The sequence below is a fragment of the Vulpes vulpes genome, chromosome 7 (assembly GCF_048418805.1).
Source record: "Vulpes vulpes isolate BD-2025 chromosome 7, VulVul3, whole genome shotgun sequence".
NCBI lineage: Eukaryota > Metazoa > Chordata > Mammalia > Carnivora > Canidae > Vulpes > Vulpes vulpes.
In genome coordinates, this window is record NC_132786.1 from 38,141,493 (window position 1) to 38,429,850 (window position 288,358).

The 288,358-nt window shown below is 42.1% G+C and overlaps 2 protein-coding genes and 1 pseudogene across 7 annotated transcripts; all 3 read right to left on the bottom strand.

The window, feature by feature from the left end:
* Window positions 1-9,230: 9,230 nt before the first annotated feature.
* RBPMS (RNA binding protein, mRNA processing factor) lies at window positions 9,231-182,657 on the bottom strand. Of its 6 annotated transcripts, XM_072763571.1 has the most exons (11): window positions 181,938-182,657; window positions 108,103-108,180; window positions 105,124-105,162; window positions 103,799-103,861; window positions 74,594-74,744; window positions 35,063-35,193; window positions 24,403-24,536; window positions 22,504-22,573; window positions 16,200-16,303; window positions 10,493-10,718; window positions 9,231-10,364 (listed from the first exon to the last, which is right to left on the bottom strand). In XM_072763571.1, the coding sequence occupies exons 1-9, from the start codon at window positions 182,001-182,003 to the stop codon at window positions 16,289-16,291; spliced, it is 747 nt and encodes a 248-aa protein (XP_072619672.1). In that variant the 5' UTR covers window positions 182,004-182,657; the 3' UTR covers window positions 9,231-10,364; window positions 10,493-10,718; window positions 16,200-16,288. The 6 variants fall into 6 exon arrangements, with proteins under 6 accessions (XP_072619672.1, XP_025849326.1, XP_072619671.1 ...); XM_025993541.2 differs by having other exon boundaries at window positions 9,231-10,718; XM_072763570.1 differs by having other exon boundaries at window positions 9,231-13,523.
* Window positions 182,658-205,809: 23,152 nt separating this feature from the next.
* LOC112916264 (small ribosomal subunit protein uS8-like) lies at window positions 205,810-206,281 on the bottom strand. The gene has a single exon (XM_072762640.1). The coding sequence runs from the start codon at window positions 206,247-206,249 to the stop codon at window positions 205,857-205,859; it is 393 nt and encodes a 130-aa protein (XP_072618741.1). The 5' UTR covers window positions 206,250-206,281; the 3' UTR covers window positions 205,810-205,856.
* A 73,020-nt stretch (window positions 206,282-279,301) lies between these two features.
* Window positions 279,302-280,556, bottom strand: LOC112916263 (spermine synthase-like; annotated as a pseudogene).
* Between the last annotated feature and the right edge of the window lie 7,802 nt (window positions 280,557-288,358).

Sequence of the window (288,358 nt, forward strand, 5' to 3'; positions counted from 1 at the left end):
TTTAGCTTCTTGGATTTTGCAAGTCATGGGCTCAAGCCATCTCCAGCAAAGATGGATAGAGTCTTCTTGCCAACTTGAACATCATCTGTACACCCTGCGCTAACCCTCATGGAATTTGGCCCTGATTTTTTTGGGGGCAGGGAGACTCCCTCTGTCTTCACCTGCTGAACTCATGAGAGCCATTATCAAATATGTGGGTTCTTAGCAGTCATGGTGATTTATAGGAGGGAAGTCTGTGTGGTTATTCCAGCCTTCTATGGCAAACTACAAACTACTTGTTTTCCTTATTTCTGCTTGTCACTTGGGATGGTGGTCCTTTGGGTTGATTCTTACAGTCCTCATATCATAAATTGAAATTGCAGAGGATTATAAAAAAAAGATTCAGTGTTCTCAAGAAAGGTGTGATGGTAACCCAGAGCAGGAGGTACTTTATGTAAATGAGCTTTTTTGCTGTTTTAGTTCTTTTTATCCTTTTGATTTATTTCTCATCCATTTATATAGTCCTGTCTTTGTCTCCTCTTTCTTACATCCCAGCCCCCAAACATGGCCCCAGAAGATGTAAAACTGAGGCTCCCCACAGTAATTTAGAATATGGAATGTTCAGTGTGTCTTTGTATCAGGGTTTTGTTTTTTTTGGTTTTTTGTTTTTGTTTTTTGCTTGTAAGGAGGAACTTTTAATGTCTAATGACATAAGACTAGTTTTCTTTAAAAAAAAAAAAAAGATTTATTTATTCATGAGAGACACAGAATGAGAGAGAGAGAGGCAGGCTCCATGCAGGGAGCCTGATGTGGGACTCAATCCCGGGTCTCCAGGATTACAATCTGGGCCGAAGGTAGTGCTAAACCGCTGAGCCACCCGGGCTGCCCCAAGACTAGTTTTCTTGTAAAAATTCTGAAGCTAGCTTATCTCTAAGTATGCCTACTTTTGGTCTATAAACACCATTCTGTTGTATTTCCCTGTTATATTAGGTATAGTTGACATAAAGCAGGAGTTTATTTTTTAAGATTTTATTTATTCATGAGAGACAGAAAGGGGGAGTGGCAGAAACACAGGCAGAGAAGCAGGCTCCCCACAAGGAGCCTGATAGGGGACTCGATCCCAGACCACAGGATCATGCCGAGCCAAAGACAGACACTCAGCTGCTGAGTGTACAGCATAATTATTTGACTTAAAATATATTAGGAAATGATAACCGCAGTAAGTTTAGTTACCACCCATCATCTCATATAAAAAAATAGAAAATTTTATCCATATGGTGAGAACTCTTAGAATTTGCTCTTAATATATACCATATACATCTTTCATATATACCACAGAGCAGGGTTAACTATCATCATGCTGTACATTACATCCCAGTACTTACTTGGAACTGAAATTTGTACCTTTTAACCACCTCTGTCCAATTTCCGCTGCCCCAAACCTGCCTTTGGTAACCACAAATGTGATCTCTTCTGTGAGTTTCCGGGGTTTTTTTTGTTTTGTTTCCACTCATCTCTCTCTCTTTTTTTTTTTCTTTTAAGATTTTATTTATTCATTCAGAGAGAGAGAGAGAGAGAGAGGCAGAGACACAGGCAGAGGGAGAAGCAGGCTCCATGCAGGGAGCCCGATGTGGGACTCGATCCCAGGACTCCAGGGCCACGCCCTGGGCCGAAGGCAGGCACCAAATCGCTGAGTCATCCAGGGATCCCCTCCACTCATCTCTTAATAGACGTTTAAGTTATTTCCATAGGGATGCAGATAGCTGTTACACATACTGTTCTCTTTTACTTCAGCTATATTCCCAAAAGTGGAATTGCTAGATCACTTGGTAGTTCTACTTTTTTTTTTTTTTTGAGAAACTTCCATGTTTTCTATAGTGGCTGTACCAGTTTCCAATCCCACCATTAGTGCACAAAGGTTCCCCTTCTTCCACATCCTTGCTGGCATTTGTTCATTTTTTCTGATGCTAGCCATTCTATTAGCTAATAGTAATTTTAATTTGCATTCCCCTAATGATTAGTGATGTTTGAGCATCTTTTTCATGTGCCAGTTGGCCATTTGTATGTTTTCTTGAGAAAATACAGTTTTTAGGGATGCCTGGGTGCCTCAGCAGTTGAGCATCTGCCTTTGGCTCAGGGCGTGATCCTGGAGTCCCGGATCGAGTCTCGCATTAGGCTCCCTACATGGGGCCTGCTTCTCCCTCTGCCTATGTCTCTGTCTCTGTATCTATCTTTAAAAAAAAAAAAAAAAACAGTTTTTAGTTGGATTTTTCTCTTTTTTTGCTGTTGTAGTTTAATATTTTTGAATGTTAACCTCGGGGATCCCTGGGTGGCTCAGCGGTTTAGTGCCTGCCTTCGGCCCAGGGTGGGATCCTGGAGTCCTGGGATCAAGTCCTGTATCGGGCTCCCTGCAGGGAGCCTGCTTCTCCCTCTGCCTGTGTCTCTGCCTCTCTGTGTATCTCTCATGAAAAAATAAATAAAATCTTAAAAAAAAACAAAACTGCTTTTGATGCATCCCATAAGTTTTGGTAGATTGGGTTTCCCTTTTGTTTGTCTCAAGATACTTTCTGATTTCTCATTTAATTTTTTTCTTTGATCCATTGTTTGTTCAGGAGAGTGTTCAATTTCCATGTATCTGTGGCTTTTCCAGTTTTCTTTTCTTTTCTTTTTTTTTTCCAGTTTTCTTTTATTGATTTCTAGTTTCATACCATTGTGGTCAGAGAAGATAACTTAGCATGATTTCAGCCTTCTTAAATTTACTAAGACTTATTATTTGGCCTACCATGTGGTTTATCCTAGAAAATGTTACATGTATGCCTGAGATGAACGTGTAGCTTGCTATTGTCAGATAGAATGTTCTATATGTGGTTGTTGGGTCCATTTGGTTTATAAGTATTGTTCACATCTGTTTTCTGTTGGTTCTCTGTCCAAATGATCCATTCATTGTCAAGAGTGGAGTGTTAAACCCCCAACTATTAATGTATTGCTCTTTATTTTACCTTTTAGCTGTTAGTTTTTGCTTTACATATTTGAGGGCTCTGATACTGGTGCATAAATATTTAAAAAAAATTTTTTTTGAAGATTTCTTTTTATTCATGAGAGAGAGAGGCAAAGACACAGGCAGAAGGAGAAGCAGGCTCCATGCAGGGAGCCTGACACGGGACTCGATCCTGGGTCTCCAGGATCGTGTCCTGGGCTAGAAGGCAGGCGCCAAACCGCTGAGTCACCCAGGGATCCCCTGGTGCATAAATATTTACAGTTGTCATATGTTCTTGAAGGATTGACCCCCTTTATCATTATATATTGACCTTTGTATGTTTTTACCATTTGTATTTCAGGTTTATTTTGTCTGAGATATATGTAGCTACTCCTTTTTGGGGGGTTATCATTTCTTTGAAGTATCTTTTATCGTCCCTTCAATCTTAGTCTGTGTATGTCTTTAAGGCTAAAGTGAGTGTCTTGTAGGCAGCATTTCATTGGATCTTGTTTTTTAATACAGTCAAGGTGTTTTCTGTATTTCAGTTTTTTGATTTTTAAAAAAAATTTACTCATGAGAGACACAGAGACACAGAAGGAGAATCAGGCTCCCTGCGAGGAGCTCAGTGCAGGACTCAATCCCAGGACCCTGGGATCATGACCTGAGCCGAAGGCAGATGCTCACCTGCTGAACCACCCAGGTGCCCCAAAAAACGTCCTCTAGTATTCCTTTTTTTTTTTTTTTGTCCTCTAGTATTCTTATGTGGGTTCCTTTGCGTGTAATTTCTTTTGCTGCTTTCAAAATTCTTTCTTTGATTTTTTAAAAAAGATTTTATTTATTCATGAGAGACACAGAGAGAGAGGCAGAGATACAGGCAGAGGGAGAAGTAGGCTCCATGTAAGGAGCCTGACGTGGGACTTGATCCCGGGTCTCCAGGATCATGACCCGGGCTGCAGGTGGCACTAAACCGCTATGCCACTGGGGCTGCCCTCTTTCTTTGATTTTTAACAAATTTTTTTTTTTTTAATATGTCTTGGTGTATCCCTATTTGGGTCCAACCTAATTGGGGCCTTTTCTTTTGGGCCTCAGGGTCTGAATGTCCCTTTTCTCTCCCACGTTTGGGAAGTCTTTTGCCAGTATTGCTTTACATATACTTTCTCCCTTTCTCTTCTGGAATTCTCATACTATGAGTATTGTTTCTTTTGATTGTCCAGTAAATCCCACAGGTTTTCTTAACTCTTTTTCATTCTTTTTTCATTTTGCAACTCTGACTGGATGATTTTTTAATCCCCAGGTTGCTGATTCCTCTACTTTTGAAACTCTTTATTAAAATTTTTTAGTGCAAAAAAATAAATTTTTCAGTGCAGTCATTGTATTTTCAGCCCTCGAATTTTTTTTTAGTGGTTTCTATTTCTTTGTTGAACTTCTCATTTTGTTCATTTATTGTTTTTTGACATTGTCTGTGTAATTCACTAAACCTGAAAAGGATTATTTTGAATTCTTTGACAAAGGTCATAGATCTCCTTTTCTTTCAGACTGTGCATGTTTACTTTAGCAGAGACATTTATCTGTGAGCTTACTTTGGGTTTCTGAAGCTGTCTGCTAGTAACATCATTGGGCAGGTAGGGTTTGCTATCAGGTCTGTATTTTGATGAAGCCACTGCCCAAGTTCCGAGGTCAGGGTTTGGGGGGGGGTAGGTATTACTGGCTGAGAGCAGTTGGATAGGACTACTGGCTTGGTTCCTTGCCAGAGTGAGTCTGTAGGGTGGACTCTCCCAATTGCCTGGGTTCTCTGGTCAGGTTTTCTAGATGGTCAGGACTTGGTACCGTACTCAGTAGGTGGGGCTATGAATTAGCCTCTCTACCATGGTTGGGCAGCAGGACAGGCCTCAGGGCCCGCATGGCTCATTGTCTGGTTACCCATATCAGGCATGACTGTACATTGAATTCTCTGCTTAGTTAGAACCCATGACTTTGCGCTACACGTGGAGAGTATGTGTTCTGTTCAGGTGCTACCATAAGCAGGGCTGTTAGGTGACCCACGCAGCTCCCTGTATGCTCTGGTGAGGCTCCCTGGCTGGCGGGGCTGAAAGCCGTATTCAGCAGTGGGGGAGCTACGGGTCAGTCTCCCTGCCCAGGCTCAGCAGAACCAGCTTCAAGGTCAGTAAGACTTGCCTTGATCTAAGCCAACCCACATCCCAGGTTCTCTTGCTGAACAGGGCCACTGGCTTTGCTCTGCAGACTACTGAAGTCTTCCTGCCAGACTCTGCTTGAGCGTCTTGGGCTACGCCGCTCTCCAGATGTTCTGGCCAGGCTTTCTGGTCAGGCAGGGGCCTGAGCTATACTCCTTCCAGGGCTGGAAAACCTCTTCACTTGAGGACTAAAATCAGGCAGCTCTACACCCCACTGGGTTCCCTGGTCAGACTGGATCTCCTACTGACTTCTGCAGATGAACAAAGCCACTGGTTGGAGCTGCTGCTTGGGTGCTACGGGTCAGAACCCAGGCCACTGCGGTCTGAGTGCTGGCTCCTGCGAGTCCTTCCTGCCTTCTCTGTCATGGTCAGATTCCTAGTGGTCAAGCTCCGCAGATTCCCCTGAAATCCTGATGCGGCCACACCAGAGTTGGGGCTCCTGAGAAGTGACCCACAATGTTGGGAAGCTTGATGGCCACCCTGGCTGTTCTTCCCACTGGAGGAGCTGTAGGCCAAGGGGGGCGGTGCAGTCAGTGAGTTGCTGCTCCTTTTATTCTACTGATAGGGTGTGTCTTGGTCTCTGTGGCACAGGAGGGTGCTTCAACCTCCCCTTGTGTTCCAGAATTTTCTCTGTAGTCTTGGCCTTGTATAGTTGTTCTTGTGAGGGGAGCAAAGTCGGGAATGACCTAGGTTACCATTTTGGTGGTATCACCTGTCACCATCCTATTGTATTGATTAGGTCTGGAAATGCATTTCTGACATCTCAAACGCTTCATCTGGTTTTGCAAGGAGAAATACCTGAAGGCCGCTTTCAGATTCTCAGGTGAGCTACCCTGCTTCCAGGTATGTGCTATTAGTAGTTTCTAGCTAGGCCTGTGCTCCCCGGTATTGTAAACTGGCTTGTTGATTTCTTTTGTCTAAGCTCCTTTCAGAACTAAAGAGATTGAGATGTAGAGAAATGCAGTATTTTGCTAAATGGTCATGCTTGCAAATTCTGTAGCTTTACCTCATTTACTTGCATTTTTAAAAAAAGATTTTATTTATTTATTCATGGGGGGCGGGGCAAGAGACACAGGCAGAGGGAGAAGCAGGCTCCCTGCAGGGAGCCCAATGTGGGACTCGATCCCAGGTCTCCAGGATCAGGCCCTGGGCTGAAGGTGCCGCTAAACCGCTGAGCCACCTGGGCTGCCCAGTTGCTTTTTTTTTTTTATTTATTTATTTATTTATTTATTTATTTATTTATGATAGGCACACAGTGAGAGAGAGAGAGAGGCAGAGACATAGTCAGAGGGAGAAGCAGGCTCCATGCACCGGGAGCCCGACGTGGGATTCGATCCCAGGTCTCCAGGATCGCGCCCCGGGCCAAAGGCAGGCGCTAAACCTCTGCGCCACCCAGGGATCCCCCCCCCCCTTTTTTTTTTTTTAATGTTATGCCTTGATCCCCTCTGCCCAGTATGTGGGAGAGAGAGATTTCTCTATCTGTTCTTGTGGTATCGGGATTGGGGCACCTGGTGACACACGGGGAGAGATACACCTTTGTGGGAAGTTGTGAGAGGGACCCAATTGTGTCACAACAAGAAGGCTTTTACCTTCTTGGTCTAAAAACATAGCCACTAGAAATTCAAGTTCAAGGTGGAGTCCCGCTCTTGCCTCAGCCCATTTCTGCTGAGCCTGCTGGCCATCTAGAAGCAAGTGGGAGTGGGCATGGCTGGGTGATTTAAGATGTGAAGACAACCCGCAGTGCATTTTATTCTATAATTGATGACATTTGAGGCTTTTAGGGGATAGGGAAGAGGCAGGTTGCTGTGCCTGGGCAAAACGTAACGAACATACGGCTGCTGCTGTCAAACCCTAGATGACGGAGGGGCACCTGTTGCCCAAGCAGCAGAGGCCCAGCTGGAAGGCAGTGCGGGGGATACCCACCGTGTCCAGTCCGTGTTCATGGGGAGGGCACTATGAATACACCGTCCGTGATTTGTTCGGTGAGCTGTTTGAAATCACCGGCAGACAACACATGTTCTGAGTGTGGGATGATGGCATTTGGATTTGTAAATTCCCCAGTTCCTACCAGCTAGTGACGATTTTCTGAGGCTGGAGGGTGAGACTCAGTGTCCCCTCTTCCTTGTAGCTGCTGATTAGAGGTTTCGTTTGCCAGGAAGATAGGGGGTTTTGTGAGGCTTTTCCAGATTGTTCTGAACAAGCCAGGACCAGCAGTCAACGGCGTAGCAAGGCAGGAGTGGCACTGCGGGGACAGCAGTGACAGGCCGACCTGTCGTCAGCGTAGTGCTGTCCCTGGGGCTTCATGTAGGACATTATGTTCTTGCCCAGCGTGTCTTTTGTGAGCCCATCCTGAGCTTGTCCTGATAGGTGTTCTGTGGGAGCAGAGATCCCTAGGTCCTCTAGGGATCCTAGGTCCTCTAGGAACCCCCTTTGCACTAACTGGACCTTGGAACGTGTCCCCTGGCCTGTCGTGGGAGTGTCGTGTTGAGTGCAAATTGTTTAATCTGTATGCCCTACTTGGGGCTCAGACTCAGAACCCAAGATGAGCACAGTGGGTTTTAGTGTAGGCGTCTTGAGGGCAGTTTCAGGTAATATCTCACCAGTAACAAGTATTATAGGGCCTTCTGAGGATGTTGGAAGTGTGTGGCAGCAAGAGAGGGTGCAGGGTTTAGAGCTGGAGCTTCAGGGCAGCCACGTGCCGCCGCTCTTCAGGCCTGTAGGAATGCCCTTTTCACCCAACTTTCATAAGCCCCAATGTGGAGCACAGGGAAATCTGAACATACTCCTTGGGCTCAGCGTTCCCTGCTCAGAGCCCCCAGGAACAGCTAGCGGATTCGTCACCCCGAAACCGGCTGAGTAGATACGGAATTCACAGAGATGAGCCACACCTCCTCATGCTCAGTGTTCTTTATGCCACACAAGTCAGGACCCGAAGATGCCATGGAGTCCTAGGCTTTGGGTGAACCTCAGAGGTGAAGGCCGGGATCGCCCAGTTGGTCCAGCATCTGTGCGGTGAATCTGAAGCCCATGAATGATCACCTGGAAGCGTACCTTTCATTTTGCAAGTGTTAGGGTTCTTTTCCAAATTAATTTGTAGTTTTGTCTCAGAGATAGAAGGCATAGTATTCAATTTCAGGTGTCAGCTTTATAGCCAGCCCTGTGCTCACAAGTGGCCCAAGTGAACACGAAGGCAACCAGACAAAACTGAGGACTGAGTGGCTGTGTTCCAGGGTGACAGAGAATATGGATTTTCATACCGGTCAGTGAGGACATATCGATACTCCCACTACATCATCCATCCAGTGTGGCACGTGTGTGTCGCGATGGCCACCAGCAGAGCGCCAGCAGAGCGCTGCCCGGGGCCCGGGGGACACAGCTGGACAGTATGGACGTGCTGGTGCTGAGCTGCTGGCCGGGATGGTGCGTCTCAGAGCAGCACCTTTGGGGCCAGCTGCCCTCCGTTCCCAGACCACCCAGTGCCCCCCGCCTGTGGTCATACTGACGCTCCAGGGCGTGCGCAGGTGGGACTGGGACCTGCTTCGGGTGGGTGGTCCCTCCGCAGAGGGAGCACTGAAGGACACTGGGCCCTCTGCGTCAGCGCCCACCAGACTACTGGAGAGGTACTCCTGGTTGTTGCGGTTACTCAGAATGGAGCACTGTGGGTTCCTCCGCCCCTGGGCTGGGGGGCGGGGGGGGGGCGAAGCGGTGGCTAAATGGGTCTATGAGTCACTGGCCTCAGGCTGTCCCTGCTTTGGCTTGCCACTTAAATGACCCTTCAGAGAACGCTCGAAGGCTTCGCAGGCTGATGTGGGTGCAAGGTCTGTTGGGTGTGATAAAAGGCATCTAGGAGGGAGCGGACCTACCTGGAGATCCTCCTCCGGGCCCTAGGACATCAGTGGGTCACCGCGTGCCCCCAGCCGAGCAGTGGCAGAGGCTGCTCTCTGGCTGTCCCATCCCATCCCCTTTCCTCAGGCCTTCTGGCCTTAGCTTTGTCAGCACCGAGAATGGGAAAGAACCTGCTGGGCTGCAGGGTGGGAGGCTCTTGCTTGATCTTGCAGAAAATAATTGGCCAAGCAATGGTGTGACAGCTGGAAAAAGCACTTTATTTTTAAAAATGACAATAGAAAAGTACCTTTAAACAGTTTATAAAAGTATAGTAGGCTGTGTGGCAGTGTGTTTTCCTTAGAAACAAGAGTAGAGAAGTCTCCCTGGGAGCCGTGTGGTGTGGAAGGCATAAGCAGGCTTTGAAGGGGGCCCCCCTCGCTGCCCCAAGTGTCCCCCCCCCCCAGCTCTTTTGTTGTCTCTTTTGTAAGGACCTTTAGAAGCTGCTTGATCTCTTTGTTTCTAGTGGAAGATAGCCAGCTCCCCACCCCAGAACCAACCATGTCATGGTTCAAACACGGAAGTCTTCAGCCCAGCGGGAGAATAAGCCAGCCAGCCAACTGATGAGCTCCATCAGCAGATGAAAATTCTTAGGTCATTTTATTTTTACACAGGCTCTTCCACCACAAGGGGGGGGGGGGGCGGGGCGGAGACTGAGCTGTCACCGACTCTGGGAAGGCATCCGCTTCCAGCACCAGACTGGTTTTGAAGTGAGCTGAACAGTGTTCCCTGCAAAGGCCCGGGGGCCGCGCCCTCTCTCTTCGGCCGGCGCAGTGGGTGGTGTCTCTGTGGGCGCACAGCCTTCGAGAGCGCGCTGTGACTAGGCTTCATCTGGTGTGGTGCTGCCGCAAGCCAGGACCAGCAGCTCAGTTCAACCAAGGTTTTGAAAAATCACTTGGGCGATAGGAGCTGCCTGTAGCAGCCAGCTAGCTGTGTACGTGTGTGCCTCCCCTGGGGGAGGTGTGCGCAGGTGCATCTCACACGCAGGGTGAGCCAGTGGCAGGATAACTCACCTTAGACCATAGCAAAACCCACCCAGGCAGTTTGCATGGGCTCCTCGGGAGCTGCCAGGGCTAACGGTGCACATGGATCTGGAGCGCGAACCGATGAAAGGCTCGTCTAGCTATCAGCGTGTCATCGTGGGAACAGCTCCTGCGGAGTGTCCTCTTAGACCTGGAGGTGCATACCCAGCCGGGCCGCAGGTCGCCTGCTCCTAACCTCTGACACGGCTTTCTTACATTACCCCGGATCCGGCCAGGCAGGCGGACTGCCGGACGTTCACCATACGATTCCAGAAATTTCGTAATATTTAAAGACCTGCTTTGAACATGCATCTTGGAGGAGAAAAAATAGATATTTTTAATTACAAGCATTCAAAAGTCAAGCACAAAAATTGTGATCCAAACCAGTGTAAGATCATCCATCCTCTCATACTTAAAATGTTTGGTATAAAAATACTCACTCTCTTGGTTTATTGTTGACATCTTTTATGTTTTGTTTGAAAATATCTCCAAACTGTACAGAAATGTCAGACCATGCGTTCACAAATAACACACTATTTCTTAAAATTATACAGTGTAAAAGAGTAAAACATTTTTATTATATTTTTTCTTCGAGAAAAACAGATGTGTGATAGAGGCTGTGGCAAAGTCTTGAAGGGACCAAAACTGGGCAAGGTGTTTTCAAGCCTGAAACAGAAAGAGAACGTGTGAGGGGAGAGCTCACCTCCCGGGGAGCGGCTGGGAGCTTCCCTAACCCAGCAGGACGCGTGGACGCCCATAGGACGCACCAACTGACCCTCCAGAGACCCCTCCTGGGAGCAGGGTTCTCACCGTGGACATATGGGCAGTGTATGTATTTCTTTCTCGCCACAGACGTTTCAAGAGCTGCTTCCTGGCATCTGCAAGGAAGTGCTCACGTGTGTTTTGCTTGGTGGCAAACAAAACAAGCCTCTGACTCCTCCCTGAGATTTTTCCTGCCACGTGCACGGTCCCAGTGTGGTTCTACGGTTTTCCTAACTTCCATCAAGGCTGTACAGTGAACCTCTACTGTTCCTCTGTCCCTGTTTTCCTGCCGTCTTACCAACACAACACGCTGGACTCATAAAGGTGTGGAAAGGTCTTGGCAGGAGTAACGGCAGGCACTAGAATTCTGTGCAGGGCAGTGCTTATTTGGGCGCGGGAGGAAGCTATGAAGACAGCGTTAGTAACACCCATCTAACTATCCCATGTGAGCCTTATTTGGGACGACGTGTATTTAGCCATGAATCCCGAGGTGAGACACCTCCCGTGAACAGTCCGGAACATCACAAACGGGACGATGCTGGGAAATCCTCCTCCTAAACCAGGCCTGCGCTAGTGTTTTGACCCGCTACACCGTGGCACAGCCTGTGAGCAGGCGCAGCAGAAAGATCGGACCACGAGTCGGAAGATTCAGTATCATCACCACAAACCTATGGTTCGTGGAACACTCTGCCTTGGGAGAAACTGGGGTGCGCTTTCGAGCACAGGATCTGGACAGAGTCTCACCTGTGACGTCAGTGACACTTAACCGGTCCCTTGAGCTTGTTGCCACTATTCGCTAGCTCATCAGTTTAACTCTGCTGCTCCTAGCGAGGCCCAGCCGGAGTGCCCCGGGGTGGGAGACACGCTCCCGGGTCAAGGTGAGGGAGGCCCGGTGCACACAGCACCCCCCCCCCCCCCGGTGACCCCCGCCCACCTCACTCTCAGCAGAGCTCTCTGAAATTCCGCCTGGGAATCTCCCCTCGGACTGTGTTGCCTCCCCCTGGTGCCCGGCTAAGGACAGGGTCCTGGTCAGCCTGGCAGGTGCCCCGGACCCATGCACAGCGCATCCATCCCGGGCAGGCGCCACACAGCCGAGATGCTCTGAGCGGGGTTGGGCCAGGGGCCCACTCCTGAGCGGCATCTTTTTGCTGCACCTGGACTCAGACCCAGCAGGACGTGGGGGGTGGCAGGGCCGGGGCTCTGGGCGTTGTCTCGGGCTGGCGCAGCCCACCCTCCCGTCGAACCCAGGCCCCATTGGTCCCTCAGACGCCTGAGCTGCTGCCCTTGAACTGCCAAAGAAGCCTCCACCCTGGTGCCCCCAGGAAACTCACTGCCACGCGGAGGCCACAAGCCACCTGCTTCCACCATCCGGGCTTGTCGGGCCCTGAACGACAAGTCCCACATCGCCCAAACCGGGCCACAGCCAGCAGCGCGAGCTGGGTGCCAACTGCAGGAGCTGGGCTCCGAGGACCCGCAGCCCCTGCGGCTGCTCCCAGTCGGGCACAGGTCATGGGACGGGCTCGGCGGCCTCAGGCTCTGGGACCGCGGGGCCCCGTGTGGGGACACAGAGGAGAAGGGGCTGGCCGCTGTGAGGGCCCCTGCCCGCAGGCTCAGGGGGGACTCAGTCCCTGTGTCACCCCCCGCCCCCCCCCCCGGGCATCTGCTCTCTTCCTGGGGCAGGCAAACGTCGCTACCCGGGTCCTTCTGGCTCCACAGCCAGTTCCCGGACAGTCGTCTCTGTGCCTATCAGCTCTGCCCCAGCCATTTCGGCTGGGACCCCAAAGGCACAACAGTCTAAACCCTGGCTCACACCTGCCCTTCCCACGGCTCTAGCCCTCCCGCAGCCCCCGGTGACGTGGACACAGCCCGCTCCCTCAGGTGACACTTCCCGCCAGGCACCTCTGGCCCCATCTTGGGCTCACCTCGCCCAAGGTGGACTCACCTAATCCGAGTCTTCACTTTGCTGTGGCAGCAAGAGGACAAAGACTCTGAAAACACCTGCCGCTGCCCGCACGCCTCCCCCCCCCCCCCCCCGCCCCAACCGAGACCCAGATCCCCAGCACATCCCTCCAGGCCCTTGGCGGCTTGGTCATGATCCACTTTCGCTGCGACGCCGGTACATACCCTTCCTCCTCCTGTTCCTGCAAACCCTGAGCCCCAGCCAAGAGTCCTCCCCAGCCAAGAGTCCTCCCCGGCCAGGCCACCATTTGGGTTTCCCAAGGAGCATCTTGGACGACTTTTGTCTCTCACGCTACATTCTCCAGCCCAGACACAGTCCCTTGCGTGTAGCAGAAATTCCGACACCTGCACCCTGCTGCACCCTGGGGCAGTAACGGAAATGGGGGCCACGGACAGCCCGGGGCACGTGGCACCGAGGCTCGGTTCCATAGTCTGAATAAGGCCCCTGGCTGAGCCTGGGACACCCTCAGCAGCCCCCCTGACCTCTCAGTACCCTGTCGCCTTCCCTGGACTCCAGAGCAGGGAGCAAGGTGCATGGGGCTGGCCAACTGTGACTGATCAGAAAGGCTTTGAAGTGGAAACTGTGGAGAGAGGAGTGGAGAGAGAAGGGGGGATGAGAGCGGACGGTTTCCCGAGATTTGCCGTAACTGCGCTCTGTAGATAGAACTCTCACATGGGAAAAGAATGCGTCCACATGGCCATAGAGGTTCCCAGACTGAACAGAAGGTCAGAATGTGGCTATTTCAGTCCCTGTAAACAAGGAAGGGGTTTAGTTAAGAACGGAGTTCAAACCTTGGAATGTATTAACAAGGACATTTTAAACAGAATACAGAGACATCCGGGAACACATAGCACCGTGGGGGTGGGGTGGAGGGTGGGGAGGGTGGGGGGCTCCATTCGCAGATCGGCTCCTCCTCACAGCCTTTCCTGACGGCGATGGACGGACAGACCGGGGAACACAGATATAAAAACAGCTAGTCGGAGGTAGGTCACAACCATCCCGCTGGAGACCATGGACACTGTCGCTGTCTGAAAGGATATTCTACGATTCTAAAACATGTCAGTTGTCCTTGATCAAAAAGATCAGCCTGTGGCCCTGGGGACTGGGCACAGCTCCTGCTGCGTCTGGGGTGGGAACCCTGCCAGGCCTGGCCGGTCTTTCCACTCAGCTCCGGCAGGAAGAAAGTCCTGTTTCCCCCATCCTACTCCATACACTTGACCTGTTTACTAGTATAGTCATTTATACCCAAGTCAGATAAGGAATATTCCCCTCTCCTCAGCTCCCAATACACACGTAACATACAGTTTTCATATTATGCCTGTTAGCTTGATCTTTTTAAAAATCAAATACCGATATTAATTTGTAATAAAAGGCCTACTTAACAGTTTAAAAGGTTCACAGGCAAGAGTCTCCAGGGGAACAGTCTTCTGTAGTTGGAAACTGCTCCCCCCTGTTCTGTGTACACACCCCCACCTGCCCCTTCATGTGCGTGCCCATTGGCCCCAGATGCTAGCACAGCACTGGCAGCAGGCCACTGCCCTGCGTGGGTTCCAGCTCCCACTCCTGGCCAGAGAAGGCTCGGCCTTCTCACAGTCCAGGCCCATGTCCACCCTCCAGGGGCAGGCCAGAAGCAGTGCTGAGAGTAGGCCTCCTCCAAACCCGTTCCTGTACCCCACGGATGGCCCCAGAAGTGGTGAGCCCCAAGCTGGGCATGGCTAGTGCCAAGGTGCCCGCCATCTTGTCTGGCCCATGCTGGCCGGCCACTTGTAACCAGATTCTCAACTGCCCCAAGTCCCAAGGTTGGCCCCTACCCCTTTTTTGCTCCAGGTCCCCAGGCCATTGTCTAAATGAAGTCACCGCGTGCTCTAGCTGCTACTGCTTCCTGACTGGGCTCATCTGCATTTGCCCTGGATTACTGATGTTTGGGTCAATTTATTACATTAAAAAAAATCCTTATTCTAACCTGCTTCCAAAAAATTATATGGGTAGCTTTCAACTGGTCTTTTTTTTTATTTTTAAAAGATTTTATTTATTCATGAGAGACACACAAGGAGAGGCAGAGACAGAGGGAGAAGCAGGCTCCCTTCACAGAGCTTGATACGGGGACTCGATCTGGGGACTCTGGGGCCACAGCCTGAGCCAAAGGCAGATGCTCAACCACTGAGCCAGCCAGGCGTCCCCCTAATTGGCCTTTAAAAAAAAAAAAAAGATCTTATTTACTTATTTGACAGAGAGCGAGTGAGTGCACACACAAGCAGGTGGAGGGAGAGGGAGACTGACCTGGGGCTCAGTCCCAGGACCCTGGGACCCTGACACCTGAGCTGCAGACACATGCCCAACTGACTGAGTGCCCAGGTGCCACTTAATTGGTCTTTAAAGTGTGCCAGAGGGGGAAGAGAAAAAAAACAAAATCTTGTCCCTTAAGAAAGTTTTACCAGGGGACGCCTGGGTGGCTCAGCGGTTGAGCATCTGTCTTTGGCTCAGGGCGTGAGCAAGAAATTACCTAAGTCCCAAAAATGTGGTAATGACCTCCTTGGCTAGATCTGCCTGGTTCTCTGTCCTTAGCAGGAATCTTGCCCTCTGACTCATCTTTTCTTCATAGGCCCCTTAGGGATGAAATTCGCCACCTTATTTGGGCCGAGACCTAACCACTATGGGCCTGCCCTTGGCACTCTGGTCGTTCCAGGCCAAGTTTTCCAGAGAGACTGGAAGCCCCTCTGTGTGGCAGCCCACAGGCTGGTCACCTGTAGTAGTAAGACTATGCTTACTACTACAAGCTGGTGGACTAACCAAAGAGATGAACAAATCACCAAAACAATACCCAGCAGGAGGGCCCAGGGTCTGGAGGAATTCAGTGAGAACCCTGCCTCATTCGGCTACCCTCAAGGGTAACCATGCTTATTCCAAGAGGCTTGTGAAGATGTCTGCATCATCGAGACACAGCTAAGGTATGTGCAGTACTACTGGATTGGCAAGTCAGGAGGAATATACATACTGCATCTAAAAGATTCTCACCAAAACAGTTAATTTCCAAAAAAGGCTGACGGGTTCAAAGGGGAAAGTGTCATGTATGTGTAAGTTCCTGTCCGTGGAGTAGTCCTTTGGGTGTTGCGGCACGAGCAGGTACTGGGCCATGTGCTCTGAGGGCCTGCAGAGCCCCCAGCCCTCCCGGGACACCCTGACCTCAGCAGCACGCGGTGGCTGGAGGAGGTAAGGAGGAGCAAGCCCCGGACTCCGGCAGTCTCACCTAGAGCGCCCGCTGGAGTCATCGGGGAGGCGCTAACAGCTAGACAGCTGGGCCCCAGCCCAAGAGGCGGAGGACTTCCTCCCACGGGATGCTGGTGGGACGTCCCTACCTACATCATGGTGCCCTGGTGCCCTGCCCAGAGCGCAGAGGGCCTGCTGGGCCTCTGACTGGAACTCACCAGCACGCTCCAGTTTTGCAGAACAGCTCGAGAACAGTAGCCACCACTGAAGATTGCATTAATACCCACAAGACAGATTGCAGCCACCATCACACACCTGGAACCTGGGATGGAGAAAGAAATCGCCCATTAACAGCATGCAGGAATTTCCAACCCCCAGGGCCAGTCTACTGCTGGGGTTCCCTGGGTCCCAAAGGGCAGCCTGTTCTGCGAGCAAAGAACAGAGACTCAATGGCAAAGGGACCAAGGCCTTCCCCGCAGAGCTAAGGACAAGTGCCCCGGGCACAAAGCAGTCCATGGGGACCACGAGCCTAGGGCCTGGTTGACAGGAAGGACCCTGGCCGCAGAGTGTGGCTCCCACGGGCTCCCTGGCCCCGGGGCAGGTAAGGGTCGGGGTCGGGGTCGGGGTCGGGAAGGGTATCTGGAGAAAAGGGGGCTGTGCGAGATGCCAAGCCGTCTTCACTCGGTCACCCGAGTAGGCGTGAGTCGGTCATTGGGGCAGGTTGCATAAGAGGAGGCCACCTGGCCAACGAGGCAAGGCAGCCGTGCAGAGTTCCAAGGGCTGGATCCCCTGGGCTGTTTGAAAGTCCTGTCGAGGAAAGGCACAAGACCTGAAGCCGCCCCCAAAAGAGGAAAAGCCCCAAACCTAACACCTCCAGGAGCTGCCTCCCACCACAGTAACAACTTTGGTAAGCGCAAGGCCACACAAGCAATTATCTGGGAGGATCCTGTGCTGTCCCATGCACCCACGAGCTAAACTTTGCTCCAACCACCTTCTGGAAAACAAAAACTAAAAGGAACATCTGTGACGAAATCCTATTCCCTAGGGTCTGAGAATTTTGAAATATGAAGATGCCGAGACCCAGCAAATCATGAATTTTTTATATTCTTTTGCAGGCACGACTGCCTCTGAGCCAGCTGGTTTTCATAAGAACTCCCGGAGCCAAGGAGGGAAACCTTCGTCCCTGCACATGCCTGCCAGCGGCCCTGGGCCCTATGGACATCTCTTCTAGGTGTAGCCCTGGCCGTGCTGCTCTGCTGCCTGCAGACAGGGTCACGGACTCGGGCATGTGGGGCTGTGTGAACAGGAGACCACAGGGTGCTCTGCGAACCCCGAGGTCCCCAGAGGCCCCACTGGTCTGCTGGTATGGGAAGATGCCCCCTGGGGTTCAGCAGGGAGGCTAGGCCTGAGTTCAAACCCTCTGCCGGGATTATGGGTGAGGCTGAAGGCAAGACCGCCTGCCTAGGACATCTCTGTTCTCAGAATTAAAGAAAAAGAAAGTTTCTCCCAGGTTTTCATTTTAAAAACATCAAAGGATGAGTACATGTAATCCTATTTTCCTAGTAAAAGTTGGGTCATTTGAGGGCAGGAAAAGAAATAATTGTCTTTGCAATAAAACTTGTCAGCTCACCCAACTTCTCCCCATCCCACCCACTCCTGCCAAGAGCCCTTGGGGATGGGAGCGCCCACCATGCGCCTTCCTGGGATGGCCAGGCCAGTGCAGCACGTCCCACCCATATGGCCACATCCCTCCAGACTGGGCTGAACCCCTTTGGGATGACTCAAGACCAGTGGATGAAGAGCATGGGGACTGTGTGGCACCCACCCTGGGTCCTGGGAGCAGGGGGCATGGTCACCGGGCTGCTCTTTGCTGGTGACAGCAGCAGCAGCACCTGTCTGCGCACCAGGGCGTCCCCCATGAGATGACTCCCCAAACTACAGAAAACACGGAGGCAAGTCCGAACATGTTCATCTTTAACCTTATAGCAAGCACACAGGCCTTCTGAACTTCCCTTTCCAGCCAGTTGCATGGGGTGTGGGGTGGGGCAGAGGGAAGGCGCTCAGACCCCACAGCCTGGTCTTCATACTTGGCCACCCTCTTCTACTTCTTCCAGGGACCGGCTAGCAGTTCTCCTGGTGCATCAGCTCGGGGATCTCGAAGGCTCCCCGCCAGATCCACAGAAAACATGACAGGCAAATCCCAGCCTGGACGGCCCTGGGGGGTCCCATACCAGTGTGCTTGTGTGGCCAGCAGGTGTCTGTTGTGTTTCACCCAAGGAGCATGGAGGGCACAAGAGTGGCTGCAAGAGGTGCCCCCCACAGTGCTGACACGGTGCAGGTGTCGGGCCCCTCCCCACCTTTACAACTCATCCAGGAGCCTAAAGGACCAGGGCTCAGGGAATCCGAACTGGGGCTTGTGGCTCGGCTCTGGGGAAACCTGATAGGTGCTCCTGAGGAAGCATCAGCACCCAGGGTGAAGCTGTGCTGGCTGCCTGGGCGCGCTGTGCTCCCCTAGCGCCTCGCCCAGTCTAGGCCTGCTGCACCGCAAGTTTGTTTACTGTGACTTGGCAAAGGGGAAGGCAAGACGATGACTGGAGAACTTCAATTATCCTCTAAGCTCGAGAGGGAGTCTGTTCTGAAAAAGGAAGCCCATACGAATCTGGGAAGCTTTGGGTTTCTGCTTGAATGGGAGGTGCCAAGTTGATGCCGACCCCTCTGCTCCCCCATGTCACACATGTCACAAGAAGCTCCTGCTGGCCCCTAACACCTAACCCACCTACCTTGCTTTGCTCTTTTTCCCTTAGCGCTTCTCACTGCCCTACCTCTCATGTTTTATTATCCATATTCTCCCTGTTATAGACAAGGCTTTTTGTCTGCTTTTCTTACTCTTGTATCCTTAGCAGCCAAGACAGTCTCTTGCTGATGTTCATGGGATAGACGGTGCCAATGAACTTGAGACACAGAGACTGTGGTTAACAGGAAACCAGGAGTGGCAATTCAGGTGCAAGCACTGCCCAGACTTTTTTTTTTTTTTTTTTTTTAAGATTTTATTTATTTGAGAGCAAGCCAGTGAGAGAATACACGTGCATAAGGGCAGAAGGAGAAGGAAGCTCCTGGTTGAGCAGGGAGCTCGATGTGGGGCTCAATCCCAGGACCCTAGGGTCATGATCTGAGCCGAAGGCAGAAGCTTAATTGACTAAGCCACCAGGCGCCCCTCTCAGGGCCTTTCTAAGGAGAAGGCAGGGGTGCCTGCAGGAGGACCACCATCTGAGCTCCCAGCTCTGCCTGACATCCAGCATGAGGGGGTCCCCGAAAAATGGCTGTACCCCAAGGCCCTTGTATTCATAGCCAGAGACAGACGAGGCTGTTCCCGCCCAAATCAAAACATGGGGAATACATGGCTTTACATTCTGGCCTTATTATCTCCTGCTGTGTCCTTCTCCCATTCGGTGACGCTGTTAACTGCATGTGCTTAAACTGCTGTTGCAGTCTTGGTCCATGGCCAGGGAAATTTTCGGAGTTCTTAAAGAACGTCCTCCCATGTCAACCCTTGCTAACTTTTTTAAATTTAACTACATTTGGATACCCAACAAGGAAGGCTGTGTAACTCTCATTCCCTGTAAACAGTTACTAGAAACTTGCTCATGCTTTCCTGTTTTCCACGCGTCTGGGAAATGGATCATTTTCAACGATTATCATGTAATCTGGGGTTGTCTGCCCCCTGGCAGGACTGTTAGCAAAACTCCAGTGATACACAGAGCTTGTAGCCAGACTAAACACCATCAAGCAAGATGCTGAACAAATTAAAACTCCAATGACACCCACCCCTCTGATGGTCTTACTTATGCCACTGGTGATGGTAAATATACCCACACTCCCACCTGACTCTGGGGCTTTCCTCACAGGCTCATTCTGTGAAGGTAGGATGCATCCTGAGTGGTAGGCTCTTTGTCTTAAAATGTGTATCCATGACTCCCACCCATAGAACTGGAGTTTTAGGGGCACAGGCCTGGTCTGCACATTTCTGTATTTAGCAACAGCAGACACATGATATAGTTTTACTTAAAGAATAAAGAGCTTGCTGACTTTTCTAATCTAGTCACTGATTTCCCAATAGGAGTTCAAAGTGAGTAAATGAAAATCCCCTGGAGGGCCCCAAGGAAACCGGCCCCAGACTATTCAGAATTCGGATGGGTGGCACCCCAGAGCTCCACATGTTGGAAGGGACGGCCAATCTGGATCTGCATATGGGTCATCATGTCGGACACCAGACAGCACTCCTGTTGTCTTCTATCCAGATGCCATCTTTCCAGAGAGGAAGGAAACCCCCCAACAATGAACAGAGGAAGGCCACGCCACGTGAGCTGGTGATGCCACTGGTGGCACCTAACGTACATTTGGCCTTTTTGCACTAAAGTGTTTTGTTTGTTTGTTTTAATTCGTGAAAGACAGAGGGGGGGGGGGGGGGCGCAGAGACTTAGAGGGAAAAGCACACTCCTTGCAGGGAGCCTGATGTGGGACTCAATCGTTGGACCCCAGGATCATGACCTGAGCCGAAGGCAGATGCTCAACCACTGAACCACCCAGGCGTCCCTGCACTAAACTGTTTATTATTTCACCAGAACCACTGTTCTCAATTCTGATTTACATTTCCCTAGGATTACATAGCCTGGATCATTAGCTCAAGGACCTGATCCAAGAGACTAGAAGGAGCCAGACTAATGGATCCACACTTGAACTGGTCTAAATTCAGGCAGGACGGAGACTACAGTCATCCATCCTCCTGCCTAGCTACCCCTCCTCTGCTTCCTCCAGACCCCGAGCAAGGAGTCTGGCTCATGGCTCAAGTTGCGCTCAGAACAAGTGGTGCATCTACAGGAGGTGTTCCATCTGCATGGGATCCTACAGCTTCACAAGCCACACTTCGGAAGGGGGAAACTGCTACCCCTCCTTTGGTAGCCAGGGTTGCCTCTAGTCCCTGGTGGATAGGTCTGTGGGGAAGGAAGGATGATCTGGAACAACTTAGCAGATATAAACAAAGCGCAGGATCTGACTGGCTGGAACCATGCAACTGCTTAATGATCATGCCTTCCTTTAGGCCTATGTAAATGCTTAAAAAAAAAAAAAATCCTTCCTTAGGCCCTATGCCACCACCATCTTCGGTCAAGTGAGACTGCCAAATTTGGAGGTCTTCTCTCATCTTACCCAACTTTCCTATACCATTTGATACTGCTGAACCCAGCAGCTCACCACTGCCCTTCAGGCTCCAGCCCTCACCTACTCCTCCGGGCACCGTGCCTTCTCCACAGGCTGCTCGTCCTCTGCGGACTCTTTACGTCTAGGTGAGCCTCAAGGCTGTGTCCCACTCACCGCTCTTCCACTTTCATCAACTTTCTCAGCTACCCCCTTATGCCAAGTGCCTAGATCTACCTGCATCAACTCTTCTATGAGCTTCAGAATATCCCACTTACCCAATCCTAAGTACCTTGGGGTGAACACCACCAGCCTCTGGAAACAGAAGCTCCTCGTGGGAGGCAGAGGGCATCGACCATTCTCCCAGTTCTTCCCCCATGAATGGTCTGAAACTGTTCCCCCATTTAAGCTGAGCCTAAGTCAACCAGAGGCCAGTTTTCCCCATATACCTCCTTCAAAAGATCAGCATCAGGTAGAGGCAGGCACATAACTCTGCATGACCTCTCTAGCATTTCTAAAGGGATGAAGGTCTGGTCCCTCCCTATTCTCATTTCTCTTCCTGTCTTGTGAAGGAATGATATAAACCAAGAGAAGATCGTAGGAGCAGAACACCTCAAAGACTTTCCACCACATTAGAGTTCAGAGTAACAGAGCTTTCTTTGTATTTAACAGAAATCCAGTCAAGATACTGAATTAAGAAGGCATTTAGAATTTTACGCATATTATACATTTATAGAAAAAAGATCCACTCAGTGGTTCCCTGAAGCAAGGTTAAGTCTAAAATCAAATGGTGCAGAGATGCCAATGTAGCATATTGTTTCCTTTGAGATGAGAAAGTCTAAGGAAAGCCTGCTAGAAACGGCGCTCTGTCGGCCTTCAATTGAAGGATTAGGGGGCTACACAGATCAGAGCTTACCTAAAGTTCTAATGTGTTCGCACGCAGGAAGTTAATTCTGCTAAATGGCTAGGACTCCCGTGACACTGCCCCCCCCCCCCCCCCCACGTGTGCTGGCAGGTACTGTCCGCCTGGAGCCAGAGGACGGTGGCAGTTTCATGCTGGCTGCACCTGACACGGAAGCTGGCACTAGCTGCTGATTTAGGAAGTGTAAGACCACGATCTGGGGTCTCAAGTTAGACTTGGACAGAGCACTATCCCCTGCTTCTCCCTTAGTCCCAGGTGACAATCTCCCTGGAGCGATGCACCACCTCAGAGGAGTTCCTCAAGTGACAGGCAGTGACGGGACACGAGCCACCCACATCCCGGACATCTGCTTTGTACTGGGCCCGTTAAGGCACCTGATGCAGCCGTCCCTCAAGCCAAGTACTTACGTAGTATTCAGCAGAACTGACGGGACTTCCAGCCCTGAGAAGTAGCCTCGGAGGGAGGGAGCCAGCGCATCTGGAAAGACATGTGGAGAGAAGGCTGTGAACCAGGGCTCCCACTGGCCATCCTCATCCTGGGAGCATCCCAACGGCTGATGGAGCCAGCTCACACATGCTCTCGAGTGCTGGCGGGGGGCGGCTCCCCCAGGGCCTTCCATGGTCTCGACAGAACTCCGAACCAAGCCCCCAACAAAGTTCCCCCTGGGGGAGCATACCAGGCCCAGCAGCAACCTTGCTCCCACCCCCCTGCCAAAGTGATGGCCAGCCACTACTGCGGCCCACCTGGCCCAGCGAGTCCCTTTTTCTGCGCTCAGTGACGCCTAGGCTAGGCAACAGGCCGCCCTGTGGTTTTCTAAGCAGGTATGGAAACATGCATCTCCTTTGACAAAGGAGGGACAGCTCAGGACCCAGCTGTGCCAGTAAGAGCTAAACTGGGCCAGGAGAGCTTTGAGATTCTGCTCCTATTCTTTTACAAGAGGAGTTCTGGCTTCTTGGCACTGTGGGGTCTCTGGTACCCCAAGCCCTCTGCTCACTTTGCTGAGGAGGACCTGTAGCCCCATCTTTTCCATTAGGTTTCCAAAGTGGAAGGCCAGTGACAAAACAAATGGATTGAGTGATGCTTTGTCCACTTGATTGAAGGTTCCCGGTTCTGCGCTGAGGAAACGTGAAGACACAAACCAAAGAGCAAATGTGCTTTGGCTTTAAGAAATGTCCGTCCGTCGGCAATGTTGGTTTTGCCTCTTAGCCTTTGGACGGAAGAAAGAAATGCCCATTTACCACTGCTCCTCTCATTTTCATGGAGGAGGGATGGCCCCATCACCCCGAGGGCAACATGGGAAGCTGGGAGTGCAGGAGGGAGAGCAAACTACATCAAAGGGAATCCTGCTCAAGAGAGCTGGACGGCTCTTCGGGGACTGGCATCCCCCCAGTGTGGCAGGAGGAGAAAGATGGATCTTTTACCTGGGGCTGGCCCGAAGTGCTTCTAGAGTAGAATGCAATGCTGGAAGGAATTTTACCCTGGCACATCTACTTTGATAGTTTAATAAAATAGATGTTACAGGTGAGGAAATCCACTGAGATCTGGGTATTGTGAATGACATCCCCACGGGCACAGAACCCCACCGGGTCAGGCAGGATCCAGGGCCCAGGCTCTACTTGCTCTCGTAACATGTCTAGGAGGGGCCCCCAGACAGAGCTCACACAGGATCCCAGCCTTCGGTCTTGGCGCACATGCAGGAGTCCTCAGCATTTCCTTGTACTCCATGGGCCTCCTTCACAGGGTGGCTCCAGGGTAAGGGGATACACTGGGGCACTCTATCTCAACCTCCTTACTTCCTCAGGAAATGAAGACTTAAAAGGACCACAGATGCGTTTTGAGCTTCTGCCCATACCAGGAATGTGGCTCAGGGACCTTGGGCCAGCCTCCCATGAGGGATCCTCTGGTGGGGCGGGGCCCACACTGGATATTCCTAGAAATCAGATCATCAGCATGAAGGGGTCCCTTGCATTGAGAGGGCAAAGCTATATTCCTCGGAAGCTGGTGGTGGCTGAAGTTCACCACACTTCTGGTACTGAAGTTCATTTAAGGAAGGGTCAGCTTCGTCTTCAGCATTCAATAGCAATTAAGGGAAGGAGGGACCAGAAACTCTTTGCACGCAGGGAAGCTACCAAACGTGTCACTTGGGGAATTTAGGAGTATATGCAGGATAAAGAAGAGAAAAACAAAGAAGGTACGTGTGGGAGAAAGGGAAGGAAGAGGGAGAGAGGAGTACAGATGTTTAGGGGGAGGGGCAAAAGTGAGGAGAGGATGGGTAAGAGAAAGACAAAGAAAAATTTCATACCTACCCATGGCTTATGGCTTTGTGCATCTGAATCCACTTGCTCACTAAGCAAAGGGCAGAGTTGGAGCTGCCTTCCTGGGACAGGTGGTAAAGGAGGGGACGGGGGCACAGCCTCACGGCAGGTGAGGGGCTAGGAACCTAAACACACAGCAGGAGGGGATGGGTCTGTGTGCACTGGAGTCGCAGGGAGCGCAGTGGTGGCAACTGGTGCTGCCTGGGTGTAGGGCTGGGGCACTGAGCCCCAAGAGGCCAAGACATGTTGGTGTTTCAGAGACACAGGAAGAGGGGGTCTGACCAGGGGGTGGGGGCGCAGTGGATGGCATGACTTTCAGTGACAGTGACTGAGAGAAGGAAGCCCTTCATCTCCCACACCCACCCCAGCCTCAGCCAACCTCTTGCACATGCTGGCCTCTTCACCCACACCGTCCTCACACCCAAGCCCTGCAGTCAGCCTGGTCTAGGACACCCGAGCACTCCAGGGCGAGAAGCAGGCTGACTGGGCTGTGGGGTCCAGGATAAGTCGTACTTAGTTCAGCTGAGCTGAACCTGGCCCGCTGGCTAATTCCTGGGGATGATGTGGTGGTAATGGAACAAACAGAGGTCCTGAAATTCATCACTCTGCGCCCTGTGGCTTGGACACCACTGCCCCTGCCAACAGGGTGGCTCCTCTCACTGCATTCCACAGAACTCCAAGCCTGCCTAGCTGCCTCTTTCAGGTCTGAGAGGTGCAGTGGCACCCACTGCCAGCAGAGGGCAGTGCCCCCCCAAGACCAAGCCTGAGCTTCTCCCACACATTTCTGCTCAGCAGAGCAGATCAGTAGAGCTCCTGGGCAAAACGGAGTTCAAGCAGCAAGCAGCTGGTCCGGGTGAACAAGCAGTTTTGTGCTAACTACTGCTGACCTCCAGGGTGTGGGGGGTATGTGACACCCCACTTGGGCTGCTTGTTCTGCTGTGCTTTCTGGCCCCAGGTCACCCACAGCCACTCGTGCCCATTGCCCAAGGGGCTGCTTTAGTGCATCATAAACACTGGGGAAACCTGTGGTTCCCTTAACTCCTCCACAATTCAGCAGGGATCAATCTAGCCAGTTGACCTTCATGTAAGACATGATCCTGTCTAGAGAAAAATGCACGAGCTGGCCTGTACCCTCACACACGCACACACTGCATACCTACAATCCTGCATACAGTGTCAGGAGCTTCTGAAGTCCCTATAAGAACCTCTAACAACATATGTGACCCAAACCAACACTGATACTTAGGAAGACCCTGAATGAGCAGCACAGTGTAGAGCGCTAAAAGACGAATTATCTGTGCTGTGCCCTCCACCCCTCCCTTCTAGTGGCTGCCTGTCATCACCACACTGGCCCTTAGAAACAGGCATGGGAAGTGCCTGCCAGGTGCCTGCCTCAGTTAATGGCAGCAGTTATCAGTAAATGCTCCTTGGTTCAGCTATTTTCTTCTCCATGAAATAAAGGTCTAGACCAGTGGTTCTCAGAGTGTGGTCTGTGGCCCATGGTGTCACTGAACTTGTCAGAAATGCAGAAGCTCTGGGAGAGAAACCCAAGCCTCCCTGCATGTCCCAAGCCCTTCCAGAGATGATGATGCACATGTCCAAGTTTGAGAAACACTGCTTCCATATGAGGTTTCCAAAGTGTGGCAAGAAGTACGCTGTCTAGAGATGCTCTGTGGTCAAGGAGGTTGGAGAGAAACGCAGTCTCTGCCCCTCTGGTGGATGCATGTTAGAGACTCTGAGAAGCTCAACAATGAAGACACCTGTTTGACTTAATTTAACCCTGGGTTTCCCAAATGTATCTGCCCACAGAATCTTTTTATTATGTTCACCTGTAGGTGCTGAGAAACACTGGTGTGGAAGGCCCCTTCCAGTGGTGATTCTGGGAGACTGTCATCACCTGGGAGGCTCAGGCATGTGAACGTGGCATCCAACTTTCTAGCTCTTAACAAAAGTAATCAGAGCTGGAAGATCACCAGACCAGCTGGTGCCCTAGATGTCTGATCTAATCTATAAGCAGCAGTGAAGATTTTCTTACCATTCCTGATGCAGGTGCTGTACCTGAATACAGATTTCCCCAGCACCATCTATTCAGAGGCGGGCTCCCCCTTTAAGGCATGGATATTCAGGTTTCTATACATAGGGTCCCTGATATGAGATGGGGGCACTGTCTACCCTGCAGGGGCTTTCCCAGCACTGAAACAATAGCAACCAGCCACTCACACATTCTTTAGTTATAACCAAACCAGGCCCACTCACTCCAGGCCTAAGGATCCACTCTGAGCAGCAGAACCAAATAAAGCATGCCAGATCCTATGGCAAACTTTGCTGAAGGCTGCCAGGCTAAGGAGAGGCTGCTAAGCCAGAAGCACACTATGGTCCAAGAAATTCCAAACTCACCAAAGAGATTAGATTGATCTGCAATACAAAAATGATCTTTATGGGATGATCATGTGGTTCTTCAAAATTGCACCCCTGCCCCATCTAATACAGTGTTCACCAACACTGGAGAAACACTTTTCAGGAATTTCTGTTTCATGAAATGAGGCCCACTGAGGATCACTTTGAAGGAACATCTGCTCTCCTGTTCCCAACCCCACCCCCAAACTGCCAGCCCACCCCCTCTCTCAGCAGACATAGGGCACAAAATATAATCACCATTCTCTCCTCTTTGGCATCTAATACTCCTTGTTTAGGGCAATTAAACAAGTTGCCATTACGTAGGCAAAATGTCAAGATCTATGTGAACTGGTCCAAAAGTTAAGTCGGCCATCTGACCTACTCCAATTGCCAGAAAGGAAGGGAGCCAGTCAGTCCTGGCCAGAGAAAGTTATGCTCCGGCGTGGCCTTCTGCCCCTACAAGATCTCCCTCTCTGGATAGTGGCACACCACCGAGGCCTTACCCCAGGCAGTGACCAGGTCTAGACCCTGTAAACACTTCCTGCTAAGACTGGTCAAAGCGGGGCTTAATTAACCATAAGCCTTCAGGGATAATTTTCTCTCCTGGGCTCTTAACACTCTGTCTGTCCTAAGCACAAGCCAGGTTCTTGCTTCCAAACAGGCATGTGAAATGTGCTCAGACATCCCAGAAGTTCACTCAAGACGCCACTTGGGTTGAGGGCACCCAAGCATGTAACATCCTGTGTCAGATTAAGTCCATAGTGGCTGCTTGTCATCCATATTTAATTCTGTCAGTCTGTTAATTTTTAACTATGTTTGCTATCAAGGACCATTAGAGGTCCCCAGGAGCCGAGCCCAGTGAAGCGCAAAGTACTTCATGGCAGAGTGGATGAGGCTTGAGGTTGGGGCGTCCCACTTTCCCATCCTGTCACCGAGCTCTGGCCTTCCCCACCGACAGCACAAATCCTGAATAAAACATGATCCCATTTGGAGTTGATTTGCCTTTTTTTCCCCTGTCAGAATTGGTTTTCTTCAAGGAGAAGTTCACTTTCTTTTTATGAAGGCTACATTTTGTATTTCCCAACTTTCTTTGTAGCCTTGGTTTTGTCTCCAAAGCAGTTAGTGAATTCTGACACACTTTTAGATGGTATCTGGGTGCCCGTTCCTAGGAAAGAGGCCCAACCCCGGGTGGATGGCCAGCTGGCTGAACCAGAGCCTCGCCTCAGCACACACCATAGCCATGGGCCACCATTCTTGCAGTGCCACCAGCGGCGCTCTTCACCGAAGAACAGAGGCTGGGCCCTTGGTGTTCTCTTGGTGGCTGCTGGTCTTAAGTCCCTATAACTGCTTCTAATGCTACAGAGGGAGGGCTCAGGAGCCTGTGGGCCATGCTAGATCATGTTCTAACAAAAAGGAGGAAACAGAAGAGCTAGGTTAATAATTATGACTCCATGCTAATAAGCATTTTACTCTTTCCCTCCAAATGACCCACCCCATCAAGTAGGTACTCATTCTTCTTACTTATAGGTGAAGAAACTGAGCTTCAATGAGGTTAAAATAAACTTGCTTAAAATCCCAAACGTAGCACAGTGGGTGGAAACTGTTATTAAAACTGGCCTGTTTGAATTTAAAACATCGAGGCCCAATTCCGTGCCACACCCTCTATACCATCCTACTCTGACAGACCACCTATTTGTTAATCTCAAGGGCAAGGCAGGTCCATGGACTCAGGAAGGGGCTCTCATTGCGAATGAGGTGGGGGTGAGGGTGGAGAGGGAGTCCTAGGCTCTAGGAAGTTTAGCCTTACAAAGGACAGAATGAAACATGCTTAAAAGACCTGAAAGACTGCACCAAATGAAGGAAACCCTGTGTGCGCCCCCCAGCCAGAAGAGGCCGGCTATGAGCTGCTCTCAGTCACAGCAATGGGGAATTTGAGAAATCTTGTTGGGATTCACAAGCAATGGCTAGGGCCACAGCACTAAGGCTCAGCAGTAGCAGCTCTGACCAAAGAAACATCTACCCCTGGGGAACGCTGGCTGAAGGATTTGGGACTGAAGACGCCAGTGAGGGCGGGGCCCAATGTTTCGGGCTCTCACTGCCTTATAAGAGCTCCCTCATTCTCCAGATACCAAAGAGCAGAGGAAGAGAGGTGGTGATAGAAAAGGTAAAGAGGTCATTTGCTTGGTCAGGGTGGGACCCCCCAGGGCTCAGCTACAGGACTATGCAAAGAGTAACTTCCCAAGGCACAAGAGGTACCGGTGCCACCTGAAGTAAGGCTGCAGAGAATTCTAGCAGATGGACTGTGGGAAGAATGAGCCCAAGAGTCTGGGCAGGAATGGGCAGGATGACTCACGGGTCTTTCTCTCTTCTCCAGTTTCTCTGATAGGGAAGCAAGATAAGGCAAGGCAGCAGCTGGAAAGTTCGGGGACAACGGGTTTGAGTAAAAGCACACACAGGAACCACTTGGTCTCTCTGGGAATTCAGCTGTTTCCCACTCTTGATCTACTTCCTGTCAGGGAGAGGTTTTCTCCTGACAGGCGTGTCTGGGCCTGGCTGTGGGGGGAGACTTTCTAAGGGGACAAGTCCTCCCAGTGCTGGCACAGGCTGCAGAGACCTCGCTGGTGGGTGTAGGGCAGGTGCTGTCACTCTGGGGGCTGTCCCCTGATGCCTCATCTTGCTCATTTGTCCCTCACTTATTCTTTCCAACCTCTAGCCCTCCATTTGGCTGCAGCCATGAGGACTCTGCAGCCGCCTCAGTGTTGTCAAGACAGTGCTGGATGCCCGTAACACCAGAACCATCACAGCCGTGTGGGTAGCTAGTCCTAGGTTGCCTTCTCCTTGTTAAAAACTCACATGGCTCCTTAAAAGGCTAACGTCTGAAGCCCTTCCTATGTGGCAGGCACGCTTTCTTGTTCTACATGAAGGATTATTAGGCTCACTTTGCTGAAGCCCAGAGATTAAGGAACTTGTTCTGTTGTGGTCACACAGCTTGAAAGTGGCAGAGTTAATGTCTGACCAAGTAGCTCGCGGCCTGCACTTCCAACCCTATACTACAGCCAGGCTCAGTTCTTCTGAAGGACTCGAGTTCCAGCACAGGCCAAGCCTTAGGACTCATGAGGCAGACACAGAGACAGCCCAGAGATGGTGCTGGAAAGGGAGAGGGGGCTCTGTGCTCCCTGCTAAGTGGGAGACACATGCCCAGGGCACACAGGAGGCCGGCGCGGAGAGCACAAGGCCTGGCTGGCCTGCCCTGACCTGGCCTCCTATGGGAGTTAAGCCAGGTGGCTCCCCGACCCGAAAGCTGAGCAAAATCAGGAACTAGACGGGACTAGCACACTCAGGAGACAAGAGCACCCAGGGGCAGTTTCTCCTCACAGTCTGACCTTCACGGAGCTGTAGGTTTAAAGGGAAAGGTACATATCAGAGGATTAACAGTTTCACAGATATCTAGAGCCTTGAGCCTACAAAGGCAAGCTCTGGAGCCCCTCAAAGCTATGTGCTTCCAGAATGTCACAAGCCCTGGGCTGCAGGGAGACAGTAGCTGCTGGACAAAGCCAGGCCTCAAGGACCAGGTCTCAGGCGGTAAGAGCCGATGCCATCCAGGAGGCACAGAAGCAAAGGTCCCAGATCTCCCAAATCTTCTTCCCTTACTTTTGCAAGGCTGTGGTGCTGAACCCCCCTGCCCAACCCGGCTTTCATCCACCCGACTGGCTGCAGGACCTACCACTTCCAGCACTGGCTGGAAGCTGAAGTGGTCTTACTGTGTGAGTCCCACCACGTGCCTGGGCAGGAGGCATCACTGCCTTGCTGCTGGGGGCTGTGTGCTCCCTGGAGTCCACACTCACACCTGCCCTGCTTCCCACCTCCCTCAAGACACTCCCTTGAGCCACGAGCTTCAATTATACCCTGTGCCAAACCAGATGCTCTTGTGTCTTATTCTCTATGGGACAGAGTTAGAGACAGAAGAGACACTTGGTGAAATTAGTTTTTAAAACAAAGTTTAAAGATTCAGTTTTCAGTTGCCTTTTGCTGCTGGGTCAATGCCTGGATGTGGTGGGTGGGTACGTGGTTCTGCTGTGGGCCCCCACATGCCGTTCCTGGCCCTTCCCTGCCCCATGACCTCTCTTGCTTCCCCATGTGGGATCACAGTTCTCATGGTCCATTTCTATGCTGATTGTAGGTTTAGCCTTCACAGTTTTTCCACTGTGTCACAAGGCACTTCTCAAGGGGCAAGACTTGCCCTGGGGAGTCTCTCAGGCTTTTAAGACCTTCTGTCCTCTCACAGGTGATGGGCTCTGGCCGGAAGCTGGGCAGCATCCCTGGAAGATCGTCTGCTGTCACTCAGGGCAAATGAGGCCTTTGAGAAAGAGATATGTGCCCAGGACTTGCTCTCAGGACTACTTACCTGTTTAAGATTTGGGCCCAACAAGCTGGCTCTGGTCAAGGGTAAATGGCATTCTGTTTCTAGAATGTGATGAGAACAGTGCACTTTATTGGTTTTCTCTCTGCATTGTCAGCAACAAGACTAAATGGCAACAAGTAGCACTGAAGGGGCTGGAAAAGGCTGAGATGTGTGGGTACGACCTGGCAGGACTGCTGTTCTCTGCTCGAGAGGACGACTTTCCTAAAAGCCACGGATGAAACCTTCCCTCCTGTTCACAGGGACTCACAGAATATATGCAGTAAATTTCAAATACCAATGACCTGGAGAGTAAACAGGATGACCAGGTCTAAACATGCTCACGATCTTCTTGGAAATCAGCTGTTTGCTGCATCAGATATTTCCTTCATATTTACGAATGACACAGCAGTAGTGCAGTCTTCAATCCCACTGCCTCAGGTGATAATGCCTCAGAGATAGGATGTGGTGTCAAGCATCTTCAATTTACAGATGGAGGCACCAGGCTGGAGCTGAGCTACAAGACGAAACTCCTGATCTTCAATGACAGTCTCTGTCCCCTGGGTCCTCTCTGGATCAGGGTGGATAGACTGGAAAACACATCTAATTTGCTTCAAATGGGCTTGTGATGGCGAGTCACACTATCTCTGCTGAAGCAAGATCTCCTGGGAGCGGTGACCCACAGACACTAGACAGAGAATCTTCCAACGTGCAGCTCTTGATGGTTTGGGAGCCCAAGAAGTGACCAGCAGCAGTAGTGAGGCCTCAGCTCCAGGCTGGGTCTCCCCTGGAGACTCTGAGGCCACCTCCCATGTGATATGTGCTCAGCGTCACAGGCCCAATCATCCCATAATCTCAGAGATAACCTCTCAGCTCCAAACTCGCATCACCATGAAAACAAAACGCTGCAGTCTACTTGAGATAATTTTTGCTCTGATTAAAATTTTTATTGAAATCTCTCAAATGTGACCAAGAAATAATTTTTGCAAAATGGGGGAAAAATAGCTAACAAGCAAATTCAACATGGGAGCTCCCTCTGCTGGTCTGCAGTAGGTTGGTATGTTACAAACACATTCCCAGAGACAAATCTAATTTGCTGGAGAAGTGGACAAAAGACAGGTGTGTTGGGCTTTGCCTCAGGAGAGAAACACTAGAAGAAAAAAAAAATCCAAGTCTCAAAACAGAGCACAACATTGCTAAGAAAAGCAAAATAATATAAACACTTCTCCAAAGACATACAGTAAGCTCTCCAAACAAAACCAGAATCATCCACTAAAGGGATGCTCCATTTTAGTCTTCCCCACTGCTCTATTCTCTCAGGCCCTTTAGGTGAAGGTTAAGCTCTGATTCCCTTGTCTTTGCCTCCAAGTCTCTTCTCACAGGCTTCTCATCTACTTAAAGAAGAAAGATCCAAGGAGTCAGTAGAGCGAGGCCTTTCCAAAATTCCAACAAAGAATAAGTCTTTGGTGAGCCAGCACTGAGGTGTGGAAACAGCAAGGCCTGGGATCAGGTGACCTGGCTCCAGTCACAGTAGAGCCACTCACGACTTTTGAGAACTCTCCATCTTCTTTGGTCTGTCTCCTCAACTGTAAAATGGGCCAGACCTGCTGATCGGGAAAGCCTCTACCAGTTCATTCTAGGAGTCTCATCTTGGACAAAGAAATTTAAATAACCATATCTGTTCATGAGCCTTTAGAATACAGCACCCAAGCTTGCGCTGGGAATGACTCCAAACAAGCTGTGGGGTTGAGCACAAGGATCTCTCTGATTTCAGATGAAAGTTCCACCAACTCTAGGACCGATGTGGCGGAGCCAAGTGGATTCCAGGTTGAGAAAGTCTCAAGATCAAGGAAGAACTCACGGGGGAGGGTGCCACCATGGGCAATACATCCCACCAAGTCCAATGGTTGAGTCCATCTAATCTTGGCACTGTCTCTAACCTTTCTCACAATGGGCATGGGTTTTCTAATCCTTTAAGACTCTTCAATTCCTTTTTCCACCTACCCCCAGACATACTTTGGATTTCACCCATTATATGAAACAAGGGCAAGTTACCCAGATGTTATTAAGGCCCAAAAGCCATCATTCCCGGTCCTTTATGGCCACTGTTAATTCTTGCTTTTCCAGGGCAATAGTGAAAAGCTTTACTGATTAACAAAGCCACCAACACTCAAAATACACGGCACACTTGGCACTGTTCCACGGTACTAGCAACATTTGCCTCAACTGTCTGTTAATCTGTATTTAGGCAGTCTAGGAAGAGGAAAGGAAGACCAATCCATGGATGGTGGGGGCGGGCCCAACAACAGGGAGGACCTCTCTGAGTCATTCCCCATCATCTATGAAGTTACCTCCAAGGCCACCGCAAACATTTCAATGACTCAGCAGAAGATATTCATGGGCTCATATTTTGTCCCTTCTCCCTCCCCCTTGCCACCTACAAGGACACTGAGCCCTGACAAGGACTGAGGTGGAAGCAGCAGTGAGGGAAGGGAAAGCAGAAAGCACAGCTGATATGGTCACTGGGCATCAGGCTCTGAATCCTGCTACCATATAGGTCACGTTCTGTGCCAGGTGCTCTCAACCACCATCATCTACTTTTCCCTCACCATTGACTCGACTTTCTACCTCCTTCTGCCAACACCAGGGGTCATCACTTCAGGGGCCTAGGCACCAAGGTCCTCTCTTTGTAGTTTGCCTGTGCAGCAGGGAAGCTGGGCTGTCCGTGTGTGCAAAGAGCAATGACAACTCAGCTGGAACAGAATGGAAGCATACGCAGCCAGCACCACGCCTGACCCCGCAGCCTATAAGGATGTTAGTTAGCCAGGGGGCTGCCTGGCCGTGTTTTATAAAACCCTGTGAGTTCTGTACAACATGAAAGAGGTTTAAGTCAGAAGGAAGAGTTTTCTGGGAAACTATATTTCATCCAGCCTTGTAAATAAACAGTAAGCAAAAAAGACAAAAATCCCCAACCTGCCTGTCTAGGCCAACTGTTTTTTTCAGAAACGAGGCTTTCCTGCTTTTAGAGGAATTTCACGTGCATTAAGACGAATGAAATTTCATGCTTTCTTATTTGCTATTGATCATCACTCTGAACCCTAATGGTTATCACTACTGTTTGTACTAAGAGCAACGTTTTTCTTTTCACAGGGAGAGGAGGGGCTGCTATATAGATCGTAATCTTTGTGAAGAAACCAGGGAGTTTATAAAACTCCGGCTATTATTAACTCAGAAGGAAAGTAAGTCCAGAGGCCCTCAGCTTAACCTGTAATTACATTCTCCACACTACACTGTCCCTCCTTTTTCTACAGGGCTTCCTCGAGGTGGCAGAAAGGAACCCCTAATCTCTCCTGTAACAAGTGTAAGCTATCCTGGAAACTTCCAAATTTCCCCTTCAGTCACTGAATCTCCTGGAACACGAGAGCAGCAATCTCTCAGTACGCAGGTACACACAGAGACATGTAACTCCCGCACAAGTGCACACCTTCCTCCGCAGCCCTTGCACACGACCAGGCACACACACACACACGACCGTGTTCTAGTGACGCCCTCTGGCTGGCTGGGGGCTGGGGAGGGAACCTGTGCCCAGTGTCTTGTGTGTGACATGAGGGTGAGATCATTAAGGAGGAGAGAGGTGTCATCTGGGGCAAACATCAGGCAGTGGGTGATATCATTGCTGTCAGACGGTCCTCAAGTCCTGGAGGAGTGTCAGCTTGATTTAGAGGGGATCATTAATTTCCTGAAGGTGGGTCTGTTAGCTGGATAGGTGTTAGTTGTACGGTGTGCTCTGGGGAACCGAGTTGGAAAGGACTGGTGATGGGGTGAGTGAAGTCGTGGCCGATGGGTATAAATTACCTGGGCATGCAGTGAAGCGGGATAGGTGAAAGCAGGAGGAGGTAGAGCAGGCGCTAACTCCGCTGGGTACAGAGGGTACGGGGCCCACACTTCAGGGCTACTGGGGTAAAGTGCAGGCACTGTGAGCTCGTCTGCAAGAAAAGAATAAGGGAAGAGTTAGTGGTTACAAACAGCTACTTTCAAATCAGAAACAAAACACCACAAATAACCCCACACCCCAAACAATGTCAGAAGTCAAATTACTCTCATTCTTTTAATAACCTGTTGGTTTGGGTCCTGAAACTCTAAGCAAGGGAACGGTAAATACAAAGTGAAAAAAAGCAATAGGCATCTGCTGCCTGTCTGGCCTGCTGGGACCTCAGGCCTGAGATCTGCCCTGGACACTCTGATGTCTTTCCAACTACAGTCGGGGGAACATAAGAACAGTGGGGATTTCCTGCACAAAACCGCACATGTGGCCCTCTAAGAAAAAGAGGAAGAAAGAGGATGGGTAGGAGATATCCCATGAAAATCCACTGCAGAGAGAATTGGGAGAACAATGGTTTACTGGCAGGGCCATGACAGGCCAGAACGACCGTAGGACTTCTGTGATTATCAGAGTAATTACTACTGACAAATAGATCATGGTCACCAAGTACTTCCCATTTAGCCCACGGAAGCACAGGGCCAGACACTGTGCCTACAGGGCATTTAAGATGTCAAAAATGCAGAGAACAGAAGTGAAAAAGCCTGGAGTATCTTGATTAAAGTTAAGCTCCACAAAGATGCAATTTAGAACATTCCGTAGTTGCTGCTTACACTGGTCTAAATTTGATTCCATTCAGGTCAAGCTGCAGTTTGCCAGATTGAAGGGCAAGTGCCCGAGGCTCAGAATGTATCAGGAAGCAATCCATTAAAGTAACAGAAAACACATGAGGGAGCGTCTCCACAAAGAAAAAAAAATCATCAATCGATAGTTATGAATCTGGACTCTGTGAAGCAGCAACCTCAATATGTGCTTTTATCACCTGTCAAAATCTGAAATCAAGGAGGCCAAGGATGCTAGCTGGGACTGCTGAAAGAGTCAGGAAAAGGCAACTGTCATAAAGCCATTAGTGACTCTGCCATTCAGGACTTTCCAGAAGTCCAGAGTGCATGTGACCCAAGGTCAACAAAGTCATTTCACTCCTTCCCACATGTAAGAAGCCACCCCCGGGCTGCTCATTCTGGGTCTTCCTCATGCTCCCAGCCTCCCCCCTCTCCCAAACTGTGGCTGTGGGCAGGGGGCTAGAAACAGAAAACCTATCCTGAGTGTGATGTGGGGAGTGCTCTACGGAGCAACCGGAAAGAAGCTGAGCCTGTGGGTGCCTGTGGACCTGGTGAGTTTTTCCCACAGTCAGTCAGCATGGCAAAAGCTTCTGAGAAGATGGTGGGAGTCCAGGGCTGATTGAGGACTATCCCTTCAGAGGGCTACACTGTGGCTGGCTGGACTCCCTGACTCCCTCCCTCAACAAGGCAGTTCAAATGTCCTCTTCAGACCTGGTGAGGGGAGTGCAGCCTGCTTGTAGATTAGATTAGGCTGGAGAGTGTAGCCCAAAGAGGAGACTCACAATTATTATTTGAACAGGAACACACAGTAATCAAAAAAAAAAAAAAAAAAAAAAAGAAGGGGGGGAACACACAGTAACATCCTAAGCTTCTTCAAATGATCAGGTCTGTACCATCTACCTCCAGTTCTAGGGTGTGTAGGTGTTTCTAGTTTCGGTCAGAAAATTCCTTATGGAGGGGTCAGGAGAACACTTCACAGACCCCTGTGTTTCCGGTTATGACAAGACCAGACCATATGATTTCCATTAGAGCAAATCTTGTGGGAGCCCCGCTCGTGGAAACTAACTGTTGCCAGAACCCAGGCCTCGGATTTTAAACAAACAACCGTTCTCAGGAATGGCAAGCTATTACTGTTGTTGTTGGTACTATTATTTCAGCTACCGTGCTATTTTAAGACATTCTGAGTCTTAAAAAAAAAAAAAAAAGTCAAGAGAGTCTCAGGACCTAGCATGTGAATGTCTCAGTCCAAGCTCGCTCAGCCCTACTGTGACAGCAGAGGACTCTAACTGCCATCAATGGGGGTGCTATGCAGCACTATGAGGGGGCCTGCAGCCTGATGGTGGCACTTCCTCATCCTGTTGCCTCTCAACAACTCGCCAAGATGGGGGTACTCTTATCTGATAGATTTTTCTCTGGCAAGTTTTAAAAATGAAATGAGAGGTTTTTTAAGATATCTGATCCTAAAGAGATAAATAATAGAGACAGGTGGAATCAGGGTTTCAATTTCAGCCTCAACTGATAGGATTTACAATTTCCAGACATTTCCAAATTTCTATCCTAAAGCATCACTTCCTATTGGGTCTAGACTGACACTTGGAAACTATTCACTAACATGCACAAACCTAGCCCAGCAAGATGGGGCATCTACTTCCAAATCTCCCACACCCAAAGCTGCTGAGTTAACAGCAGAAGTCAGATAGTGAAGTGGAAGCCTAAGAGAGATTGGAGTGAAATGAGACTTGATCAGTTCTTTCATACCTCTCATCATCTCTCCTGTCTCCCCTTGAGAAGGAATTTAGAGTTACCACAAATGTCAAGAGACATGCAACATATAGTGGGCTGGTCAGGAGGAGAAGAGGAGGATGAACTCAAAATGGACCAGTGGAGATGTTCTAAGCTGGAGAGTACTAGTTTAGAGGAGGGCAGTTGAGGAGGATTTCTCACAACCAAGTTCCCAAGGGTTGGCAAGTGAGAGCCCAGGAAGGGAAGATCCAGGTCTTATGTCTGCACCCCTGGGGCCACCTCTGAGACTAGCATTTAGTGTTTAATAATGTTTCTTGGATTGAATAGTATCTGGTGGAAAATTCTAAAAATTGTTTAAAGATATACCACTGTTTTTGTTAAAGGAGTTTAAACTATCCATAGGAACCAGATCTAAAATTTCCCAATCCTTTCAGTATTTATCACACTAAAAGAAAAATGAAACAAAAAGCAAAAAGGAGGCGCAAACCAGAAGAGTGACTTGCCAGGGTTCCAGAGAATAGTCTGAAAACTGCGTTTACAGCTGCGCTCACCCACAGACCAGTTTTTAAAGTAAGCTCCCTCTTCCACATCTCTGAAGGAGCACATTCCTCCGGCTCCCAGAACCCCACCTGGGGGCAGGGGTGTGAGTTGCTAGAGCAGGGGGAAGAGACAAAGAACCTTGGACCTGGGATAGAAGCAGACAGGCTCTCCTGACACAGGCTTCAGTGTCCAGAGTACCATGGACTGCAGAGGCAGTCTTCCAGGGAGTGTTTAGGACCTCAAAAAGTATAGAAAAATCTAAGTCAGAAAATATAGCAGGTGACATGAAAGGAAGAAACGTGAGTAAACCAGGACAAGCTATTTACTCCTTCCTCTACACACCTGGCTCCTGGCCCTACCTTCACATCTGCACTATAGCCCTGAAGAGTCCCTCACAGTACGGGGTGTCCTGAGCAGCATCAGCGTCAGCTGGGAGCTTGGGAGAAAGGCAAATTCCTAGCTCCACTGAAGACCTACTGAGTCAGAATTCGGCCCTCTAGGTGAATCTGATGTATGCCTCAGTTTGAGAACCACTGCTTTAAGTTGTCTTCTTGTCTATCTTACTGTATTATTTGATGCTTGAGCAAATTATGCATTTTGCCTTCAGAGAGCTTACAGTATGGTACCTGCTATATAGCAGTTTGTTCAATGAGTGGATGAAACACCCTAGGAAAGAAAATGCAAATGAAAGCAATAATTCTAGATTTGTTTTGTGAGAGAAATTGGAGGGGATGAGCAGACCCAACCTGACATCCTTTGTTTGGCTCAGAACCCCTAGTAACAGAGCACTACAGGCACAATGGGGACCGGCGGACCAGGTAAGGATCACATCTGTGGTAAAGCAGCCCTCACTGACACCTACCTACATTTCACTAGGAGGCTGAGGACACTCTGAAGAGTCACAAACTTTCCTTTGACAGAAGAGGGTAGTGAGGTGAATGTGCTTTTGCATTTGCATACTTCTTCCTGGTTGCCAATATGGTCTTAAGAAAATTATAGCAGCTGAAGGGACAAGGCTTTCCCTAGCTCAGGACCTTCACACAGATTCCCAACTGAAGGAGCAGGCCACAGCAGGGGAGCAGTATGGCTCAGGTGGGCTTCTGGCTTCCTCAGTTGGCCTATCCTGCTAAAAACTTCCTAAGATGGAAAAGCTGAAGAAAGAGAAAGTTTGCTGCCCTGGGCCCATTAGAATGAGTAGAGTTCAAGGAGGGGGTGAGACTCCCCCTGACAAGAGAGGCTCCTGACCACCCAGAGTGAGCCAGGCCTCAGTGAGCAGACGGATCAGCAGGCCAGAGCTTTTTGTCTAGGCCTAATCCGACCCTCTCCTGAGAGGGTGGGTCAGGCCTTTCCCACTGCCCTAGATCTGGCTACATCCTCTCTCCTTTAGCATGTCTGAGGATGTTTTTGAGGGCTCCCAATATACATCTGAATAAGCCTTTTTCTTAGCATAAGAATATGCAATCAGAAGAGCTCAAACTAAATTCTGACAAACAAGACTAGAAACTTCCCCAACTCCACTTATCAATCCCTTTGGAAAGGAAAAAAAAACTGCAGTGTCTGATGAAGGTTTAAACTGCAAGAGCTCACTAAGATCAGCCAGTCTGCCTTTTCATTTTGGATGAGAAAACAAACATGCAGAAAGGTGAAGGTTCCAGTCTTTTTTTTTTTTTTTTGAAGGTTCCAGTCTAATGTCACGCTGAAACAGATAAACGACTCTCAGAAACGAGAGCAAGAGGAACAAGGACAATCTTTAATGGACTTAACCTGTGTACAGCTGAGAACACAAGGTCTAAGAACTTTAAAGTCAGTATTTACTTTGCTTGCCTCTTGGATATTTTTTATTTGGAAATATTCCACAGCAATCTCATACTCAATATGTCTGAAACTAAACAAAGTCCCTCCAATGGCCTTTGTTTTCTCTTTGGTTCCTGATTTCGCCAAGCCATGGTGACCTGGTAGTTTTTCACCAAGGTCCTACCAAATTCGGCCACCAGCCACCATCCACTTTGATCTTAATTACCATTGCAGGATTACTGAAAATGCCTCTCTTTACAGTCCTCCTGGCAGCCATGCTTCAGCCAGGACAACTTTTAAAGTACACAATTTTGCAATGTCACTCTCCTGCTTAAAACCCTTCTATGATTTTGCCTTGCTCTCAGGACAGCGTCTGAACTCCAGGTATCATGGCCAAGAACACTACACATGATCCTGCCCCTCATCTCAACCTTTGCAGACCTCCCTCTCACCTGGTTCCCCATCATGGTCTAGGATCAAGTCCTTTTAATTGCTTGACTGTGCCTGGTTCTTTTCTTTCAACTGGCTTAACCCTTGCTCATTCTTCAAAGGACTCCACTTGGGTAGAGGGGAGGGGGGCAGGGAGAACCTTCTCCATGCTCTACTGGGTCTTTTATCTCCTGGCCATAGCACTTATCTCCAGGGCTGCAAGTTCTCACTCTTTGCTCATCACATGCCTAGCATAGTGTATCAGAAAGTATCAACAAGTATCAGAAAGTATCATTTGCTCCATACTGGATAAAACCAAGGGAGAAAGAAGGTAACTTCTATCTTGCCCTTCAGAGGAGGAAATGATCAAATTGTAGGTTAATTCAATTCTATGTGGGAGAAAAATATACACAAAAAGGATAGATGTGAGAGCATGGAAATGTGACTTCTTAAATAAGATTACATCTCAACTCAGTCTTAATAACACATATTTGCATACATTTTTTTATCTACAGCTAAGACCATGTATATCCATTATCATTCTGGACACTCACTAGAAGCTGTGGAGAAAAGGGTAAGAATGGGTGGTCTCATTTTAACAATAAGAAAAAAAACCTATCCAAGGTCTCTTGGTTAACTGGTCTGAACTGGGACCAGAACCCTTGTCTGTTGTCTCATGGTTCAGGGTCCCTTCCACACACCATCCTGCCCCCCACTACCCACTACTTGTGGTGGGGACAGGCCTTAAGAGTGCAGATGGTCTTCATCTCTAGTTTTTAGCATACTCAGTTTACTAGAATAAATCTAGGGACAAAAGTCCTTCAGAAGAGCTTGCCTGACAGATGAAGAACTTGACCAGAAAACACAAAAAGCCCAAACGTAATGAAAAATTCCATTTTTAATGAAAATCAATTTTGAAACAAGAAAAATAAATCAAAGGCTATTAAACAACCAACTCCCACTCACATACCTCACAAGTAGCTGATCCATGTCTGTTATTAAGTAAACCCCTCAAAAATCAGTGTTATGAGGCCAATTCTTCGGAAGACTATCCAATCAGGACACATTATCTTCTAATATCAGGGCTAAGAATGCAGCACATGCCAGCTTCTGTGGCACAGCACACAATGAGTGGGACAGTATCCTCCCCGAATTCACATTCCTCTGGAAACTTTTTTGAAAACAGCAATTTTGCCAGTCTACTCTGATTATTTAAGGATCTTGAGATGAAATCATCCTGAATTTAGTGAGGACACTAAATCCAATGACTGGTGTCCTTCTGAGAACAGAGGACACAGAGGAGAAGGTGATGTGAAGATGGAGAAAGAGACTAGAATGACGTGTCTACAAACCAAGGAATGTGGAGGATGGCTGGCAGCCATCAGAGTTAAGAGAGGCACGAGATGGTTTCTCTTGGAGCCTCCACAAAGAACAAGCACTGCTGACACCTTGATTTCAGACTCCTGTCCTCCTAAACTATGAGAAAACATATTTGTTTTCAGCCACTCACTGGTGGTAATTTATTACGGTAGCCCTAGGAAAGGACTGTTCCTAGGGAAGGCCACACACTTCACTGGCTCCCCAAGAAAAGAAGTGTAAGCGAAGAATCAAAAGGTTTGTGAAAAGCTCAAAGGATGTCCTCAGCACCACCCAGCACAAATCACAAAGGCAATTTCTGCATTCTACACATGGAGCTAATTGTAGCAAATGCTGCAGACATCATGAGAAATCAAGTCTGTGCTTGGCTCTCCTCCACTCCTACTTTTTAAAAAAAAAATTTATTTATTCATGAGTGGGGGGCGGGGGCACGTAGAGACACAGGCAGAGGGAGAAGCAGACTCCACACAGGGAGCCCGACGTGGGACTCGATCCGGGTCTCCAGGATCAGGCCCTGGGCTGAAGGCGGTGCTAAACTGCCGAGCCACCCGGGCTGCCCCATCTCCTACCTACTCCTTATGATAGCCCTTGGCCACTTCCACTGTTTCAGTTATGAATTCTGTCTACAATAACTCATTAAACTACAGCTTTGGTTTCTACTCCAATGTCAATATTCCTAACTCCTCCAACTCATATACAAGCGAACTGTCACTCACAACCAAGTCCTCTTCTCACTTCCCCTCATTTGCCTTTATCCCATGTTTTCAGGTTCAGAGTTTCCTTCATTTCCCATATCCAAACAGCTGCTAAAGCCTATCAAGAGTAAAGATGACAAAGATATTGATAACAATGACTGTAATCAGTAGTAACAGAGCAGGTTTACCAAGCACGGAAAGTGTGCCACACGCTGTGCTAGTGGCTCCTCCTACACAGCGAGGAAGCAGAGGCACACAGAGGTTAGTAAAGAACTAGTACATGACTCACGGAAAGGGACAGAACCAGGATGTGAATCAGTCCTCTCAGTCCAGAATCCAACCCCTCACTTCCCTGCCTCTCCACACCGATTATGTTTCCTCCAGGCCTTTCTCACCATCTTTTCCTTTCCACTTCTCCTTCTACCACCCAATTGCAGGTTCTAGTCACCTAGACTGATTTCACAGCTGCCTGACTTTTGAACTGGCTTCCTGCTAACTTCCACCCTCTCTCCACTCCCTTTTTTCCTCCTGGAGCAACCCTTCAAATCTGCAGGAAGGCCAATCCAGACCCACAAAGTAAGTATGCCAAGGAAATTCCAAAACCAACTTGGTCTTGATTCAGCTGGCCCAGAGTCACTTCCTCTCTAGTTAATGGTTTTTTTTGGTCAAGCCTGAGCCGTCACTGCTCTTAAGGGTCCCCCTTCTTTTGTTACTGTCCAGCTGTTCCAGGCCAAAAAACCAGCCAATACAATCCGTGATTTTAAGTGGATTTGATTCCTGATCTGAGAGCTAAAGGGTACCCAGAGCATAGGCTGGAAGAAAACTGCTCCTCTGGGGACTTAATTCAAGTCACTACTATTATGCTTCTCACCACCCGACATATTCATTCCTTTTCTGTCCTGAGACCCACAATTACAGGGGTGAGGGTTCCCCAGCCCTTCTCTTGTCAGTTCCTTTCCTAGACACGGGCAATTGAACTTGGAGGGTATTTTGCCAGCCTCTCTGAGACCTTGGATTTCTTAACAACTGCAATCAAATCGAGATGTTTAACAGGAGCTACATTTCCAGAAAGTGCTGGCTTTATATTAACAATACAAAAACATTTGCCCAGCTCCGCTCTGCTCAAGACCTGGCTAAGCTTCACAAGGCTGGACTCACAAGTGTGCCTTTTCAGTGTCTGACACGAAGTAGGCACTCAACAAATATTTCCTGAATGAATATACATACCCTCCCTTTTGCCTAACATATCCACTTCCCCCTCTTCTTCTGTTCTATAACTGTATGGTCAGTTAAAGCATGTCTTCTGCCTCTTTGTGGCCCAAATGGCCTTTCCATCTGTAGTAGAGAATTTAAATTGTAAAGGAATTTCAGTATTGTACATATGAGTGGTAACATGGCTAGCCTATGGGGCTATTCACATACCAAACATCAATAGTAAGGATATTTGTACAGCACATACTTTGTGCAAAAACACTTCACAGACTTTAACCTATTTATTCTCCACAACCTCCTTCTGAGGTAGGTACTGCTAGTATTATCTCCCTGTCCTGAATGGAGGATGTTAGGGGCTTGGAGAGATTAAATGACAGGCCCAAGGCCATGCAGCTGGAAGCCAAGCCATGGCTCCAGAGCTCACGCATTACCCACCAGGTTAAGATGGTGATTTTGTCCAGCCAAACGCCTTCCCTCAAAACGCTAAGGTTTAACTTCTTACTCATGCATTACCCACCAGGTTAAGATGGTGATTTTGTCCAGCCAAACGCCTTCCCTCAAAACGCTAAGGTTTAACTTCTTAACCCAGTTAGAAAAGATAGGTCACTAACTTCAAAAGCAAAACAAAACAAATATTACTTTAGGATAGTAACATAAGAGGTTATTTTGAAAACATGACAATTCTGATCTGCTTTTCTGAACCATGATGATTTTTAATACTTAAGTTTAATAAGAAAAACGTGCCCACAAGGTGATTTTCATATATGTTTTACAAAAACTAGTTAAAAGACCTAATGGTCTATGAACATGGAATAAAAGAGAGAGGAGGCATGAGAAATTGCAGGTTCAGATCCCAGAGAGGATAGATTAGAAATGTCAACAAGCTGTGCTGTACTGAGAATCCTAGAGGCAACAGAAAAGAAGAAACTTCTTCCTTATCTAAACAACATTTAGCCTTTTCCTAAAACTTCCAGTTGCCACTCACCTTTTTTTTTTTTTCCATTAAGGAGGAAAGCTAAAAAGGGGAGGTGTTTTCAAGAACAGGGAGAGGCAAAGGTGTCTTTTTAATGAAATTGCTACTTGAATAGATCTCTATCTAGTCCATAAAAATGGATCACCAACAAAACCATTTATTAAACTAGAAGCTGCTTGAGTGGGTAGCCCGTGTCTATTTTCCTCACCATTAGATTCTTAGTGCCTAGTGTAGTACCTGTTACAGAGCAGACATTCATAATTTTTAATAAGTGCTGTGTTAGGCATAAATCTTTCAGTACATCTTTTTTCCTCCTTTGAGATAAATTATAAAAGTAGAAAAACTATGTCTAAAAAAAAAGAAAAGAAAAACTATGTCTAAGGTGATAAACTTTTTTTTTTTTTAATTTTTTTTTTAATTTTTTTTATTTATTTATGATAGTCACAGAGAGAGAAAGAGAGAGAGGCAGAGACATAGGCAGAGGGAGAAGCAGGCTCCAAGCACCGGGAGCCCGACGTGGGATTCGATCCCGGGTCTCCAGGATCGCGCCCTGGGCCAAAGGCAGGCGCCAAACCGCTGCGCCACCCCGGGATCCCCATAAACGTTTTTTAAAAAAGATTAAAGAGTGCATGCATGCAGGAGAGCATGTGGGGGGAGGGGCAGAGAAAGGGGGAAATCTCCAGCAGACTCCCTGCTGAGTGCCTAAGAACTCAGGACCTTGAGATCACGACCTGAGCCAAAATCAAGAGTGGGACCTCAACCGAGGTCACTCATGTGCCCCTAAGGTGATGAGCATTTTAAAGACCCTGATACATCTTACTTATTGTGTTGAACTGCTTCCCTATTACATTCCCAACAAAAATAGATACATTTATACCAACTTTTATACACGACAACATTGGGAATCATCCTTAAACACAAAACTAAACAAAACCTAACAATTTCATAAGGAAACCATCTTTCCATTATTTTAATGTATATTTCTTTCATAGTTAACAAAGCTGAAGTGATTCTCTGAGTCAGAACAGGTGCTGCCTAGAGAAGTCTTCATTAAGGCCTGACGATCTCTTGAAAACCCAGAACGGACAACTTTTTTTAAGTTATTTTTTTTAAGCAGGCTCCATGCAGGGAGCCTGATGCTGGACTCCATCCCGGGTCTCCAGGATCACAACCTGGGCTGAAGGTGGTGTTAAAGCGCTGAGCCACCAGGGCTGCCCTTTATGTACCATTCTTATTTCCCAAATTGTAATCTCCTACTCCTAGCACCTGGATTTAGCACATAGAAGATATTCAATGAAAGTTTATTAAATTTAACTGATATTACCAAGTGGCTGCAACTTCTTATGCTAGAGAAACATTTAATCGACCCAGTGATTTCTAGTCTACCATCTTTTCTTGACTTTTAAGAAACTGTCAGTCTAAATCAGTACAGGTTCCAGTCTGGATAAAAAGGCAGAAATTTTAATAACTTGTCACAATTATCAGGTTTAAAGAGATTGAAACTGACTTAGGGAACTGAGGAGTCAAGAACCTCAAAACATGCCTTGCAGTACAAATAACAAAAATCCAGACATACAGAAGTATAGCGGCCTTACGGGCCCTGTGGAGTGTGTGTCTTCACTGAGCTCCTGCTCTAGGAGCTCAGCAACTGTCCTCATTTTGTCTCCCCAATTCCCAATCTATGTTCACTGGCTGCCCCCCACTATTTACACCTTTGTTTCATGGACAGGTAATGTCAAGAATATTCACAAGCCATTGGCAGACAATAATACACTGGCTGCAGAACCTGCAAAGATGAGAGGTGGATGGACTACATGGACAAACCTGTCACCCTTGCTTCCCACCTTCTTGGTTTTCTCTCATGCCAGTTTAATCCTGGTCTATATAGTCTGTTCCTAAAAGAATTCTGAGATAAATAGGAGCGGCTATGTCAAAAAGTTTTATGCATACATTCTTCAACTCAGGAAAATTTATCAAGCTTCATGGAAATAACAACAACAAATAGGCACCAGCTTATGCTAATATTCTGTAACCCAAGAGGCCTTTCCAGTCACCAATAAGAAAGAGCCTACAGATTAAAAAGTGTCAGTCCTATGTAGATGATAAAGACCTAATACAGTAAAATGTCATCATCTCTAGAGATGAATAGCTGAGAAGTTTTACTCTTCTTTCTAGCTTCTCAGGTGGTCCTGTAATTTGGACTCCTAGAAATTCAAACTAAAATTTCAACTGTAACATTGAACAAATCCATTAACATAGAGGAGTTGTATGTATCATTTATCATCTTCTTGAGGGAGTGTGGGCACTCCATCCTCCTGTCTGTCCATGCACTGAGAATGATGTACTCAGAGAATGCACCATAGCCACAACCGAGGTCCATCAGTGGCCCAACTGCATGTGTCCCAAGCATTAACATGCTTTTCCCAACTATCCCTGCCCTAGCCTCTAAATGGTACTTGGGGAACAGGAGGAAGACACAAATAACGAGGACATCTATCCCTCATGGCATTGTAGTGATCATTATTTGAAACAGTATTTCAGTATTTCATTTTTATTTAAAAGATTGTATTTATTCAGGAGATAGAGAGAGGCAGAGACACAGGCCAAGGGAGAAGCAGGTCCCCTAAGGGGAGCATGATGCGGGACTCGATCACAGGACCTAGGGATCACGACCTGAGCCGAAGGCAGACACTCAACGGCTGAGCTACCCAGGTATTTTATTTTATTTTTTTAAGATTTTATTTATTTATTCATAGACAGAGAGAGAGGCAGAGACACAGGCAGAGGGAGAGGGAGAAGGAGGCTCCATGCAGGGAGCCCGATGCGGGACTCAATCCCAGGTCTCCAGGATCACACCCCAGGCTGCAGGCGGCAACAAACCACTGTGCCACCAGGGCTGCCCTACCCAGGTATTTTAAACAGTATTTTAAAACTGTCCTGAATGTCTGATCATCATCACCATCCTAAAGAAAGTCTTCCTAGGCATATCGAATGCCTCAGCACCACAATGCTGACAGCTATGGCAGAGGCTGCTAAATGCTGCCCTGTGCTGAGGTGTTTTAAACATGTCTTTCAGGGAGGCTAAACAGCCAACACCTAAGTACAGAAAGTCTCACATTGCCAACCACTGGGGATACAAAAAGCCTATAGGAACAGAGCCATCAGGAGACCTGGAACCTCCGTCTGCAGGTAACAAGGTTGCTAGCACCCAGAAAACTCAGAAACTTTCCCCTTTCCATCTTCTCCAAACTCCTCTCTTGCTTTATTCATTCAGTTCTACCATATGGTGGGGCAGATTAAACTCTGAGTACGCAGCCAAACTCCACTTGGAGAAACATGTGTTGCTGTCTCTAAGCTGCTTCCCTTCGTCCCTCTAGGCTCTCAGAGACAACACAGGCTTCAGATTATCACCGAAGGACAACTCTACCTGCATACTCTGTGATGGCGCCAAACAAAATGTTTTCTGAGGGTACTGAACCATGAGGCCACGAGATGGATGAAGAAACTCGGCAGTCACCACTTAGAATAATGAGAAGGAGTTAGGTTCTTAAATTAGGCAGTTCAGGGCCAGCATGAATGAAGCAAGGCCACAGTATCCAAAGACTTAGTCAAGACTACTTTCTCCCAAATCTTACTTCTCTGTCAATGTTTGTAATGAATATTTACTAAGTACCTACTGTAGGCTGATGCTGGATGAATACCAACATCTTTTTTTCTCCAGCCCAAATTTGGGGCAGTGATACAGAGCCACAGAAGGACCCCATTCTCTATAGACTTGAAAGAAATTCCTATTTAATTGAATGTATCTGGGCAAGTCCAGGGTAGGGTGGGGAGAAGAATGTACTTGAGAAAAACTGTGTGGAAATGGAACTCCTTATTAATTTCATAGTGGCAGGCTGTTAGGAAGATGTGATCTGTCATCCGGAAAGGGCTAGAAGAGCCATAAACTCTACAGGGAGCCAGCAAATGGTCACTGAAAAGAAAACAGACAAGAGAATAATGACTGGCCTTCTTGTGCATTACACATGAGGTAATTCCAGAAATGTGGTGAAAAGTGACTCAGTAAACGTCTCACCCAAAAGTCAAACTGGTGTTTCTCATCTTTACATCTTTTAGTAGTAGAATGTAGCTAGCTGGAGAACCTCAGACAACCTGCACAATCTAATTTCTTTGCGCCTTGGTTTCCTCAGGTAAAAATACAGACTACTGAATAGTTTTATTATGAAAAGTAAATGAGGGCAGCCCAGGTGGCTCAGCAGTTTAGTGCCACCTTTGGCCCAGGGTGTGATCCTGGAGACCCAGGATCGAGTCCCACACTGGGCTTCCCATATGGAGCCTGCTTCTTCCTCTGCCTGTGTTTCTGCCTCTCTCTCTTTCTCTGTGTTTCTCATGAATAAATAAGTAAAATCTTAAAAAAAAAAAAAAAAAAAGTAAACGAGAATCTGAGAGGCAGAGTGAATGCGTGGTATCACAACAGTGTCTGTTAGCGAATAGCAGCAGTGACCAATGCTTATGTACAAAAGCCGAGGACACAATCTGGGGGTGTAAATAATGTGATCTTTGTGACAGGCAATCTATCCTTTCTAAAAGAAAATTCCTTGTCTCACCAAATGTCTGGGTCTGGGGCCATACCTGCGCGGAGGCGGCAGCAGGGAGTGGAGCTTTGGAATGTATGCCCTCAGCCACTTCTCCAGTTTAACCCTGTTTCTTCCTCATTCTTCTGTGCCTCATACTTATTGTTCAGTTTTTTTTTTTTTAAACTAGGAATGAATTGAAGACCACAGGAAGATAAAGCTTTGTTAATTACATGGGATTTTATATTTTTAAAACAACAAATACTCTTTTAAGAATAGAAGGCTTTCTTTAAAAGAAGTCTCACTGCCCTTCAGCTTCTCTAAGGGAATCTGATCTGTTCAAAAGGCCCATTTAACCTCCTAAACACAAGCAGCCAAGTACCTTTGCAGCTGATCTACACTTCCCTGACCACCCAATTCCACAGACTACCAGACTTCCAAGTTACAACAGCAACTCCACGTGCTGATCCATTTTAGCCCCTGACTGGCCAGATTTTCCCATTTTCTCCCCATCTCTTTGCCTCAGAAAAATCAGGTTTAACCACAAAGTTTAAGAACAACCATAACAAAAAGCCTAGATGTCAATTGTGTAGGAGGTTAACAGTCACACTGTTGACTTTCCAGTAAGATAAACAGTGCAAACTTGGCCAGCACTAACGTATACAACCCACCCTCTCATTCCTACTGAAGACTGTACTCATTCTTGGGATGTGAATGACAGCAAAGGGTTCACTGGTGAGAACAGGGCATCCTAACCTGTGAGAAGCGCTGAAATACCAAAAGAAAACCAGAGGAGTTTAGGCTGAGCTTCTCGATTTTGGGGAATGGTAAGTAATCCTATCTTATGAAGATCTTGGGTCTGTGATGAACAAATTACTCTCAAACTCTAAAAGACTGCCTGTTGGGATAAGGCTTTTTCCAGTTCTCCTCTGCCTTGCAACACTGGGGAGATCTGCATGACAGAGTAGGAAGGCTGGATAGTCTGGCAGGACTTCTCATCCTCGGTGGCACCAGGGGTTTGTGGGGGTAGTTCAACTCCCCAAAGCTAGATATGAGAACATCTTAGAGTAGAAAGGGCATGCCCAAGTCATCCTATGTCAGCAAGATCCCTCAAAAATCTAGAACTGGCAGCTTGTTAAGCATTATGAAGATGGTTATACAAGGTTTTTAAAAGAAGAACCACGGAGGAGAACCTTACTGTTCAAATCTACAGACTGGTTAAATAGTTACAAAACATGGGATCCCAGGGTGGCTCAGTGGCTGAGCATCTGCCTTTGGCTCAGGGCGTGATCCTGGGGTCCCAGGATTGAGTTCCATATCGGGTTCCCCATGGTAAGCCTGCTTCTCCCTCTGCCTGTGTCTCTGCCTCTCTGTGTCTCTAGGAATAAATAAAATCTAAAACAACAACACTACAAAACAGCATAATAATATAGCCACCAAAAGGGATGATATACGAGATCTGTATGTATGAATATGGGAGTTAACAAAACAGTGAAAAAGTGAACAGGTTACTGAACACTATGTGTAAGTACAATTCCATCAGTACAAAAACACAGATACACAGATGCTTTGCATGAGTGACTGCCATAATGCTCTGGTAGGTGGCCCTAGGTTTAAACCAATCATCGGCTATGTGACCTGGGGTAAGTTAGTAACTTAAGGCCAAATTTCTTCATCTAAAAACTGTTAAAGAGGAAGAAGGGGAAGAGGAAGAGGAAGAGGAGGAGGGGGGGAGGACATGTTCTTATAGGCGATCATGAAAATTTAATGAGATATATAAACAATTTTTTAAAACTCCTTGTGATAGGGGTGCCTGGGTGGCTCAGTCAGTTAAGCCTCCGATTTCTTGATCTCAGCTCAGGTCTTGATCTCAGGGTTGTGAGTTCAAACCTTGTATTGGGCTCCAGGTTGACTGTGGAGCCTGCTTAAAACAAAAAGCCCCCCCAAAACCAACCCCCCCAAAACGCACAACCCTCAAAACGCAACAATTGCCTCCACCCCGCAAAAAAAACCCTTGTGATGGAACACATTAAAGATTTTATTTTGAGAGAGAGAGAGAGAGAGAGAGAGAGAGAGAGAGAGAGAAAACACACATGACTGGGAAGGGGCAGAGGAAGAGGGTGGCAAGTGTGGGGCTCATTTTCATGGCCTGAACTGAAATCAAGAGTTGGATGCTTAACCGACTGAGCCATCCAGGCTCCCGCTGTGATATCACACATTTAATAATATTACTATGATTTATCTCTGGATGGCAGATTCTGTGGATAAATATATCTCTGGATTCTTTTTTGCTCATTATGCTTTCTGAATTTCTAGCATACATATGTATTTTACCCATAGTGTTTTTGTGTTTTTAAATGGATAAAAATATGGGGCACTTGGGTGGCTCAGTTGATCAAGCGTCTCCCTTTGGCTCAAGCCATGATTCTGGGGTCTTGGGATGGAGCCTGGTGTTGGGCTCCCTGCTTAGCAGGAAGTCTGCTTCTCCCTCTCCCTCTCCCTCTGCCCCACCCCCCCCCACTTGTGCTTTCTCTCTCAAGTAAATAAAATTATAAATAAATTAATAAATAAATAAGTAAAAATACAAAGAGACATAAGGACCACTTGTGGAATGAAAAAAAAAAAATCCCACATTATTCCAATGTTATAACAACACACATAGGAGGGATCCCTGGGTGGCGCAGCGGTTTGGCGCCTGCCTTTGGCTCAGGGCGCGATCCTAGAGACTCGGGATCGAATCCCACATCGGGCTCCCGGTGCGTGGAGCCTGCTTCTCCCTCTGCCTGTGTCTCTGCCTCTCTCTCTCTCTCTCTCTCTCTCTGTGACTATCATAAATTTAAAAAAAAAAAAAAAAAAAACACACATAGGAAATGGAGTATGAAAACCAAAGATTTTCTTCATTTCATACTTGTGAAATTTCTTGTCAGTAAAAGAATACAGAAGAAAAAATATCTAAACCCCAGCACAGGAGCCATTGAAAAAAGTCCTAACACATGTTATACAAAATGGATCTACCCTGAAAATATAAAGAGAAAGAAGCCAGACATTAAAGGACATGTGTTGTATGATTCCACTTTTATGAAATACCTAGAATAGACGAACTCACAGAGATAGAAAGCCAATTATAGACTACTGGGGAGTGTAGCAGGAAGGGAGCAGGGAGTTACTGGCAATGAAAAAGTTATGGAAATAGCAGTGATGGTTGCAAAGCACTGTAGATATAAGTAACGCCATTGAACTGTACACTTAAAATGGTTAAAGTGCCAAAATTTATGTCATATATACTTTACCACAAAAAAGATTGACAATATACAAAAAAAACATGATTTGTATAAATTGTACAGTATGTGAAAAAATTTTAAATTATATACATTTTTAAAGATTCATTCATTCATTCATTCATTCATTCAAGAGACACACATAGAGAGAGAGAGGCAGAGACACAGGCAGAGGGAGAAGCAGGCTCCACATAGGGAGCCTGACGTGGGACTCAATCCCGGGTCTCCAGGATCACACCCTGGACTGAAGGCAGTGCTAAATCACTGAGCCACCGGGGCTGCCCTAAATTATATCTTAATTAAGTTAAAAACCCAAAACCACTTTGGGTTCTGTGGCCAGACAGAACAACCTGGCTTTTGAATCCTAGATGGGCAGCTTATCAACTGTGACCCTAGACATATTTTTAGACTGTGGGCCTGATTCCTCATTTGTGAAATAAGGAGAATAACTGTAAATATACCACAGATTGTTTGGAAGAGTGAGGAAAGAGAGTTGAATAAAATGCCCCAAATGAGAAACAGTTGCTATCATCATCTTTAAACTTTTCATACTTCAAGATTCCTAAGAGTCAAACATGCTCTACCCACTGACTTCAGGTTTTACCAGCTCTCAGAATGACGTAAAACCTAATGACCCACCATTGCAGCAAGAAAGAATCTGGATGTCTGTCCTGGTTCTGCATCTGGGACCATCAGGCAAACGCTTTAGGAGTCTTGCCCTCCGCATCCCACCTGTTCCATGTAGTGTCCGCTACCCCTCTCAAAATCAAAACCTCACAGCAAATCAGAGGGACAGAAAACACTCAAAGCAATGTCTCACTGCAGAGACTGAGCACTCGGATCACTCGTCCTAAGCAATGGAACATTCTCCACAAGGAGAATCCATCACTAGCAAGGATTTAAAAAATTAAAAGCATAATTACGAGGGGGCCTCCCTGGGTGGCTCAGTAGGTTGGGTGTCTGCTTTTGGCTCAGGTCATGACCCCAGGTCCTGGGATGGAGTCCTGCATTGGGCTCTGTGCTCAGCAGGGAGTCTGCTTCTCCCTCTCCCTCTGCTCCTGCGCACGCTCTCTCTCTCAAATAAAATCTTGAAGAAAAAAAAGTATTATTACAGGTAATATTATTAATTGTGAGGAACATGAAGAAAGGCAAGGGACCTTCTCTCTCAACCTCTCTCTCCCTATCTCTTTCCCAGAGCTAAACCTACCCAGTTCCTTTATCCTTTTCTCACAGGAATGCCTCCTTCCAATCTTTCAATCATTTCCCTCAAGCTGGATCCCGTCCAAGTTTTCCTTTTCTCACACAGCACTGAGGCCCAGCACGGGATGCAGGGGCTGGGAACGGTCTGGTAAACAGATCATAGAGCCTGCAGTACATTCAGCTTGGGGCTTGGTCAATTCTGAAAAGATTAGGTTGTGTATGTAACCAATGGCTGTGAGCCAGCTAGTGGGTAACGTGACAGCAGTTTACAAACATCCCACAGAGGGATGAGAAACTGGAGAGCTGTCTCTGGACCTTTCATGAGAAGTGATGAAAAAAGAGAGGAGCACAGGAAGTTTAGTTCAGAGACCTGGAGAACTGGTGGTTGGGGGAAAGGAGGACAAGCCTCATCCAGAGTGAGGCTAGGAGCCCCAGAAAAGACCTCCCAGGACAGCAGTGAGATCAGGGCCAGGGCAAGGCTTCCACAGTGTGAAGACTATAACACTGGCTCCCAGGGCTGCTCCATATGCTAATTTCTGCCCCAGCTGCAAATATAGAATGAGAAGCCTGCCTGAGGGTTTAGAGAAACTTATCTCAAGGTTCTGTTGGAAAAGTTACTTTTCCCACACTCAAATATCTTTAGAGGAAAATCAGGTTCAAAGAGGTAAATGGTGCTGGAAATAGAGGTGGGGGGTAGTACTGGGAAAGTTTATTGGGAGTACATGTCTGAAAGACAGGCTAACGTGCCCTTTTTAGGATGGAGCCACAGAGCACCATCTGAATCATCATCCTGGCACTTTTGGTGATGCATTTGTAATCCTTCATTTAATTTTTATGGGAAGAGAAAATAGCTAAAACAAAGCCACATCTCCCTTAAGATCCATTGCTAAGTTCTTTCTAATAATGTAATTCCTCTTCTTCTAAATCTCCAATAGTTTCCAATTCCTTCTGAATTAAAGAGCTAGCCTAACTGTAATAAGGGTTTTGATACCTTCCTTCTTTCCTTCTCATACCCATCCAATACACCAACAACTCACCTCTAGTTATCATTTTTGTGAATGGAGTTACTTTAAGACTTGTTCTTCCTCTGGCCTGGTGTGTAATTTGTCTAAATCAAGGGGTAGCCATATAGCTTAGAATGGTTTCCCCAAGGCTATGTGGGCTTCAAGAGCCAACTTCAGGGCTTTCCAGCCTTCAAAGTTATTAACATAAAATCAAGCCCCCAAATTTGATCAGGGAGGAATGTCTTCACTTTAAGAACTTCTCACACTTATTCTTAAGTGTAGTCATTATCTATGCTACGAACAAAAACTCTAAGATCTCTGCCTACCATTTTTTAAAAAGATTATTTATTCATGAGAAACAGAGAGAGAGAGAGAGGCAGAGACAAAGGCAGAGGGAGAAGCAGGCTCCCTGCAGGGAGCCCGATGGGGATTCGATCCCGATCCCAGGATCCTGACCCCGGCCAAAGGCAGACACCTACCTAACTGTGAGCCACCCAGGCACCCCTGCCTACCATTCTTTGAAAGGAAAGCTTTAGTCTTCTCCTCATGACAGATGGTCCATAAGCAAATAAGTATGCTCTGACCAGGGATAAGAACTCACTCGTTCTGGACCATCACATTCTTTCTGGGGAACCATCCCTCAGAAATCTAGATTCTGAGGGGCTAGCACATAAAAATCGGATCAGACTTGTTCCATGAGGTCCAGAGAGTAAAAAGAGGTGAGGGGAATTTTCCGGGTATATAGATTTTGACTATATTATACTAATCTACACAAGATTTTGGAGCAAGAATGAATTTATTCAGCAAGCATTTATTAAACACCTACTAGGTGCCTAACTATGCAAAGCCCAGTCTTAGAGACTTCTACAAGAAGCTAAAAGGAGACACAGCAGTAACTGGCAATTTCAACACAGTGTGGCAAAGAAGAGAATTCTACAGCAGTTACCAACTCAGTAGGGTAATTAATCTACCTTAAAAAAATTTATTTATTCATGAGAGAGACAGAGAGAAAGGCAGAGATACAGGCAGAGGGAGAAGCAGGCTCCTCACAGGGAGCCTGATATGCAAGGCTCGATCCCGGGTACCAGGATCACACCCTGAGCCAAATGCAGACGCTCAACCACTGAGCCACCCAGGCACCATGCATTTAATCTACCTTAGGAGAGTCAGACAGACAAGCTTTCTGGGTGATGAGACAGTTAAAGTGCCTTCTGAAGACAAGCAGCTAGTTTGCCAAAGGACTGAATTCATAGTCAGGGAATGGGCACTATGAGTGGAAAGGTCAGAGGCAAAGAGGGCACATGACATGCCAGCAAAGACTCCCCCGCAGCAGAGTGCGCTGCTGGAGGCTACTGTTGAGGATATCTTTGGCGGGGAAGAACACAGGTACAGATCACAAAAGGCCTGTACACCATACTAAGGAGGTGAGACTCTAGCCAAAGGGCAATGGAGCTTTTCTCAGCCACTTGCATCTATTAATATCTTTTCATCAAAATGTCTGTTAACATAACTGCCACTAATCTGGGATTTACATGCATCAAATATTTTAAAATAAGTCAGCAGATTTTGCACAAGCAATAAGGAACTCTTTCATACACCGTGTAATGCTATTCAGGGGAGAATTCAAGAGAGCGCGCCAGAGGCTGGGGAGTCTCAGGGAGGCAGGGCTGTGAAAATCAGCTGGAGGGGCTGTCCTCAGGGATAGAGGTGGGAGCTCTATTCGGTTGGTCCTAAGACTGGCGACCTGGACTGGCGACCTATCTGGCCTTAGGGTCTTTGCCTCATCAAATACCTTTCTATATCCCAGGATTTACCTACCTATAGTACCCTCAAGGAGTTTCCATTCTCCTCAACTCTCACTGATTCACTTAAACAAGTAACAATTCTTTCTAGAAACTGGGAAAAAAATGGCTCTTGTAGTTCCACTTAATCATTTTAAGGCACTTAATGTTTCTCAAGTATAGTCTCACACTTTTATCTGATGGTTTGTATTATGACTCCAGAGTTTTAGATGACTTCAGAGAGGAAACCAGTGAACTTTGAAAGGACATCATTTACATTTGTTTGCCATATCAGGTAGCACTTAAAATATATAAATGGGGAGATGTGGGGAAGAAAAACAGATTTCTAAAGTTTCCACAAGATTACTGTAGATCTTTTTATTTTGTGGGGGGTGGGAGGATCAAGTGGAAAAATGATTACAGAACTTAAAACATTTTTAAAAAGGATCACATAGTTTCCTGTTTGCACATCTCTTCTGGCATTTGTTAATATCAGAGTCTAGGTCTTGGGAGAGGCCAATATATTTTAGACTTTTAAAAGTTCACTTGAGTTTAAACTAGAAGTGGGAGACTGCTAATTGCTAAATTTAGCTTCTATACAAAATTACCACATTCAAAACTTAGCTCAACCTTTGAGGGGTAACTATTTGCCAGAAGTCAAATTAAATTGGTAAAGTTCTTTTCTTAGGAAAAGAACTTAAATTAAACAAGCTTGAGAAACTTTTACTATATAATAAAAATGGCTTTTGAAATACCTTATAATGACAAAGTTTATCAAACACATCCAGATTGAGTTTCTTCATGAATATAGCCACTGATAAATTAAGAGAAGTGCCAGGAAAAATGGTATGTTTGGGTGAATGATGGACTCAGTTTAGAATGTTCCCACAGGATCCCAGCTTTGGTACTTTTTATAGTGTTAATAAATGGTCTTTAAAGGGCGCAGAAGAAAGTGCTACAAAAAGGTAAGTCTTCTGGGAAAAGTTGGAAATTAAGATGCAATGATGTTTGGTCAGTGTATTTTGAAAAAACACATAGGATCAGGTAAAGTAAGTAATGATAATCGACGGCTGAATCGTTATAAGCATCAGGGAGTCAAAATGAGGAGAAGAAATTGGGGAATAGTCTGGAAATCATTTTTATGTCCTGAACTCTTATCTGAACTGTAAAATTCCTTCCTTTTAATCTCTCAACTCACCTTCTTTATTTCCTCCCTTCTGCAGTTTCTACGTGAAGATGAGCAACTGTCTGGGGCTATGCTGCAAGGGAAGGAAGCTGCTGTTTTCCTGTACAAGACTGAGCACTCCCTATACTGTGTGGAAAACTAGAACCCTCCTTAATCTTCAGATGCCACCTATATAAGAACACTGAAGTGCTCTACTATGTGCCTATTGGCTATGTAAATTGGTATAATCTTTATACAAAGCTATTTGGCAAATGTATAAAATTTTTTTTTAGTTTCATGAAATATAATGAAAAAACTAAATAACAGAACATAAAAAGGAACGAGTAATTAACCAATAGATCTAGGTAGAGACTTTTGATGGATGTTAACATTACACAGGGTGAGAGAACTAATCATTATGTGTCTTCTGATAGAAGTACATACTGCCTTCCATTCCTGATTCTAACCTGAATCTGCAACTCTTTGTAACTTACAGAGAATTCAGAAACAGGACCATGCTAAACACTACCACAGAGATGCAGTCAGCAACATCCATACTATAGGAAATTATGGGACAAACAATCTGGGTTCTTCAGCAAATACACTGCAAGGAAAAAAAAGAATGAGAACACAAAGATCACTGTAAGAGATGGACCAAATGTAGAGATGCTACAGATTTGGACCTTGATTCAACCAACTGTCAAAAAAACCCAAAACATTATGCTAAGAATCTACTTCTTTATGGTTGAAATTTTCCATATTAAAGGTTAAAAAATCAGGAGATTACTACTAAAAATGGTAACCTGGAAAGATAACAATCAAGTTGTAAACGTGAACTCTCTTTTCTTATTTAGCCTCTTGGTTATTGATTATTCCTCCACTCACCAGAAAGTAACAGACCAAGAGACAGATTTCACAATTTCTGTCTATATTAAGTGTAATGCAATCTATGGACTTTGTTAAGAGCCCAGGAACCAAGAAAAGAAAAAGGTACTTATAGAGGGATCGGATTCCAAATGACAATCCAAATGATGCTACATGTAAGCCTTGAGCCTCATGTCCTTCTGGTACCATTTATAATGTGCCATTATGAAGTGCTTAATATATTTCAAAGCACATTATCTCATTTTACTCCCACTACAGCTCAGTGAGGTCAAACAAAACAGAGAGTTCATCATTATTTTAAAGAGAAACCACCAGCTGTGAGGGATGCTCACATTATTAATTTTGAGGGGGAGGAAAAAAAGAAAGCTCAGAACTATCAGCCTCCCTCCCTTTCAACCAAATGATGAAAAAAATGGCCACTGAAAACAAACCACATGAGTCAAGAAAGCACTGTTCCTACATAGACACATCAATAAAGAAAATAAGAAACCGATAAATGGAGGTGGGGGCTGGCTCAGTTGGTAAACCATGCGACTCTTGATCTTGGGATTGTAAATTTGAGCTCCACACTAGGTGTAGAGGTTACTTAATAATAGAATCTTAAAAAAAAAAAAAAAGGAATAGACAATGGAAAAATACCTCAAATTAAATGACCAATGACAAGAAATTAACTTTATTAATAAACCAATAAAACACCATGCCATTTTTGCCTATCAGACAGAATGAATCCATTTATATACAATAATATTCCCCAGCTAAGGGGGAGACACAGGAAAATAGGCATTCTTATACAAAGTGCCTACAAAGTTTCCATGTTTGTGCTAGGCACCATACTTCCTGAAGGAAGTCTACTCCTCATGAACACAAAACGAAAAGGGCCGTGAACCCAATTTGGATCATAATGGAATGATAGATCCATACTGTCTTGATTCTATAGAGCCAAACTTTCAACAGTATGGAGACTGCAAAGAAACAACTAAAGGGCTTATACAAAGAGAAAACATCAAACAAACCCACCCATATCACTGAGTATCTTCCCATCTATACATTCCATTCCAGGGACCGAGGTCAGGTGTTAAAACAAGCAGAGAAGACATGTTCCAGAAATACTCCCATCAATGGCACGGTGCTACAAAGCGAACATTTCACACTAATCTAAATATTTAACTTTCTGTTCCCTGAGCTTATTTTTAAAGTGTCTAGTTAAAATAATTGGTCAGTCTGTTTTACGTTTATTTTATATGCATAGTTCAAAAACACTTTTTATGAAATTTCATTTCTTTTTGATGAGCATTCTGTTACATGTCCCACCTTTCCATTTTTAGTCTAATTTAATTGGGGGATGGGATGCCTGGGTGGCTTAGCGGTTGAGTGTCTGCCTTTGGCTCAAGGTGTGATCCCCGGATCCTGGGATTGAGTCCTGTGTATCCGGCTCCCTGCGAGGAGGAGCCTGTTTCTCCTCCCCCTGCCTATGTCTCTGTCTCTCATGAATAAATAAAATCTTTTTAAAAAAAATAATTGGGGGAAATTACTGGGCGCGTAGAACTATTTTTCATTACTTTTCTGTCCACATATTCTTAAAATCAAGAAGGAAATTACCAATCCTTTATAACCACTAATAATCCTAATAATCTCAGTGTTCTACTGCAGTTCCTAATTAGAATCAGAATTTTAAAAACTCCAAAATACAACAATCTATTTTCTAAAACTCAACCTCAGCAAGGTTGTAAAGGTGGCAATTTGTTATCCAAGAATGAATAAAAAGTTGCTTTGGCCAGATAAATAGCCAAAGAAACTCATTATATTCCAAGAACATAGGTCCTATCCAAGCACTTGAAAAACACCCAAACAAAGGCGCAATGCACAGAGCCTAAACCACCAGCAGAAAAACCCCATCACTATATGAAAGATGGAGATTCCAAAGCTCCACCTCTAAGGCAATCCTGGGATTTCCTTCCTTCAAAAAGATGCCTCGGGTTCCTTGCCCCCACACATCACAAGTAATGACTCAACTCCCTGAAACACCCTGAAACACAGAAACCTGAGTTCATTACAATGCTCAAAAGCAGGGAAAGTGAAAGAAAAAGTGATCACCAGGAACCAATTCCTTATGTTCAGAAGTGGCAATGAAAGGGAAAGAATCACTTATCTTGCCCTCAACCCCCCCCTTTTTTTTTTTAAACTATTTTAGGTTAAACATATAGAATTAGGAATGTGGTCAAGATCAAAGGATAAAGCCATGAAAATGAAGCTGACCGGAACCTTTACAAAGGAGGCATCACACCATTACTACCTCAACACAGCCCATCTTCATCCACACAGAATGACCCAAACACTGGTTACTTCATATGGAGTGCCACGGGAAGCACAGGGCACTACCCAGGATTCTTGACCAAAAAGGTGACCCTGAATTTAACCAAACTTTCCAAATCTAATCAAGCTCTTTTAATCTGCAGTAAATAGAGGGGACGCCGGAAAGTGCAGACAGATATACCTAAAGAAAGCAAACAACAACAAAAAAAACCAGGAGGGTTTTTTCTCAGGAAGGCAAATCCTTTTTCTTTTCTCAACAAAACACTGGCATTGAAAAGGGACAGGAGGGGGAAGGGGACTGCTCTGGTAGAAAAAACACCTGAGAGACATAACTAAATGCAATATATGGCCCTAGTTTGAACAATTAGACTAAAAAGGCTGAGGAGGCAGAGAAAAGCTAGAGATTTTAAAAAGCAAACAAATTGTGGTGTAATCCTGATAACACTCAAATATGAATGATGAGTTTCTGGGGTTGATTATAGGATTCTCTCAATGTTTTGGTATGTTGAAAACAATAGAGAAGAATACATACTCCCCCCTAAACAGAAATAAAACAAACCTTCAAGACACCAATCTTTTCTGTATTGTGGCCAAAAAACCAGTTCCTTCTGTAAAGTTGACAAGTAGACACAGAGTCCATGGAGATGGGATCCTAAGTGGTAGGTGATTTAAGTTATCCAGGAGATGTTTTCATCAGAGTTTTGTTGTGCAAAGATGCCTACCCCTGCCTTAAAGTCACAGAGAAATGAGATTTTTTTTTTTAAAGATTTATTTATTCATAGACACACACAGAGAGAGAGAAGCAGAGACACAGGCAGAGGGAGAAGCAGGCTCCATGCAGGGAGCTCGATGTGGGACTCGATCGTGGATCTCCAGGATCACACCCCAGGCTGCAGGCGGCACCAAACCGCTGCGCCACCGAGGCTGCCTGAGTAATGAGAATTTTTAATAAAGGTTTTCCTTTTCAAATAAATTCAGCCTTCTAAAGCCAAAACAAAACAGCATTCCACTCCTTTTCAGGCTTTTCTCCATCTGTCAAATGGAGACAATGCTGCCTTGAAGTTTTTACAAGGGTTAGCAATAATGCACACATGTGTCTTCACTTGGCCCATGGCAGTGCTCAATTAAATGACAGCTTATTAAAAAAATATCATACTCCTAACCAATTACTCATGACCTCAAGATTCTGAAATCTACCAAACCATGTGGGCATAGAAGATAAGGTGCAACTGCAGACCAGCCAACACATTTATTTCAGCTTTGTGAGACCATGACCAGGGGACCCATCCAGGAAACCTGTGCCTGGAATTCTAACCTATAGCATCTGTGAAACAGTAAGCGCATGTCATTTTAACCCCCCGCCCCTAATCCAGCCTCCTTTATCAGCTTGCTTAAACCATAAATGTTTATCTGGGACGACTAAAGCATTGTGCTGGTAAAATGCCTTCTGTGAAGGACTAAATAACCAGAAACAGTCTCATCCTGTTCACCTGGTACCTATGGTTTTCATGAATTTGGCAAAATAGCCCACTCCAGTCCAGTGTGGTCACCCTCTATTTCCTTCTGTGTACCTCTCTGGCCTCACCAGACCGCAAGCTCTTCTTCAATCCCTTCCTTCCTACTCTTTCTGGTCTGATCTGCACAGAAGCCATTCCTTCAGTCTGCAGATTACTTCTGCATAATCTCTTACTGAGATGTTGCTCATCTTCAGATACAAGGTTAACACACCTCCAGATTATTCCCTTCTCCCTAATTACCAGCATTATCAAGACCTTCAGAGCAGTTTAGCACTTGCTCTGCGTTGCACTGCAGTTATTTACAGGCCTGTCTCCATTACTAAAGCGTGAACACCTCGAGAGCAGAACTGTACCTTATTCAGCTTTTTATCTCTCACCTCTAAGTGTTTGCTAACCTCAAGTGAGAAAACTGAAACAGGAACTTATCATAATTTCCTGCACTGAGCTGTTAATGTTTGACCAGCTTGATCTCCTTGACCTCTGGAGAGATATTTAATTAAAGGATAGAAAGACACTCCTTCACCCTCAGCCACTAATTAGATTATTTTGTTCAAACCAAGATGCTGCTTCTGGCTCTAACTCCATAGTTTCTCAGGATAGCTCAAATTCTAGTGGCTACACATTGTGGAATGTAAAGATGATAGAGGACATGCATTTGCACCACAAGCCTGGATTTTTACTTCTCTTACTCTCCAAACCACCACTACTTTTGCCAGACCTTTCCCCCAAGGAAAAGAACTTGGTTACATGTTACAATCAATTCAGCTATCTGTCTACTGATACACAAAAATGAGGCCTTGAGTGGAGAATGAAAGCAGGTATCAGAGCAGCATGTATATATAAACCCAGTCAAATATATAAAATGTGCATCTTTTTTTTCTCAAATATTTTATTTATTTATTCATGAGAGACACAGAGAGAAAGAGAGAGGCAGAGACATAGGCAGAGGGAGAAGCAGGCTCCCTTCTGGGAGCCCCATGTGGGATCTGATCCTGGGACTCCAGGATCATACCCTAAGCTGAAGGCAGATGCTCAACAGCTGAGCCACCCAGGCTTCCCAAACATGTGTATCTTTGTATGGCTATTCATCACAAATGTTAAAATGCTTATCTCTGGGGGGCAATGTGAAATAATGTTTTGCATTCCATTAAAAAAATACACATCCTAGTGTCCTGGGTGGCTCAGTTAGTTAAGCATCTGACTCGTGATTTCCGTTTGGGTATAGATCTCAGGGTCATGAGTTCAAGTCCCTCACTGGGCTCCAGGCTCAGGCCAAACAGATATTATGTTACATTAAAAGTTATATTATTAAAAAACCAATGAGGGCAGCCCAGGTGGCTCAGCGGTTTAGCACCGCCTTCAGCCCAGGGCCTGATCCTGGAGACCCAGAATTGAGTCCCATGTCGTGCTCTCTGCATGGAGCCTGCTTCTCCCTCTGCCTGTGTCTCTGCCTCCCTCTCTGTCTCTCATGAATAAATAAAATCTTTAAAAAAAATAAACAATAAAAAAATAAACTGACTGTTAAGGTGCCTTAAACCTCTGTATTTAAAAATATATCTCGGGCAGCCCTGGTGGCTTAGCGGTTTAGCGCCGCCTTCAGCCCAGGGCCTGATCCTGGAGACCAGGGATCGAGTCCCATGTCGGGTTCCCTGTGTGGAGTCTGCTTGTGTCTCATGAATAAATAGATAAGATGTTTAAAAAAAAAAAAAAAAATATATATATATATATATATCTCATCTGTAAAATTGCACGTTAAAAAAACAATGCAAATACAATAGAATTTAATAGCACGTGTTTTTAGGTTTAGAAACTTAGAAACATTAATCTGTCCTGTTTTTCATCTTTTCCAAGTTTCTTGAAGTGAACTTGCATTCCAGTTGGTAATGGGGGTGGGGGAGGGTAATTAGACAGTTTTGAAAGGTACTCAGTCCAGATCCATTTCCCCAAGGAAGTTCTCTGAGAAATGAATGGGAAGCGTATCATCCAGCTCTTCAAACCACCACACATGCAGCTATTCTTGAGATGGTCTCCAGAGAGTAAGTGGCATAAATAGAAGCCTGCAGTCTAGCTCTGAATGGCTTCAGCTGCTGTAAACTTAAGTCACCTGTCCCACAGCTATAGTAGCCATTCCATGACTGCAGGTTCTCCATGCCCAAAAACTATTAAAGACCCAAAAGAACTTTTATGTGGCTTCTATCATATTAAAAATTCAAACAATTTTTAAAAACATTTATCAATTCATTTAAAAAAAACCCATTACCTATTAAGATAAATAGGGTATGTTTTGTGAAAAAAACTATGTACACCAAAACAAATAAGCAAACACTTCAGTCCTACATTTTTGCAAACCTCTAATATCTGGTGTAATAGAAGACAACTGGATTCTTTGATTGGCTTTTAATTCAATCTGTCGCAAGGTATTGTATAGGTTGTAGTGTATTAAAAAGAAACCATGGCTTTACAGGTGAGATCAGTGGTGATTATTAGTGAATGAGTAGACATCTGGAGTATCAGCAAAATTCAGTGAACAAATACTTTCCAAATGACCAATGTGTTATATTATAAAATCAAGCATGGGTAAAAGATCCAACTAAAATAGAATTTAGGGGCAGCCCCGGTGGCGCAGCGGTTTAGCGCCGTCTGCAGCCCAGGGCATGATCCTGGAGACCCTGGATCGAGTCCCAGTCAGGATCTCTGCATGGAGCCTGCTTCTCCCTCTGCCTGTGTCTCTGCTACTCTCTCTCTTTCTCTCTCTCTTTCTCTCTCTCTCTGCATCTCTATGAGTAAATAAATAAAATCTTTAAAAAAATAAATAAATAAAATAGAATTTAATGTAACTATACAAACAGCTCAAAGTTTCAGATTTCACAATGTAACAAATCTTTTGGTGTAATGTAAAAAAAAGAGTATCTGCAATTACCTGTAAGAGATATTAAAATACCCCTTCCTTTACAACCTACCTAGCTCCATAAGGCTATATTTTTTAAATGAATTAGTAAATATTTCAAAATTTTGTTTTAATTTTTAATATGGTAATATGTATCCTTCCCATTTTGTCAAAAAAAAAAAAACACAAAAGGACTTGTGATCAAGAATCGAGATTGAATAAAAATATTTTTTACTTCCTCATCAAGGACATTCTTAGGTGAAACTGGTTTCTTTTTCTTTTCTTTTTTTTTTTTTAAGCAGAGTGCATGGGATAGTGAAGAATACAATGGCCATTAGTTTGCTGCCACTGTCTTGACATGGGCTATGGTGCCAGTCGTTGTGCCCACTGTTATGCAGTAAGAAAAATCAACTATTTTCACAAAAACAACTTGGACCTTGGGGACTCCCTGAAAGGGTCTTGGAGATCAACCAAAGGTTGGCAGACAAATACTTTGAGAACTGCTGTACAAGAAAAGGCACATCTTTATCTGAGGATTTACAAATGTGTGAAAAGGAAGAAGGGAAGAAACAGGGAACCTGCATCAAACTTTAACAAAAGTTAAGAAATGCCTTCCTTTTAATGAGTAGAGTACATGGCTTTAAAAGAATCAAGTCTATGGTAGCTGTTTCTTCTGGAATGTCCCAGTAAATTAACTCCTTTATTCTTTCATTTCTCTGCAGATGTAATGAATAATTTGAGTTTACAAAACATGAAAGTTGAGGCAGTTATTTGCATTACAAAAGAATTCTGTGATTTCCAAGTAGATTTGACTTCCTGAGTTCTTAAGGCCTTTGTTGATAGCTAATCAATGATTAAACAACAAATTCAAAGCAAAATGTTAATAGCCATTTCTAATCAAAGATAGGCTCCTCATTAAACTGTAATGTAAATAATTGGATCAGACTCGCTGATCTGCACAGTGCTGCAACAACTCACCTCCCACATAAAACCGTATTTATCTATATGGAAACCATTCTTGGGCAGCCCAGCTGGCTCAGCGGTTTAGCGCCGCCTTCAGCCAGGGCCTGATCCTGGAGACCTGGGATGGAGTCCTACATTGGGCTCCCTGCATGGAGCCTGCTTCTCCCTCTGCCTGTGTCTCTGCCTCTGTCTCATGAATAAATAAAATCTTAAAAACAAAAACAAAAACAAAACAAAAACATTCTTACCACATCCATTACGTAGGTATTATTTTAATTCTATCGTTAAATTTGGTTATTAAAAACTATTCACACTGAGCAAAAACTAGGAATGTGTGCAGGTTCAAAGAGAAGATCAAGGCAAATGTGGGCTGTCAACATTGGTGCAGTAATTTTTTTTTTTTTTTTTAAAGGAAAACAATAGTTTTGCTTTGTCAGAACGGGACATATGTGGAAACATTAGTTAAGGTATCTTGGTGTCTAAGAGTATTTTGCTGTCCTCATAGACTGCAGTTTTATTTCATGTTTCTATTTCTCAGGATGTCCAGGGGCCTAATCACCTGGCACCCTTACACACACCCTGAGTGTTAAATTCATGTCCTGATTCTTGACAGTGGGCCTTTCTCAGTCATGGGAGAATCGGGCCTGCAAACACCAGGTGGTGGTGGGGGTGAGAGAATGCTCAGTGGGTCACTCAATCATAATGATGTGATATCCAGAAGGGAAACCACTGGTATGTTTCTATGAACATCATTTCTGGTAGCTTCAAACGGATGCACAGCCAAAGACAGAATCCCTCCACAGGACTACTGTGGAGCCACTTCAGAGGGAATGGGGCACATGATCTAAGCAAACAGGATCCTGCAAGCTCAGCTTCCATACTTTGATGCCCTGGTTTCTTTTCCAGTTGACAGCCAACTGCCTCCTGGTTTCTTCCCTGTGTCCATCTCCTGGCCCCTCTCCTTATTCCACTTCCCAATGCCTCTGACCACCCAAAGACTCCCCATTACTGCCATCATCCACAACTTCCTTTTCACATTTGGGCTCTCCCTCCCATCAAAACCCTTACCAGCAAGGACTGGGTAAGAAAAATAGGTGAAATAATAACTTGTGACTTCACTACCATGGATTTCTTTTCCCAAAACTTGGCAGAAGTGAGGTTGGGGCTTGGGGAAGAGGGAAGCTTCCTTCCTAGCAGCACCACATCCCCATGGTAGTTCCTAATGACATTTCAAGTCACTTAGGGTATACAGCCCTAGATGGAAAACTGGTCATGAGATAAGTGAGGAATGAGGACAGTGTGATTGTCTGTTGTAACCAAACTAAACCAAAGATAACCTGACACACACTTTTTTATACACATCTGTATAAAAGGATAGGAAACGTATATAGAAAGATAAATGATAGAACATTAACAGTAGTTATTTCTAGATGTAGGAAAGTGTACTTTTAACCCATTAAATTTATGTATTCCTCCACTAACACCACAATGGGATTAAGCATGGTCACTTTACAAAGTGAAATGAAACTACTATTTTGCAAAGAGAAGATTCAAGGGAAAAAAAGGATATTGAGCCTATTTCTCAAATGCAGATAAACCCAGATTGTGATTCACGTGGTCAACATACCCGTCTCCAAGGATTTTCCTTAAAAGGGACTCAAACCTTTTATCTGCCTAAATAAGAGACCCAATATCCAGTCAGACAATCCCTCCTATTTCTGTTTTAGTTTTACTTTCAAACAATTCCAGGACCAGGCCTCTCAATCCCATCCTTTATATAAGGAGCAGGTGAGGTCTGATTTGTGTGAAAATTTTATGCAGACTGCTCATCAGTCTTTTGGGACTTTACAAAGGGGGACCACCTAGTGAATACACTGTCTACTTAACCATAAATTAGTAGGGATATATGCTGGTTTCATACTACCACTGTTTCAAGAAGGTTGAGCAGATGAAGTCTTAGGATCTGAAACAATATAAAACAGAGCTGAATTGTTGCCTGTTTCCATTCATGCCTATTTCCATTTCTATCTGAATGACGTGAAACACTTGAGTAAACGGCATGTCATTCAACTATAGATCAAAGTCAAATATCCTCATCTTTGCTGATGATGCAATTATTCATTAAACTAAAATACCTCAACTGTTGAAAACGGTCACTCTTATTTTCTGAAATAACTCAGAATGAATTACACCAAACTAAAAGCCATCAGTAGTTCAATTTGGTCAACTATGTAAGAATATATTTTACAGTTAATGCATGTTGGCCATCAAAATCTTATGCTTTACAGGGACACCTTGGTGGCTAGGCCTTTGAGTGTTTGCCTTTGGCTCAGAGCGTGATCCTGGAGTCCTGGGACAGAGTCCTGCATTAGGCTCCCTGCACAGAGCCTGATTCTCCCTCTATGTCTCTGCCGCTCTCTCTCATGAATAAATAAAATCTTAAAAAAAAAAAAATCTTATGCTTTACAGAGTTATATGGAAGCTTGACTTTCACTGAGTAGTGACGTGATCTGAAATCTTTTCCTTATAATCTCTTGCAGGCCTCAGGGGTCTCTAATACGATCTTCTCTAAAGACTTAAATGAGCTCTATTTGTTTTAGAGAGAGCATGGTCAAGGAGGGCCGGTGGGGAGGGAGAAGGCAAGGGACAACTCCAAGCAGGCTCCATACTCAGTGTGGATCCTGACTGGGGGCTTGATCTCATGACCCTGAGAATAGGACCTGGGCTTAAATCGGGAATCAGGCACTTAACCAACTGAGCTGAGCCACCCAGAGGCCCTTCTGTATTGTATGTTAAAGAAAAATTTCAATTAGTTACTGACATTTGAAAATGAGGAAACTTTATTTATGCATTCATTTTTTAGTAGGCTCCACGCCCACTGTGAAGCCCAACATGTGGCCTGAACTCATGACCCTGAGATCATGGCCTGAGCTGAAATCAAGAGTTGGAGGCTTAAACAAGTCACCTGGGTGCTCCAAGCCTGGGGTGAGTTTAAAACACCCCCTAAGGAATACCTTAAAAACAAATAGAGCCGAAAGCACCTGTGGGCTCTAAGTCAGAGAGTGGTGCAGTGAGACCAGTAATTAGGCCTAAAATGAGCTGTGTGATTGGGGGGAAGTTAGAATAGTAGCTCAATAAATAGCTATTTCCTTTCTTCCTATCTACTTAATAAAATCCCACAGTTTATTCATTCAACCACCTGAACTCCAGGAGCTAGCTGGCTGTGCTCACCGGGGACATTAGATAATCTACCAGTGGTCTACCACCACTCCTCCTGCTCTAATTCTAGCAAAGGATCTGTGTCACTGTGAATTAGTATCCTCCAGCAAAGGTAACACAGAACCTGTGGCAACAGACCATGAGAGCCCAGGTACTATTTTTGGCCCTACAGGCCACTTAATCTTACTGAATTTTATCTTAAAAGGATAAGTTAAATGATTCTGAAATTCAAAAACTGGATAGAGATCCATTATTTTATTGAATGCATACTAAAAGTTGTAGAAGGATATACACCAAATTGTTAATGGTGGTTATCTCTGGTAGAATTTGATGAATTTTCTTCTTTATATATTTTTCTGAACTGCAAGAAATTTTTCCCTTGAGAAGCAAGTACAATTTCTATCTTCAGAGAAAACAAACTATTTTGCATCGTGTAATATGAAACACAAACATCTAAGGAAGTTGCTTTTCATAGCAAAACAGTCTTGCCCTCACGCCCACAGAACACCTACAACTTTGTCTTCACCTTGCCTCCCTCTAACCAGCTTGATCAAGCCAGCCAGTCGCTGGCTTTCTAAATGACCTCACTTGAGGAAGGCAGGTATGGGATACATAGCACCTGCTGCTGGGGCAGGGTTGTGGGGGGAGGGAGGGAGACACGACACAGGACCCCAGACCTGTACATTTTTTTTAGCAGAGCCAGGGACTGGACAGGCACCCGAGTCTTTCAGATGGCTCATGCTGTGTATGCTTCTTAGAAAAAGGCAGGTACCCCAACTCTGTTTCAGGGGCACATGGAGTTTCGGATAAGGCCCTGAATGGCCTTACCCCACAGAAATGAAAGTTAACACATTTCAGGCTTACAGAGTGTTGTCCCCAGGAGGCCCTTGCCCTGGTACTTTACGTAGTTTTCTAAACATTCAGATAGAAAATTCACTTCCACATAGCCAGGGTCAGTACTGGATAAAGGGGAAATTCCAGTGGTATGGCAGGAAAACAAGGAAGTGATTTTATTATTCACCAAGAGGTGTGTGCTTACCAGGTATTTAATAAGAGTATTAAATTTTTTTTTATTTTTTATTTTTTTAAGATTTGAGAGAGAGAGAGAGATTAAGTAACTAGACCAAATACACAAAACTAAAAGTAAGAGATCGGAATTTCAATCCAGGCTCTATCACTTGATGTATTAGTCTGCTCAGGCTGCCGTAACAAAATATCACAGACTGGGTGATTTAAACAATAAAAATTAATTTTCTCACAGTTTTAGAGGCTACAAGTTCTAAGACCAAGGTGGGGACAGGTCTGGTTTCTCCCGAGGCCTCTGTAACTTGGCTTGCAGTTGGCCCACCTTCTTGCCATATCCTCACCTGGCTTTTTCTGTGTAAACACGTCCCTGCTCATCTTTAAGGAACCTAGTCATATTGAATTAGGGCCCACCCTAATGGCCTTGCTTAATTTAATTTGATCATGTCTTTAAAGACTTTATCTTCAGATACACTTACATCTAGATCCACTGGCAGTTGGGATTTCAATATCATATATAACATCCGATGACCAGGTAACCTTAAAATTACTGGATTTTCCAAGGCCTGTTTTTCAACTGTAAAATAGTGCTACTGAGAATCCAATTCACATAAAATGTTGCAGTGTCTGGCACAGAGTATCATCATTTTATAGATGAGAAAAATAAAACTCAAAGCTACAGTCAGTTGCTTGGTTTTCATCTCTAGAGTAGAGTTCAACTATAGAACACTACTCTCCTGTATCAGCAAATGCATAATTGAGCAGAATTTTATATAATTTATAATTTTTCTAAATCTCTTACTTCCTACTTTTTCCACGGTATTTTTCTTCATTATATACAAGGGAACAAGAAGTTGAAACTAAAAAAAAACTTCATTAGAAAAGTGTAACACTTTCCTGAGACTGCGTATGACAGTTTCATTCATCCTTTCTCCTAATTTGCAAAGACAACTGACTACAGTCACAGTGATGAAGCCTCAGAAGGTCAATGCCTACTTTTAACTATTAGGAGAAAAAAGCAACTTTTTTTTTTTTTTTTAATTAAGATTTTACTTTACGTCTGACTGGTGCTCTACCTATATCCATTACAGCCACTTACTCCTCAACACAACCTTAGGATCTTAGTTTATTTAGCTCTCATAAGCATGTGAAGAAGGTATTATTCCTGTATTATAGCTGAGAGAACAGGAGCATGGCAAAGGTTCAACGTGTTTCTTTAAGGTCAACTTGACAATGATTTGACAAGCATGACAATGACTGGCAGGAGCAGAATTCTGACATCTTCAAGTCTAAAGCCAAGGTTCTCCACTTAAGTCATCATTTCCCTTGGCAAGTACAATCCCTAGTTTTCTCATTTGTCATGCTCTGCAGAAACAGAGCGGGTGCGTGGCAAATAAGACAGTCTGATCTGCGGGACAAGCTGCAGATGTAAAAAAGCTTTTACTTCCTTTATATGGGCTAAGTTAGCTGACAACTTTGACCACTACCAATCCCTTGGACTGCCAGCTCTTTTAAGGCAGCAACCAGTTCCCTTCTTCCCTAGTGTCTAGCACACTGAGAGCTCAGCAGAGTTCAACAGGTACCTGAGAAATGAGAGTTCAAGTATTTGTTGTATAACTTAGCACATTCTTCCTTTAGTGACAGCAAATAGGTTTCAGCTACAACCATATAAAAACATCAACAAAATGAAATATTAAAAACCTCTACAATAGAAAAGTCCATAGGGTTTTTTTTCTTTTTAGAAATATTTTAGAGAAAGAGAGCATGAGCGAGTGAGAGAAGGGACAGAGGGAGGGAGGGAAAGAATCCTCAAGCAGAGTATGGTGTATGGAGCTTTGAGGGGCTCAATCTCAGGACCCTGAGATCAAGACCTGAGCCGAAATCCAGAGTTGGACACTTAACTGATTGAGCCAACCAGGCAGCCCTATAGGGTTTTTTCAATCCCCAAAATTGAAGATTCCACTGCAGTCTACTCCTACCGGTGATTGAACTACTACCTTGAACACCGATCAATTGGAATTGCCAGTAAAGAACCACCAGTGTTCTTGGTCTGCAGTGTGCTTTCAGGAAAAAAATTCTGCATGTGTGACAGGGAAGTTCATAATTCCCAAAGGGAACTGTAATGGATGATAAAGTCGATATGAGTGAGAGTGCAATTGCTGTTCTTCAAGACCCCTATGCCGTAAAAAGGAGCTATGTTAAGAGAAATCACGCTTTTATTTTCTCAAGAATATACTGCTGTTTTTGTTTGTTTTACACTTTGTTTGTTTTGCCACGAGCAGCCCAGGCGAGTTTTGACTGTGCCATGGAAATTATCTGACCACTTCTGAGCTGTTCTGTGCACAGGGAAGGGAGGTGGGTAGAGCTGGCCAGAGCTGTGTTCTAATAAATGTTGCTCTAAGCTCTCCTACAACTCTAGAGACTTATGGATGTCCAGTTTGTTCATCTCTGTTGCTTTTGTGTACCCTGTTGTGAACTGGCTATCACTTCCCAGACTACCAATTTCAGAGCTTCCCAGATTACCAATTTCAGAGCTTTTGAAACAGATTTAAAAAAAAAAAATTGAGGACCCAGAACAAAAGTATTCAATAAAGAATTGAAAGGATCAAGTATTTTCAGCATTATACTTGATGTCTAAATTAATCTTTTTAAAATACTCTCAGATCTGAGGCAGAAAATTCACTAGAAAACTAAAGAGGTACTCTATGTTGCCTTTTCTAAATCAAGGTATCTTACAAATACTCTTTTCTGATGTCTTAAGAGCGAAGACATTTCAGAGGGAAATGAAGAGGCATACAAATGGAGCAATTCTGCAAATAGCCAAATTAAAATATTTATCTACTTATCACTATTATTTATTAAATATATGCAATATACAAAAGGTACTGTCCTAGATGCTTTAAGGATACAGAATTATGTAAGGAATGTCCACTCATCTTCCTGTAGTGCAACGGTACCATAAAATGAAACTTCTGTTTAGAAAAGGTTTCAAGTTTCCCTAGATCTAGAAGAACAAATATTTTTTTCTCTATTATGACTTCTGGCTTCACAGAAAAATTTTAGAAAATGCTGGGGGAGAAACTCTTATCTGTTAGTTTCCACTGACAAGCAGCAGCTTTCTCAAGAGTTACAGGGCTACATAATGGCTCTAACTTCCACAATAACCTGATTAAATCTGACACACACATGACATGGGGGAAGAAAGAAACTCATGTGCCCTTCAATTTCAGTAAGAAAAGTTGAACATACTGCATTGTCAAGGAAAGCAAGAAGATGATCAAGATCATGTGGTTTGGAAAGAAGATCAAGAACGAAAGAACAAAAATATTCCAAATAACAGCAAATCACTTGGGATTCCTTGAATCCCCTGCCATATTCAATCACATATAGCTATGCAATGAAAGGAAAAGTTAAGGCCTATCTCACGCCTCACTTATGCTGATTGAGCTTAAGAAAGAAAATTAAGACAACCTTTTCAAGTTATTCAATCAAAGGCAAAACCATAGCCTGGCCATTTAAGGGAATAAGCTTATTAGGTGGGGTAAAACACTTGTTTAGCAATTAGTATCCTTACCCAATTAATTTAAAACACAAAGCCCTAGATTTCCTTAAGTTCACCAGTATTAGTTTGCTAGAACTGATTGTTCCAACATACAAATTCTTCCTGTATGTTTACTTTTCTCTCTAGATTTATAGGCTCAACTCTTCTCAAAAACAGAACTTAGTATCTGCTTCTTTCACTTTTAATATTTTCTTTTCCCAAGCCACAGAATTGATGTTCTTCAACAAATGGAGATGGTGAGAACCAGCCTTCCTGTCTAGGGATGGGGGAATAAAGGAGGATTTGTACCCCAGGCAAACAGAACACCCTCATGATAAGGTCAAGATGACATTAAGAAAATCTACAAAACATCAAACGAAATTCTGTAGTAGTTACAGTTTTAATCTAACCGAACCACCTTTCAGGACAGCCAATCATCAACAAGATTACTGTATTTGGAATTCAGACAGCAAGAATCCACAGCCTCTTCACAGAAACGGAAAATGACACTCAGCCAGCTCTATGTCCTGTGGTGTAATTTCACGTGCAGCACACAAACAATTCTTAGTTATTCTTTTATTTTTTTTTAAATGAAAAGTAGATCAACTTACATGGCTCTCTGGCAATGAACTGAGGTACAGTGTTGGGAAGAGGAGTACTGGGGTTTGGAGTCCCTACTAATTTGTTCTTGGCCATCTTCGTGTTTGCCTTAGCAAACTCTAGTCGTAGTGTTTGCGGAATTTCAGGATCGAAGCGGATGCCCTTTGGAAATAAAGAACAAATGGAAGATGTTTTCATTTCCTTAGAGTCAAACCGGAATGGTGACAAAATAAACACACCAGTAAATCCTGGTCTTTCAGAAAAAAAGGTCAGCAAGAGCCCTGGTTCTCACTACTTACACAGAATACATGAAAACCTGTAATAGGACATGTCCAGAAAGTCAGGGGAGATTTTGTTTACTTAAAACATTTAGTTACATGTTTAATTATTTTTCTTCTTGAACAAAAACGTTCAGGTTCAAGTTTTCAATATGGACCAGCAAATTCTTAGCATAGCGAAAAACTTCAATGAATGATTACCAATGAGAATAAAATAATTCCTGTAAAGCTCTGTGCAATACTGTAAATTATGGACATCTAGGTCCCACCCAATGTTCTAACACTGGCCTGAAACAATGTCATTCTTCAATGCCTTAGTGTCATCACCTAGAAATGGAGGGAGAAAATCACCTCCTCTTTTAAAGATTTTATGTATTCTTCTGAGAGAGCATGCAGGAACAAGGAGGAGAGGGAGAAGCAGGGAGCATTACCAGGGAGCCTGACATGGGGCTCAATCTCAGGAGCCTAGAATCATGACCTGAGCTGAGGGCAGATGCTAACCCACTGAGCCACCCAGGTGCCCCTTTCCCCTCCCTTTCTAACTGGAGAGTTTTCTTAACGGTGATACATGTATTGAATTAGTAAAATAGGAACCAAGATTTAAGATTTCAATGAACAAGTATTTAATTCTAATTAGCTTATAAGTTTATATAAAAATCTTAAAATCCTGATGTGGTAAAGTCCTGGTTTTGATTACAGCTGGCCTATTAGCTACACAGTTAGACAACAGGTTATATGGGCAAATGCAAAGACTGGGTAGTAATTTTAATTACTCTTGACCCTATTATTGCAGTTTACTTAAACATATTCAATAACAAATATTATAACACCACAAGATTTAGGGCAAGATAAGTCTATTCTGAAACCTTCCCACCATTCAAAAATGCCTCCACTGGGGCGCCTGCCTGGCTCAGTCAGTTAAGCATCTATCTGCCCTCGGCTCAGGTCATGGTATCAGGATCCTAAGATCTAGCTCTGAGTTTGGCTCTCTGCTCAGAGGGGAGTCTGCATCTCCGTCTCCCCCACCTCCATCCCACTTGTGCTTGCTCTCTCAAATAAGTAAAAAATAAAATAAAATCTTAAAAAAAAAGCCTCTATTACTAAGTGTAATGAAAAATCTCATGATACCTATTTTCCAATGCTATGTGTTCCAACAACGGCAACAAAAAAATATCCCAGTATAGTGCGTAAGTGTGCATCCAAAATGGCTCGGATCCTATGTTTGTCTGTATGGTATGTTCCGAAAAGGGGGTGGGGTTCTGAAAAGGAGTATCCTAAGAACACAGGTTTTCCATTTAGTGCTCATGTGGGCCTATGGGCCCCAAAGTCCCCGTTTGACTTAATTAGCTTGACGAAAAGAGCAATTTTCATAAGAAATTAGTAAGACTCTCTCTGTAGAGCAGGATGAACAACTCTGAACTTTACAGGCTCAGCTCCAAAGATGGGAAGAAGAGCCTGTGACTGGATGATAGCAGCAATGAAAGAAATATGGAGGGGGGGGGAAAGGAAAGAAGTCCTTGGGGAGCTACAACGAACACCACAGAGCCCTGACCTACACACATCCTGGAGTGGGTGGAATTTCTTTGTGAGCCTGATTTATCCATTCTCAGAGCAGAAACCAGCTGAAGGTGGCAAACGGGTGGGCAGGAAGAGAAGGAAGCCACTTTGTACAGCCCTAACTGACAATAAGCAGCAAAAAGGGGGTGCCAGTTATAAGAAATGCAAAAAAAAAATTCTTTCCCTGGTATCAAGTGTTTGTTTCAACTTACGAAACTTCAGTATTATCTTGCCAAAGATGAGGAAAAAGAACAGAGCAGCATTCTGAAGCAGAGTCTACTTCCATCCACTTCCACTTAAGAGCATTTCACTCTATCAATGAGAATATCACAACAGAATAAATATTCCCAAATATGAACCCAAAGAGCTGTGGTCTTTGCTGGGAGACAAAAGCAGACAGTCTCTAACTATCATTTAGAAGGTATGCTGTGAATGGACTTGCGTATTCACATACCCATCAGCTACACAGAGTAACAATCTGCCATCAATTTCAAGGTGTCCTCCCTGGCACTGAACTCCCACCAAACCTGTGAAGAAGCAGCTTTCCTAAACCTGAGCCCACATCAACTTGGTGACTGTCGTCCAGCCTGTTGTAATCTGAGAAGAGCATCCTGGGACTTGTTAGTGGTCCTCTTGAGCTTCTAGCCTCAGATGATAATGAGGTGGCACATCTGATTTCTGTGCCTCAGCTCTTCCACTGGTGTTCCAGAGTCGAAGAGGCTCCATACAACATGCTGCGTCTTTATACCGCCTGGCCTGGTGGCTCAGGGCCTAAAACATGCTGAATTAAGTCTCCCCCCCACTCTCGACCCCCTCTTCACATCCCTCCTCCCTATGTGAGCTAAAATACCACCACCATGTTCCAAATCAAAGTTCCAGTTCCTTATTAAAAAAAAAAAAAAAAGGGCAAGCTCAGAAGTTAAAATGACCTAATTTGTTTGGCAGCTTATTCAGAGGCCGGAGGCTTAGAATACAAGCCACATTCCTCTAACATCTTTAGCAGCAATACCATATTTGGTAATCAATATCCTGCTCAGCTCAGTTTCTATCCAGAGGGATCAGCCAAGCCAAAAACGTTTTAAATGTTAAAGGATGGTGAAGGGACAGGGGAGGGGAGGGGGAAGGGCACAGGAGGGTGATCATGGAAGTAGAAGGAAAGAGGAAGATAGATAAGGAGACATTTAAAAAAAAATCCAACACCTTGTGCTTTTAATTAAAGCCCTAATAAGATTATTCTCTGGCCAAAGTGATTTCACATTAAACTTTGATAGGATAAGATTACTGTCAAGTGAAGGGGGGGACCTCTGTGCCTTTCAAAATCAATTTTCCTTTTAGGCCTGTAATTCACCAAAACTCCTCCTACAATGAAGAGAAACCCTTCTTTTATACCTGTAAATAGTATTTTATTTACATGGTGATCAGAAAGGACAGTTTCTGGCTATTAGTCTGATGTCAAGTTGAAAATAAAATTATTTAGAAGCAACCCAATCTGACAGACCACAGGGACAGCCAACAGTTTCTTCAAGGTGGCCTGAAACACTGTGGTCAAACCAATACAGGTTCACTGTGATCTACAAAGACTAAAACCCCTACCCAGGACAAACTCTGGGAGGTATAAAGATAGTGTTGATGAACAATGTACCTTAATAGTCTCATATTCTTAAGAATGTACCAGGACAGTTCCATATCCTGTACTTCAGTGTCAAGGACTGAACGTTCATGTTCTCCCCTAAGTCCTATACTGAAGCCCTAACCCCCAACACGACGGTATTTGGAGGTGGGGTCTTGGGAGGCAATTAGGTTCAGATGAGGTCATGAGGGTGAGCCTCTAAAATGGGATTAGTCTACCCTCAGAGATGAGGAGGAAGAGACAAAAGAGATTGCTCTCCAAAAGCGCACATGGAGGAAAGGTCACATGAGCACACAATGAGGGGGTTACAAGCAAGAAAGAGGAGTTCTCACCAGATACTGAAACGGTTGGTAATGTGATCTTGGACTCTAGCCTCCAGAGCTGAGAGAATTAAATATCTGTTGTTTAAACCATTCCAGTCTATGGTATTTTGTTATGGCTGTCCCAGCTAGTCTTGCTAACATGCTAACACAGTTTTCTTTCCCAGGCCACAGTTTCTAAAATACTTCACAGTACTTTTTTCTGAACCTTCTGTAGCCTCATTTAGGTAAGTTTCCCCCTTTCCACCAGCCCCATCTCCAATCCTACCTCTATCCACATCACAGGTGACTCAATCCACAGAACAGTCTTACTCAACTGGTATATGGCTTGGTATTGTAATCACTAGAAATCCTAATAATTCTATCTCAAAAGCTACCAAGAGCAATTAGCAACTCCTAAGAGAACTTCAGACTCTGCATTTACATACTGTAGAGCTTTAAACTGAGTTACTGGATTCAGGACTCCTCTGCTGAAGAATTTTTAAAATCCTCTTTTCCCCTTTCTCCTCTATATAAATAAAGGTTAAAAAAGATTTTTCTGAATTCTAGGCTTAAGCCTCCAAATGCAAATTTATATGTCCTATTGATATTAACATTCTAAGTTACAGAGCTTAAAAATGCCATTTTATTGCTCAAAAACCCTACCAAAGCCCAGAGTCCTAAAAGGATAAGAAAAAAGCTAGTAAAGAATGAAATACAATGAAAGGGCAAGTTGAAATTACCAAACCCCGAACACTCAAGTCTACAGAGATCCAGAGTCACTGTTAAATGAATTCTAGCTCTTCCAGTGACTTTCTGAAGACAAGATGGAGAAGCTATTAAGCGAATATGCAAAGTCCAGATCCTAAGTAGCTCTCCTGTTTCTCTAGCACTTGTGGCACTGGCTTCTTCTGCATTCTGGCTGGTGCTGGAATGATTGATTTACTGGCTGCAAATCATGGATTTGGGACCCTACAAGCCTGAATTATTCTGAACAGAAAGAACATTCCAACTCCTTAGTAGCAAACTAGTCTTGGACTTCTGTTATCCCACATAAGAATAAAGATTAGCTAGGAATTTATTCACTGAATAAGGGAAAAAAGAGGAAAAGGACTATTCTAGAATGACTAAAACATCCTCAAGGGCCTACCCTCACATGAGATGTGTGGTCCTTGATAGAACAAACCACATGTGAAAGGCCTTTTGTGGAAAAATGGAGAAAACCAAATACAGAATGGACACAGGCGATTTTTGGGAATTGTCAATTTTATTAGGTGTAATATTATGGTAACCCAGGAAATATCTTTAAGCTTTTGGCACTAAGATACAAAGACTATAATGAGGGCAGCCCCGGTGGCTAAGCAGTTTAGCACTGCCTTCAGCCCAGGGTATGATCCTGGAGACCCAGGATCGAGTCCCATGTCAGCCTCCCTGCATGGAGCCTGCTTCTCCCTCTGCCTCTGTGTTTCTCATAAATAAATAATCTTAAAGAAAAAAAAAAAGATTATAATGACGAAATGTCATGATATAACATCATGTATTTAAAACACTTAGGGAAAAAAAAAGATGCAGCAAATGTGGCAAGATATTAAGTTGGCAAATTCTGGTGATGGGTTAATGGATGTTCGTTACTATATTCTCTATTTTTTGCTCGGCTTGAAGTTGCATAATACAAAGTAAAAAGGGGGGGGGGCAGTGGGCTGGGCAGTTCACATCATGATCCCCCAGGACCCTGGGATCAAGAGCCAGAGAGCGGCTTGTCAGGTTCCCTGCTCAGCAAGGAGTGTGGCTCTCCCTCTGCTCCTTCCTCCTGCTCCTGTTCTCTCCTGCTCTCAAATAAATAAGATCTTTAAAACAAAACAAAAACACCACCACCAAAATTTAACCAAGCATATAATTCTTGTTATGTCAGAGACATAAGAACCAATGAAATCCCTACCCTGAGGAGCTCAGAGCCCATACTCTAGCGGCCGAGCTATACAGGTAAACTAATGGTTAAATGGATCAACACAATACGTAGGGCTTTGCGAGAAACATATCCAAGGCTGAAAAGGGACTGGGGAAGAGGGGAGGGGAGGCAGAGGCATCACAGAGGAAGTGACAGAAGAACAGAAATTGACCAGGTGGCAGTCCAGGAAAGAGCTCAGCAAAATTGTGTGTGACAGGATGTAGAGGAGGGAGAGTGCGCACAAGTACACACACACATGCTGGGGAGGTGGGTAAATGTACAAGCAGGCTGTGGTGAGATCACAGGACTTTTTATACCATGAGGAAGGACTTTGGAATATGCACATAGCTGAGCTATTAAAAAATTTCAAACTGTATAATATGATCCTGTTTAGCAGGGCTGAGATTCTCAAATGTTAGCATGCATCAGAATCATCTGGTTGACTTCCCACATACAGTGCGGAGCACCACACACCCAACTTCCTGATTCAGGAGGTTTAGGATGGGACCTGAGAACGGGCATTATTAACAAGTTCCCAAGCTGATGCTAACACCATTGAGACTCACTATAGTGAGGTTATCTCCGGTAGCATAAGGGCAGCTGGACTGCAAGGAGACACACAACAGACCAGACACGAAGCAGGTAGGGGAGACCTGGAAAAAGAAGTCGTTTGGGATGGCTGCTCTGCTGGTCCTCCTTCTCGGGGAGGGCACTCAGGGGCCTGTGTCTACCTTCCAAGCCCTTACTTCCCTAGCGACAGCTCTCACTATTCAAGGGACAAATGCTGCTCCAAATGACCAAATGGGGTCTTTTTAAAAATATTTATTTATGATAGAGAGAGAGAGAGAGAGAGAGAGAGAGAGAGAGAGAATGACCAAATGGCTTTTTTTTTTTTTTTTTTATGATAGAGAGAGAGAGAGACATAGGCAGAGGGAGAAGCAGGCTCCATGCACCGGGAGCCCGACATGGGATTTGATCCCGGGTCTCCAGGATCACGCCCTGGGCCAAAGGCAGGCGTTTGGGGATCCCCTAAATGGGGGTCTTGTATTCTGAGGATTTCAACCTCAAGTTTTGGAGACACAGAAAATGGAGGTGGTTGGCAATAAGTCACTGGAACAGTCTCCTACCCTAGAAAAGGTCCCCCAGTTCCTGTGACCGAGGTTTTCAGAGGTGTCCCAATGCCTGATGGAGGCTGTTCATTTGGTACATTCTTCAAGCCTGTGAGCTAGCAGCTACCCCAGTGTCTTTACAATTTAAGTAGCTGGGTTTGTCAGTCCTTGCCAACTCATTTTATGGACAATGAAAGCCTTCATTTAGAGAAAATTCTGGTAAAGAACAAAAGCAAAGCCATACACACACACGTCCACAGCAACATGAGGCTAAGAAAAAAAGATCATCAATGATGCTCAATAGTCTGGCAGGGAGAGGAGACTTACAAGTATGACCATACATACTGGTCAGTGAGCACTATCTGGGCAAGCCCAGCAATGTTCATGGTGGGACCAATTAACCTGTAAATAGTGGTAACTTTGGTGGTGATAGTGGGGAAGGGGGAGAGAACTTGTGTTTTGTATAGTTCTGTATTGAGTTTCTTACAAATAAGTTTACTTTGTAAAGTTATAATTTATAAAATCTGATTAAAAAGGAGAAAGGGAGAGAGCTAGTATAAGTGGTTCCCTATGGAGCACCAGAAGACGACCACCTAGCACACAACCAGCTATATTAGGATCTTCTGTTCAGTTTTGAAAAAATATTTTGAAGTAATTTCAGATTCCTAGAAAGGCTGCAGATGCAGTACAAAGAATTGCTACATGCCCTCTGCCCAGCTTTCCACCACGCAGTTTTTCCTCCCTGAACTGTGGAAGAGTAAGTTGAAGCATGATGCCCCTTTAGCCTTTATACTTTGATTTCCCAAAAGCAAAGACATCTGTTTTCCTGATCCAGGATCTAATCCTGAATCGTACATAGCATTTAGCTGTCACCTCTTTAGTCTCCTGGAGTACCTTCCTCTGTCCTTGTCTTCGGTGACCTTGACTTTTTTTTTTTTTTTTTTAGGAGTACAGGCTACTTTGCAGAATGTCCCTCAATTTGGGTTTATCTGATTTGTTTCTTGATTAGATTCAGGTTATGCATTTTTGGCAGCAATATCACAGGAGAGATGTGTCATTCTCAGTGTACCATATCAGGAGGCACATGATGTCATCTCTGTCCCATTACTAGTGATAACTTTGATCACTTGCCAAGTTTCTCCATTATAAGGTTACTTTTTTCTTTTTTTTTTTTAAATAAAGATCTCATAGGAGATACTTTGGACTATATAAATATCTGGTTTCTCATCAAACTTTCACCCACTAATTTTAGCATCTATTAAACATTCTTTCCTGAAGCAATCACAACTACTGTGGCTGTCAAATGGTGATTTGCTAATCCCATCATTCCTTCTATATTTGTTTTCTACTCTAAGGAAAAGCTTACTTTTCTGCTCCATTTATTATTCATTCATTTATGCATCAGTACTGATTCATAGCTTATTTGATTTGATTTATAATTATTAGTTCTTTTAGTACTCAGATGGTCCCAGGTCTGTATTCTGTATGTACATGCACACACACTTCCACATTTGTATCTATTTCCCTACATCTTTTTAGATATGTTAAAAACAATAACAGTAAGTCTGTATTGACAGCTCCAATTCCAATCTAACACGACTGGCTTTAGTCTTCCTGTTCCATATTTCTAACTCCTCATCTGCATCCTAGAAACATTATCCATTTTACATTTACTTATTTGCTCACTAAGCAGTTGTGGAATTGCTACAACAGTATCGACATAAACTTATTAACTAAAGTTCAATATTTACAGGTTCTTTTTTAGCCTAAGAGAATACAGCCAGTATACTGGAGAATAATTTAGGTTAGTTCTCCCCACTTCACTCCCCTCCGCTTCAGTGTGGTTATACTACTCACCTGAAATACAGTCAGATTCACTTGTTTTGGTTTGTATTCCACTTGGGTCCCTCCCCAACCTATGTATTCATAGCAGATAAAACTGTTTACCACTTAAAAAGTTAAAGTTGATTCAACAACCCATTCATCAGTTTTATGTATGGTGACTAAAAAGTTGAGGACCTAGAATTTTAACATCCCTTGCTACCTGTTGTGACTTTCTAAGATACTGAACCTTTAAAAGGAAGTATCTAAATAACCAAACGTTTCTAATCAAATTTATTGTAGTTCATTTTTACTTTTTTTTTATTTTATTTTTATTTTTATTTATTTATGATAGGCACACAGTGAGAGAGAGAGAGAGAGGCAGAGACATAGGCAGAGGGAGAAGCAGGCTCCATGCACCGGGAGCCTGATGTGGGATTCGATCCCGAGTCTCCAGGATCGCCCCTGGGCCAAAGGCAGGCGCCAAACCACTGCGCCACCCAGGGATCCCCTCATTTTTACTTTTCAACTTCTTACTCGAAATATGTTGAAATTTTCTTAAAAGGATGGGTAAAAGATAATTGAACTGCTCTAGTAAACTTTTTTTTTTAATTTTTATTTTATTTTATTTTTTATTTTTTTTTATTTATGATAGTCACAGAGAGAGAGAGAGGCAGAGACACAGGCAGAGGGAGAAGCAGGCTCCATGCACCGGGAGCCCGATGTGGGATTCGATCCCGGGTCCCCAGGATCGCGCCCTGGGCCAAAGGCAGGCGCCAAACCGCTGCACCACCCAGGGATCCCTCTAGTAAACTTTTTTAAAAGATTTCATTTATTCCTGAGACACACAGAGAGAGAGGCAGAGACAAGGCAGAGGGAGAAGCAGGCTCCATGCAGGGAGCCTGATGCGGGAGACGATCCCAGGACCTCAGGATCAGGCTCTGAGCCAAAGGCAGATGCTCAACCACTGAGCCACCCAGGTGTCCCTAAACACTGCTTTTATAAAGGATCAATAAAGTTCATGGCCTGAAGCTGGGGAAGAAGCATTCTCAAGGCTGAATTGTTCTTGATGCCTGGTTTCTCCCATTAAGTACCATATCGAAAGCTTCACAAAGTCCCAATATGGGCAAATTCAAATGTTTAAGATTATTCCATTTGGATGATATGAAGCTACTGGAAAATAATAGGCTGCCTCTACCACTTATCCCAAGGTCAGTAGACTCTGCTCTCCTCTGGGAGACGGTCACAAGCCACCCAATAAGCTACTCAGTACTTTTAGGCGTTTCACACACATCTTTTCTGATCCAGCAATCCAGTAGGTCTGTAATGGATGTACTAGATCAGATGAAACTTTTTTTGGGGGGGTGGGGGTGCCTAATAAAGCAGCAGCCATTTCAAAAGATTCAACATCATATGTTGAGTTTCCTAGTTGATTTTTTTTAAGGTTTTATTCATTTGATAGAGAAAGGGGGCGGCAGGCAGAGGGAGAAGTAGGCTCCTCCCTGAGCAGGGAGCCCTATGTGGGGGTTTGATCCCAGGATCACGAGCTGAAGGCAGACGCTTAACCGACTGAGACACCCAGGTGCCCCTCCTGGTTGATTCTAATAAGCTTTTTACCGCCCCTTTCACCATGGCCCAACTCCAAATGAAAACCCACTCTTACTCCAAAGTAATCCAAAGTAATGTGAGGCTTCCAGAAAACCCTGCCTATCCAGGTGTCTAGGCTGAAGAGGAGAAATAAAAGCCCTTTAAGTTATAGGTTTTAACCAATTCGTTCAGACTTTCTAATACAGCATGAGAGTGACGGTCACCAGCAACTAAATATATACTACAATAAAATCTCTATGTATAAAAATCCATTTTCTTTTGTAATAATCTGTTCACCGTTCTTCCTCAGCCTTGAGAATCTTCTAACCTTTACAAACAAAGTCAATGAAACCATTCTGTGTCCAGGAAATAAGAAACCTGAGGCAAGGAGCTCAAGTCAAGGTCAAACGTAGTAGTGACCGCTCTCTGACCTCATAATCTAATCTCAGTACCTGGATCTTGTCTTCTCCCCACTCCACACCTCCCGCCCTTTTCTTGGTTTCTGGTACTAAACCACAGATCTTTTGAGAGCTGGAGTTCTGATGTGCCTCTTCAGATTTATCGAGGCAGAGACCTCCAATAAATCTCCAGGGCTACTTCATAACCTGCTGTAATAAACTCTAAGCCTCAGAGCTCCACCAGGTGGTAGCTGATCTACCTGGTGTCCACTGCTGGACTTCCTTATCACTCACTGAGCCTAATAAGTCAAAACTTTTAATGCTTTTAACTTCTCTAAGGTCATGGTTATGATCCCACAAAACAAAAATCTGTGTGGCAGAACTGGGGTATGGGGCAGCAGGGGGTGGGGAAGCACGGATTTCATTCTAAATTTTCAAGGATCAAACATTAAAGTTGAACTAATATTGCTAATTTCTGTCAACAGTGGTACATTAAACAGTAGTTATGGGTAAGAAAGAAGGGATTCAAATATCAGGAGTAGAAAGACTGGTATACTTTTTTTTTTAAGATTTTATTTATTCATGAGAGACATAGAGAGACAGACAGACACAGGCAGAGGGAGAAGCAGGGTCCATGCAGGGAGCCTGACCTGGAACTCAATCCAGGGGCTCCAGGATCACACCCTGGGCTGAAGGTAGCACTAAACCGCTGGGCCACCGGGGCTGCCCCAAAGACTGGTATACTCTTGATGGCATGCACGTTTTGTAAAACATTTATATTCTAAGTTACTGAGATCAAGACTTCGGTTGAGTTTTAACTATCCATTTTCTCAGCAACCTCTTGCTAATAAATCAGAGAATGATTTTTATTACCTGTATTTTGTACTTCAAAGATTTCTAGTCACAATAGTATTGGGGGGCGGGGGGTGTTGGCTCTTGATTCAGAAATTGGAAGTGGCTTAATTACTTAATTACGCTACCCTCTATTCAGAAGATTTTTTTCATCCCACCATAAAAATGCATTTAAGTTCTTTCTTGCTAAATGATCAAATATAAAAACCTGCTTAGGACTTTGGTTTCTAAGTGTTTTCCAAAGTGGCTATATCATTTCAAACCTGTGGCTGTTTTCCAAAGTGGCTATATCATTTCAAACCTACTATCATTGTAGGGGTATCTCAATTTTTTCACATCCTCACCAACACTTGTTAATGCCTTTTTTTATTTTAGCCATCCTAATAAGTGTGAAGTGGCATCCTCCCTGTGGTTTTGATTCACATTTCTCTACACTTTTTTTTTTTTTTAAGATTCTATTCATTTATTCATGGGAGACAGAGACACAGGCAAAGGGAGAAGCAGGCTCCATGCAGGGAGCCCGAGGCGGGACTCGATCCTGCGACCCCAGGATCACGCCCTGGGCCGAAAACGCTGAGCCACCCAGAGATGCCCTATGCTGTTATCTTTTAAAATATTTTCTAAAGAGGGCTAAGAATAAAGGCCTCCAATTTTCAATGAGCATTTTGGCTACATGAAAGTAAAACCTTGGGAGCACAAATCTTAGATATATAAAAAATGAAGTTGAAAGAATTTAACCTTCTAGAAGTTAACAAAAGTTAGAAATGCAAATGGTTTTCTGAAAATTGATAGACATGTCATTTCCATCAGAAACTAGGAGGTAAATACATACTTTATAGAGAGATTCTGAAGTCTGAGGGGACCAAGATTTATTTACAGCTTTCTGAGTATTGTCAAGCTTTCTCTTCCACAAGCAGCATAAAATATTCAGATTAGAAACAGACTCTAGGCAAGGTACATGTAAGAATTTCCCTAGGAGTCTGAAAACAATTGTTACATTCAGTTGGAGCTTTAAAATGACTCAAGACAAGCCAAAAAGAAACCTGCATCAGGGAATCTGTTCCGGTTGGAGAGGAGGCTCAGAAACAATGTGTGGAGAGAAGTTAGAAGAGCTGCATATTATAAATAGAAAAGATGATATAAAGGGAATAGTGTGAGGGGGAAATCAATACCACAATTTCGAAAATTTCTTCCTACACACTATTTCTGAAAATGAGTAAAAATGTTCTATTAACATTTATAGAATGTGGGGGGGGACCCCAAAACTGAGTAAAGATCACAAAAGCACGCTGCTGACAGAGAGGTCTGGGTCAGGTTCTCTGACACTATGTTGTAAAGGGCTATCTACAGAAGGCACAAAATCCACAGAATTTCAGGGTTTAGTTTTTGGGACCACCTAGCCTAGTAGTTTTCAATTGTAGGTAGTACTCCACTGGCCCTGGCCCCCAACTTCCCCCGCCCCACTCCATAGGGATATTTGGAAATGTGTGAGGGTGTTTTGGGGATCTCAGAAGACCATACTAGCATTCAGTGGGCAGGAGGCAAGGATATTAGAATCCTGATATAAGGGTAGTCTGATACAATATAAATATAAAAGGTCAATGACTTCTGCAATATAGACAGAGAAATTAAGACCCAAAAAAGTAATCCACCTAAATTCACAATTGACTGGGAGAATCCAGAATTCAATTTTGATTCTCATGATTGTGTGTGCGTGTACATTACAGTCCTTTGAAATTCTTTTAGCTGACAAAGACTACCATTATATTCTGAAAATAATGGAGGTTGTTGTTCACTTTCCACTGTGTTGAAATTTAGGTAGACGGGGGATCCCACAAGGAACGAACAAGTGCGAAGAAGCTGTCACATGTAAACCATATTTCATATTTTCTCTAAATAAAGACATTGCTTGCAGAAACATCAGGATTGTTAACACAATAGCCTGTGCTTCTGGGTCACTGTCAACTGAGAAACTATCAAAGCAATTATGCCTTGTTTTTTTCTTAATCCAACTACCTCAAAATCCTTGCTCTGGATTTACCTTAGAAGAATCTGATTTACTACTCATTATCCTCCTTCCCTAAACAATCATTTGAAAAGAATGTGTCTCTCTTTATTGGTAATATATCTCAATTATACGTGAAGAGACCCCTTTCCAAGGGCTCTGTAGATATAAATGGCTCTTGGGTTGAAGTCAAGCTATAGACTCAGGTACAATTCCCTGCTCTGTTGCCTAATATAACAGTCTTCAAGGGAATATTAGGTTTTTAGAGGCCACCCATTTTTGTTTTTAACCCCTTGAAAAAAATGTTTTTGTTTCTAAGCCAGATGTTCCATAAAACACAATGAAACTAACCTTTGAAAGTTTTAGTGACAAAGGAATATGCATCCATACCCAGCCTGGAAGGTCTCTAGAGGTTTATCCTTGATTTTTAGCCTATGTAATTAATTCCTCCTCTGATAACACTGTGCCAAGCTCAATTCTTGGTGTTCTAACAGCCTGGACACAATAGAGAAACACCTATTATCATCCTTCACTAGCTATCCTGGGTCTGGAATAAAAGCATTTTGATCATATGCTAGGCCTAGTGACTAGGCCACTTCCTAGAATATAGTTATCCTCGGCTTCACTTTTATTCACATCAACGAACTACAGCACTCAAATTCATACCCTCTTACCACCATGCCATACTATTACGGTGAAACTTACAAAGTAGGTAAAATAGGATATTAAGCACTCCAACAACAAAGTTAGAAAAACCTTGTTTCTGTCCTCCAAGTCCAGGACTAGAAAAGAAACTAGAAGATGGTCCCAGTGGATTCCCCGTCCACTTACTGGTAGGGGGGTGAAGATTTGGTTCTCCTGAAACATCAGCTAGAGTTATAATGACAGTTACAAAGGAGACCTCCGGATTCAAGGTCACAACCAATTTTGGATGAAACGCCCTCCCAAATAAGAGGCTGTAACTGACAATTAGGAGCGTGTCCTTTGGAGTCTGCCTACATTCAAATCTACCTTCGCTGCTAATCCTGGGGACTTTTTTCTTTTTTAAAGATATTATTTATTTATTCATAGAGATGCAGAGAGAGAGGCAGAGACACAGGCTGAGGGAGAAGCAGGCTCCATGCAGAGTGCCTGACGTGGGACTTGATCCAGGGTCTCCAGGATCACGCCCTGGGCTGCAGGTGGTGCTAAACCGCTGCACTACCAGGGCTGCCTGTGGGAACGTTATTTAACCTTTCTGTGCCTCAGTTTCTTTAGCTATCAACTGGAAATGAAAACAGTCCACATCTCAGAGTTGGTTTTATGAGAATAGTTCACGTCAATGGTTAATGTTTGGCATATGATAAACATTCCTGTGGCCCAGTGTTTATTATTAGTAGCCGTAGCTACCACTCCTAAGTATGGACTGCTGAGGATTTCTTCTCTTGGCTTTTCTGAGAAGGTGCTTGTACCACTTGTAAAAGAGGAGGAGATTCATAACCCAACTGTGGGATTCTCACACAACTGGAGAAGGCAGCAGGATTATCTGAGCTGTTGTCCAAACCGGTGCTGTGCAGTTTCAAATTATTCTCTTATTCCACCTGGCTTCATTTCTCCCAAACACCAACACCCCCACCCAACCCTCTTTCAAGGAGCTGATGTTGCATGTCCTCCTCCTATTGCTCCTTTCTGTTAGTTCACACGGTCTGAGTAGCTCTTGAGGGCACTGTCTGCTAACTGCAGAGACTGGATCCACCTCCTGGGAGATTTAGGTGGAAGTATTTCAGAGATATCTGGGGCTCCATTTGACTCGGCCATCCACCCCAGCTTAATGTAGTTCTTTTCTACTAAAGCACACTTTTTGTTAGCCAGCTCCCCCCCCCCCCCCCCCCCGTACATAACCATGCCCTAGGAGAATCTGCTTTGTATAGGATGACTATAAAGTCATGACACGGTCTTTGAAGAAGCTATAAACTCAATCTTAAACATGTCAACAGAATCCGAGTCAAACAGAGTTTATTTTCCAAAGGGCTGAGAGGGCTTGATTGTTTGAACTTTTGCCGCTATGTTCTCAAACTGTCCTAAAAAAGATGATTGAAAGACCTGGGCCCTGACCATGTTAGGAAAAGGATGTCTCCACTTCAAGCATGGTCAGTTACCCATTAAAGCAGTATTTTACAGGGACGCTTTGAAAAAGATAGTATTATGTGGAAAGAAACAGAGGCCAGAGTGCAGATAGTATTCTTTCATTCAGGAATCCTGACATTAACATTTCTACTCTGAGGATTTTGAAGGTAAACGGAGGTCAGCTGTTCCGGTAGTGACCAAGGCTTTCTTAGAATCCTTAACACACAAACACCAGATGTGGCTGGTGCTGCCAGCTGTGCTGTTCACTGTGTAGTCCTAGCGTGGCCTCCTCTTGGGTTTTCACTGCTGGGACGACTATGCCATAAGCATTCTCCTTTCCCCTTTCCAGGGGGAATGGTCATAGCTACAGGACCATCTTTTACCTTTTGGTCCTGTTCCCTACTGAATGGCACTACCAATGAAAACTTAAAAGGAAGCAGATCCTAGGCAGGATCTTCATTTAGTTAAGGTTTTGACCCTAACGAGATCTTGAGGGGATATCAAAACAAACTTGTGACGGCCTACATTTGCTTAATGTTGACCTGTGACAATCTCATCTGATGTTCATTGCTCTACTGGACGCCTGAAAACCCTCAGACTTCTAATGGCTAACTGCACATATTTGGGAAATACAGAAAGACAAAGAAAGAGAGGGTCTCTGCCTTACCAGTACCTCCCTGTACTGGTCCAGAGCCTTACGGGTGCCATGACAAACATTTCTGAGTGACAGAAAGTAATGTGTATCAATGTAAGGGGTTTCTAGGTTATATGCTTTATTGTTGTAAAGCCCGATCATGGGCTTAAATCAGCGTTTGGCATAAAGGGAAGAAAACAAAGAAACCACAACCCTATTCCTAGCCACAGCTTGTATTACTAAACCAGGTCGATCTAGACAATATACTTCTTTGGTTACGTAGTATATCTGATGATACAGCAAGGGTGTTTATGTTCGAATTTATCAGTTTTAACACAAAAAGATTAAATCCCTAATGAGAATTAGGAGCATCACTTTTATAAAGGCCACACATGTGCTTCTACAGCTTTTGCCAAGGATAGAACACCCAGGATAAAACAGGGAAGGGAGGAGTTTCTAAAAATCTGATTTCCAATATATTATTAATAGATGACTGTATGGGTCCTTCAAGATAAAAGGACTACTGGTGCTGAGACTAATTTCAAGGATGGTTTCAGCTTTTTAAGGAAAAGACTAATTATACTCATTACAAACTCATTTTCTAATTATCAAAAAGGAGACCAATCTGCTGCTCTGTATCTAACACATATTAGGCACACACCAGGCAAAATAGAGGTGTGTGGGTCTGCATGAAAATATACTATGAATCCTGAGATATGCTAGACGATTAACGCTGTGCCATATAAGGAGTCTTAGAATTATAAAAACTAAATATTCTGGATCTATGTAGAAAAGCATATGAAGAGTAAGTCCCACTTGTAAGGCAGGCAGACGACAAAGAAAATGCATTTAACACTCTCAGGTTCACCTAAGGTGCTTGTTGGATCATCTGAGGTACCCTCAATTTTCTGTATCTCCTTTAAGGATATTTCTGCAAATTTTCCTTTGAGCCTTTATTAGTGGCTGATGTAGAAGAAAAAAAGACGAAGGAGATAAAAACAAGTGCTGATGTAAACAAATTCTACAATTGAAAAAAGGTGCCTCAACTTTCCAAAACCATTTTGGAAAGACTTCCATTTAAAGATCAGACACAACAGCCCACAAACAGGCCTCCATGCACATTTTTACAGCCCAGCCCTGTGTCTGTTTCCCAGTTTTCCAGCAATGACCACCCCTCCTCTAAACAAGAATCAGGGGAGTCTCCTACACGGTGTATGCATAACTTATGCATAACAAGTTTAGGTCATCTTAAAGCCAAATACCAAGAGGAAGCAGAACACATGTATAAACTCGTTATTGATTTTTAGGCTCTACAACAGGATAATGGCAATTCTTTAGGAAGGCAGACTGTATTATGTTTAAGAATAAGTATTAAGGGGATCCCTGGGTGGCTCAGCGGTTCAGCGCCTGCCTTTGGCCCAGGGCGTGATCCTGGAGTCCCGGGATCGAGTCCCGTGTCAGGCTCCAGGCATGGAGCCTGCTTCTCCCTCTGCCTCTCTATGTCTATCATGAATAAATAAAATCTTTTTAAAAAAATATTAAAAATATTTTTGAAGTCAAAAATTTTATACCCTCAACTTTACTGAGGATAAAAATGAGTGCCATCTACACCAATAAATTATTTGGCTCTCAAAGTCACTTATTAATACCACTACAGATCAATCAATCCGTGGGTTGGGAGAAACTATTCTCTGATGAATATGGTAAAAAAAAAAAAAAAAAAAAAAAAAAAGAAATAAGGAAAGAGGTAGCATTTGCTCCTTAAACCTGTTTTTAAAAAACTATGCGAACTCCTTCCAACCAAGAGTTTGGGGCTTAGGCAGAAATTAGTTGTAAAGAATGTAAACAGTGAAGTCTAAGTTTTAGAATTTCATTGCAAAGTACTTCCTGTGCTGCACAGAGCACCAAAGAAGAAAGGAAGTCAAAACGGATCTCACTGCTGAGCAACTTAAATCATAGTGCTGCCTCCATTCTGATGCATCACCTCAAGGCCACTTATTGGTGACCTGCCAGGGCTGAAGCTAAACTTCTCCCTACAAAAAGGGTTGTCTGACAACTCAGGAATCTCACTGGCTGCTAAATAAAAGACTTTATATGGAATGGATGTGGGGTCTTTGGCTTTAAACAGATTCAAATGGAACGTGAAATGGACAAAGGAATATGCATGATTAGTTTGATAGAATAAAAGGAAGAAGAGGGGGTGTTTGTTGGACTTACTATATCTTGGAAGGCTGAAAAATATTAAGGACAACGCTGCAACTTTGTTTCCCAAAAAAGCTCCAAGAAAGGACTGATGAATAAATTTACCATTAATTACACTGTAATATAAAGTTCAGAAGTACTCTGAATCCAGTGGAATTTGGAATTCCACATACATTTTAAAACCAGACTGCAGCAAAGTGGTCTTAAGGAATAAAAACCAGTCCTTTGTGAAGATCATCCCAATTACCACAATTTTTACATTAAAAATTGAGTACTTTAAAACCTATCTCATTTACTTTGGTCCTTATGCCCTTTGAAATAGGTATTATCAACAAAATATTAATGGGAAGAAAACAATGGTCCAGAGAAGGGGTCTTCAAACAATAAGCAGCAAATCTGGATTTTGAACAGGTCAGCTTGACTGACACCTTTATTACGGTGCGTCTGACTAGAAAGCCTCCCAGACAGGATAACTGGTTACCAAGAAACTTTCTCTGTTCTCTCTTAGCCTCAATGTAGAGATTTAGTACCTTTACACAGGTACCAACACAGTAATATCCAATGTTTTGCACAGAAAGAACTACCCTAATATATCAAACATACAGTATGTATTTAATATTAATGAATTTCATTTTTAAGATTGTTTTAAGGACGGTTTTAGAATTTGGTGAATACCCATACAGATAAGCGAAGATGAGGTGGTAAAGTGTTGGAAAAAATCAGCATCTTCCTACCATATAGTTACCTAGGCCCTTTTTAAACCTAAAAACCTCCATTAGTTTTGTCATTCATTTATTTAGAATTCTAAGATTTGTAAACAGCCTGATTCTCTTTCATAACCTTGTTAATTGCCTTTTTTTTTTCCCATTGAGGTGTATCCATAACCTGTAACCTTGAATAGTTTTTTTCTGCCTTAATGTTCCTTTGCGCATTACACTGGTCTTCTATATAAATACTAAAATTCTATGAAAAATTGTAGTATTGTGTGAATTCTAACTTTTATTCCTATGTTTGAAAGTATAGAAACACTTTAATACTTTGCCTGGTTTTGCTCCATTATAAACTAACCTTCTGCTTGAGAACATGATGTGAATTCCATTCCATTTAAATTTATTTTCATTTCCCATAATACGTTTCCAAATTTACTTTTTAAGTTCTGTGTATTTATTCATCCATTTACTTTTGAGTGATGTCTTATATAAGGCAAACAAAGGACAAAATGGACTAAAGTGATTCAAAATAAAAGAACCACTGGTTACCAGTTTACAGTAGGAATTTTCTACCCAACTGCATTCTCTAGGGGAATTATTTAGATCTTTTAATTTGAAAACTTTAGTCTTTAAAATTAACTTCCCCACCTGGGTGGCTCAGTGGTTGAGCATCTGCCTTCACCTTGGGTTGTGATCCTAGGGTCCTGGGATTGAGTCCTATATATCCCACTCCCCGCAGGGAAGCCTGCTTCTCCCTCTGCCTATGTCGCTCATGAATAAATAAAATCTTTAAAAAAATAAAATAAAATTACCTTGCCCCACAACGGCTAGAAGACAAAAACTTAGAACCTTTTATTCAATGTCCAGGTAAACTCAAGGTCCCACTTAATTTTTCATTAATTCTCTAATGAAACTTCATTTTTTAGAAATTTTAGTCCTAAAAATGTATTTCATAGTTTCTCTATAAATATCAGCCTGTAGACAGTATTATTTTTAAGACTGTAGATTAGTAAGTATAATCATGTTTATTACAACTGTTTTATTTCTGGGGCACCTGAGTGGCTCTTTGTTTCAGCTCAGGTCATGATCTCAGGGTTGGGAGATCGAGCTGCCCCCATTGGGCTCCACCCTGGGCATAGAGGCTGCTTAGGATTCTCTCCCCACACCTCTGACCCCACTGCTCATACGCAAGCATAAGCTCTTTCCCTCTATCAAAGAAGAAAAAAAAAAAACCCACAAAAAGTTTCTTATTCCCAATCCCGTATTTACCATGCAGATATATATATGTTCATATTTCAGAAGCATTTACGGTTTCTTCTCCCCTACTTATTTTTATGTATATAAAAATCCTTGACTATTGTGGTTCTATAATTTAAGTTTTTTATATTTCTATGTAATAATTATAAAATATCCATTAAAAATGGCATGAAAAGTTTACACTAAAGAATGAAAATACCTCATACTGTATGTTCTTGTAAGAAAATAATACAATCATTGACAAATGTCAAAACACCCTACTCCATTTTAAGAGAGGAAGGTCAAGTCCCATCCCTATTCCCCAATTCTTCAAAATGTTCTAAAGCATTCCAGTTAAAGAATAAGATAAAAGCTTCGTGGACTGAAAATTAAAATCTGTGCAGATTACCAGAAACACAACGCCAGTGTGGAAGGGAGGTGTGTGACCCCTAGTTATTAGGATGGTATGATCATTCACTAAAAAATAAAAGTGATTTTACAATAGTGATTTAAGGGGCCACAATGTGCTGCCCTGCAAAACAATCAGCAATGTGAATGGCCTAGTGAGCTTTCATTCTAAAACTGGCCTGGCTTCTTAGCAAAAAGAGTTCTAGCAAATAACTTACTCTTTGCACTTCATGTTCCACAAACACTAACTACATTTTCTACTTACATTTACAATAGAGGCAAATAGATTCTCAGCATTTCTGAAATACCTGAAGAACCATGGAGAAAGGTCAAGGTCAATACAAGATAACATTTTTAAAAGGAAGTTTAAATATGTTAGAGCCTCAAAAAAAGGCCACAATGCAAAGTCTGAGGGCTTTTTCACATAGCCATGTAATATCAGAACTTGAGAGTTCCACATATACTCCCCCCCCCCCCCCCCCCCCACATATACTTATCATGGAATACAAACCAGTTTATTTGGGAGAATCCACGGCTCTTCCTGCTTGTTTTCTTACGGAAAGGATGATGCTAACATTACTGGCTACTTTTCTTTCTTTAAACCTCTTTAGGATTTCTTTTAGTAGCATTATGTTTTCAGTTTCTCATGTGAGTGCTTAGATTTAAATAAACTACTTTTCTTCAGGCCAAGACTCCCATTAGAAATTTAACATTCCTTGCATTCATCTTCATGAGTTGTTTTTCATAATTACTTTTAAATTATGTGCTGCACCATCCTAGGAAGGTTTTAGAACCATTCAAAAATGCAGGACCATCATAGAGAAAAGCACCGAAAAATAATCTAACAGATCCTAGAACTTATTAAACAAGCATACACTGGGCATTTACTACTTTTATATTTTTACATTGTATTTGGGTTGTGAGTCAATTTTGGTAGTGTAACTCATGGAAGTCTACTTCAAATTTCGTTGAGGGGGGCCAGCTTGATTGAGCTGTTTGTCAAGCCCCAAACATGTAGTCGTTGAGGGGAAAAAAAAAAAAAAAAAGAGTCCAGTAATTGCATCATGGCAGCTCTATACTGACTGGCACAAGCATAGACCCCAGCTCAGTGACGTCAAATGGCTGCTTTAGAACTTTGCAAATCAAGAGTAAGCAGTTATAAACAGATTTAACAGATAAACATTAGATCGGACTCATGATCTCATCTGGCAGCCTTGCATATTTCCCATCCAAAAGTCCCAGCTGGGATCACACTAATTGGGCCTCTTCAACCGCATTGAGCAATAGGCTAAGAGAAATTTAGGGAGAAAAATTTAAAACTGATAAGAAACATATTGACATAGTGCTTGGTGAGGGGGAGCTGAAATAGGCCATCTGGATCCTTGTGTTTGTGAAAACTTTTGTTTAGTGGAAATAATTCACCTAACTCACAAGCTGTACAAATATTAAGATCAAAAGTCCCAACTTGCACAACCTGTCAGGAAAACCTGTGATACAGGAAACAGAGACTGCTGTGCAGACTTCTGTCAAACCAAAGCCAAATGTCTTTGTGTTGTCAATGCCTATCTTGACTGCCCTGGTATTGTTCTCTACTCAAAAAGTTTGTACCAGTACCTTATGGCCACACCGTTTGACTAAGAAAGTATACCTCATGGTAGAGGTTCACATTTAGAACATTTACAAGTGTTTTTGTTTGGTGATTCCCTTTGAACACTTTTGGAAATAAACAGTACCCTTACCTGTGATGAGGAACCTAGTATAGAACTAACTAATTACACCATACTGTTCAGCACTTCCATAGTTAGAGATCTCAGCTATTCAACAAAACTCAAGTTGCCCATAAGGCTGGAATCATTGTGATGTAAATAACCATACTGTTTACTACAATGCCAGGAATTTATGGAGTTGGAAAAGCCAAAGTTTCCCTGATTGCCTATTTTTACATGTTTACAACATGTTAATACTATCAAGTACCTTTTCAGCATGCTTTATGAATTAAAGATTTTTCTAAAAATTCTTATCATAATTGACAAAATTCTGATACCTGAAATTGATAATTTTTCTCAATCAAAGAATTTAATACTACATATCTTCAATTTCTCTTCATTTTCTACTTAAGGCTTCTTGGCATTGCAAGTGTACATGACTGCCACTTTTTCCTCTTAAAAACCAAACTCCCTTTCAATCTCTATTCCAAAGTCTTTTTAGACCTTGAGAAAATACCTTTCCTTCATATGTTGCACATTATATATAAAAAGAATACAAAACTAAGTCATATTAAATGAATTACCCAATGGTTGGCTTTTTTCTTTTAAAAAAAAAGATTTTATTTGAGAGAGAGAGAGAGAGAGAGAGATAGCAACAGAGATAGTGAGAGACAGCAACAAGAGTGGGAGGAGAGGGAGAAGCAGGCTCCTCGTGGAGCAGGGAGCCTAGACACAGGGCTTGATCCCAGAATCCCCAGAATCTGAGATCATGACCTAAACTGAAGACAGATGGGCTTAAATGACTGAGCCACTCAGGTGTGCCCTCCACCTTCATTTTATTAGCAGGTAAACTATTTAATGGTAACAGTTCTATTAATTAGAATTGCCATCACACACAGAAAAGTCTTCCTAATCCCTGCTAAAAGAAACATTTAAGTCATGTGGGATTCCAAAAGAACCCAGATCTACTACTGCAATCAAAGTATTTATCAAGATCTCAATGATGGCTTCATACCTACTAGGATGATCATAATTTTAAAAATAGTAAGTATTAGTGAGGATGTGGAAAATTTGGAACCTTGAATATCTTCCTGGTAGGAATGTAAAATGGTACAGCCTCTATGGAAAGGTCTGGAAGTTCCAAAAAGTTAAAGTTCCCTGTCCTAGGTACATACCTAAAGTAACTGAAGACAGGAACTCAAACAGAAATTTGTACACCAATGTTCATCGAAGCATTATTCACAAGAGCAAAAAGGTAGAAATAACCCGTGTCCGTCAACAGATGAATGGATAAACAAAAGAGGGGAATGGAATATCAGCCAAAAAAGGAATGATGTTCAGATACATGCTACAACACTGATGCATCTTGAAAGCACTACACTAAGGAAAGAAGCCAGACACAAAAGGACAAACATTTCAATATTCAAAATAAGTGAATTAATAGAGACTGAAAATAGACTAGAGGTTACCAGGGGCTAACTAAAAGAAGAAATTGGTAAGTTCTGATTAATAGTTACAAAGTTTGTTTGGGATGATGAAAAACTTTTGGAAAGACATAGTGGTGATGGTTGCACAACATGGTGAATGTAGTTCATGCCACTGAATTATGCACTTAATCATTAAAATGGCAAATTTTTTTGTATATAATTTAAAAAATACCAAAACCATTGAATTGCACACTTTAAATGGGTTATATGGTATGTGAGTTGAAACTCAAAGTTTTAAAAAGAATCCAGTGGAGTAGGGGTTGCAATGATAGATTTATATCAAAGAGTATCGAATTTGAGAGTAAAGCAAATCACTGTGCTTATGCAGGCAATGTTTAGTTGTGAAGGCAACTTGTAGTGATGTACATAGTTTGATTACATCAGACTTTTCAAGCGCCTGGGTGGTTCAGTGGTTGAACGTCTGCCTTTGGCTCAGGTCATGATTCCGGGGTCCTGGGATCCAGACCCTCACCAGGCTCCCTGCAGGGGAGCCTACTTTTCTCCCTCTGCCTGTGTCTCTGCCTCTCTCTGTAGGTGTCTCATGAATAAGTAAAATCCTTAAAAAAGCAAACATCAGGGATCCCTGGGTGGCGCAGCGGTTTGGCGCCTGCCTTTGGCCCAGGGCGTGATCCTGGAGGCCCGGGATAGAGTCCCACATCGGGCTCCCGGTGCATGGAGCCTGCTTCTCCCTCTGCCTGTGTCTCTGCATCTCTCTCTCTCTCTGTGACTATCATAAATAAAAAACAAAAACAAAAACAAAAACAAACATCAGACTTCTCTAATTCTGATAATTTACAATACAGTGTATGATAAAACCTAGCCCAATAACAACTATTTAAAATTAGGGGAAGAAGGATCACAAACAAAACAGCACATATACTCACTCCAGAGATCACACATAACCTTTCAAAGTACAGCTGATGCTTGAACATGGATCTGAACAATGCTGTCCATAAAGATGTTTTAAATAAATGCAGTACTGTAAATGTATTTTCTCAAGATTTTTAACATTTTTCTCTAGCTTACTTTATTGTAAAAATACAATATACAACATATATAAGGAGTTAAATATGCATTAATTGACTAGCTTCTGGTCAACAGCAGGCTATTAAGTTTGGGCGGAATTAAAAGTTTTATGTGTGTTTGACTGGAATCCACCACCCCCCTCACTTCAGGGAGTAGTTAGCCCCCCTGCAACATTCAAGGGTCAACTGGACTTTAGATGAGTGATTCCCAAATGCCAAGGTAAGACAATGCCTACAATGGAAACTTACACAAGGACCATGACAAGCCTGTTAATTTGAAGTGTTAACTACAAATCACTCTTATTTATTACAAGATTTCAGCTAGGCAACAGTAGCAATATTAGAGTCTTCACTGTTGGTAGGAAGCCAAAGGTGGTTTATTCTTACTTCTACTCAGGGTCTTTACCCTTATATGTACTCTATTTCCTTTGTTTCTTTTGAAAATTTCCACAAATTTTTACTAAACCAGGCTATCAATATCACTCATCATATTTGATTTACATTCCAAAATTATAAACAAATCCTAAAAATTGGATTCTTTGCATAATGAACACCCCCTTCTATTAGCATGGAAAATAGAAAACTGCCAGTATGGAAATTACAAATGTGTATGAAGGGTGAAGGATAGGCCAGATATTTTGTTGTCAGGTTAAAGAATGAATGAGGTTTCTAATCATGTGGATTAATGGGACCATAGATAACCTGAAGGGAAGTCTGGGTTGGGGCTATTTTTAATTTGGGAGGTTTTGCTGAAAAAACAAAATATACTATATTTACTTTAGAAGATTTAAGTAACCTCGTGATAAAAGTTCAATGTTACCACTTAATTCAATCTGAGCAGGTTTTTCCTTAAAATTATCAAATAGACTGAAGCATAATCCAAAAATGGAAAAAAACATTAAAAAAAGCAGTAATTTAGGAAAAGACTAATTATTAATACTAATAACTGAACCAGTAACCAAGACAGAGAAATAACAAAAAGAAGCATGGAGAAGTGGTTCATAACATAACATGTCAACTATTCTATACAGAGGGACTTACTGGATTGAGGCTTTAGTTTCTCAATAACGGAATAAAACAAAACATTACAACATGGAACTTTTCCCCAAAGGAATGTGAGGAAAAGTTTTTAAAAGAAGCCTGGAGGGCAGCCCGAGTGGCTCAGCGGTTTGGCACTGCCTTCAGCCCAGGGCGTGATCCTAGAGACCGGGGATCGGGTCCTGCGTCGGGCTCCCTGCATGGGGCCTGCTTCTCCTTCTGCCTGTGTCTCTGCCTGTCTCTGCCTCTCTTTGTGTGTGTCTCTCATGAATAAATAAAATCTTTTTATAAATTAATTAATTAATTAATTAAAAATAAAATAAAATAAAATAAAATAAAATAAAATAAAATAAAATAAAATAAAATAAAATAAGCCTGGACAAACGATATTGAGAAAATTTTGTAATGGCTATGAGCATCGTATGTTTTTAATTCACCAATTAGAAAATATGACCCTGAAAAGAGCTTACTTAATATGTTGGGTCATAGAGAAAATGTGTCAGCTTCATGTTTAAGTACATTATCCTGAACAGGCCCATTTTCTCTAGAGAGAAAAGAAACTCTGCTCCATTGTCACATACACCAAACTTTATCATGCATGGCCATTTGTCCTGGACAATATGAATTAAGTATCTGTCACCGCCACCAGGAAAAATGCAGCAACATTCCAGGGACCAAGCAAATAGTGAGACGTTGTACAAAATAGGCATGCAAAAGATGCAAAAGGCTTACTTCTTAGTTGTAGCTTTAAATCCATGCTTCCTGAGCCATCCAAACTTTCCAGCTCTCTGTTCCCAGAATTTTAACAATAGCATGGTTTCTAATAAGGTACAAAGACCTGTAATATCTTATATATTAAAGTCAAAAATGTCAAGCAAGAAATCAACCATGAGCCAAAAAATGCCCTACAATCATGAGTCAGCCTCTGAGCAGAAGCTCAGTTTCAATAATTCACGGATAAATATTAAGAGTTACCCTTAAGTCCACTGACTAGAACAGAATTTGAACGGTTTCACCTGGAGTTCTTCCCAAGTTATTAGTACATGAGCAACAAAGAACAAATAATGATTAAGGAAGGGGATGCTGCTAAAGGAAAGCTCACTGCTAGTGAAAAAGAAGAGCTGAACCTAAAACCAGATACCAGATGTCAGGACACGAAAACAACGATCTGGGGCTAACTGGCATAGAGATGGACATAAACACCTCTAATGCTATGGTATTGTGGACTCAAAATCTGATCACTGGTACTGATATAAATCCCTTGGGCACCAAGAAAAATGGAAATTGTTTGCTAAATCTTGCTTACTGAGGCAAGGAAACACAGTTTAGGACTTGACCATTTAAACAGTTTAAAAACAAACTTCTATAAAACAAAAACACAAACCCTAGCCCATAGGGAAAGTTGACTTCATCGGCTGAGAGAAGTCGCTATAAAAGCCTAGTGTTTTTCAGACAGTCAAGGCAGGCCAGGGAGAGCCCATTCTGTAAACAAGTTTCAATTGCTGCTACTTCCTTTAGAAGAACAATGAAAAAAGAACATGGTGAAAACTTCACCTAACATAACTCTGAAAAACCCAGAATAGTTCTGCAGTTAGAAACCTGCTATCTAGTATGGATGAAAGAAAACCACTATCTGAATAGAATCCTAGGGAGTTTTTTGTTTTAAGACTTTATTAGAGAGAGAGAGAGAGAGAGAGCGCGCACACAAGCAAGGAGAGGGGGTACAGGCAGAAGCAGACATACTGCTGCACAGGAAGCTGGACATAGGGCCTGGGATCATGACCTAAACTGAAGGCAGACGCTTAGCTAAATGAGCCACCCAGGTGCCCCTGAATCCTAGTTTTATTGATAGTTTAAAATTTGGTTACACTGAGAAAATTCTGGCTAGATCTGTGTAATGATTTAAAAAAAAAAATCAAAAATTTTATATTAAAATATTCAATTATAACTGTGCTTCAGAATATACAACTGGTATACAAATAAATAAATGATTTATATTCTGTTCCATGGAAGAGAAAGAGTAAGAAAAGTAGTTTTTCTAACCAGAAGGCTATTTATCCAAATCTAGGAAAATCCTGAGCTCTTGAGCTCCAGGATTCCAAAGATATTCATGAAAAACCAACTGTAACAAGCAAATCATTTCTTCTGAGAGTGTGTACTTTTTTTTCCCCTCTCTAAACCAAAAACCTTTCAAGATTGTGTCACAATTACACCATTATGCTGACTAAACAGACCCCTCTGGAGAGGCCCTTTCTTTTGGGCCTCCAAGTCTCCAGGATACCAGGTGTCTCCTATAGCCCTCTGTAGCATGGTCAGCCTTAGCAGCGGCTCAAAGGAGCAGCCAGAAGGGGCACCTATCGGTTCCATAGCAACACAAAGGCCTACACCATGACACTCAGATTGCAACCAGTCAAGTGGCCCCTTGCCTTTTGGGAAGTACCCTAAACCCTTTTGGCCACTTTCATCCTTATTCATAGCCACTTAGGCTGACTGCCTGGAGCAAGATGGAGCCCAACTTTTCACTAAGACCCTTCAACTCAGGTCAGCCCTCAGTATCTGGAGCTCAAATTCTGCTTCCCTTCACCTTCTCTCAGTCTTGGTTCCCCTTAAATTGTTTTGCTTTTCATTTTCAATATACTAAAAGGGGAAAATATCTTCTAAAATGAAGCTGGCAACATATGGCAGACAAGTTGTCTACAAACCAAATACATTTATCTACACTCAATGAGAGTTGAGAACCATTTATTATAGGCACAATGCAGAATGTCTTTGGGGAAAACAAGGAGAATGAAAACTATAACCTTAAATAACCCAAACAAACCCACATACCTAAATGGAAGACTCACGAGAGAAGGAAAGCCAAATTTTGATCTAGTCTTGAGTTAGACTTAGCCTTTGAGAGTATAATGATGGCCAAACTAAGCTTCACATTACCATGGGTGGTGAATAGGCTGAATTAGTTATTTTGAACATTACAGTAAAAGCTGGAGAAGAGCAAAGCAGTATTCAGTAGTTTGCACATCTGACCATAATTCAAGGAAAAATCTCTTTAGATGGCAAATTGATGAATCCCTATGAGAATGAGCAGTCATATTCCCTCCATATGATTTCCGGTCCAAAAAGGTTCTATTGCCTCCCACCACCTCACAAGGAAACATGAATGATTATATCACTACTTACATTCAAAGCATTCTTTGCAGCTTCTGCTTCTGAACGACTGTCAAAACTGACAAAACCTACGGGCTGAGGAAAGAAAAAAATATGAAGAAAAAAACCAATCAGGAGAGATCTATTTTTCTGGATCAAAGGTGATGTCAAACTGAAGAGCTAAGATAAAGAAATGACCACAGGCAATGGGTAGAAATAAGAAAGCCAGTTTAAAAGAATCATGACGCAGTGGCTTAGCCAAATTTCTAACATGAATCAAAAGGGATTGTGAGGGTGGTTCTTCAAGGGCACAGCTGGGGATTTAGAGAATCATAAAAAAAAAAAAAATCTAGAAGGGGTTGGAAGGTGAGCAGCAGTGAACAAGAGAATAGAGGAAAACTTGGGTCGAGAGGCTCTACTTTCCTAAATCAAATTCACTGTACCTCAGTTTCTTCATCTTTTAAAATGGAAAGAGAACCGAATCACCTTTTGGTACACTGTAAGTGCAAGGAATACAATGACACAATGATAAAAGCCCTGTACTCTCACTGCATGATCAAAATTATAAAATGAACATTTCCATCTCAACTCCCAAAGGATACCTTTAAAAAGTCCTGTGTTTAACTAGGTATGTAAACCAAATTGTTCTAAACAGAGAGAGGTGATAATCCCTTTGGACTCCATCTTTAAATCCAGAAAGATGCTTGCACCCTAGCTTACTCCTGATGAATCAGAGAACACCTTACTGAGAGATGAAAAGTAACTGAGATGTGAGCATGCTAGATATTCAGCATGGGGGGAGGGGGCGGTGGCGCGGGCGGGAAGGAAGCATACAGCCAAAAAACTTCAAGAAACTTGTAGAAACTATCAGGGTCATGGATTACCACTCTCCATTCTGCACATTTTGTGCTCCACTCTAGACTTGGCACTCGGCCTATGGTTATTAGAAGTTTGAAACACAGCATGATTCTTCAGCAACAGATACTTACATTGATTGTGAAAGTTTGTCTGTTTAACCTTACTTTTTAGAAAAAAAAAAAAAAAAGGAAGAATCAGGAAGGGGTTAGATAATTTCTGTTGAATATACAGAGCAATCCCAACATAATCCTATTGGATGCACTACGTTTGCTGTTTGCCTTCCTCAGGGACAGTCTCAGACATCCTGGCTGGACACAATAGAATTATGAATCATTTTCCTGTGATAATTCCTAACCAACCTCACAATTTTAAATCAACAAAAATCAAATCCTAATGAGAATTTAAAAAGAGAATGCTGAGACCCAAGTAACATTCTTGAAGAAAGTCAATTCAAATTTATTATGGAAGTGATCATTTATATTCAAGTTTGAGGTTCTTACCTGCTTAGATGTGAGCTTTATAAGAGAACCCTCGTAGCCCTGAAAATTAAGAACCAAATTTAGAACAAAAAACAATTACTAGGGAAAAAAAGCAATTGTAATAGTATCTTAAGTAAAAATGGGTCTTTTAGGACTACTAACTCTTCTTACAAATGCCATAACCGAGAAAGCAAATTTTATACATGCATGCACATATGCGCCTATGCTTCCTTACTTAAGGCCTAAAACAAATCATACCTTGAAATTTATACATATATATATCTAGGTTTATTTTCCTTATTTGTAAATGGTAGGAAAATGGGTTCTTCTTAACAGATCTTTTTTTTTTTTACAGAACTAGGAGAATGGAGTAAACTTATTAATAAGATGGAAAAGTGTGTAATGACTTAGTCATGTACTTGCTATGAAATAACATTAAATCATTAAGAATGTACTACGTAGAACTTATTACTCAAAAATCTCAAAATCACCAGGCAAAGTTATCCAGGTATTGATGCTAGATTCTACTGAGTTATTTTGCTTACTTATTGAAGCAGTTTTCATGTTTACTCTAATGGAGACATAAAAGAATTCCTTGTTGGGTTCTTACTCCAGCTCATCCTCAAGGAGGATAGAAACCCTCCCTTTTCACTCCCTCCTTTGACCCCTCCTGGTTCCTCAGGATAACAAAATGTGTTTATTTCTGAAAATAATCAATGGCTGGTGGCTTGCACTGATGGATGACACAAGGGGAAAAAACACTAAAAACACTACTTGACATGATTGACCACTGCACATATCAGTGCTAAGACAGATTTGCAGACTAGGGTCAGCCTCCAGGGACTTTAATTAAAGAGGGTGGTTAGGAATGTACCAGGGTCCTGACTCTAGTGTTGAGATTTCTAGGCAGGATGCTGGGATTGATTCATCCTCATATTTTCCCAGCAGAGAACTATGTTACCAATTAGCTACTGTAAACATTTTACCTCAAAGGCCTTGAGCTCTTCTGGCCAGAAAGGTCATGATTCACAGCCCTGTCTCTTTCTTTTTCAAGGTGTGCGCTCTTTCCCTCTGAAAAACCTGGAGGTTTAAACATCCTGATGGCCTCAGAGGCAAAGGACAAATGGATATTTCACTCAAGTACACCACCAATGGTAGCAATATACTGTGTTCTCTAGTCACAAACAGAAAAGTAGTATCACAGTCTAGTCCAGAACACAGATGACAAAGTCAGATTGCTTGGGTTTGAACCCTAGCCTTGCCATTTATTATGCTTGAACTTGAGCAAAATTTATTCAGTTGCTCCAAGTTTTTTTCTCATTTGAAAAACGGAGGCCAACTGACTTCAAAGGGTTCTGAGAATTAAATGGGATAATTCATGAGGGGCTTGCTGGCTAAATCTCTCTATATACATAAAGAAACATCACAGTATTTTGTCCATCAATAAGATCAATTTGCTTATAAATTCCTCATCCAATGAAAGGGACAGACAGTACAAATGGCAACCCTGCAGCAGATACTCAGGAAATTCTATGAGGCTGACACTCCCCCACAACATCTTTCTTTCCCACTTCCTCTCAGCTGACCTCATGTCTAACCCTTCTGTTTCCCTCTGTACTGTCATCATTGTTACTGTAAGGGTATGGCTGTTAGAACAGAGGTAGGTCTATTATTACATGGTGCCTTCCTGGCACATAAGCTAGACTCCTGTCTCTGTTGGCTTTTAACTGGCTGCCCCTTCAACCTTCTTTCTTCCTCCTACCCAGCTGTTTTCAGCTGTCACCTCTTTCTCTCCCTCTGCCTGAAAAGCTAGTTCCTGTCCCTCAACTGGTCTTGCCTCTGTGGCTGGGGTACTGCTTCAACAGGATGAATCTTTAGTCATCAAGATGGTCTGCCACCTAATCCTAAGCGTGCCCTTGGCCAGGCATTGCTGTTATCCTGTTCCAGGGACCAGCTCAGACACTAGCCCTTAATTTATCATGACTTCCAGGTACTCTCCAGAGGGCCTAGGCCTCCTGCCCACAATCTACCAAATCCCAGCTTTCTTGTATTCTCCACAGGCTGGCCTTCAACCATCCTTGGCAGCATGGTAATTTCAGCTTTAGTCCAATTTCCCATGAAGTTTCCCATTCTAGCAACATCAACCATCTCTAAAGTGATTTTTACCTCAACAGTTCTTGACAGGCAGCTGAATTAAGTATTGTACGATGTACCAGCATAACTCCCTAAAATTTTGTTTTACTTTGTTTGAAATTTAGGACATTCTTCCCACAGAGAAAGTAATGGTGGTTGGGTTCTTAGTCTAGTTCATGAAAGTGTAATTATACATATGCAAAGAAGAATATATATGCTTATTATATATTCAAAGAATATTAATAATACTTCAATAAGAAACCCTGTAGGAACAGGCCTTGTTATTTCACTAGAAATCTAAATAATGGTAATTGGTAAGTATTTTTGGAGAGCTGTCCTCAGAATACTCCCACTGGCAAATGATAAACAGGGGGGACCCCAAAGCTGTTCTACATGGAACAAAGCCAGGTGCATGTCCTCACTAGTAAGGAAAGAGACTTTTCTAGCTTAGCACTGGGGAGGACAAAAGGCAATTTCAGTTTTTTCTGAGACTGCACAGTGGAATTAAACTGTTAAATCTCCTTTACTAACTAATCTTTTTTTATTTTTATTTTTTTTTTAAGATTTTATTTATTCATGAGAATGCACAGGGAGGAGAGAGAGAGACAGGCAGAGGGAGAAGCAGGCTTCGTGCAGGGAGCCTGACGTGGGACATGATCCAGGGTCTCCAGGATCACACCCTGGGCTGCAGGCGGCGCTAAACCGCTGAGCCACCCGGGCGGCTGCCCCTAATCTTTTTTTAAAAAAGGTCATTTTATAAGATGCTTTCTCAAACATACCATTTCTTCCTGCAAGAGGCCCCTATGAAGCTTATTTATACACACATTTTTTGGTCTCCTTTTATAATTTTTGAAAGGAAAAAGGTACCTTAAATGGTCTGAAAAGCAGGTAGAGTTCCCGAGGTTTGATATCCAGAGGGAGACCACTGACAAATAGGGTCCGGACCTGGAAAATAAATATGAAAAGTGATCAAGAGACTGTACCATCTGGAGATCAGCTCTCACTTGTAATCTCAAAAATACACATCTTCACATATTTCACAAACCCTATCTAATTCATGGTTTTTTTTTTTTTTTCCCGTAACCCAATGTACTCATGTTAAGATGTTATTAGACCAACTCCTGGATATTTCTATAGGATTACTCAAGTGAATTACCTCTAGCTGATTTAAATTTAATTGATTCTCCCTTCCCCATTACCTGGTTCTGACACAATGAAGGGAAGAGAAGGTCTACACAGTTAAAATATCAACTTAAGAAAAAAAAAGTTATGAGAACAGTAAATCTACCACTTCTCTGTTCTAAATCAAATGAACACAGAACATGGTTCAAAAATAAAATCAGAACAATTTGTTTTTCCTGCTTATTTTGTCTTTGCCTCCCTCGTCGGCATATTTTTAGAAAACATTTTTAAGGAATCTCTACACCCAATGTGGGGCTCAGACTTACAACCCTGAGATCAAGAGTCATAGGCTCTACTAAGCCAGCCAGGCACTGTTAATTAATTTTAATACATGTGAAAGTTCAATAACCCAAACACACCAAAACAGTAGCCAAAATGCATAACTGTTCATCTGCTCAGTTCCAGAATAGCAGGGAAAACCTCACTGACCCATACCCATAAGACCTAAGACACCAATTATGCGATTAGGGTCTACTAAAATACAGAACACAGACGACACACTTCCATTTGGGAGGATCAGAGAAAACATGTTAGCATTCGATTGGGAACTTAAATACTAGGATGAATTTCACTACAAATATATAAAGGTTGAAGGGAAATGGAAAAGATTCAGAGGCACAGAAAAGCATTAACCAAAGCAGTGAAGAGAGGGAGACAGTATGGTATATTCTGGGAGAAGGGGGAACCAAGACCAAACAAGCAGTTGAGAATCCAACGACATCACAAGTCACTGGCTCAGGAATCTCATCTTCATTCAATAGGCAAGGAGAAATCACTGAGTTATCACCATGTTTTCTTTCTACTTATTTTAGCATGTTTCGTGTGCATTTAGTCAAAATTTCCAGCCTCCCCAAACTTTTAAATATAATGGACACATAACGCTGAGATGTACAACATATTGATTCATTACTTATACACTGCAAAATGATTACCACCATAGTGTTAGCTACTGCCTTCACTATGTCGCATAACTAACCATTTCTTTTTTGTGGTGAGAACATTTAAGATCTACCCTCAGTGACTTTTTTTTTTTTAAGATTTTTAAAATTTATTTATTCATGAGAGACAGAGGCAGAGGGAGAAGCAGGCTCCATGCGGAAAGCCTGACGTGGGACTCGATCCCGGGTCTCCAGGATCACACCCTGGGCTGAAGGCATTGCTAAACCGCTGAGCCACCAGGACTGCCCTCTTACTTTCGAGTGTATATAATACAGTATTGTTACCTATAAACACAATGTTGAGCATTAGATTCCCCCTAGGTTTTGCAACTTCTAACTGGAAATTTGTAATCTTTGACTAACATCTCATTTCCTCTATCCTGATCCCCTGGTAACCACCATTCTACTGTTTCTCTGAGCTTGACTTTACCCCCTCATTTTCTATTCCTCTTCTCTACTCCAGGCTAATACACGATTGAGTTCCTCATTAGAAATTATACTGCTACTTAAAGAAAAATTGAATGCTCAATTGTTAACCATCTATAAATCTAGAAGAATTTTACTCAGTGTGAAAAGGGAGATTTTCTAGAACCCTAATGCTTTCAAGTTGATTCTAGTAAAGAAACACAAATAAGCAAGGTGCTTTTATTGATGCAGCATAGAGTAAAATGTCATGCCATTTGCATACAGGTGTATAACCAATACTATGATGATATAAACAGCCTCAGAATCATGAAAGCCTTATTGTTATTCATAATTTTAGATAACTTTATTGTGCTATAATTGATAAACAATCGATCCCTAAATACAGTTTAGAATTACACGGGTCCACTTACAGGTAGCTTTTCCCCCCAATACAGTACTGTATTTCTCTTCCTTATGATTTTAATAACTTTTCTTTAGCTTATTTTATTGTAAGAATATTGTATGTATTATACAAAATATGTGCTAATCAAGCATTTATGTTAACAGTAAGGCTTCCAGTCAACAGCAGGCTATTATAAGTATTAAGGGAGTCCAAAGTTATACGTGGATTTTTGACTATGCAGGGGATCAGTGCTTCCTAGGTCCCATGTGGGTCAAGTCAAATGTGTTAAGAAACTGCACTTTGTTTACATGTAACTTTTGAGATGTTTAGTCTGTGAAACCATCACAACAATCAAATCAACCTGTCTACCATCTCCCAAAGTTTCCTGCCACCATAGTTCTACCATCCACATTCCCAGGGCAATCACTGATCCGACTTCTGCCACTATAATTGGTATATATGTTCTAAAGGTTTATACAAATGGAGCCATAAATTATGTATCTTTTCTGTCTGGCTTTTAGCCCTTTTTTTGGTAACTATTTTGAGATTCATTCAACATTGTGTGTATTAATTATCTATTCCTTTTTTATTATACTTAGTATTCTATTATATGGATACACCACAGTTCATTTATCCATTAACTTAATAGGACATTTGGGTTATTCCTAGTTTTTGGCTTTTCCAAGTAAAATAGCTAGGAGCATTCCTTTCATCAATCTGTCAAAGTCTTTGTAGAGATGTAGGTTTTCTTCTTAAATACCTAGCAGTGAAAGGACTGAATGATATGGGTAGGTATATGCTTAACTTCTAAACAAACAAAAAAGGCCCTTCATTTACTTGTTTTATGGCCCAGAACATGATAAATGCTGTGTACCTAAAAACAAATGTGTGTTCTGTTGCTCCTGGATAGAGTTTTTTGTCGTTGTTTGTTTTTTTACACAAATGTCCATTAGGTCAAGTTTGTTGTTCAATCTATCCTTTGCCTTCTCCCATTCTCCCTCAACTTTGCCAGGGATAAAGCCTCTTTCCAGAACTTCATTTTATCAAAGCTAAAGCTGAATTATGGAGAACTGCCAAAGATATAGATGATGAGGGAATCCTGCTATGCAATGCGCCCTCCCTGCCATCCACAACTCTCTTCCCACAGTCCAAAAAAAGTAAACACCATCTGTCCTTGGACGCTCTAGCCAGAACAACCTGAACAGAGAGGGAATCCCAACTCCCATTCAGATTTTGCTGGGTACCCAATATGTCTGACACCGTGCCAGGTGCTGACTGAATTACAGAGATTTCTAAGGAAGTAATGCAATAAGCAGATTCTATGGTTTAAACACTGGAGTACTATTTGTCCATCAGGGAAGCTTAGCTGCCTAACAGGTTATCAATTAAAATTTAGGGAGTTCACTTAGAAAACAACCTACCATTTACAGTATTGTTCTAAAGAAAAAAACTCCAAACTTGCATGTCAAACAATTTACTAATACAATAGCCATCTGGAGGTTATCAATACAATATTACTTGATATAAATTAAGATTCAACATCAATAAAATGTATTATGCAACCAGTAAAAATTATGTTGAAAAAAATTATTCAAAGAAAACATTTGATGATTTTAATATTTGCTTATTTGTATTTTTTATAATATACATGGTATCGCATACTGTATTTTGTTAGATTGAGAATTGCCTTTTATTGTTTTCTTTAGGAAACTATAAATGTCAATGTATACATCAATAAAAACTTTAAAGTTTATATAGGAAACAATATAAATCAGAAATAAAAGTGATTCTTATTTTAGTATCTCAAACTATTATACATGAAAAAAACTGAGCTCCTATTAGCCCTAGGTTAGCCATTTACTCATAGATAACAAGAGGCTCAGGCAACTATTGGTTTTGTTTATCAAACTGGAGGAAACCACAATGTCTGGCATTTTATTTACACATAGACATGAGTTAATTTCCCATGATCTAGTGAATCTCATGATCTCAAAAACCTGCTGGGATCTCTCATCTCTCACTGAAAAGATTCTCTCCTCTGACGGAACAGGATGACTAGGAAAAATAATTTTTAAGTACTTATGTGTTTATAAATACAACCAAGGGTCACGTAAATCTAAGTGTTTGGAATCTATGTACTTTGAATCCCTCCTCAGACTAGGAAATTTCATTAAGTCAAAAAAAATCATGGATAATATATGGGAAAAACCTCTTTCTGAATACCTAATTCATATTGTTCTATGGTGACTGCGACCTAGGTTATGAAGATATTTGAAAACATTTAGTTTCCTCAGTCTTCTCACCCCCACACTTCTTATCTTAGCCATTAAATAGAGAAACACTTGCAGGTTTTGTCTTGCTATGTCTGTGGAAATCATAAATGTAGGGAAGTTTCAGTGAAGGAAACAATATCCAAATGACCTTCTATGAGAACAGAAAGCTTAGTTCATTCACAAAATAATCAGTAGAGAGAGAAAAATTTGAGACAGGTAAATAAATAATCAAATACCCAGGAAAAAAATATCCCCCCAAATAAAATGAATGACACCAAATGAACTTTGTGGCAGGTCAATCATTATCCAAAGCAGCCCTTAATTTACCAGCATTGTCTATGGACACAGATGTGCCTGGCACTATGCCTTTAGCATCACAGATGTTTACTTTATCAGACACATGGGGAAACACATTTCTTAGTCAAGGACACAACATGCCTCATAAAAGATCAAGACGTGAAGCTGCTGACAGCTCTATTCCAAAGGGACTCTAATGGATTCCGTGAATGTACCTCCAACTTCATTTTTACCACAACAGAACTGAAAGAATAAATGCTAGGGGAAATTTCCAGGGCTAGACAGAAAGAGCAAGAAGTCTTTGCTCAGCCATTTATCTGGCATCTCCTACAGAGGCTGCAGTTACATTTTGGATAAAACTAACCATGTGTTATTCCGCGGCACTGCCAGGTCCCACCGAAAAAGTTGAGCCACGTTTCAGTGATTTTTTTTAAGATTTTTGAAAGTAATCTATACCTAACATGGGGCTCAAATTCACAACCCTGAGATCAAGAGTTCACATACTCTACCAACTGGTAGCCAGCCAGGCACCCCTCAGTGACTGACTTCTAATTTTTTTTAATTTTTATTTATTTATGATAGTCACACACACACAGAGAGAGAGAGAGGCAGAGACACAGGCAGAGGGAGAAGCAGGCTCCATGCACCGGGAGCCCGATGTGGGACTCGATCCTGGGTCTCCAGGATCGCGCCCTGGGCCAAAGGCAGGCCCTAAATCACTGCGCCACCCAGGGATCCCTGACTTCTAAATTTAATAAACTCCAAAGTCATTGAGTTAGTCTTGAGTTTTCTTGGAAAGGTCAAAACAGGCTTTGAAACGGAAAGAAACAACTGTTTTCCCCCCAAGATTTTACTTATCCATTTTATTTGACAGAGAACACTAGCGTGTGTGCACATGCGCACAAAAACACACACACACAAACAAGGAGAGGGGGAAAACAGGGAGAAAATCCTAAGCAGATTCCACCATGGGCACAGAGACCAACATGGGGCTCAATCTGACAACCCTTAGACCACAACAATCTGAGCCAAAACCAAGAGTGAGATGCCCAACTGACTGAGCCACTCAGGTGCCCCAGAAAGGTCTTACCTTCAACAAAGAATACACATTATCTTGTAGGTAATCTAGACATGAAAACATAAACCAAATAGATACATGCTTAGTTTCAATAGAGAATAATCACACTTTTCAGCCAGTGGTTGTATCTGGTAAACACCATAGTGTCCAAACACTATTGGCCTATCTATGGGCATTTTCTGTGCTTTAGTTGTTATAAAAATATGTTGGGAGATCACTTCTAGCTGCTCTGAGCGGACTTCTTGGGGTTCATGTTAAATTCACAGGATTGGGAAAGGCTATTTCTCATGTTCTAATGACTCAAGAATAACTATGTAAGTGACTCATTTGAAACATTCTAATGAGTAAAGCCCATGGACCTGCTTCCATGATAATCTATCCTCTGCAAGTTTTCTCTCCATCCACTCACTTTCCTAAACCTATAAATAAATGTAAACTCCAAAAGGAGCTTTCAAACATGCTATATGTTTAAGTCATTCTTTTGGAGTAACTATTCTTTGAATCATACAGATGATTCTTTCATAAGAATCATAGTAAGAGCTTTCAAAGAGTGTTTTAGAGTTTGAAGTCTCTTCTTTGGTACTGTGTAAGCATAATCCTTGGCAGAATGTACAGTCTATAAATCTTGAATTATTTAGAAATCTAAGTAACATTGTGTGTTCATGGAAGGCAGTGTTTGCTTGTCAACACCTCTGGTGACAATATGGCAAACAAAATGAGGCAACCAAATTTCCAAGCACCATCATATCAGCAACACCAAATGATAAACAGGACAAAAAGGCAAGAAAGGTTAACATAAGACACAGAAATTTAGAAGAAATGTGACAAAAACTGATGAGAATCAAGGGAGAAAAAAAGACTGAAATTCACGTAGACCGAAAGATCACAAAAAAATTAAGGACTATACACTCATTAACATAGCAAGAAGGATCAATATATAGTTACTAGTAAAAATCACATTTCAATTCATAAGGACTTAAACATATTTATGTATAAATAAGTCCAAAATCAACAACTACAAATGAGTAATCCAAAGTTTTTTGAAAAGCTACTCAAACCCATTAGTTTGTACACTTAAAATGCCAAGTAGATATCCATGTCTATTGACAACAAGGTTCCTATTAAGTCCAACACAAAGCACCAGAATTTGCCCATAACTCCAGTTTAATTCTTTCAAGTGGTTTTATAAGTTAGTATATGCTCCCCAAAAGGGGGTGTGTGTGAGTAGTATTGAAAGAATATTTACCAAATTACTGTTGTATTAATAGCAGGGAGGGAAGGTAGAATTAGAGAACTTTCATTTTATATATTTATACATGTAAGTATTTAAATATCCATAAGGATAAACCATTTCTTAAAGAACTCAAATCCAAATAGATCTCATTCATCTGAAAATGTGACCTTGGGTCCAGCCTCCTCTTCTTTGGCCCTTTAGAGTATCTCATTTTTTTGCCTATTGCTCCATAGGGACAAGCTTGACCTAGCAGAAATATAGAATAATGTAATTTGCTTCATATTTCAATTCTGACTATGAATCTGTTTCTTTGTACCTTATACCAAAAATAGGCATCAATGACTAAGGCCCTAAGGGCAGGACCATCCTGGTTTCAGTCTAAGGGATCTTCTTGCTTTGTGACCAACCTAACTCCCCACCTAAGAACAGAGGGATCACGCACCATTCAACCCCCAAGGAAGTGCCATCCTTTTGCTGACAGATCATGTAATACAAACTTGGTTTCAGGGACAGAAAAGTGAAAGAGCTCCCCACATATCTGTGGTAGCATAAACCCCATAGCACTAGATTTTATTTTTAAAAGATTTTATTTATTCATGGGGGCGGGGGCAGAGACACAGGCAGAGGGAGAAGCAGGCTCCATGCAGGGAGCCCAATGTGGGACTTGATCCCGGGACCCCAGGACCACACCCTGAGCCAAAGGCAGACGTTCAACCACTGAGCCACCCAGGCGTCCCTAGCACTGGGTTGTTTTTAACACAAAAGGCAATGGGCGTGGGTTGGGGGTGGTTTAGAGCCCTATTTGTAAGTTTTACACCCTGATTACTCTTTTTAAATTAAGTATTGATGGATTTTGTTCTTTGCTCATTCTGTAAGCATCACCTAAAACATCAAACTGCAGCAACGAACTGTTGAGGATAGTCCATCAACTCACTCCCAAAGATGGCTTTATTGCATTTGTGTCTTGCCACTATGAAAATGGATTACAAAAAAAAAAAAAAGAAAGAAAAAGAAAAAGAAAGAAAGAAAAAATGGATTACCACAATTATTAAAATGGTCTGCTGCCAGGAATTTAATTCTGGTTGCAGCTTAACAGAAACTGACCAGCATTTGGTCAAGCCCCAGTTTCTTGTTGGCACTGATTTCAAGATGTAATAGGTAGTCGAGTTCCACTCTCCTGGCCACCTACTGAACTTGAAGACACACTCCATTTCCAGCTCAGGAAAGAGAGGTTATGTTTCAGAAGGCCAGGTTGCTACAGACACTATTGGCTAACTATAGGATAAAAAGGGGTCACTTACCTTGTTATGAACTCCTAAGTTTTAAATCGATAATCTAAAACATAATTATCTACAAGTAGGCCTTCTTAGTTCTGAGAAATCTAACAATTGTCTGCCCTAAGTGATATTCAGTTGTACAATATCACCATCTGTAGGATAACCAAATTTATACTCTTATTTAGGGCCCCTGGATACCAGACTGACTTTGCCAAAGTCATTAGAAAGTTTTCCGTAGGAGTAGGGGAAGAAGCTAGGTGACTCATGGGAGCACGGATAGAGGAGGGGCCGCCATGGTTCCATAAATTCATATGTGCAGGGCTCAGAATGTGCATAGGAAGTAAGAACAGCAAGTTAGTACTGGGTATATATACCACACTGCTATAGTCACTGAGACAGCTCAACCCAACCTAATGTCATTTTATAATCCATCTCCTATCTCCCAGTTTCATAGAACTGCTTTAGATCAAAGTCCAACATAGTCCATACCTCAATGTCTGCTATAGATCTAAAGGATAAGAGACAAATTGAGAATTTCTAGGATGTGAAACCACCCAAGAATAGGCAGATGTTCCTGTACATGTGGGCCCTTAGCCTCATTATTAAATTTCCTTAGTGCTTAGTGCCAGATACAAAGGGAGGTGGGTACCAGAGGCAAATCAGGAATTTAGGGTTTGAATTAGCCTACATAAGAAACTAGATACATAAACATGTGGATGTAAGAACTTAAGCTCATTATTAGGAAGTTCACCAAGCACTGCCAAACATAGTACATGGTTGTCAAGTTCTTAGAATTCAGTAAGAAGCTCCCTATAAGAAGGACATTTTACCCCCTTAACTCTAGTCCTTATCTACCCTGGTTTCCCTTAGTCCTGGTTAAGTCAACTTCTGATGGTTCACTCTGTTTCAACCCTGGATAGCCCATGGAATCCTACTCTTCATTCAATTACATTGCCTGTATTGCTAAAACAAAGATTTTAAAATGTATTCATTAATGCAGTGTATTGTAAACAGAAGTTTGCATTCTAATCTCCTAAAGTGCATTTGCCCTTAGGATTTTAATCCTATAGTGTACCCTGAAGTTGAATGTCCAAAAGATTATCTGAGCTATCCACATACAGACTTCTCCATGCACTGACAAAATGAAACACAAGCAGAAAAAGAGCGTATCAAAATCTCAAGTCTTTTCTTTCTCCTTCTGCAGATTTTGGGTGATTGAATAGACCTGCTTCACAAAATAAGAAAAAAAAAAAAAAGTCATTCCACTTCTCCTGACTACACAGGAGAAAAAAAAACTATCCCCCAACAGTACAGTTTTTCATAGTCCTACAGGATACCTTAAAAAAAATTAGACATTGGCAGATTATGGTCCCAACACTGTCCAGGGCTCTAACGTTATGTGTGTGTGTGTGTGTGTGTGTGTGTGTGTGTGTGTGTTTGATATTAATAGTGGATAAAGTTTATCTGAGGAACTTCATCACACTGCAAGTTTCACTGCAAGTTACACTGCAAGTCTGCAATGTATTCTAAATAACCATCCACAATGGACCATAGCTAACATAACTAGAAAGCTGTGGTGAAAATGTTTGTTTCCCAATATTTAGCTGTGGGAGATAACCCAACAAACATGTTCAAATTCTTTGATGGTAGGTCAGCTCACCTTCAAACTGAATATTCTTCCCCAAGATTACTGGTGAGCATCTTAGTACTACACAGCAGTAGATGCTAAGTATCTGTACAATGAACTATTTGAGTGAATAAAAATTGAGTCACAGTACTAGGATTGAGGCATAAAAGACAACCATAAAATTTATGAACATCCAGATCTGAAGGAGTAAGAAGAAATAAAGTCATTGTGATTTTTATATGCATTCAAAAAGGTTAAGTACTCAAGGCAATAAAAATGATACATAGTAAAAAATAAATAAGCATTCATGTGGAACCAGGCTGCTGGGATTCAAATCCCAGTTCTGTAACTTACTAGCTACGAATCCTGAACAAGTCCTTTAACCAGGCCATTCAGAAGTTTCCGCAGTCTGGGAAATGGAGATAACATTGTTGGCAGCTACTTATGGCAGTTTTTAAATATGTCCACAAAATTTCTTATACTCTTCCCTTCAAGAAGTGGAGCTTAATTCCTGTCCCCTTCAGGGTGGGCTTCACTTAGTGATTCACTTCTAACAAACACACAAGGGATAGTGTGTAACTCTCTAACCCTAGGTCGCAAAAGGCATGGTGGTGTCTTCTTCAGCAGAAGCAGGCCCTCTTGGATCATTTGCTCTGGGGGAAGCCAGCTACTATGTCACACTGATACTCAAGAAACAATATGGAGAAGTCCACATGATAAGAACTCACAGGTATCTGGCGAAAAGCCATGTGAGGCAGCCATCTTGGAAGGTCTTCCAGCACCAGTCAGTTCTTCAGATAACTGCATCTCTTGAGACCCTGACTGAACTAGATCAGATCCACCTAGCAAAGCTTCTCCTAAATTCTTGATCCTCAGAAACTATGAAATAATGTTGTTTAAGCTGCTAAATTCTGGGGTAATTTCTTACAGATCTGTTGGAAGGATTAAATAAATTAATAGATGTGAAATGCCTCAAGTTCAGGACCAGATTCCTAGAGTAAGGGCTCAGCAAACACTGAAATGGCTTACCACATTCAAAAGATACATTTTCATGCTCCAAAGGCAATCCTAAAAGGCTGCAACTGATAATATTATCATGCAACTTTTATACAAAGGCTTAAAATGGGCAAAAGAAAAAGTCTGCATAATAAAAAGAATATTAACATGCCTAAGTATTTTCCATATTATGAACCTCAAAAGTGTACCTCGGAGTCCCTCCATTACTATTTCTCTACCTCTTTAGAAGGCCAGGAGCAAATCCCACTCTGGCCAGGACCCCACCCTCCTGCTGCTCATGCATCCTCCTCAACTTTTTTCTCATGTGACAAGAGTTGAATAAAAAAAAAAAAAAAAAAAAAAAAGGGGAAAATCTCTTTATTCTTCTTGATATTAAAAAAAAAAAAGGCTAATGGTTTAGTATTCCTAATCAAGGAGAGTAACAAATGTTGAAGTGATATTAGGCAAGTTATCAATCCCTAAAATAGCTAAGTAAATTTGGACATAACATCTGCCCTCTTTTAAACAATAATTAAAAGCATGGATTAACTTCTTAAGCATCATTCAAGGTACATGAAAAGTATATTTTACTCAATTTGACATTTCTGATTTGTTTAATCACTACTTTTTATTGTATACATTTTAGCTACATTATACATTGATTGGTACCCCATAACTCAATTAAATCACCCACTTGATTAATATCCATTTTGGATTGTAGGATCTTACAGAATACAAATATAATGAGAATACCAACACTGGAAAGGATGTGAAGAAATTAAATCTCTTATATACACTGCTGGCAGGAATTTAAGAAAGATACAACACTCTAGAAAGCAGTTTGGCATTTTCTCATAAAAATCCAGTTACCGGGGCACCTGGATGGCTCACTGCTTGAGCATCTGCCTTTGGCTTAGGTCATGATCCTGGGGTCCGGAATTGAGTCCCACATCAGGTTCCTTGCAGGGAGCCTGCTTCTCCCTCTGCCTAGGTCTCTGCCTCTCTGGGTCTCTCATGAATACATACATAACACAAGAAAGGACAAAAGAAATGATGGGACGGAAAGAAGGAAAAAAAAGAAGAAAAAAGAAAAATACAATTACCATACAACCGAGCAATTGTACTCGAGCACTTATCCCAGAGATATGAGTTTATAATCACAGAAAAATATGTACACAAATATTCAGAAAGGTCTGATTCATAATCACCAAACATTGGAAATAAGCAAATGTCCTTCAATGGGTGAATGGCTAACAAACTGTGGTATACCGCTACCATGGAATATCTCTCAGCAACAAAAAACTATTAATACAAAAAACATGGATAAATCTCAAGGGAATTATGGTGAGTAAATAAAACAATTCTGAAAGATTACATACTGCACAATTCCTTTTATAGGACATTCTTGAAGTGATGAAATTATAGAGATGAAAAGCAAACGAGGGGTTTACAAGTGTTACGGACAAAGGAGGAGTGAGGGGTGGAAGACAATACACCCTCGTACAAAGGCAATGACAAGGATCCTGGTGGTAATGGGATTCCTTCTATAGCTTCCTCTCGCCCCAGAGGGTGGGTGTGGAATCAGAAGCTTGATCTCACAACCCTAAGATCACGAACTGAGCCAAAATCAAGAATGGGGGACTTAACTACTGAGCTACCCAGGCGCCCCAAGGGACTGCTCTATATCTTAATTGTGGTATATATACAAACGTGTATATGTGATAAAATTATACAGAACACCACACACGCAAAACTGGGGAAATCTTAACAAAGTGGGTAGATACTCAGTATTCATTTCTTGACTGTGATATTGCACTAATTTTACAAGATGCTACCATTAAGGGAAACTAGGTAAAGGGAACACAGGATCTCTCTGTTACTTCTTTTAATTGTATATGAACCTACAATTATCTCAAAGTGAAGTTTAGTTAAAGTGTATACTTAAAAATAAACCTGACAAATAATTACATAAACATTAAGACACTTATATCAGCCGGTAAAACTAGAATGAAAAACTATACTAGTTATGGGTTAGTATGCATTTCTATCATAAAGCCCTGCCAGAAGATTAGTCATTTTCCCATGAAGTTTTTAATTGGTAAGATTCAGAATTATAAGAGACATTAGAACAAAATAAATCCAATTTTTAAAAAGGTAAGTATGGGGCAGCCCTGGTGGCGCAGCGGTTTGGCGCCGCCTGCGGCCCAGGGTGTGATCCTGGAGACCCTGGATCGAGTCCCACATCAGGTTGCCTGCATGGAGCCTGCTTCTCCCTCTGCCTGTGTCTCTGCCTCTGTGTGTGTGTGTGTGTGTGTGTCTATGAATAAATAAAAATAAATAAAAAAAATCAAAATAAAAAAATAAAAAGGTAAGTATGTTTTACTCAGATTATAATTTTCTTGATTTAGTCAATCACTACCTTTTATTATAGTATAGGATATCTTAGTTATGTTCCACTTTAATACCTATAGCTCACTCCAGACAGAGCTCACACGATACAGGAAATTAAAATATTTTAAGTTTGGGCAGGCTGGGTGGCTCAGTGGTTTAGCGCCACCTTCGGCCCAGGGTGTGATCCTGGAGACCCGGGCTCGAGTCCCACACGTCGGGCTTCCTCCATGGAGCCTGCTTCTCCCTCTACCTGTGCTCTGCCTCTCTCCTTCTCTGTGTCTTTCTGTAATAAATAAATAAAAATCTTTTAAATAAGATTTTTTTTTAAATTTTTATTTATTTATGATAGTCACAGAGAGAGAGAGAGAGAGGCAGAGACACAGGCAGAGGGAGAAGCAGGCTCCATGCACTGGGAGCCTGATGTGGGATTCGATCCCGGGTCTCCAGGATCGCGCCCTGGGCCAAAGGCAGGCGCCAAACCGCTGCGCCACCCAGGGATCCCAATAAATAAAAATCTTTTAAAAAAAGTATTTTAAGTATGTATTGGCTATTTTTCACTACCATCAGGGAAAAGACTAAGAGGGTCAAGCCCAAGGAAATTCAGAGGACAGACATCTATGCAGGCTACATTTTGTATTAACCGGGACTTGGTAAGCTCACTACTTAATAACCACCCACTTTTCTAAACCTGTGTTTATGTGAAAATTCATCCAGCCAAAATTTGTTTGGCTGAAATACTTAAAATACTACATGACTGAAAGATGAATATTTGGAATACCACCTACTTTAAGTTGGCTATTTCCTGTAATTCATAAACTAGTTACTTCCTTTAAACACTGCAAAGCCTACTGCTTATAACATGTTCTTCCAGTAAAAGAGCAAACTTCCATTTTTAAATTTAGATTATCGCAGCTTTTCCAATCACAGGAATTTCTAAATCCAGAATAACTTCAATGTATTTAAGCTACAACTAATAATCCCCCCAGCCTACCAGAGGCACTACCTCTCCAGCAAGACATTGTTTTGATAGCTACCAATGTCTGTAAGCCATTTGTGTGGTCATTCGAATCAAGTCAGTACTTAAGGTTATATGTTACTCATGTGTGTTTGTACTTATGCAAAGGGATGCAGGTCTCAAAAGTTGGCATGACTCACAAGTAGGACTATATATGTTGACCTAGGCACAATAAAAGTATAACCGATGTCAGAAAAAAAAGACATGAGTGAAGTTTGAGGAACTACCTACATTAACAAAAGTAATATAAATATGCTTTATAAATGGATCTAAAATATTTAAGAACAGGTTAGATATTTAACAGCATTCTAACTTTTCAACTACTATAATGGATGGAAAATACTGCTACATTCAACCTAATGGTTTAAATTCCATTTCTGCTTCAACACTAGCTGTTGAGGGCTTGGGCACTGACCTCTCTTAAGCTTCCATTTTCTTATGTATAATGTGGAGGTGTGGAAGAGTTGGTCTCCAGGTTTCCTCCCGACTCCAAAAGTATAGTGAAAGGACAGGTTTTTGGTAAAGGCATACCAGAGTCAAAAGACATCAAGTCAAGATGATCTAGAGTTCTTGCCACTGAGAACCTCTCAATCAAGCCATTGAAATCTATTTCACTAGAGATATTTACATATTTATGATCCTTATAGTAAAACATAGTGACATCTTAAACTACAAACTTAAAGAATCTGGCAGAGTTGTCAGTGCAAAACAAGGTAAATAGGCTCCAGAGTTACTAATGTGCAATCAGATAATAAACCCTGACCTGTCACAATTAAATCTATTTGCATTGGATTTTCTCCCTTGCAAGCAAGAATTACTTCACAGAGCAGAGTGCTTAAGCACACAAACTCCAGACCCAGGTTGCTTAGATTTGAACTGTAGCTCCAACATTATCTGATTAATCTTGGACAACTTATGAATAAACAGAGCCTCAGTTTCCTCATTTATAAAATGGGAGACATAATACCTACCTAATAGGCTTGCTAAGAGGTTTAAGTAAGTGTTGGTAAAGCATTTAGAAAAGTACCACACATAGTAAACACACAAGTTTTTATTAAATAAACAGAGCCCTTCAATTGCTGTTAACACTTCTTGCTGATGATTACTATACTGAATGAATACTATAGAATGAAATTATTCAAGTCCTAAAACCTGGGCCTTTACTTAGCCGCCTAAAGAGAATTTGAAAAGTTACCCATATTAAAATATTGTACTCCAAAAATATCTATTAAATAAAAAGCATGGCCACTGAACTGCATATCACTTAAGAGAAATATTTTATTATTAATCCTGGATTTCCAGAGTGAAATGTTACTCACACTACCTCAACCACTTTCACTCCCCTTCAGAAACTTGGAATTCCTCTGCAAGTTTAACATGTGAATGAGAATATACATTTGTAACATAACATACTCAGAGTACACAACAGAATATTTTACAGAAACCAGCTCATTATTTTCCATTTTGTAAATTTCAAACAGCTAAGGCAATTTCCAAAACGGTTCCTCTCCAACCGATGAAAAATTCTCAAAAATTTTCAGAGAACCTGGGGCATGTGAAGGATCTTTCATAGTGGACATGACTCAACCTGTCAGTGATCTCCCTGGAACCTGGCTGTGCCAGCCCAGCTCTAGCCAGAACACAGACTAAGATATGCACATCCACAACAGTTACTGCAGTGCCAGAGAGTCTGTGTTCTAATATGACCAAATAAAGATACAACCAACATCCCAGATATGCTGCTCTGTTGTGCCAAAACTTCTCGATCATTCTTCCAAATGGCCTCATCTAAGCTATTTATTAAAATGTAATTTATTTGGAGCCTCATGGAAGAATGTCCAAATGTTCTGAATACAAGAGAATATAAAACCTCATCACAAATCTAAGACAATGTATGTATATATTGAACTACAACATACCCGTGACTTTTCTTTTGAGAGAGCGCACAAGTGAGTGCACAAGCATGAGGAGGGTGCATGCGAGGAGACAGGGACGGAGGTGGGATGGTGGGGAGGGTGGAGAGAGATTCTCAAGCAGGCTCCACACTCAGTGCAAAGCCCAACAAGGGTCTCGATCTCAAGACCGTGAAATCATGAGCTGAAATCAAGAGTTGGTGACTTAACCAAGTGAGCCACCCAGGTGCCCCTGACTTAAAAAATCTTTTAAGTATGGTTAACAACACATACAATATACTTTTTTTTGCTAAATTAAATTGTAGCACAGGTACCACGGACCCAGGGAAGATGCACATGTATCCCTGACCTCATACTTCCTCTGACATGGTACCATCCAGGTGTAAGCAGCACTTGGATAGCAGGCCCATAACCTTCTGCTAGCACAGGCATCATTTTTTTCCCCTCTGAAGGTCTTAATCAGTGCTGGAGAGTATACCATTCATCACAAATTTTAGATTTATGAAATTAACCTTATGGCTCAAAGATTTTTAAAAACAGTAAATGGACATATACAATTTTGGAAATGCAATTAAACACATCCCTGAAACTATGAAATCAGCACTGCTAACATGCATTAGTTTCCTCCCACCACGTAACAAAATTCCAGAGTCCCTCACCTTCAAATGTTCCATAATTATGATGCCCTTCTCTTCTGCCACTTTTCTTACTTGGGGGTCTAATGGGTCAGTGTTAACACCACGCTTTGCTTAATTTCAAGCTAAAAACCTTTCCTTTTATAGTTCCTCTTTACTTGTGTAGAAAGCTCACTTCTGGACTTAGAAGCCCAAATCAAGTCTACTTTTTCTCCAAGGAAGCAGCTTCCTACAATTGCTCCAATTCTTTCCCTCCTTTGAACTCCTGTTGCACTGTTGGTACTACAGTCACAGGTCTTATTCTATTCCCTATTTCATAGTCTGTAGTTAAGTTCTTTCCAATTAAAGCATAAATTCCTCGAGAACAGGTACTGTACCTATCACTATCATCTTGAATTAGGGATCTAAATCATCTTAGATTAGGGATCAAGCTTTCCTCCTTGCATCTGACATTTAAAAATGACATTCACCTGGAAAAAGTCATGACTGGATAGTATTTAAATTGTTGCACAGAAATGTCAGGTTTTATCTCTAAGAGGCCAAGGCTCCTTTTCCTATCTATCCATCAAAAACAATTAAGAATTTAAAACCATGAAAAGATTGATAAAATACAAGAATTTGAGATCCCAAACTAGGTAACACTATCTAGTTATGGATTTACACAAAGAATAGATTCTAAGAGTTCTCATAGCTATTATCTTTTCATGTTAACGCACAAGATACAAATATGACTCTAATCCTAAATTAGAGGTCAACACCATTTCTAAAAACCAGGTTTCTTCTGCAAAATTCAGAAAGGATGGCCCATGAATGGCTTAATTACAAGGAAAGGGAAGAAGCATAATTTATTTCTCTAAATAGTAATTATTTACAAGTTTTGCCTCTGAAGTTGAAGCACATTCTAGCGTTAAATGTGAAGGAGTTTTAGAGACGGCAAAGCACACATTTAATCCCTCCTCATCTCCTCCATGCAATAGGCGTGTATATGTACAACACACACACAAACACACACACACCCCTCAAGTATCTCTAGATGCTTGTCATCTCACCATGTTAGATCTGTTTCCTCCCTTTACATGTGAAGAGACAATACTCCCAACTTTAAGAGATTTTTAAAGGAATATAGAAAGTTTGAAGTAACTAATCAACTATTTTTAAATGCCTGACAAACAGTATCCTGCAGTACTTAGTGATCTCCATTTCTGGTTTTCAGTACTCAACTCACAAATCCTGAACTATCTCTCTACTGCTCTTGGGGCACTGTATGCCCAAGAAAACCAAAAGGGATGAGGTTATGAGCTCCTAAAAATCTAATCAGAAAGTTAATCTTCTGGAGAAAAGATCACATAATTCAGCATTTCTTAAATATGCCTGATAGCAAGAAAGTCTAGGGCGTTGATCAAAAAATAGAATGCACTCTTCGGAAATTCTGATTCAGGCTTAGGACTCTGAATTTTTAACAAGCAACAGATGATTTTCATGATCAGACATACTTGGGAAATAGTAATATATAATATAGCATATTACCAAATCCACAGGAAGGTTTTCTGGTTTTGAAAGAACATACAAATAACATTCAATTGTACTTACTCCCACTGAGATGAGGCTGTGGCCCCTGAAAGCTCCTCATTGCCAAATGCCATAGGGCCTGGTGCGAAGACTTTGCTTAATCTTGGAGCAGAGGCCTTTGAGCCAGACCCAGAGTGAATCTCACATAGGCAGAGAGGATTAGACCCTTTCGTATGAGAAACAGATTTGCAATTATATTTTATAAGGTACTTCTGCATTTATTTAGGAGGAAATCACTAAGGCTACGCTTAAATTGTGACACAATGAATTCTTACTATGATTCTTCATTGAAAATGAGAATAATTCTCCAGACACACTCCCTAAAGTTCTGAGAAGCTAAAAGCTTGTGGGTGGTTTTTTGTTTGTTTTTTAAAAAAGAATATCCAAGAAGCAGATCAATGAACAAGCAATACTGATTAACAAGAACTTACTACTTGTAAGAACTTGAAAAGCAGTGTTCAAACTTGAGTGTGCATAATGATCACATTGAAATTTGTTAAAATGTAGACTGATTCAGTAGATCGAGTGTGGGGCCTGAGATTCTGCATTTCTAGCTAGCTGCTAGGTTCATAGACCACACTAGAGATATTCTACAGGAACAATCACCCAAACTTTAACATGCCTAAGGAAGGATAAAAAAGAGAACATGATTATTTAAAATGAAGATCCTTGGTCTCCATTCCTGGATAGTCTGATTAAGTAAGGCCAAGACCCTGGAATTTGCAATTTTATCAAGGGCTTTACAGGATATGGATACAGGAAACACACAGAACCCACACTGAGAAATACTACTATAGAGGTCATATAGATTTGGTAAAGCTTGGTATCTCTGAGGAACGTACATGGTAGGGGGAAGAAGATACCCAAACCAAACAGCCATACTTCAAAGGCAGTATGATATGTTTAAGAAGAGTACTAATAATTTTTTCTAAAAGTTAGGAGATACATTTTGGAAAGGAGATTTTTGAAGTTTTAATTAACAATAACTATTAAATATGAAAAATATAGTTTTTAGATGAAAAGAGTAAGTATCCCTCACATAAACATCAATAAATGCCAGAAGTCAGCCTCCCACAATCGGATATAAATAAATGATTTGATGCTAAAAAGCTATTTGTCCTGGTATATGTCCCACAGTAAATACTATAAACATCCCATTGACTGGCAAAAATTTGTGGAAGAACCATTTGGCATCTTTACCCAGCCATCACCACAGAAGTTAAAGATGACAGAATTACAGGAACAATGTAGAAAGAAACAAGAGAAGGATTATTCCTAGGCACTAACAGAATAGAAAATTCTTCAGGGCGGGTGGAGCCACAAAGAAAAGCTAATAAATTTTAGATGCCAACAGTCATGTTTATCTAGTATCTGCACAAAATGCCAGTGATGAACATTTAACTCTAACCTAGAGATTCTCCATCTCTCCTTCCTCTGCATGACAGCTAATGTTTTGTTTATTATGGTTTGGATGAATTCTTTGTCAACTGTGATGCCCAGTATAATCATGTCGGCACATCAAACATCAACTACTCATTCCTTCTTGCTTTTCCTAAGCTGAAACTTGCTGGAACTTGTTTCCTATATTCTAGAACATGTAGATTTTTCATACTGTTGACCACAAAACACATTCTCATTATCACCTTTCTTTTAAGTTCAACCTATAGTGAGTTAGCAGGAATGCAGCCTTGTTGAGGCAACTCACAAAAGAGGAAGATCACTATATTGTACATCTACTATTAATAAAACATTGTATGTTAACTATACTGCAATTAAACTTAAAAAAAAAAAGAGTTACGAAGGAAAAAGCACGTAAGAATAAGGAGTTCTGTATTTTAGCACTAATAACCTTTGACCACTACTTCACTCCTAGAAGCTGCTGAACAGAGAGATGGGACATCTGAGAAAGCCTGAACTACTACTGTAACTAAATGATGAAAAAGAAACAGGACCAAATACTTTATAGTAGTTATAGAATAATGAGTGACTGTTCCTAAATTAACACCACATCCAGCAAACTATTCTGTGGTACCCAGGACATATATTTATAGAATTAACTATTTGATTTTAAAAAACAAGCAGGTAAGTATTTCCAGGAATAAAATTAGCCTCCAAACTCTGCAAAAATCTCTAGTTTTTCCACTTGTTTTTCATTCTCCTCAGTCTATATCCATCACCAACACTGTTTCTTGCTGGGAGACATTAGTAACACGGCAGCTTTCCCTGAGAAAGGACCCTAGCCTTATTCACACTTCTAGAGAGCCTGAGATAATGGGAGCTAATCATCTACATCTATCAGACTCTCAACTTCATTCCTGTGCAAAGCAATCTTGCTTTGCTTGACAGCCTCCTCAAAACCATTACAAAAGCACTCACAAAATAATGGAGAAACAGTTCACTCTTGCTAATCAACAAAACCCCAGGAGTTAAAGACCCTATGTCAGTGGCTAAAAACCTGATTGATATCATTTTATAAATGAAATCTATCACATATTAGCTTAGGAAAGTATGGGGGAAAAAAAATCTTCTGAGGCTTAGGGCCCTGAGATGGCAGGTGTGAATTTGAAGATCTCAGGAGGCTAGGCCAGTGAAATGTGTTGTGGCCTGCCTACTTCTGCTACAGAGCTGGTTAAGAGAAAAAATTGCTACATTCAAGCACCCAGGGCCTGTTCAAGACCCAAAGACTGGAACCTTTCTTTTGGCAAGCAAATGATTAAATATTCTACCTCCAGGACTTTTAAAGCAGTAGACTTTTAAAAAATATTAAATGATGGCTAGTCATGCTTATTGATGTTTCTTCTTATTTTAATATATGTAGTAGGATTTTTACTAAAGAAATACACCTGGGCAGCCCGGGTGACTTAGCGGTTTAGCGCTGCCTTCAGCCCAGGGTGTGATCCTGGAAACCGGGGATCCAGTCTCCCTGCGTGGAGCCTGCTTCTCTCTCTGCGTCTCTCATGAATAAATAAATAAAATACTAAAAAAAAATAATAATAATAAAGATACCTGCCTTTCATCGGTATCATAAAAGGCTAAAGAAAAATAATTTTAACTCCAAAGTTTTTCTAATTTCAAATGAAAGGTTATCTCTCAGTTTAAGAAAACATTTGGGGGTGGGGGGTGGGTGGGAGGGGCTGGGTGGCTCAGTCAATTGAGTGGCCAGCTCTTGGTTTTGGTTCAGGTCATGATCTCGGGGTCCTGGATCAAGTCCCCCCACCCCCCGCCCGCCCCATTGGGCTCTGTGCTCAAAGGGGAGTCTGCTTGAGAATTCTCTCCCCTTTTCCCTGTGTTCCCCATCCCCTAACTCACGTGCAAGTGCTCTCTAAAATAAATACATATTTTTAAAAAATTTTAAGAAAACATTTTTATCGCTTTCAGGCAATGAGAAACCAAATCAAACCAGAAGTGACAGATTAATAGCTACATTTACCTATATTGTTATAGAAGACTATGCCAGCATTTACAACTCCAGTTATTTTTTCATAGTCATGCAGTTCTGGAAATACTACGTGGCATTTTAGGTGATGACTTCCTATAATCCAAGTATCATGAATCCCAAGGCAGGAACTAGGACTGAATTGGGTGGGACTTAAGACCTGAGCTGGTTGGAGGGAAACTACCAAAAGTTGCCTTCACTGAGCACCTTGGAGTTCCCAGCCAACATCACAGGTATGGACATGCCATCCTGCTCATACCCTGTGGCCTCTACTTACAGTGGCCACCCACGGTGTCTGTCCTACCTTCTTTGCGAAGTCTCATTCTGGGTATAAGGAATAAAAACCCAACAGATCAGGTTGTAACCATCTAGAGTTGCCACCAGACTGAAAAACTAAGGCTACTCACAAGAGAATATAAACCCCAACATTGTCCATCTATAAATTCATTTCATGCTGAATGGTTTCATTATTAAATCTCAGGAACTACCACGCAAGTGGTTGAATATTCTACCTCCAGCACTTTTTAAAGCAGTCTATTTTAAAACAGGTATTAAAATGCTGGCTAGAAAAAATAAAATGCTGGCTAGTCATCGTGCTTCTAGATTGTAAAATGACTAGAGTAATCTAAAATTTTGTAATTTTAATCCATTCTCCCACCCCTCATTTTAAAAGGGAAAGTTATTTGGGAGAAGGAAACCGTGCATTAATTTATTCTGATGTGGCAACCTGCCTTCCATCTGTGTCTCTTATACCTCCATTTGTTTAAAAGAAAGATAAACTGTTCTTTAAAAAGGCTTGGAGCCTTGCTTCTAAACAGGACATCCTAGTTGACTTAGAGTGTAACTAAATGTAAATTGTAATTTTTCATGATTTTCTGTTGAAACCAAATTCTGCCCATAAAACTGTATATTCTGATCCTGAATGAGTTCATTCTAAAACAATGGAAAAGTACTCAGAGAAAATGCTGAAGAGACCATCAGAGGAGCAGGAATCCCCAAGAATCTGACCTCCCTGTCATATCTGAACAGTTAGGCTCCTCCCTGAGGCCCAGTTTCTACGTGTGTGGGGTGGAGGTGACAATGCTTGCTTCTGTCTCCTGAGAGGAGGTGCTATGTGAAGAGGACAGACTTGATGACCAAAGAGCTAGAGGGAGAAAGGGAACTATTCAAATTCCTTCAAGATCAGAACATTTTCTTAGTCCCATATGACCAAGTCAGAAAAGTAATGTTAGAGATCTCCTGTTTTAACTAAAAACCTCAAGTTTAAAAATGTTAGGAAGTTGGTCTTTCACATTTTCCTTTCTCTTCCTATATTTCTTTCCATTCATTCTTCACTAGGCTCAACATATGTAAGGAATACATGCCAGAATGGTAAACTTTTCAAAAGCCTCATAATGTGAAATTAACACTGTTCTAATCATTGTTTCCCCCCCTGCAAAAGTTCTGTCCTCCTCCAGAATTACTAGCTGAGTGAATATAATATACAACGGGCCACATCCCCCAATTTCTAAGCCTAACTTCAACTCCAGAGCAAGGGCAGGCAGGATGACCTAGGATTATGGTCTCACAAAATTTTGATAAATTAGGCATGCAGAAGAAACAGAGTATATAGAGTTGTATATGAGACTTGCTAAATATACTATCAAGCACTTTATTCTATGCATTAATTTTATCTGAACTTCAACCAGATAAACTAGGTCTTATTTCTGCCTGTTTTATAAATGGGGAAACAGGTTCAGAAAGCTTCAATAACTTAACAAAACTAGAAAAGTGACAGAACCAAGACTTGACCCTTGAGTATCAAGTCCTCAGTTCAAGAGCCCTAAACAATTACATCTATTTCAACCCATTGCTCACTCTCTATACTCTTCCAAATCCTACTAGCCACCCTTTTCCTTCAATGTACTTCTACTCCCATTTCAAATACTTGAAAGATAAGGTACCCTGACTTGGAAAGCCAACACAGAAAAGAGAAGGAACAGAAAAGAGTGGGAGTGCTGATCTCATGCCAATAATAGGGCACAGAGGCCAAATACTCAGAATGCATCAGCTTGCAAGCATCCTGAAATCTTCCACCAAGAACATTGTACATTAGGCTATGCAAAGGAGGACTTCACACATGCTCAATACTACAGCATAAAACGGTATGTGAGAAACAAGTACAGGTTAGTCTTCTGCCTTACTGACATGCAGCCAATTAGTTAAGTCCTAGTGTTCTAATTAACAGAAAAGAATTATGCAAAAATTATCTATAATCAGAAAACATCGGGACACCTGGGTGGCTCAGCAGTTGAGCATCTGCCTTCAGCTCAGAGCGTGATCTTGGGATCCAGGATAGAGTCCTGCATTGGGCTCCCTGCATGGAGCCTGCTTCTCTCTCTCTCTCTCTCTCTCTCTCTCAAAAATAAAATCTTTAAAAAAAGAACATCTTTTTAACGTTTCATTCTGAAGTTAGTAGTGGGCACTGTAGTTTGTAAACCATTTCAGTTGTTTGTTCCTTCTTCTTGGCAGAGCCCACTTACTTCTAATAGCACATGTGTATGCTCAGAGAAAACTTAGGAACACCAGAAGACTATAGGTTTCTGAGGCAAGAGGACACAAAATGAACTAAGAGGCTTTTCAAATCTCCTGTTTATACCAAGGAGCTATCTATAATTCATCATCTGGCAAAAAAAATGTAATCACAAATGAAGTATGTGACAGTTATATTAATAGCAACATTAAAAAATTCCCCCAAATAAATGCTTCATAATTCTTTTTTAAATGAGGTCGATCTATATTGGGGATACAGAGAAGGGTCTAAGACACATTACTAAGTTGAAAACACCAGGCAGGTGCAATTTTGTATACTTGACACAATAAACTTCTAGAAGTAGCTCAATGAAAGCTGGATATAGGACTTTTATTTTCTAACCTTTAATTTTTGTTTTTTAACCATCTGTTTCACTTTTTAAATAGTAATTTCTCCTTACAAAGTTTTCCTTAAACTAAGAATTAGGAAATCTCTCTCCATATGTGACAGATTGGAAGGAAATTTTTTTAGGGCTACCCAAGGCTAGTAATTTATGGATCCCAATGGCTGAAGAGAAGGTGAATCTTTCCTTCTTTGGGTAAATATTGATAACGATAACTATTCACAGTTAACTAAACACTGCATTTAATATACAGTTTAGCAACAAGTGCCCATATTCTCCAGTATCTATTCTTCCTATTTTACATTTTAGCTGGGCACACAATTTCTCAAACTCGCTTACTAGTTAGGACTATATTGCAAAAGTCTGGCCTGTGATGTGGGGAGTGACGCCTTCAAGTTCTAAGTTGTGCCTATATAAAGGGAGTACATCTTCCCTCTCCCATGCTGTCAAGATGACATGATAGTGGAAACTGGAGCAGCCATCTTAGACCAGAAGATGAAAGCTACCTTTTCAAGATGGCAGAGCAACAAACCTACCACCAACTCCGGGTTTTCACGTGAGAAAGGTGTTGTGTTTAAGCCACATCTTGTTTTTTGTTGCTGCAGTTAATATCCTGCTGCATGCATGTACACATACACACCAGAAGTTATTCTTATGCTATAACTAAATATCATCCCCTTTTAAGCTTAAGTTTATTAAACTGAAAAATTAGTCTACCTGTACTAAATCTTTAAATAGAAACTAGAAACAGAAGCACCTAAGATATCTTACTTTCTTCCATAATAACCTCTTTGGTTTCTGAGTAGCAATCAAACAAAATTAGCTCCACCTTATCAATTGCTGTTCCTATTTCTTATTATAGGACTAAAAGATTTTTAGCAGTCTCCTATTTTCAATGTACTAAATGACCTAAATCTACCTCACTAATCAACTACAATGAATGAGAAAGTGAACTAGGAGTTGCTAAAAATAAAGTCACTTTCAAAATTAATACACCAAATTACTATAATGTAAGGCAGTAATAGATTAATTTATTATATGAAAAAACAAGACTTACTTCAAGTGGGTGATCTTTGATAATTCTGACCTAACTTTCCAAGTAATGCTTAGTACACCACATTGCTATGTCTTAACTGATTTCACTGCCTCTTTAACAAAGTCCTCACACAAATACAGTTATAGACAAACTGAAAATAAATTATAAATATTAGGGAGAAAGAAGGAAAAGTGAAAATCTTAAGAATGTTTAAGTTAGGGGCAGCCCAGGTGGTTCAGTGGTTTAGCACCGCCTTCAGCCCAGGGCATGATCCTGGAGTCTCCGGATCAAGTCCCACGTCAGGCTCCCTGCATGGAGCCTGCTTCTCTCTCTGCCTGTGTCTCTACCTTTCTCTCTCTGTGTCGCCCATGAATAAATAAATAAAATCTTAAAAAAAAAAAAGATTAAAAAAAAAAAAAGAATGTTTAAATTAGGGGCTCCTGGGTGGCTCAGCAGTTGAACATCTGCCTTTAGCTCAGGTCGTGATCCCAGGGTCCTGGGATCGAGTTCTGCATCTGGTTCCCCAGAGGGAGCCTGCTTCTCCTTCTGCCTGTGTCTCTTATAAATTAAAAAAAAAAAAAAAGAGTGCTTAAGTTACTTAAAACTTTAGACTTTTCTATACCAACAAATATTCCAGAAATGATCCATCAACAGCAAAACAGATCAAAGGATTAAGATCCACAGGATAGCTTTCAGTGTGTGCATAACTTAATGTGTGTGTATAAGAAAGGCAAGTCAAGGCAAAAGTCACAACAAAACATTTCAGAAGTTATATGAAATCTTAGAAGTAGATGTTCTTAAAAAGTTCTATGAGGAGGTGCCTGGGTGGCTCAGTCAGTTGAGGATCTGCCTCCAGGTAGAGTCATGATCTCAGGGTTCTGGGACCCAGCCCAGAGTTAGGAGAGTCTCAGCAGAGTCTGCCTCTCCCGCTCCCACCTCCATTCCTCTCTCTGCCTGTGTTGTCTCTGTCAAATTAGTAGGTAAAATCTTTAAAAACAAAAGCAAACGTTCCATAAGGAGGTAGGAAAGGCCAGATGGAGTTAAGAGGAACAAAACTTTTATGCCCCACTTTATCCTTCTTGTCCTTTCACAACTGGAAAGAAGAGTGGTCTTGAAACCCAAATAAAACAGCGATACGTGAAAAATACCTACGGTTACGTGTGGCTTGCACTGTCCACTTTAAACCACAAAGATTTAACATTCGCATAAACGACAAACCAAATGTCACAAAGTATAGAAAGAAATCAGTTTTGCACACAACTAAAATTTATGTGGTGTTTACAAATGCTTCCATCCACAGATCCACAGACCCTAAATCCACAACTCCAAAACCTAAAAGCTCTCAAATCCTAGTTTGTGATGAGCAAGGAGGGGTCGTAGGTGCAAACTCACTGGGCAGCAGAGCACAATCTAAGTGATGTTTACTTGTTAATAGTCTTGATTTATCCCACTCCATGTAACTTTCACTACAGACTATGCTTAATTATAAAAGTGCTGCTACCTTAGACCCTACCGAGCCTGCTGTCTCATCTGTGGGTTACAGGCTGTGTTACCTTCTAAAATCTGAAAGACTCTGAAGCACGTCTGGTCCCAAGGATTTCAGGTAAGAAGTGTAGACCTCTCTCAACTCAATTACCCACACCACAACCCTATGAGAAAAGAGCTCTTTTGCAAAAGAGGAAACAAAGGTTCAAGGGAGTCTAATGTTAAAAAAAAAAAAAAAAATTTTTTTTTTTTTTTTTAAAGCAACTCAAGCAGTTCACAGTCTGGACTCTTAATCATTACCTATGCAGACTTTTCTTTTTACATCACATATTGTGAGGTTTTGGGTTTTCCAGCTATGATTACCAAAATTAACCTGAGTCCTCTTATTACCCTTTCCAATTTTTTAAAAACCACAGTCAGGCTTCAGAAAAAGAAAGTAACACATTTTTAGGAAAAATAAGACTTTGGGCAAAGTCGGGCTATTATTTTTAAATATCCGACATCCGGGGCAGCCCGGGTGGCTCAGCGGTTTAGCACCTGCCTTCAGCCCAGGTCCTGATCCTGGAGACCCGGAATCGAGTCCCACGTCGGGCTCCCTGCGTAGAGCCTGCTTCTCCCTCTGCCTGTGTCTCTGCCTCTCTCTCATGAATAAATCTTAAAAAAAAAAAAAAAAAAAAAAAAAAAAGACTGGGGAGCTGCTGCTAGCATTACGAACAAAGGCGTCCAAGGACATGCCGTTTTCACGGTCACAAGGGGACGTTTCAAGGAACAGACTAATACCAGGGTTAAAAAAAGAAAGTTATAGTGTATGTGGGGGTGGGGGGGATAATTAAGAATAACATACCAGTATGGTGAGCTAATCGCCAAATCTTTCCTTGGAAGCCCACAGTTCAGTCACTAGTATCCCCCAAAAGGCCACCCTCTGCCTCGTCCCTCCCCCCGCCCAACAAAGTTCCAACAGAACGTTTCCAGGTATCCGTTTCCAGGTATCCGGGCTCTTCCGGTGATGGCGGCGGGCGCAGGACACGCTACCGGAAGTGAGGCTGCGCACCAGGCCCCACTCCCGCTCCCGCTGGAGCGCGGGCCCGCAGAGCATCCGCTGGAAAGCACGGAAGCAGGCAGGGAGATGGAGACCTAGGAACAGGCCTCCCCGCAGGACAGGAAGCCTTCCTGGGAGGGGGAAGGGGGAATTAAAATGGACAAGGCTGTGACTGGCCAGGAAGGTTCGGAGAAACAAGATGAAGCACCACGAAACCCGCTGTCTGGAGCTGTCAGGGTCCGAGACAGGGCGAGGGAGGAAAACCTTCCAGGGACGCGGTGCTGCGAAATGGGGGATAAAGGCGACAAGTGACTGCGACCTGGAGAGGAGGAGGAGAAGAAAAATGGAACGTAAGGAATCTGAAGTTTGTTGGCATATTTTGGCTTACTCTGCCTGTATCACCAGAGGGAACTTCCATTTGATGTAGGTAAAGGCCCAAAAAAGTAGTGTTTAAAATGGTTAGTCCCCTGCATGCTCTTGGGTCAGACCTTTCCTGGGGGCATCTGGGTGGCTCGGTGGTGGTGGAGCGTCTGCCTTCGGGCAGGGCGTGATCCCGGGGTCCTGGGATGGAGTCCCGCACGGGGCTCCCTGTGCCTAGGTCTTTGCCTTGCTCGTGTCTCTCATAAATAAAAACTGAGCAGCCCCAGTGGCGCAGTGGTTTAGCGCCGCCTGCAGCTCAGGGCGTGATCCTGGAGACCCTGGATGAGTCCCACGTTGGGCTCCCTGCATGGAGCCTCCTTCTCCCTCTGCCTGTGTCTCTGCCTCTCCCTCCCTCCCTTTCTCTCTCTCTGTCTCTATGAATAAATAAAATTTTAAAAAAATAAGTAAATAAATAAAATCGCAAAAAAAAAAAAAACCGCAAAAACCAAAACTTTCCAGCGCCTTTCTATATAAATTCACCGATTCTCTTACACACAGTCTGCAGGAGGCAGATTACAAGGTTATTTGCTACAACTTATTAAGAGGATACAAACTATTGATGACATATCAAACATAAAACATTTGATTTTTCGCCCTCATTTTTTTGGAGGGTTCATCGCTCAGATCTTATTTGAGAGAGAGAGAACACACAAGGGGCGGGGTGGCCAGAGGGAGTGGGAGAAGCGAATTCCCTTCCCACTGAGCAGGGAACCACTGGTGCTGGATCCTAGGACCCTGGGAGGAAGTCCAGAGCTGAAGGCAGATGTTTAACCAACTGAGCCACCCAGGTGCCCTAATCGCTCAGATTTACCAGCAAGGAAACATTTTGCTACTACCTAGATTATGAAACAGAAAGGACTGAAATTAGGCATTATGACGGAAAAAGTGAAATACTACAGAGTTGAAAAGATTCACCACCTTATCCATCTTCCTTGATTGTACAGTCTCTGGAGCATTTCCATTAATGGGCAAGAAACATCCCAGTGCGTTGAGTATGTTCACCTGTTATTTGTAAACTCTTAGGACATGAATACAATCTGTTCTACTGAACTTTTTTTTTTTTTTCCTATCAGCCTAATAGTTGTGCCAAGTTTGAGATCTGCAACTTTAGCTACCATAATGTCCCAGTTTTTTCTACCTAGGTTAAAAATTCCCATACTGGCTGTGCTGAACATCAAGAAACAATGATAGTCTACAGCAAACCTATTAAAAAAGTGAAAGAAAACCATTTAAAGCTCTAGCTTTTTAGATTGCACACAAATCTGTGCACCAATAATTAAATGATTATTTAATCATTACAGTTAGTGTTAAAAACTAACAATTACTTTATAACAATAATAAAACCAGAAAACAAGGGTAGCTGAAGATGGAGAGAAATGGGAACCCTTCTGCAGTGTTAGTGGGAATGTAAAATGGTGCAGCCACTATAGAAAAACAGTATGGCAATTCTTAAAATTGAACCTAGAATAACCCTATGATCCAGCAATTTCACTTCTGGGTGTACATATGAAAGAAATGAAAGGACAACCTCAAGGAGATATTTGCACATTAATGTTTACAGCAGCAAAATTCACACTAGCCAGGAGAGGGAAGCAACCCAAATGCCCATCAACGAATGAACAAAGAAAATGTGGTATATACATACGATGGAGTACTATTCAGCCTTAAAAATTTAGGAAGGAAATTGACATATGCAGGACATTATGCTGAAATTAACCAGTCACAAAAAGGTATACTGTATAACACCACTTAGATATTTACAGTAGACAAATTGATAGAAACAAAAAGTAGAATGATGGTTGCCAGGGGCCGCGTGGGAAGGGAAATGGGGAGTTAATAAGTATAGAGTTTCAGTTTTGCAAGAAAAAGTTCTGGAGATGTTGCACAATGTGAATACAATTAGTACTAAACTGTACACTTAAAAATTGTTAAAGATGGCAAATTTTTTAAATCCTAATTTTAAAATTTTAAGTTATATTTTAAAAAAGGAACTGACAATTAGCAAGATAGAAATAAATGGGAGATTAAGGAAGAACTTTTTTCTGTTTTTACAAAACCAGATTGGGGACCTGGGTGGCTCCGGGGTGGGCATCTGGCTCTTGATTTCAGCTCAGGTCGTGTTTTCAGGTCATAAGATCAAGCACCATGTCAGGCATGGAGCCTGTTTAAGATTCTCTCTCCTCTCCCTCAAAATAAATAAAACAAAAAAAGAAAAACAGATCTTCAGAATGTCAGATGATTTTCTTACCACTACATTCTTTGAGACAATCACTACAAAGTCAGCCTACTTAAGGGTCTCTTTCTCAGGTGCTACAAGATTCTTTGTAAATCAAAAGTCAGTGCTTCCACATCATTATGCTACCCTGAGAAAGGTCTCTTCAAAGGAAAAGACTTTGCTTTATGATCAAAATTATTCTTCATTTCTTGGAATTTGCCAATTCATGACCCCTCCAACTCCGCTTTAAGATTCAACAGGAAACATGGAAAAAAGAACACATCCTTTCCTTTTGGCTTTATGATTAAAGAGATTTGCTTTGAAATGATGCAAACAAAGTTTATCCTCCAAACATTTCCTTGAGGATGGTGACTGTACCTCACGTTAACTTCATCTAAAATAAGAAAGGCCAAGAAGTCTTTGGCAGACTATTTTTGATACTTCTAAGTAAATTCAGATATTCCTCTGGGGAAGAGAAAAAAAAAAAAACATTTAAAATAAGACCACATCTTCCTAAGCTCTAGTCCTGGCCTACACAAACTTAACCTAAATTGTGACACATCCAAGCTATCTAACACCACTAATGCAAAGGGAACAAAAAAGATAGGCTAATACACACAGTATCTGTACTTAAAATGCCACTCCTTTTACCCTCCCATGTGTTAGGGATTAAGAACTAAGTAATTTCAATTGCCAAAATAAATAGTTATTCTCATATTCCTCCATAAGAGATAATGGAACTTCTGCTTGAGCAAGAGTATGATCAACCAGTTCGCTTAAAAGTTTCAGGTAAAATGGTATTCTCATTTCAAAAATGACATTTACCTGAATGTCATTCAGCTAACATGACTGCTCTCATTTTCTTTAATCTTTGCAATAATGACCATCACCAACTTCTGGTTCTACATACGGTATCAGTCAACCTCACAGCACAGGTAGGACAAAAGAGACGAATCTACTTATTATATTCTGTACCTGATAAAGGTTATAATAACCATCCTAAAACTTCGAAAGAAAAATTGTAAGACTAGCAGTTGGCTTAGAAATTTTACAGACTGTTAGAGAATTCTGTTAATTAACTATTTTACCAAAAGCCATCGGACTATCAGCAAGGAAAGAGGAAGATGGGAATGAAGACTATACTTGTGCTCGAAGACAGACTTGAACAGGGTAAGTCATTTCCTCAGTAAAAACAATTTTTTAAGTGGATATTCAAACAAAAACTTTAATGCAAAATTTTTCTGAAGTAAACTTGTTTATTCAAATGGCAGGCTTTGAGAAGATCAATTTTAATGTTTGACCTATAAGCCTGGCAACTCTAGGTCAAACTGCTACACATTTAATAAGGATTGTAAACACTTAAAGGTTCATTACATACTCAATTACATTCAGGAAACATTTATGAAGTGCCCATGAGCAAGAATCTCTGCTAGTATAAAACCCAATCCTATTATCAATGTAACACCATGAATCTCTATCTTTCTTTTTTAAAAACAAAAACACAGGCAAACTGTAACTGCATGAAAGAATGCAAGGGCATGAGGCAAAGCTGTGGCAAATCACACATATCCCAGCCTTGGAGAAGCAGGGAAACAGGGGGACATGTGCTAAAAAAAAATTAATGTAGTCCTAAGTAACAGTAATGTTCAAGAAACATGATAGCTGCCAATCTGTTCTGCATATGAGGGCTGTGCTCAAGACCACAAAATCCTATCTGCAGACTAGCAGAGACAAGCTGGAGCCCCAGATGTGTGCAATCAGGTCTGTTAAGAAACTTGGAAACTGGGCAGCCTGGGTGGCTCAGCGGTTTAGCACCACCTTTGGCCCAGGGCATAATCCTGGAGAACTGGGATCGAGTCCCGCACTGGGCTCCCTGCATGGAGCCTGCTTCTCCCTCTGCCTGTGTCTCTACCTTTCTCTGTCTCTCATGAATAAATAAATAAATAAAAACTTGGAAACTATGGCATATGTAAATGGTTGAAGAAAGTAGAGATATTTAGCCTGAAAGGGGGGTGGGGGAGTGGGAAGCAAGGCTCAGAAGAAATTTGACAGCACATTTAAAATATTTTTAGTTTCCTTATCTAAGGAGTAAGTTTTTATGTAGTTGGCCAACTAGGCAGAAATAGTACCAAGCATGGAAGTCAAGAGGAGGTCTTGGAAGTGTATAACCATTAGAACCATCCATAGTAAAACAGGCTGCCTTACAGCATAGAAAGCTCCTGGCGCCAAAAACTGTTCAGAATTTTGGAAAAGTGAAAATATGTCCTGACTTGAGGGAGAGACTGAAGTGATTAATTTTTTGAACCTCTAAACACTTCCTAGTGCCAAGAGCTTTCTATCCTCCAAGGCAGCCCATTTTACTATGGGCAATTATCTTCTTTAAAAGAAAAAATAGGGATAATTATTAGAAATTCCAAAAAAGGATTCAAGGAAGTGTTGGAGAAATTGTTCCCTTCTTGTATTTATCCATGTTCCAAAAAAATTTGTCCTGGATCAATACATTGCTGATTTAAATACACTCATCCAAGGTTCTTTCTTCATCTCTTAATGACTTACCTCTGAAATCTCTTCAAGATCATTCTTGATGTGGTGGTCTTCCCTAACTCATCATACCCCCCCAACACACACTCACACAGGCTGCTGTGTCCCCCCCCCCCCCGCCCCCACACCCCTCCCCGCAAGTCTATCAACACAGTACTCTTGCTTCCTAAGGATTATTGATAACAGAATTCTAAATTCTAGGAAAGGCTTCAAATCTATGAAGTCATGTATCGTAAAATACTAGTACTACTAGATTACAAAGATCTATTATGTGTGTGGAAGAGTTAACCAAGTCAGAGAGCAACACACCTTCAAAGGCCTCCAGGGAACATATATTCTAACTTAGCACCGTGACAAGGAGTTAGCAACCACTAGGACCATATGGAGGTATGTCCCTTAGAAAGAGGTTTTAGGACATTTTCCATTTGATAGCATTTAGTCTTGCTTAGACTATAAATTCCTTGAGGATGGAGAGGTCTTCCTTTCCCTGTTCCATAAGAAAGAGCCCTTAGTTGTTGGTTAAATGGAATTTTATAAACTACTTGCCAATAGAAAAAAAAAAGTTATACTTAGAGAACTAAATTGTGTGTGTGAAAGAAAGGAGTTGTGATTCTTCTTTTGCAAATATGGTAGAATCAAACACCCAACTTCTTCTGTTCTTAGTGGGCACAAAAGACCCCTACTCTCATAATAATCCTTGATACATCAATGGTTGTGGAAATTAAAAAATCCCATTTCTATTACTAGGCTTAACACCAATCACTGAGTTCTAGCGTTAGAGAGTAATTTGGAGACCATCTAATGTAGCTCCCTCATTTTACTGCTTAGACAGGTAGTGACTTACTGATTCAAGACTCAGCAGTTTACGTTTCCTCTTTTATTTTTCTAATTTTATTTATTTATTCATGAGAGACAGAGAGAGAGAGAGAGAGAGAGAGAGAGGCAGAGACACAGGCAGAGAAGCAGGCTCCATGCAGGGAGCCTGATGTGGGACTTGATCCTGGGACTCCTGGATCATGCCCGAGCCAAAGGCAGACACTTAACCACTGAACCACCCAGATGTCCCTACTTTTCCTTTTTTAAACTGCAGACAAAATATAGGCTCAATCACCTCACAGAAGTCACTGCACTAGTCTAGGACCACCTGATATTCATGATTGCTCAGTCATTTCATTCTTGAAGTAACACACACTTGGAAGGCATCACACGTACAGAATATATAACCATGACAAGACTCACGTATACAGTGACAAAAATTAGAACATGGAAGATTAGGTCAAATCAGTATTTATAATGACAATTATTAAAACAACTACCAGGGCGCGCCTGGCTGGCTCAGTTGGTAGAGCATCCAACTCGATCTCAGGGTCATGAGTTCAAGCCCCATGTAGGGCATGGAGCCTACTTTAAAACAAAACTACCATTTCAGGAACTCTGTATCAGACAGTTGATCTAATCCTATGTATACACTAGCCATGCAGTCATTCCAATGATTTTGTCACTACAAATATAATTATCCCTGGTTTACAAATGAGACAAATAAGGGTCACTTTACCCAAAGAAAAAGCTTCAAAGCAGAATGTGGATTTAAACCCAGGCCTGACATCAAAGCCTGCGCAACATTCTGTTGTGCTACCTTAAGTACTGTCTTACGGATCCTCAAAACTGTTCTACTTATCTAGGATCACATTTCCAAATTTTTGAAAAGGTACACACAAGAAGGGAGGTGGTATGGTTCGGTGCAACAAGTGAGAGCCTAGAAGCCAAGCCCACCAGAGTTAGTCCTGGAACCATCATTCAATGGTTCTGATAACCAGGGCACATAGAAATAGAGAGATAGTAGGAAAAGCCTAACAAGGCAAATTCTAAGAAATGAAATATTACCATTATTCCTAAATCACTGCCCTTAAAATTCAGAGTATAATCCTCAAAGCCAGATTATTCCAAACTATGTATGACAACCCTAGAAACAGAAAACTCACCCTCCAAAAAAAAAAAAAAGGGGGGGGGGGTATTTTAAAATCCAAACACGAAGAGCTCTAGATTTTGCCTCCCTTGTACGTGTTTATTTTGTTTCACAATTAAGCAGCCATTGGAAGAATAAGTTTTTTCAAAGTTCTGGAAAGTCATCTTAAATTAGGCCCCGGAAAGAAATGGAATCTCTTTTAGTCATGACTCTTGTTTTCTTTGAAAGTTCACGTTTGGGTCAGCCAAGTTTCAAACGGTAAAATTATATTGCTGTGTTGTTAGTCAAGTTTGGGGATGGGGTGGGGGTGAAGCCGCTAGCTATTTGGATCACTGTAGGACAGCTTATCTGGTTTCTATACTGAAAGAAGCATCTGTCTATTCTTAGGCAAAAGACATCATTTTAGAGGAGAAGCTTGCACTGGATTTCTATTGAATGATCCACATGGGAAGACTCAAGAAAGTCTAGCTCTCCAAATAAAAGCTGTTTTCAGAGCGCGTGTGATTTTTCTTGGGTCAATGGAATGTCTAAGCTAAAGGGTTTTTCTTTTGTTTTCTTCCTGTGTTGCAATTTAGCCAAATACAAAACACTGGGTAGTGATTTTTCCCATTTATTCCTTGCCTTATAACAAGAATAAAACAGTGAATTACGAATCACGAGTTTCGACTCTTGCTATGTTACAAATGAGCCAGAAGTTGTACTTGCTTTTATTATATAATAGCTATCATTCTGATTGTAAACGATCTTTCATACAAACCCGCACACCACACTCTCACTATTAATGAAACTGTCACGTTACCATCCAACTGTCACGTTACCATCTTTCTATACTTTAACTGCCTTCGTGAAGATGGTCGTTGCAGTCACAGGAACTAAGGAAGTGGTTTGGTTGGTAGGAAGGCAAAACAGATCAATGACAGAAGTGAAAGCAGTAATTCCTGTGGGATAAACACATTCCACCCCAGGAAGGAATTAAGTAGCCCCTGCTACCAACACTCCCAAAGGACCCTGAAAGACGTGAGCATCTCTGTGGTCAGTACCAGAATCAGCAGAGGTCCAGCAAAGGATCTCTTGCTCTCTTGCTGAAGAGTTAAACAAAATAAAACAGGGCAGCCTGGGTGGCTCAGCGGTTTAGCACCTGCCTTCAGCCCAGGGTCTGATCCTAGAGACCCGGGATCGAGTCCCATGTCAGGCTCCCTGCATGGAGCGTGCTTCTCCTTCTGCCTGTGTCTCTGCCTCTCTCTCTGAATAAATAAAATCATTAAAAATATAAAAACAAAACAATGCAGATGAGATGCAGGCAAAGGCTCTACCGTTTTCCATCCAACCAAAGACTCGGAGCATCTCATTAGATGGTAGGAGTTTTAAAAAAAAAAAAATTTTTTTTAATTGGAGTCAGGTTTTAAGAAGTATAAGACATTCTGTCAAATTATGTTAATGAGACCAGTTCCCCCTCCCCCCAAAAAGTGATATTTGGGAAGTCTATTTAAAAAATAGTTTTAGGGACACCTGGGTAGCTCAGTGGTTTAAGCGTCTGCCTTCCAGCTCAGGGTGTGATCCTGAAGTCCTGGGATTGAATCCTGCATCCGACTCCCTGCATGGAGTCTGCTTCTCTCTGCCTAGGTCTCTGCCTCTGTGTCTCTCATGAATAAATAAAATCTTTAAAAGAAAAAAAAAAAGTTTTAACTCTTACTTGATGCAACAGAACTGTACGATCAATAGTAAGTATACTGACAAGCACCGTTACTGAAAGAGAGAAGAGAGATAACGGGAGCAGGCCTTGGTTAATTTTAAAACCACTTTTAAGGGCAGCCCCCGTGGCCCAGCGGTTTTGCGCTGCCTTCGGCCTGGGGCGTGATCCTGGAGACTCCAGGATGGAGTCCCACGTTGGGCTCCCCGAATGGAGCCTGCTTCTCCCTCTGCCTCTCTGTGTCTCTCATTAATAAATAAAATCTTTAAAAAATAAATAAAACCACTTTTAATTTATATATATGTATATGTAAAAAAAAAATCACAGCCATGAATAATTACTTACCTACTGCATTTCAATTATCTGCTCTACTTTTCACTGCTCACTTAGAGTCTTGTTTTGTCTTATTCTCAAGCACATATTAAAGGACTGTTGCTCGGACCACCCCACCCTAGTCAATTAATAAGAGAGCTACTCAAACTCAAGCATGAGTCTCTCAATATAGCTTTTAAACACCAGTAATTTTTTTAAAAATGCTGTCACTCTAACATTTCTGTTCTTTGATGTATTTTGTAATGTACTTTGGGGGAATGGATCAAGAATTAACTCATGGTATCCCTGGGTGGCTCAGTGGTTTAGTGCCTGCCTTTGGCCCAGGGTGTGATCCTGGATACCCAGGATTGAGTCCCACATCAGGGTCCCCGTAGGGGGTCTGCTTCTCCCTCTGCCTGTGTCTCTGCCTCTATCTCTCTGTGTGTCTCTCATGAATAAATAAAATATTTTTTAAAAATTAACTCATTAAAAGATTGGTTTTATTTCTAAGAGCTGAGAAGTGTAAGGACGCCTGGGTGGCTCAGTGGTTGAGAGTCTGCCTTTGGTTCAGGACGTGATCTAGGGGTCATGGGATCACGTCCTGAGCCTGCTTCTCCCTCTTCCTATGGCTCTGCCTCTCTCATGAAGAAATAAAGTCTTAAAAAAAAAAAAAAGCTGAAAAGTGTGTCCCAAAAGTACATTTCAGGGATACACATAACAAAGCTTTTTTGCTTTCAGTTCTCAAACGTCTTGATTCCACAAGACAGCAGAGAACCATGATGTGCAACTTGTTCCTCCTTCTACAGAGATACTATAGGCATATAGCGGTAAGTAAGATTCTCTCCCACGTCATTAACAGCGACAAAGGGACATAGGCAATTTCACATTTTTTAAATTTGTCAAGTTTACACACAGGGTCCCTATATAGTTACAACCTAAAGTACAATTTTAGAAATCAAAGTGGCAAGGGCATTTAATTTGTAAATTACTACTTAAAGGCACCCTTTCTCTTCCACTTTAAAAAATAATGTAGAAAGGGGCATCTGGTTGGTGCAAGTCGGCTAAGCATCGGACTCTTGATTTCTGCTCAGGCAGTGATCTCAGGGTCCTGGGATTGAGCCCTGTGTTGGGCTCTGTGCTCAGCAGGGAGCCTGGTGGAGATTCTCTTCCTCTCCTTCTCCTCCAACTCCTCCTCACTTGCGCTAAAATAAAGGTCTTTAAAATAAAAAACAATTTAAAAAGCACAAACTGACCTTGACCTACATCTTGAAAAAGGAGACAATAGCAAATGTATGCCATTTTTAAAAAACATGGAAACCTGGAGAGAATAGTACAATTCACTGGGCTGCTAAGCTTAAAAACTTTGTAGACACCAATAAGCCAAAACCTGAAAGGCGATGGCTGCAAGAAGTTGATAAATGGGATCTTGCTGACTTGAGGACCCAATTGTTTAAGGATGTATGGAGATCTACTATAACTGGTTAAACTTTGATTACAAAATGAGATTATAGGCTGTTTCTGTATTTCACTACAAAAACTGGGGGACATGTATCAGTCATTAGATGGTATGTTTAAGGCTTCCAACACTGTTATTAGCTTAATTGTTTTGTTTTAAGGGGGGGGGACGGGACTAAATACCCTTCCAGGAGGGCTGGATTTCACTGCTTTTAATTTAGGCAAAATTTCGTTTTGAAAGCACAAAGGAGATACTGCCCAGGGAATCCAAGAAGGCTTTCTAGAAGCCAACCATGTGCTTGAAGCCAGTTACACACTCCTGCACAGAAAGCAGGTGCAAAGGCACCCTGGTATGTGCCCCCCACTGCCCCGGTCCACATCCAGGACACAATGTGATATGGCAACTCACTCCATCGTTTCTGGACCTCATTTGTAACAGAAGAGGCTGGATGAGAGGAATTCCTTCCAGTTCTAACACAGGATTCATTACATTCATGACTTCAAGCAGGATGCCTCTATCCTGCCTACAAAATAAAACACCCTGAACGGAAGAACTCCTTGAATGACCTTTTTCTTATCACCTTTGACTTGTCTTGAAAGCAGCAGCAAATGCGTTTGATGGTTTCTTACAGAACTGAGTTAGCTGTCGGGCAACACACATGGTGGTGACCCCCTACTCTTCCCAAAGCTTGCTGGGGTGCTCCAAAAGGGATTTGAAAAATACAAGGTTTTTGAACACATTTAAATGTATTTAAACAGTACAAAATAGCATACTTATTTCCTTTAAAAAAAAAAGTTCTATTCCCACAGTACCCACTTCTAAATGGCTTAAGGCCCTCAAATAGATGACAGTTAACAATACAGAGATGAATAATAGGCTGCAGGGAAGTATACTACACTAAGCCTCTTGGGGGGGGGCTTACAAATGTTAGATTCATTTATCTGATCTATGCTGGGATTTAAACTTGGTAAACACAGAATCTACTAAACTTCTAGAAGTCTAGTGTTAAAACCTTCAATTTTGCTGGATTATTAAGAGTTTTTCCATTCACTCAATACTACTTAACATTATGATTAAATATCACAACGATTAGCACTTGAATATTTTGCTGTATGCCAAGCATGACATACATTGACTCTACCCTCTACCCCTCCCTCCCCAAGTCTCCAGCTGAGGAAGCAGAGGCACAAAAAAAGTAACTCCATCACAAAGTCAGGAAGTTGGGGTCTGAATCGTGGCATCCTAACCCCATGGCCCACCTGTTTAAATGCTGTATGCCAAACCTATCTAGCACCTGACAATCCTGGGTGATCAAAGACGATTAAGACAAGCACTGGTTTACACATGGTGGAGTCTGCCAAACATATAAAAAATAATTACAACATGATATGTGTGCTTTAACCCAGGCCTTTAAAAATTGCTGTGGCAACGGTTAGGGCGGCGTGGGCCGGGGAGACTGCCAGAGGAGTTCAGAAAGGCTTGCATTGAGCTGGGTACTGAAAGATGAGCAGGCATTCCTGGGGTGCAGGAAGAATGGAAAGGCATTCTGGGTGAAGACAGCGTGTGCCAAGGTACATAAAGGTGAGTGAGCTTAGGGAATCCAGTGTGGCAGGAGGGGAGGGAAGGCGGGGCAGGAACGGGGAGCTTTTACAGGTTAGCTAACTGGACCCCTTTCAGCACCGGCTCCTATCTGGCTTATTATGGTGGCTAGAAAACAGGATCCACTTGCCAGCTGTCTCCTACAAGGACAGTATCTGATAGGATTTGATGGTTTTTCCTTTTCTTCTGAGATTCGCTTCCCCCAGAGTCAGGAAGACTTTAAAAGACAAATAATCCTGGGGCGCAAGCAAGAATGTGAGTGTAATAAACTAACCAGTTAGCCAAATTTTAGAGCCAGGCTATCCAGGCAGAAGAGAGCACAGAGAAGGAAGGGTAGTTAATCGGACTCCATGATGAACTGCCATAGGCTCTACAGTCTAGGTTTGTGGCCCTTAAGGGGTTATGAACACAATACTAGGAGAGTGAGCATGTGAGTGTGTTTTCTAGGAAGAATACTTGTACGTTTCACCAGATTCTCAAAAGGATCAGTGGGCCGAAAAAATAATCACTGCTTTCAAGCAGGCTTAAAGCCAGACCTCCATGTAGCTTATAATACCTGCACAACCCTTAAGACACTACAAAAACAAACAAACAAAAAACACTCCATTGCAAGCAAAATGAGAAAGCCTTCCTTCCCTCTTGGGCCTTACTCGAACACATTTTAGTTTTAGACTGTTCAAAAGGCCTTTAATATCCAAGATCCTTATTGTTTCCCTAACGTTGTTCAGGTCACATTATGCAAGCCCACCACTAATTCAGAACCCCAGTTGTTCAGGATTTACCGATAGGAAAATTAGATAGTGGAGGTTTTTTTTTTTTTTTTTTTTTTTTTTTTTTTTTTTTTTTTTTTTTTTTTTTTTTAGTGGAGGGTTTTTAAACCTAAGGAAAACCTTCCCTCTAAATGGTAAAAACAGTGAAGAAATGCCAGGAGCCGGATCCCCAGGCCAGGTACTTAATTAACTTCTCAACTAATATTTAAAAGAAACCTTAAAAATAAACCACCCTTGGTGAAACCCATTTTAATTTTCTACTACCAGATTAAAAGGATGACTGCCCCCTGAGGGGTAATCATCACCCTGGAGTCTGAACACAAGAAATCTTATTTACAGGTTGGCAATTTGGTCCCCTGGTGGAACACAAACAGCAAATCCAACATCTGTCATCATCATCATCACATGACATCACACGTCACCAGCATTTCAACAGGTAATTCTTCTGTTGTCAGAAATCATTATTGCTGTTCAACTCCCTGGCCGCCATGTGTAAAGCAGTGCTCAGGTCAAGGCAATATAGGCAACGTTATCATGAAAAAGGAGGCTTTGTGTACTTGGCATGGTAGGCAGCAAGGAGCAGAGTTGTGGGGAGCACCACCAGTGCTGGCATCAATAGCAGCCCAGGTTCAAATGCCTACCTTATCAGGAAGCTGTGTGAGCTTAGGCAAGTTACTTAGCCTCTCTGCGACTTCTTCAGGTATAAAAAGATCATAACTATGCCTCATTATAGAACTGTTAGGGTAATCTTAGTAACAACGTTCGTAAAAATGTTTAGAACAGTTTCTGGAAAAACCTAGTTCATATTTGACAAATACACTACATCTTACCAAAATTCCTTGGTTAAGGGAATTCACTGTTTCAACAAAACAGAGAAAGAAAAGTCATGTTCTTTAAACAGGCAAATATCCAGAGTTAATTTAATGTTCAATGTGAAATAAGACACCAGAAATAATCACCACAGGGCAAAAATACTTTAACTGGCAATAGAATGAAAAATATTGTAAATTTGGGAAAAATTAAAGAGACATTTACGGATTCTCCTACCACACATTCATCACTGTGCTGGATGTTAGTGATAAAGAAATTAAAGTCTTTCTACATATATATGTTTATACCACAGGAGCAGAGAATACTGACAGTTAAGACTCATCTAATATATTGGGGAACGTAGTAGCCTTAACTTTTGAAGGAGCACAGAAATTTCTAAAGTAATAATGGACTAAAGCATTACTATTTCATAATCAGCTGATGCTACTGCTCTGTGTGTCTTCTCTGGGAAAATAATGCAGGAAAGTAAAAAATTCTGTCAGCAGAACAGTCATGGTTCCAAGGACAGAGGGTGCAATAATGCAATCATTATTATAAAATAAATTGCTGCTCATTTTACCATACCTTAAGGTTTACTGAAGAGTAAAAATAAGCGCTTCCTTTCTAGATCAAATTCTGTGCCAGACACTGTGCCACATGTTTTGTATACATTACCTTATGATCCCATGAAGTAGGCATTATCTTTTTTTTTTTCTTTTAAGATTTATTTGAGAAAGAGATACCAACAGGGATAGAGAGAACTTGAGCAGGAAGGAGAGGGAGAAATAGGCTCCCCGCTGAGCAAGGGGCCTGAGGCAGGGCTCTATCCCAGGACCCTGAGATCATGACCTGAGCCGAAGGCAGACGCTTAATGGACTGAGCCACCCAGGCATCCCACATCTTGATTATTTTAAAAATAAATAAACTTAAGGTTTAGAGAAGTTAAAAGGCACCAGCCAGCAAGCATCACTCTGAATCTATCGATGAATCCCACATAATCATGTACCTTAAGTAATGGATTTATAATTTGATGTCCAATGTCATAAAATCCAGGCTTATTGACTGATTTCTCAGTAATCTGTCCTCATCCACTTTTCAATGATAACTGTGCACACGCGGATCAGGATAAACCCTAGTGGGGCACGCTAATTATTGCCACAATCTGAGTACAACCCTACATTGTAGATCTTGAAATTCTCAATTTACACAGGAAGAACAAACCTCAGAGAAATAAGTAGCTTGCCCAAGATAATACAGCTCAAAGGAGAGCCAGAATAGGAAACTCGCATTCAAAACCTACACTGACGGACTCCCAAGCTCAAAGCACCGTGAAGCAATGGAAAGAAAGCTCATCTCAATTTCCTGAATGCAGATCCAATGGACAATCTTCACCATCAGGCCGGTCTTCTCAACTGACCCACATAACTTTGTCCCTGAAAATCCAAACCTAAGATAACTCTCTTTCTGGGAAGTCCCTCACTCCTTGACCAGTTGACGTCACAGATTCTGTGGTCCCACTGGGCACCAGTGGGCCTAAGCAGAAATGAAGAACTAAAAGAAAGAAAAAAGGAAGAACGAGTGCAGAGAAGCAATGGAAGAATGGCCCTTCCTCCAACAGTGGGTTTTCCCCTCAGCCCCTTGAAGCCTCGCTTACCCACACCAGAGAACCCCTCCTAGGCTTCCCCCAGCAGACCAGTCCTCACCAGTCCCCTCACGGGTCACCAGGCAACCAAAGGCGACATATACAAAGAGCAGAGAGGTGCCAAGCGCTGCCCTGCAGGTCTTCAAACTGAAGCAGGACTGGTGACCTATAAATATCCATAAGGTGACGGAACGCATGAACAGATAAGGGACACACTGCAGAGGTTTGAGAGTTCAGATCTGCAGGCACAGTGAGAATCCAGAGAGCCCTGGTAAAGGCCCAGAGACCAGAATGGCTGGGAAACCAGAGGGCAGAGCTCTGGACGACTCAGCCCCCAGAATAAAAAGGCAGCAAGAGAAACTGAACAGTTTTGTTTTAAGGATTTTTATTTATTTATTCATGAGAGACAGAGAGAGAGAGAGAGAGAGAGAGAGAGAGAGAGAGGCAGAGACACAGGCAGAGGGAGAAGCAGGCTCCATGCAGGGAGCCCGATGAGGGACTCGACCCCGGGCCTCCAGGATCATGCCCTGGGCCGAAGGTGGTGCTAAACCGCTGAGCCACACAGGCTGTCCCTGAACAGCTCTTAACGGCTCCAGAGGTCTAGGGCAAGGAAGGAATCATAATATATATTTCAACTGGTCTAGGGCATGGAATCATAATATACATCTCAACTGCCTGCAGGCCTTCTAGCCAGGCCCTGGTTCTCAACCCTACTCTGGCTAGTTGACATAAACAGGTAAGTTACCTCTACAAAATAAGCTGCGAATTAGAAAGGGGCTCACCACAGCAAATAGGATTCCCTGCTGTACTGAGTTCACCCAGCACAAGTAGTAGGCAAACAAATATTGGAAATGTAACTGTTTCAGCAAAACATAACCACAGAATGCCATTGAGAACCAGTGATCTAGGGGTACCTGGATGGCTCAGTGGGTTGAGTGTCTGCATTTGGCTGGCGTCATGATCCTGGGATCCAGAGGTGGCGTCCTGCACGGGGTTCTCTGATCTGCGGGGAGTCTGCTTCTCCTTCTCCCTCTGCCCCCTCCCCCACCTCATTCTATCTCAAAATCTTTAAAAACAAAAACTTTTGACCTTTCAAAGCATTTCTGTTTAAAGGTACATTTTTTTTTTTAAGTTCTTCCTACAGCTTCCTGGGTGTGTGTTTACATAAAGTGAAGACAATGAGCCCAAGTGGAAGGATTTCCAAAAATCTACCCTCAGATAGGTGTAAATTTGTTCAGAAACATACAGGGGTTTCTTTTGTACAGGAAGTTCCTCCAAAAGGAAGTGCCAAGGAGCACTCACACTTTAGCAAAGCCTAGATTTGTGTATAATACAACAGTAGATAATCTTACACATCCCAGCCCAAATACTACTGCTTCTAAGAATTTTTCTTCCATCTCCAACCCAGGGAGAGCTCTTTACTTTTATCTGTTATAGCAATTAGTCTCTTCTAACTTTGTGTTTCATGCTCTACCACCTGGTCCATGAGTTGTCCAGGGCAGACTACACATAGTGGGTACCCAAAAATTTTCTCAAAAAATCATCAATGTGATGTTGTGCTTTCAAATATAATACCAAACACTCCCCACTCAGTTCTCTGGTAGCCCAGACTGGCAGCTGCTCTTGGGCTGTAGCTTGGGGCCAAGATGTCTCAGACCCTAGAAGCCTAGGGTTGGGGGAGACAGCCCTGTCTGGGAGGGGGCATTGGGTGGCCTCTGGTATTTATTTGGCATTTATAAATATATAAACTCCTTTTTTACTCTAAAAAAAAAAAAAAATATATATATATATATAATACCAAACAGTATTATACCGATAGGGCATTTGTATTTCAAGGAATCCTTAATGACTAACACATATGCACACACAGAAACACAATGGAGGATTCATGAAAACATCACCTGAAAGGAGAAGCTAAATAATGCCTACAACTTAAGAAACTTACTTTAATAAACGATTGCCACAGATGTGCCTGCCCAGAACTAAAGTTAAATTAGCCTGGTAGCTGCTGTCTGGTGATAACTTTCTTACTGCCAGGAAGTTGGGGAGTATGTGATTAAACATGTTTCCGCCCTTAGCTCCACCCTAGATGGTATCAGTTCACTAACTGAAGGTTCTGCAGCTGACCAGCTCATACCACACTCAAAAAAAAAAAAAAAAAAAAAAAAAAATCTAAAGAACAAACTGTGCCAAATTCTCACAATTAAAACTCTACATCCCCTCCCGTGTGTATACTTTATACTCATCTTCACAACACAAATTTAAAACCTAGAAGGAAAATAAGTTAAAACTAGGTTCATGACTTCAAACACAAATATTTTAAACTTTTAAATCACTAAAATATTAACTAGCCTGTCCATCGGTTCTAAGTTTCTAACACATTCCTACCTTACTGTCCCCTAGATAAGCCTCAGGACTCTCTTCACCTTCCACCCCTGAACTATTTGGCTACATTCACAGAGAAAAATGACAAGAGTATGAAACACACAAGCGGTTGACAGGTTTGCAGGAGCATTTTCCTTTCCTAACTTTTATTCAAGCCTTGTCAAAGTCCCTAGGTTGTTTCCTTGAGTGCATAATTTTCCCAAAATACACTAGCTTTTTAGTTGACAAAACGAGAAATCCCCAAATGTTGTTTTGCTAAAAGTTAGATTCACAATCAGTTCAGAAACCGAGAAATACTTCTATACTTCATGAAAGCTCTATGACCTCAAACCAGTCATTTCACACCTTTCGGGCCTACAGTCTCAATTAGTGATTTGTCTCAACTACAACATCATACATTTTTTTCAACATTATGTTTAAAATTACACTATCTTAAAACATTTTTAACCTTTCTAGTTGGGCTTTGATAGCTGGTGAAGAGTCCTCCTTCATAGTTCTTTTTCAAACTTTTCTTGGCTTCATGTACATTAAGTCCAGCTGAACTTCAGAACTAGTCTATAAACTTTTTAATATTTTACAAATTTTATCGGAATTATACTTAATTTGTTAATTTAGAAGAAATGGACTTTATAAATACCCATCCAAGAACATAATTTATTTACTCAGGTCTTTTACATCTTTTCAGTATTCTTCAGGTAGTTCTTGTAAATTTGTTTTTACTGCAGCCAAGAATACTATGTTTTTCATTATGTTTTCTAACTGATTATGCTAGTATGCTGTTCTCCTGTGCTGGTTTTTCTTTTTTTTTCTTTTTTTTTTCTTTTTTTTTTTTAAAGGCACTGATTTTGTTTATCTTGTCTGCCCACCTTACCGAAATTTGTCATCAGTTCTAATTTGTGTTTGCCATTGATAATCTTGGAATTTTAAGCACACAGTCCCACTGACAGCAACAATGACAATTTGGGGCTCTCCTTAAAAGATAAGCAAAAGGGGTGGCACAGCGGTTGAGTGGCTGCCTTCAGCCCAGGGCATGATCCTGGAGTCCCAGAATCGAGTCCCATGTCGGGCTCCCCTCATGGAGCCTGCTTCTTTCTCTGCCTCTTTGTGTCTCTCATGAATAAATAAATCTTAAAAAAAAAAAAAAGATAAGCAAAAAACCAGGGAAGTATTCCCAAAAATACACATATTAGACAATGTTTACAATAAAAACTGCCTAGGAATCAATAAATACCTCTAATAGAAAAATAAGGAATTATTTGAATAAACCAAATAGTTTAAAAAACAAAAAACTGGTGAACATATTAAAATGGTAACCTCATTAATAAAAATACAAGTTAATGAAATAAATATATTCTTTCAGCCAACAATTGCCAAGTAAGATAGATAATATCTAATGTTGGAAAGCATATGGCAAAATGAACACTCCAGATGGGGTTATAAATTGTTAAGTCTTTTTACATGGCAACTCAGCATTACCAAAAAATTAAGTGCACATACTTTCATCCAGAAATTTTGCTTCTAGGAATCTTTACATTATACTCAAGTTCTAGAGTCAAAAGGGTAAATTATACAATACTTATGGTTAAAAAAAAAATCTTTAATGATCCCATAAACTGTTCAAGTACATGTAGTTCATTTATTCAAATATGCATAATATACATATAAATTATATTTACTGATGTGCATATATCCTGAATACATGGACAAAATTTAAAAAAAATTTTAAGAGCAAGAAAATCAAGCAGGCTCCATGCCCAGGGCTGAGTCTGAGGCAGGACCCAAAATCATGACCCTGAGATCACAACCTGAGCTTAAATCAAGAATTGGATGCTTAACCCACTGAGCCATTCAGGCGCCCCTAAAATTTTACAGTTTTAAATACGTTAAGAGTATACGGTTTGACAAATCAAATGCATAAAATGCAACTCTACAACTTTATTAGAAATACCAGCACACCTGTTTCTATACACAAAGAATCTCTCAATATCATTAACAGCAAGAATACTGAAAACAATTCAAAATGTCAGGAAATAAAAATTATAGTACATCCCTACAATGTAATACTATATAGTACTACACAGCTTTTTAAAAGATTGAGCTACTGCTATATATTCTGACATGGAAGATTTATGATTTATTGTCAAGTTAAAATAGAAGGAATATATCATGTATTGCATGTATCTAAGCACATAGAAAGATGCATATTAAACCATTAACTCTGATTACACTTCTGGAATGGAAGACTAAGAATATTACATTATTTGGAGCAAGGTATATTTTTAGACCTTAAAAATTATGAGTCCTTATTACTTTGTAAATTTTTTAACAGAAAAATGGGGAGCCATGGTATTTATGGTTCCTTGCAACTACTTTCTAAGTTTATGAGAAACAGGTGCTCTGAGGAGTTTCCATGTTGATCTCAGCTACTGATAATCAGTTATCTGGGAGTGTGTAGTGAAGATTCACTATGCTGGCCACAGAGAGCAAAAACAGTAAAAACAGAGATGGCATCCAACAATTCCAAACATTCTGATAAATGCTTAAATACCCAGTCAACATGATCTGCTTTGTTTTGTGTCTCTATGAAAGTAAACTATCTGAACATTTTAACAGCCTTTTCAAGGATCACAAACACAAAAGATTTTATTGTATTCTTAGAGAAGGTAAAAAGATCTATGTGTTTCTTTGAAGAACAAGCTTCCCCCACTGAAAGAACAATAAATGGAAAACATCAAGAGGGCAGAATGAGGATAAAAGAGCGGATCTGGAAGACTGGAGAGGAACATCATTCTATTTCCTAGGGATTAACATTTATACAAACACTGACTACAGTAATGAAGGGCCTTTTCCACCCTTTATCATTTTGTTTAGTTTAGCTGGACAATGATGCAAAACAAACCCAAAACGAAGCAGGGGGCATGGCTACTATCTATGCAACTCTTCCAACTCATAAGTCACCAGGTTATCCAGATACCACTCTATGTCCTGGCTCACAGGGATTTCCCAACTCTGAAAATCCCACATTGCAATATAACAGGACTTGAAACCTTACAAAAAGGACTCATTGTGTCACTTTAATATTTCGCCCTATACAGTCACTTTAAGCATAAAACTAACACAAAGCCAACCTGAAAACCCTAGAAGCACTTAATTTAGATGAAGAGATCAAATGTTCTTTCCCTCCATGCAATGTGCTTCCCACATGGTTCAATCAAGGAGCCACCCTTCAGAGTCCAGCAGAGAGGCAAGCTAAAATACTGCAGGACTTACAGGCCAAACATCAAGCAAGGTACGGTGTACATGTGCATCATCATCTAACACACCAAGGGGTTAAAAACTGCATGGTCCTGGCCCAGGTTCTCCTAAAGACAAAGCCATTACATCCTCCCAGGTACACCTACTCCTACTCCCAGGTCTGTCGTCATCCCTCCTCATCTTCTTGAGGTAGGTTCCCAGAACTTAGCTTCAGACATGGTAAGTAAAAGCTTAGAGAAGTGAACCAAGCTCAGAATGACAAAAGCAGAGTCTCCAGGAATAAGTACTGTAGATGAGGCTATCTGGTAAGGGGGCCAGTGAAAGGTTTTAAGTGGAGGGACAGAGCACATTTCCATTTTTTCAAAGGTTACCCTGGCTGACCTGAAGAGCAAGGACTATGGGGAGAGACAGGCGGCCCAGCAGGATGAACAGCTTCATTGAGAACCTGAATAGGAGGGTAAGGGAGACAGATGGAAAAGGGCACCTGGGTGGCTCAGTGGTTGAGCATCTGCCTTTGGCTCAGGTCATGATCCCAGAGTCCTGGGATCAAGTCCTGCATCAGGCTCTCCTGCCTGCTTCTCCCTCTGCCTAGTCTCTGCCTCTCTTGTGAAATTTTTTTTTTTAAAGATTTATTTATTTATTTATGATAGACATAGAGAGAGAGAGAGAGAGAGAGGCAGAGACACAGGAGGAAGGAGAAGCAGGCTCCACGCCCGGGAGCCTGATGTGGGACTCGATCCCGGGACTCCAGGATCGCGTCCTGGTCCAAAGGCAGGCGCTAAACCGCTGAGCCACGCAGGGATCCCCTCTCTTGTGAATTAAAAAAAAAAAAAAAAGTCAACGGATTTGAGGGAGGCAGAGTTGTTTTTGGTGAGGAACTAGTTAGGGAGGGAGCTGGAAGAGGTGGACACCTGGGTGAAGGGGGACAGATATGGAACACAGGAGGTTTGGAGGTGAGCATAAGGATATCAGTTACTGAACATGTTGAGTTTATTAAGGTGGATGGAAGACATCCAATTGGAAGTGGTGTGGACACTTGAATATTTGCATTTGAAGCTCAGGGCAGAGCTCTGGGACAAAAGATATCTTCCATGGATATGCAGGATATGACAAAATGAAGCCACAGGACAGAGATTCTAAGGTATACTTTGACTGGAAAGGACCACATCAACAAAAAAAGATGAATAAAGTGAATAAAGGGAAGGGGTTGGAGAGGAGGAGAAAAATCCGTAGTAACACAGAAGCCAAGTGAAGAAAATGTCAAGGACAGAAAAATCCAGAAGTAAAACTGGTCAGAAATGGGGGTAACAAGCAATTTTTCTTTCTTATATTTTACTATATTTTCTTAGGGTCTTTGATAGACATGTATTTATTACTCAAAGAAAAAAAATTTTTAAGTAGGCCCCAAGTGTAGTGTGGAGCCCAATGTGGGGCCTGAACTCATGACCCGGAGATGGAGACCCGAGCAGAGATCAACAGTCAGACTCTTAAACCAACTGAGCCACCCAAGGTACCCCTCACAGAAAAGCTTTTAAAAGAAAAACTATACAAAACATCTGCTATACTATCTTATACGTTTAGGAGCTATAATCTATGATCCACGGGACATGTGTTTTGAGTTCCTCTACTAGGTCTGGTGATCTATTTGCTCCAGCTTCGTGACTAGTGACATACATTTATTTGCTCAGCTTCCTGGCCAAGGCCTGGAATCCCAGCAACGTAGAGCTGGCTGGCCTACAGAAGAGTGGTTCAGTGACCTTGGGTTCATTAGCATACTGTTCTAATCAAATGAGCTAACCAGCAACAGACCTTACCTACTTTGTCCCACTTTCTACAACTACTAAAGCCAAACCAAAGTTCCCCAATTCTGTACCATTTCCCATCAACAAGAGATTGCCTCTAAACATTCATGTAGGGGTGCCTGGGTGGCACGGTCAGTTGAGCATTTGCCTTCTGCTCTGGTCAGGATCTCAGGGTCCTGGGATCATGCCCTACACCAGTCTCCTTGCTCAGCGGGGAGCCTGCTTCTAAGTCTCCCGGTGCCCCTACCCCTGCTTGTGCTCTCTTGCTATCAAATGAACCAATAAAATCTTTAAGGGAAAAAAAAAAAAACATTCACGCAAATATAGAAGGTCCAGGGCTCACCAAAAGTATTTTTTATTGCCTCTAAAGACGACTTATGTGACTTACAAGGTACTCGCCCCAGCAAACAAAAGTGTATCATTAATGAAAATGAGGGTAGCCCACAGAGCCAGCATTGATAGTAACCAATGACCCACTGTTCTGATTACACAAAAAAGGAAGTATGACCAAGATACTTCTAAAGTAAGAAATAATAGTCTACTCCTCTCTCTTGACCCACACCACCATCTTGGCCTATTTTACAGCACTTACCTTCTCAGCCTACCCCAAGAAGGGTGCTGTTAAGATCTCTCATTCTGTCCGCTTTTTAAATTCACACAAACTACAGGAGTAATTTACTTGACATCTGGGAGCCAGAAAAAGAGGACAGCTCTTCTTCCAGGGAGAAAAATAGTGATTAACTAGAACAATATAGTTTTGGATCTTAAAATATAGCTTAAGATTGTATGAGAGAGGGCAGCCCTGGTGACGCAGCGGTTTAACGCCGCCTGCAGCCCAGGGCGTGATCCTGGAGACCCTGGATGGAGTCCCACGTCGGGCTCTCTGCATGGAGCCTGCTTCTCCCTCTGCCTGTGTCTCTGCCTCTCTGTGTGTGTGTGTCTCTATGAATAAATAAATAAAATTAAAAAAAAAGATTTTATGAGAGAGAGGAAAAAAGATTTTATGAGAGAAAGAGAAAGCGCGCACAGAGCGCACAAGCAGGGAGGGGAAGAGGGAGAAAGAATCTGAAGCAGACTCTGCAGGGAACCACGAGATCACGACCTTGAGCCCTGAGCCTGAGCTGAAACCAAGAGTCAGATGTTCAACTGCACCACCTCAGGTGTCCCCCTGCAGCTTCCTTCAAGAAGGGAACAGGCTGCAGGCTCAGCTGCCACACTGCTCGAAGTTAGGGTACTGAACAAAAGCAACTCCTAGGTCCCTTTCAGCTCAACAACCTAAGATAGCATAAATATCTGTGTCATTTCCCTGACAACCAGGAGAAGGAAAACTCTTTAAAACTGGATTTTGAACACGTAAATTTCCATGTTTACATGGTACGGTCTGAAAAGAAACGTCTGGTTCATGAAAGGAAGCGGAAACTTTTGTAGTCCTCTCTATATTGAATATTTATGCATTTTCATTTTTTTTTAAAATGGAGCACAATTTGAATGTTGCACCTGCCTTTTTAATTAAGTAAACTCTATCCCCAATGTGGGGCTTTTACTCCCCACCCTGACATCAAGAGTCCCAGGCTCCACCGACAGAGCCAACCAGGCACCCCTGCCATTTCTTTTTTAAATACAGCCTTTCAAAAAAGAATGCATCTACTTCAATAATTCTTCAGATAAGTAGCTTACCTTCCCAGACAATTTAAGAATTTTGGATTATTTTGTTCAAGGGGATTTTTACTATACTTGGTTTTCAGAAGGAAAGAATCACAGAGATGCGGTGGCTAAAAATAGATGCTATAAAGTGGAGGGAAAAGTACTTGTGAGAGCCGGATCAGCAATTAGCAAAAAGTGGTATCGCCAGTATTAAAATAGGAAATCTGAGCCCATTCCTGGAGCAAGGTCCTGAGCTGCCACAGCCATCGAGCCTCACAGGCTGGCCCAGCTCCCCAACACAAGTCCCTGGGCCCAGTGGACAGCCTTATAAGGCAACCATGCTCAGAGAGAAGATAACAACAACACTGAGTACTTAACATTTCCACAGGCCTCTACAAATATTAACCCGTTAGTTCTCATGGCATTCTGAGAGAACTCGGCTACTATCCTTTCCAAGAGACTGGAGAAGATGGATACCTGACGGACTACAGTGTCACGCCAAAATGGGTAAGGAAGCAGCAGCTCTCCTTGGGTGCTTGGTTCAGCGCCAGACGAGCCTCAAATTGTGTCAGGAACCCAGTAAACGCTTTCCTACTAAGGAACAGGAAGGAGGAGGAGGAGGATTTTTCAACTTTGACAGCGAGGAACAGGCTCCACCCGCCTCCCTCCATTTCCCACAGGGTCTCCATAAGATTCCAATGCTCGGAATGATTAAGACTCCTACGTGAACAATCTAGGCAAAAGCAGCAAGATACAGGCAAGGGTGTGAAGACATGGCTTGTGTGATAGGAGATCTGCTCTCCCCACGGTGGTTTTCATTTTCTAAGGGGACACTTAAGTGAAGACACCACTTCACTTTTATGAGTAAATTTGGCAACCATAATTATAGGGCCTGTAAGAAATCAGGTAGCCATCTATACAGCTTGGACAGGATTAAGGGGTCTTTTTTTTGTGTGTGTGTGTCTTAAAGATCTTACTAATTCTTAAGAGACACACAGAGACATAGGCAGAGGGAGAAGAAGGGTCCCTGCAGGGAGCCCGATGTGGGACCTCAATCCCAGGACCCTGAGATCACGACCTAAGCCAAAGGCAGATGCTCAACCATTTTAATTTTTAGTTAAGAAAATTTCAATGTAATAGTTATCAAATAAGTTTCCTGAGAATTTACACTGTAGGACATCTGATGGCCAGGTGCTGGTAATATACAAGAATAGCAGTTTACTTTGTGTGTATAATTTTTAAATCACCTAGAATGTAAGCTCCACTAGAATCTAAAGTCTCCACAAGACCAAGGCTCTTAGCTTTGTTCATGGATTATCCCCCAACACTACTATGTATGCAGCACAAAGTCAGTGCTCCATATGTATTTGTTGAATGGTCTTTAAAAACAGGAAAAAAAAAAAAAAAAGAGCAAGCTCAAGGTCCAAATAAACATGTATACACGAAAGGACAGAAAAACATATACTAGGTAGTACATTCAAGTAGCCAAGTCAGAGACTGACATAATAGTCCTATGGAGGGAAAGCTCTATAAGCAACTAGAAAGGCCAAGAAAAAAAAAAAAAAAAAAGTAAATGCAAGGAATGAATGGAAGAAAGCACTCTGCAAAAAAAAAAAAAAAAAAAAAATCAAGGGTTTGGAGGTGGAATGCCTTTATAGGAACAGGGCATCCAAACAGTATTAGCAACTTAATATTCAACTGATGAATAAACCAACAAAATGTTGCCTATAGCCACACAAGGGAAACACTACAGCGATCAAAAGGAACAAAGTACTCAGAGTGCCCGGTTGGCTCAGTCAGTAGAACATGCAAACTCTTGGTCTCAGGATCTTGAGTTCAAGCCCCATGCTGGGCGTGGAGCCTACTTAAGAACAAATGAACACTAGACTAGCTGCTGGATTGCAGGCTGAGGAGATAACAGGAATATGGTAGAGGAGTTCGGAAATATGGGAAAGGACCTGGGAGGGGCTTTGAATGTCAGCCAAAGAAATCTGGATCATGGGGCACCTGGGTGCCAGTCAGTTAAGTGTTGGGACACTTGTTTAGGCTCAGGTGGTGATCAGAAGGCTCCATACTCAGCACAGTCTGCTTGAGATTCTCTCTCCCTCTGCCCCACCCCATCCCTGCTCATGAGCACTCTCTAAAATAAACCTTAAAAAAAAAATCTGGATCTTACCCACTAACGACAACAAACCGTGGCCAGTGCTCGCCTGTCTTCAGGGCACTTTCACATACATCAGACCCCTTTGATCAAGGAATTTGCAAATGTTTTCAGGTGCTAGCTGATTTATGAGAGTAACACCTCTGGAGAGTCATCTGTTCTGAGTATTGAAAGGACTAGAGGGGAGAGAAAGGCAGCAGAGATTGGTGGAGTAATTCAGAGTCCAGACAGGGGGGATGGAAAAAAGAAAAGAACAGATGATGGCGTGAAGTCCAAGGCAACCCAGAATTTCTGAAACTAGCATGCTATGTATAACTGGGTGACTCACCTCCTTGAAAAGTAGTTGCCACATTACTGATCCCCAAGGACCTGGGCAAGTCCCATATCTCAAATTCCTCTGTCAAAGCAGAATCCCAAGAGGCACTAGGCCCAAGAGACTTCTTGATCTCCTTGGAATATCCTTCTCTGAAGGATACTCCTCCAGACCAGCATAGAGGTTAGCATAAGAGGACAGATTTTGAACTGCCCAGGTTCAAATCCAGGCTTTGGTATTTATTAGTGACCTAGACCAAGTGACTCACCTGTCTGAGCCTCAGGTCCTCACCTGCACAGCAGGAATAATGCTGGTTGGTACCCACCTGATAGCAAAGAACTAAAGGACTTAACATACAAGAAGGGATGTGAATGATGCCTAGAACCAAGTCAACAAGGTCCCCTTGTTACTCATCAATTACAGTTCTCACATCAGCTATGCTTCTTTATAGCGCTTGGCAATTTGTGAGCTTATATTTACTTGTGCTTTTATTTGTACAATACACACTTCCGCACTACACTGAAAAGTTCCAGGAAGGTCAAGGACCAAGTCTGTCTGCTGCCCATTGTGTCACCAGGGCTTAATACAGCAGGCAGGCAGTATTACCGGAATGACTCTCACCTAGGAAATATAGGTTTGGTTTCTAAAGCCAAGAGCCCCTATGACTGATAAACAGCCGTGCCATCCTGAATAGTCAGAATGGAGAAGAAACAAATGTAGTCATGGAGTAAATAGCTTCGTCAAGAAGCAAAAGGGGAGAAAACAAGGAGGAAAATATTTTTCCAGTATGCTGATCAACATTCTATGTGGCCTTGCAAGCCTAGTTTAAAAAAGAAAAAAAAAAAAAAAAAAAAAGGCAGTTTAGCATATGGACATTGGGTTCATGCAGGTCATATATCTATCATCTGTGGAACATGCCTGGTTGGGGAAACCAATGACAACTGACAAAAAAGTCTTTAAAATATCCCTCTCTTGGTCATTCATTTACTTATCTATTCATTAAAAATTAACAGCCAGTTAGGCTTCTCCTTGCCACAGAAGGACACCCACATTTACTCCCACTTCCAAACCTTTATGATGGGGACACTCCTACCCCAGTGCCCATTTCTACATATTTCAATCTTACAAGCTCATTAAAGCTCATTATCTTTCTTCCACAATGCTTATTTTCCACTTATCCACACTGATCTCTTTGAATTTCTAGGCCCTGTCTATATAACACAACTTGTCAATTCACGTAGGAACTCAGTATTCTTTTCCCATTGTTTTCTGCGGTGACTAGGTCTTTCCAAGTAGGAAAGGAAGCAGGCAGGAAAAGTGCTTCTTGGTAACCACCTCTACATCCCCAACCGAACAGCCAACAAAACACTGGGTTCAAGGCCTGTCTTCAGCCAGGACTAATGACTGTATCCCAGGGGGAGCTGAACCTCTTCACCACTAAACAATGTTCCCCTCACAGACTCCTTCACCAGCTGTCAACTGAAATCAAGGACTCCAGGGAAAGGAGGCACGTTTTTATTTGCAGAAGAGTTTCTAGCCCCTTTGAGAAAGGCACGACGTGCATATAAATTCAGTATTTCATGACCTCCATGGGAATTTACCCTGAAAGACTGTAAGATTAAAGCTAAATGAGATGCAAATTCCATTCATATGTAAGAGTCAGGGTGAGTCAAGACTGAGGTTTCCATTACATCTGCTCGTTTCCTCGAGTCACACTCTAAGAACATGTGTGTAGGCTTTGTGGAGGGTGTGTGCTCTGCAGGAATGTTCTGTTAACAATTAAGGAGGCCTTGTGGGCTGGGGTTGCCCGCTGATACAGGAAGACCTGAGCTTTCCTTTTCAGATAGTTTGGCTCTTGCCACGCTGTGGGCACCCACCGTGAACACAGCACCTGTGGGGAAGAGGAGGTACCCTGATGGTCTGTCACTTAGACAAAGCAATACTTGTGCCAGCTCTGACACTGGCACTCCAGGCCCTCAACTCAGAAGAGAACATTTCTACTAGTAGATACACTACACAGTCCACACCTAATAAAAGGCATTGTTTTAACTTTATAAAAGCCCCTTCCATGGATGTAATTCATTAGCTGTCCTCCAAAACTGATGTCAAACTGAGCAGTGTGGCCAAGATGATCTCTCTTCTCAAGTGCAAGCCCATGACATGACCAGAAAAGCAGAGCTAGGATATACAGGTTCTGAAGCACAGGTTTCCACAACGTAACATCTCTAAACTCGAGATACATCTTACAACTGCTTTTAATTGGCAGGATTATTGGCTCACCTGAATACCGCTGGAACCGAGTCACTGAAACTATGTGCATGCACACAGAATACCTCAAGTATGGGTCTCCATCCCCAGTCATTAGGTTTATAGCCAACAGTGTGTGTATATATCCATATCATATATCAAGGACCTATTACACGAAGATCACAAAATCAACACTTTTCATCGTGTTCAACTGAACTTGCGAAAGACACCTCCTAAAATTATTTTAGGGCCAACAGCAGTACAAGAAACAACTGGGAGAGATCTTGAAATGGGGTGGGGTTTTTTTTGTTGTCATTCCAGTCAATATGTAATGTCCAAGTGTTGTACAGATCGGACTGGAATATTAATTATGAATCACCAAACCCAAATGTGGCAAACTCCACAGTAGAGGAGCAACCTTTGAAAACATTTTAAAAATGGCAGTGGCAGAGGATGCAGGAAAAAGGGGCCTGCTGATAGTCTTGGTGGGAGTAGAAGTTAGCACAATGTTGCTGAGATTTGGCAATAAACATCAAATGTCTTAAAAAGAATGCATGCCCTTTGACCCAGAAATTCCAGTTCTAAGTGTTCAAGCTTAGGAAATCACTAAGGGTGTACACAACAGATTTAGCGAGGAGGATGTACAGCACTGTTTATATGCAGCTTTGGAAACAGAAGGGATGGGTAAAATATACCAAGGCACATCCCTCATAGCATAGTATGAAGAATTAAAAACGAGACAGCACAAATGTATCCACTGGCATGCAAAGATGTTCATGACATAATGCTGAGTTTCAAAAAAAAAAAATTGAATGTAAACACTTGTATAGTGTGATCTCATTTTTGTTAAAATAGAAGGGAGTGTGCTTGTACACAGAAAGGGAATTAAGATCCACTGCACTGGTTGCAGAGAAAGAAATTGCAGAATCAGGTGTGTGTGTGTGTGTGTGTGTGTGTGTGTGTGTGTTATTTACCTATATTTGGGGGGGGGGGAAGAGAGGAAGAGATAGCAGAGGTGAATTTATTCTCCAATAAGAAAAAGTGAAGAGAAACTCGAGACACAATGTGATCCAATTATGTGAACAAACTGGCTTAGGAAAACTTTGAAAGGAATCTCAATCCTAAAAAAGATAACTAAAATCAAAGAAGTTAAAAATCCAATGGATTCATTACCATTATTTTAATCTCTAAAAATAGAGGAGAAATACATTACCACTCTTCCTTTGAGGAATGTTGGGAGAGAGGACCTATAGAATTAAGTGCATAATGGGACTTAAGATATGCAGAAATATCCCAGGAGGAAAGCTCTGCCACACGCTGATGCTTTGCTCCGACGTGGCCCAGCGCTGAAAGGAGTGGGTACCTCTGGCATCCAATATAGCAACCAAAAATCACATTAATATCCTAGAGCTCCCACAAAGGCAAGCCACCTCAGGACTTCTCAATGAACAATAGGCTTTCTCCATCTCATCCCTTGTAGGAGAAATTTCCTCTGAAAAATAATCCATTAGAAATGGGGACAGCCGGATGCCTGGATGGCTCAGCGGTTGAGCCTCTGCCTTCAGCTCAGGGAGTGATCCCATAACGCGGGATCAAGTCCAGCATCGGGCTCCTTTGCAGGGAGCCTGCTTCTCCCTCTGCCTAGGTCTCTGCCTCTGTCTCTCTCATTAATAAATAAAATCTTAAAAAAAAAAAAAAAAAAGAAAAGAAAAAGAAACAAGAAATGGGGAGGGAGGTATTTATGAAGGGGTTTCCAAGGAAAAGGGCTGCAACTTCAGTTTGGAAAACATAGTGCATATTAGTTTTGTGGAGAGCTTTCAGAGTACTGGAATGAGTAAGAGAACCAGGGCACACTACCGGATTTCTATACCTGGGGCTCCTGGGCTGAACAGCACCCAAGTTTTACTTGGGCTGCCTTTACTAGAGTGAATAAAGAAAAGCCACACTTTTTTGTTGACTTCAGGATAAGCTCCCACCAACAGGATTCCTCTGCATAATCATGCCCCTTGATTTACAACAACAGAAACAAGAGCAATTTTCATGTTGATTAAAGGCCTGTGAGGCTTATGGAATGAAGGACAGTTTAATAGTTAAAAACTTCTCCCATGTAAATTTGCCAAAAAATCAGAAACTCACGATATTCCAAAGCCCCATAAGCAGTTTTGAGGCTTCACCGCCTCCCACCTCCAACTTTTGTTTTTAAGATACAGAGTCCGCAGGCTCGGTGCACTATGACCAAATGGCAACAGATGCTGGTCTTGCAAAGGGCAGGACACTTCCCTTTGATCATCCAACATCATGGAGAGAATGGACAAACATGCCTGATCAGGGAACTTTCACTTGACTTCAAGGTTTACCAGGAGCTGCATGAACGTGAAGAATTAGAGAAAAAAGCCGCTCCTCCATCCAGGCAAAAAAAAAAAAAAAAAAAAAATCAGATCCACGCCATTCCCGAATCCATCCCAACTATACAAACCAACCTAGGTGAGGTATACCAGGTTGGGAACGTTCCGTCTTCATCACCATGCTTGGAAGGCTGATGATGCAGAAAACATTCTCAAGGCAAAGCATTCCAGCCCCATGCATTGCTTAGTTATAAGCAGCTTAAAGGTCGAGGGTAGATTATCACTGGTATTTTTATCTTTGTAAAAATAAAAGTGATGTTACTATAGATAATAACTGGAAAACAGCGGATACTTTAAAAATGAAAAACATATACCAATGTATATAAGCCTCCAAAAGAATCTAAGTCAGTACATATTTCCACATGTGTAAATTAATAACACTACAACAGTAACCTTTCTCCAAAGTTTACGTATTAAGAAAATGAGAAACCCTACCAACACCTCAGACACTGGAATTCTCGATGAGCATCATTTTTCCCTGTAAGCCCTGGAATATACAATGATCAGGCCTCTTTTAAACAGTATGGCCCCTAGATTCATACTTAAAGATGGTCTTCCAACACATTTAATACATGAACAAAGTCCTTTCACACCGGGATCTGAGCAGCAACTTCAATCTTCTATCAAGTCTCTGGTGCCTTTCTCTCCCTCTAGCACACCAGTGTCCACCAAACACATCAGCAGGCCTTTCTAAAAATAAAGTTACAACATAAAGCCTAAAAATAGTGACGCAACAATGTTCTTTGGAAAGATGTTTGTAGTTTTCAAGTGTTCTGAAAACTAAGTAAACCACAAAATCATTTTCAACAAAATGTGTGTTTCTAATTATTAGTGGGAAGATTTATATTCCTGAAGAAAAAAAAATCATGTTCCTGGAAGAGAAGAAAAGAAGTTCATTGCAGCAAGTCAGCAAGAATTCGGAAAGGCAAAATAATTCTGATAAGACATAACTACTTTGCTAGCAATATAAATTCAGCATCCTGCTGTACAAATGGTGAGAATAATGAGCAGTCACTTTAAAGTGCAGGAACATTCCAGAGCAGGGGCAGGGCCCGACATTTCTTCATATGGGCCCGCTATCTAACACAGCAATGATTACAAATCCCCTGTTAGTCAAGAGGCAGAAGTCACTAGCTATTCTTGGATCGCCCGTTTAAACTTAGAAGAATGAAAACCGTTAACACAGAAATTCAAACCTTTGATTCGTTTTTAAATCCATGTTTACTTACAGAGACCTAGATCATACAATATAGGTTTCTCCCCCTTTCCTCAGTTGTCTCTGTGTTTTGCTAGGGATGGGTTTTTCAAGAAGTCCAGATTAAAGATGAAGGTCACAGAGCGTGTAGTTCTGCTTGACTTGGTTCCTTCTTGCCCCTGGGGGTACGAAGCCAGGCTATCCCAAAGGATAGGCCATACTTTTAAACCACTTTGGCACTCCCAGTGGGTTCCACCTGGTGCCTGGAACACTTGGGAGGGCAAGCAAGAAAGGTATTTTCTTTCTACCCACCCCCCATTAGGATGGCTAAACAGAGATTAATTTTGTAGCTCAGGTTTTCTGCATAACCCCTTCTCAAAACACAAAGACTCAGGATGGGCCTTAAAGAGTCCTTTTGTTTAGAGAGGGTCATTTCCTGCCATTAGCTCACACCCAGAAACTCCCACCCATTCTCAAGGAGAAGCATTGATTTTCTTAGTTTAAAAAAAAAAAAAAGACAAAGCAAAACAAAATTTCAGGCTTAAAACCATTCCCCCCCCCCCCCCCCCACTCTCCATGGAACTTGGCTGGCGTGCCACCACGGCAGCATCCTATACCGCGATTCAGAAACGGAAAGAGAATGAAGCAGAAACACGGGAGTGGGGTTAGGATTCTTTCCATGCACAGCAGGCATGGTCCGTCCAATCCCCACAATTTAGTTAAGGAAACGAGCTTAAATGTCAAAGCAAGCAGCTTAAATGGCATGTCCTAGGTCCCCTGGCAAAGAAATAGAGTATGGATGATTTGGTCAGGAACTGACAGATCAGAGGGCATATATTCCACTGTCTATAAGCCATTGCCTCAAAGACTCACGGACAATGGAGAATGGTTAAGAAGTTCACTTAAGGTCAAGTACTAGGACATAAATGCCATAAATGGGGATAAATCCAATGGCCTGCATTTTCACGAGTGCATTAGTTCACTCAGTTAACAAGCAGTCTGATGACCAAAGTAATGACTACTTACATTCTTTTCTTCCCGAAATGTCATCTCCCCTGCTTTACGATGAATAAAAGCCGTTGGAGTCTGTGAGGCGGACATGGAGGTAGAAACTGGGGCTGTAAGTTGCCTGCTCCATAAAGGCTCACAGAGCCCGATTTAGGTACTCCCTCACAGCAGTCCGTACAGGTGCCATAAAGGCTGGATTCATCCAGCTAACTCTGGCCTTATCCAGAGTTATGCCATTTGTAGGCAAGAGGAGCAAAGCACGTTGAGCTGGGGGCTAGACTAAATCAAAAGGAGAGTGCTAAGCCTATCTCCAAATCAATTCCACCTGGGTTATTAACATTAACCCTTAGCGACCCGACCTTACGGACACATCTGCAGAACAGGAATCCAATTTATCTTGCCCTACTTTTACTAAGCACGCCAAGCCAGGCCCAGGCCACACTCCTGGTTCTATGAAATTCTGTGCTAAGTTTTCATCCTAACTGGACAAAAGCAAGGATTCCTCTATACGTGCAAACTACTACATACCCCCCCCCCCCCCCCCCCCCGGGGCAAAGGACCTAAACACCATCTAAAATGTCTGGCTTAGAAACTAACACTGTATGTTAATTAGCCGGACTTAAACACTAAAAGCCAAAAAGATAAATAAAATGTCTGGCCTAACAAAGCATGTGATGATTTTACTTTCTGATGTAATTAAGGGGAGACAGGCATCCAGAAATGATCACCTCGAAGGCAGCAAGAATTGAAATGAAATCTAAGACTGCTGGAAAAGGTTTAAGACAATGTGGTATATTGCACAGACCCCAAGTCTGACAGGTTGGTTCATATTCCACTCATTTAACAAATTTATTGGGCAGTTCCAGGCATTGTTCTAGGCATTGACAGTTTCAGCCTTAAGACAGAGGTCCCTGCTGCCATGGAGTAACATTCCAAGAGGATAAGTACCATTAAGTTATGTCAGTAAGATCTATCTGGAAAATAAAGGAGGGGTGGGCCAGTGGTTGGGAATGTGGGCTTCTTTAAACCTGGAGATCAAAGATCTTTCTGAGTAATATCTGAGCTGAGATCTGAATGAGTGACATCTGAATGAGTGAGGAGGATGAGGCTGCCATGTAAATACCTGGGTGTAGGTTTTTTTTTTTTTTTTTTTTTTTTTTTTCAGACAGACCCAATAGCACACACAAAGGCCCTGGGGCAGGAACAAGTCTGGCAAGTAGGAGATACCTAATTAAGGCCCAAGCAGCTGAAGCATAATGAATGAGGTTGTGATTCCTGGTAGATGAGGTCAGAAACCAGCTGGGCCCTGATCACATGAACCTCGTGCACCACTGGAAAAATTTTAAGCTCTTACCCACCAGCAGTAAAACTTCAGACAAATTACTTAATGTCTCAGAGGCTCCGTTTTCCTGTACCTAAACCATGGGATGATAACACCTCATCTGATTTGTTAAAGTGCAACATTTAAAGACAGAGTAGACATTGTTCAGTAAATGCTTAAGGAATGTGCGCGCGCGCGCGCGCACACACACACACACACACACACACAAATCCTTATAAGTTTTCTACAAGTTTGATTACATTTGTATATGCACCTGATCTTCAACTCTCCAATTTTCTTACATGTAAGATGGAAAGGGAAATTTCTGCAACCAAAATGGTCTCAGCATTCACTAGCTCTAACAGTTCCTTACGGCGAAAGAGCTAGGAGACCCTAAAAAAATGAGGAACTGGCTTAGAGTGGAGTCAGCAAAGGTGGAATCAGAAAACAGGGACGGGGCCTGGTAGCAGCCAGCTGGACTCCAGAGGTCTCCCTCTGCTGATAAACAAGGCTCTAAAGAGAAGCGATTACCATCGTCTTCAATCTCCAGTCACCCAGCATCCCTGGGCAGGTACAGGATGGAAGTGCGTGTGCATGAGACCCTGACCGAGCCCCCAAACACATCCTGTTGGCTTCGAGGGATACTGTATTTAAAAACAGATGCCTCTTTGGAAACTCACACATTTTTAAGTCCTGTAAATCACACATGCTGGGTAAAGTAATTACACTCTTGCAGCACTTCCCCTCAGAGCACAAAGGAAATTCTGGTACTTCTGTAATAAGGTAGCACTTTCTGTGCTGTGCCTTCTCTCAGGAGGGCACAACTGCCCATCCTATACGCAGGCATTAGAGAAATTCTAACAGAATCCTGGGGATTCAAAGAAAAGCAGCTTGTTTTTTAATCTCTAGGATTTCTCTTAGGATAATGTTGGCCACCTACCAGTGTATCTACCTGGTGACATTAAGAATTCAGAAAGAGCAGAGGAACATCATTTTTAAAAATCGGGGTGGGGGGGCACCTGGGTGGCTCAGTGGTTGAGAGGCTGCCTTTGGCTCAGGTCCTGATCCTGGGGTCCTGGGATCAGTCCCCCATGTAGCTCCCTGCAGGGAGCCTGCTTCTCCCTCTGCCTACGTGTCTGCCTATCTCTCTCATGAATAAATAAACTTTAAAAAAAAAATTGACTCAGGAGAAATACACAGGAGTTGAAAGTAGAAACAGGTCTCTAACTTACTTGCATGGGTTGGTGAGATGCACCTCAATTCTCAGACTCCCAGATTTCTCATAGTCTTTGCAAAAATCCTGGGAGCCCACAGGATTGAGGCTAGGCGGCTTCCGCATTCCTTCCGCATTTTAAATTTGTGAAACAATACTGTATTACAGCCTGGAATTGGAACTATCTTCCCGGTGTGATTGGCATTTATTACTGCCATTTCCCTTTTCCCTCCAGTATTCTACATAACGCGCATCATAATGGGTTTAGCAAGGTGAAAACCTAGGAGGAATATAAATGCAGGTGGTTGTTTTTCTTAAATTCCCAGACCACCTTCCTTTCAAGGGTTGACACTTGGCTGTGAGCAACAAGGGCCACAAACTTTTAGGAAAGCACTAAGTGAACCAGTGGAAAATAGGACCCACAGAATAAGAGGAGTTTGGGGTCTGGCAAAAGAGACTCCTCTTACTCCCCACCCAATAAAATAAAAAAAGAACCAAAAACCATGAGGGAATGTTTTCTTATAAAAACACTTAAGCCTCTCTCAAGGTATTCCATCTTTATCTTCCAAACTCCCTTACAAAAATCTTGTGGCAGCTTGATTTCACCTTCTAGAGTGCAGCGTTGGGGAAAAGGAAAAAAGCTTGAAAAGCAAAAGTCTCAGAATTAACTGCAAATAGTAGAGGAAGACAATTTCCAGAAACCGTTGATGAAAGCCAAAAAAAAAGAAAGAAAGAAAAAAGGTATATGGGGATTACCATATATATACATATATGTACATACACCTAGATTTTTCTAAGCTCCCACCTTTCAAATAGATGAGCACACTGAACACTATTAGCTTATAAACTAGCAGATACAGAACACTCTTATATTCCTAAATTAAAAAGTGCTTTAAAAAATTTGCTTCCACTTTTCCCCAAGAATTTCCAGCTCTTCCCCTTTCCTCCAAGTTCTAGGTCTCTACATACCTTCAAGTGTTAGGTAGGTTTTCTAGCTCTTGTTGCCTACCCTCACAAGGTTCCCTAGGAACCAGAGTCCCACGCCTCCAACTCTCCAGGCACTCACATCACCCACCTTTTCAGTTACCAGCTATAGACTCTTACACAGTTCTGAAAATTGCTTTCAAGATCAGACCTCTCCTCTCTGCATCTCAAACCCTACCATCCTCACCTCCTCATGGCCTTTACTCCCCGTTTTCAACCATTCAGTGTGCTCTTTCTACAAACATGACCACCATTTAGCTGGCCACCCAAAGCAGAAACCCAAGAGGCTTAATGAAGGAAACTCCTAGTCTTTCCTCTGCGCTCGGACAGTTGCTGGGGCCCTGGAATTTCTCTGGCCGAGTAGCCACCCACAGGCACTACTTCGAGACTAGGATTCTTACAATATTAGCCTCACTCTGCTCTCTCAACTCCTCCCACACCTGCTGCAACCTGCCTTTCCCGCTGGTAGGGAGTCCCAGAGCACCAGGTCCCTGCTGCACAGCATGGCAAGGCAACTCCAATCGCAGAGTGAAGTCTGATTCCCTGGCCAAAAACAAGCTCCTCCACCTTCTCCCCCCACCAAAGCTCCCCTCTCTCCCTAGCCTCATCCTTAACTTCCCTTCCTCCCCTGCCAAGCCTTGCTTGCTCTTCCTGGAAGTGCTCTTAAGCCTGTGTCTTCACACAGGCCAGTCTTCCACCCGTGGTATCAACCTTTTCCTCATCTGGCAAAATCTTAATCAAGGATCTTCACTCAAGGGGCACCTGGGTGGCACAGTGGTTGAGCATCTGTCTTTGGCTCAGGTCGTGATCCCAGGGTCCTGGGATCAAGTCCCCCATCAGGCTCCCTGCAGGGAGCCTGCTTCTCCCTCTGCCCCTCTGCCTGTCTCATGAATAAATAAAATCTTAAAAAAAAAAAAAAAAAAAAAAAAAAGGACAAACCAGGCAACAACTTTACTGCGATAAGCTCAAACCTTGGGTATGCAGTCACCCCTCCAACTATGCACTGAAATTGTTTTGATTATTCTCCATTAAATATTCTCCTCTTTAAAGATAGGTATGTGAGTGCAAGGAGTCCTAACCCAAGTCTTCCTCACACATCAGGTAAACTCATCCCCATCTATGGAGGATATTCTCCTATCAACAGCATTAATTTAAATACCTGGTCCCAGCTGGCCTCAAGCCCACTGAGCCATGCAGCCTTCTCTGCTCCAGCTATTATTAAGGTTCATTTCCCTCATTCCTTCCTAAGTTTTTTCTTTGACCAAAGCAAGCACTGTTCAAGAGGAACATTTGCATTCCCTTTCCCCTTCCCCCAGGCAGACACTAAGGTGCCAAATGAAACTGAACACAAACATTCCAAAGTGGCTGTCACACAGAGCAGGCTTGTTTGGAACACAGGGAGATCCCCGCTCTTCCACCTAACCAAAGCTTTCAGCAGCCTGCGTCCAAAAGGTCAAATGGAGTTCCACGACACAAACCAAGTGCTAATGGTGAAAACCAAAATGCACTTCAGAATGAGCAGACCTGCAGTGGGGCAACCAGATGCACTGGGCACGCTCCACCTGTGCACTTCAGGGGAGCCGGTTCATTTCCCGACTGATCCATCCACTACTTCCCTAACTTCCTGGTGGGCAAGGACCTCAACAGTAAACAAATGGCTCCCTTTTAAACAGCCTACCTATACAAAGTCATCACCAACCCTACTAATAAGGATATTTCATGTTGAGGCACCTGGGTGGTTCAGTTGGTTGAGCATCTACCTTCAGCTCATGTCACGATCTCAGGGTCCTTGGATTGAGCCCCACATGGGGCTCCCTGCTCATTGGGGAGCCTGCTTCTCCCTCTGCCCTTCACCTCATTTGTACGCACACGTGCACGCTCTCATGAATAAATATTTAAAGGGGGGTATTTTGTGTTTACAAATTATGTGTTTATAAAGAATAATACAGGTAAATATGTGTAAGTGTGTGTGGTACTTACTCACCTGGTACTGGATTACTACCTTTGGGTAGGAGTGTTGGGAATACTGTGATAAGATGGCATCGATCTTTAAAAAAAAAAAAAAGTTACATGAAAGAAGATAATGGGGGCAACTTGGGTGGCTGGCTCAGTGGTTGAGCGTCTGCCTTGGGCTCAAGTCACAATCCTGGGGTCCTGGGACTGAGTCCCGCATCAGGCTCCCTGCAGGGAAGCCTGCTTCTCCCTCTGCCTAGGTCTCTGCCTCTATCTCTCACGAATAAGTAAAATCTTTAAAAAAGAGAAAGACAGACACACACACAGACACAGACACACAGACAGAAGGTAATGATCCGGGAGTTAAATGAACAAAGCAACTTCTATTGGGGTTTTGAGGACAACCATCTTTTTGGGAAGATACCTTCAGGTGACAGGAGCCTGAACAACTTACACTGAAACTTGGCTCCTGCCTTGAAAAGGAGGCTTTAGAAAGGATCTAGCTCAAGTTAGATCAAGAGGGAAAAGATGGTTGAAGCCAATGGTGTACAGAGCAAGCGGTACAATTAAGGCAATCTTGATGTCAAGTTTGGGCTTTGTTGTACAGAGAACAGATCAGGGAAGGACCCACCAGAGGACAGAGCAGTATGGTAGAAGGATGCACTGAGAAAGCACATCAGAACAAGGTAAGCAGCTAAAGAGCACTAGAAGGAGCCAGGAAAGAGATTAACATTAGGAAGAGGAAAGGCTAAAGAACAGAAGAGTCCCGGTTCCTGCAACAAGGCTTGTAAGCAAAATGAAGCGAGACCAACCTAATGGTTTTAGGACTTCTACAGATATGGCAAAGAAATTTCATGAGATACTCAGAGAGGGACGCCTGGGTGGCTCAGTGGTTGAGCATCTGCCTTTGGCTCTCCCTGCAGAGAGCCTGTTTTATGTCTCTGCCTCTTCCTCTCCCGAATAAATAAAGAGAAACACATTCGGGTTGTTGTAGGGTTTGTTTTTTTACCATTTTATTCACATGTTTATTTTAGAAAATTTAGAAAGCACAGAAAAGCACTGGAAAGTTAAAATTATCTGTAACCTACCAGATAATTTTTAACCCCAAATGGCTAATATATATATATTAATAAAAATCATCTGTAATATACCAGATAAGTTACAAATAAAAAATATAGATCAATAAAAACTTTTAACCCATTTAGGGTTTTTTGTTGTTGTTTAAGAATTGGCATCACATAGAACTTTTAATCTGTTTTTTTGGGGGGGGGTTTTGTTTTGCTTTGTTTTGTTTTAATTCATGAGAGAGACAGAGAGAGAGGCAGAGACACAGGCAGAGGGAGAAGCAGGCTCCATGCAGGGAGCCTGATGTGGGACTCGATCCCAGGACTCCAGGATCAGGCCCTGGACTGAAGCGGCACTGAACCACTGAGCCACCTGGGCTGCTCCCTTAAATCTGTTTTCATTTAATGTCATAACATTGACAATTATTCACTCAATTAAAATGTTGTCAGAAGCTGGGAAGAAAAGGTCAGATTCTCACATACAGCTTTCAGAGGCAGCGTGGCAATGTAGACACCTTGATTCCACATTTCTAGCCTCCAGAACTGTGAGAGAATGCATTTCTGTTGCTTTAAGCCAATAAGAAATAAAAAAAATCAAATACATATAGATCTTAAAAACATGGCTTTTCATGGCTGCCTACTATTCTCCTTCAGAAATCATAACCATGATTTACTTAGCAATTTCCCTGGTAAGACAATCTTTATGAATGTTCACGATCAGAAATAACTAATTCATGAACATATTTTGATATTTTGCCATAGGTACTGCAAGGTGACACAAATTAATGCAGCCTTCTGGAGGACTCTGGTGTTCTAAGTGCCCACTTTCTTGCCCATCACCGACACTGAACTCTGTCCTCAAAGCACAAATTAATATGAACCCACAAAAACCATATGAAAGCAACTGCAAAAAAGAACTCCTACCCTACCAAACAATCCATCCAACAAATGCCATGGGAAACAGACTGCACAAGAGCACAAGGGTTCATGAGCGAAATTTTAAAACCGCTGCTGGAAAAACAGCTTAGGAGCACATGCCTTATTTGCAGTGCTCTTTTACATCTAAGAAGTTACTGTGCCTTCTTTTTAAAACACTATCACCAAGGCCGAAATAGTTTTGTTGTGTTAGATTTAATTTGGAATAACAGACTCCAGACATGGTTGAGCCATACAGAACTTTCTGTACTCTGCCCAAGTCATAAGGTAGATTAAACTTAACGCCCAAGTGAAAAATCTGAGGTTGCCACATCAAAAGGACCTGGTACCCTTTCTGTGGGCCAATTGGAGGAAACCGTTTTCTTCTTGACCCCAATATTGGAGCAAGATTATGAAGCATTTTTTCAGGATTTTTTATTTTTCAGTTATCTCTACACCCAATTGAGATTGGGTTTGAGGGGCTCAAACTCATGACCCTGAGATCAAAAGTCATATGGTCTTTCAACTGAGCCAGCCAGGCGCCCCACTAAGCACTTTAAAAGAAAAGGGAGGTAAAGATTTGTATTAGCTTGTAAAGAATCAACTTTACATGATTCTTGCCCAACATCTGCCAAACATCTTTTCAGTCAATATTCCAACAATGCCAAGTTTTTTGCTTTTCCAGTTTTAAGTACAAAAAGGCTCAAGTTAATTTAAGGAAAAGTTGCTATTTACCATTCATGCTTCAACATAATAAAACACCTCTTAGAAAGGATTTGTGATCAGCCTGAAAAATACTCAATGACCTGGATAAAAGTAAAGACAAAACCAAACTACATATCTCCTTTCCAAAAAAAAAATAAAATTCTATTTTGAAAAATAAGTAACCAAAAATAATTTTCTATCTACTTCCAGATAGAAAAAGTCGATATGTAAATCTCAACAAGTCTGTTATATACATATTAATGTTAATAAAGTCTGGTTCAGTATAAACTGCCAAAAGCATTTAAAGAGAATACTGACTAGTCCAAAGTTAGATGAAAAATTCTAGGATTTGGGGATCCCTGGGTGGTGCAGCGGTTTGGCGCCTGTCTTTGGCCCAGGGCGCGATCCTGGAGACCCGGGATCGAGTCCCACGTCGGGCTCCCGGTGCATGGAGCCTGCTTCTCCCTCTGCCTGTGTCTCTGCCTCTCTCTCTCTCCCTCCGTGACTATCATAAATAAATAAAAATTAAAAAAAAAATTCTAGGATTTTATCAACTAAAATGATGTTAGAAATTATCTAACACCCTATACATAAGCCCTATAAATCTCAGATCCCAGTAAGATCTTGACAACTGGTTTTTCTTTAAAGGGACATCTTGCAGAGAAACACACATGTATAGCACACTACAAGCTAGAAAGCCAGATGTATTATCTCTTACAGTTAACTAGTCAAATCTTAAAAATTTTTCCTCAAAGCTTTAAATACTCTCCAAAGCAGAAGTCTATGTCCTGTCCAAGTTCTCAAACATCCAACCCCAAAAAGCTGCAGAAATTCTAAATCCTGGACTGTTCAGTTTGTACAGTTGGAACCAAATAAGTGTTTCAGTATCAATTATTTCAGAGTAAGCTTTAAAAGCTCTCAAACAGGGCTAAAATGTACTGGAAGATAAAAGGAACCTATTTTTTAAAAATAGAGGAAAAAAAAACCCCTCAGATTCTATGAAGTGGTAGAGAAAGCCTAAATTGCCCTGATGTTCTAGGAAATAAACTATTTTCTCTTAATGATGATTGGACTTGTTTTTCCAAGTCAGCTCAATGGCCACCAGAAACTACAACAAAACACATTTTTCTGTCATTATGTGTATATACATTTTATATGTGTGTGTTCTGTTTACTGGAGTCCTCAGCCAAAGCTTTTAAATGTGTTTGAGAACAAATTGCTGATCACTGGGTGGGCAGGGAAAGGGTCCAGTGCAGTGGTTTTGTATGATGCTGAGTACATTAATGGGGACTCACCAGATACCATATTTATTTTACTTGTGGCTTTCAGAGTTAGAAGAAAAAAAAAAAAAAAGAGGTTAGAGTTTATCAAAAAAACAAAACATACTCAAAACAGGGAATTAGAGGAAAACTACCTGGATCACTCCAGGCCCATTTCCTTTCTTTTCCTGAATCTTTAACATTATAAACCCTCTCTCTTCGTGGTGTATCTGTCTTTATTCTCTACCTCTTAAACGATGTGGGTTCTCAAATCTTCCTGTCCTCTAACTTTAAAAGAGTTGTCTTGCCAAAACTGATACACCACAGAGCCACATGCCATTCCCTCTGGAAGAGGAACATTGTCAGGGCAACAGAACAGGTTAAGAAGCAGTAACTGTACTAAGCTCACCTGTGCTTCCAACTCCGATGGAAAGCTTCACACATTAAGGGGACCCAGGACCAGGACTGACACCACCAGTCCTGGGGGCTGAGAGGCTGAGATGGGTTAAGTAAAAGAAATGTGATTTTTCTCTAATTGTATCAAGTTAAGTAGGTTATGGTTTTGGAACGCGTACACCTCTTTTGCTACCTACAAAAGCAAAAAAAAAAAAAAAAAAAAAAGAAAAGAAAGAAAAAAAAAAAGCTTCTGGTTTGCCTGATTAACTTTTTCCATTTACAAGTGTTCTCAACTAGGCAAGCAGAAAAAGATGGTTTCACACAATACATTCTTACCCTTAGAAATAAATAGATTGCCCATTTAAGTAAAATAAAAAGGTTTCTGAAGCAATTGGTGTGTTAGGTGAATTAGTTATGTATAGCAAGTCCTTAAAGAAGCACACTTGTCATTTTTTACATGTTATCTCAAGGGTAGGGAAAATAAATAGCAAAGCAGCCAGTAAGAACAAGACCAAAAGTGGAACTTGCAATTCAGGTCTCCCCCCTCTTTGAAAAGAGGCATGTCAGTGGTTGTAAAGAACTAGCATGTAAATAACCTTTTTCAAATTAGTTTATAATAAAATGCGCAATTATCTTCAGGTGTGAAGGCAATTTTCAGCTTACTGCAAGTCAGGCGGGTTGCCCCATACAAATGTGCTAGAAGTAAAATCTTGTGTTTTGCACGGACTTACATGGTCTTAGGTCCTTCCATCTTCATATAAATAGTTCCCTTTTCACAAGTGGACTATGTGCCGAGGTCTCACAGTACTAATTAAATCCTCCCCCAACGTTTGGTTTCACTATCAGAATCTTAGTTTGCACGCAACAGATTATCTCCAGAATAATCTCAACATCTTGACCGCTTTAGAGTTAGTTTGCCATTCTGTTAGCCTTATGTACTGGAATACAATCCCTCCAAATAATGCCTCACAAGTCCTATCTAGGTGCATACTTCCTTGCACATACACACTCAAGTTCTTTTTAGGACGTTTAAGAACTCAGCTATGGGAGGACTTAAAAAGCAGGCGAAGCATGTACTGTTTCTTGGACTCCAGATAACATACCTGCAGGAACAAAGCCACTTGGAAGAGTACCACAAATATCCTAACTACAAAATTCTGAAACCGTCCGTTCAGGTGTTCCCTCCCCATAAATGGGGTTTCTACCCCAAGGAACGCTCCGCCGCCGCAACGTTTTTAACGTTGTTACGGACGCACCCTATAAAATTCACGCTCAGGAGTCAAAGTCCTATTAAAACAGCCAAGATGATCTCTTGGCGAGTTGTAAACTCTCAAACTCTTTTATTCGGCTTCCCCCCACCCCACCCCAGCCGCATCGCCCCTAAAATTTACAAACCCTAATCACCCAGATTCGAGGTCTTTGACTCATCAGAGAAGAATGCAGCTGATGAGTTATCTATTAATCCAGAATGCCTCAGCTGGAAAGAGATCTCACCAAGAACTTTTAACACTGAAAAGGGAGGGGGGAGGGGGCGGGGAACTGAAGGTGTCTCCTCGCCGAGAACTTTCCCCGAGTTCCTTCCTTACGCCGCACAAACACCCCCCACTCCCAGCCCCGGTCCTGACCCTCTGGGTCCCAGGAACCGGAGGTCACCGGGGAGTCAGCTCTCGATTCCGCTTTTAAAATCCCACGCAGACAAAGCTGAGCATTATACTTAGCAAACTCTCCGAAAAGTCCTCAAAGTTACGCAACTTTAGAAACGCGCTCTGCGAAGAGACCCCCCCCCCGCGCGCCCCCGCGCGCCCCCTCCCCCCCGGCCCGGCCCGGGCCACAGGTCGGGGCGAGGGCCGTGCCCAGACCCCGGACTGCGGCGCCCCAGGTCGTGCCCCCGCCGCAGCGAGCCCCCCGGTACCTCTTCCTCCTGAAGGTTGGCCTCGCTCGGGGTGTTCTCCTTCTCGGCTTTGCCGCCGTTGTTCATCTTCCCGGTCCTTCCTCGCCGGGCAGGGCTGGGGCGCGGGGCTGGGGCGAGGGCGCGCTCGCCCGCTTGTCCCTTCCCCGGGCGCCGGGGCTCCCTCGGGCGGGCGCCGCGGGCTGCGGGGGCTGGAGCCGGGGCAGCGGCGGCTCGGGCTCCGCGGCGAGGCGAGGCGAGGCGACCCAGGAAGTGCGCGGGAGACGGGGCAGGGCGAGGCGCGGGCCGGCGGGGACGGAGACAATCGGGACCGGGAGGGAGACCTGGAGAGCGCGGGCGGGCGGGCGGGCGCGAGGGAAGGAAGGAAGGAAGGAAGGAAGGAAGAAAGGATGGGGCGCGGGCGCGCGTCCCAGGAGGGAGCCCAGAGAGTTGGGGATGTGGCCGCGTCGGGGCTGGGGGCGGCCGCTGCCCGAGCCTGGCGGGGGCCGGAGGGAGGGGGCGAGGGGTGCCCAGACCCGAGTTAGAGGAGGAGGAGGAGGAGGAGGAGGAGGAGGAGGAGCGGGGCGCGGCTGGGACGCTGGGACCCGGAGAGCCGCTGAGTGCGCGCTCCAGGCAGGCTCTGAGAAGTACGGGATCCAGGCAGCTCCCTTTCTCTCGCCCTCCTCCCTCCCCTCTCTCCTCCCCCTCCCCCTCCCCCTCCTCCTCCTCCTCCCTCCGCCCTCCCTAGACGTGGGCTGCCGGCTTCAGCCCGGAGGGACGGGACGCGGGACGGAGAAGCCCCCCTCGGGAGGAGGAGCCGCCCGCGGCCGGATGGCGCGCGCCGGGGAGGGGCCGGGGGCGGCGGGCGGAAGCGGCCGACCCCAGCCCCCCGACTCGGCGGGAGGTCGGAGGGCAGGGGCCGAGGCGGACGAGGGAGGGAGGCCAGGTCCTCCCGCTTCCCCGGCCCCCGGGGGCCCCCGGAGCTGGCGAGCTCGCGCGGCGGTGCGCGCCCGCTTGGAGAGGGGCTTCGCGGCGCGGGGCCGGGCCGGGCGCGGTGGGCTACCGCCGTGGGGATCGCGCCCCCGTCGCTCAGCCCGCCCTGCCTCTGCAGCACCGGCTCAGACCTATTTCCTCCCTTCCTACTTGGCAGCTCGAAATGACAGGATGCGAGAGAACGAGCGACGTCCGGGGGCAGCCGGCTTGGGGCCGGCGTTTCCAGGGCGCAGCTTCCAACCCACCTCCCACGCCGGGCCCTCCCAGGCTCTCAGCGCCGGCCTTCGCCCTCTGCTAGGCTTCACGCCCCCCTCTGCCCAGGCCCCTCTCTCGGCCCTCAGCAGACCGTCCTGGAATTGCTCACCTGCCTGCCTCCCTCACCCTTCCAGGGGAGCCTCCCCACAACGCAACACCACACCGTGTCCTTGTTTACCTTGATAGTCCCACGGCTAGTTAAATACGCTACCGGGTATACAGTAGGCACTCAATAAATACTTGTTGGCTAAGTGACTGTTGCTCGCGGCGAGCTGAGCTGGAGGCCAACCCAGATGATCTTCGATGGGTCAAAGCCCCTTAAGGAAGAAAAAGGGCTCAGCATTCTGGGAGGGGGGCACCCAGTACCTGTTTAAGCACCACGCGCCAGAGGACTGCCTGGGTTCCGTTTCCTCACCTGCGAAATGGGAGTAGTTATAGTTACCTCCCAGGGGGTTGTAATTAGAGGAGATTATAGGTTGGTAGAGCTAGAGCACCCAGCACTCATTCCTGCCCGGTGTAAGTTTACAGAACAGGGAAACTAGCATTATTATTAAGGAAATTTCCATTTTCCCGGGGCCATAGAGAGCTTCTCCATTCCTGTATCATAAACACATAAATTTAAAAGGGCCTCTATCAGAAGATTCTCCCTCACTTCCCACGCCCAGGAATTCTCTCACACGACATGCTGTTCCTTTCCAGCACAGTACCAATCACAACTTCTATTTATTTGCTCGCTTCACTGTTTATCTTTCTCTGCTCTCCCCCCTCCCCGCCAGACATTCTTCACCCTGTACTGGTTTAAGTGCTGCTGGGGGTGGGGTGGAGGTGGGGGTGAAGATAAGGCTCCTGCTTCTAGGGAGTTTTAACTGGTGTTGTGGAGACGAGACACCCAAAACAACTCCATGGCCACATGATCAGCGATCCTGGTTCAAATAGCAGAAAGCAGAGAAAATACTTGTGTGACCAGCGTTGTGAAGAAAAACAGAGTGGTAATTCTTGCATTCACTTACTGGGGTTTTCTTGGGTTGGGGGTAGGGGAAGTCTGAAGCTTTTGATAAATAGGTTTAATTGCTGTCAGGATGTCATGTGCCTCTGTGGGGGGAAAAAAAGCGTATCCTGGATGAAAATAAACCAAGAAACTGTTGAACTTGCAATGGAAGTTCAGAAGAGGCAAAGGCCACCACGATTAATCTGGAAACTTGGAGAGCCTTTCCACTCCCAGTCCCTCCCTCAGTTACATGAGGAACCACGAGGGGGCAATGTGTTCCTGAGCAATGGCTGCCTGGTGGTCTTGGGCCCCTGCGCCACCAATAAACACAGGCCCTTTGCCCTCCTCGGCCATTGCCAGGTACTGAATACACTCCACAGAAAGATATTGTCTTGCTGGAGCCTGGCAAAGGCCCAAGAAAAATGACAGTTGATCTAGTCATTGATGATTCCAGTCAGACTCCACTTACGAGTCGGTGGAAGGTGCTGTATGATTCCAGGATGCTGCTGCTACCTCTGTCCAGGGAAATGTGGCCTAATTCCAAATGTAGAACCTGATTCTTTTGCCAGCACTTTGTCCGTTGTTAAAAGTCAAAGACATCTGGCATAAAAAAAAAACCAAAAAAAACAAAAATAAGGGCTAGAAGAAGATCTTTGTCTGATTTGATCGTTGTATCCCCAATATCTAGACAGTGCCTAACACATTGTAGGCTCTCGGTGAATATTTTTGAATAAATGAACACAATCTTATCAGAGATTGATTTTCAGCCTTGAATGACATCGTATCTTTACAAAGCCCCTGCAGGAGGGACTGAATAAGTGGAAGTGTCTCAGCATAGAGAGCCACCACAAGGACACTAGGCAGATTCATGGTAGTAGTCTTTAGGCATTATTTTGCAGGGGAGACCCACCTAGATAGAGAGCTTGCTCAGAATGAGACAACTGATGAGATTTCAAAAATAAATAAAATTGCAGGGTATTTGGGTGGCTCAGTGGTTGAGCATCTGTTTTTGGCTCAGGTCATGATCCTGGGGTCCTTGGATCAAGTCCCGCATCAGCTCCCCTGCCTGCTTCTCCTTCTGTCTATGTCTCTGCCTCTCTGTGTCTCTCATAAACAAATTTAAAAAATCTTAAAGAAAAAAAAAAAAGAAAGTTGCACCAGTCACCTAACGTACCAGACAGTTAACAATACAGCAGGGAGGACTAGGATATGTATCAGTGATGAGCATGAAATTCAAGGTGTTTTCAGAAAAGTATATGAGGAGGAGGGTAAATACACCATGAAAAGAGGGACTCCCATTTTCTGTCCTTTCCATGAAAAATGGTGTAGGCTTACTTTGAAGAAAACAAGGCTATACATTACCAACAAAACCCACTGAAAATCTGTAAATAGACTTTAGCTGTTTATAAAACCTCAGTGAAAGAAATCATTCAGGATATAAATGATCTTTATGACCTGTTTGCTACTTTAAAGAAAGTTTCAAAAGTAAGATCTCAGTAGCACTAGTTTCCAGACTACTCCTTACAAAGCAACAAAGGGATTTTTACATCCTAGAAAAATAGGGTTAATGACCATGAAACATCTGCTTTCTCCCTGCCCACCACTTCACCGTACTGCTTCTAGCCTAAAAGGTCACATTCTTGAAAGGGGGAATATTGTATGCACCTGTAGTTTTATTACTTATCTCTGTTTCTCTGGCAGTATTTGTTTGGAGGCTTGCTTTAAGAAAACTCAAACCTAGAGGCACCTGGGTGGCTCAGTGGTTAAGCATCTGCCTTTGGCTCAGGTCATGAGTAATCCTGGGGTCTAGGGATTGAGTCCCACATCCGGGCTCCCCCCAGGGAGCCTGCTTCTCCCTCTGCCTATGTCTCTGCCTCTCTCTGTGTGTCTCTCATGAATAAATAAATAACGTCTTTAAAAACAACAACAAAAAACCCAAACCTATAATGACATTCTCAGTGTTTGTCTCTGGGAATTGCAGACATAAAAGCTCTATTCTGAGGTAGTTTGCATGGCATGGTTTTGGTACCTGTGTTACCCCTGCAGCACAAAGCTAAAGTATCTACTACTCGTTGTGACTACCTGTTATGACTACCTGTTAACGCTTCATCCTTTACTCAACCCAGAAAGGTCTCAGGGCCAGAGGCTATTTCGGGGGGTTTTGTCCTCTTTGACATCTGTCTCTCCAGCCCCACCCATCTCTAGGCCATCAACATCCTCCTCTGATTTTATTTATTAGGTTTTGTGGCTTAAAAAAAAAAAAACCCAAAGCACTGTATTTACCGTTCTGCAGTGCACAGTTCAGTACCATGAAGTAACTCACATCGTTGTGCAACGTCCTCTTGATTTTTACCTCCTAAATAGTTGTGAGATGCAATCACTTCCCTCTAATCATCTGTGGAAGCCCATGCAGCCACGTGGAGAGGTCCACGTGGAAGAGAATTAGGTCCCAGACTCACAGCTCCAGCTGAGCTCTCGGCAGACAGCTGGTACCAATTGCCAGCCTTCTGAGTGAGTTCTGTTGGAAGTGGATACTCCAGCCCTAGTGGAGCTGCCCCAGCTGACGCCACACGGAAGAGACATGAGCTGCTCTCAGAGTCATGCCCAAACTGCAAAATTGTTAGCAAAAAAGTGAATGCTATTGTTTTAAAACACTAAGTTTTAGGCCGTTTTCTTATATAGCAATAGAGAACTGAAACATAATGCATACCTAGAGGTGAGGTCCCAGTGTATAGAAACTTAGAACATGTGGCAGTGGCTTTGGACCAGGTGTAAGATGGAAGGTGGAAAAAACTTTGAGAAGTCTACTAGTGAAGAGCATGACTAAGGGGGCAGTGAGTATTGTTATTACAGGCTGAAGAGAGGGGGACTCCATTTATCTGTTGGAAAAACAGCTAAACTAGCTTGCCATTTACATGAAAGATAGAAAAGATACCTAATGAACATGTGGATCTGGCTAAGGACATATCTGGATAGGTGTTAAAAAGGTTGAAGAATTTCTTTCAGATGCTTATGATATAGTACAAGAGAAGTGAGATGAGCCCCCCCAAAAGGGAATTGTTCTATTTTCAATCTGAATTTAGAGGAAGCATAAAGAAGCCAGGACTTGCTGAGTATGAAATAAAACTGTTATTCCTAGCTTCTCCAGAGGACAAAACTCTCAAAATTAGAAATGGCCTTAGGGCCAAGATCAAATCCAGGGTGCTATCAGGGAAAATATGGCCTTAGGTGAAGTTCAAGACAAAAGTATAGCTGGAAGAGCCTGTGGTAGACAACCTCTACCATGGCCCCCAAAGATGCCTACTTCCTGGTATTCAAGCCCTCGTGTAATACATAGAGTATGGCAAAAGTGATGGATATCACTTTCAAGATTAGATTACAGGGACACCATGGCTCTCTTTTTACACACCCTCTCTTTGCTCTGTCACTTACTGCCTTTGGTGGAAGCCAGCTACTATGATACCGGTGGCCCTACAGAGAGGTCCATGTGACAAGGAGCAGTGGAGGCTTCCATCCAAGTGCCAGCAAGGAAATGGTACTTTCAGTCCAACAACTCACAAGGGACTGAATCCTGCCAACAACCATGTGAGCAAACTTGGAAGTGGATCTTCCCTAAGCACAGTCTTAGAGGAGACCTCTTATGGATTGAATGTTTGTATTCATAGTATGAAGCCCTTATCTCTAGTGTGATGGTGTTAGAGCCTTTGGGAGGTAATTAGGTTTAGATGAGGTCATGAGGGTAGAACCCCTAGGTTGGGATTAGTGCCCTTCTAAGAGATAAAGAGACATCAGGGTTTCTGCTTTCTACCATGTGAGGATACACTGCGAAGGTAGCCATCTACAAGCCAGGAAGAAGTCCCTCACCAAGAACAAAAATGGCTGGCATTTTGATCTTGGACTTCCCAAGAACTATCCAAAACTAGGTTATTTTGTTATGGTAGCCTGAGCTGACACCTTGGTTCCAGCCTTTGAGAGAGACCTTGAGGCAAAGGGACCCCACTAAGCAGAACCTTGGATTTTTAACCAACAGAAACTGTGAGATAATGACAGATTGCTATCTTAAGCCATTCTGTTTGGATAACTTGGTATGCAGCAATAGATAAACTGATAACTCAGAAAGATTTAAGGTGGTACCTCATAGATCCTCTCAGCTAGATAGCAGAGCTTCTAAGAATCTGGATGGTATTGCCCACAAAATCTCACACTGACTCAATGCAGAGAAGGGCCTCCCATGGAAAGAAATGGGAGTATGGCTTCTCCCAAAAGGAGTTGGTTAAAACCTGAAGTATAAGAAAACTATGGCTTTTAAGGGATCTTGACTAGTTTGCACAGCCAAAGAGACTGTGTGTGATGAAAAGAGGCCTCTGGAGCTTCAATTTCACAGGCAGAAAGCAGACCGAGGAAGCTACTCATCTGCAATTACGGGCTGTTTCCAAAAGGGGAGATGTCTGAAGATGGAGCAAAAAGCCCCTGAGAATCATTTCCAAAGAGAAGGAGTGGGCCAAATTAAGGAACTGGGTAGCTCAGGTGATTAAGCATCCAACTCTTGGTTTTAGCTCAGGTAATGATCTCAGGGTCATGATCTCAAGGTTGTGAGATCAAGCCCTGCATCAGGCTCTGTGCTGAGAGTGGAGTCTGCTTGTCCCTCTCCCCCTTTGCTCCTCTCCCTGCTCACTCTCTTTCTCTCTATATATAAAATAAATAAATACATAAATCTTAAAAAAAAAAAAAAAAAAAAAAAAAAGGAACTGACATCATTTGCCCAGTCAGATTTCAGAATTGCTATGGGCCACTTTCCATGTCCATCTTGTTTCATTCCCTTTTTGAATGGGGGTGTCTATTATTGGTTTTCTGTCCCTACCTTACCATCAGATGTTGGGTGTGTGAGAGAAACATATACTTTGTCTCTTTAGTTCACTGGTCTTCAGATCAAGAGGATCCATGTCTGAGGAGCCATAGTTAAGGAATGACACTCAAGGAGCCACGTCTGCCCTTAGACCCCGTTTAGAAGCTCATGGTTTAGACCAGAGGTTGGCAAACCTTTTCTGTATGGGGCCAGATAGTAAATATTTGAGGCTTTGCAGGTCATGTTTATAATTGTTCTCACATTTTCTTGGTTTTGTTTTTTTTATAACCCTTTAAAAATATAAAACCATTCTTATCACAGGTGCTGTACAAAAGTAGTCCACAGGTCAGGTTTGGACCTCATGCTGTGGTTAGCTCACCCCTGTCCTAGACTGTGAACTGATGTTCACAATAGGATGGATATTTTCATAACTTTGGAGAGGAGATAAATGTATTTTTCACATTGGGGTGGGGGACATGTATTGCTGCGGCTACTAGGTAAATGGCATAGCTAGTCTTCAAACACAGCCCCCCCCCCCCATAATTTCACCTTTTTGTATTTGCATGCCCCTCTTGCCATCAAGAGTTATAGCTTATGTGCCCTCCCCTTGAATCTGAGCTGGGCCTGTTTCTGCTTTGATGAATAGAGTGTGGAGGAAATGACATTCTGGGAGCTCGGAGCTCAGGCACTAGAAAATTCTGGCAGTTTCTGCCTCCTCCCTCTTGGAACCTGTCTTTCATGTAATGAGAAACTCCAAGCAGCTACCTGGAGAGGCCCACATGGGAGAAAGTCAAGCCCCAGCCATCTCCCCAAACCCCACCACCCACAGCTTCATCTGAGCTCCCTGCAACAGCCAGCACCAGCAGCCAGCCTTATTAGTGAGCCATCTTGGAGGTAGGTCCTCGCTCCCGAGCCACCCCAGCTGACACCACATGAAACAGAGACAAGCTGTTATGTCAGAATCCTGACCAAACTGTAAACACTCTTCTGAGCAAATTAATGATTATCCTTTTAAGCCACCAGGTTTGAGGGTGGTTACTTATGTAGCAACATATAATGAAATCACTGGCGTAGAGAACAAGAAAGCAAGGCTCTGGAAACCAGAAAGCCCTGGGCATTCTTAAGGATAAGCAAGGAGAGTAACCCCTGATGCAAGAGCTCTATCTGTAAAACAAAAATCACAAATGCCATTCCTAGCATAAGACTCTTCCTTCTGGGAGACAGTAAAGTGGAAAAATATAGATAGTCCCTCAGAACTTTAATAAAATTTGCTGACTACAATAAGAATAAATAGAAATCAATAAGGCCAGAGTGAGGTGTGGCTGTGGGGCAGATGGCAAGTCACTCTTATAATTAAGTGACTTTTCCTGTCACCAACTTTATAGCATATGTAACTTGAAGTTGTGCTTCAGGAAAATAATAATTAGCAATGCCTCCAGCCTTTTGGAAAGTCACTTATAAACAATCAAAGGTCAAATGCTAAATTTAACATTTTTTAATGTCTACTGTAGTCTAACTTGTCTGGAATGTGGAGAGACCGTAAGTGAGGGTTAGAAGGTAAGGCTGAGGACTTCATTAGGTCATCATTAAGAATTGCCCTTTAGAAAGAGATCTTAATGGCTAACGAAGTAGATTTGAATAATGTATATTTTTTTCCACTGGACAAGCAGTAAAAAGGATGTGGAAATGAAAGCCATTCCCAAAGGGGAAGCTACATAATTTGACAAATGATTGAATGTAGAGGGTAAAGGAATATAAGGCATTTGAACTAACAGCCAGGTTTTAAGACTTCAAGGATTTGGTGATGCCAATTCCAAAAAGAAAGAAAAAAGGAAAAAGAGATATTCAAAGGAGAAGACCTAGTTGTATGGATAGATACAGAGCTCAGTATCAGGCATATGAGATTTGTTAGTGTCAGAATTACGCTCATGGTTGGAAAATGATCAGCCAGAAGAAATAGGAGATAATGTATATATTCGGGCACAATCCGAATTGAAATCATAAGTGAGTTTCAGCTTCAGAGAGTAGAATCTTTGGAAATATTTATGCTGAGACAGGACAAGGAGAAAGACTTGCCAGAAAATAGACCAAGTAGTCAGATATGAGAACAAGCCCACTAATAAAAATACTAGCAGTTGAAAGCATTGACCAGGGGACCGTGATCCAAATTTTACATGGATTGTCACATTTTATTGTTTTAAGATGGCAAGCTACACATACGCATTTCTTTTCTTTTTCTTTTTTAAGATTTATTTATTTTAGATTAGAGTACGTGTGTGTGTGTGTGTGTGTGTGTGTGTGTGTGTGTGTGTGTGGAGGGGCAGAGGGAGAGACTCTCCAGGACTCCGTGCTAACTGCAGAGTCTGCCATAGGGCTCCATCCCAGGAACCTGAGATCTTGACTTGAGCTGAAATCCCAAATCCAATGCTTAATCTACTGAGCCAACCAGGCGCCCCTACACATTTCTATCCACTGTGTTCCAAAATCTCTCATAGAAACATGAAAAGTATTTGTTGTTGTCATCGGCATTATTTTCAGGCATAAACTAATAAGGATAAAGAGGATGAAAGAAAACAGCAGCCAGTTTGGGTAGCCTCAAAGCCTATAGATAAATACAGAGAAGCTCAATCCTAAGTCTGATGGGAAAAAACTGAGAAGCAACCATACACTTAGGAATCCCCCAAAGACCTAAGGCTTGACACCAGCTGGCACCTCAAAGATGACAGTGAAAATGGGGCTCTTACCTGGAAGCTTGATGGAAGATGTGGTTTGCACCCAGATTCCTCTTTTTTTCCCTACATTTTATTTTTCAGTTAACATCTTAAATTTCTCCTTTCTTTTTGGGACTATCCAACAGGAAAAAGAAAAACAAGCATTTCTTCATTTTTATTAGTTTATTTCTCTTCATATGAGAAGAATCTTATCAAATCAGCTAAAGTATAAATAAATCCATAAATTTTTAAGAGGCAAAAAATAAGACTAATTCGGTGAGATAAGCATCGGTGACTATAAAGTTGCAAAACCAGATCTTTGTGTGTGTGTGTGTAAATTTCAGGTCCCAGTAATCCTAACCATTGCCATCATTTTACCCTAAGTGGCTCACTTTACAACTTGTGCCTTTTTTTAGTATGATTGATTGTTGTGAATGTAAAGTGAACATTCTCTGACTGAAAAGGTTCAAAACTAGTGGCTGGATATGTTCATCTTGGTCCAAGGTGTTCTTTGGATGATTTGTTTCAACCGATTTATCGATTGGTTTAATGGTTTTAAATTTGGTATTTAACATGTGTTTTAAATGGCATTGTTATTTAATAATACTCTATACTTGCTTTTTGAATTGAACATGTCTTGTGAACATTTATCCATATTGAGACAGCTCAGTTTTTCCGTTTTTATTTTTTTTAATTTATTATATTTTTTAAAGATTTTATGTATTTATTCATGAGAGACACACAGAAAGAGAGGCAGAGACACAGGCAGAGGGAGAAGCAGGCTCCATGAAAGGAACCTGGTGTGGGACTCGATCCCGGATCTCCAGGATCCCAGGATCATGCCCTGGACTGAAGGTGGCGCTAAACTGCTGGGCCACGGGGGCTGCCATCTCATCTTTTTTAAAGCTTTGTAGAATTCCAGTGTGCGCGCACAAATTCTGTATGGGAGTCCATTTAAGCTGCTTACAGTTTTTTAGTGTTAAGCAATGCTGTGGTGAACATCCATGTACAAACATCTTTGTACATTGCCCGATTATTTTCTTATAATACATTCTCAATAAATTACTAGGTTAGATGGTAGGTGAGTTTAAGTGTTGATATTGATGGTTAGAAAGCTTATACAATTTACACTTGCTCCTACAATGTATATGAGAGTACCTATTTCACTGCAGCCTTTCCAAAATGGGAGAAACCTTTGTCCATTTTGCCAATCTACAGGTGAAAAATATTACTTTTTTTGTACATTTGTTTGTTTCCTTATTTATCTAAGCAAGAGAGAGAGCACATGTGAGTGAGGGAGAGGCAGAGGGAGACAGAACGCTAAGCAGGTTTCACGCTCAGCACAGAGCCCAATGTAGGGCTCAATCTCACTACCCTGAGATCATGACCTAAGCTGAAATCAAGAGTCTGATGCTCAATGGATTGAACCACCCAGGCACATCATTATTTATTTATTTTTAAATAAGTTCTACGCCCAACATGAGGCTTGAAATCATGAACCCAAGATCCAGAGTCTCATGCTCTACCAACAGCCAGCCAGGCACCCTGAAATATTATTCTTTTATTTTGTGTTTCTTGATTGTTACAGCAGCTGACCATCTTTTCATCTATTTATAGCCATTTGCCCATCATGTCTTTGTGCATTTTTCTGATCAGATGTTTGCCTTTTCTAATTGATATTTGAAATTATTTTGCTTCTAATATCCTGCACCCCATTCATGTGTTCCACAGATATGATTGCTAGGTGCCATATAGATTCTTAAGATTCAGTAATAAACAAGAGAGACACAAACCCGACTTGCATGAGCCAATTTTTTAAGCTGTTATGATAAAGTGGAATATGTGCTCTAACTGTGGAAGTTCAGATATCTAGGGACATCATAAATGTGGCAACTGCATACTCTGGGTGGTCAGTAAGTAGAGGCTTCTAGGAGGATGTGACATTTCACCAAGTCCTAATAGGTAAGCAGTAAAGCAGGAATGGTAGGAGTGGAGAAGGTTCCACTAGAAACTAGCTTGAGAAGAAGAGAGAGGACCTTTGACTAGAATTAAAAAAAAAAAAAATGAAGAGGAGTGCCTGCCTGGCTCAGTCAGAAGAACATGTGACTCTTGATCTCCAGGATCATGAGTTCAAGCCCCATGTTGGGTATTGAGATTACTAAAGATGGTAAATAAACTTAAAAAAAAAAAAAAAAGGAAGAATACAAAAGCGAGAGACTAGCTTAGAAAGGTAAAGGTGCCAGATTATTCAGATTTTAAAACCTTTATAAGTTATAGGAAATAATTTCAGCTTTATCTAAGGCAATAATAAAGTATATTCATTAGAATGTTTTCAGCTACAGGTAGCAACAAAAAACCTGACTAAAGGGGACTTAAACAAGGACACCTGGGTGGCTCAGTGGTTGAGCATCTACCTTCAGCTCAGGTAGTGATTCCAGGGTCCTCAGATGGAGTTCCATATCAGGCTCCCTGCAGGAAGCCTGCTTCTTCCTCTGCCTATGTCTCTGCCTCTCTCTATGTTTCTCATGAATAAATACATAAATAAATATTTTAAAAATAAAAATAAATAAAAGGGAAATACTTAAACAGGGAAAACTTTTTAATATTTCACATAATGAGAAGTGTGGTTCTTGGGTTGGTTCATCTTTTCACTCTGCCATTCTCAATATATGTGACACCCCTTCTTATGGTCCCATGATATCTCCTCTTCTAGCTCCCATATAACTGCAGCAATTCCAAGCATCACATCCTTACACAGTTATATTCAATGGCCTGGAAAAGGTAGGTAGAGTCTGTGCAAACAGAGAAGAAAGTCTTTTCCAGAATCTTCTATTAGAATTCCCCAGTTCTCATTAGCCAGAACCCAGTCACAGGGAATCACATAGCTGGACTAAATGTTGGGAAACTGTGTAGTATCTGGCATTTTCACCCTTTGTGATAGAAAGTGATTTCTATCTGCAAGGAGGGAGATTTCTATCTGCAAGGGAAGAGTAACAGCTATTTGGTAGAAGACCATCGGTGGTGGTCTTAGCATTTGAAGGTTTTTGAGTGAACAAGTGATGTGACCAGGTTTACAGTTAGCTTTCTATTCCTTTAGGTCTTTTTGCTTCTTCCACTCCAGCGTCCATTTCCTCCATCCTCTACTCTCAACCACCGCTTTTCCATCTAGTTCCCCCATTTTTTTTCCAGGAATAATCATCTCACTCTTTACAACATCTCTAAACATTAATGACACTGTTTAATTCTGATAAAATTACTTAAGAGAATTTTATCTATTGCATTTGACATGAATATTTCTTTTTTCTTAAGATTTTATTTATTCATGACAGAGAGAGAAAGAGAGACAGGCAGAGGGAGAAGCAGGCTCCCCACAAGAAGCCTGATGTGGGACTAGATCCCGGACTCGGGGATCACGCCCTGAGCCAAAGGCAGATGCTCAACCGCTGAGCCACCCAGGCGACCCTGGCATGAATATTTCTGAAAGTGCCTTAGTTGATCTAAAAAAAATGTTCTAAAACAACCAGTATTTGGGGTTTCAAGTATGCTCAGGTATGCTTGGTATTGCCACTGGTATGTTAGCCAAAACTTACTTAATTTCCATTATTAGCATAAGAAAATGATACATTCACTTAGATTGTGTGCCAGGTACATAGTGGATAAATATTTGTAGAATGAATGGTTTTTAAATAAATAATAGTCTCTAATTCACTTCCTTACTTCACCACCTTTAAAAAACAACAAACAAACAAACAAACAAACAAAAACAAGAGTGGGACACCCAGGTGGCTCAGCAGTTGAGCGGCTACCTTTGGCTCAGGGCATGATCCTGGAATTCCAGAATTGAGTCCCACATTAGGCTCCCTGCATGGAGCCTGCTTCTCCCTCTGCCTGTGTCTCTGTGCCTCTTTCTGTGCTTCTCATGAATAAGTAAATAAAATCTTTTTTTTAAAAAAAGATGAGCAAGTATATGAATTTTGCTGGAATATGTATTGGCTTTTTTGAGAGAGAGAACAGAGAGCAAGAGTTGGGGGTGAGTGGGCACCAGGGGAGGGGCAGGGAGAGAATCATAAGCAGGTTCCACACCCAGTGCAAAACCTTCCTCAGGATTCTATCTCATCTTCCTGAAATAATGACCGGAGCAGAAATCAAGAGTCAGACACCCAACCAACCAAGCCACCCAGTTGCCTCTGCTTATTGACTTTTAAAGACTAACTAGGAAAATAGTCTCATCTGACACTTCCATTATATCTGCTTATACCTATTTAAAGCATGTGAAAATCATTATAGGCAGACTTGGCTAGATGATTCTTTTCTTAAGCCATGATGCAAATCCACTGAATGGTCTTTCAAGTTTGATGCCACTACCAGTTAAGCTTTCTAGAAAATGTTTTTTTTTTTTTTAAGCATTATTTGTTTAGAAAATGTCTGGAACTTATTTTCTGAGCACTGGTCTTGATTTCTGGCTGACTGGAGATAATCAGACGTGCTGTCACAGGTTCTGGACTACAAACAATAACCTGATCTGATTCGACAAATTTTGTCTGCATCTTGAATGTCAATTTGAACAGTACCACAGCCAGTGAAGAAATATGGAGGAGTGTCTATGTGGAGGTTACAGAAATAGCTTTATGCTTCAGCTTCTGTAACATAATCACTAACAAACGCTTTAAACACTTGTTGATACTTTCATTTTTTTTTTTTTATTTATTTATGATAGTCACAGAGAGAGAGAGAGAGAGGCAGAGACACAGGCGGAGGGAGAAGCAGGCTCCATGCACCGGGAGCCCGATGTGGGATTCGATCCCGGGTCTCCAGGATCGCGCCCTGGGCCAAAGGCAGGCGCCAAACCGCTGCGCCACCCAGGGATCCCTTGTTGATACTTTCAATAACAGAGTTTAGAAATGGATTACAAATGAGTTCTTTATAGGAGCTATTACTGAAGACATGAGCTTTTTGAGTTATAGGTGATAAAATATGAACAAATGATTTGAGATCACGGACTTACACCTTAGTGTTGATTTGTGTTTCTTCGGGTGAGACTGATGTCATGGAAATTCCAGCAAATTTCAAGACAAGGTATCTATGTTGAGCCCAAGCTCTGCCCCTTGTTAGGTATCAACTTTGGGAAAGGCACTTCATTTTGCTTACATGTGGTTTCCTTATTTGTAAAATTGGACTAGTGGTGATGGTTTACCTCTGACCAAGAGCTGCTGTCAAGATCCTATGAGAGACTGCACATATTCATTTTAACAGAAGTATGAGCATGAGTTAGGACAAAAGTTGCCAGTCTGTAAGCTCCTTGATTGATTTGCTTGCACATGACCACATAAAATAAATTTGCCATAAGCAATGTTTCTACAACATGCAATGCAATGTCAAAATAGAACCTGCTTCTCGGGTGAGTACTCAGCCAAGGGCATGGTGTGCTTCTTCCATCTTTATGATGAAATACAGACTTCCTATTAAAAGGTATCTCTGTTATTTGAAAAGGTTGAGTATGACTCTTAAAAAAAAAGAGAGAGACAGCGTTCCAGATGGTTAAATTTAGGTCTAAAGCCCATCCTCAGAATGTCCTCTGGCTCCAGGCCCACAGTACTATATATATATTTTTTTCAGTACTATATTTTTTATTGGATTTTGAACTACACATGCAGTTTCTTCACTTTAAACTCTTGCTTTTCAGGGTGACTGGGTGGCTCAGGAGATAAGCATCTGCTTTTGGTTCAGGTCATGGTCCCAAGGTCCTGGGATCGAGCCCCACATCAGGCTCCCTGCTCAGTGAAGAGTATGCTTCTCATGTGCTCTTTCTCTCAAGTAAATAAATAAATTTAAAAATAAATAAACTCTTGCTTTTCACTATGCAGTTGTTTGTGAGGTAATGACAATGATCACATCAAACTGACGGGTCTGTCACCTTTCCTGATTGATTTATTTCTATTATATGTTGGTTTTTTACAAAGATTTTTTAAAAAATGTATATGAGAGAGAGCTTGAGCAGGTGGTGGGTGGGCAGAGGGAGAAGGAAAAGTGGACTCCGTGCTGAGCAGGGAGCCCCACAAGGGGCTCTATCCCAGGACCCTTAGATCATGATCCTGAGCCAAAGGTAGATGCTTAACTGACTGAGCCACTCAGGTGCCTCTGTTATATTTTTGTTAACACAGATGTTATGCACTGAAGTATTTTCACTAACAAACTGAAAAAAATCATATTTTATAGTCATATAAATCTTTTCTCCTTTCCTTTATGGCTTTTTTTTTTTTTTTTTTTTTTTTTTACCCATTCACCACTAAGAGGAGTTTTTTTGAGGATTCTGTCCTGTTCTCACATCTGACTATAAATTCAGCACTCTTCTTTCTTTCCTCTGTTTATAACTTTTTTTTTTTACTTTTTCTTTTGAAATAATTTTAAACTTATAGAAAAATTACAAGAATAGTACAGAGAATTCCCATATACTGTCCATCCAGAAATGTAATCAAGTTTCACCAACCATCTCAATACACAATGTCCTTTAAAGCAAAAGGATCCAATCTAGGGTATACATATATAGCTACATGTCTTTGGTTTCCTTCAATCTGGAATGGTTCCTCAGTTATGGTGCAGAACTGGTTTTGTCTGATGTCTCTTCCTTCATGTTTAAGGTTGCATATTTTTGGCGGGTATATCACAGAAGTAGGAGATGTGCTTTTCTTACTGCATTCCTATCAGGTAACATATGATGTCAGTTTGTCCCAAACAATGTTAGTAGTATCTAATGATAAAGTGACTCTTTTTCCTCTTACAATTAATCACTATTTAGTGGGGAACTTAAGAGGCTGTGTAAATATCCTGTTCTCATCCAACTTTCACCTGCCTGTTTTAGCATCAACTGATGCTTCCTGCCTGAATAATTAATTAATAATAATTAATTGTAATGATCAACAAGTGGTTATTTTCTAATTCTATCATGCCTTTTAAACTTATCAGTTGGCCTTCTACTCTAAGGAAAAATTTTTATCTTCTCCCCATGTATTTATTCATAGTCTATTTATATCAATGTGAACTCATAGATTCCTATTCTACTCAAAGAGATATAATCTGTTCCTATCATTGTTTATTTTGATGCCCATATTGTCTCATGTTTAGCCCAGATTTGAACCCCCATTCAAGCTAAATCCTGTGTCCTTTTGATATGTCCCATTGGTCTCTGAGCACTTCCTTACTTTTTAATACAAGAATATTTATCTTGTATTTTTCATGCTCCAGACCTAGAGCCAGGCATTTCTACAAGGATTCCAAAAGTAGAATTCCATTTCACTTTTCAGAGAGAATGGAATCTAGATACCAAGATCTGGACATTAGGTATGTTTATTGCCATAGGTCCTCTTAGCGGACAGAGCTAGAGAATATATAAATGTGTATACACACATGCACATACACACTTTTTTCCCCCCTCATATATACAGTTGACTCTTGAACAATATGTGGGTTAGGGACACCAACTCCTCTGTACAATGGGAAATATCCACATATAAACTTTTGACTCCACCCAAAGGTAACTGCTAATAGCCTACTGTTGGCCAGAATTCTCAGTGATAACATAAATGATTGACTAACACATATTTTGTATGTCATATTGTAGTCTTACTGTAAAGTAAGCAAGAGAAAAGAAAATATTATTAAGAAAGTCATAAGGAAAATACATGTATAATAACACTATCCTCACAATGGTATTAAATCCCAATAAATTCATTGTAAGTTGAAAATAACATAAGTCAAAAATGAACTGAATTCATTTAACTTATCAAACATCAAAGCTTTAGCCTAGACTCCCTTATATGTGCTCAGAACACTTACATTAGCCTACAGTTGGGGCAAAATTATCTAACACAAAGCCTATTTCCTAGCAAAGTGTGCAATATCCTACATAATTTATTGAATACTGTACTGAGGATGAAAAACAGATTGATTGTATGGGTACAGAATGGTTGTAAGTGTATCAGTTGTTTACCCTCATGACGGCATGGCTGACTGGGAGCTACAGCTCACTGCCACAGCCTAGCATCGTGGGAGAAGATCATACCACATACCCCTAGCCTGGGAAAAGATCAAAATTCAAAATAGACCTTCGACTGAATATGTATAACTTTCATACCATCATAGAGTCAAAAAATCATTAAGTTGAACCATTGTAAGTTGGGGACCATCTGTATGTACATAAAGATATATACTTGTTTCTACATCCCTATATTCCACACCATCAGTTCACATCAATCCCTGTAATTCCAATCCAATACTCAGAGATCATTTGAGTTTTTTTTTTCTTTTCCATATTTGAAATTCCCTTCTGTGAGAATTCTGGCTCTCCTTATCCTCAATATATTTACTTATTGCTTAAATCCCCTGTACTTTTTCTAAGGCCTGCCAGGCTGTCACCCTGCTCGGCTGCCTTCCTTGTGTGAACTCCAACCACTTTCAATGCTCAGACCTGCCTAGTGTTTTTTTTTACATTAAATTGTAAAGAAAGAAAAGGAGGAAGAAAGGAAAGAAGGTTGCTCATGATTATTAAACATTTTAAATTAATTAAATATATTTAACATCACTTATATTTAGGGTGATTTTCAATAATTCAATAGAAGAATGGGATCCCTGGGTGGTGCAGCGGTTTGGCGCCTGCCTTTGGCCCAGGGCGCGATCCTGGAGACCCGGGATCGAATCCCACTCGGACTTCTGGTGCATGGAGCCTGCTTCTCCCTCTGCCTATGTCTCTGCCTCTCTCTCTCTCTCTCTCTCTCTGTGACTATCATAAATAAATAAATAAATAAATAAATAAATAAATAAATAAATAAAAAAGAAGAATGGCCAAAGGACACAAAGAGACAATTCACTAAATCTAGAAGCACCTGGGTGGCTCAGTTGGTTAAGCATCCAACTCTTGATTTCAGCTCAGGTGATGGTCTCAGGGTGGTGAGATCAAGCCCCTCATCCACCTCTGAGCTTGGCATAGAATCCACTCGAGATTCTCTTCCTGTCCCTCCCCACATGCTCCTCCCCACCCCAGCTCACACACGTGTTCATATGCTCTCTCTCTCTCAAATAAATAAAATCTTAAAAAAAAAAAGAAATGTAATATCTAGATGCTACACACAACCTAAATATTTACAAGTAGGGGATTGAATAAATAAATTACATTTAACACACAATATACTGAACAATCATTAAAAAGGATTAATATAGAACATTATTGATTTGAAAAGACTTCCATGACATATGAAAAATTATTATAAAATATTACTTATATCATATCCTAGTTTGTGTTTGTGCATAGAAAAAAGCATGAGAAAAAAAAGAAAAAAGCATGAGAAGTATAAAGGAAAATATTAATGATATTCCTGAGTCTTATAATAATGAGTATTATGAGAGATTCTTAGAAGATCCTCTGAAATCACCATTTAATGATATTTTCCCCTCCCTTTGCAAGCCACATAGATTTAATACATTTTGACTATTTCGGTAGATCTGTGTGTCCTTAGCTGAAAGTTTGTATTCTTTTACCAACCGCTCCTTATTTCCTCCCAGACCCTCAGGCCCTGGCAACCACTCTCTGTTTCTATGAATTTGACTTGTTTGTTTTAGATTCTACATGTAAGTAATACCATGTACTATTTGTTTTTCTCTGTCTGGCTTATTTCACTAAGCTTAATGTCCTAAAAATCTATCCATGTTGTCCTAAATGGCAGGATTTTCTTCTTTATTTCTTATGGCTGAATAATATTCCATTGTATATGTATGCCGTATATTTATTCATTCATCCATTGTCACTTAGGTTCTTTCTATTTCTTGCTATTGTGAATAATGCTGCAATTAACATGGAATTGCAGATATCTTTTTGATATGCTGTTTTCATTTCCTTTGGATATATACCTAGTAGTGGAATTGCTGGATCATTTAGTAGATACATTTTTTATTTTTTTTAGTGTGTTTACTCCTTTGATTGCATGTTCCACACCAGTGTGGAGATCCTAGATAGGAAGAAATCCCACCCATAGCCACTCCCTCCCTTTCACTCTTAAATAAATAAATAAATAAATAAATAAATAAATAAATAAAATCTTTAAAAATGGTCTAAACGTTTGAACAGATACTTATGCGAAGAAGATATATGAAAGGTGATTAAGCACCTAAAAAAATTCTCAATATAATTAGTCATGGCAAAATGAAAATTAAAATCACAATGAGATAAGCTTACATACCTATCAGAATGGCTAAAATTTAAAAAACTGATAATACTAAGTACTGATGAGGCTATGGAACAACTATAACTGTCATGCATTGCTGGTTGGAAAACAATTCAACAGCTTCTTAAAAATGTACCATACAACTCAGCAGTCCCACTCCTAGGTATTTACCCAGGTGGAATAAAAACTTACATTCACTCAAAAGCCTAACAGCATTATGTATAACCTCCAAAGACTGGAAACAACCCAAATGTTTTCCAACTGGTGGATGGTTAAGCACGGTGTGATATATGATATATTCATGTAATTCAATACTATTCAGCAATAAAAGGGAACAGACTCCTGATCTGCTTAACAACTTGAATGAATCTCAAATACATTTTGCTAAGTGAAAGGAGCCAAACTCAAAAGGCTATATAATGCATGATTCCATTTATATGATATCCTGGAAGAAAGACAGAAAACTGATCAGTGATTATCAGGAGCTGGGTGTAGAGTGAGGGTTGACCATACAGGGGTGCCAGGGAATTTCAGGGAAGGAGGAGAGTGAAAGAAATGTGGTGGTATTTACTCAGTGTGTCTCTCCTTTATTTTTTAGAGTTTTTTTTTAAGTAAGCTCTATGCCTATCGTGGGGCTCAAACTCATGACCCTGAGATCAAGAGTTGCATGACATACTGATTGAACCAGCCAAGTGCCCGCCTTTTGCAGAATTTTTAATTTTAATTTTTACAATCTATTATATTTTATTTGAAATATAATTGACATGGGGTGCTTGGGTGGCTCAGTTGGTTGAGTGTCTGACTCTTGGTTTCAAGTCAGGTCATGATCTCAGTCAGCGTCATGAGATTGAGCCCCAGCTTGGGCTCTATGCTCAATGCGGAGTCTGCTCAAGATTCTCATTTCCTCTGTCCCTCCCCCTACTTGCTCATGTTCTCTCTTTGAAATAAATGTGTGAATCTTTAAAATATATATATATATATATATATATATTAAATTGACATATAACATTGTGTAAGTTTAAGTGTACAGGATGTTGATCAATTATGTCTTTCAAAACTTATAGAACTATACTCCAAAAAGGTGACTTTTATTGCATTTAATCATACCTCCAGGGATCCCTGGGTGGCGCAGCGGTTTGGCGCCTGCCTTTGGCCCAGGGCGCGATCCTGGAGACCCGGGATCGAATCCCATATCGGGCTCCCGGTGCTGCATGGAGCCTGCTTCTCCCTCCGCCTGTGTCTCTGCCTCTCTCTCTCTCTCTGTGACTATCATAAAAAAATAAATAAATAAATATTAAAAAAAAAATCATACCTCCATCATCATCATCATCATCATCATTATCATCATCATCATAATGTTTTAGTTCCCGAGGATCTGGGTATAAGTAGTTTATTAACAAAGAAGTATGGGGCAGCTCAGGTGGCTCAGTGGTTTAGCGCCGCCTTCAGCTCGGGGTGTAGTCCTGGAGACCCAGGATTGAGACCGGGGATGGAGTCCCGTGTCAGGCTCCCTGCATGGAGCTTGCTTCTCCCTCTGCCTGTGTCTCTGCCTCTCTCTCTCTCTCTCTCTCTCTCTCTCTCTCTCTCTCTCTCCCTCTCCTCTGTGTGTGTGTGTGTGTGTGTGTGTGTGTGTCTCATGAATGAATAAATAAAATCTTAAAAAAAAAAAAACAAAGAAGTATGGATAGGGAATGCAGGGATTCTGGGAGGAGATGAAAGAGTATGCTAATGAGTAGTCTGTTGTTCATTCCCACTGGGGTTTCTTTAAGACAACAGAATGCACCTCAGAATTGTCCTACCAAGGGATGAGAGCACTGGGGGTTGTCCTTCCCTGGTATTTCCAGCTTGCCTGGTACATAGGCTGAGCCCTATTCTGTAGCCAGAGAAAGCATTCAAGAAAAGAGACTCAGGTGCAGCTGGTGATCTTAGGGGTGGATTGGGAGGATATTTGGTGAGCACCAATAGCATCTGCTACAGTATTTCAATTAGTTAACACATTTTAAAGAGAATGCTCTCTTTCCTTGAAGCAAGACTTGAGAACTGTATAACCCTTGCTGTCTTAAGATAATCCAATTAAGCCCATTAACACCACATAATCAGCCTATTGTTCAGTTTCCTCCTGCATGGCTAGGTTTGTGCCTTTGGGGTTCCTACCCCTTTCTTTTTCCACCCATTCTCCATGGTTCCGTGGAGCCAAACTACAAGTATCTCTTTGAAACAAAAAGGTAGAAAGTGTCTGACAAGATTATACCTGGTTGTGGATTTGAGCATCCTGTACCCTTAAAAGAACATTACCACTTGGGGGCAAACTCAGAGGCAACCATTTCTCCAAATTCCCATTATACTGGTTTGATGATACTTCTTTTTTTTTAAAGATGTCATTTATTTATTTGAGAGAGAGAGAGAGAGAGATAAACATGAGCACAAGCAGGAGGAGGGGCAGGGGAAGAGGAAGAAGCAGATTCCCCACTGAGCAGGGAGCCTGACATGGGGATCAATTCTAGGACCCTGGGAGCATAACCTGAGCCAAAGGCAGATGCTTAACCAACTGAGGTACCCAGGCACAATAATACTTCTGTAAGGGAAAGAGTAGATAGATGTCAGCTGGACTCACTAGGTTGTGGGTGACAGACAGTCAAGGGGACTTGATTCAGATGGGATTTATTGTCTCTTGGAATACAAGAAAGTTTTGGTATATCATGGTGAGTAAGCATTGAGAAACATAAGCCTCAGGAACAACTGGAAGCAGCACCTTAAATGTCTCTGCTTCCCTGTGTCAACTCAATCTTCTTGCAGACCTGCTTCTCCAAACATCAGAATGTGGCTGCTGGCAGCTCCCAGTTTTATATCCTAGAGCTCCAGTATATAAAACTTTATATCCAATCATTAGGAAAGTCTGAGCTGACTCTTTTGGTTCCAAGTCAAAAATAATGAGGAGGAGCTCATTGACAGCTTGAATCAGGTGCCTTGGGTGGGTCAACTGGGAGCTGTAAGAAAAAGCCACTCCCATGGGATCATCCCTCTGGAATAGGGGGTATTGTTCAGAATATGGAGTGGTGGTGCTTGGCAGGCAAAAATAATAAGAGAAAGAAAAATAATGTTAGAGTTAAGAAACAGTACACTTCTATATTGTCTGAAGAAATGAGGTCTGCATGAAAAGGATAGGCTAATCAATGGTACAATAACAAACCAACTCTCAAAGTTCTAGGGTTTATTTCTCCTTCACATAAAGTTTAGTGTGGGTAGGATGGTTCCCTCCCATATTGTAACAACCCTGTCTAGAACATAAGGTTGCCACAGCAGTGGCATCAAGCGAAGAGGAAAACCACTTCCTAACTGCCCTTGGCCCATTGACACATAGCACTTCTCATAGTCCTCTGGCCAGAACTAGTCTCATAACCCCAACCCACTGCAAAAGTGGCTGGAAAATGTGGGGTCTCATGGCCCCAATCCACTGCAAAAGTGGCTGGAAAATGTCACATTGGTATTTGGTGAGCACTAGCTGTCAAAAGTCATTGCTTCTACTCAATAATCAAATAGTTCACAAAAAAACAGGAATGGTCAGGGGACACTTCACAGAGAAGGGAGAATTTGTTTTGTGTCTCAGAGACATCTGGCTTGGATAATTGGAGGGAAGAAGGAAGGCAGTCGAATTTCTTGGTGCTCTTAAAGGACAAACAAACCCAATTTAGTAGAGTGGAAATTTGCAGAAAGGTGAGGTCAGAAAACTGGATTGGAACACAATCGCAGCCAAAACACATGGATATTAATGTGTAGACATTGGGGTACTACAAAAAGCTCACAAGCCAGAGACTAGCATGAACAAGGTGAAATTTTTAGGAAGCTTAATCTGGCAGCAATGTGTAACTTGGCTTGTATCATTCTTTTTTTTTTTTGTCCATTGAGGCATTTTATTTGCACGTATGAATTACATCCCTAGAAAAAGAATCCCAGGATTTTCCCTCCTGTGTGTTTTCGTCTTGCTTCTTCGTGGTCCATGATGCCAGCTGAGGTTGTCAGTACAATGAAACCAAACTGGCGGGATGGGAGCAGGTTATTCTGCCATTTTTCTAGATCTTTCAGTTGTACATCAAATCTGGGGCTGATCACTCCACACTTGTTTAACCTGCTTGTGAGGTTCACAACAATTTTCCCAGCTCTGTGATCATCGATGATTTCAAATTCGCCAATGTAACCATGCTTCATCATCACAGTGAGAAATCGGACGATGACTTTGGAGCATGGCCTGATAAGAACCTGGCGCTTGCCTCTCTTTTCAGCGTTGTTGATGCTCTTGAGAGCATCTGCCAGGACGTTCATGCGCACCATTGTGGCGGCTCAAGAGATGGCGGAAAGAGGACCGGCTTGTATCATTCTATATACAGTCTAATTGCAAGCATTCTGTTGACCTCAAAAACATTCTTTGGAGGACTTCCATTTCTGGTAAAATGGCAGGCGAGATAACCTGAAAAAACATCCCATTACAAAACACCTCAGATATAAGGAGAGACAAGTCCAGATGGCACTGGAGGCTCATTTCCTCTCCCATTTCTGTAGCTTAGCAAGCAGCTGCCTCAGCAAATCTATGTGAGCTCAGCAGAAGGACAGCCTTGCCAGTGGCTGAGCTCCAGAGCTTCCTCCTTTAGAAAGAGCTAATTTCCTTGAAGCTCCTATTGTCATATTCTAATTTCCCTACAAATTAATTATGCCTTATTTCAGCACACCTACCCACAGGATAGTGAGAGGATGGAGGGGACCCACACACTCTGCTGATTCTTTTCCTGTAAGTTCCCCAGCAAACCTCATATTACATAGTCACCACATGTAATTTGCTAGTGGTGTATATCTATACCCTTTACATGGCCAAATGAACATTTTAAAAAATGTATATCTAAGCTGATAACAAAGTAAGGGATATCCTCAGAGGCCAAAGTTGAATATCGCAAACTGGGAGGAGATATTTGCAACCAACAAAGAATCAGTAACCAAAATATGTGACCAACTCTTAAAAATCAATAAGAAAAAGGCATACAATTCAATGGGGGAAATGTACAAAAGACAAGGACAGGCAAGAAAGTTTTTTTCTTTCACAGAAGAAAAAATGAGACATATGAACATTTCATTAGTAATCAAGGAAATATAAAATTTAAGCCACAACATCATTTAATTTTTTATCTTGATAGAAATTTCAAAATCTGGCAATTTCCATACAAATTGCATCTCAAAGTAACCAAATAATGGGTGAGGGAGATCTTCCCTGTAAAGAAGTATCCTAGCTAATATATGAAAAAGGAAGCATCTCACAATTCACCCTCTAATGAATTAATGACGAGTGGTTATCAGTGATTGCTGCCTTTCCACACAAATTAGACAAAACCAAACACTATGTGCATTCTTATAGAAGAATACACCACCACTTATAAAATGTTCTTGTCAGAAACTTGATCCTGAATCTAATGAAATCTCTGGACTTACCAAACACATTAGTGTAAATAGAGAACAGAGGAACACGTGAAACAGCACCAGAAGAATGCATTCACCTGAACCCAGACTGTGGGAAGCTGCTTTGTTCATCATATAAACTGCAAGGAGGGGAGAAGTATGGCTTTTATTTGGACCTGGATTTGAGCCGACAATAAGACAAGCAAAATAAAAACAAAAACCAATGTATGTTGCAATTAAAGAAATTACTGTTAAAGTTTGGGTGCGATAAGCTATTATACTTATGTTTCTATAAGGCCCTATGAAGGAACCTTCTTGGCAGAGGGGGGCTGAAAATACTCTAGATCTTTGTTTAAAATATTTTACTTATTTGTTGATGAGACACACACACACAGAAGGGGGGCGGGCAGAGACATAGGCAGAGGGAGAAGAGGCAGAGAAGATGTGGGACTCCAGGATCACACCCTGAGCTGAAGGCAGATGCTCAACCACTGAACCACCCAGGTGTCCCTATTCTAGATATTTTTTTCCTAAAGATTTTATTTATTTAGTTGAGGGAGAGAGAGAGCACGAACAGGGGGAGGGACAGAGGGAGAAGGAGAGAGAGAGGGACAAGCAAACTCCCTGTGAATGGGGAGCCCAATGTGGGCCTCAATGCGGGGCTTGACCCCAGGACACCAAGATCATGATGACCTGAGCCGAAGGCAGATGCTTAACCAACTGAGCCACCCAGGTGCCCCTGTAAATGTTCTAGATCTTGATCTAGGTAGTGGTTACACGGCTGTGGACATGTGTAAAAATTCACCATACATTGAGCTATACTTTTAAGATTTGTGTACCTGACTATGTAAGTTTTATCACAATTTTGAAAAGGTAGAGTCCATTTTTTTAAGGATATGTTCTGAAGTTTTATTTTATTTATTTTTAAAGATTTTATTTATTTGAGAGCGAGTGAGAGAGCAAGAGCGAGGGAGAGCATGAACGGGGGGGTGAGAGAGAGGCAGATGAAGAGGGAGAGGCAGACTTCCTGCTGAACAGGGAGGCCAGTGTAGAGTTCGATCCCAGGACTCTGAGATCACGACCTGAGCTAAAGTCAGATGCTTAATAGACTGAGCCACTCAAAACCCTGTTCTGAAGTTTTAAAATATGAAGTGATATTGTGTCTGGGATTAGCTTTAAAATAGTCTAAGACAGGGATCCCTGGGTGGCTTAGTGGTTTAGCCCCTGCCTTTGGTCCAGAGTGCCATCCTGGAGTCCCAGGATCAAGTCCCACATCGGGCTCCTGGCATGGAGCCTGCTTCTCCCTCCTCCTGTGTCTCTGCCTCTCTCTCTCTCTATGTCTATCATAAATAAATAAATAAATAAATAAATAAATAAATAAATAAATAAATCTTAAAAAAAAAAAAGTCTAAGATGGCCAATGGAAGATTGGCCAAGATTTGGTAAGCATTGAAGCTGAAGGGTGGATCATAAGACAATTCTAGCACATGTTTGAAATTTTCCATAATATATAGTTTCTTTTTTTCAAAAAGATTTATTTATTTATTTATGATAGACACAGAGAGAGAGAGAGTGAGAGAGAGAGAGAGGCAGAGACACAGGAGGAGGGAGAAGCAGGCTCCATGCCGGGAGCCCAACGTGGGACTCGATCCCGGGACTCCAGAATCACGCCCTGAGCCAAAGGCAGGTACTAAATCACTGAGCCACCCAGGGATCCCCTAAAGTTTCTTTTTAATGTCTGGCAAAATAATATTGCCAAGGACATGGAACAACAGAAACCCTCATACACCACTGGTGAGAATATAAATTGTAAATTGAACAGCCATTTTATATTATTCAGTAAAACTGAAGATGAATATATCTTAAAACTCAGCAATTTGTCTCTGAGGTTATAACCTAGAGAAACACTAGCACTAGCAGTGTGCTCTTACACATGTGTACACATAAGGCATTCATAAACATTGCTTATGATAAACCAAAAAAAAAAAGGGAACTAAACTAAACTAAAAAAAAAATAGGAATAGGAACTTAAATATCAGTTGACAGGAAAATGAACGAATGAATTGTGATATATTCACACAGTGGAATTCTATATGATGAATGAATGAACCTCATAGAATTAATGAGCAAATACTTCATATGTTGCATAACTATAGTAAAACCATTAATTAAATGTTCAAGATAGGGATGCCTGGGTGGCTCAGTGGTTGAAGAAAAGAAAAAAAAAAGAAAAGCAGATGAATGATAAACACAGGGTGGTACAATTGGGAAGAGGCCTAAAATGGCTTCATTGATTCTGATAATATTCTTCTTCTTGGGTGGGTGATGGGTGTTTGTTTCAATATTGTTTTTAACTCCACATGTATATTATTAAAAACTTAGATGTGTAGAAATATTTTATAATCAAATTATTTTGGAAAGCCATTTCTGTTGCATTCAGAAAATGGGCTGATCTGCATTTCCCAACTATGTTCTTCAGAATACTAGTTCTAAGATATGTTAGGTATTTTGTGGCAAAAACAATAACAAAATTTTGTAGTCAGATTAGTCTGGGGAACTCTAGATTAAACAAAACTAGGAGGGTTTCCCCATAGCAGTATAGGATTTTCCAAAGTAGTTTACCACAGAATCATGTGTATCTGTGTGTACAATAGCTCTTATTTTTTTTAAAGATTTTATTTATTCATGAGAGACACACAGAGAGAGGCAGAGATAGAGGCAGAGGGAGAAGTGAGTTCCCTGTGGGGAGCCTGATGTGGAACTTGATCCCAGGACCCCAGGATCCCAGGAACTTGATCTCTTATTGGAGCCAAAGGCAGACACTCAACCACTGAAGCACTCAGGCACCCTGGTAGAACAGCTCTTAAAAGAAACATGGCTTGGGAAATCCTGGAATAGTGGCTTTCTAAGATCTCCTTCAACCCAACCTTCAGTAGGTCTACAATCTCAGATAACCCTTACTGCAGGATGTACAGCAAATTATTGGAAAAGAGGTGTGCCCATGGGGAGATTCTTGCAATGGTCTAGGCAAGGTAGCTCGATTACCTTAATAACAGTGTGGAACAAGGATGAAGAGGGTAGGCATAGTTAGGAAACATCGTGAAGGAACCATGAGGCAGGGCTGAGCACAAGGCCACCCCTTGCCTGGTTAAACTCTATACATCAATGCTAGTCAAACAAAACCACAGTGGTTGATTGCTGCTGTAGTGACCAGTTAACTACTCGGAACCTAGCTGTGGCTTTGCAACACATGGGATATTTTTAGAATAGGAAAGTCTCTTAGAGCTCCTCAGGTCCAAATCTTGCATATGCAGTGAGCATATTTAGTTCCAGAGTGACTTAAAGTGACTTCCCCAAGGTCACATAACTCAGTAGAGTCAAGAACAGAATGGCTCAGGCCTCCTAATTCCCAGACTAGCCTCGGCACCATGACACCCTGACATCCAAATATGTGCAGAGAGCATGAGTAGCCTCACCAGGACCCAACCTAGTTTCTATTCGCTTTGATTTCAAACATGATCTTATGCCACACAGCATGTATAAGGTGAGGCGAGCGTTATGAAATCAAGTGTCTCAGAACCAAGCAAGGATAATGGGTGCTTTCACCATTTCACTAGATAACCATCTCATAACTGCCATTAGTAACATTTAAGAATGTGGATATATTAAAGAAAATCTGTCATAACCACTGCTCCTACCAAAGAAAATACTGACGTCACACCTATATATAGTATTTTGAGTTTTTTTTTAAAGATTTTTATTTATTTATTCATGAGAGACACACAGAGAGAGATAGAGGCAGAGACACAGGCAGAGGGAGAAGCAGATTCCATGCAGGGAGGGAGCCTGACATGGGACTTGATCCCAGGTCTCCAGGATCACACCCCAGGCTGCAGGCTGTGCTAAACCACTGCGCCACTGGGGCTGCCCTATTTTGTGTTTTTCAAAATGCTCTCACATACTTTATTTCATTTGATTCTCATAGTCCTGGATGGGAATTATTATTTTCATTTTAAATAACAAATGTATTTCTCCAAGGGTGAATAACAAATTAGTAACAGAAATAAAACCTGAATCCAGGTTTCTTTATTTTCATTCCAAGACTCTTTCCATTAAATCACACCTGAATTTCAATGTATTGATTAGTCTACCATCTTGAATCAAAATAATGATTAGGCAAAAATTTCAAATGGGCGTCTGTTTTATAAATAGCAATAAGTTTCAGCTGGCTGAGATCCATAGATTTTAGAACCCCTGATTACCATCAATGTTAGCCAAATGAAACCATGTGGTTTGGAAATACAGAGACAATCAAGAAGGTACCATGAAGGATACTTACCATCTACCTGCATCATTGAGTAATCCTTGAGTTCCATTTCAGTCAGCCAGATTAATGGGAATGCTTAGTGTATTTTATCGAGCTGAAAGTCATGCAATCTTCCTATTCCAGCCCTTTCATCAATTATAGTACTGAGATAACACTCATTTTCAGAAGGTGGTACAAAACTTTCTTTCTGGACCAGGTAGTATAGATCCATTTTCCCCTGTTCTCCATTAGGCACAATTTTAAACCCAGAAATACCACAAGAGACCAACAAAAGAGATCTCTGGACAGTGGTAAGTAGAAAGTGAACTAATCTGGGACTCTGAAGCTAGAGAAACATACCTAATATATACTCACCCTACAGAAGACAAGCCAGACCTGGCATTCTCTGACTCCTTGGGCTGGTAACAGAAGGCAGCCCAGGCAGGCTCATTCTTCCCTTCTGATCAACTGAAATCCTTATATTAGGTGATCCTAACACAACGAGCAAGGGGACTCACTAAGAGGGCACTAATTTGGAGCCTCACAAAAATAAGTGGCCAGGGAAAGCATTCTTATTCCCTGATGGACCTAAGACTCCCCTTTCTGTCAAGAGATACCAAGACAGATGGAACTGGCTAAAGAGGTCCAACTACAGCAGGTAGATTGGTCCCGAAAGCCTTTGTTCCTGCGGGCCCAAGTCCTTCTCTCCCACCCAGAGTCACAAAGTGTTATGGAGCTGATGTTTGTGTTCCTCACCTCCACCCCAACCAAATTCACATATTGAAGCCCTAGCCACCTATTTGGAGATGGGATCTCTAAGGAAGTAATTAAGTTTCACTGAGGTCATGAGGGTGGGGACCATATCCAATAGGATTATTATCCTTACAAGAAGAGGCAGAGACCCCAGAGAACAGCACCCTCTTTTCTGTGCACTAAGAAGAAAGCCATGTGAGGATATGGGGAGAAGGAAGCTGGCTATAAGCCAGAAAGAGAAGCATCACCAGATGTGGAATTTGCCCATACCCTGATCATGGACTTCTAGCATCCTATCTTGGTCTGTTCAGGCTGCTGTAACAAATTGCCACAGATTGGGTGGCTTATAAACAACAGATATTTATTTTCACAGTTCTGGAGTCTGGAAGTCTAAAATTAAGTGGCCAGTATGGCCACACTCTGGTGAGGACCCTCTTCCTCGTTCATAGCTGGTGCCTTCTACCTATGTCCTGCGGGACCTCTTTTATAAGAACTCTAATTCCATTCATGAGGGCTCCACCCTCATGGCCCAAGCATTTTCTAAAGGCTCCCCCAATACCATCATCTTTGGGAGTTAGAATTTCAACATATGAATTTTGGGGCAACACAAACATTCAGACTCTAGACTGGAGAAAATTAATTTCTGTTTGAGTCACCCAGTTTGTGGTATTTTGTTATGGCCGACCAAGGCAACCTATTTATGGAGTCAGGGCAGAATGGGCAAGAAGAACCCAGCTATAGCAAGTTGTAGCCAAAGGGGTCATGAAGCTGTCTTTTTCCCTACAGGCCAAGACTTCCTTCCTCTATCCAGAGAGTCTGGAGCAGCTGGGGAGAAACTGATAGGAGATCCTACCACAATGAGATATACCCAGAAGGGAAAATACTTTTGCCCTCTCAGGAGGCACCAGGGACCAATGGGAGTCCCAGTGACACTAGATAAACTACTGAATAATAATGCAAAGTCTCTGAAAATTAAACTGCCATTGGAACCCCAGTCCAGAACATAGGCCAGGACCATACACTAAACCTAAACAGAGGGCAGCCCAGGTGGCTCAGAGGTTTAGCACTGCCTTCAGCCCAGGGTATGATCCCGGAGACCCAGGATCGAGTCTCACATCGGGCTCCCTGCATGGGGCCTGCTTCTCCCTCTGCCTGTGTGCCTCTCTCTCTCTCATGGATAAATAAACTCTTTAAAAAAAATACCTAAACAGAGTGACTGCTTGTTAAAATAAATTAAATAGGACATGAATCACTTATATAAGAGACAAAATATCCACAATACAATTGAAAAATCACTTGTTATACTAAGAGCCAAAAAAAAAAAAAAAAAAAAAAAAGAAAGAAAGAAAGAAAAAGAGAAAAAGAAAAAGAGAACAAAAACCAGTCACAAGTTGAATGAGAAAAGACAATCAATTAATGCCATAGCAAGTTTAATCAAATGTTGAAAACAGGGGTGCTTGGGTAGACTCAGTCAGTTGAGGGTTTGGCTTCGGCTCAGGTTGTGATCTCGGGGTCCTAGGGTTGAGCCTTGCATCTGGCTCCCTGCTCAATGGGGAGTCTGCTTCTTACTCTTTCTCTCCTTCTGCCCCTCTCCCCCCGTTGTGTTCTCCTTCTCTCTGTCTCAAATAAATAAATTTTTTTTTTAAGAAAAGGCCCTCCTACAAATGTTGAAAACATCTAACAAATATTTTTCTTAAAGATTTATTTATTTATTTTGAGAGAGAGAGTGCTCACACAAGAGGGAGGAGCAGAGGGAGAAGGAGAGAGAATCTTAAGTAAACTCCCATTGAGCACAGACCCTACAGGGGGCTCCATCTCACAACCCTGAGATTACAACCTGAGGCAAAAGTAAGAGTTGGACACATAACTGACTGCCACCCAGGTGCCCCTGACACTCCCCAAATTGGACCAAAGATACAAGCCTACAGATTTAAGAAGTTAAGCAAAACCCAAACAGGCTAAAGCTAAAGAAATCCATGCCAAGACATGTCAAAATCCAATTTTTAAAAAACAAAAACAAAGAAAAAAAAATCCATGAAAGCAGGCGGAGAAAAACAGTCCATTATCTATAAGTGAGCATTGATTCAAATGACAGCAATTTTTCATCTGAAATCATGAAGACCAGAAGGAAATGGCACATTAATTTTCAAATGCTTAAAGAAAAGATCTGTCAACTGAGAATTCTATATCTGGTGAAACTCTCCTTTAGAAACAAAAGGAAATAAAAACATTCTAAGACAAGGGAACACTGAAAGAATTTGTCATTGTCAGAACCACCCATAAAATTGGCTAGGAATGCCTGGGTGGCTCAGTTGGTTAAGTGGTTAAGCACTGACTCTTGGTTTCAGCTTAGATCATGATCTCCTGGTCATGAGATGGAGCCCTGTTCCATCTGTGCTCAGCATGGAGTCTGCTTCAGATTCTCTCTCCCTCCAAGTTGTGTGTGTTCTCTCTCATAAATAAATAAATAAATAAATAAATAAATAAATAAATAAATAAATAAATCTTTTAAAAAAAATGGCTAAAGTAAGTTCTTCAAACAGAAAGGAAATGAAAGAATGGATTTGGGTGCATCAGGAAGAAAGAAGGAACAAAGAAGAAAACAGAAATCTGGGTACATACAACAGACAATTTTTTTCCTCATGAGTTTTATAAATCATATTTGATGATTCAAACAAAAATTATAATATCATCTGATACTCAAGGTAATGAGTATCATTAGGTCCCCAAAAGGGGATGGAGGTGAGGTTTCCATATTTTGCTCAAAGTGTTAAAGTGTTGATAGAAGTCTAACCTCTGCTGTGGTTTGCAGGACAACCACTGCCAAAACTATACTAAAAGACATACCCAGAAGTACTATAAATATAGTATAGGAGCACCTGGGTGGCTCAGTGGTTGAGCATCTACCTTTGGCTCAGGTCATGATCCCGGGGTCCTGGGATTGAGTCCCATATGAGGCTCCGTGCAGGCAGCCTGCTTCTCCCTCTGCCTATGTCTCTGCCTTTCTCTCTCTGTGTGTCTCTCATGAATAAATAAATAAAATCTTTTAAAAAATACTATAAAGAAATCAAGAAGGAGGAGCACCTGGGTGGCTCACTCAGCTGGGCGTCCGACTCTTGATTTCGGCTCAGGTCATGATCTCGGGATTGCGGGATCGAGCCCCACATCCCACTCCATGCTCAGAGAGGACTCTGCTTGAGGTTCTGTCTCTACCTCTCCCTGTCCCCTTCCCCCTGCTTATGCACTCTCTTTTTCTAAAATAAATAAATAAATCTTAAAAAAAAAATCAAACGGGAATCCTAAAAAATATTCAAATAACTTGCAGGGAGAAAAAAAAACCAAAAAACAAAACAAAAACAAACAAACAAACAAAAAAAAACCAAAGAGAAATAGAAGAAACAAACAGAAAACAGCAAATTAGTAAACTAAGTAGTAACATCAACAGGTACCTTAAATGTAATGGTCTAACTATACCATTTGAAAGACAGAGATTGGCAGAATGGATAAATTCACTCCAAATTCAACAACACAGGTAGACTGAAAGTCAAAGAGGATGGGAAAAGATGTATCATGCAAACATTAACCAAAAAAAGCAAAAGTGCTTCTGTTACCTGATAACATAAATGTCAGACATTTGAGACAAAAGAAATCACCAGAAACAGGAGGGAAGCTTACATAATAATAAAAGGATAGATTTTCCCAAGAAGACACAATTATCTTAAATATATATGGACCAAACAACAGTGCCTTAAAATACACAAAGCAAAAATGGACAGAACTGAAAGGAGAAACAGACAAATTCACAATTATAGTTCAAGACTTCAATCTTCCCCTCTCAGTAACTGATACAACTATTGGACTGATACAAAATCAGCTAGGATATAGATTGGAACAACACGATCAACCAACAGGATTTAGCTAACATCTATGGAACACTGCTTCCAGCAACAGAATACAAATTTTTAAGATATATTTTTTGGAACATCTACTAATATTAGATTACACCCTGGTCATAAAACAAACTTCATAAAGACTCCTAACTCTGGGAAACAAACTAGGGGTGGTGGAAGGGGAGGAGGGCGGGGGGTGGGGGTGAATGGGTGATGGGCACTGAGATGGGCATTTGACGGGATGAGCACTGGGTGTAATTCTGTAAGTTGGCAAATTGAACACCAATAAAAAATAAATATATTATTTAAAAAAAAGAAATAAGGGATCCCTGGGTGGCGCAGCGGTTTGGCGCCTGCCTTTGGCCCAGGGCGCGATCCTGGAGACCCAGGATCGAATCCCACGTCGGGCTCCCTGCATGGAGCCTGCTTCTCCCTCTGCCTGTGTCTCTGCCTCTCTCTCTCTCTCTGTGACTATCATAAATAAATAAAAATTAAAAAAAAAAGAAAATTAAAAAATAAATAAATAAAAGAAAAAACAACAACAACAAACTTCAGTGAAGTTAAAAGAATTAAAATCATACAGAGTATATTCTTTGGCCATAATAAAATCAAACCATAAACCAATAACAATGTCTTCTTTCCAAAGAGTGAAGTATAGAAAGGGGGGACAAGTAAGTTTATAGTGGAGAATCCTGACAAACAATAGCTCAGTCAGGAGATTAAGGTCAACATCAACAGTAATAATTCATGTTGGTAGTTTGTCTTTGATATGATGTGATGAGAGTGGCATTTTACCTTTGTGGTCTTCCTCCCTCAAACTGTTAACCACAGTCTAATGATGAGAAAAACATCAGACACATTTCAGTGGAAGGAAATCTTGCAAAATACCTGATCAGTATTCCTCCAATCCATTAATGTCATCAAAGATAAAGGAAGTCTGAAAAACTCACAGTCAAGAGGAACCTAAGAAGATATGACAACTAAATGTAATGTGGTGTTCTGGATGATCGATTCCTGGAACAGAAAAGGGATATTAGGTAAAAACTAAGGTAATTTGAATACAATATGGACTTTAGTTGATAATAATTTATCAATGTTTTTCTTTAATTATACTAATTTAAGATGTTAATGATCCAGAAAAATGGGTACAGAATATATGGAAACACTCTGTGCCATCTTCTCAATTTTCCTGTAAATCTAAATTGTCCTAAAAAAAATAACACCTATTATTTTAAAAACTCCCCCCACCTCCAAAAATACCTTCAGGCTCAGATAGGTTCACTAGAGAATTCTATCAAATGCCTAAAGAATTAGTACTGATTTTACACAATATCTTCCACGAAGAGAACATATCCCAACTAATTTTATAGAGCTAGTATTACTCTGATAACAAAACCAAAGGTAGTAAAAGAAAAGAATACAATAGACCAAAGTCTCTCATAAAAAGAATTATGAACCATGATCAAGTGGGATTTACTCTACGTATACAAGTTTGGTTCAACATTCAAAAAAATCAATGTAATCCACCATATCAACAAACTGAAGAAGAAAAATCATAGAACCATATTACTTTGATGTAGAAATCCAACACTGATGTATGATAAAACTCTCAGCAAGTTACAAATAGAGGGGAAATACCTAAACTTGGTAATAGCATCTACAAAAAACTTTGGAGCTAATATCATACTTAACGATGAAAGAATGAATGTTTTCCCCCTATGACTGGGAACAAGGCAAGGAAGTTATATTGTCAACATCTAGCCGAAAAGTTCTAGCCAGTGCAAGAGGGAAGAAAAAGAATTTAATGTAGACAGATTAGAAAGAGGAAATAAAACTGTATTTACTTGCATATAACATAATTATCTATGTGGAAAATCCCAGGAAGTCTACAAAAAAATCTCCTAGAACTAATAAGTGAGTTCAGCAAGGATTTAGGGTGTAAGATCAACACACACAAAATTATTTCATTTCTACTTGACAATGAAGATACAAAAATAGAAATTAGAACATATGGCCACTTACAACACTCAAATAAAGCAAAATATTTAGACATAAAATATGATATGTATGGTGAATATTACAAAACCTTGATGAAAGAAATCAGAGATTTAAATAAGTGGAGATGGGTTTGAAGACCCACTATAATAAAAATATCAATTCTCTTCACGTTGACCTACAGATTTAATAGTATCCTATCAAAAATCCGGAAAGTTTTTTTGTATACATAGATTTGCAAATTTATATAGAAAGGCAATAGCTAAAAGCATCCTGACAACAAAGTGGGAGGAATCATTCCCCCATTATTAAAGCTTACTACATAGCTACAGTAATCAAGACATTGTGGTATTGGCAGAGAGACACATACATCAATGTAACAGAAGATATTCCAGAAATAAATCCATAGAAATATGGTCAATTGATTTTTTAAAAATTAAAGGTACAAAGCAATTCAGTGGAGGAAGGATAGCCTTTATGCTAAAGCAATCGGTCATCCATAGGCAAAAAATCTTGACCTAGACCTTATGCCTATACCAAAATTAGCTCAAAATGGATCACTGAGTTAATCTAAAATGTAAACACTATAAAAAGATATAAAACATAGGAGAAATTTTCACGATCTAGGGCTAGGCAAAGAGTTCTTAGATTTGACCTAAAAGCATGATCCAGGGCTGCCCAGTGGCTCACCAGTTTAGCACCACCTTCAGTCCGGGGTGTGATCCTGAAGACCCGGGATCGAGTCCTACGTCAGGCTCCCTGCATGGAGCCTGCTTCTCCCTCTACCTGTGTCTCTGCCTCTCTCTCTCTCTGTGTCTCTCATGAATAAATAAATTCAATCTAAAAAAAAAAAAACCCCAAAACAAAGAACAAAACCCAAAAGCATGATCCATAAAAGGAAAAATTGATAAATTGGACTTCATCAAACTGAAAACATTTGCTCTGCAAAAGACTATGCTAAGAGGATGAAAAGAAAGCTAAAGACTGGGAATGAATATTTGCAAACCACATACCACATATATGACAAAAGACTGGTATCCGGAATACATAAAGAATAAGTTCAACAATAAAGAACAAGTCACTTAGAAGGGCAGCTGGGTGGCTCAGTCGGTTAAGTGTCTGCCTTCAGCTCAGGTCATTATCCCAGGGTCTAGGATTGAGCCCCACATCGGGCTCCTGCTCCACGGGAAACCTGCTTCTCCCTCTGCTACTCCCCCTGCTTGTGCTTTCTTTCTCTCTCTGCCAAATAAATAAAATCTTAAAAAAGAAAAGAAAAGAAAAACAAGGAAGAAAGAAGCTATAAGATGCCTGTTTGCACCTCTGAATTTTGCAAGAATGGATAACATTCTAAGTTGCTAAAAGTACTGAAATTCCCTCATCATATATTGTCTACATTTGATTTTTTTTAAAAAAGATTTTATTTATTTATTCATGAGAGACAGAGACAGAGAGAGGCAGAGACATAGGCAGACTCCATGCAGGGAGCCTGATGTGGGACTTGGTCCCAGGTCTCCAGGATCAGGCCCTAGGCCGAAGGCGGCGCTAAACCACTGAGCCACCTGGGCTGCCCTACATTTGATTTCTGATTCTTAAAGGAGCTGGTCTATTTGTGTTATACAGGTATAGAGCTCTAGAAGCATCTGGATCTAATTTGATGGAATTCTCTCCAATTTAAGATGGGTATATCTTATTCCCCCGACTTTCAGTGGACCACTCAAGCAGTTTTAAACATTTCTGGCAATGATTAATTGACTTTTGATTTGTCGTGTGCAATTCTGTAATTATAGATTTCCCTTCAAATCTTTTGACTGTGCTTCTTGACGTAAATGGTTTACCTTGAAAATTGTCCAGTGTTTTGTAAATGTATCCACATAAGGCATGATCAAAAAGCCATGCCTCTTAGTTTTCATCTTCCTTGTCAGTGATCAGTCATTTGCCAAAAGTTATTCTTTGATGTCCCTGAGTCTCCTGTTTCTACTTCTGAGATCTTATCAAAGGCCAATTGTTTGAAGCTGATTAGAAATAGCTCTGTGGCAAAGTGATTCCCCAGCTCAGCTGCATCTCATGATCTACACCCTCTTTTGTTTTTTATTTATTTATTTTTATAAGATTTTATTTGTATATTAGTGAGAGTACATGAGTGGGGGCAGGGGCAGAGAGCGAGAGAATCTCTCAGACTCCATGCTGAAAGTGGAGCCCAGTGTGGGGTTCAATCCCACAACCTTGAGATCATGACCTGAACCAAACCCAAGAAGAGTCAGACGTTCAATAGACGGAGCCACCCGAATGCCCCTACAGCCTCTTTTACAACATCAGATCTAGGACCTACCTCATGCTTACTAGTAATAATAACTAATTTCATCCCATTAACAATTCTGTGAAGTAAGTCACTGTTATTATCCATAATTTTGTAGATGAAGAGACAGGGCAGAAAAGATAGGTGACTTGCCCAAGGACACACATAGTAAGCCAGCAAGCTGGAATTTGAACCCAGGCAATCTGACTCTAGAATCTCTACTCTTGACCTCTATGCCTCTTGAAGTTCTTAAATCAGAGTCTCTGAGGGGTTGGTGTTTTATAAATCAAGTGCCTCTGAATTTATAAAACAAACAAATCTCCTCAGTGCAAGGTTTGGGGACCTCAAGGTTAAATACTATTTTGCTAGAAACACTCATGAGTTGAGGGAGGGACGTGTGCTCAGTCAGGAGCTAAGAGCTTCTTGCTGACTGACTGGTTGTCCCAAAATAGGTACCATCTGTTGTGATTAAATATTTTACATACATCTTTGCCTTACAACTGCCCTTCCAGGCAAATATTATTATATTTATGTTATAGATGAAGAAACTGAGGCCCAGGTACCTAACCTGCCCAGGTCACTCTCAGCTAATAAGTGGCAGAGGCAACATTTAAACTCCGAAGCCCAAACTCTTAGCATTACTGCCTCTTCCTCGAAAGATCTACTAGTTAATCTTGATCAACTGGTTAGAGCACTTGCTCTGAGGTATCAGCAAATAAATGTTGCCAGAGGTGCTTTTCACTTTTCAAAGTAGGACCATAAATGTGATTAGGCTTCAAGACTCTCAGGGAGAATTGTAATGGTAAAGCCTCCAGCCCTGCGGTCAATCTACAGGAAAAATATGTGGGGGCTGGGAGGTGTGCTCAGCACCTTCCAGATGACGGCATCTCTGTGGATGTGCAGGCTGTGGGTACCCAGCTTCTCATCCCACAAAGCTGTCCTCTAGGGACACAGAGAGTAACAAGGAGTTAGCCCTATCTTGGTCTTTCTGGCTTTCTCAGAGTCAACCCTCACTCTTCCTTATCCTTCCTTGGATTTACCACGAAACTTTGCCATGTGCCATAGAGCATGGAGGAGGCTTGAAAGAAAAAATGCTCTGGGTATGATTGTTAATGTTTGCCCAATTTAAATAAAACACAGTTCATTGTATTGTATATAATTATGAAACTCATTAACTGCATAATAGCTTTGTGCTCCCTGGTCTAAAATACAGAATGTGCTCAGTATTAAAAATTAAAATTAATCCATCAAAAACCTAATGGCTAAGTAGGGATATTAAAAAGTAAGAGGCATTATTTGGATCCATGTAAAACTGTCATGGGATTCGTGAAAATAATTGGCAAATTACATCAGGAGAGACTGAGGTAAAAAAAAAAAAAAATCTTTTGCAGACCAAATCGCAGATTCGTGGTGTCCATCTAGTATCAGGGCTCACCTCGTTACACCCGAGTCTCAGTGTGATTGAGTCATGAGTCCCTCCCCACCTGTTGGCCAGCTCTCCCCAAGGTCACCTGAGGCATTTGCACTAATCTGAACAGAGAGCCATCCAGACTGTTACAACAGCCAAGGGCTCCTTGTGTTGACTTTGTCTCTGGCTCTTTGTAAGGTTCTAATCATTCCAAAGTCTTCCTGGTTAAGTTTCTACCTAACCTAGGGAAGCCTCTCTTACTGTTTGTTATTACAACTTGTTTCCGTTTCACAGCAGTGGCATGCCGAGTGTGTCTTTACATAACTAGACAATAAATGAAGTACTGAATATTCAATTTTGGTAGATTTACATGATGTTAGTTTCATACTAACTTCAAGGCTTAAGGTTTTCTCCTTGTTCTTCAGGGAGTTGTAGTTGATGACTCATAAATTCTTGGTCATTTATCAATCCCTTTAATCACACTCATGCTCCTGGGACATAATAAAAAGAACATACCACTTTTGAAATTAGAAAAAGAAAATCTTTTCTCTTACTCCCTGTTTATTTATTTATTTATTTATTTATTTATTTATTTATTTATGGGCAGATGCCTTTTTGTTGGAAGCAATGCCTTTTTTTTTTTAAAGATTTTATTTATTTATTCATGAGAGACACACACAGAAGGAGAGAGAGAGAGAGAGGTAGAGACACGCAGAGGGAGAAGCAGGCTCCATGCAGGGAGCCTGATATGGAACTCGATGCCAGGTCTCCAGGATCAGGCCCTGGGCTGCAGGCGGCGCTAAACCGCTGAGCCACCTGGACTGCCCTTACTCCCTTGTTTAAAACAGGAATATGGATCTGGTCCTTTTCCATTAAATGTTTTATTTCAGGGGCACCTGGGTGGCTCAGTCGGTTAAGGGTTTGTCAGCCTTCAGCTCCCATCATGATCTCGGGTCCTGGAATCAAATTCCGAATCCTCTGCACTCAGTGGAGAGTCTGCTAGTTTCTCTACCTCTCCCTCTGCCCCTGCCATCCTTTCTCCAACTCCCCGTTTGTGCTCTTTCTCTCTTTCAAATAAATAAAATCTTTAAAAAAAGTTTAGAGTGCCTGGGTGGTTCAGTAGGTTGGGCATCTGCCTTTGGCTCAGGTCATGATCCCAGGGTCCTGGGATGGAGTCCCATATTGGGCTCTCTGCTCTGCAGGGAGTCTGCTTCTCCCTCTCCCTCTGCCTGGCACTCCTCTGCTTGTGCTCTCTTCTTTTTCTCTGTGTCAAATAAAAAAATAAAATATTAAAAAAATACAATAAAATAAAGTTTATTCTATTTTATAATTATACAGTAATATATGCTCACTTCAGAGTATTTGAGAAATAGGTAAAAGAGAAAAGAACTGCCACATAGAATTCCACTGCTCAAAAATAATCTTATTTGACATTTTTGGTTTATTTATTCAAAGTGACTTTTTCCTTTTGCAAACTATTTTTTTCTGAGCTGTACTCATAATGGACAGCCAATTTTATTTTATTTATTTTTTTAAAAATATTTAATTTATTTATTCATGAGAGACAGAGAGAGAGAGAGGCAGAGACACAGGCAGAGGGAGAAGCAGGCTCCATGCAGGGAGCCCGACGCGGGACTCGATCCTGGACCCAGGATCACGCCCTGGGCTGAAGGCGGCGCTAAACCACTGAGCCACCTGGGCTGCCCTGGACTGCTAATTTTATACCCAGCTTTTAATTTTTATTAATTTTTTATTTTTGTTTTAAGATCTTTTTTTTTTTAAGATTTTATTTATTCATGAGAGACACATACAGAGAGTGAGAGAGACAGAGAGAGACAGAGACACAGGCAGAGGGAGAAGCAGGCTCCATGCAGGGAGCCCGATGTGGGACCTGATCCCGGGACTCCAAGATCACACCCTGGACCAAAGGCAGGCGCTAAACCGCTGAGCCACCCAGGGATCCCAAGATCTTATTTATTTTTAAAGATTTTATTTATTTGAGAGAGAGAGAGTGAGCACACAAATGGGGTAGGGGGCAGAGATTTTATTTTTATTTTTATTTTATTTTATTTTTTTTGAGATTTTATTTTTAAGTAATCTCTACCCAATGTGGGGCTCAGACTCACAACCCGAAAATCAAGAGTTGCTCTATTGACTGAGCCAGCCAGACACTCCTATATCCACCTTTTTAAAATTTAACGTTATAAAAAGTATTTACCCATATTCTATAAGTAATATATATATTTTAAGATTTATTTATTTATTTATTTATTTATTTATTTATTTATGAGAGATAGAGATAGAGAGAGAGAGTGGGAAAAAAAGAGAGAGAGAGAGAGAGAGTGGCAGACATAGGCAGAGGGAGAAGCAGGCTCAATGCAGGGATCCTGATGTGGGACTCAATTCAGGGACTCCAGGATCATGCGCTGGGCTGAAGGTGGTGCTAAACTGTTAGGTAATATTTTAAAGAAATATTAAATATATTTAATATTTAAGGTCACTGCCTATAGGTAATATTTTAAAGAAATAAGATATTCTCTTGAGTAAATAGATAGCAGTTTGCATAAGCATTCAAAAATGGTCAGTTTGGACTGGAAGCCATGGAGCCATCTTGAATTCTTCTTGCATATCACCCATCACCTCTGATCATCTAAGGAAGATCTGCTAATTCTTCCTCCATACATCTATATTTGTTCCCTCTTTATCATTTTCACACTAGTTCAGGACCTTGTAATAATCTCCTGACTGATTGATTTCTTTCTTTCTTTCTTTCTTTTTCCTGATTTCTATGCTCCAATTTACCCTACATACCACCAGTTGTTTAGCTCATGCCACCTCCTTGATGACCCCTTACAGTGACTTTTTTCACTTATAGGATAAAATCCAAAATCTTCAGCATGGCCCTTTGCACCTTCCAAATCTTAAGCCAACCTAATCCTTCCAGCCTGATTTTAGCAACTTCCCCACATAGATCTTCAGTTCCAGCCAGACTGGTTTATTCAGTTTTCCACACTCACACTTTAAATGTTTTTCTGCCATTTGCTCCTTTCCTTTTGCTGTTCCCGTACCTATAATGCCTTTGCTTTCATTTCTATCAAAATCTTATTCATCTACAAGGAATCCCCACATCTAGGAAGTCTGAAAGGATTCCCTATAAATAGCATCTCTTTTCTCTGCCCAGGTTAAGAATTTGAGAAAGAAAACAGTAAATATGGAGGCCAAGATATTGAAAACCTTACAGTGGCTTTATTGATCACAAAGGGTTGGGGCTTAATTCAACATAAGGGCCAGATAGAAAGAAGAAAGCAGGCCCACTCTGATCTTGACCCACCTGATCTTGAGGAGTGCTTAGAGCTCAGTCACTGCCAGGGGAAGCTGAAGAGAACTCTTGCTCTCTGTGGCAGCTCACTTCGAAGAACAAGAAGAGGAGGAAGGAGAAGATGAAGGGCTGAAACAAACACTTTTCATAGCTAAGAAACATCAGGACTGAGGAAATGGCTTCCGCAACCTCATGATCTACCATAGTTACTGATCTATCATAGTTACTAATACCAGCTTTTCACCACCGAGTAGCTCCCAAATGCATCAACTCTGTCCTCCAAAGCCACTGTTACCTATTGCCTGGACTGGGGCAATTGGCTAGCGTTGGTCTTCCACATCCTTTCTAGAGTCCTACCAGCAATCATTCACCACAATGAAGCCAGAATAGTGTTTTTTAATAGATGAATCTGATGGTCAACCTTCTTCCTAAATCCCTTCAATTGATTCTCACTTCTCTAGGGATCAAGACTAAAGTCCTTACTCACTAGACCCTGATGGTCTGCTCCAGTCTTTTCTTGTTCTTCCTTTTCAGGTATCACTTTTTATAAAAAAAAGATTTTATTTATTTATTTTAAAGAGGAAGAGAGAGAGCATGAGCAGCAGGAGGAGCTGGGAGTAGAGAGAGGGGGAAAGAATCCCAAGCAAATCCTTTCCCTGAGCACAGAGCCCAGCTCGGGGCTTAATCCCATGACCTGGAGATCAGGACCTGAGCCAAAACCAAGAGTCAGTTGCTTGCTTGATGGACTGAGCCACCCAAACATCTTTTCCCCATCACTTTTGCTCCACCTACAGGGGCAGTAAAATTTTTTTAAGTTGCCATGTGTTATTTCAAGAACTTGGTTTGTGCTGTTCTCTTTGGCAGAAATGCTCACTCTCTTTTTTCTTTTTACCTTTCTTTTCTCTTAGTTGATCCATACTCATTTAAAAATCTGAGCCACCACATCCCTGTGGCAGAGAAGTCTTCCCACCTGCTCCTTTATGCCCTCATAGTTCCCGCTGTTTCCTTTATGCAACTCAAGAGGAGTAATTGTTAAAGAATTGTGTGATCGCTTGACTGATGTCTGTTTCCTTCATAGGCTCCCATAGGACCCATGGGCCCTATCTGTAATGCCCACTTGTGTTTCCCCAGCAATTAGCACAGTACCCAGACCTCAGAGAAACCCAATAAATATTTATCGACTGAACAAAAGCCCAGCTCAACTTGAACTTCCTCTGTTAAGCCAGAAATTTTCTCTCCCTCCTCTGAAATCCTACTGCTCTTCAGATCCTTACCGCTCATCCACTTGGCATTTATGGCACACTGCCTAGTGGAGTGTCTAATTGTACTTGTCTTATCTCCGCAGCGAGATTGTGAGTGCCTGTGGGCCAGGGATCACAGCTTCCCTGCAACTGTAACTCTCCTAGTGGCTAGCCCAATTTCCAGCACTTGACATGTACACAGTACAATTTATTCAAAGAATTAATAAAGATGTTGGCTTTTCCTTTTCTGTCTGTAGCAGTGTTGGTAGCGATGGGAGGAAGTTATAATTCCCTTATGTTTGGCAATGCAACAGAGACTGCATTTTATAGGATGGTGCTAGAAAAAGATATTAGGATGTTGTCTTTTTATTGCAAGAACATCTTCTCTGCCAATTTGCTTGGCAAAGCAAAGCCTTTTCTGTGAACACAGCAACTGGTTCTAATTTTATGCAAAAAAAACCCCCAAAGCTGTATATTCACATGAAGCTGAAGCTGTTTTTATTTATTCGAGTTATACTCGATTATATTTGTTTGCTGACTGTCATATGTGTTCTTATCACAGCTGTGACTCCTTCCACCGTCAACTTCTTACTCATCATCCTAGTGAGAGATGTGGGGGGCAAGACTGTCAGCCCTATGGAATCAATAGACCAGAGCCCAGGGCAGATGAACCCTGCAGTGACTAGACACACTGGGCCCTGCCTGCTTGCAGGGAAATGCTGAGATTCCTGAACCGAGTCAAGCATTTACCCTGAGGCCTGGTTTTCTGAGAAAGTGCTGAGTCAAGGAGAGAGATGCAAACAGAGCCTAGAAAGACCAGAGTGCGAAGATAGTAGAGTGTGAGAAAAGCAAGTAAGCATAGATGAGCAGTGAGGTGGTTGCCTTGTGTGATGTAGAGAAAGGTGTGAGGAAGTAAGGGGCAGTCAGGGTGATGCCCTTGGTGTTGTAAACCAAGTCACCCCAATTCATGGGAACTTGGGGCATCTGGTGGCCACCCCTTTGAATGAGAGCTAGATTGTAGAAGACCCGGACAGTTCCTAGAGGGTTCCAGGGTAGACCACGAAGTGGGGCTTCTGACACCCTTCCCTCTGCCTTTGAGATGCTTATAATTTGTTTCTTTGCAGATGTTCAAACAGGCAGTTGACTTTAAGGACTTTAAATTACACACGGGAAAGTAGAGATAGGGATGCACACTCTAAAGCCTGCAATCCTGGGTAAAAAGATGAAGAGAGCTTCTGCTAGAACAGGAATATGTAAGCGGAAGGGGAGGTTAGGGAAAACTATCTCACAGCTGCCTCCCTGCTCCTGAAACCTTCTTTCTGTCCATCCTGTCTACTCTGCTCTACTCTACCCTCTTGTGGTCTTCCACCTGGCTTACACCTAGGTATCTTCACAATCAGGCTGGATTTTAAGTCGGTTTTGTTCGTTTGATTTTTAAAAATATTTTATTTATTTATTCATTAGAGACACAGAGAGAGGCAGAGACATAGGCAGAGGGAAAAGCAGGCTCCTTGTGGGGAACCTGATGTGGGACTCGATCCCAGGACTCCAGGATCACGACCTGAGCCGAAGGCAGACGCCCAACCACTGAGCCACCCGGGCGTCCCTAAATCAGTTTTCTTTTACTCCAAGCTCTGTCTCTCTTCTCACCCTTGGCTTCACGCTCTGTGTTTTGGAGCCAGACATTCTCCTCCCCAAGCCCAGGCCAAACCAACTCATGTCTGGATAAGGAGTGTGCACATTGAGAGCCTATGACAATGAACCGCACACTGTTGAGAGTGAGTTAGATAGACACGCTCTTGCTCTTTGGGAGTACATAAGCTAAGACAAGACAGGCATGGAGGAGTCCTAACAGCTGGCTACATACAGAAGGAAAAGGCAGTGGTAGGATACATATCGTGAGGGACACCTGGCTGGTTCGGTAGGAGGAATGAACAACTCTTGATGTTTGGGTTGTGAGTTTGAATCCCACGCTGTGTGTGGAATTTACTAAAAAAAAAAAAAAAAAAAAAAAAAAAAAGAATAAAGAAAGAAATGGACATTATAGCATTTTACAGATTGTGAAACCTTGAGCTCATTACTTTTCCCAGTTGCCTAGGCTTGGAGCCCATAGCATCAACATTCCTTCTCTATCCCTTTTTTCTTTTTTTTAATTTTAATTTTTAAAGATTTTATTTATTTATTCATGACAGACAGAGAGAGAGACAGAGAGAGGAAGAGTGAGAAGCAAAGCAGGCTCCATGCAGGGAGCCCGATGTGGGACTCAATCCCAGGTATCCAGGATCATGCCCTGGGCTGAAGGTAGCACTAAACCGCTGAGCCACCCAGGCTGCCCTGTCATCCCTTTTTTCAAATTTTCTTCCTGTGTCCTGGTTCAATCTACAAATAATATGATTGTCATTATTCTTTTTTATGCCCCCCTCCCTTTTTTTTAAAAGAATGATCTTATTTATGTATATAGAGAGAGCCATAGGTTTTTGGAAACTGAGATATCTGCCATTGGACTTTAGGCCATGCTACAATTTTTTTTTTAAAAGATTTATTTATTCATCTGAGAGAGAAAGAGAGATGGGGGTAGAGGGGCAAAGGGAGAGAATCTTTCAAGTAGACTCCACACTGAGCACAGAGCCTGATGCGGAGGCTTCATCCCAGGACCTCTGAGATCATGACCTGAGCCTGAACCAAGTGTTGGACACTTGGACACTTAACGGACTGAGCCACCCAGGGCACCCTCTGCCATGCTGCAAATTTGAAATGGGGCTCCAGTGAAATGCAAGGCTTCCTAATACAATGGGACACAAATGAGTTGTTTAAAGTGGTTCTCATTTATTGATTTGATGCACAGACAACATCCACATGATAAAATCCCACCTGATTTTCAAAATAAAAAACAGCATTTTAGTAGATCCCTTTTTTACAAGTTAAATTATGCCTTTTATATTTATCCTCCTGGCAGTAGGTACGCACACACTAGACTAATTCTCTGATCTATCTACTCCCCCCAACTTTTTTTTTTTTTTGATTGGGGGATATTTTGCTGTAAGAATACTTCCAAACAGCATGAGGAGTCATGTTAAATTCAATATCCACATTTTACATCAGAGAGCTAACCAGAAGAAGAGAAAGACTAAAGGCAATAGATTTCCTGGCAGAAGAGGGAAGAACCTCGCACAAACAGAATTTTGAGAGGAAGGCAAGGCAGTGGCTAGAAGATGGATTAATTTATAGGCAACCCCATGAAAGGAGATGATTTGAAAAATATCGTGAAGTGCAGTGAAGACAGCAGCCAGGGGAAATGAGAGTGTGGGTAGCACTAAACAGGTTTAATTCATTCAAGGAGTCTCACGTAAAAGGCGACCAAAGAAAGTGTTTCAAATATTTTCTTAACTGTTTCAAAAGTGCTTCAAATATTTTCTCAACTGTTTTGAATATTTTCTTAACTTGGAGGCTCTGCTTAGTGTAAAGCATGACAAGAGAAGGGCTGAGAGACAAAATTGCTGATAACAACTTCTAACAATAGAAAATTGTAATGTACTGGGTTGACAAAGGTTGTACTCTTCATCTGCCTCCACACCAGATTCACAGGACGATCGCATTCACAATAATATAAATTGTATAACAAACCATATGTTTATCCATATATGTCAGGAGCAATTCTGAGCCCGTGGGACATGCTGTACTTTGACTTTTGGTAAACTAATCTTTGATATATTTGGACAAAATTTATTCAGGTACCCAGATTGTGTCTCTTTAACATCAGCTCACTTCCCCGTTCTTTTGCTTTTGGAAAACTCCCTAAAAATCCATTTGGCTGTTTTTGATCACTTGAAAATGGCTAAAAATGTTTCCTTTTTTGTCTGGGGGGGGGGGTGTGGAGGAAGCAGATGCATTTTTTACACTCATAGCTAAACAATGGCTTTGTTTTTAATAACATAACTTTGGCATGTACTAAATCTGGTTGTAGATGAAGTATAAGACTGGATGGATGTAAAGAAAGCAGATTTCCAGTATCTATATTTGTGAATGTTTTTAAAATGTCTTTCTTCAGAGACCCAATGCAGTCTGCTACTTTTATTTAAATATGTTACTGTCCTTTTGCCTATGGCCATTGTATACATGATTCACTAATGACTTGATTCTATAAACAATACAATTTGAAAACAATGGGGGTGCCTGGCTGGCTCCCTTGGTAGAGCATAGGACTCTTGATCTCTGGGTTGAGAGTTCGAGCCCCATCTCTACATTTAAGTAGAGATTACTTTAAAAAATTGAAGGCTATGGGGGATCCCTGGGTGGCGCAGCGGTTTAGCGCCTGCCTTTGGCCCAGGGCGCGATCCTGGAGACCCGGGATGGAGTCCCACATCAGGCTCCTGGTGCATGGAGCCTGCTTCTCCCTCTGCCTGTGTCTCTACCTCTCTCTCTCTCTGTGTGACTATCATAAATAATAAATAAAAAAAAATTGAAGGCTATGTTATCTGAGTCATTATGAATTTTTAAAAATAATTAGGCTCCAGGAAGAAGTCAGTGGTGCTTCCTGATGTGAATTTATGGGACCAGGTTATAACTCTTCACCAACTTTTGGCTAAAGGAGAAGAAAGGAAAGTGCTGCCTAAATTATAAAGTTTGAATTACAGAATACTTCATTATTAAGAGATAATCCATTTTATCACTCAATAAATATACTTATGTTTCACTTCACTCATCTGGAAGTGATGACTTAATCAGTGCTGTCAAATATAGGACTTTTATTTGATAAGAACTGATCATGTGATTGTATATTTGATATCACCCAACGTGGCTTAAAAGTGAGTGGAAGGTGGGGCATACATACCTTTCTAAAACTGGGACTCTGAGTCTGTTTACTTCAATTACTTGCCTGACCTTGGTGTGAAACAGAATCAGACAGTTACCCGGTGATGATGCCAGACCAGGTTTCTCAACATGGGAGGAGCTTCCTTCTTCCGGAGCCCAAGCTACTGCTACACTGCTGCACCCACACCCAGCCCAGGCACACCGCCCTCCTGGGAACCAGAGCCCCACAGGAGCCCAGGAGTGAGGCCCCAAGTAGTGAGAAAGACCTTGAGTAACCTTGAACACAAGGATACTCCCTCCCGGGGCGGGGGGGGGGAGGAGGTGCCACTATCCCTGTGAATGAAAACAATTTTCTGTTTATTTATTTATTCATTTATTCATGAGACACACACACACACACACACAGAGGGAGAGAGAGAGAGAGAGAGGCAGAGACACAGGCAGAGGGAGAAGCAGGCTCCATGCAGAGAGCCCGATGTGGGACTTGATCCCGGGACTCCAGGATCACTCCCTGAGCTGAAGGCAGATGCTTAACCGCTGAGCCACCCTGGCATCCTGAAAACAATTTTAATTCACAAACAGATTTACTTCTAGAAAATGTGTCATGGTACTGAGCAAATTCCACCTGGGGGCCACACCCAGCCATGAGCCCTATTCCACACCACATCACTAGCGCTGTATCCTCAGACCGAGCATGTCTTTAAAAACAACAACAACCACCTCTTTAATATGAACTTGTAGCTCATTACACAATTGCCAGAGTTCCAAAGAAATTGTTTTTTTTTTAATTTTTTCTAAAGATTTTATTTATTTATTTGGGAGAGAGAGAGAGGCAGAGGGAGAGGGAGAAGCAGACTCCTTATGGAGCAGGGAGCCTGACTCCGTCCCAGGATGCTGAGATCATGACCTGAGCTAAAGGCAGACATCTAACCGACTGAGCCACCATGTGCCCCTAAAAAAATTGTTTAATCAATGTTGATATGAGGTTAATTCTTCCATGGCCTACCTTTGTATACTTACATACAATAGGTGTGTGAGAAAGAGGTCTCTCTCTCTATTATATTTTATGTTTGGATTTTTAATCAATCTCAGCTGTTGAGACAATGTTGAATCCTGGCACTTTCCTTTTTTGCTTTTTTTTTTTTAAAGATTTTATTTATTTATTTATTTATTTGAGAGAGAGAGAGAGAGAGAGTGAGTGAGTGCGCACGTGTATGTGCACGTGCAAGTACTGGGAGGGGCAGAGGGAGAGGGAGAGAGAAAGAATCCTAAGCCTATTCCACCCCCAGCGCAGACCCCCACCGGGGCACTATCCTCCAACCCCGAGATCACAACCCCAAGATCATGACCCCAACCAAAACCGAGAGTCAGATGCTCAACTGACTGAGCCACCCAGGCGCCCTGAACCCTGGCACTTTCTAAGATCAGGAGGACAATTGCATTTACAGAAGCTCTCTCCTGGGTATTTTACTTCTGTTGTGTAGTTTCCTTCTCACAAAGTCCCTATGAGTTGTTTTTTTTTTTTTTCACTCTACCAGGACTCAAAGAAGGAAAATGAAGCTCACAGAAGGTGCTGCAGGTGGTGAGTGGGTGAGTGGATGCCTGTGTGGCACTTTCTAGTACGTCAGCAGTCCCGTATAACGTGGGGTCAGTTATAAACCTGATAAACTGGTCTTCCATGTTTCCATGTGGAGCCTGGCAATACTATTGTCAGGACAGACACCTTGCAGGTCCCCGGGGATCACTATGGGTTCATCACTCAAGTTGCTCTGTCACAATGGAGTCCACTCGCTCCCTATAGAGGCTGCAGATCATCTTCTGGCCAAGAAGGTGCCATGAGAGATTTTGTTAGATGTCCATTGCAAATCGTGGCACATGGTACACAGCCTTTCATGTTTCTTTAAACTTACCTTTTAAAAATCTTTAGGAATAACTGTAGTTAGTTTGGTTGTATCTTTCATTTGTTCCTTTTTACAGGGCTTACATACCATCTGCTATCTATCAATTTTTGGGTTTTGCCGGGAATTAAAATCAAACAAATTCCAATCTGTGCTTTCTGGAAAATGTTCTTCTCTTGTTGAATTTTGGCACATTTGGTTGCTACCTGTTTTAAGTTTGTAAATGATTATTGAGAATGGCTCAAATTACATTCTTACAGTACCATGGGATGTATTTCATGTTGCTTTGAAGTTAAAGTGACAAGGTTTTTATGTTAGAAGTGTCTCTGCTATTCCTGGTTCTGTTAGGAAGACATCTTTCTCTTGTAAGACTGTTTTAATGCCCAATTTTCACTGGCTCTGGGATTATCTCTCTATAAACAGAATTAAGGGACTTTCCTCCTCACTCTTTTTTTTGTCATAGATATTCGGAACTGAAATAAGCATTAACTGAACCTCTGAGCTATAGTGGTTGGGACCTGCCTTCCTTAAGACCCTAGAATGTCAGATAAGTCTGAGTTCAAGGGCAGATTTACAGTTCTTTTCTCTCTCTCTCTCTCTCTCTCTCTTTTTTAAGATTTTATTTATTTATTTGAGTGAGAGAGCATGAGTGGGTAGAGGAGAGGGAGAAGCAGGCTCCCCACCGAGCAGGGAGCCTGATGTGGGGCTGGATCCCAGGATTCTGAGATCATGATCTGAGCCAAACGCAGATGCTTAATCTACTGAGCCACCCAGGCACCCCTATAGTTCTTATTTTTCATCTGAAGAGTGTCCTGGGTGATTTCTCTTCAAGCTTTCTTGTTACTATAGAAAGCAAGTGAAACTCCACAGCAAAGGACTGGTGGTTTGAACTCCAAACTTGTGAGGGTTGAGTGTGCATTCTACTTAGCCATGTTGGCCGGTGTGGAGCTACCAAGGGACCCACAACCCCAGCTGGATTCACTTAAGGCACTGAGACCACTTATCTGCTCCCCGTCTTCAGCAGGCTCTTCCCCGCATTCCTGACGGCACCTAGCTTGACCTAATGGACAGAATGTGATTCCCAGATGATACCACATCATAAATCCAACCAACCTACCATGTACTAACATCTTCAGTGGGCATGGGACCTACAACATGCTCATTCCAGAGTCTTACATTCTGAAATAGAGCAAGTGCCCTTGCCAGGTGCTCAAACAGGTATAGAGCAAATCGACAGTTTTCTTCGTTACTTCCAGGTGTAGGATGTGGTAACCCTGCTCACTAAGAGTGCTCATCATTGGCAGGACGCGTGGGTGGTTTGTCTATGGCTGTCCATCTTCTGGCCTTTGTGTCATATGTTATAGTTGACCAGAAACTTGACCAAGGACAGCAGAGTGTATGTGAGGCATTGAATGGGGATCTGAATTGCCCGATAATAGGAAAGCTCTTCTTTGGGCCAGATGTCTGTTCACCCAGTGTATTAAGCACCTAAAATGAGCAGAACTCTGTGGCAGGTTCTGCAGAGGACACCTTACATATGCATGATGGGCCCCAAGGGCATCGGAATGACAGTTTAAGTGTGCCTTCGGGTGTAGGGGATTTGGGGTGTGGTGTCTGTGTTTGGCAATGTGCCTTCCCCCTTCCATGTGGCAGGCCCTCCTGGGTCTTCAGCAGTTGGGACAGATCACATTTCCCTGAGAGCCTGCCTGAGCCCTGATCCAAACCAGTGATCAGTCTCCTCCCAACAGCCTGCTCACCTTGCTTATTCTCATGACATGTATCACAATTTGTAATTCGATATTTATTTGCTAGCACGTGTATTTCTGTGTCATGCTTGTTTATTATCTCACAAGTTCAGAGACCTTCTATCTGCTCTTTTTTTTTTCTTTCAGCTGTATCCCCAATACCTAACATATTACTTTCTTAATAAATATTGAATTAATAAATGAGTCAATCATTAAGTGCTAGCTCTACCTAAATCAAATGAGAGCCCTTACTATTTTAAAGCTTCCTTTAAAAAAAATTGGTTATAAATTTGCATTTATTTTACTATAAGATTTTATCAGCCAACTACTCTTTCAAATTTAAATTCAATCAATTAACATAAACTGTATCATTAGTTTCAGTTTCAAATTTAAATTCAATCAATTAACATAAACTGTATCAGTGATTCATCAGTTGTATTTAATACCCAGTGATCATTACATCGTGTGTCCTCCTCAATGCCCATCACCCAGGTACCCCGTACCACGCCTCCCTTTCTTCCAGCTACCCTCAGTTTGTTTCCTAGAGTTAAGAGTCTCTTCTGGTTTGCCTCTTTCTCTGATTTTGTCTTGTTTTATTTTTTTCCTCCCTTCCTCTATACTCCTCTGTTTTGTTTCTTAAATTCCACATATTGAGTGAAATAATATGATAATTGTCTTTCTCTGTCAGTCAGCTACTTTGAAACTGGTTTGGGAAAAGTTGCTTAAAACCTCAACTCCAAAAAAAAAAAAAAAAAAACACCTCAACTCCAGTATATACCAATAAACCTAAAATTTTTTCAGAGCTGGTGGTATTTATTAGATATCTCCATTCCCTTAGATTATTCCTATTGTGGCTTGTCCGCTATTATCAAACTACCTCTCAGTTGGTAAGAATTCTGGTCTTTAGGGCATCTGGGTGGCTCAGTCAGTTAAGCATCTGCCTTAGGCTCAGGTCATGGTCGTGGAGTCCTGGGATGGAGCCCCACATCGGGCTCCCTGCTCAGCAGGGAGTCTGCTTTTCCCTCTCCCTCTGCTTCTTCCCCTGTTCATGCTCTCTCTCTCTCTCAAATAAAAAATAAAATCCTAAAAAAAAAAAAAAAGAAAGAAAGAACTATGGTTGGTCTCTAGAATGAACATTCACACTGAGGGCAGAGAGTGGTACGGGAGCAAAGTGAGGAGTTCAGGAAGAAAATATTGGAACTTGTGTTTATATGCTTTGATCTCTAGATAAGAAAGAAATTAAGCTTTATGAATATTTAATGTATGTTTTGACAGTACTTCATGTATAAATTTTTACATTAACATACATACATGGGAGTACATGTTTACACATTCAATTTTTTTACTGATAAGGGTTCTTAATCTAAAAAGCGTGGAAGCCACTAGACAAAGAACCTCATGTTTATGAGTCCCTGGAAGGCAGGGATCATGGCTAATACTTCTTTACATTTTCAGACAGCCTAGCATAGTGATTGGAAGACACAAAAAGGTGATGGATCGCTGTTTGCTAGATTTTTAAAATTCTGTTTGCTTGATTACTGAGGTCAAAGATCACAGGTGCTCCTCAGTTCAGGACAATTCACTTTTCACTGGGAAAAAGAAAATCAGCAGAAGGTGGTACCTCTGGCCTGTGTGTAGTTCACTGTTATCACTTTTAAACACATCATCAGTTCTAGGGAAACAACTGGAAGTAGAAATCCTATTGACAGTGAGCCAGTGGAATTATCTCAGTATATAAAGAGCAGAATATTTCATATTTACTATGTGCTCTCCCTTCAGGGCTTCATGAACCAGAGAAGCTGTGTCTGTCCCCTGAGTGAAATATAAACTCACTTAAGTTGGCAAATGTTAAACCAGAGGGCCATGGACTCACGGCTGTTAGTTGTTACGTGTTAGGACCTTACATGCTTTGCTTACATATTTCGGCTGGTTTGCAACTCACTGCCTCTTTTTTTTTTTTAAGATTTTATTTATTTATTCATGGGAGACAGAGAGAGAGAGAGAGAGAGAGAGAGAGAGAGAGAGAGGGAGGGAGAGGCAGAGACACAGGCAGAGGGAGAAGCAGACTCCGTGCAGGGACCCCGACGTGGGACTCTGATCCCGGGACTTTAGGATCATACCCTGGGCCGAAGGCAGCGCTAAACCGCTGAGCCACCCAGGGATCCCCCTCACTGCCTCTTTTGAATGGCTCTATTTCTCATGTTGACTTGAACCCCATCCTTCCCTAACTTCTGTCCATGGGTCACAGTGCTTCCCAGCTTCAAACAAGCCACAGTGCTTCCCAGCTTCAAACAAGCCTCCTTCACACAAATTTTTCTGAAGTTGCTAGAGGAGTGCTTCTTGTGTCTCTGATAAATTTTTCTGCTAGAGAAGGCTAGAAATTCTTAGGCTTTTCAAGGTTCTTCCATAGCTGGGATTTTTGGTCAGTTCACATGCTAGTTATCCTCCTTGAAATGATGTCCAGTTTGTCAATCTCTCCTGTAGAATAGTGCCTAGAACTACATGTCATTATCAAGACATGGACTAGGGAGTATAGGCCAGGCATCCTCTGGCCTCGCTGGAATGCTGCATTTCTATTAAGTAGATGAACATGGAGTTGTGTTTCTTCTTGGAAACATATTACATGGCAGACACACATTGAGCCTTGAGATGAGGAAATCCCCTCTCCCCTCATCATGAGCAAGATCTATGCACCCCTATGTTTATTGCAGCATCATATACAATAGGCAAGATATTGAAGAAACCTGTGTCCGTTAATAGATGAATGGATAAAGAAGAAATGGTGTGTGTATATGTGTGTATATGTGTACACACACACACACACACACACACACACACACTGAAATATTACTCAGCCATAAAAAAGAATGAAATCTTGCTGCTCGAGACAATATAAATGGACCTAGAGGGTATTATGTTAAGTGAAATTAGACAGAGAAAGATAAATATCTTATGATTTCACTTGTATGTAGAATCTGAAAAAAAACAAAACAAGCAAAACCAGACTCATAAATACAGAGAACAAACTGGTAGTTGCCAGTGGGGGAAAGGGTAGCATGTGAAATAGATAAAGGGTATTAAGAAATACAACCTCTCGTTGTAAAATAAATAAGTCACAGGGATGAAAAGTACAGTGTGGGGAATATAGTCAATAATACTGTAATAATGTTGTATGGTGGCAGATGATGACCACATTTATTGTGGTGAGCCCTGCATAATGTATAGAATTGTCAAATCACTATATTGTACACATGAAACTCATATAACATGGTTGCCAACTTAAAAAACAAAGAAAAAGGGAAGGATGGATCTTTTTTTCACTTTCTTTCCCCAAATGAAAATTCAGAATTTTCATGGTACTGTGGACTTTAGAGGGGAAAATGCCATAATTTAGAGCACCACTATTTGCAGCACCCTGTTCACTTTGAGTCCTTATCAATGTGCACACAGACTGATTTATGTTTGTAGACAGAGTACACATTCTCTTTTGTATTCTTCTCTTTTCTCTTTCCATTATCCTACATATGCATTTTGTTTTTTTGTGTTTTTTTTTAAAGATTTTATTTATTTATTCATAAGAGGCACAGAGAGAGAGAGAGAGACAGACAGAGACAGAGACACAGGCAGAGGGAGAATCAGGCTCCATGCAGGGAGCCCGATGTGGGACTCGATCCCAGGTCTCTAGGATCAGGCCCTGGGCCAAAGGTGGCGCTAAACCGCTAAGCCACTCGAGCTGCCCCTACATATGCATTTTGGTATATCAACAGAATCTATAAACTTAATTCCTTTTACTAGCAACATAACATTTCACTGTCTTAATGTACCATAATTTGCATAACCTTTTGTGTTATGTCTCATGTTTCCAGTTATGAATGGTGTTACCATAAACATCTTTGTGCTATTTGCTTTTTTTTTTCTCTTTTGCATATTTCCTTGGGGTGTATTCAAAAAATGGGACAATTGGGTCAAAGCTTAGGAATAGTTTTATAGCTTTTTTTTTTAAAGGATTTTATTTCTTTATTTGACAGGGAAAGAGAGAGAGAGGGAAAGAGGGAGAGAAAGAGAGAGAGAGAGAGAGAGAACAAGTAGAGGAAGTGGCAGAGGGAGAAGGAGAAGCAGGCTTCCTGATGCAGGGCTCGATCCCAGGACCCTGGGATCATGACCTGAACCAAAGGCAGACACTTAACCAACTGAGCCACCCAAGTGCCCTATAATTCTCTTTACATTTGTCCAGACTGAACTCTGGAAGGGATAGATACTTTTCAAAAGTGCCAAATAAGACAATGGGGCCTGGAAAAACTGTAGCTTTACTGGAAATGTTGGTCTGTGTGTTGCATCAGACCGCCTTCCAAGTCCCCCACCTTTAGCTCCAGTGGTCTACATGTGAGGGAGACAGCATTAAAGACCAGCACCCTCTGTTTTACCCAGAAGTGCAAATTGCTTCTTTGCTATGAGAGATGAGACTGAGAGGAGACTGCACAACCTGATCCAGATTCTAATCCCAGTGTTGCCACCTCCTTGTTGTGTGCCCTTGGATAAATCACCTCACCTCTCTGAGTCTGATTCCTCCCTCAGTTTTTTCTTTTTAAAAGATTTTATTCATTCATTCATGAGAATACACAGAGAGAGAGAGAGAGAGAGAGAGAGAGAGAGAGAGAGAGAGAGAGGTGGAGACACAGGCAGAGGGAGAAGCAGCCTCCATGCAGGGAGCCTGATGTGGGACTTGATCCTGGGACTCCAGGATCAGGCCCTGGGCTGAAAGCAGCACTAAACTGCTGAGCCACCCGGGCTGCCCATGATTCCTCCCTCATTTATACATAAAGTTAAATGATAGTCCCTACTCAGGGTTTTGAGAAGATATTTATACAGTGTTGGGCTATTGTTGTTACCCAAGATCCGCTTAGTGTGAGAGGATTGTGTGTTTCTTCTTTCTCGTTTGTACTGCCAAGGATCCACCTCTGTGATTACCCCATGGTTGATAAATAGTTGTCTCTTGTGGAATGCATGGATTATCTTCACCCATGATCTTGATTGATAGTGTTTGGGAACTGGAAAAAATGATAAAAGTTTGGAAATAATATGCCTTCAACATGTGAAGAAAGGCTGTGCTTGAATGTTTGTAGGATGAGCCAAGTTTGGGGTCTGTGCTTTGGTTCATTCACCGAGTCTGATATGTTCCTAAAGAAAGAGCATCTCCAGTTTTTTAAGACCTCCAAAAGGGTAAGACTTTGTAGACAAGATGGGATGGAAGTTTAGCGATAGAGGTCAGAGTAAGATGTTTCAGAGAAAGGTGGTTCCCAGTAAGGCTCTGGGTCTCCAAGTCTCCAGGATATACAGCATCCCATAGTCTCTGAGAGGGACTGGGATGATGTGTTCAAGACCTGCCTTGCATCTCTCCAGTATCCTTCCTACTACTGAAGAAAGACACAGAGAAGTAAAAAGATGCTTGTACAGATGACCCACTTCCACTGGGTAGCAATTTCTTCCATTCTCCAATGTCCTAGGTTAGTAATGGCCACAAATTCTTGCTACTTCTCCCACTGAGTAGTAAAGTCTAGTGCCCTACTGCTGGGATCTGAACTGGCCTTTGTGACCTGCTTGGTTGGAAAAAAAGCTACACAGGAATATTCTGGAATTTCTGAGGCAAGGACATAAGAAAAATTGTAGTTTCTACTCAGGTATCTTGGAACCCTTTGTCTGGGAGTTCTGAGCTGCCATGTAGTACCTTGAGACTCCATGCTGTAGAGGCCAAATGAACAAGCCATTCAGGAAGCCCACCAGGGCTCTAGACATGTAAGTGGTGCTATTTTGGACCTTAGAAGCTGCCATCACCTGACCACCCTCACTGAACTCAGTTGACGCCACGTGGATTCTTGACCCACAAGTCATGAGATAGAATGTTGTTTTAATCTGCTAAGTTCTGGGGCAGTTCACTATGCAGCCATAGGTAAGTGAATATCAGGGTTACCTGGGTGGTGCTGGGGCTTGGCTCTGATGCATTTCTTTGACTCAGCACTGCTCACCCCTTCTCACTCTTTGGACTAAATATCAGAGGCCATGCAGAAGTCATTGACGTCAGTTGTTCCATTTGACAAGATTCCCCAAATGTATTTTTGGACTGTGGGCTATTATTTATAATTCCTTGTTGAATTTTAGAGACAGATAGGGCAGGAGGAGTTGGTGGTATTCCAGAACCCCAGCAAAATGGACTTTTCTGTTGTGTACAAAAGGGAAAGGGCAAAGCAAAAATCTCTAGAGCTCCTCCGTTAAACTAGGTATGGAGTGACCCTGTTTTATGCCAGCCCCATCAGAGAGTCTCAAATTCTAAACAAGAACCCGTTTAGAGCACTCATATTTTTAGGCAGTCAGTCCAGTGCACCTTCTTGACTGCTTTCAATCCTCTTCAGGTGACCCAGGAGATTTTATTTAAATTTATGCTATTTGAATTCATTTAAATTCTTCAGAAGGTTAAAATGTGCATTCTCTCACTGATATTTCCATAGACCACACAGTGACTCTTAGCAGGGCCCAGACACATAGGAAGAATTCAAAATGCTGAAACAACTGATATTTCAGTTTTCAGGCTTATCTTCCATGACAAAACAATTATTAACTAAGAAATTAATCAACAAGGGTATTAATGGACTTGGCCCAATTGGCCACATTGCTCCTTATACAGTGGAGCCAATTAACTTCTGGCCTTGCCCAATAGCCCTGATGAACATAGATGCAAAGATTCTCAAAAAAATACTACCAGATTGAATTCAACAATACATTAAAAAATAATTCACTGGGGTGCCTGGGTGGCTCAATCTTAACTGTCTGACATTCAGTTTTGGCTCAGATCATGATCTCAGGGTGGTGAGTTCAAATCCTGTGCTGGGCTCCATGCAGGGTATGTAGCCCGCTTAAGATTCTCTCTCTCCATCTCCTCTGCCTCTCCCCACCCTCTTGGCACATATGTGGACTCTCTTTCTCCCTCTTAAAAAAAAAAAGGTCATTCATGATCAAGCAAGATTTATTTCTGGATTGCAAAGGTGGTTCAATATTTATAAATCAAGCAATGTGATACATCACATCAATAAGACAAAGGATAAGAACCATATGATCATTTCACTAGATGAAGAAAAAGCTTTTGACAAAGCACAACATCTATTCAAGATAAAAACACTCAACAAATTAGGTTTAAGGGAACATACCTCAACATAATAAAGGCCATCTATGAAAAACCTACAGCTAACATCAGCCTTAATGGGGAAAAACCTTTTCCTCTAAGGTCAGGAACAAGACAAGGATGTTCACTCTTAACCACTTTATTCAACATACTAGTGGAAGTCCTAGCCACAGCAATCAGACAACAAAGGGAAATAAAAAGAATACAAATCAATAAGGAAGAAGTAAAACTCTCACTATTTGCAGATGACATGATACTAAATATAGAAAACCTGAAAGACTCCACCAAAAAAACCTGTTAGAATTGATAAATTCAGTAAACTTGCAGGATACAAAATCAATGTACAGAGGGGCACCTAGCTGACTCAGTTGGTGGAGCATGTGACTCGATCTTGGGGTCATGAGTTCGAGCCCCATGTTGGAGGTGGAGTTTTTTTTTTAAAGATTTTATTTATTTGAGAAAGAGAGAAAGCACAAGCAGGGGGAGCTGCAGAGGGAGAGGGAGAAGCAGGTCTCTCATTTAGGTCTATAATTCCCTTCCGCAAGGATCTCGACTCAGGGCTCCATCCCAGGACCCAAGATCATAACCTGAGCCAAAGTCTGAACCAACTGAGCCATCTGGGGGTGGAGTTTACTTTAAAACATTTCTAAGAAAAAAAATGGCAGTTCTATACACCTATAATGAAGCAGTGGAAAGAGAAATTAAGAAAATGATCCCATTTACAATTGCACCAAAAATAATAAAATACCTAGGAATAAACCTAACCAAAGAGGTGAAAGACTCATACTTTGAAAACTGCAAAACAATGATTAATGAAACTGAAGACAACACAAAGAAATGGAAAGACATTCCATCTCATGGATTGGAAGAACAAATATTGTTAAAATGTCTATGCTACCCAAAGAAATCTATACATTTAGTGCAATCCCTATCAAAATACCAACAGCATATTTCACAGAACTAGAAGAAACAATCCTAAAATTTGTGTAGAATCACAAAAAGGAATGCGAACTGGTACAACTACCATGAAAAACAGTATGGAGTTTCCTCAAAAAGTTAAAAATAGAACTACCCTATGATCCAGCAATTGCACTGCTGAGTATTTACCCAAAGAATACAAGAACACTAACTCAAAGGGGTACATGGACCCCTATGTTTATAGCAGCATTATTTATAAGAGCCAGGATATAGAAGCAATCCAATTGTCCATTGGTTGGTGAACGGATAAAGAAGAGGTAGCAATAAAAAGGAGTGAAATCTTGCCATTAGCAATGATACAGATGGAGCTAGACAGTAGTAATGCTAAGCAAAATAGGAAACAAAACAAACAAAGGAAAAAATGAGAGAGAGAGAGAGAGAGAGAGAGAAAGAGAGAGAGAAAAGTGTGCCTGGGTGGCTCAGTTGGTTAAGTGGCTGCCTCTTGATTTTGGCTCAGGTCATGATCTCAGGGTTGTGAGATGAATAAATAGAATCTTAAAAAAAAAAAAGTTTGAGGCTTCAAATGTTCATGCTGAAAAGTTGTCTTCTGTAGTCTACCACATTATGTCTCCTTGATTCAAGGCAACGCTCACTGGAGGATATCCTTGCCAATTACAGAGCATTCTCTATTATTCTGTTCTAGAAAAGCAACAGCCATACTCCAACAAAAACAAAAGATTGCTCAGGGGAAATTTTAGTTCACAGAAAATGCCAAAGTCCTTCTCAGAGAGCAAGATAAGCCAGTCTTATCTTCCTAGCTAAGTGAGTTGGTTGGCACTGAAAGCTTGCTCAGGGGCACCGTCATGTAAGGAGCCTGGAAGTCTAGAAGCCCAGGGTATAACTGCACTGTGAGGAGACCTTGGAAGCCTCGGTACTGAAGAACAGCCTGAAACCCAGCTGATTCAGTAGCAATAGGACATTGCCACTAACTCCACCCTCACCCAACGTCCTGTTTTAAGAATGCCCAGTCCTACCTTTAGAGCCCTTCTCCCCTTTTCCATTCTCAGCATAGACAAGGCCAATCAAAGCCAGGGTTCCAGAAGACAAGGAAATGTTTGGTGTACACCCAGGCCAATAGAATGGGTCAGTAATTGAAGCAATTCTCAAAGGCAATTACTAAAGTCAAACATTTATCACAGCTCACTTTCAAACTGGTTCAGCTGCCCAGGAGGCAGACAGTTATACACAAGTCCAAAGTGGCAGATGAGAAAGAAGTTTCCTGCATTTGAGAATAGAGACTGGATGCCCCATCTGGCAGACCTGCTGGACCCTCATCCTGGGTGAGTGGGGTTGACCCCGGTTTCCAGTTTAAGTGACTCTGAATCTTGGCCTGCTCTTTGCGCATGTCCTTGGCTTCTCTCTCAAGAAGCACTCAAACTTCCTTTCACCTTGGATTCCTGATCTTCACTCCGTATTCACGATCAGGTGTTAGGATGGAATGAGCATGGTTGGCCTTGTCTATGCTGGTGCTGATCTGCTCTCTCACCTAATAACTGAATTTCTACTTGTTCTTCTGCCATTTCTCTTGCTGATGTCTGTCAAGGGCTCTCTCAACCTGTTGCCTGTCTGAGGCCTTGTACCCCTTCCTATTATTCCCCCAAGCACTTAAAGTGAATCTTGCTGTAGCAGTACTGTGAGTCATCATCAATTAGTCTGAATCAAGTTCATTAAAAAATATTAGACTTGGGGATCCCTGGGTGACTCAGCGGTTTGGTGCCTGCCTTTGGCCCAGGGCATGATCCTGGAGACCCGGGATTGAGACCCATGTCGTGCCCCTGCATGGAGCCTGCTTCTCCCTCTGCCTGTGTCTCTGCCTCTCTCTCTCTGTGTGTGTCTCTCATGAATAAATAAATTTTAAAAATTAGACTTATGGAATAAAAAGAAATTTGCTTAGGAAAAAATCATGTTTTTAGTGAGAAAAAAAGTAAGGCATAAAATTGTACAACATAGTACAAACATAGACTTAAGAAGTTGCTTAGAAGAAATAACAATCCTTAATGTGTATGTGCCTAATAACACATCATCAAAATATTAAAGCAAAACTGATAAAACTGCACAGAGAAACTACAAAGAGATGAATTCATTGTTATAGTTGAAGACCTCGACACCCTTCTATCAGAAACAGACAGATCCAACAGGCAGAATCAGTAAGAATGCAGTTGAACTCCACAGCACCATCAATCAAGTCGATGTAATTGACATCCATAGATAACTTCATCCAACAACAGTGGAATACACATTCTGCTCAAGCTCACATGGAACAAGATAGATCACATAAAACATACCTTGACAAGTATAAAAGAATAGAAATCATTCAATGACTGCTCTCAGACCATAATGGAACTCAATTAGAAGTCAAAAACAGGTAGCTAAAAAATCCCCAAATACTCAAGGTTAACCAGTACACATCTAAATAACACATAGTTCAAAGAAGAAATCTCTAGAGAACTTTAAAAAAAAAAAGATTTTATTCATCTATTCATGAGAGAGACAGAGAGAGAGAGAGAGACACGCAGACACACAGGCAGAGGGAGAAGCAGGCTGCACGCAGAGAGCCTGATGTGGGACTCCATCCCGGATCTCCAGGATCAGGTCCTGGGCTGAAGGCGGTGCTAAACCGCTGAGCCACCCGGGCTACCCAAGAACTTTTATAATAGTTTGAACTAAATGAAAATGAAAGTGCAACTTATCAAAATATGTGGGATGCAGTGCAAGTGGGGCTTAGACGGAATTTATAGCATTGAATGCATATATTAGGAAAAAAAAGTTTGAGAAAGATCTAAAATCAATAATCTAAGCTTCCACCTTAGGAAACTAAAGAAAGAAGAGCAAATAAAATCCAAAGTTAGCAGAAGAAAAGAAAAATGTACAGTAGAAATTAATATTGAAAACAGGAAATCAATAGAGAAAATCAATAAAATCAAGGCTTATTCCTTCAGAAGATCAATAAAATAAATAAACCTCTGACCAAGCTATAAGGAAAAAAAAAAGGAAAAGGCAAATGACTAATATTATAATTGAAAGAAGGGACATCACTACAGATATCATGGACTTAAAAAGAATAGTAAAGGAATACTATGAACAACTCAATGCCCACAAACTTGAAAACCTAGATGAAATGGACTAATTTATTGAAAGATAAAATCTCCCAAACTCACACAGGAAAAAATAGACAAGTAGCAATAAACCCGAATCAACAATTAATAACTTTCCAAAACAGAAAGCATCAGGCCCATATGGATTCACTGGGGAAGTCTACCAACATTTAAAGAAAAAATACCAATTCTCTATAATCTCTTCCAGAAGGTAAAAAGAGAGGGAATACTTCTTAATCATTCTATGAGCCCAGCATTATCCTAATATCAAAACTGAACACATTACAAGAAAACTAAGACCAACATCTCTCGTGAACATAGATGTAAAAATCCTCAACACAATATTAGCAAATAAAATCCAACAATGTATAAAAATAACTATATACCACACCCAAGGGAGATTTATCTCAGATAATGTAAGGCTCATTTATTAATGTAATCTATCCCACCAACAGGATAAAGAAGAAAAATCACATGATCATATCAGTAGTGCAGATAAAGCATTTGACAAAATCCACCACCCATCCATGAAAAAGACTTTTAACAAACTATGAATAAAGGGGGAACATTCTCAACTTAAAAAAAAGTCTACAGAAAACCTATGGCTGATATCATAATTAATGGTGAGAAACTACATGCTTTTCACTAAGATCAGAAACAAGGCAAGGATATTTTCTCTCATCAATTCTTTTCAAATTGTATTACAAGTCCTAGCTATTATAATAAGACAGATAAGGGATATAAAAGTTGTACAGATTGGGAGGAAATAAAACTTTGTTTGCAGATGACACAATTGTGTAGAAAATCCCAAAGAATCAACAGAAAAACTCCTGGAATTAGTAGATGATGATAGCAAGGTTGCAAGTTACAAGATTAATATAACAATTCCTCCCTTATCTGCAATTCCACTTTCCATAGTCAACCACAGTCTGGAGACAGATGATTCTCCTTCTCATATATGGTCAGAAGGTCTAACCATAGTAGCCTAACACTGCATCACAATGCTCTATGTCATTCATCTTACTTCTCATATAGGCATTTTATCCTCTCATATCTTCATAAGAAGAACAATGAGTACAGTGCAAGATGTTTTGAGAGGGAGAGAGACCACATTCACACAACTTTTATCACAGGATATTGGTATAATTGTTTTTTAAATTACTATTGTTGGGCAGCCCGGGAGGCTCAGCGGTTTAGCGCCGCCTTCGGTCCAGGGTGTGATCCTGGAGACCCCGGATCTAATCTCACGTTGGGCTCCCTGCATGGAGCCTGCTTCCCCTTCTGCCTGTGTCTCTGCCTTTCTCTCTCTGTGTCTCTCATGAATGAATAAATAAAATATTTTAAAAAAATAAATAAATTACTATTGTTGCTAATCTCTTATGGTGCCTAATTTATAAATTAAATTTTATCATAGGTATATACGTATAAGAAAAAACATAGCATATATAAAGTTCTATACTATCTGTGGTTTTAGGCATCCATGGAGGGGCTTGGAGCGGATCTCCCATGGATAAGGGAGATATATACTTTTATATATTACCATACATAAAAGTCAACTACTGGGGATCCCTGGGTGGCTCAGTGGTTTTGCGCCTGCCTTCGACCCAGGGCCTGATCCTGGAGTCCTGGGATCAAATACGACGTCCGGCTCCCTGCATGGAGCCTGCTTCTCCCTCTGCCTGTGTCTCTGCCTCTCTCTCTCTCTCTCTCCCTTTCTCTCCCCGTGGCTCTCGTGAATAAAGAAAATCTTAAAAAAAAAAAAAAAAGTCAATTACTTTCCCGTATATTAGTAATGAACAAGTGGAATTTGGAGTTGAAAACACAATACTGGGCAGCCGGGGTGACTCAGCGGTTTAACGCCGCCTTCAGCTCAGAGCCTGATCCTGGAGATCCAGGATCAAGTCCCACATTAGGCTCCCTGCGTGGGGCCTGCTTCTCCCTCTGCCTGTGTCTCTGCCTCTCTCTCTCTCTCTCTCTCTCTGCATGAATAAATAAATAAAACCTTTTTAAAAATTAAAAAAAAAATACTATTTAAATTATCACCCCCTCCATAATGAAATACTTAGGTATAAGTCTAACAAAATATGAACAAGATCTATGTAAGGGAAACTATAAAATTCTGGTGAAAGAAATCAAAGAACTGAAAAAGTGGAGAGATATTCCATGTTCATGGATAGGAATGCTCAATATTTTCAAGATGTCAGCTCTTCCCAACTTGATCTATAGATTCAATGATATCCTAATCAAAATTCCAGCAAGTTATTTTGTGGATTCAATAAACTGATTCTAAAGTTTATATGATAGAGAGGCAAAACCCAGAATAGGCAATACAATATTGAGGAGAACAATGTTGGAGGACTGACACTATCTGACCTCAAGACAGTGTGGCATTGATAAAGGAATAGACTAATAGATCAGTAAAACAGAACAGAGAACCCAGAAATAGGCCCATGTAAATATTGCCAAATGATCTTTGACAAAGGAGCAGAAGCAGTGGAATGAAGAAGATACTTTTTTCTCCAAATGATGCTGCAAGAACTGGACATTCCCATAGGAAAAAAAAAATGTAGACACAGCACATATATCCTTCACAAAAGAATAACTCAAAATGGAACAAATCTAGATATAAAGGCAAAACTCCAAAACTCCAAGAAGGAGGGAATCTAGATGATCTTGGTTATGGCAATGACTTTTGAACTATAACACCGAAGGCATGACTGATGAAAGAAATAATTAAAAATTTGAATTTCATTGAAACTAAAAAATTCTGCTCTGCAACAGTCTCTGTCAAAAGAATGAGAAAACAAGCCACAGAATGGTATAAAGTATTTATGAAAGACATCTGATAAAATAATTATTATCCAGGATATGCAAAGAACTCTTAAAACTCAATAATAAAATGAACAACTCATTTAAAAATGGACAAAATATCTGAATGTATACATCACTAAAGAAGATATACAAATGGAAAATAAGCACATGAAAAGATGCTCCATATTATGTCATTAGGGTATTGCAAATTAAAGTCACAATGGGATATGACTACGCACTTATTAGAATGGCAAAAATCCCAAACTGTAGCAACACCAAATGTTGGTGAGGATGTGGAGCAACAAGAACTCTCCTTCATTGCTAGTGGGAATGCAAAATGGTACAGCCACTCTGGAAGACAGTTTGGCACTTTCTTACAAGATGAAATATACTCTTGCGATATGATCCAGCAGTTTTGCTTCTTGGGATTTACTCACATGAGTTGAAAACTCATCTCCCCGCAGAACCAGCACACTGATGTTTATAGAAGCTTTGTTCATAATTGCCAAGACCAGAAGCAAACAAGATGTCCTTCAGTGGGCAAATGGATAAATAAACTGTGGTATATCTAGACAATGGAATATTATTCGGCTCTAAAAAGAAATGAGCTACCAAGCCAACACATGGAGGAAGCTTAAATGCATATGACTATGTGAAAGAAGCCAATCTGACAAGGCTACACATTGTACGATTCCAACCATATGGCATTCTGGGAAAGGCAAAACTATGGAGACAGTAAGAAGTTCAGAGGTTGGGGGATGGAGGGATGAAGAGGTGGAGTACTGGAATTTTAGGGTGGTGGAACTATTCTGTGTGATACTATTATAATGGATATATGTCTTATATATTTTTCAAAAGCCATAGACTGTACAACTCTTTCACAAGAGTGACCCCTAATGTAAACTGTGGATTTTAGGCTGATAATGATGCATCGATATTGGTTCATTGATTATATCAAATACATGGCTGTGGTGCAGTTGTATCAATAGTGGGGCAGACTGTGCGTAAAAGGGAGTTGGGGAAGTATAAGAACACTTTGTACCTTTCTGTCAATTTTGCTGTGAACCTATAACTCCTCTAAAAATTAAAATCTATTTAAAAACATACAAACAGGGGCACCTGGGTGGCTCAGTAGGTTAAGTGTCTGCCTTTGTCATGATCCCAGAGTCCTGGGATGGAGCCCTGCATTAGGCTCCCTGCTCAACGGGAAGTCTGCTTCTCCCTCTCCCTTTACCTGCTGCTCCACCTGCTTGTGCTCTCTCTCTCTCTCTCTCTCTCTGTCAAATAAATAAATAAAATCTTTAAAAATATAAAAATAAATAAAAAAATAAAAACACATGAACAAAAACCCAAATATCAAAAGAAGCAGGACATACAATAGTATGATTAACATAAGCTTAGGCTGGTGGGAAGGACACTTAAATGTAAATCATGACCTCCCTGGATGGTGGAATTATTGTTTACTTTTATTTTACACTTTATTTTGCCTTTCCAAGTTTTCTGTAAAGATTATGTATTGTTTGGAGAGAGCAAACTGATAGTTGCCAGAGGGAATGGGGTGAGGGAATGGGCAAAATGGGTGAAGGAGAGATACAGGCTTCTAGTTATGGAATGAATAAGTCATGGGAATAAAATCATAGCATAGGGAACATGGTCAATGGTATTGTATGTAGCCGGGTTGTATGGCGACAGATGGCACCTATCCTTTGTGAGCATGGCATAACGCATAGAGAAGTTGAACCATTATGTTGTACACATCTGAAACAAATGTGACATTTCGTATCAACTACACTCAAAAAAAAATTAAGAGAGGAATGTCATTATTTAGATAAATCTGAAGAATAACCATATATATTTTTAAAGACTATTTGAGAGAGAGAGAGAGAGAGAGAGAGTACGGGCACACATGAGTTGGCTGCAGGGGCAGAGGAGAGGCAGACTTCCTGCCAAGCAGGGAGCCCTACAGGCTTGCTCCCAGGACCCTGAGATCATGACCTGAGCAGAAGGCTGCTCCTTAACCAGTTGAGCCACTTAGGTGCCCCTATTTATTTTTAAATAAGAAAAACATGAAAGCATTCAGACTTTGGATGCAGAACTAAATCTGGTCTAGACTTCACCCCTTACCAGCTATGCAACCCAGCAGGGCACTTAGCATTGCACACTTCAGTTTCTGCATCTACAAATGCGGCTAATAAAAACTACCCCACAGGGACGTGTGTGTGCGTATGTGTGGATGAAACTATACAAGGAGTTTGAATGTGCAAGGTGCCTTGAGGATGTTCGATATGGCTTAATTTATGAGCCCTTTAAGGATATTTGGGGATTTATAGGTTCCAAGGAGATTCTGTTGGGCACACACAAGGCCTTTTGTTCATTCTTCACCCTTTCCCATCCCGACATTCCTGCTGAAACAAACAAAGACGCCTAGGGCAGCCCACTCCCACATCCACCAAGCCCCTCTGTGTTGAAGTCGAGAGGGGAGCCCTAGGAAGGAAGCCACGTGAACATTTCTATTTTGAAAACCCCACAAAGTGCAAGGCTCGGGAACTAGCTGATATTTGTTCTCTCTCTCTTTCCACTACCCTTTAAACATGCTCTGTTTTCCCATCTCAGCCTCAGTGAAAGGCCAAGGGTACATAGCACCCCAAAATAGCTGCAGGGCCAGAGTCTTACATGAGGATTTGGATCCGGAAAGGCTCTTGACAGACAAGGAGGAGACTGTTGCAGGCATGGGGCAGCAAGGAAGGGTGCCCAGAGCCACAGGGAGGACGGGAACAAAGAGATTAGTCTCCCAACAAGTCTGGACAAATTAGGTGGAACTGGGGGAGTCCTGAGCAGGAAACAACCAGCCCCCTCCAGCTAAGAGTGAGGTGTGACGGGTGAAAGGAAGGAGAACTAAGGGAAGGAAAGGACTAAGGCTCTTATTCACACTCAGTTTTGCTCTGAAGCATTCCAAACACAGTGGGAACAAAGCCTGTCTGGAAAGGATTGTTATCCGAGGTCACAGCAGCATGGAAGAGATGGGGCGGGTGGCCCTCAGGGTCGGGGTGACGGCTGATGGTTCAAGAGACCATTCCTGCCTGGAGATAAGTTGAAGGCAGGAGGCCAGGGATGATTCCATGGAAGTCTAAAAAACCACTTGTTTCACTCCTAACGGGAGTCGACAGGATGTAAATCAGAACTTTGAGAGGTGGCATTGGTACTTTCCTATTGCTGGAAAAATCAGTTTGCTGTCCCATTTTCATTAAAGGCAGGTCGCCTTGCTCTAAATTTTAATTTCAGAAAATGTGCTCATTTTTTTTCACTTCTCTTATTTTTACTGGCAGGAAAGCATTGTAAAAGCTAAGAAATTTTGAATTAAAACTACTAGCGATGGTCCCATATTGAAGGTAACTGTGGAAGGAGTGATGACAAAATTCTATAGACTGAGCAGGGAGCCCTATGGGGGCTGAATCTGAGGACCCTGAGATCATGACCTGAGTTGAAGGCAGATGCTTACCCACCCAGGCGCCCCTATAGGAAGCTTTTAATTATAAACGTGACTCTCTTGCCTTTGTCACCTTATGTACCTCCGACCAAATTCCCCATAGTCGCATGGCCTCTCCTTATGCTTCGGGGTATAAGCCAGTTCCTGGAGTGGAGGTGAAGGAGAGTGTGGCAAATGCACCCCTGCATCATCCAGAAGCATGCACTGACCACCGTGAGGGTCTAAAGAGGTAGGGGACTCATCCCCTGCTTTCAGTGATCTTATGCTATGGTCTTGGGAAACGGAAGGGTTTTTTGAATAAATGGACTATGAGGTTATGGAAGATACCACTGAGAGGTAGGTGGGTCATCCCTGAGCTTGGTGCTTTGTTCCACTGCAGCCTCTCTCCTTGACCTTCCAGACTCTATATCAACTCACTGAGATGTTGTTCAGGAGTTGCAAGCAGGGCCTTTCTTTACATTTGCTGTTCCCTCTGCTGTTAATCCCCTTCCCCCAGATCACAACATGGCTCACCCCCTAAACCCCCCACCTTCAGGCTTTGGCCCAAGGGTCATCTGCACAACAAAACCTTGTTAGGGTTTGAATTGTGTCCCCACAAAAGAAGTTGAAGTCCTAACCCTCAGTACCTGTGAATATGACCTTATTTGGGAATGAGGTGTTTGTAGACAATCAAGGTAAGATTCATTAAAGTGGGCCCCTAATCCAATATGGCTCGTGGTTTGTTTTTTTTTTTAAGATTTTATTTATTTATTTGACAGAGAGAGAATGCACATGCACAAGCAGGGGGAGTGGCAGGCAGAGGGAGAAGGAGAAGCAGACTCCCGCAGGGCTCCATCCCAAGATCCTGGAATCATGACCTGAACCAAAGGCAGACACTTAACCAACTGAGCCACCCAGGCACCCCAAAGGTAGAGATTTTTGTGCATAGGCTTCATATATTCTTAGCACCTAGAGTCAGTCCTGCTCCTACAATGGTCAAGCTGCAAAAGCCTCTCTCCCACCTCCTTGGTGAGAGGGTAGCTCTGCCCCACTCTGCCAGGTGAGGAGTCTGTACAGCTAAGTAGATGTGCTTTCTTGATATTGGTGTTCCAACTTGGTTAATACTTACTGAATGCTCACTTTTCATAATAAAAATGGTTTACTTGTCTGGTAGAGTTCTTAATAGATTCATCAAATGTTAAAAGCTGAAAGGGGTCCTCAGTGATTACAACATCTAAACTAGGAATGTTTTGGTTGCAGGTGCCAGAAAATCCAACCCCAACTGTTCACACAATGGAGGGATTTACTGGCTCATATAACTTAAGAAGTCCAAATATATGGTGTTTTCAGGCAAACCTTGATTCCAGGCTCAGTTATCACAACAATGGTCCAGTTTATTTTCGTGTCTTTCTCTGCTTTCCACACTGCCTGTTATATCTCAAGGCCAGCTTCTTTCTCTGTCACCAAAAGACAATTACCAGCAATTTCTTATGGACTTTTTCATTCATGTCCAGGTACAAAAGAACATCTCTGCATGTCCATAAAAGGCTAAAAAAGTTTCTTTCCTCACAATCTCTAGCAAACGTCCCCCTCATCTTGCATTTCGCTGGCCTAGAGTGGTACTTGCCCATCTTTGACCAATCACTGCGGCCAACAGTGGTGATTGTTTTTTTTTTTTTTTTAGATTTTATTTATTTATTCATGACAGACACACAGAGAGAGAGAGGCAGAGACACAGGCAGAGGGAGAAGTAGGCTCCATGCAGGATGCCTGATGTGGGACTCAATCCCTAGTCTCCAGGATCATGCTCCGGGCTGAAGGCGGTGCTAAACCGCTAGGCCACTGGGGCTGCCCTGGTGATTGGTTTAAGTCACACTGGATTTGTCCCTTGGGATAGTTAACTTGACTGGCACGGGGGGGGGGGGTTACCAGATATTTACATTATTCTGGGTGTATCTGTGAAGGTGTTTCTGAATGAGATTAATGTATGAATCAGTGGGCTGAATAAAGCAGATTGACCTCCTCAGTGTAGATGGGCCTCATCCAATCTGTTGGAGGCCTGACTAGAATAAAAGGTCGGGGAAGGAAGAATTTGCTGTCTACCAGATTTCAAGGTGGGACATTGGTTTCTTCCTGTATGCAGAATGGAACTTACACCATCAGCTTTCCTGGTTCCCCAGCTTGCAGACAGCAGATTGTGGGATTTCTCAGCCTCCATAATCAAATGAGCTAGTTCTTTATTAATCTCTCTCTGTTAGTTCTTTTTTTCTGGAGAATCCTGACTAATACACTTCTGGAGCCAAGAGTAGGGTCAGATTTTCTCAAAGGGCATTGACAGATTGAGCAAGGAATGGACGGATGCCCGATGAAAACTGGGATTCTTTTTTTTTTTTTTTTAAGATTTATTTATTTACTTTAGAGACTAGGGGTGGGGAGCATGAGAAGGGGGAGGGGCAGAGGTAGAGACAGAATCTCAAGCTGACTCCACCTTGAGCGTAAGCCCTATAGGGGGCTCAATCTCACAACCTTGAGCTCATGACCTGAGCCAAAACCAAGAGTCAGATGCTCAACCAAATGAGCTACCCAGGCACCCCAAGAATTGGGATTCTTTTTTTTTTTTTTTCTTTTCAAAGACTTTATTTATTTGAGAGAGAGAGACAGAGTGAGCATAAGCAGATAGAGGGGTAGAGGGCAAGAGACAAGCAGACTCCCCACTGAGCAGGGAGCCCGACACAGGACTTGATCCCAGGATCCTGAGATCATGACCTGAGCCGAAGTTAGACCTTTAATAGACTGAGCCACCCAGGTGCCCAAGACTGGGATTCTTGTTTAAAAAGGAGGGGGTGTGTGTGAACAAGAACCAGTAGAGAAAAAGAACAAACATCTGCTACACTTGAGTTTATCCTCTCTTGAGTGGCAGAGTCAGGTCTAGTACTTACATCTTTGCATTCCATACCGCCTGTTATTTACTGCTGATAAAGGGCAACTCACTGAGCTAGGTGCTGTGATAAAATAACACCCAAGAAGGATCCAGAAATTTAGCACGGGACAAAAGGCATATACAAATAGCTAGAGAGGAACATAGTATGTAATACATGCCATCACAGGGAAATAAGTCGGGCCCTGTTCCTGGTAGAAAAACTTCCCACATGGACATATGGTGCCTCCTTCCTTGGCAGACTTGTACATCACTTTTTGCACTATGTGCTGAGAGTCCTTAGCCCATGGACAGTGGGTTTCACACAAACAGCACGTTGCACAATCTTTCCTTAAAGTTAACATGTAAGATGAACTAATATGGAGAAAATATAAATCTCTTATGTCCAGGACTCTTACCACACTCTTTAGAAAAACCAAAGGCTTAACAGAGTAGTGTATTATTCAGACTTAAAGTTTTAAATGTGCCCTTGAGCCTCCAGGAAATATTCCTGAAATATTTTCCCCTACAAGGGATAATGTCTATTGAGAACCCTTCTTCCTTCCTTAGTCCTAAAATAGTTTACTTTTTTTTTCATCTCTCTGCTCAACACCAAAGAAGGGGTATAATTCTTTTGTTCTGATTTTAATGGATTGTGGTTTTAAAAATACCTAGCCTGTTGCCCAGGGCACAATAGGTCCTCCATAAATGCTGTTAAACCTGGCTCTATAGCTGTAAATGATGATCATCTCAGTCTTCCTTTTAAGCAACAGGACTTCTTAGCACCAAGGAATTCAAGGACTTCTTAGCACCAAGGAATCCCTTGTGCTATTTAAATGGAAGTTATTCATCTCTTCATTGGGGTCCTTCTCTTGGGCACCTGAAATTAATATCCTTATCAAAGCTTGCAAGCTCAAATAGCAAGAGGGGCCAAGCAGGCAAACACAACAGTAATGCAGTTCGGGGCAACTCTCCATGAGCAGTCTAATACCAATCTTGACATCGTATTCATTAAATTTTGAGCATTCCCCCCACCCCAAGACAATTGAACACAATTAATGAGAAACTATTAATCTATTGAAAATGTCATGGAGAGACAGGAATGAGCATTTGAATACTAAGAGCAGAAACAACCAAATTCTCCATTTCCCCCAGAAGATCTTCTTCCATCCCATCTACCTTGCTTCTCTGCTTTCTCTTGCCCACACAGGCTCTATGTGGATAGCTCAGTCTCCGAAATAAAACAAAGACAGAACTTTGCCTTTGTGAGGCACACGTGCCCATCCTTCTTCAAGCAGACTCCACCCAGGAGGAATATAGTATGGTGACCACTCTGTACATTCGCCATGCTGAAAGCCAGAGACCATGGGGAAGGGACTAGAGCCGGCAGGCCGCCCATTAGATGTTTTCTCTTCCCAAAAGTATCGTTTAGATGTGGAGTAAGCCCTTTGAGTACGGGATGGAAGAAGTATTTAAGAGATTCCAGAATGGAAATTCTGACTATCTGTGGGTCTTTTTAGAATTATTTGCCTCAAGACAGTCATAAAACTAGTTCTCCAAAGATCATGAAACATTTGACTGACACAGAGCAGATGCCCTTGCCTCACTCTAGAGGATGCAGTTAACCTCCCAGAGAGGGGCTAAATCTACTGATGGCCTAAGGAGCATTCACTCTATGTGGCCAGATACTGTCCTTTATTGTAAGCCAGGTTATTAGGAGATACCCTTTGGCTAAGAGCATCTACAAATAATGATTAAGTAAGTTTTAAGATCTTCATAAAAGCATCACATTACTGATGAGATAGGGAAGAAATATCAAGCCAAAAACTATAAGAAAGCAAAAATCCAGAGGGAAGCAGAGCACTCTGAACTACTTTTGTCCTGATGGTATTTGCCAAAATGGTCTGAGACCTGGAGTAGTGGTTTTCACAGACTCATGGGGTGAGAGGGACAGGGTCATCTAAACATAAAGATTTAATGGAAGCCTTCAGATTAAGTGGGACTCTCAACAGTGAAGCCACCTTCCTGTTTTCTTGGGCCCCCAGGGAGTGTGAGGAGATTTAACTGGACCAGAAGGAACAAAGGAGAAAACCAAAATCCACAAGAAGTTATAACTACAGGTAGTTAACTGCTGTGGATTCAAAAGACTGGAGTCGTCTAAGAAATCTTAAATCCTGAATGAAGTTTAAAGTGATAGCAGACAGAAAAGCACCCACACGCCTACAAGAAGCAAATTCAAATTCTCCTCAAAGAAGGGCACCTTCATTTTAGACCATAGAACATCTCCACAAATAATTTTCTAAGGGCAGTGAGCAGTGTATAATTAAAAATATTTTTAAAAATATTCAAGCACACAAGGAAGCCAGCAGAAGTAACAAAAAGTGGCAAAAATACCAACATAGATGTTAGATTACTAAATTAGCTATTAAGCATCCACACTTAGTGTTTAAAATAGAGTTTAGAAATATCTGCATGGTGTGGCGCCTGGGCCGCTCAGTTGGTTAAGCATCTGCCTTTAGCTCAGGTCATGATCTCAGAGTCCTGGGATTGAGCCCTACTTCCCTAGGCTCCCTGCTCAGTGTGGAGTCTGCTTCTCTCTTCCTCTGCCCCTCCACCTACTCATCTCATGCCATATCTCTCTTTCTCTCAAATAAATAAATAAAGTTTAAAAAAAGAAATATCTACTTTGAAGGGTAAACTATAAAAAGTGTCAGTGGACCTAAAAAATAACTAACTTTAACTTTTAATCAAAATTAAAAACCCTGGGGGCCAATTAAACACAATTACAGAAACAGCAAAATAATTTTTTCTAAAGGCAACACAGAATCAAAAGATGAAAAATGGGAAGGAGGGGTTGAGATATATGCAAGAGAGTGTTAAATAGGAATTCTAGAAAGTGGGAGAGAAAAAAGCTAGGCATTATTTATTTATTTACTTGTTTGTTTATTTTAGATTTTATTTATTCATGAGAGACACACAGAGAGAGACAGAGACATAGGCAGAGGGAGAAGCAGACTCCCCGCAAGGAGCACGATGTGGGACTCCATCCCAGGACCCTGGGATCACAACCTGAGCCAAAGGCAGATGCTCAACCACTGAGCCACCCAGGCGTCCCAAGCTAGGCAACATTTAAAGTCATAATATCTAAACATTTTCAGAACTGCCAGATACTTCTGCAGAGATTCAGGAAATCCATCAAATCCCAAGCAGGATAAATAAAACATACTGAGGGACATCATAGTGAAGTTGCAGAAAACTAAAGATAAGGAGAAAAATCTTAAAAGCATCCAGAAAAAAAGGAGAGAATAGATTGTTTTTAAAGAAATAGTAGCTCTAGTGACAGCAGATTTTCACCTGCAAAGAAGGGAAGCTAAAATAACAGCGATATAGTTTCAGTGCACTGACAGATAATAATTTGCCAACCTAGAATTTGTCGATGCAGTGGAGAAAAAAGTCTTTCAAGAATAAGGACAAAATAAATATTCCAGAGAAATAAAAATGATTAGTTCATCACTAACAAAAGCTCCTAAAGGAAATGCTAAAGGATGTACTTGAGGCAGAATAAATAAATGAATGAAAAAAAATGAATGAATGAACGAATGAATGATCCTATATGGGATGTTTGAGATACAAAAAGAGTGAAGAGCAAAGCAAATGACAGAAGTAAATGAACGTTGACAATATAACATTGTAATTCATATTTTTTTGTTGTGTTTAAAGGTTGATTTAAAATATATGAAAAAAACCAGTATTAGTAGGTAAAGAGGAATGGAGTTTGAGCATTCTAAGGTTTTCACATTGCCTGGGAGGAGAGTAAAGATATTGATTAACTTAGACTTTGGTGGGTTACAGGTGCAAGTTGGAATTTTTCTAGGGTAACCACCAAAAGAGTAGAAGCAGAGTACATATAACTTCCAAATTAGTGTGTGTCAGAGAGATGGAATAATGTAAGATTCTCAGTTAAACCAAAAGAAGGACACACAGTATAAGCATCCAAGATTATGCCGTCTCCATCTAATTTTGAGATATGTTAAAGATATGAAAAGCAGAGACTGTCCAACTCAAATGATTCTGCTACAAAGAGTAGAGAGATTCTTGACTCCAGCTGTGCTAACCAGAGTCTCCCACAGGAACCGGAAAACATGAATAGAGATGACAAGTAAATAGGGCTAAAGCACATGGTGGTAGCAGCAGCCAAAAAAAAAAAAAAAATATCCGTGAGCTATCCCTAGAGGAGCCCCCTGGTCTGTCCCCCTGTCTTTCTCAAGGCCTAGCTGGTCAGCTCTTCCTCACTGTAAGCTCTCCCACATGCCTCTAATACCTTCTGCCACCAACCCCTTCCCCCACATCTTCCTTTTTTTTTCTTGCCTAATTGGCCTTGGTTTGCTTAGAAACAAAAGAAACTTCACTGATGCCAAGAACCATTGCAGCTCATGCCAGAAGTATCTTCTCTCTGTTACACAAAAATCCAAATGTTTGGCATGGATGGTGAGTTGTCTTCTTAGGAACAACAACCTAAGATGCAGCTGGATTCCTTAACTTATATCAAATATGCAAAACGAGGATCTCCAGTATGTAACCCAAATGGGGCGGGCCTCCCAAGGGGAACCTTGGCTCTTACTTTACATTCACTTTGAGGCCCTCCTCACCACTATGTCATATCCTCTAAAACACATCTGATACTACAACATATCAATAAGAAGATTGGTGTTCTAATGAAGATTCTTTGGAATCTATGAAAGAGAGGTCGCATCCCATACGTATCACCAAGCAGAAATTTCATCCATGACCCCATCAGACATGTTTCCTCTTCCTATCAAAGAGCCCACCTCTGTCAGTTGCTTCTTTTCTCTTCTCTTCTCTATGTTCTCCCACCCAACTTTAAAAGTTCTCTTTGGTATCTTAAGAAAGTCAACCTTTAACCAGTTTGTATACACCATTCGGCAAACAAAAACCCTGGTAGTTAGGGAAATAGCATATCCCTTGGGGTTGGGGATCTTGGTTCTTTTTACCACCTTATCTGATGTGTTCTTCCTTAATGATGGGAGTCCTTCAAGAGTGGGAACTCTGTAGCACTCCTAGCACCTTGAATAACGGCCTGGCAACAATCAACTTTGCATGAAAAGTTGTTGAATGAATTTCATATATTTTTGTGTACCTTTTAGAGCTGAGAAAAGCACAACACATGAAATATGTCCTTGATAAGCGGTCCTTGAGTAGATGATTGCCGCGCCTCTATTTAGCTCTTACTACACCTTCTGATGCTACTAACAGAATACAGCATTAAATCAATTTGTCTATTGATTAAACTATGATGCTTTAGTGCTCCATGCTAAGAGTGTGGGCCATTTATTTATTTATTTTGAGTGTGGGCCATTTAGAAGAAAGTTTGAAATTGAGAATGGTAGTCTAAATTTCCATTTCGAAAATGGTGTAAAGATAGATAAGTCAGGGGAAAGTCTTCATTTCTATGGATCAATATCTTTAAAAAGTATTATTGGAGGGGTTCCTGGGTGGCTAAGTCAGTTAAGCATCTGTCTTTGGCTTAGGTTATGATCCCGGGGACCTGGGATTGAGCTCCGTGTTGGGCTCCCTGCTCAGCTGGGAGTCTGTTTCTTCCTCTCCCTCTGCCCCTCCCCCTGCTTGCGTGGGCGTGCTCTCTCTCTCAAATAAATAAAAATCTTTTTTTAAAAAAGGATTATTGGATTAAAAATAAAATTCAGACTGTGTCTCTACATGACCAGAATATTTAATTTAAATAGAATTACCAGATAATACAAGACACCTGGTTAAATTTGAATTTCAGATAAACTACCAATAATTTTTAATAGCGATATGTCCTATATATTGCATAGGATATATTTATTCTTAAAAAAATTCATTGTCTTTCTCAAATTTAAATTTAACTGGGCATCTTATATCTTTATTTGCTGGTGACTCCAAATCTATGGAAAAAATATTCAGTTTATTGTTTAGATATTTGATCTGCATGTCATCTGGATAAATTAATCTCCTTTTCATATAGATGTTCTATTATTGGGTAAAGCATTAAAGGCCCAGTTTCTCCTGTTCTTACATCTCTTCACACCTTTCCTCCCCTAGCCATAGCATTCAGTTGAAATAAAAGACTTTTTTGTTCCCCATCCCATTACCACCCCCAGCTCTCAAGGACCTGAGAACCAGAGGTTCTGGGTAATTCAGTTATTAATGACTTTCACTGGAGATGATATTGATAAAAGGGGTTAAAATGACTACTCTGGATATTAAAGATCTCAATGTGTGGAAAAGCTCAAAGTGATAAAAATTCCTTCATTCTTAACATACTTTCCAATCTGAATCACACAGCCCAGGCCATAAGGGACCATGCCAGAAAAAATGATCTTAAGGAATATGTCCATAATTCTGCATAATGAATAATGACCAACATGAGCAAAGGAAACAAAGATGCTTTCCATATAGCAAATCCACAAATGCTAGGATTCAAGGCATAGGGTGTTGGTGAAAGTGGAGGACAGGAGATTGATCAACGTACAGAGGAATGTGTACAACAATAAAAAAGGATAGCTTGATGATATTTTTTTGTTGAGGGCCAGATGTATATACCTGGAAACTTGATCAACCCATTTTCTTTAGAGGTAAGGCCAATCTAGATTAGAGGAAAGTTTGATTTATTTATTTATTTATTTTAGATTTTATTTATTTGAGGGCAGCCCCGGTGGTGCAGTGGTGTGGCGCCGCCTGCAGCCCGGGTGTTATCCTGGAGACCCGGGATCGAGTCCCATGTCGGGCTTCCTGCATGGAGCCTGCTTCTCCCTCTGCCTGTGTCTCTACCTCTCTCTCTCTGTGTGTGTCTCTCATGAATAAATAAATAAAATCTTAAAAAAAAAGATTTTATTTATTTGAGAGAGAGAGCGCGAGCACAGAGACAGAGGGAGAGGGAGAAGCAGATTCCCTGCTGAGCAGGGAGCCCAATGCAGGGGTAAATCCCAGGACTCTGAGACCACGATCTGAGCTGAAGGCAGACACTTAACCGACTGAGCCACCCACACGTGTCCAGGAAAGTTTGATTCTAAAGGCCCTTTAAGGAAGAATCAATTTCCTGAAAGTATATATTCTTCTTCTTTTTTTTTTTTGTATTTTTTATTGGGGTTTGATTTGCCAACATATAGTGTAACACTCATCCTGTCAAGTGGCCCCCTCAGTGCCTGTCACCCAGTCACCTATCCCCCTGCCCACCTCCCCTTCCACTACTCCTGTTCGTTTCCCAGAGTTAGGAGTCTCTCATGTTCCGTCACCCTCTCTGATATTTCCCACTTATTTTCTCTCCTTTCCCTTTTAATCCTTTTCACTATTTTTTATATTCCCTGAATGAATGAAACCATATAATGTTCGTCCTTTTCCGATTGACTTACTTCACTCTGCATAATACCCTCCAGTTCCATCCACATCGAAGCAAATGGTGGGTATTTGTCGTTTCCAATGGCTGAGTAATAGTCCATTGTATACATGGACCACAGCTTCTTTATCCATTCATCTTTCGATGGACACCGAGGCTCCTTCCACAGTTTGGCTATTGTGGACTTTGCTGCTATAAACATTGGGGTGCAGGTGTCCTGCCATTTCACTGCATCTGTATCTTTGGGGTAAATCCCCAGCAATGCAATTGCTGGGTTGTAGGGCACTTCTATTTTTAATTCTTTGAGGAACCTCCACACAGTTTTCCAGAGTGGTTGTACCAGTTCACATTCCCACCAACAGTGCAAGAGGCTTCCCCTTTCTCCACATCCTCTCCAACGTTTGTTGTTTCCTGTGCAAGTATTTATTCTAATTGGAATTAGATTGAGCAAGTGGAACTACTAAAAGTCTTACTTTAATGGATAGGTAAGAATAAGGTACATGGTTAAAATGACAAAGAGCCATAAGTGGTGATTGACTTTTTATGGCACTACTGCATAATTCTTATCAATTAATATAAATATGAACAACATGGGTTTTTATACATTTATTGGACACAAGCCTGCTATAATTCTTGGGCTGCCTGCCTGGCTCATTTTCTAAAAAGGGCTCCAGAACCCAGGAAACAACTCCCAATAGACTGAGTCATCCAATCCCCTGGCCATCACTGATTGCTCCAGAGGCAGACACTTCCACCCGACCTGGCCTGGACCAATCAGAGTACTTCTCCAAGATTTTTTCAAACTGAAGCTTGAAACTTAGCTCTCTTTGGAGGTGGAAGTCAGTATGTGAATCTTGAGAGTTCGCAGTGCCATGGGGAGGCATCTGGACTGCAGCAGGAGAATGGATCCAACATGCAGAGGGAAGTAAAGACATAGAGCACATGTTCTGTTGAATTCAGGTCCTTTGTTCTAGTAGGCCCTGAAGCCTGTTGTTTCTTTGCACTGCCCACTGCTGTGTGATCTGCTGTGTGTGTTTACCTAACAATGTCTCCTTTTTGCCTCTATTAACTATGCTCCTGACATTTATAATAAAAGCATCTTAAATAGCCCAACAGAGTGTGTCAGGAGCTGTGCTGTTGCTAGGGGGCTTATACCCTGAAGGAACATACAGTTTTTGTGTGTCAACCATAATACAGGGAGGAAAGTCATAAATGTTACAAGAGTATTCAAGAGCTGTAAGAAAGCAAAGGTAGGAGACAGGAGGGTTTAAGGACAACTTCTTGTCTGAGATGGTTTTTGAGCTTGCCTCTAAGGTCAGATAAGATTGGATCATGTGGCAATGAGGGAGAGAAGTCCCCCAGGACAGGGAAGATAACATGAGCAAAGATTTAGTGTCAGACAAAAGGGGTATGTGTGGAAAACAGCCATGCCTGGCAGGTCAAATCATTAAGCAGCAATTGGGGAAACCTGAAGTTTTGGCTTTTTTTCTTTTCTTTTCTTTTCTTTTCTTTTCTTTTCTTTTCTTTTCTTTTCTTTTCTTTTCTTTTTTTCTTTTCTTTTCTTTTCTTTTTTTAAGATTTTATTTATTTATTCATGAGAGACACACACACACAGAGAGGCGGAGACATGGGCAGAGGGAGAAGCAGGCTCCCGGGAACCAGATGCAGGACTCGCTCCCAGGACCCTGGGATCACGCAGGACATGAGCCAAAGGCAGACAGCTCACTGCTGAGCCACCCAGGGGTCCTGAAACCTGAAGATTTTTAAGCAAGTGAGGAACGTGTTCTTTGAAATAATACATCCGACACTGGGCTGGAAAGGGGAAAGGATGGGGTTGTGCAGTTGGGAGCTTATTACAGTGCTCCGAGCTGAAAACAATAAACAGTCTAATGAGGAGAAGGCAGACAGGGAGCGGAAAGACAATGGGAAAACTCCACATCGAATAATCCCAATATTGTCAGTAAAGAAGGACCTCAGAACAGGGAGCAGAGGTGGCAGGGACACCCAGGAGTGAAACGAAGGCTGCAAGGGGCACCATGAGCATAGGAGAAGGAGTCCAAAGTGAGTGAGACCCTGCCAAGGCCCACTGAAGTCTTCCTTGAGGTTAGATAATGGGAAGGATGTCCAAAACCAGCAACCAGCCTCCTCAGTTGGTGGGCTTGAAGCAGAGAAATGAAAGTGCAAGTGCAGGTGCGCAGAGTAGGGACCTCTGGAGTTAGTGAAAGGGAAGTACTGCAGGGGAAACCTCAGAAGAATGAAACCAGGGAGCGGCCCCCTCCACCAGTAGATGGCCGGAGCTTGAAAGTGGGCAATCCCACCTGGGCCAGGATGCAAGTAAAGCCAGGAGGAAACTCAGGAAACAGAAGGGAAGTGATAGGTTCATTGACTGAGGAGGATCAAGGGGATGTGAGATCCCATAGAGCTGAAAGGAGGATTTCAGGGCTCTAGAGAGAGCTGGGGCCCGGGGCAGCTCTGTATGATGATCTACTTGTGTCCTGATAACATCAAATCAATGCAGATAAAGGTCTCCAGACCTGAGGAAGCTGAGGAACTGTCGGAAGAGGATATCTATGGATGTTTCTAGAAGGAGGAGGAGCAAGAGATGAGGACATGTGAAGATCATGCTAGGCAGTGGGAAACAGGAAAGCTTGGGGAAGGGGAGACAGAATGGTGTGGACTTGCCCAGAGCTCATGAAGGCCTTTGAGGGAAGACAGGGTCAGGAAAGAGAACTGAGGGAGGAGGGAGGAGGAGAGGCACCTCGTGGCCTGCTGGCATGGAATGGCCAAGTGGGAGATGGGAGCTATGTGTTGGAATGCTGTGCCGAGAGAGGACAGTGTCAGCCTGCAGATAAAATCAGTTTTCAGTAAGGTGAGGTAATGAAGGGAGCATCCCAAGTAAAGACGAAGGATATGGGACAGTTTATTTCCAAGAGATGGCTGGGCTCCCTGGGTGCCCGGAGGAGAGCTCACACCAAGCTGTAGAGAAATAAGAATGCAGAGCAAAGATGAGCACGGTTGATAATTGTCCACAGTGAGCTGAACAAAGTGAGAGGTAGCTCAAGACTCACATGAATGGCAAGGATGCAGCTCCAGCAAGAGGGATTCTCCCAAAATTCTTTTAAAGATTATTTTCAATAAGTGGGTACATGTGTCCCCTCCCACCCTTGAGACCTATATTTGCTTAGCAAATCAAGCCTCTGTGTATGTGTGTGTGAGAATGCAAGGTAACAAGGGCTTACTGGAGCTTTGCTCTGTTTGAAGATAGAAAGCCCGTGTCCCCCGTTTTGATCAGTGCAGTAGGTGGTGGAGTGTAAAAGATTCCAGAGCAAAGAGATGCTTCCTTGACTCTTACTCAACCGGCTAGGGAGAAAAAAGTAGTGTCAGGTCTGATTAAGAGCTGAAAGTGGAAGCAGAGGTTATCTGAGGAGCACCTTACGAGATAAGCCCCTTTTCCTTTTATGGCTTATTCTTTCCAAAGCCTCATGATCTGAAGATTATTGCTCCTTTTGTCTTCTCCCTGCAGCATGGATGTAAGATAACCCTGCTCCACTCATTTTCAAACCGACATGGCAGGGCTTTAAGGGTGGCCCCAGCGCCAGTTCCCCAGAGGCATGGAGTCCTGTTTGGTAAGGGTAGACTCATAGGACTTGGAGAATTAGGTACTGGTTCCAGAGCTGTGCCAAGAGGGAAGGTGGCCTACTCTTCGGATCCCTCATGGCACTTGTGCCCCGTGTCACTAATGGACCAGCAGCACGGTGCACTGATTAGGATCTGCAGCTCTATCACCCATTGGCTGTGTGATCTTTGGCAAGTTCTTTGACTTCTCAGAGCCTTGCTGTTCTCACCTGGATCACTGGTATGGTGATCAGATACCTCATTTGTGACGATTAATGGACAGGGAGTACCTAATTAGCCTAATACCTGCCACAGAGTTGGGCGAGGTACTAATACTACTGTTGTAGATTCAATAAGCTTCAGTGGGAAACATGAGGAAGGCAGTGTGCATGGTGTCACTCAGTCCCTGAGTAGTATGAAGATAGGGTTATAGACCAGGATCGCCAGGGTTGGGGGAGAGCCCAAGTCTTTGGAGCAGAAGAGGAGCCTTACAAAGCCAAATTGGGGTGGCGGGGTGAGGTGGCTGGGTTACTCTGTGTTTCTCTAACAAAGTCTCCTGGGGCCTTGCTACTGAAAGTGTTGTCTGGACTACAGTGCTGGCATTCCCTAGAATCCAGGCAGAAATGCTGGCTCTCAGGCACATATACCCCAACCGAGCCACCAGAATCAGAACCTGGATTTTTAACGAGATGTTCAGGTAATTTGAACATCTTGCTATGCGTGCTGGACTTGGAGAAGCCCTGCTGTTGGGAGCTGGGGAGTTCTACTGACTCCATTTACTTAACCAGCACAACCTCGGGTTGTTGCTTCTGGGGAGTGACTGAAAGGAGGTGATGGTGAAGGAAGAAACCTCTGGGCTGGCCTCCCCTTGCCGGGAAGGCCACCAATATGAAAAAAGAGTAGGGCAGACCTTTCTGAACACTCAGCAGTGCCTTGTGACCTGAGCCCTCAGGAAAGCAGTTGAAACGCTTTAGGGAAGCAAATTAACGTAGTTGCCAGGAGCAAAGCATCATAACCTAAGTCAGCCCCATACAGGCTGTGTTTGCAAAATGCCTAGGCTGTCCTTGAAAATGAGTGTATGAGTGTGTGCATGTGTGTGTGTGTGCACAATCGTCTCCCATAAAATGCATGGTCAGGAAAAATGTCTGCTTTCTTTCATAAACAGAACCACTGTGCCCACATTCAAGGGAACAGTATGTTGTTAAGACCTCTTCTGAGGGTACAAAGCCCTCTGCCCAAAGATAGGGAAGGCGTTTTTTCCTTTCCTGGGAAATTGGACTGGTCTCCGGATCCAGCTCTCCCTTCACTGCACCCCGTCCCCAACAGCTTTTCTTTCTGTTGTTCTTTTTCAACAGAGAACAGAAGTTTCCAGTTGACAGAGTCCATGCTCAGCCCCTTGGTGGTACATTGCACAAGTGGCACAGGCCTCTGGCTGCCCCTGGAAAGAAACAGGGCAGGGGACATGGAAATGTTCCAGCAGCAGTCCCAGCCTCTGTCCTCCCAACGCCCCTGTAGGCGGCGCGGCCTTGTCTGGGGCCCCACTGGAGGGATGAGGCACATTGGTCCTGGACCCTGAACCTCGGGGGGCCCTGAGCCTGGGTCCCCCTGAGCCTGGGGGGCAGCCCTGCCTGGTGGGGGCCCTGAGCCTGGGGTGGGCCCTGTGCGGCCGGCCCCTCTGTCCACATCAGCACTCCTCTGGAATCTGCCCCTTGTTAGTCAGGAATGTTCTTCAGATAAGGAACCGAGCAGAGCGCAGGCCCTCAATCAGTCATCCCAGGCCAGCCTGGATCTTTATCTCGAGGAGCAAGGGCAGGCCTGCTCCTCAGACCCCTTGGCGGCCTGAAACCGGTGAAACCCGAAAACCCAGAGGACCTGGAACTCAGAGGGAACTGCAGAGGAACGTGGCCACGGTGCTTTCTCCCGGATACCTCTGACCTGGAGCTGCAAACACTTATTTCCCCGCCGAGCTCCTCTGAGATAGACCCCAGGGACGCAGATTACTTAACAGTTATATTTACCAAGTCATGGAAGGGAGCCGGTACCAGCCAACTAGCCTTCCTTCAGCGCGGTTCCTTCGTCTACTCCCTTGGCTTCCCCTCCTGCTCCTTCCTGGCCCTGATTTTTAACCCTTTTGTAGCTGGAGGAGTCCCCCGCTGGCCTCAGATCCCCAGGCAGACAGAAGGTGAGGGGGATGCCACCCAAGTGCCCAGATCCCCCAGCATCCCTCTTGGCAGCCCAAAATTCTGCTTTACAAACTTCTCTCTTGCAGCCTGACCATTCTTTGTCCTCCAGTGTTTCCTAATAAAATGATGCAAGTACCCTTGGGAAGGGAAATGACTCCTGCTTTTCTTTTATGGGCTGGCAGACTGAAGAATGGGCACATGTCATGGCTGTGGAGGAGAGAAGGCTGGCTGCAGGCTGGAGGAGATGACTTCTGGCCAAACCGAGGAGATTGGTGACTTCCCTAAGTCCACTCAAGTGGAGCAGAAGGAATGAAAAAGGGGGCACAAACCCATAAGGACCGAGATAGAGACGATAGAAGGATAGAGAACACAGAGAGTCCCTGACTTTGCCTGAGCTGTGCAGTAAGGGTCACTATCGATCATGGAAACCCTGACTATCTGTTTAATCAAAATCTGCACCAGGGAGGAGGGGGCGCCTATGGGCCCCGGATCCCCATCTTCCATCCTGGAGAGGCGACAGTCAACTCTAGAATGGAAACATGGAGAAATTGCTGAGCAGGTTGCATTTTTAGGGCAAAGTAGGGATGTCAGGGTGGCTCAGTGGTTGAGCGTCTGCCTTTGGCTCAGGTCACGATCCTGGGGTCCTGGGATCAAGTTCTGCATCAGACTCCAGAGGGAGCCTGCTTCTTCCTCTGCCTCTGTGTCTGTGTCTCTGATGAATAAATAAATAAAATCTTTAAAAAAAAAAAAAAAAGGCAGAGTAAGTCCCAGGGGGGAAAAAACACACAACAAAAACAACTGAAAAGTGGAGGATGAGAAGTCAAAGGAAATGAAGCAGTGAGGGCTATTTCTTTTCTTTCAAATTCTAGCAGTGTTTAGTTTTTTAGACTATGTGATGCACGTGTCTTGTTTTCATGAAAAAAAGTCAAAATGTAAAAAACGTGAGAGAAAAGAGATGGGGTGGAAGAGGATGCTTGGGATTTCAGGTTGCTCCCCAGGGCTGGCTCCGAGGGGTGCTCCAAACCCTGAGCCACACAGAGACTCAGTCCACACCCTGGTGAGAGCAGGCCAGGAAGTCCCGCCGGTGCTTTTCCAGAGAATCGGTGCTTTTCCAGAGAATCGTGACTGAGAAGATGGAATTCTCCTCTGCGCTTGTTTGGCTTGAAAGGGGGCACCCCTGGGGTGAATCCGTGGGGCTGGGAGCTGCAGGTCTGCGGGTCAGGTGAGGCGGAGAGAGGGCTGGCAAAAGGCCAGTGCCAGCTGAAGAATTTGCATCTTCCTTTCTTCCCAGGGATTTGTTTTCCAGGTTCTCTGAAGCCACTTCTGCAGCCCCACCTGGCCTTCCAGGGTGCTCCCCACCCCCCTGGGGACTGCATTCGGGGGCTCAGGGGTACTAGCAGCAGGCACTGCAGGGTAGGAAGGGCCAAGGCAGCTCTGAGCCTCAGCGAGCCCCCCACAGGGCCCTTTGCTGGGATATTTGGGGATCTCCGCCTGAGTGAGTGAGCAGGTGAGCAGGGCATTGACTCTGCAAACCCAGCTCCCTGCTTTGGCCTGCACACTGCTTCTTGTTAAAGCAGGAAGCGCAGGAAAACCCAAAACCTGGCTGCTGGGATGCCCAGACTAAAACTCAGAAGCCCCCACCCCTCAACCTCGGACCCACTGGCAGGTGGAATGGGAGGAAAACAGGTTGCAACACTGTGTATGGGCAGGCCTTGCAAAATGTACAAATGAGAAGAAAATGAGATAGTATAAAGTACTTAGCAAAGCCCCCCAAAGAGCACTGAAGAAAACATTAGTTATGGTGATGACAATAATAATTAGCACCTCCTGTGGCAGGAAATGTGCTAGAAACTGTGAACCTTTTACATTGAATTCTCCTACCACAATACACGCTTTTCATCTTTTAATTAATTTTTAAAAGCCTAATAAGTCCATTGTTTGATTATAAACAAATCCCCGGATTCCAGAGCTTTCAGCTTTGTGACGCATGAGAACTGAAACATGAAACAGCCAACATTGCCCAGACAAGCTGAGAGGAGAGTTACAAACCTTCTCCAACTGGCTCTTTGTCCTACAGCTAACTGGATGTTGTGGCTGCTGATCCTTTAAGATAATATAATATCCTACTGAACGAACCTGTCACATTTTTTATAATCATTCCCTAAATGCTGAATCTTTAGATTGTTTCTTTTTTAAAATTTATTTAGATTGTTACTTACTTTTTAGATGATTTAGGATGCGGGATGAACATTTTTGTTCAAAAATTTTTTCTATATTTGAGATTATTTCCTATGTTGCAGTCACTATGGGAAAATATTAAGGGGCAGTAAAGATTGTAAAAGACTCTTTTTTAAAAATTTTTTTATTTATTTAAAAAGGGACAGAGAGGCAGAGACACAGGCAGAGGGAGAAGCAGGCTCCATGTAGGGAACCCAATGTGGGACTCGATCCTGGCCCTGGGCTAAAGGCAGCGCTAAACCGCTGAGCCATCTGGGCTGCCCTATAAAAGACTCTTGAGTTTATTCCTATGAGTTGTACTAATTTATAGTCTTACCGAGAGTATTCCACTTTATTGAACTTTTGCTACATCAAATACTATCACTTTAAAAGTAATTATTTGAAAAAGAAAATGGCCTTTTCCCTTTAACTTCTATTTCTTAAATTACTAGTGAGATTGGACATTTTCTTAAATGCCTGTTAATTTGTTGTGAATTTTCTGTTTATATCCTTAAAGTAATTGTGCCTACTTGGGACCCAATATGATAAATATGAATATTGATTATCCTGATCCTAAAACCTCGTACTTTTAATTAGCTGGAGTTTTTGCCATTTTTTCATTCAGGAAAAAGTGGTAAATTGTAGAGTAAAATCTATTGACATGGATGAGCTGACAAACATGATGTTGAGGCAATGCAGAAGCCAGATGCAGAAGAACACATCGGTATGTTTCCTCACAAGCTTCTAGAACAGAAAGAACTAATCTCTGGCAATGGAGTTCCTAGTTGTAAGTCCTTGACAGGCACATTGGTTGGGAGGGAACAGGAGATAGCATTTTAGGAACCTGAACGTATTCTATGTTTTGATCTGTGCAATAGAGATATATATTATCATATATGATATCTATTATATCATATATCTATATGATATATATGATATCTATACTTATCTACTTAATTCCTCTAAGATTAATACAATTTACTATGTCTCCATTCTCTATCTCATATATATATATACATACATGCATACACTTTCCCCCCATAAATTTGCTCCTAGAATTTGCATGAACCAGCATGCCTGGGTTGCTCAGTTGGTTAAGCATCTGACTTTAGCTCAAGTCATGATCTCAGGGTCCTGGGATCCAGCCCCGTGTTAGGCTCCCTGCTCAGCCGAGAGCCTGCTTCTCCTTCTCCCTGCCCCCACCCCACTCATTCTCTCTCTCTCTCTCAAATAAATAAACAAAAATCTTTAAAAGAAAAAAAAAAAAAAAAAAGAACTTCCACGAACCATCCTAGGGTCGGAGCTCTAAGCATCCTGAAGTTGCTGAGGGGCTTGGTAGTTCCACTGGAGAATTTAAGAAAGAGGCAGCAGACAGGCTCTTGGGGTTCTCCCCCTTGTGAGAAACTAAGAGCAACACAGAAGAGAAACTTCTGTAAACACAGAAGAGAAAAAAGCTAGATTTTTCACAAATCTATTATTTGTGAAACAGTACCAAAATATAATGAGGTCTACTGGTCTACTAGATTCCAGTGATCACAGACCTCAGACAATGTAGATCAAGGTCCGGAGAGAATGTGATGTCAGAGAATACTAGAAACGGCTAGGAAGAGAGTTGGGAGCCAGGCTGTGCTGACGTGTTGAGGGTGTGTGTGTTTGGGCATCTAGGGTAGGGGTTTATCTATGGAAAATCTCCAGTTGGCCTTCAAGGATCCCTCTGGAAAGGATGTAGGCAAGACTCAGACACTCCTCCAGGACACAGGAATGACTGTTTAGAATAACAACCCCTCAACTCTGCAAGATCCTCCATTAGAAGAAAAGATGTACTTTGCTGGATTTAGGCAGGAAAAGTAATATAAATACTGTATGTGGGTGGGCAGCCCGGGTGGCTCAGCGGTTTAGCGCCCACCTTCAGCCTCCAGGCGTGATCCTGGAGACCGGGGATAGAGTCCCAAGTCAGGCTTCCTGCATGGAGCCTGTTCTCCCTCTGCTTGTGTTTCTGCCTCTCTCTCTCTGTCTCTCTCTCTCTTTCTCTCTCTGTCTCTCATGAATAAATAAATAAAATCTTTAACAACAACAACAAAAATACTATATGGGTTTTCACTGATAAATATTGAAATCGAGGTTAACCTTACATAGATATTCAGAAGATGCTTTCCTGAAAGCATTTGGATTACCAAAATCTGGGTCTATGCTTCTTCAGCCATTAGCAGTGTAGTCCTGAGCAGCTGCTTCTCACGTGGGCCTTCCCAGCCTCATGTGTAAAATGACTGGACCACATATCTCTCAGATTTTCTCCATCCCTTGCATTCTATGATTTTATGCAACACATTCCTGGTGAGTATACAAATACTTAGATATAATGGGTACTGACTTTTTGTCCCTGGGTTGGGGTGTATTTTATAACTGTAATCCAAGTTGTTCTAAAAGTTCAATGTGGTGAAGGCAGGGGCAAAATAGTCTTGGCTCCCAATGACATATTTTTCTGGTAGTCTCCAGTTTAACTTGTTCTTTAAAAAGAAAAGCAAGAGGGGAAATTGCAGTTCTTAGATTTGATGAAAACTCTAGATCCACTCCATAAATAAAAGCTAACATTCACATGCTCCACGTTTTTGTCTAAAATTTCAGCAATTCATTGATTCCTAGAGGTCTGTCCATGGAACCAGGTTAAAAAAAAAAAACCCTTGGACCTGGTGACAGGTGTTGGAATTTATTAATCTCGGATTCTATTTACATCAGTTCCTGCTCTGTGTATCAATTAGAGGTCAGAAAATAATACTAAGTTTCAAGACACATACTGTCAGATGAGTCTTTAGAGAGATTATTTATTTATTTATTTGAGATGGGGAGAGAGAGAGAGATAGAGAGAAAGAGAGGCAGAGGGAGAAGCAGGCTCCATGCAGGGAGCCTGTGGGACTCCATCCCGGGTCTCCAGGATCATGCCCTAGGCTGAAGGCGGCACTAAACTGCTGAGCCACCTGGGCTGCCCTAGAGATATTATTTTACATACACAAGTTAAACACGCTGGCTGGAGGACAAATTACTATATTGTTCCTTGGCAGTATGAGAATAAGAAGCAAAATCCTTAAAAATCTTTAAAATTTTTAACATTCTTTTAAGGCTTTTTTCCCCCAATTTATTTATTTGACAGAGCACATGCTGGGGAAGCAGCAGGCAGAGGGAGAGGGAGAAGCAGGCTCCTCACTGAGTAGGGATCCTGATGTGTGGCTCCATTCCAGGACTCTGGGATCATGACCTGAGCTGAAGGCAGATGCTTAACTGACTGAGCCACCCAGGCGCCCCAGTTTTTGACATTTGAATGCAGAGCAAAAGGGACCCTCATGAACTGTTGGTAGGAATGCAAACTGGTGCAGTCACTATGGAAAATAGTATGGAAGTTCCTAAAAAAATTAAAAATAGAACTACTTTAGTATCCAGTAATTCCACCACTGGGTATTTACCTAAAGAATACAGAAATATGAATTCAAAAAGATGTATGCACCCCTATGTTTACTGCACATTATTTACAATAGCCAAATTATGGAAGCAGCTGAAGTGTCCATCAATGGATGAAGATGTGGTATATAAATACACAATAGAATATTAGCCATAAGAAAGAATGAAATCTTGCCATTTGCAACAACATGGATGGATCCAGAGAGCAGGATGCTAAGTGAAATAAGTCAGTTGGAGAAGGACAAATACCACATGACTTCACTCATATGTGGAATTTAAGAAATAAAACAGAAAAAAGGGACAAACAAAAAAATCAAACTGTTAACTATAGAGAGCAAACTGATAGTTACCAGAGGGGTGGTGGGTGGGTGAAATAGGTGAAGGGGATTAAGAGTACATTTCTCTTGATGAGCACTGAGTAATGTAGAGAATTGCTGAATCACTATATTGTACACGTGAAACTAATAGTACACTGTATGTTAACTCTACTGGGCATTTGTCCCAATATTCCTTTCCTGGGGAATTTACACTAAAGGTAAATGCTTACGGATGTGGCCAATGGTTTATCTACAAATGGTTTTATTCTTTAAAATCTTGAAAAATTGGAAGTAATATATATGTGTAAAAACAAGAGAGTAGTTAATGAAATTATGAAGTCTTCATTGACAGAGTATAATGCTGTGATGAAAAGTCACACCAAAGGCTTTCAAACTCTTCCCTTTGGGGTCCCTTTAGAAGATGACTGTGGGAGAAGGGGCAGAAGTAGAAGAACTAGAGAACTTGCAGACAAAGCTCTGACCTCCATAAACCTGTGTTCATCAGATAAGCTTCACTGTCCCGTGCTTCAAATATTGTAAGTTTGTGTAAGATTTTATTAGAAAAAAAAGAAAGGATTTTGTAGTTTAAAAAAGATATTAAAAATACAAAGTAATAGAATATTTCATGATGTGGGAGAATGATACACTGATAAATGAAAAAGCAGGTCTTTTTTTAAAAGATTTTATTTATTTATTCATGAGAGACACAGAGAGAGAGAGAGGCAGAGACATAGGCAGAGGGAGAAGCAGGCTCATCATAGAGAGCCTGGTGTTTGAACTTGATTCCGGGACCCCAGGACCATGACCTGAGCCAAACGCAGACTCTCAACCACGGAGCCAACCAGGTGCCCCCCAAAGGCAGGTCTTTAAACAGCGGTATGAAATTCTAGCAAACTGAATTCAGCAGCATATTTAAAGAATCATGCACTATGACCAAATGCAATCTATCCCTGGAATTCATGGATGGTTAACATATGAAAATCAACCATTGTTATATGACATATTAAGAGAATGAAGGGAAAAAACACCACATGATCATCTCAATTGATGGAAAAAATTGACAAAATTCAATACTTTTTCATGATTAAAAAAAACCCCCCACAAACTAGGAATAAAAAAGAACTTCCTCAACATACTAAAGGCTATGTATGGAAATTCCACAGCTAACATCATACTTAATAGTGAAAGACTGAAAGCTTTTCTCTTAACATCAGGAATAAGCCCACTTTTATCACTTCTATTTAACATATGACTAGAAGTTCTAGCCAGAGCAATTAGGTAAGAAAAAGGAGGAAAAATGTATTTGAATTGGAAAGTAAGAAGCCAAATTATCTGTGATTACAGATGACATCATCTTACATGTAGGAAACCAGAAAAATTCTACAACAACAATAGCAAAAACCCCTTGAGAGCTGTTAGACAAATTTAGCAGAATTGCAAGATGTAATTTCAACATAAAAATCAGCTGCATTTCTACATAATAGCAATGAGCAATCTGAAAAGGAAGTTAAGAAAACAATTCCATTTACAATAGTATCAAAAAGAATAAAATACTTAGGAAAAAATTTAAACAAGGAGCTAAACAAATTGTATGCTGAACACTGCAAAACACTGCTGAAAGAAATTAAAGAAGACATAAATAAATAGAAAGACATCCATTAGTCGTGGTTTGGAAGACTTAATATCATTAAGATAACAATACAACCCAAAGAAATCTACACATTCAATGTAATCCCTATCAAAATCACAATGATAGTTTTGTGGAAGTAGAAAAATCCATTCTAATATTCACACGGAATCTCTACTCCCTGAGTAGCCAGAACACTAAGGTGGAGGATTCACACTCAAAACTTACTGTAAAGCTACAGTAGTGAAAATTGTGTGGTATTGGCATATGACAGACATATAGACAATGGAATAGAGATCCAGGAATAAGCCCTCATATCTATGGTTAACTGATTTCCCCCAAGACCATTAAATAGGAAAGGATAGTCATTTCAGCAAATAGTGTTGGAAAACTGGCTATTCACATGCAAAAGAATGACACTGGGGAAGCCTGGGTGACTCAGCGGTTCATCACCTGCCTTCAGCCCAGGGCATGATCCTGGAGTCCCTGGATGGAGTCCCACATTAGGCTCCCTGCATGGAGCCTGCTTCTCCTTCTGCCTGTATCTCTGCCTCTCTCTCTCTCTCTCTCTCTCTCTCTCTCTGTGTGTGTCTCTCATAAATAAATAAATAAATAAAATCTTTAAAAAAAGAATAACATTAGACTGTACCTTATACTGCATACAAAAATTAACTCAAAATGGATCAGACTTAAAAATAATAGCTAAAACTATAAAACCCTTAGAAGAAAATGTTGGGAAAAATCTTCATGACATTGTATTTGGCAGTGGTTTCTTGAATACAATACCAAAAGCTCAGGCAGCAAAGAAAAAATAGATAATTGGAGTCCATTAAAATTGAAACCTTTTGTGTATCAAAGAACACTATCGACAGAATGGAAAGACAACCAAAAGAGTGGAAGAAAATTTTTGCAAATAATATATCCAACAAAGATTAATATCTAGAATATACAAAGAACTCCTATAGCTCAACAACAACAAAAAAACCCTAATAATTCAAAAATGGGCAGAGGGCTTGAATAGTATTTCTCCAAAGAAGATACACAGTCAATTAACACATGAAAAGATACTAAATACCATTAGTCATGAAGGAAACGCAAATCAAGATAATATTTTACACCCATTAGGATGGCTATTATCGTAAAAAAAATGGAAAATGACAAGTGTTTATAAGGATGTGGAGAAATTAGAGCCCTTGTTTATTGCTGGTGGGAATGTAAAATGGTGCAGCTACCATGGAAAACAGTCTAGTGGTTCCTCAAAATATTAAAAATAGAATTGTCAGATGATCCATCAATTCTATTCCTAGGCATATACCCCAAAAAGTTGAAAACGGACTCAAACAGATACCTGTAAATTAGCATTATTCACATTAGCCAAAAGGTAGAAGCAATGCAAGAGTCCATTTACAAATGAATAGGTAAACAAAATGTGGTGTATCTACAAAATGAGGAATAGTATTCAGCATTAAAAAGGAATAAAATTCTGACACATGCTATAACATGGCTGGACCTTGAATACATTATGTTAGTGAAGTAAGCCCTACAGAAAAGGACAAATCTTGTATGATTCTACCCATAGGGATGCCTAAAATAGGCAAGTTCATAGAGATAGCAAGCAGAATATATGCTACTAGGGTCTGGCGTGATAGGGGAAGGAGAAGTTAATGTTTAATAGTTAGGGTTTCTGGGGGCACCTGGGTGACTCACTGGTTGAGCATCTGCCTTTGCTCAGATAGTGATCCCAGGATCCTGGGCCCGAGTCCCGCATCAGGCTCCACAAAGGGAGACTGCTTCTCCCTCTGCCTATGTCTCGGCCTCTCTCTCTGTGTTTCTCATGAATAAATAAATAAAATCTTTTAAAAAAAAAAAAGAGTTAAGGTTTCTGGGTGCACCTGGCTAGCTCAATAAGGAGAGCATGCAACTTTTGGTCTTAGGGTTGTGGGTTCAAGCACTGTGTTGGGTGTAAATGCTTAAAAATGAAATCTTAAAAAAAAAAAAAAAAAAAAAAGAGGGAAGGAGTGCCCAGGTGGTACAGTTGGTTAAATGTTGGACTCTTGGTTTCCGCTCAGGGCATGATCTCAGGGTTGTGAGATTGAGCCCCACGTTGGGTTCTGTGCTCAGCGCAGTCTGCTTTTGGGTTCTCTCATTTCTCCCTACCCTTCCGGCTCATGCTTTCTTTCTCTCTCTCTCTAAAATGATTTTTTTTTTTTAAAGAGGGTTTCTGTTTGGGATGATGAAAAAGTTCTGGAAATAGATAGTGGTAATGGTTGTACAACATTATGAATGGATTTAATGCCACTTAATTATATACTTAAACATGGTTAAAATGGTAAAGTTCATGTTATATATATATTTTACCACAATAAAAAATGTTAAAAAACAGCATTGTGTAAAATAATGCTAAGTTTAAAAATTAATATGTGTGGAGAAAAGATTGGGACAACTTAATGCGTCAAATTATTAATAATAATTTTCTCTGGAGGTGAGACTATAATAATTTTTATTATGTTTTTTGCATTATTTCCCTACTGGACCTCAACAAGCTCTTTTTTTTTTTCTCATTTATAATTTTAATCGAAGCATTGCTATTCATTTTTTCTTAACTCTTTCTTATGAGCACCAAATTTTAATATCTAGGTCAATTTTTTGGGAAAGAAACACCATCAAATAACTTCCCTCCAGAATAAAACAATGATGTTCATTCCTCCAAACAACCGAATTTGAAGTCTACTGAAACAAAACAAAAACGCTCCCCCCCCACACACACAGAAAAGTAACAAAAATCACATTTTAGGAGTTAGTGCACTTAACAGCCTTCGCTGTGCTGTCTAATCATCCTTCAGCTGACTTTCAAAAAAATTAACACCCTAGCGCATCAAAATATACATTTTCCATTTGCTTTGTTTAAATTAAAGATAATAATTAAAAAAAAGAAAACTTGAAGGAATTCACAATCAATTGCCTGACTCTTTTTTTTTTTTTTTTGCCTGACTCATTTCAATGTCATGTACAGCAAATGAAGGTCAGGAAGGCTATTTGCAGCACATATGATTAGGAGAGAATTGGTCTTCAAGGTTTAGCTTTCTTCCAAACAGTGTAAAATACCCACAATTCCAAGTATGAGGGAACACAGACGATCTCCTTTGAGAATTCCACAGGACAATACAGGTGCCCAAGCTGTTCTTCATAGAGCCACAAGGCTTCCGTCAAATTCACACAGTTACCCTGTGTAAAATATTTCCCATCCTGTTTCAGCTGTCAAATCATTAATCACATAATCAAACTCTCTCCCTTCTTTGGCGTACCTCTTCAGCACTGGGATACAGTCTTCTATTAGAATCTGATAGCAGGGGTGCCTGGGTGGCTCAGTTGCTTAAGTGTCTGCCTTTGGCTCAGGTCATGATCCCAGGGTCCTGGGATTGAGCCCTGCATCGGGCTCCCTGCTCTGGTGTGGGGAGCCTGCTTCTCTCTCCTCTGCCTCTGTTTGCTTGCTCATTCTGTCAAATAAATAAATGAAATCTTAAAAAAAAAAAAAAACCTGATAGCAGTCTCCTTTAAGATTGTCTAAGACGTTGCCACATGATTTCCACATGTATTTCTTACATCCATCAATCACCATTTGGTCGATCTCCACCATAGTGACCATCTTTGGTTTCAGTTTGACTGTTTCACATAATATGCCCCTACCTCCACCCCCGAGAATCAGTACATCTTTGCCACCGTAGTCTTCTTTTCCATTGCCCGTGATGGCCTGGGTATACGCCAAATCACTCTCTGCCAGATTAGCATCCCCACTAAGGATGAGAATATTTCCAAACTGCTTCGAGTGTAGAATTTTAATGTTCTGATAAGGTGAATCTTCATCATACACTTCATCTATGTCATACTCAACCAGGCGACCATCAGCAGTGGGCCAGTATCTGTCCATGGCCCCTCCTCCAACTATGGGTGGTAATTGCTTCACCGGGCCAGTACTGTCCTGACTCAATTCTTTCATTCTTTCTTCTACTTTGTTCAAAAGACTGTCAACTTCTTGGCCTTGCGAATCACCATCATAACTCTGAAGATCCAGCAACACCAATCCATGTGGGTAAATTCTCAAATTGGCAAAGCTGCCATTTTTGTTTATGTAGGTCGCTAGATAACCATGGTCTTGCCAGGTGTGCACCGACTCCGTCATCCCTTGCTCCAGGAAAATGGACCGGAGGCCTTTTAGAATGGTCTCGCCCTCAGCTCTGGTGCTGAGCTCGAAGTCGAGCGTGCTGTGCAGTGCTGCTGCCATAGGGAGGCGAGGCCCTGGGCCATGCCTGGAGCAGGCGGCCGCGGGGAGTGCGGCACCTCAACAAGCCCTTATAGCTTGATGGTCACAATTTTTAAAATTATGAAACAGTTCTTGTATCCAAAAGAATATATTATATACGTGAATGTATACAGATTAATTTTAAAATAAGATAATTAAAATATGAGATAATATAATTTCACTTATTGCTATGATGGAACCAGAGTTCAGATTTGCCATCCTACCTTAACCACTTAAAACCATGGGAGAAGATATATGGAAAAAAACAAACCAGTTTTTGGGCATTGGAATACAGTGCCTTGACAGTGATCTTTGAGAGAATGCAAAGGAATGAGATGAGCCCTAAAATTGCCCTCCTTATGATCTGGAGAGAATTTTCAGGCCATAGCATAGGGAGAAGTAACCTAAATCTAACCTGAGCTGAAGAAACAGAATTGAGAATTTGAGGAGGCCAAGGCAGCTGGAATTTGCAGGGTGGAGGACTGCAGAGGACAGAGTTGCCTAGAGAGGGCGCTCTAGAACCTGTCAAAGGTTCTTTTGGATTTCTGCTGTATGCTGATCATGGGAGGATAACACTTGTCAATAATCACAGAGTAGATTTCAGAACAAAGACTGTTATCAAAGATAAAGTATCTTTATAATAGCAATGGAGCATTCAATTCAACAAGAGCATATTATAATCCCAACCATTTGTGCACCTATGGATATTTAAGTTTTTTCCAATATCCTTATATTATAAATATGGAGGGTACAGACTTTTTTCAGATGACAAAATTCACGTGTGCACTAAAAGGCAATTTTTTTTTAATGGGTGAATTTTCGTCTCTCTTGAGTCTCCATTCTCTGTGATTTCAAGAAACAGAACAATCAAATCTAGATGTTTTCAGTCATTTCAGGTTTACACTTAGCCACTTTATATTTTCTTTCACCCTCAATCTCTACAGAGATGTTTCAAGTTCTAGGGGTTGATGTGGTGACGGCACCTGGTCCTACATCATCATCATGGGTCCACCCAGGTCACTGCTGAGGAGTAGCATTTCTCATCTGGTCTTGTTATCAGCATCTGCTGTCCTGGCATGCACCTCTGATGTCCACGTCTTAACGATGGTCTCTGGTGGTGGTTCACACACCCTACAACCTTATAATCATGCCTACAGGCTACTGGTGCTGGAGAAAAATGGAAAGTTTACCTTAGGCTGTTTCTGCCTAAGCAGACTCCATTGGCTCCTGGGGTTCCAGTAGAAAGCAGGGCATAAAATCCAACTACTCTTCGATTCCCATAATATATATGTTGTCATGTGAGTGTGAAAGAGGCAATAGGGTACAAAGACCAAGTTAAGAGGTAAGCAGCTTCTTATTCTCTTGGGGACTCTTCAATTCTCTTCTCCCAGCCTAGGAAATCCTTGGCCTCCCAGGGGACAATATAGTCCAATTCTCTATCTGCTCTCTTTTCAGTCAATTGTTAATGGCATGAATTGTAGCTTCTTTCATAGTTTCACTTTGATACTTAAAAGCCAAGTTTTGAAACTAAAAACTCCTTTATGTCTCAGAATGCCCATGAAAAATTTGAGTTTCTATTCTTTCCATGCACCTCAGGGGTAGATCACTGATTTAGTTTTCTTAGTGGCTTAGATCAATACATATTTATTTTCTTATAGTTCTGGAGATCAGGTGTCCAATGCAGGTCTCACTGGGCTAAAGGCGAGGGGTTGGCAGGGGTGTGTTTCTTCTAGAGACTCTAGGGGATGACTTGTTTCTTACTTTGGCAGCTTCTAGAGCACCCCACATTCACTGGCTTGTGGTCCCTTCCTCTTCTCTAAAGCCAGCAGCACAGAGCCGCGTCCTGCTCATGCTGCCATCTCTCTGGTTCTTTCTTCTGGCTCCCTCTCTCACTTATAAGGATCTTTGTAATTACACTGGGCCCAGCAGGACAATATCATCTCAAGTTCAACTCATTAGAAAACTCAATTCCATATGCAACTTCACTTCCCCTTTGCTATGTTAACTAATGTGTTCACAGTTCAGGAACTAGGACAGGGACATCTATGAGGGGGGGCATTATTCTGCTCACCACAGTCAGGCCTACCTTCAGCCATTTAGCACAGTCCCTTCTGCTGGCTATAGTCTTTGGTGTATAGTTACAGGTGTACAGCCTAATCCTGGTGTACAGTCATTGGTATAGTCACAGGTGTACAGCCTAATCCAGTCCAATCAGAGTGAATGTCAACTCTAGCCAGGAACGCTGGGACAGGACTCTCTCTCTCCTTCTAGACCTGTCCTGCCCAGTATAGTAGCCAGTAGCTACTTAGGCAATTGAGCACTTGAAATGCAAGCAGTGTGACTGGGATGTTCTGTAAGTGTAAAATATGCCCTGAGTATTAAAGACAGTACAAAAGAAAACATGTAAACTATGTTTTCAATAATTTTTAAGTGATTTTATATTGTATGTATTGGGTTAAATAGAACATATTACTGGAATTAATTTCACTCTTCTTGCTCTTTAATTTTTTAAAAGATTTTATTTATTTGAGAGAGAGAGTTAGTGAGAGACAGTGTGAATGTGAGCATGGGAGAAGCAGAAGGAGAGGGGCAAGCAGATTGCACACTGAGCACAGAGTCTGAGGGACTCAGTTCCAAGACCACAAGATCATGACCTAAACTGCAAACAAGAGTCAAATGCTCAGGGCACCTGTATGACTCAGTGGGTTAAGTGCCTGCCTTCAGCTCAGGTTGTGATCCTGGGGTCCTGGGATTGAACCCCATGTCGGGCTCCCTGCGCAGGGGGATTCTGCTTCTCCTTCTCCCTGCCTTCTGTTTGTGTTCACTCTCACTACCTCTCCCTCTTTCTCAAACAAATAAAATCTTAAAAAAAATAAAGAGTTGGACACTTAACTGACTGAGTCACCCAGGAGCACCTCTTCTTGATTTTAAAATTTTTAAAAATATTTTCAAAAATATTTTTTTATTTTTCAAAAATATTTTTTAAAAAAGTTTATTTATTTTTCATGAGAGACAGAGAGAGAGAGAGAGAGAGAACGAGGCAGAGGGAGAAGCAGGCTCCATGCAGGGAGCCCGATGTGGGACTCAATTCTGGGGCCCCAGGATTATACCCTGGGCTGAAGGCAGACGCTTAACTGCTGAGCCACCCAGGCATCCCACTTCTTGAATTTTTTTAAAGCATAACTACCAGGCAGCCCCAGTGGCCCAGCGGTTTAGCGCTGCCTTCAACCTGGGGTGTGATCCTGGAGACACAGGATTGAGTCCTGCATTGGGCTCCCTGCATGGAGTCTGCTTGTCCCTCTGCCTGTGTCTCTGCCTCTCTCTCTCTCTGTGAGTCTGTCATGAATAAATAAATAGAATCTTTACAAAAAAAAAAAAAAAAAAACAAAAAAAGTGTGACTACCAGAAAGTTTTAAATCACACCTATGGCTTGCATTATATTTCTATTGGACTGTACTAGTACTGTTCTAGATGGTGTAGGGAATAGAAGTGAAGCTTGGGGCTACTGTAGCAATTTTCATCAGTATGTGAGCAGTCAGCTTGGGATGAAGCCACTACTGAAGAAGACAGAGCAGAAAGAGAAAGAAATTGGCTACTTGATAACATCATGGGGCATCCAACCTGGAACCATCCAACCATAATCTTTCCATTCTAATGTTCTCCCAGACTTTGTATCCCCTCCTCTTCAGCCCTACAAGTCAACACTTCCCCTTCCACTCACAGACTGCCTGTGCTAATGTTTATTCTTCCTAACTTAAGCCAAATTCTATTCTGGAATGTGTAACTCAAATTAAGTCAAAAAGTACAACAATCATTACATCATCCAGTGAGCAGCGTCCAGAATGTGTTTGCTTGCAAGACAGAGCAGAGGGAAGGGTGACTTCCCACTTCCTTCTTCTGGCACCTTCTTGATTTCACAGTCCCTCCGTTCATCTTCAAGACTTTGGAGGATTTGATCTCTCTCCTCAACTGCCATTGCCAACTCATTCTCACAGCACAGCTCCTTGGAGATGAAGCTCTGTGGCTTCCCTTGTAGTTCTGCATTTCCTGACTCTTTTGACCCTTTCAGCTTTGGTCTGTTGCAACTTCTGCCGTGTAGGATTGTTTTCCATGCTCTGAGCCTGGGCAAGTTCACAGTCCGTTCCAGCAGCTCAAACTGCTCTGTGAGCCTCCTTCCATTCCAAAGGCCTTAAAGCTGGGTCTGCCTGCACCTAAGCAAAGTTTAGGATGCCTTAGAAAACAGTAGATCGTTTTTCAAAATCAGAATAAGACTTTGCCAATGATAATACAGAAATCTCATAGGCACAAGATGAGAATCTCACAAGTACAGACAGAACTGAAAAGGTTGAAAGCAAAGGTCCACTGGAGCAGCCATGTGCTCTTGCTTATAAAGTAGTCTGTGCCTGGCAAGCTTTGTGTCCCCAGACATAATGCAAAATTTTCTGTGTCTCTAATGTTGTATTGTGCAGCAGACTAATATTGCCCCAGTTTGACTTTTTATCTAGGGGGTGTTTTTTTTTTAAAGATTTATTTATTTATTTGAGAGAGAGAGAGAGAGAGAGAGAGAGCATGCGTGAGTGTAGGGGAGGAGCAGAGGGAGAGGGAGAAAGAATCTCAAGCTGACTCTGTACTTAGCGTGGAGCCAGATGCAGGGCTTAATCTCACAACCCTGAGATCACAACCTGAGCTGAAACTGAGAATTGGATGCTTAATGGACTGTGCCACCCAGGTGCACCTCTAGGGTGGCTTTTTTTTTTTTTTTTTTTTTATGGGAGTGGGGGCAGGTAGGAATCACAGATCTAAAATAAGGATATTCTAGGTTATTTTTCTATTTAATTACATGTTAGTTTTTTACTAAGAACTTTAAATTGCTCTTTAATAATTCAAAGGTCATTTCATTTATGAATAAATTTAAGATTAAAGTTATTCAAAGACTTCATAAAGACTCTATATTATGTAACCAGAGATTGTATTAGAAGTTAGAAATGAGACTTTGCCAGTGTTTGATTGTATTATGGCCAGAGGCACAGGACTTGATCCTGTGGCCCACACCTCCAAGGGGTTTATATGCTGGGAAGAATAGTCAAATGGGAAACAAAGCATGACTTGGTAATATTTGGCCAAGTCCTCCACACTCCCAAGTGTGGGTCTTGTTGTTGGACATGGGTTGGAGAATGTGGCTTAGGCCAGGAAGACATAGCAGAACTTTCTCTTCTCTGCCCCCTGGCATCCAAGATGCCATCTGGAGAGCAGCCTCAAGCTAACAGACCCACCACATTGCAAGGAGAGAGTAACAAGAACAGAGAGACTCAGCCATGCTTGACCACCCACCCACTTTGATCCTTTCTTCTGCTTATTATCTCAGGATGGAGAAGGCAGAAAGGGCCTAAAGCTTCCTGAAAGATGAAGCCACTACAGAGGGTGCTCACCACAGGGGAGCAGAATGTGAGGGGGAAGCCAGGATGCTGCTGACGTTTATGGTATACATGACAACTTCTAAAGTGCTTCACAATAAAACAGTGTTTTCCCCTCCCTTTGCATAAAGCAGAGCTGGGGAGGGGTACATAGAGGAGCAGAAATGCGAGTTTCCCCTCTTAAAAGCAATACCTAGAGTAGGATCTCATACCTAGCAGCAAGCAAGCAGCTCTGCTACTTGTTTGCTGCAATGGAGTGAGCTTCTTTATTCTTATTTATTATGGACTCACCAACTTGTACCTTCATGTAATGCTTTACTGAGCCTTTGTAATTTTTAAACTATAATATCTAGCTCCTCCCTTCAAAGCGCTTGTAATCTAATTGAGACAATACATAAGCACAAAAAAATTGTATCCATAAAGATGGACTTAAATGCTGAAAATAATAATAAAGGACACAAAGCAGTCAATGGTTAATTGCCCTGTGAGTTATAAGGACGATTCTTTACATACCAGGTTAAGGTATTTGAACTTCATTTATAAGCAATGAGAAGCCATTCAAGGCTTCTAAGCAGAGTATGAACAAGATCAAAGTGGAGTTAAAACCTAGTTTTTGGAAACTAATGCTCAGAAGTAATGACTTCGTAATTTTTCCTTCTCTAGTTTTAAAAGTATTTTATTTATTTATTTGAGAGAGAGACAGAGAGCACATGAGTGGGCAGAGGGGCAGAGGGACAAGCAGGCTTCCCACTGAGCAGGGAGCCTGACATGAGGCTTAGTCCCAGGACCTTGAGATTATGACCTGAGCTGAAGTCAGATGCTTAACCGATTGAACCACCCAGGCTCCCCTACTATTTTTTTTTAATATTTTATTTATTTTGAGAGAGAGAGTGAGAGAGCGAGAGAGAGAGAGCGCACATGTGAGTTGAGGGAAGGGCAGAAGGAGAGAGAGAGAATCCCAAGCCAACTCCATGTGGAGCACAGAGTCTGACACCGGGCTCAGCCCCACAACCTCCAGACCACGACCTAAGCCAAAATCAAGAGTAGGGCACCCAACCAACTGAGCCACCCAGGCACCCTGCCTTCTCTATTTTACAAACATTCTATAGTCACTTAATTTTTATAATTCAAAAGTATAATCAAGCCTTTTCTTACTGAAAAGCAGAAGTAATTTTCTTCCTGGTCTTTTTATGCTCTGTTTCCTCCTCCAGAGCTTTCTAGGTTTTAGACATTTGTTTTTGATTTGCAGTAAGTTGAGGTGTCAAACTGACTTCCTGTTCCTCTTGCGATTCAGAGTGTGGACATCCCCTTACCATAGACATAATATTTCCACTGCACTTGGCTAGGGATTCCTTTGCCATAAGAGATCCTGAGTTGCTCCTCCAAACACCTAAATAGAAAACTTTGTTTTTATTCCTCCATAATCTCATCAGAGGAAAAGAGTAGATGTTTTTAATTCAGTTCATTTAATTCAGTTCATTTCCTTCAACCCCAAAAACATAGAGAGGACTCATTGGCTTCTTACTGGACTCCTTTCCCAGCATGCAGCACAAGGTCCCCTACTAGATGCTGTGCTTGGTGCCTTTCTACCCAGCTCAGCCTCATTCTTTTCATCCCCCTGCGCTAATAGGAAAACAGCCTCACAGACACACACAGAAATTTTTTTTTTTTTAGGTTTTATTTATTTATTCATGAGAGACACAGAAAGAGAGAGAGAGAGAGAGGCAGAGACACAGGCAGAGGGAGAAGCAGGCTCCATGCAGGGAGCCCCACGTGGGACTCGATCCCAGGTCTCCAGGATCACACCTTGGGCTGAAGGCAGGCGCCCAACCGCTGAGCCACCCAGGCGTCCCCCCGAAATAATGTTTTGCCAGCTCTCTGCGCTTAGTGAGCCCAGTCGGGCTGACACATAAAATGACACCATCACACCCTCGGTGGCTCAGTGATACTCATTCCCTCTCCCTACGCCCCCTGACCCTGTTTCCGCCTTCTAGCAACCGGGACTCCCAAATGATTCTGGGCTTTTCTGTGAGAATCAGGCAGCTTCATTCCCTTCTTCACCCCCTTTCACGTGGCCCCACCTCGGGCATCCAGTTTTCTGTTGTTTGGCCGCCGCTTTGCAGAGGACAGAAGATGGGGCAGGCTGGTTTCTATAGAAAACTCATCTGTTCTCCCATCTGTCTCCCTCCCAGCTGTGACAAGCACCTTTCTCCAGCTGACCTTGAGCCTGTGTTCCTAAACAGTAGGAGTTTTAGGGTCTGGGAGGCTCCGAGGAAAAAGTATGAAATGGAATGTTAAGGAGGACTTCTCCTGCCAGGCTAGAAGTGGAGCTAAAGGCTGAAGCTGAGGCCGTGTGTGCTGACACTGAGA

Bases quoted from the DNA above. Each gene is read 5' to 3' on its own strand.
- RBPMS (XM_072763571.1), bottom strand. From the start codon at position 182,003: ATGAACAACGGCGGCAAAGCCGAGAAGGAGAACACCCCGAGCGAGGCC. The intron at 35,194-74,593 runs GTAAGTTGATCT...CTTTTCTTGCAG, and splicing joins GTTCATTGCCAGAGAGCCAT to ACGAGCTCACAGTGCCTGCA. The intron at 24,537-35,062 runs GTAATTTATACC...CTGTGTGTTTAG, and splicing joins CCGCTTCACTGCATGCCCAG to GTTCCTAGCCCCTCACCTGC.
- LOC112916264 (XM_072762640.1), bottom strand. From the start codon at position 206,249: ATGGTGCGCATGAACGTCCTGGCAGATGCTCTCAAGAGCATCAACAAC.